Source organism: Rana temporaria, chromosome 1 (genome assembly GCF_905171775.1).
Source record: "Rana temporaria chromosome 1, aRanTem1.1, whole genome shotgun sequence".
Lineage (NCBI taxonomy): Eukaryota > Metazoa > Chordata > Amphibia > Anura > Ranidae > Rana > Rana temporaria.
Window position 1 is genome coordinate 162,466,444 of NC_053489.1, and position 288,358 is coordinate 162,754,801.

The window sequence follows — 288,358 nt, forward strand, 5'->3', positions numbered from 1 at the left end:
GGAGTGCAATCCCTTCCATTAACACCAATGATGGGGCACAACTCCCCCACTGACACCAAAGGTGGGGCCTTGGTTTTTCCCACAGACGCCAGGACCTTTTCTACTTCCAATGGCCACTGCCTGGCCCTCCTGAAGTCTGAAGGACAGTAAACTGGCCCTTTGTTTAGAAAGTTTGGAGACCCCTGTTCTTGGTGATAAGCTCTTTCTGGAAATAGGGGATAATGGTACAGAATTAAGACTTTGCTAAAACTGCTCTAAAAGTGCTTATGATGTGCCATAATTGATGGCAGGCTTTACAACTCAATGGCAGAGAGGCCATCATGTAGGAAGGTGCCTACTTTGGGGTAATACCTAGTTATGTCCTACCTCATTGTGTCATTTACTGTGCTGGTTTAACATATTTAGTATGTAGTGTGCTATCAGGCTGACCAAAAGATAGAAAGGGGTTGGTTCTGCCAGTTCCCCGGGTGTCCATGGCTCTACTACCCCCCCCCCCCCCCTGCTGCTGCCATATGTAATTCTTTTTGGGGCTCCCCTTTTGTGGGTACCCAGTTGGGGTAGTGAAAGTGGATTCATGGACTTTTTATCTATGGATCTTTATATGGTATGATTCAGGGCAGCCAGGGGCTAGAACAATGTATGGAGGAAATCTGTTCAAACATGGTGAAGGTAACAAGAAAACATGGGTAGCACAGTGGCTTCGTACTCCTGTCTTTTAGCACTAGGGTCCTTGGTTAAACCTCACCCTGGCCACTGCCTACTCCCCCCCCCCTTCTGTTTGTTTGGAATGAGTAATGCACATTAGCTGTGGTCATATACACTGCTCTATAGATACTACAAAGTCCATAGGTCATAGTCCCTAGTCCATCTCAGAAGTGAGTGGCTATGTTCCTTCATACAGCAGAACCATAGAGAACAACTGAGCCACCCTCTAACAGACAGTCAGATCATAGCAGCAAAAAAAACAAAAAAGAGTTTAGAAGTTTAGATGAGGCTAATGCCCTGTACATCCAACCGTTTTTTCAGTCGGAAAAAAACTCGGTCACACCAAATTCCGACCGTCAAGAACTCGGTAACGTACAACACTACAACGAGCCGAGAAAAATTAAGTTCAATGCTTCTGAGCATCCATCGACTTGATTCTGAGCATGCATGGTTTTTAGTGCGTCGGAATTCCATACAGACGAACAGATTTTTCGATAGGAATTTTTTCCGTCGGAAAGAAAGAGAACCTGCTCTCTATCTAAGTCTGTCGAAAATTCCGATGGAAAAAGTCCGATGGGGCGTAAACGCAGTCGGAATATCCGATGAAAAGCTCCCATCTGACTTTTTCCATCGGGAATTATGTGTGTACGCGGCATTAGATCAATAGAAGGGACTTTCTGAGTTAAAGGAGAAGTACAGCCAAAGCTCGTTGTCAATGGAAATCGCACCCCGAAATCGCCAAAAGTAGTACATAAACTACTTTTGGGAATCGGGTGCTGCCATTTCCGGCAATTGCTGCCGATTTGGCTTGCGATATGACATTTCAAATCGCATGCCAAATCACATCACTGTGAACCAGGGCTGATAGTCAGCAGCTCTCTGCTCACTGAGCTTTTAGAACCGAGTGATTGGTGGTGTTCGATCGCTCAGTTCCTAATGTTAGAGGCGCCAGAGGACAGATGCAAAATTAGAAAATTTTACGTTGTTTGCGTAACTCGTCCGTGAATGGGGCTGGACATAATTTACGTTCACGTCAAAACCAATACGTCCTTGCGGCGTATTAGGAGCAATGCACACTGGGAGAAAAACGTCAATCACGTTGGGTCACAGAACATTAACATAAAACACGCCCCCCTGTCCCACATTTGAATTAGGCGGGCTTACGCCGGGCTATTTACACTACGCCGCCGCAACTTACGGAGCAAGTGCTTTGAGAATACAGCACTTGCCCGTCTAAGTTGCGGAGGCATAACGTAAATCGGATACGTTACGCCGCCGCAAAGATATGCCGCTGTACGAGAATCTGGCCCCTAGTGTCTCAACCTTGGGAGATATACTCCTACCTAGAACGGAAAAAAAGGATCCAATTCCCCTACCCACACACATGATGTGGATGGGGGAATCACTTCCACTGTGGTATTGTATTGTGACAGTGGGGAGACTTTCCAGCCATCAGAATACAATGATCAGTACTGTGGGCTATAGCCAACGACACTGATTGTTTAGGATAAATTAAAACAGGCTGGTTGTACACAAGTCGATTGATAGATGGACTAGTGTACAACCAGCCTGACCTCACAGTCCCTGCTGAACCAGCCAAATTTCAATCCATGTATGGCTGACATAGGCTCCTTGAGAGCAGGGCTTGCTGTGATTGTACACTATGTAAAGTACTGTGTACATTGTCAGTGCTATATACATACCTGTGAAAAATGAATAAAATAAATGATAAAACTGAACAAATAATGGTATTACCTTTGAAGTCAACAAGTCATGGTTGTGTTGAGTTGGGGGAGTGTACAGACAGCCAGTATTATCAGCATGTTTATTTACACCCAGATGGAGATGTGATAAAAGACTGTGACATCCTTCCCCCATCTAAGAAAGCACATTCCCCATCCAGAAGAAAGAGTTCAGCCTCCAGTGTTGGAGGTGGAGCAGAGCCCCAGTCCCATTCATTGTACAAAGGACCTTCCACTAAATAGATGTGTAGCAGGAGCACAGAAGGCTGGTCGTGTGCCTTATTCCTACCCACTCCATTATTCCCCCAACAAATCCAATGTGGAAATGAAAGGCAAACCTGGACTGGGAGTCCTACTACTGCTAGGTAAGTGTCCTCTACTTTACCACTTCCACCAAACTTGTGTGCAGGTCAGTACTCTATTCCCAAGTGACAGCTGAAAAAAGCACACTATGTAATACAATGTGCTGTACATGTGTTGTAGGCTAGTCCTCAAACTGCTACAAATGTGCTTTGTATTTATACAATGTATTTATTTGTTATATAGTAGAGGGCTGTTTATTAGGTTTACAGATATGTTTATTTGTTATAAAGTAGAGGGCTGTTTATTAGGTTTACAATTATGTTTATTTGTTATATAGTAGAGGGCTGTTTATTAGGTTTACAGATATGTTTCTTTTTTATATAGTAGAGGGCTGTTTATTAGGTTTACAGATATGTTTATTTGTTATATAGTAGAGGGCTGTTTATTAGGTTTACAGATATGTTTATTTGTTATAAAGTAGAGGGCTGTTTATTAGGTTTACAGATATGTTTATTTGTTATATAGTAGAGGGCTGTTTATTAGGTTTACAGATATGTTTATTTGTTATAAAGTAGAGGGCTGTTTATTAGGTTTACAGATATGTTTATTTGTTATAAAGTAGAGGGCTGTTTATTACGTTTACAATGATGTTTATGCTTATTTGTTATATAGTAGAGGGCTGTTTATTACGTTTACAATGATGTTTATGCTTATTTGTTATATAGTAGAGGGCTGTTTATTAGGTTTACAATATAGTGATACTGTGCTCATAAAACCCACAATATTTGAAAAAGTAACATGTATAAGTAATGGTGTACACTCTTTGCAAGTCCATTTATATATATATATATATATATATATATATATATATATATATATATATATATATATATATATATATATATATATATATATATATATATATATAATCTGTGCTGTTTATGGGGCTGTTTAGGAAAAGTTCCATGATAATTTTTTTGGTTATATATTGTTTTGTCATGCCCAGCATAGGGGTAGTGGGTTTATTGGTGCCAATCGATGAATGTGCTGATGCTTACATTGCCCATACACTGTACAATCTTCTGAAAATTTACCAAAATTACATAATATAAGGAGAAACATGCCGCGTACACACGATCGGACATTCCGTGGATTTTTTTCTGACGGATTGTTCGTTTAAACTTGCCTTGCATACACACGGTCACACAAATGTTGTCGAAAATTCCGAACGACAAGAACACGGTGACGTACAACACTACGACGAGCCGAGAAAAATTAAGTTCAATGATTCTGAGCATGCGTAGGATTTTTGTGCGTCGGAAATGCATACAGATGATCGGAATATCCGACCAAAAGCTCACATCGAACATTTGTTGTCGGAAATTCCGACCGCGTGGACGCGGCATAACAATCCATTCAATGTATCAGGAAGGCTCCCGCACTACATAGTTGATGGCAGATCTTAAGGAGATAATTATACAGGATTTTCCAACAGTTTGCACAGCGCTTTACAATATAAAGGTGATTGTACAAACAGATTGCATAGTGTATGGTTAGAAGTCCTCTGATTCCAATTTTTATAGGCTTTGCTCAGAATAAAGCACCGTATGTCGACATGGGTTGTAAATAATAACTATTGCACAACATCTGTATGTTTATTGATAAGATATAGATGATTAGGTATTTGAGATCTTCAGTTTGGGAGACAAAGGTAAATAGAGTGATCCTGGGTGAAGCTGCATGTTTTGTTCCTTCCCATAATGAAGGGGTCACAGATCACTAGAGACAGATGCAGACAAGCCATATGTAGAGTTGCAGTATTATTCCTAAACCTCCCCCATCTGTGACACCCTACACATAGCTCAGACTGTGTCTGGACACTTTATGATGTCACTCCAGACAGAGAAACGTGACACCTCTGATATCCAGAGAGCCTGCAATAATGGCCTGCTTGTTGTATCTCAACTAAGCGTCATTGAATACCTGACATTCTGTTGTAAAGGCATACATACTGTAGTATATATGTGTAGTGCACACAATGACCGGTGTTCTATCAAATAGTGCAAATCATCGGATTATGCCTCCAACGATCTGCACATGTGCAGTACATGCGCACATCATCAAAGGCATTATCCGACAATCAGCAAAGCACAGAGGGAGAATCTAATCATTACATTCTGCCTCGCTCTCCGTGTGCATGCGCGAGACATCACCGATAACGTCACAGGCAGAAGAAGATCTGCACTATTTGACAGAACACCACGTTTTGCTGATTGTCGCATAATGCTTCTGATGATCTGCGCACGAGCAGTGCTGATGTTATGCCAGATTCTCGAGAAATCAGCTGGGGCGACGTTATGTCATGCGCATGCGCAGATCGTCGGAGGCATTATCAGACGAGATGCACTTTTTCGACAGAGCACCGGCGTTTTACTGCATTGTAAAACACTGGTCACCACAAGGACATCCAGAAAACAACTATTGTTTTCTGTATGTCCCATTCATACTGTAATGTAGCCTGGAGCGGACATGCTGCATTTTATCACAACACCCTGTACAGGGACATGCATGAAATGTACTTTTGTACACTTCAATACAGTTAAAGGGGTGGTAAAGGTTTGTGTTTTTTTACCTTAATGCAACCTATTCAATAAGGTGAAAAAACACCTGGCTGTCACCGTCCCCCAGCCCCCCTTTGTTTTACTTACCTGAGCCCCGAATTTCCCTCAGCAGGGACGCGCTGTCCCTCTCCCCACGGGCTTCCCGACTCTTGATTGGATAGATTGATGGCTCCCGCTGCTGTCAATCAAATCCAATGACGCGGGCGCCGGGGGGCGGGACTGAGTCATACATTCGGCAGGTATGGACGCCAAATGCTGGACTCGGGAGGTAACCCCCCCAGGAGAGCACTTCTCCTAGGGCAGGGATATGCAATTAGCGGACCTCTAGCTGTTGAAGAACTACAAGTCCCATGAGGCATAGCAAGACTCTGACAGCCATAAGTATGACACCCAGAGGCAGAGGCATGATGGGACTTGTAGTTTTGCAACAGCTGGAGGTCCGCTAATTCATTATCCTTGTCCTAGGGGGTTATCTGAGGTGTGGATGAGCCACGAGAGTCACCAAGGGACCCCAGAAATTGGTGTTCGGGGGCCCCATTGTGCAAAACTTACTGCACAGTGGAGGTAAGTATGACATGTTTGTTATTTAAAAAAAAAAATTAAGCTTTACAATCGCTTTAAGTGAGGGAAAAAAAGGGAGCTGTCTGTGTGATGAATCGCACACCACACTGCTCTCTACCGCAGCCAAAACAGACAGCTGCCGGAGAGGAAACAGCAATTTACTTCTCTGGCAGCTGTACGCTGTGTGTGAATCGGCCCTAATTCCTCGTATTTACCTAGGCATTACATCTGTTTCATGTTACCATCATCCCTACTATGTATTCCAGCTATATCACAGCAAACAAATAAGAGGACTAACCCAGTTTTCTAAAAGAGTCTGTCGTTAAAATAAATATTTGATTAACCTCTCGCTGGCCACGCAACGCATATGTGTGGCGGGAAGGGAGAGTAGGCCTTAACGCCCACATGCAGCACATATGCGTCCATGGCATCTGAGGTTTTTTTGCTGGGAGCATGCTTACTGTCACCAACAGCTCCCACCCTCTGATAGTAATCGGAAGCTTGCACGATGGGCCCCTGATTACGCGGCCCCGCTATGACAGCCAATCACAGCGATCACATAATTGGAAAGTTCGTCCCACCTCCCAGTATTAAAAGCAAGTTAAAGAGCTGCCAGGAAGGGGTTAAATAAGGTTTAATATTGAGTTGTATAAAAAAAAGGCCATTGCACTTTACATTACAAACAATAAAATACAATTTCCACCTTCAAGAATAGCAATGAATCATTGTACACTTATCACAGTCCACTTCTTCAGGGGATGCGGATGAAGACTATCTATGATACATTGTATAATATATTAGTGGCAGGTTCAATACATAAACTCCATTATTCAATAAATTGTTGGGCACTGAAGGTAGAAGTTGTGATGATTTTAGGGTACCAGGATTGTCCCGTTATACGTTTGATGTGACATACAGTATCTAGAGCATGCTGTTTAATTACTGCTAATACAGGACACTTAGTTGAAAATTGCAATAGTAGTTCAGCATATAGATCACTGGGTAAGTGGCATCCTTTCTCTAGGACAGTCCTCCTATTTTGCAGTTTGTCCAGTGCCACCCATTTCTCAAGGAATGTCCCACCAGGTAGGTACCATTTGCAAGATACTGTACGACCCTTTTCCTAGCACAGGAAAGCAGCCTCCCAATCTGCTGGTATAGAATTAAGGTGTATAAAAATAAAAAAAGTAAGGGTTTGTCACGTTATAGAAAACATTTAGAAGTGATGGAGTGAGATAACTGCTGTGCTGCTCACTGTTCTCCTTGCTGGAGGCTCTGACATGAGGAAGCAAAGCCCTGCCCCTACCAAGATGGTGCCCTTCATATAGAGACACCGTGAAGGACAAGGCAAAGGCATGGTAATTCAGTAATGAGGATAGATTTGATTTGATGAGGGAGAACACATACCATACTGGTGTCCAGTCCGTTGTTCTCTGCTTGTCTTTTTTTTGGGTTGAACAAAAGGAAAGGATCCCTATAGCCACAAATCTGTGTAGTCCCTAGGATTGATGTAAGGGTGGCACCCTCAGCCTGGACTTTGATTGACAGCCGCAGGAGCCAATAGTGTTGCTGCTCTGTCTCAGCCAATTAGGAGCGGTGTACTGGATGGCTGAGGGGATCGTGGACATTGTTGGAAAGAGAAGGAGCTCAGGTAGGTAACTGGGGGTTGCTGGAGTGGCTGCTCCACACAGAAGATTTTTTTATCTTAATGCATAGGATGCATTAAGATAAAAAACCTTCTGACTTTACAACTCCTTTAAAGTGGAAGCTCTGCTTATCTGCCACCTCCCCCCTCCGGTACCATATTTTGCATCTTTGGGGGGGGGGGGGGGGACCTGTTTTTGACGGGTACCCGTCACCCACTTCTGGGAGACTGCGCCGCGGCAACCTCGGCTCCCCTCCTCCTTTCTCCAACACCGACTTCACTGCCGGCTTCCCTTACCACAAATGGTAGCGGCAGTACCCAAGAGCCAATCGGAAAAATAAGCTGGGATCGATGTACAGGTAAGTGTCCTACTATTAAAAGTCAGCAGCTACAGTTTTTGTAGCTGCTGACTTTAAATTTTTTGGTGGGGGGGATTCATCTTTAAACTAAAAAGCAAACATTTATTATATTGCAGCTTACCACTTCTTAAATGTGATGGCTGCATTGCTTTTCTTTTTTAGGCTTTCTTTCCTTTACCAGATGATCCAGCCAGTAAGTCTGTTTTTTTTTCTAAAACAAGCTGTCTTGCAAATGTATCAGTTGCGGAGTTGAAACAAACCATTTACCACAGATAGTGATCACCGTTTATTTATATTTGTAAAACCTTCATCCCTAAAGTAAAAAAAATAAACTGTTGCTGTAACTGATAATAAAATGTTAGCTGGAGTTTGGTTCCAATTAGTGTATCTAAATCTGCTAGTACAGCTAACGCTCCCCTCCCCCTGGACTGACAATACTGCTGTCCAAAGGTGCCCCTGTGCTCATTTATGCAGAGTGGGGTCACTCTAATACAGGAGATGTGTTACTGGCCAGATCACCAGGTGAAAACAAAGGGAAAGAAAGCCTAAAAAGAGGAAAACGAGGGGACATGTCCGATGAAAACGGTCCGCGGACATGTTTGTTCGGAGATTTCGGTCTGATGGTTGTACACACCATCAAACCGAAATCCGCGCGGACAGGATACGCTGTGATGTGCGCGACCCTGGAAGGTCAATGCTTCCACGCATGCGAGGGCTTTCGGCCGAGCGGACATGTCCGGTAAGTCGTATAGACGACCGAACATGTCCGACGGACAGGCTTCCAGCGGACATGTTTCTTAGCATGCTAAGAAACATTTGTCCGCTGGAAACCTGTCCGATCCGCCGGAAAATTGTCCGGTCGGCCGTACACACGACCGAACATGTCCACGGAAACTGGTCCACGGACCAGTTTCAGCAGACATGTTCGGTCGTGTATACGAGGCCTTAAAGCTATGTAGTATGAAGGCCTAACTCCTAATGAATTTGTCCAGTTAGAACAGAGGTCTCAAACTGGCGGCGCTCCAGTTGTTGCGAAACTGCAAGCCCCATAAGGCATTGCAAGGCTGACAGTTACAAACATGACTCCCACAGGCAGAGAGGCATAATGGGACTTGTATTTTTTTTTTACAACAGCTGGAGGGTCACCAGTTTGAGATCCCTGATTAGACTTTCTGATTCCAGTGAATGAAGGATTAATTGATTTATCAATATGCCAGGATGCCTGCCTGAAGCTTCTTCTTGTCTGTTGCTATTACAATTATTTTTTTCAAACCTGGTTACACCCATAACACGAGGATTACATAAGCGTATTTTTAATTTTTGTTTCTATGTCTGGATCCAACCATGAATGCTAAGTGGCAATGAACTGGTCCTGTCCTCCCAGATGGAGGTGCCGTTAATGCATAACAAGCCATATTACAGTGTAATTACAGTCGGAATTGTAATCATCTATAATGGCTCAGTGTAAATGACAGCTTTTGCAGGCAGTCAGGTAGAACTGTATACATACTGCTTTATAGACTCACCTGCTGAGCACAACCCATGAAATGCATTTACAATGTAACTTAAATGGCTTAAGCCTCGTACACACGCTTGCTTTTCTCGGCAAGAACCAGCAAGAAAACTGCTGCCAGAGCTTTCTTGGCAAGTATACCGAGCGTGAGTACGAGGCTTTCAGGTTTCTCATCAAGAAAACAGTGTTTTCCTGACGAAAAACGCGAGAGTGTGTATCGCTGTCGCCGTGGAAACCCGTGCATGCTCGAAATGACTTTGACGCATTCGCAGTAGCTTCCTAGGCATAGGTAGGGTGCAGCAAGATGGCGGCGACGGCATCGAATGTGACGAGCGCATGCTCGTCGTACACGATGACGTCACCGCATTCTTGCTTTCCTAAAGAACCGCAGTTCTTTTGAAAGGAGTGTCTGTACACTCGGGCGGCAAGAGATTCTTGCCAGGAATCTCATCAGGAAAAACGACAGATTTTTCCTGACGAGATTCTGGCCCGTGTGTACAGGGCTTTAGTCTTGCAAGCAGAAAGGCTGCCATAGGTCTGCAGGGCCCCTGGGCTTCCTAACTACTAGCCGACCAGCCACCGTCATTATACGGCGGCAGGTCGGCTCTCCTGGGCGAAAGCCCGTAGCTATACGTCCGCTTTTCGAGCAGCCACTAGGGGTGCGCGCGCCCCCCGCTCGCCCCCCGCTCGCCCCCGACTCCCGTGCGTGTGCCCGGCGGGCGCGATCGCCGCCGGGCACACGCGATCGCTCGTTACAGAGCGGGGACCGGGAGCTGTGTGTGTAAACACACAGCTCTCGGTCCTGTCAGGGGGGGAAATGCTGATCTTGTGTTCATACAATGTATAAACAGAGGATCAGTGTTTCCCCTAGTGAGGCCACCCCCCCCCCCCCACAGTAAGAACACACCCAGGGACATACTTAACCCCTTCCCCGCCCACTAGTGTTAACCCCTTCACTGCCAGTGGCATTTTTATAGTAATCCAATGCATTTTTATAGCACTGATCGCTAAAAAAATGCCAATGGTCCCAAAAATGTGTCAAAAGTGTCCGAAGTGTCCACCATATTGTCGAAGTACCGAAAAAAAATCGCTGATCGCCGCCATTACTAGTAAAAAATGACATAAAAATACCCCCTATTTTGTAAACGCTATAACTTTTGCGCAAACCAATCAATAAACGCCTATTGCGATTTTTTTTTACGAAAAATATGTAGAAGAATACGTATCGGCCTAAACTGAGGAAGAAAAACTTTTTTTTATATATTTTTGGGGGATATTTATTACAGCAAAAAGTAAAATATATTCATTTTTTTTTTAAATTATCGCTTTGATTTTGTTTATAGCGCAAAAAATAAAAACCGCAGAGGTGATCAAATACCACCAAAAGAAAGCTCTATTTGTGGGAAAAAAAGGACGCCAATTTTGTTTGGGAGCCACGTCGCACGACCGCGCAATTGTCAGTTAAAGCGGCGCAGTCCCGAATCGCAAAAAGTGCTCTGGTCTTTGGGCAGCAATATGGTCCGGGGGTTAAGTGGCTAAAGTTTAAAGTACATTTTTTATTAATTTGGAGATTAATGAAAGTTCTGAAGTTGTATCAGTTTCTGCATCCCCAGGAGATTTCCCTTTGTTTCCTTTCCTGGTGACCATCTCTCATGGGAACTGGAGGTCAAGGTGGCTAGAGATGGAAAACAGAAGTGTCCAGTTCATCCGGGACCGGTGGAATTTCAATCTGTGTGTGATCATCCCTGTCTGATAGAAATCAATCGTTTGATCCTCTTCTGTTGAATGAACATGTTGGGAAAAAATGTGTTGATCAATGTCTACAGCCCCAGATCTGTGTATTCTGAGAGCGTCAGGTCCCAGTGTCAGAATACAATGTCCCAGCATAGGGGACTCCTCCATCCACCTTGATTATGCGGATGGAGGAAACTGTTTGTTTTCATGATATCATCTATGACCAGCTTTAGAGAAATCTCAAATTGGGAAACAAACAGCAGTTTTTTTTTATTCAGCAATAACTTTGTCATTACCTGAAATCTTGTTATTTTAGGTAAACACATCTTTGGTGATATTGTCTTGCAAAAATATATATATTTTTTTATGTAATCCATAACAAAAACCCAACAAAATAATAATAATTAAAAACAAAAATGAAGTTTGAATAATTTATTTATTACAGGTATAGAGACATCAATTTATGCAGAGCTTTTCATACCGTATATACTCGAGTATAAGCCGAGTTTTTCAGCAAATTTTTTTGTGCTGAAAATGTCCCCGAGTCACCTTTTTGCGCCTGATCTCCTGGACTTTGGGGACCCGGACCACATGTAGCCCCACTCTTCCTCTACAAGTGTGCAAAGTTTGTTGTCTGGAGGACCTACGGCCGGGGACCACCGATTTTTCAAAGCCGGGCACCCCTTTTATAGACTCCCATGTTAAACTGTAATTTCTCCTGTGACTTTGGGGACCTAGTACCGGCTGGCCGTAGGTCCTCTGGACCCCAAACTTGGCACACATGTAGCCCCACTCTTTACACATGCACCCCTTCTATAGACTCCCATGTTAAACGTTAGTCTAGTCATGAACACACGGAGGCATGGGCACAGTGAGGCATGGACATGGACACCCTAGGCTTATACTCGAGTCAATACGTTTTCCCAGTTTTTTTGTGGTAAAATTAGGTGCCTCGGCTTATATTCGGGTCGGCTTATGCTCAAGTATATACGGTATATATTGTACATTCACATCAGTCTCTTCCCTCAAGGAGCTAACAATCGAAGGTCCCTTAGAGGACACACTATTAGATTTTCTGCAAATTTTTGTCTTCAGATTTACTAAAACCATATAATATGAGGTCAAACCTTAGGAGTTTCAATTTGTATGCAATCAGTCAGGCCCTTGCACTACATGGTTTTGGTAAATCTGAAGACAAAATTCTGCAGGAAATTGAATAGTGTGTATGGGGTCTAAGGCCGGCAATACACGTAGCGAATTGGATTGATTCCCCCATAAACAATATTTAATTTTCTGCAGATTTGTCTTCAGATTTACCAAAACCATATAATATGAGGTTAAACCTTAAAGCCTCGTACACACGATCGGATTTTCCGACTGGAAAAGTGTGATGACAGGGTTTTGTCGGAAAATCCGACCGTTTGTATGCTCCATTGGACAATTGTTGTAGGATACACACGCTCGGGTTTCTTGGCAGGAAAACACTGCCGAGAATCTCACGACGAGAAAATAGAGAGCAGGTTCTCTATTTTTCTCGTCAAGATTCTGGGCAGTTTTCTGCCAGCAGTTTTCTTCCTGGTTCTTGCCGAGAAAACCGAGCGTGTGTACGAGGCTTTAAGGAGTTTCACTTTGTATGCAGGCAGGCCCTTGTACTACATGGTTTTGGTAAATCTAAAGACAAAAATCTGCAGAAAATAGAATAGTGTGTATAGGGCCTCAGAAATGAGAAATAATAAAAACACAGTTCTATATCTCTCCCTCAGCGCTCATAGAAAACAAAAAGCAGCTATTATAATATGTAACATATAATTAAATCAAAATATGTCAGAGTAAATTTGCTAAAACTTTAGCAGCGCTGATAAGCTAGCAGGCATTAAAATAGCAAAAGTTGTGCTAAGAGTCAGTTTTAAAAGAAAATGGTGATCCACTTATTGAAAGTCCGTTATGGAGCAAAGGTAAATGTAACATAAACCATCAAGTAAGGAGGCATAGGTAACAAGGTGAGACAATTTCCTTCACCACACCGCTTGTGTTCAAGCCCTATGAGAAATCCACTTACCAGATTAAGCTGGTTAAAGTGTCTTATCAGTCAAGCAGACAATCACGGGATCACTGGGTAATTCCATCTATATTAAGCTCATCAAGAGCAATAGATAAAAAAAATCCCACATAGCATGACACCGTACAACACTCGTTTATTAATAATAAAATCTCACGATAAAACACTCACATTCTGTGAATACATGTAGGGCATGTAATAACAATGTAATCATAATCAGGACTTCCCGTCTAACCTCTCACCGCTCCCGTGGTGTTCCTGGGAAGGAAAGGCGAGGAGAAGCAGACGAAGGGGTATGCTGCGTAGCGACGCACTGACGCGTTTCTGTCAATCACTTTCATCAGAGAGCGTAGCTACACTACCTGTAACATGTCCCCGAAAGATTGCAGGGAGAGAGAGGTGAACTTTCTTCCAGTGCCGTGGCGCCAGGGGACGAAGTGGGAGCTGGGTACCTGCTCCCCCCCCCCCCCAAAAAAAATGACCTGCCAGGGTCGTCACCAGTACTTAAAGCGGAAGTTCCATTTTTGGGTGGAACTACACTTTAAGGAAGCTTAATAGCAGCTATTTTAAGGCCTTTAAGGTGCCCTGATCCATAGAACATAAAATTCAGGCATATTTTTCTACCTGGGAGCTAATGGTGCTTCATACAGCCATCCAATAGCTGTACAATTACAACCCTGGATGCAGACTTTCTACATCCAGGGACGTACGTCCATATGCATGCGTTTGTCAAGTCCTGGCGTATATGGTCGTGCGGCCAATGACTTCTATTTTAGGTGTACACTGCGCCTGTAGCTCCTGGACAGGAAAATACTCCCAAAATGTATGTTCTACATCCCCAGGCAGTCCTATGTATGAGGCCTAAAGTGATACTTAACACTACAGCCCCAGGCAGTCCTATGTATGAGGCCTAAAGTGATACTTAAAACTACAGTCCCAGGAAGTCCTATACATGAGGCCTAAAGTGATACTTAACACTACAGTCCAGGAAGTCCTATACATGAGGCCTAAAGTTATATTTAACACTACAGTCCCACGCAGTCCTATGTATGAGGCCTAAAGTGATACTTAACCAGGCCCGGATTTACTCCCTTTGCCGCCCCAAGACCGGGTCCTTCAATGCCGCCCCCGCCTGCGCAGTACAGGGGGGACATTATCCGCTGGGGGACTTTTTCGGCAGGACACTGGGAAGCAGGGGGGATGCTGCTGCTGAAAATGATATTGAGAACTGGGGGGGGGGGGGGATGTTGCTGCCAAAAATGACATTGATCATTAGGGGGGGGGGGGGTGCGGCTGCCGAAAATTACATTGAAAACCATCTCACCTCCTCTTCCCTCTGTTTTCTCTCCTCTCACCATCTGTGAAATGACAGGGGGGGGAATGAAAGTGTCCTCTCCTCTCAGCTGCAGTGCCGCCCCTGCACCCACTGCCGCCCCGAGGCCTGGCCTTGTTGGCCTTGTCTGGAATCCGGCCCTGTACTTAACACTACAGTCCCAGGAAGTCCTATACATGAGGCCTAAAGTGATACTTAACACTACAGCCCCACACAGTCCTATGTACTGTATAAGGCCTAAAGTGATACTTAACATTACAGCCCCACGCAGTCCTATGTATGAGGCCTAAAGTGATACTTAACACTACAGCCCCAGGCAGTCCTATGTATGAGGCCTAAAGTGATACTTAACACTACAGCCCCACACAGTCCTATGTACTGTATAAGGCCTAAAGTGATACTTAACATTACAGCCCCACGCAGTCCTATGTACGAGGCCTAAAGTGATACTTAACACTACAGCCCCAGGCAGTCCTATGTATGAGGCCTAAAGTGATATTTAACACTACAGTCCCAGGAAGTCCTATACATGAGGCCTAAAGTGATACTTAACACTCTTATCAAGATTGAAATTTAACACTCCCAAACTGGAGCTGAATGGTTATTTAAAGATTTCTAAAAAAATTGCTAAAAGCGCTACAAATGCTTTGTAAATCCTGATGTATACACTGCTCTATTATAAGCCGATGCCAATATAAACACAACGTAACACAAATGATCTTTTCACTTTGAATGTGCCAGAGCATGTTTAGATGAGGACATTTTCTACTGAAATCAATGGTCATCTATGTCCAGCCATAATGGGTTCAGTAGGAGATATGTAAACACGTGTTTGTGCCATGTAAAGCAGATGTTGCGGAGTATGTTTTCTGCCTCTCTCATTGACTACATCATCACCAGACTCCTTATACATCACACATTAACTCAGGCTGTGAATGAATAACTCTCTGCCTGTCTAGTATATATTAAACTGACATGTGATCTTAGATATGTTCAAATAGGGAATCTGATTAATAAACACTAACATGTTACATACCTGACTGCTTGCAGAATGGTCAGCAATGCAGTGATTCACTTCACTGACAATCAGTAGAATTCATACCTAAGCAGTAATAGTCTTCACATGGCCAGAGTGCATGCTCAGCTGGGCCCACAAATACACAGAATTCTATCTCTACCAATTTTCTACGCTTGTTATACCATCATCTTTAGGTATATTTTTGTTTCATTGAAACACATATAATGTCCTTCACTTTACACACTATATATATATATATATATATATATATATATATATATATATATATATATATATATATATGACAGTTATTGGGAAGTATAGATTGTTTTAGCCCTGGTTCACACTGGGCTAAAGGCAGTCCAGATTTCGGCCGTGATTTAAGAGACATCTGTGCAGGTTTCTGCACAGATGTCTATGTAAATCGCGGCCAGAAATCGCAAAAAGTAGTACAGGAACTACTTTTTGAAATCGGTGCAGCGCCGCAGATGCGGCATCGCACCGATTAGGACAGTGTCATTGCCGACAATTGCCAGCAAATGCCGCCGATTTGAGATGCGATTTCACATGTGAAATCGCATCTCAAATCGAAGGAAATCGTACCCAGTGTGAACCTGGGCTTAAACCCAGTTGCCTTTCAAGGAAAACAGATTGCTGGGATATGGAATGTCTGGGGTGACAGATAAAAGCCACCTCAGCATGTTAATAGGTCATTGTATGACCCCATATCAATTGTAACCTGCCACCAGATGCTTGGCACAGATGGCCAACTATGGCCATGTCTGTTATAAAAAGGGACTTCTTTTAGCTGTGTATTCCCCCACTGAATTCCAAATGGCCCCCTTTCCCTTCATTCAGTCAGTCAAGTGCTAGTAGTGTTTCAGCTCACAAAGAACAGCATGTTTACTTCTGGAATTCTCCTTTTCTTATTGTACCTGTCTAACCTATACACATTGAGCAAAAGGAACCCTGCAGCTGTATATAGTAGGCACCATTAAGCAATAGGTTAATACTATCACTATTTCGCTATGGTCACCAGTCAAATTGAGGCTGCATTCACACCTTAGCGCAGCGTTTTGTACCGCGATTTGCCGCGACAAATTGCAGCGTTTTTTTACCGCGATTTACACATTGTCGGCTATGCCGAACGCCGAAGCCGTCTGAAAAAAGGGTCAGGGACTTGTTTTGAGCTTCAGGCGTACTGCGTTTCGGCGTGGAGATGTGAACCATCTCCATAGAGAACAATGTTAAATCACCCCTCCAGCGTATTGTAGGCTGCAATAGCGTCGGGCTTCAGGCGTTAAAACGCCTAGGTGTGAATGGAGCCTTATTGTCAACCTTGGAAAATGACACCTGGCCTTTTAACATTTTAATCTAAATGGTGGTTGTGGGGAAATAATCACATACTTATATAGGTTTATAGTACATATTTAAAGAGACAAAAGGGTGTTATTTCCCCTGCCTAGAGAAAATAACATAACATGTGACCTGCCTTATAGGCAAGAGTCTCCAGCAGTCAGAGGAAATCATTATCTTGCAGAGTTTTTCAAACCTTGTAAGTAGGAATTTGTCCTGACACCCTTGTCCCCATCAACATGGGGACAAGGTGCTTTGGGGAGGGACCCAAAAGCACCCTCCCCATGTTGAGGGCATGTGGCCTGGTATAGTTTAAGAGGAGGGGGGCGCTCGCTTGCCCCCCCCCCTCAGTCCTGACCTGCCAGGTTGCATGCTCTAAAAGGGTAAAGCATGAATTTTGGGAGGACTGCCACACATTTTTTTTAAACATTTTGGCACGGGGTTCCCCTTAACCACTTCAATACACTGTGTTATATATACTACACTAAAATGAAAGAAACTGCGCCAAATCTTAAAAACGAATAATAAACAGTTAATTAGCAAGCATAGAAGGATAATGTATTGGGTATACTCCTATCAGAGCAAACAACAGTTCATTTCATATGCTGATCCTCTAAATATTGATTAGAAAACACTGCAGTGACTCCATAGACAGTCCTTAAATGAGTGAGAAGCCCACCACCGAATGTAATGGCCGCTTACCAGAGGGCAAGCCCAATATGACAGTCGGCTATAGCCCAGCCGCGGCCTTTAACCTCCGGGAAGAAAAAGGACACCAGGATGGATTCACACAGGGTTCCAGGTCTCAAAACTTCTTCCGTGCTCATATGATCGATAGCCTGAAGAGTGAGTGGGGTAGTATAGCGCCATGGAGGGAGCTCCCTGCGCCTACATGGCACTATATTACCTCACTCACTCTGCAGGCTATTGATCATATGAGCACGGAAGAAGTTTTACGTTTTGAGACCTGGAATCTCTACCCTGTGTGAATCCATCCTGGTGTCCTTTTTCTTCCCGGAGGTTAAAGGCCGTGACTGGGCTATACCTGACTGTCATACTGGGCTTGCCCTCTGGTAAGCGGCCATTACATTCGGTGGTGGGCTTCTCACTCATTAAAGGACTGTCTATGGAGTCACTGCGGTGTTGTCTAATCAATATTTAGAGGATCAGCATATGAAATGAACTGTTGTTTGCTCTGATAGGAGTATACCCAATACATTATCCTTCTATGCTTGCTAATTAACTGTTTATTATTAGTTTTTAAGATTTGGCGCAGTTTCTTTCTTTTTATTGTTGTTTTGCGCTTATCCCACTTAAGCTGCTGCCTTAGCATCCTTTATTTAATTCTGTCAGCGCGGTTTTTCCTGTTTTATATATACTACACTGCCTGCACTGACTGAATATAGAGTCTACACTGAATATCTAGTTTACACTAAATGTAGAGTATATATACAGTTGTGCTCATAAGTTTACATACCTTGCCAAATTAGATTTCTTGGCCATTTTTCTTTCACACATGGTTAGTGTTTGGCTGAAGCCATTTATTATCAATCAGCTGTGTTTACTTTTTTAAATCATAATCACAACAGAGACTACCCAAATGACCCTGATCAAAAGTTTACATACCCCAGTTCTTAAAGCGGGGGTTCACCCTATCGACGGGAAATTTTTTATTTTTTTTTTACCTTAAAATCAGGCATTGTAGCGCGAGCTACAGTATGCCTGTCCCGAATTTTTTCCCCCCATACTCACCTTGTAGTCGTCCATCGAAGATACCGGGGAATGGGCGTGCCTCTGGAGACGGAGGATGATTGACGGCCGGCTCTGGCGCGTCACGCTTCTCCGGAAATAGCCGAAATAGGCTTGGTCTTCACGACGCGTGCGCATAGCCTGTGCGCAGGCGCCGTGAAGAGCCGAGACCTACTCCGGCTGTCTTCGGGGAGAGTGACGTGCCAGGGCAGGCCGTCAATCATCCTCCCTCTCCATAGGCACGCCCATTCCCCGCGGGAGCCGAAATCTACGATGGACGACTACAAGGTGAGTACGGGGTTAAAAAAATCGGGACAGGCATACTGTAGCTCGCGCTACAATGCCTGTCTCGATGGTAAAATCATGGGATTGTGGGTGAACTACCGCTTTAATACCATGCATTGCCCCCTTTAACATCAATGACAGCTTGAAGTCTTTTGTGGTATTTGTGGTGTGCAGGCAGTGTATTTATTATGCAGTCTAGTGTATGTATATATGTGTGTGTGTGTATATATATATATATATCAGTTCAGGTGCATGCTTTGGCAAATCATCAGACGTCAATGCACTGCGAACTCGCAGTGCAATATGGGGCGTTCCACGGCGCTGGAATTTTCAGCGAACGCCCCATATGTTCGCAAGCGATCGAACATCGGGCTCATCCCTACTCTTGTATAAGGAATTGTCCAAAACTGTCCCCTGGCGTTTTTACTTTTTTGACGATCGGGTATGGGGTAGAATGTAATCGATACCCATTCATGTGGGGGCAGGATCTAGGGGCCCCCTTGTCAAAGGGGGCTTCCAGATTCCGATAAGCCCCCCGCAAACCCCCACATCCACCAGGCAAGGGTTGTGGGGATGAGGCCCCTGTGCCCATCAACATGGGGACAAGGTGCTTTGGGGGGGACCCCTATCTTGTCCTCAAGGCTGCATGCACAGATAAGGGTCTGGTATAGATTTTAGTGGGCCCCATGCCTATTTTTTCTTACATTTTGGCATGGAGTTCCCCTTAAAATCCATGCCAGACCCAAAGGGCCTGGTATGGATTTTGGGGGGACCCCACACTGTTTTTTTTATTTTTTTCCTTGATTTGTATGTATATTACCGGGCAAAACATTAAAGGCGCAAGCAAGTTTGAATTACATTTTTTCCTTTCGAAATGTCCTTTTCCTGCGGATCACACAGATGCGTTACTTTACAGGCAGACTAAGGGGACCCCCCAGGCACGATATTTAAAGGAATATTTCATTTTTATTGTTTCACTTTCCTGAAAAAAATTATTTTTAAAACTTTTTTGGGCAACAATTTGCATATAAGCCTTTAAAATTATCACTTTTGATTTTTCATGTTCGTGTCCCATAGACAATAACAGTGTTCGCACAATTTTTTTGCCTGTTTGTATGTTCTGGTGCAAACCAAACCAGGGGGTGTTCAGGCTAATCCGTATCCGAGAGCTTTTCATATTGGTGATTTTTTTTAATACTCAAAACCATCTAATGATTCTACCTTCAGCTGGTAATCTTCATCCTTTCAGTATGCAGGTTAGGATGAAGGAAAAAAGGTGGGACAGCCGCACTCCAAAAAAACTCCTCCTTTAATTAAAAATCACAAAATACATGCCACAGCAAAAAACAGCACAACAAAAGAAAAGCTGACGTTTCGCACTATGCCTTAGTGCTTCTTCATAGCTTAGGCATAGTGCGAAACGTCAGCTTTTCTTTTGTTGTGCTGTTTTTTGCTGTGGCATGTATTTTGTGATTTTTAATTAAAGGAGGAGTTTTTTTGGAGTGCGGCTGTCCCACCTTTTTTCCTTCATCCTAACCTGCATTTTGATTGCACTGCCTGCACCCTTGGCTCGGACCACAGGAATCAGATTACCTGGTTCTCTTTGAGCGGTTACCCACTCTCTCATTTCATCCTTTCAGTGTTGGTATTAGTGACTTCATGTACATATATATTAGTGAAGGGAATATGTGCTAAATTATTAGGACAGGTACAGAGAGATAAAAAATAAAATAAAAAAAATAATATATATATTAGTATTTTAGATGGGACCGGACACAGATGTAGAAGTAGCCCTAGGCTTTCATATCAGGGATTCCTTGAAAAGCCTTTCCATGACCCAGATACTGCTTAATATCCGGTGATTTCAAAAACGGATTACAATTTATTGTTATAAGCTTTAAAAGAAACCTGAGCTGGGGAAAAAATGTAGGCTGCCATTGCTGACCTCTGTCTTTTGAAAAAGCTAAACGCTCAGCTGTCAGGTATACATTCTGAATCACTGACCTGGAACATGTATGCAAATCACATGATCTGACTTCCCTTGCAGTGCTCTTGTTCTGGGTCTGCGTTTTAGAAAGTATAGAAGCCACAAGCACAAGGCAGCTATTATTTTCAAAAGCTGGTCAGCAATAGAAACCTAGACATTTCTCAAAGTGTTAGTTCCGTTTTAATCACTGTTTCTATAATCTTGACTTTGACAGTGCATTTTTTTTAGTGTACTTAAAGTGATATTAAAGGTTAGTTTTTTTGTTTTTGTTTTTTAAAATAACAAACATGTCATACTTACCTCCACTGTGCAGCTCGTTTTGCATAGAGTGGCCCCGAACTGTGTTTTCTTTGGTCCCTGTGGCGCCTCTCTCGGCTCCTCCCCGCCTCAGATAACCCCCTCTGGGAAGCGTTCTCCCAAGGGGGTTACCTTGCGGGCGTGCTTCCGAATCCTGCATTCAGTGTCCATAGCCACCAAGTGCAGGACTCGGCCTCGCCCTCACATCATTGGATTTGATTGACAGCAGCGTGAGCCAATGGCTGCGCTGTTATCAATCAATCCTATGAAGACCCATGCAAAGGAAGTGCGCGTTCTCAACACGGGACTTTCCAGGTAAGTAAAACGGGGGGCTGGGGGGCCGGTAATTGTCAGATGTTTTTTCGCCTTAATGCATAGGATGCAATAAGGTGAAAAAACATGAACCTTTACAACCCCTTTAAGTTTTTCTTGTTTGTTAAAGCGGGAGTTCACCCTAAAAAAAAATGTTAACCTTAGATTGATGCTCATTTTGTCTAGGGGAATCGACTAGTTTTTTTAAAATCGAAGCTGTACTTACCGTTTTAGAGAGCGATCTTCTCCGCCGCTTCCGGGTTTGGTCTTCGGGACTGGGCATTCCTGTTTTGATTGACAGTCTTCCGACGGTCGCATCCATCGCGTCACGAGTAGCCGAAAGAAGCCGAACGTCGGTGCGGCTCTATACGGCGCATGCGCACCGACGTTCGGCTACTTTCGGAAAATTGTGACGCGATGGATGCGACCGTCAGAAGCCTGTCAATCAAATAGGAACGCCCAGTCCCGCAGCCCATACCCGGAAGCGGCGGAGAAGATCGCTCTCTAAAACGGTAAGTACTGCTTCGATTTAAAAAAAAATAGCCGATTCCCCTAGACAAAATGAGCCTCAATCTAAGGTTAAAAATTAACATTTCTGGGTGAACCTCCACTTTAAGTGAGTCATTGCAAGCAGGTAGATACCAATAAGTCATGTGCCCCATCAACCATGGGGGTGTATAGCTCTGCCCTGAGACTCCAACACATATTACAGGAGAGATAAAGTAATTTTTGTACTATTAACATCACGCTCCATTTATTTTCACTGAGCACTGTTGTATTCAGACAGAGAACTCCCAGAACTGTCTAAATACCCCAACAGTGATTGCATCTGAAAGGATGCGGTCATTGTCTGGCCATCAGATTTCCACCCAGCGCATTCAATTTTGCAATCAAAGTTTGTTGAGCTGGGTGTAGCGGGTTCCTGCAATTCAGCGCTCGGGACTTAATAAGAGTAATCAAAGTTTGTATATCTAGCCTTCCAGGGAAAGGCACTCATCAATGAGGCTCTTTGTCATGTACAATGGGTCATCCCACCCACCAATATTAGCTCAAGGTAGACAGAAGCAGTTTGATGTGCTCCTTAGCTCCTCCTGATCACCCCTTCGTTATTTTTGCCTTATGCTTTTTACTATTGAAATAAATGGAAACTTAATAAAATGCACAGTATGTTTTCTCACACGTTTTCTTTCTTTTGCCTTCTCATGACATCAATAACAACTACTCTCGTTACTCACAGCCCCCGTGGAGAATCTGACCTGAACAATAAAAATGTTGCTTCTTTCTGATGCTTTCAGTCCTAATTAGGCCCCATTTTTATTGTGTCTTGTGGATGTAAATGTGTCTGTAAATCCTATTATTCACTATGTCATTTTTAACTTACAGCTTTAGTGGGAGCTATTGTTTTTTGGCTGAGTAACACTGCAGCAGACATATTTTTCTTGCTTTCTGACGATTCTACCACAACCCATGGATCTTCAGCTCCTCTACCTCAGACAAGAGCTTTTAAAAGCAGGACTTACAATCTCAGCCTCTCTCCAGAGACACGTGAAATTGAGGGGGGTTTAATCGAGGAGACAACTTTTAACTTCACTGACATCCCTACCGAGTCAGAAGAAGCTTCTTCCAATACAACACCAACTGTAACAGATATCTATCCCGCTACAACAGAAAGATACAATTTTTCAACGGAGCATCAGGCCAAGGATTTGATTAGTTTGGGCCCAACTACTGTCCAAAGTCCCCCAGATGATACCACTGGAACTGTTCCTGGAACGAATATAGTTACGCATCATACACACTTACCTCTGAGATCTTCCTTTACTGAAAAGGGCTCAGTTCCTGAAAATACAACGGCGAAAATGGAGACAAATAAATCTGCTTGTATTCCCACCTCTAGTCTAACAGATGCTGAGGTCCTGGCACTCGTTGTAGGAGCTGTATTCCTCACTATAGTACTGAGTAAGTATATATATATTCATTTTAATTCAAGGATACAACTGCTACTGGTACCTAATCTGGATGCTTACCTACCTGGCTAACAACCTACTTGAATTGGTACAGTCACACTTACATTATATTACACCCCCCCACTATCCCCTTCGTTTCATACTCAACTGTCCCCAATCCAGAGAGATATTGCCCACTAGATCACACAGCTGCTTGGCAAAATGTCCCCACCTGGTGCATTCATGCTCTCTGCACCTTCCACTTACTCATATGGTGCATCCAAGTATGAGCTTGAAGCTCGATATGAATGGATAGAGAATGCAAAGACAGGGGGGCCGGGAGTATGGGGAGCATACATAAAAGTTTAAATGCACCAAGCATGTAGTTCCACTTTTAGTAATACTTCAGTTATACATTTAGTAACACTTGGATAGGGTAGAGAAGAGTTAGAAATTCTCTCATGCCGCGTACACATGACCATTTTTCATGACGAGAAAAATGCCATTTTTTAAATTGGTCATTAAAAACGATCGGGTGTAGGCACCAAAGCATTCTCAACGGGAAAATTGCCATTAAAAATTTTGAACCTGCTCTATTTTTTCTCATCGTGAAAAACGGTCGTGTGTAGGCTTTAACGACGGGGAAAAAAACATGCATGCTCAGAAGCAAGTTCTGAGAAGGGAAATTTACATAATCAGTCCAAAGGGTGGCGCCATTCGAATGGAACTTCCCCTTTCTAGTGCCGTCGTACATTTCAAGCATTTTTTTTTTCATGATTGTGTGTATGCAAGGCAAGCTTGACAAGAATCACGTCGAGAAAAACATTTTTTTCCCCATGACATGAAAAACGGTCGTGTGTACGCGGCATCAGTGTTTGTTGTCTGTGGTTATACGTGGGAAATTTCCCCACTATTGTCACTGGGACATAAGGGGGGAATCACCAACAGGGGCCCAGACAGAAATAAAAAGGCATCTCTGTACTCTATCATCTGTCTCTCTCATGAAGATTTCTCCTCCTTTATTATCTGTGCCATTATCCATCTTCCCAAAAGGAGAACATTTTTAAAACGAAAAAATAAAAATAAAAAAATAAAATGTGGATGAAGATACATGTGGCAGATAAGATTTCATGTTTATATCATGAAAGCTTTTTTGGTTGTGATGGCCTATAGTGCTATTATTGTGTTGCATCACTTTTTATAAACTTAGCTCCATAGTACAAATTCTGAAGTAAAAAAAACAATTCTCCAACTTTACACAATATAAAACTTTAGATAAATCATTTTCTTATAATTTTGAAAGCGCAAGACCCTATATTAGATTTATATTGATAACTGGGCCACCACATCCTTTTTTTTCCTGTTCCAGTGACCACTTTTTGGGACAGGAATTGAGTCCCCTAAAGAAGGATAGAAAAAAAAGCAGTAAAAAGCTGACAGATTGCGATGATGGTGGGTTATTGTTGTTCCCAATATAGAGATTTCCACTCACATTCTGCCTGTATGGCCACTGATCATGGACAGGAAGGTAAGGGGACAGATGGCAATAAAATCCTGACAGACGTTTTTGTCTTCCCAAGCTGTTAAAACGCTGCTGAAGCTCCACTTTAACCTCAACAATCTTCAGTATTATCTAACACTTTGCCAAACAACATAGGAATGATCAACACAACCAGAATGAAGATATCTTGACACAGCACTCAAGAAGACCATTTAAATTAGAAGGCAAAACGCACCTTAGCAGGGGGGTCATAATAGATCTTGGATTATGAGACTGAATGGATATTATATCTCACAACTCAAGAGCTCCAATAAATTATAAGTCCATTTATTTTAATAGAGCAAAAAGAGCAGAATATCACATTGTCATCAAGATGCTATCCTAAATATCCTTAGTCATAGCAAATTATACCTAATGTGTCCAACCCTGTTCATGCACCCAAACCAACACCTTCTTCCCAGCAGCAGCATAAGGAAAGGGGGTGCACTGTGATGTAAGGGAGATTGGGGGACTCAACTTCTGATGGTAGGGTGGTTCTTGACATCTAATATATGGGGAGGGGATGCGCTGGACATCTATTCTTACAGATACAACCGGCCCTTTTGAGGGCATTCATAATGCCGATGCGGCCCATGATGAAATAGAGTTTGACACCCCTGGTCTAGAAGGTGCTATTTTATTTTTTATTTTTATGTAATGAGTAAAACAAAGATGGTGGTGTGCAACAAAATTGGGGTATATTGCAAATGTTTTATAATATGTAATTAACCAACTTAATAGGTCAAGAGGAAAAGATGGGCCACACACCACCATGGAGCTGAAACAAATTAAGTCCTAAGTCTGGCATTGTCGCATGCCAGACACAGAACAAGATAAACATTGACGCGTTTCACACAGTGTCTGTGTGAAACATGTCAACGTTTATCCTGTTCTATGCATTTGGCAGGCAACAATAAAGTACTTTGTTTCAGCTCCATGGTGGCATGTGGTCAATCATTTCCTCTTGACCTGTAAAGTCTACATCGGCAAGCCATGGCGGGCACCCACACTGGATTGCTGTTCATTTCCTCACATGAGCAGTGTACACATTACCTAACCAACTCAATAACCGACTATAATTCTCAGGGATGTTCAGTGCCAAATATGGACACGGATATTGTGGAATCGGCACAAAAAAAGAAAGGGGGGGGGTCTCCCTTTACAGATGAATGTTAACAATGTAATGTATTTAAAATACACAAACACTAAGAACGTTGACTTATTCTACCTTTGTTATAGGTGCTCTTCTCTACCAGTTTGTGGTATTCATGAGAAAGAAACAAACCCACATAGACAGCTCCATATACATCATAGAAAATGAACATAACAAGCAGGACGTTGAAGCAAATGGATCACAACCAGAGACAAGGCTGTAATAGACAACAACATTTGTGACGGGAGTTAATTCTGCCCAGTCATTTCATGGAAACATTCTTCTGACCACTGGAAGTCCAAAAGGATGAAAAAGCAGTATTTCATAGCCAATCAAATTTCAATTTAAGAGATGTTTTCTGATTGGTTGCCAAGGGTTCATTTATCTTGTTACGTCATCATTGCTTTTTGTACATGTATATTTATACATGATATAAAGTAAAACACTGGAAGAAGGGAGAAGTGGGGATGTGGGCAGCAACCCAACCAGATTCGAGTGGTCATCTTTCAATCATTGATTGTAAAATGAATGCAAGACTTATCGTTTCCTCAGTATCTCCTAACAGGAATTTGAGACCATTTTGTAAGATCATTTTTGCTCCAACTCTAAAAAAAATTGTATTTTTGGAATTCTGTTGATGATTAACAAGGCTATAAGTATACTGTATATCTGTTATTTGTTTTACTTATGGAAAGATAACTACAGAGGGGAGAATTAAAGAGTGGTGCAAGCATGTTTGTACAACTCTTCTAAACGTAGAAAAACGCAAGCTTCCTTGTTAACTAGATTATCTGCTCCCTGTTCTGTATCTGTGATAGACACAGAACAGAACAGTACAGCTGAAACGGCATGCTACAGATTCCTCTGCTCAACAACAACCCCTCACTCAGCTTAGTGCAGGAGGGAGGCAGGCTCGGTTTGTACCAGCAGACAGAGGGATGTGAGCTGTATGCCGACAGTTCCAAACCCAATAACCTTTGTGAATTCCCCATAACAATGCAACATTGTGAAAAGTATAAGGTCTGTACATCGAGTAAGTGTATGTTTGTGTGTTCACTGATCATTATACAGTGACCATTTTTATGCCAGTTTAAAATTGTATATGCCTTTTGTTTTGGCATAATAAACTTTTATACAAATCGTTCCTTTTCATTTCACATATAATAGAGATGTGGGGAAAGGATGCAATAGACTCAATCTGCTAGAGAATAAACACTTGTGCTAAAAGTCATTTTACAGCTTTCACCGCACAGCCATGTCATTTATTCACAGAGATCAGTGAATAAACTACAAGTCCAGTCTGCCATTGCAGTAGGTAGACAGACTTGTAGTTCTCAATAGAACACGAGTGCGGTAATCACCACACTCTTAGTCTATCTACACTTTCTTCAGCTCAGCAAATGAAAGCCAAGAGAGCCGGAGGAAGAATCTGCAGGAGCCTGGCATTGCGCCCACCATCCACTGATCGCAACTGCAATACTTTGCAGGCAACTGTAAAAAAAAAAAAAAAAAAAAAGGATTTTTTCCTGCTACTCTTCCTGCCAGGAGTACATATTGTACAGTTCAGAGTAGGGCCGAAACAACTAATTGATTAATTTCATAATCGATTAGTTGTCGATTAATCGATTATGAAAATTGTAATCGATTAATCGGTCAGTAACATAATGGGGTTAAAAAAAACTAAAATTAGCCCTTTATAGTACAAAAAAAAATCAAATCAAGTAGCGATTATTTGCTCTTTTTGTACTTATTTTTGTTTTTCTAACCCCATTATGTTACTAAACAACTCAGGCCACACCTATGTTTTTTGCACAAACACACTACATTTACATGTATCCCTATGGGACACGTTCACATCCATGATTTTTTTCAGCTGCTGTGTATTGGGAAAGGGCAAGGACTTAACACAAAACGGTGCTATTTATTTTTTGGCTCAATATACTTCAATGGAGAAGCTGCAGAAAAACATGTAATGTGGTTTTGCAGCAATTTGTGTTTTGTAATCTGCCCAACAACAAATTGGCCTAAAAAAAATGTAATGTTTTTTTTAAGGCTATTATCCGATTAATCGAAAGAATAATCAGCCAACTAATTTATTATGAAAATAATCGTTAGTTGCAGCCCTAGTTCCGAGGTTAGTTTTGTGTAACGCAGAGGTCGGGAGTAAAACAGAGTGCAAGAGTAAGTAACTCAGTGGTCAGTAGTATGTAACGCACAGTGCAGGTCATGAGAAAATAACAAAAAGAGTGCAGGTGTGAGTAGCAAATACCACAGCGTGCAAAGTTCATTAGTATGTGTCACGGACAATAACTTAAGAACACATTATAACAGAGTTTTCCAGCAGCCCAAAGTCTGTGACAGTATGTAACTCAGGAGTGCAGAGGTCAGGAGTAACTATCACACAAAAATACGAACATCTACCACTAGTAAGCTAAAACCACTCACAGCACAAATTCCCCTCTTCATTTGTCAAATTCACCCAACCAATCTTTAGATGCATCTGTGCTCAACAGAGTGAGGAAAGTCCTCCAAGGTCTCCCCATGGCTGTGGCATATGACACATTAGACCTGAGGAGAGGCCTGGGCCTTCCCTCTGCTCTGCAATACCTATTGACTCTCTGATTGGAGATCTGAGAGGCAGCGACCACCTCTCTGACAGAAGGTAGGGGTAGATCACGGTCAACATGTTGCTGACCCCAGCGATAGCAAGACGTTCTCAGATTTACATAATTAAAGCGGGAGTTCACCCATTTAAAAAAAAAAAAAAAAAATCTCCCCTTAGCTTCCTGCTCGTTCGGTCTAGGGGAATCGGCTATTTATATTAAAATATGTGCAGTACTTACCCGTTTTCGAGCTGCATCTTCTTCCGTCGCTTCCGGGTATGGGTCTTCGGGAGCGGGCGTTCCTTCTTGATTGACATTCTTCCGAGAGGCTTCCGACGGTCGCATCCATCGCGTCACTCGTAGCCGAAAGAAGCCGAACGTCGGTGCGGCTCTATACTGCGCCTGCGCACCGACGTTCGGCTTCTTTCGGAAAATCGTGACGCGATGGATGCGACCGTCGGAAGCCTCTCGGAAACCTGTCAATCAAGAAGGAACGCCCATTCCCGAAGCCCATACCCGGAAGCGACGGAGAGGATGCGTCTCGTAAACGGGTAAGTACTGCACATATTTTAAAATAAATAGCAGATTCCCCTAGTAATAACGAGCAGGAATCTAAGGGGGAAAAGTGCCCTCTAAGGGTGAACCCCCGCTTTAAAACAAGGCCTTATTGGCCTCTATAGCTCCAGGCATTGTGAAACAATTATACATCAGACAGGAGGCTCATATCTTATGCATTATCTTTCTTTAATAATGCCCATAGCAGAAATACAGTAAACATTTATTGTAACTTAAAAAATTCAAAGAACTACCCTTCCCAGCAGTCCCTGGGCCAGTGTAGCCCCTCCCAGACCATAGCCTATATAAGGGACTGTCTGAGGTAACCTATTCCTCTTTCTTTCTGCTCATAGCCAGAACTCAGATAAGTACATTACTCTATGTTTATAATTTTTATGTAGGCTTGCTTGTTATTTGGTTATCAGCAGCCTTTTTAATTTGTGTAGATCCTAATGTCACATCGTCTTTCCACAGGGTGCTGGGGATCCCCCCCCGGCTTTTATTACAGCTACGGAGGTTTTTCCCTCCTCCGCTATTCCCTTCAACTTCCACCTGTATCTGTATATACCCTCTGATCCCCTCAGACCTTCATCTGTGTGTTGTTCTATCAACCTTCTGTCTTATGAAGTACAACTGATATTTCTAAAAATGATAAACGTTTAGTTTTTGCTGTATGCTTTTCCCACTTTGCTATCTGTGCCACCCGTTTTGTAGAGAACGCGGTTTCCTCTGATGTGTACATCTTACAGTCATTGGGCTTCTTTATTTGTTTATTTTACAATATACCGCTGCTTTGCTTCTTTTGTTTCCCCCCGGTGCGCTCTGCACACTGCTCGTTTTCTGACTGGAGGTAGGACGGCGCCATTTTAACATCTCGGCGCCTTTTTTCCTACCTCCCTTTTTCTCCTTCTCCTCAGAGCGTCTCATCTCTGAGGGGGGCGTGGCGGTGAGGATCTCCCTGCACCAATCGCGATATTGTCGCGAATCGACAGCGCCATTGCTGCGGACCTGTCCTGGGGACCCCATCCTCCGTGTGCTAGGCCGTCTCTCCCCATCGCCGCCACGCCAGAGTGCGGGCGGCTGTATGGTTGGAACTCTGTGTAGATCTCACTGATCTATGCGAATCACGTTAGGCCGTAGTCTCGCGAGACTACGGCCTCGAGCCTCACGTCTAGCTCCCCTTGTGGTGGGGAATATCTCCCCTCATCTAACTTCTGTCACTCACACCTAGCTGGTGGGGAATTCCTCCCCTCCCCTGCTTCTGTCACTCCTTCACCTTCAGTTACATTAAACATCAGTTCTTGTTCTGGGAATTTATTCCCCATATAATGAATATATTAATACATGTAAATAAGTAATACATTTAAATAATTATACGAATGAATAAATTATTGACTTATTAAATAAATATAAATAAATCAATGAACATAAATGTCTATAAATAAATAATTTATACAATCTATATGATTGAATAAATAAATAAATATATAAATATATATAATAAACAAATTTTAAAATATAAAAACTATTAAACTATACTTTATATATAATTGAATAAATAAATACATATATATAAATAAACAAATTATAACAATAATTGAATGAATTATAGAAATTACTATACAAGTTATAGTACATAACTTCCGTATCTTCCTGTGCTGCACGGCCGTGCTGTCCGCAGACAGCTGACTCCTCTCCTGTGGCTGGCGACAGATCCTTTACTCCCTACTGGTGTCACTGAAGTGGTGGACGCAGCCCTGGAAGGCCCTACCTACCTCAGTGCTGCACTGGTTCCTGAGCTGGTCGGTAGGTCCGTCCAGACTACCAGGGCATGGTTGTTCCAACCCACATGCACCCCTATGTCCGGATCTCCTGGCAAGGATATAACGCCCCTGAGTAGGGCATGGCGTCCCGTATATGCGCCGTCACATTAATGTGGCCTCCGTCTCCCCGGCAGGGGAAGTAATTAACATGCCCCAGGCAGTACCCTCCCAGGACTGCCGACCCATTGACTCCCCGACAGGGGAAGTAAATAACATGCCCCAGGCAGTACCCTCCCAGGACTGCCGACCCTCTGACTCCCCGGCAGGGGAAGTACATAACATGCCCCAGGCAGTACCTTCCCAGGACTGCCGACCCACGGACTCCCCGGCAGGGGAAGTAAATAACATGCCCCAGGCAGTTCCCTCCCGGGCCTGCCGACCCACTGCCTTCCCAGACTCCAATCGACGCCCGAGCCTCGGGGAGATGCACATGCAGAGGCAGCGATCCGCTAGACGGACTGAGCCAGACTCCTCGTGGACTCTTCCAGAGTCGTCCGCGGAGTACGAGGCGGCTAACACCTTTGAGTCTGAGGATGAAAATGATGATGATAATGATGATGATTATGTGAGCAGTGGGCACATGGCGCTCCATGACGACGCCAACCCTAGGTCCCAGGGTAAAACCTTATTGGACTCTTGTGGAGTACCATTTTTCGATCAGGAGGTGATTGGCCACCCACACTCCGGTGACTGGGCACCTCTACCTGAGGTGATCCAATAGATCGAATGCAGGACCCGGAGATCGATCGGTACGCTAACCGGACAAGTTGAGGGTGGAATACTCACCCTTCCATTACCAAATACGGTGGTGCTCACTCCAGAGGTGGATCCAATAATAATTCAGTATTCCAGGAAGGGAATAGAGAGGGCCTTTGGGACCTCACAGTACTGGGTCTTAGATCTCTGGACCTATCACCTAACCCTACGCCTTAGTGAGCAGGCTACCGCCTCTGTAAGCCGGTTGACCTAGCACAATGGGATCACGCTAATTGATGATATCTTTAAGACGGTAGGACAAATGGAGTTATATTACCAGGCGTATACCTGGTTCACCATCCCATTCGGTTTTTCAAACCTAAACACCGTCCTAATGGACAACATGTTGCTAGACCTTGGACCAAACAGCCGATAGTAGAGATGGACCCGCTCTCTTTGAACTTCCTCAACAACATCTTCCCGATCAGGAAGAAGAAAGGCAGTTTTTCGTCCGGTGGGAGCTTGAGAACTTACTGCCCTGTGGAACAAGGGTGAGGTTGAACATCTACTTGAACGACCTACTTCTAATGGCTGGTTCCCCTCGCCTAGCGAGCGAACACGCCTCCTGGATGGTCGGATTGCTTCGCGATCTGGGACTCCTCATAGATCACGAACACCTATTATCTCCCCATTTCAGGAGATAGAGTTTTTTGGGGTTCTTGGTGGACACCAACCGAGCGATCCTTCGGCTACCCATACCCAATTAGCCGCCATCCGCAAAGACATCAGTATCATGCTGGGCAGCAGCGGGTGTCCTTACGCGGACTGACTCGCTTAGTCGGCCTGTTCCCGGTGTCAATCCAGGCCACTCTCCAGCCCCTCTTCACTGTCGAACCCTCCAGAGACTCGAGACTCTACATCTTCGCTAGGGGCTTCGCTATACAAACTAAGTGAAGCCATGGTGGACCTACGGTAGTGGTTACGTCATGCCGTCAAACGGAACGGCGAGACATTTTCAACTCCTCACCGGATTTCGTCATAGGGTCGGATACCAGCCGCCTCGGCTGGGGTGCTCGGTGCAGTCCCTCATCCTCCGGTAGGACGTGGTCCGCAGAGAACCCTCGGCTGCACATCAACATGTACACCCCTGACGGCCTTTTTTGCCATCGGAAGTCTGTTGCCACGCACGTCCATCTGCTGTGTGCTATTGCGTTCGGACAACGTACCCGCAGTCCAGTACGTCGATCGCTTGGTGGGCCCCTGATCCAGAATCCTAGCGGATCTAGTAAGACTTCGGGCACTTCTGCCTGGAAGGCAACATCGTCCCGATTGCGGGATATGCCACAGACTATCCCTATAGGGTGGCAGATTGGATTCTCGTTACCTGACCGATTCCAATGATTGGCGACCGCACCGGTCAGGGTCCCTGATCCTCGCTCACTTCGCGGATCCTTCTCTATGGACCTGTTCGTTCCCCGTATCAACCACCAGTTTCCGCGCTCTTACAACCGGAGGCCGGATCCGGAGGCGCACCATGTGGACGCCCTCCACCAAACGTGGTCACAGGGGACACATTACGCATTCCCCTGTTCCCGGTGACCCTCAGGGTCCTCCTTCACTTAGCGAGCCGGAGGGCATCAGTCGTGCGGTTCACTCCGTGGTGGCCGATGCAGCCATGGTTTCCCCTCCTTCTGAGGATGACGGTGGAACTCCCCAGGTTGTTTCCTCATTCCCCCCACCTCCTCGCTGGTCCGAACGGGGATCTGCACCCTCTACTCACGAAGCACATCCTACCTCTCCTCACATGGTTAGTATCGGGGTTCCGGTCGCAGACTACGACCTTTTGGGAACAGCTAGGGATTCCCTGCCTTGGACTGGGCCCCGGGACTAGATCGGCATCTCGATCTACCTGGGGACTCTGGGTTACTTGGTGTGATCAACGACGGGTCGACCCCGTTCAAGCGCCAGGGTCTGTAATAGCCAATTATCTGGCGGACTCTTTGGATCCGTTGGTGTGTCAATTTTGAAGGCGTTAAGTTTAAATCGCCCAATGTACCAGCACACTTGGGATTTTCCAAGGTCATGATCATGTTCTCGGGCTGGGGGACGTTGACACTCTGTCTTGAGGTTACTGTCTTTCGAGCTTACTGTCTTCTTGTGTCTGATTTCCATCATCGTGGGTCAGACGTCAAGGCTTTGGACATATCCAGGCGTCATTCCTCGCCTCAGAGACTCAAGTCTTTTTCCGTCGTGCGTTGGACCAGACGGTACTTCGATCGGTTTTCTACCCATTCTTCCCCGCACATCCACAACTGTATGTGGTCCGCTGTCTACAGACTTATATGTCCTTGACAGCCTCGCTGCGATCTTCGCAAGTCTTTCAACTCCTCGTTTCCTACGTTAATCCTCTCTTCCCGGTTTCCTCTGTGACTTACTATAGCGGCGGACTGTTGTCAGCGACCGCTTTTCCGCCAATCCCGCTTTGAACAGGAGGTACACATATCTATATCAGTGTTGTGGATTATTTTGATTGTTATTGGTCATATGCATTGTTATAGCTTTGAACTTGCATAAGATATGAGCCTCCTGTCTGATGTATAATTCGAGATTTTCCTAGCTTGTGACGGAAAATATTAATTATATGAAGACAGGAGGCGAGTATCTTCCCTCCCAACCCAACCCTGTCACGAGGTTGTCTCTCTCTCGTTCTAGACTGATGAACCACGCACCCTGCAAGTCGGAGGCCGGTACGCCCCGGGAGTTCGTTTTCACTATCCCCGTTGGGATTGCTGTCCGTTTCGATCCATGGGTTTAGTTCACCGCAGATGGAGGTTCCTACTGCGTTCCAGATCCGGAGTCGGGATGCCGTTGACTGAATCCGTTGGTCCATGTTCCTGAGGACAACTGACCGGTCGGCTCCGAATGGTTTGGGTTTCCTATAGTCCCCGTTGGGATGAAGTTGGTCCGGATGAAGTTGGTCCGTGTTGGCCTTGTCCTTTCGTTTCCTCAAGATTCGGATGTTGTGTTCCGGTCGGAAGGTTCCCGGCAGCCGCGGAGATGTCTAATTGGACTTTCGGTTCCTGTTTACACTAATTCGCATGAAGAAAGAGGAATAGGTTACCTCAGACAGTCCCTTATATAGGCTACGGTCTGGGAGGGGCTACACTGGCCCAGGGACTGCTGGGAAGGGTAGTTCTTTGAATTTTTTAAGTTACAATAAATGTTTACTGTATTTCTGCTATGGGCATTATTAAAGAAAGATAATGCATAAGATACTCGCCTCCTGTCTTCATATAATTATTATTTTCCGTCACAAGCTAGGAAAATCTCGAATTCATATTCAAAAGGTAACCGCACAAGCAATGAAATGGTTGCAACTGAACGTGTTCCCAGATTATGCACATTCTAGTATTTGCATATACCAAACAAGCAATAAAATAAATTTAAAAACAAGCCCCAATTCTGTAGCTGTAAGCATTATATATAAATTTACCACAACAGAGGCACTGAAATCTTAGCTCCTTTCCCCATTATTTTGGTAACAGATTATTCCAGTCTTCTAAAGTAAAGGATGGGTGCTTGAAAGCAGTTTTAAACCAATGGAAACTGGTCTTGACTCTTGAGGCTCCATTCACACCTGGGTGTTTTGGGATCACGGCAGAACTCCCAATTTGATTTATAATGTATACAAGAATAAAATGCAGCAAATGCACTGAACTTGGATTGGTTGGAGACAACCAGTGAGAATAATGGAACACAGGCACCCAGATAAGGCAGTAAGCCAACTGGTACTTCCAACATTGATACATTGTGCCATCAACGCCTGGGAATTTGACCTCCCTGAGGATTTTACAGTAGTATCTGTCTCATTAATATTTAAAAATAACTAACTATACTAGTTTTAAATGAATATTTTATTAAAAGGATAAACATCTTATTCAATTAAAATCAATTTGTTAAATGTATACATGAAAATAAGCACATAGATATTGGAAAGTTAACATTTTAAGTAATATAACTCCATTTGTCCTACCGTCTTAAAGATATCATCAATTAGCGTGATCCCATTGTGCTAGGTCAACCGGCTTACAGAGGCGGTAGCCTGCTCACTAAGGCGTAGGGTTAGGTGATAGGTCCAGAGATCTAAGACCCAGTACTGTGAGGTCCCAAAGGCCCTCTTTATTCCCTTCCTGGAATACTGAATTATTATTGGATCCACCTCTGGAGTGAGCACCACCGTATTTGGTAATGGAAGGGTGAGTATTCCACCCTCAACTTGTCCGGTTAGCGTACCGATCGATCTCCGGGTCCTGCATTCGATCTATTGGATCACCTCAGGTAGAGGTGCCCAGTCACCGGAGTGTGGGTGGCCAATCACCTCCTGATCGAAAAATGGTACTCCACAAGAGTCCAATAAGGTTTTACCCTGGGACCTAGGGTTGGCGTCGTCATGGAGCGCCATGTGCCCACTGCTCACATAATCATCATCATTATCATCATCATTTTCATCCTCAGACTCAAAGGTGTTAGCCGCCTCGTACTCCGCGGACGACTCTGGAAGAGTCCACGAGGAGTCTGGCTCAGTCCGTCTAGCGGATCGCTGCCTCTGCATGTGCATCTCCCCGAGGCTCGGGCGTCGATTGGAGTCTGGGAAGGCAGTGGGTCGGCAGGCCCGGGAGGGAACTGCCTGGGGCATGTTATTTACTTCCCCTGCCGGGGAGTCCGTGGGTCGGCAGTCCTGGGAAGGTACTGCCTGGGGCATGTTATGTACTTCCCCTGCCGGGGAGTCAGAGGGTCGGCAGTCCTGGGAGGGTACTGCCTGGGGCATGTTATTTACTTCCCCTGTCGGGGAGTCAATGGGTCGGCAGTCCTGGGAGGGTACTGCCTGGGGCATGTTAATTACTTCCCCTGCCGGGGAGACGGAGGCCACATTAATGTGACGGCGCATATACGGGACGCCATGCCCTACTCAGGGGCGTTATATCCTTGCCAGGAGATCCGGACATAGGGGTGCATGTGGGTTGGAACAACCATGCCCTGGTAGTCTGGACGGACCTACCGACCAGCTCAGGAACCAGTGCAGCACTGAGGTAGGTAGGGCCTTCCAGGGCTGCGTCCACCACTTCAGTGACACCAGTAGGGAGTAAAGGATCTGTCGCCAGCCACAGGAGAGGAGTCAGCTGTCTGCGGACAGCACGGCCGTGCAGCACAGGAAGATACGGAAGTTATGTACTATAACTTGTATAGTAATTTCTATAATTCATTCAATTATTGTTATAATTTGTTTATTTATATATATGTATTTATTTATTCAATTATATATAAAGTATAGTTTAATAGTTTTTATATTTTAAAATTTGTTTATTATATATATTTATATATTTATTTATTTATTCAATCATATAGATTGTATAAATTATTTATTTATAGACATTTATGTTAATTGATTTATTTATATTTATTTAATAAGTCAATAATTTATTCATTCGTATAATTATTTAAATGTATTACTTATTTACATGTATTAATATATTCATTATATGGGGAATAAATTCCCAGAACAAGAACTGATGTTTAATGTAACTGAAGGTGAAGGAGTGACAGAAGCAGGGGAGGGGAGGAATTCCCCACCAGCTAGGTGTGAGTGACAGAAGTTAGATGAGGGGAGATATTCCCCACCACAAGGGGAGCTAGACGTGAGGCTCGAGGCCGTAGTCTCGCGAGACTACGGCCTAACGTGATTCGCATAGATCAGTGAGATCTACACAGAGTTCCAACCATACAGCCGCCCGCACTCTGGCGTGGCGGCGATGGGGAGAGACGGCCTAGCACACGGAGGATGGGGTCCCCAGGACAGGTCCGCAGCAATGGCGCTGTCGATTCGCGACAATATCGCGATTGGTGCAGGGAGATCCTCACCGCCACGCCCCCCTCAGAGATGAGACGCTCTGAGGAGAAGGAGAAAAAGGGAGGTAGGAAAAAAGGCGCCGAGATGTTAAAATGGCGCCGTCCTACCTCCAGTCAGAAAACGAGCAGTGTGCAGAGCGCACCGGGGGGAAACAAAAGAAGCAAAGCAGCGGTATATTGTAAAATAAACAAATAAAGAAGCCCAATGACTGTAAGATGTACACATCAGAGGAAACCGCGTTCTCTACAAAACGGGTGGCACAGATAGCAAAGTGGGAAAAGCATACAGCAAAAACTAAACGTTTATCATTTTTAGAAATATCAGTTGTACTTCATAAGACAGAAGGTTGATAGAACAACACACAGATGAAGGTCTGAGGGGATCAGAGGGTATATACAGATACAGGTGGAAGTTGAAGGGAATAGCGGAGGAGGGAAAAACCTCCGTAGCTGTAATAAAAGCCGGGGGGGGATCCCCAGCACCCTGTGGAAAGACGATGTGACATTAGGATCTACACAAATTAAAAAGGCTGCTGATAACCAAATAACAAGCAAGCCTACATAAAAATTATAAACATAGAGTAATGTACTTATCTGAGTTCTGGCTATGAGCAGAAAGAAAGAGGAATAGGTTACCTCAGACAGTCCCTTATATAGGCTATGGTCTGGGAGGGGCTACACTGGCCCAGGGACTGCTGGGAAGGGTAGTTCTTTGAATTTTTTAAGTTACAATAAATGTTTACTGTATTTCTGCTATGGGCATTATTAAAGAAAGATAATGCATAAGATACTCGCCTCCTGTCTTCATATAATTATTATTTTCCGTCACAAGCTAGGAAAATCTCGAATTCATATTCAAAAGGTAACCGCACAAGCAATGAAATGGTTGCAACTGAACGTGTTCCCAGATTATGCACATTCTAGTATTTGCATATACCAAACAAGCAATAAAATAAATTTAAAAACAAGCCCCAATTCTGTAGCTGTAAGCATTATATATAAATTTACCACAACAGAGGCACTGAAATCTTAGCTCCTTTCCCCATTATTTTGGTAACAGATTATTCCAGTCTTCTAAAGTAAAGGATGGGTGCTTGAAAGCAGTTTTAAACCAATGGAAACTGGTCTTGACTCTTGAGGCTCCATTCACACCTGGGTGTTTTGGGATCACGGCAGAACTCCCAATTTGATTTATAATGTATACAAGAATAAAATGCAGCAAATGCACTGAACTTGGATTGGTTGGAGACAACCAGTGAGAATAATGGAACACAGGCACCCAGATAAGGCAGTAAGCCAACTGGTACTTCCAACATTGATACATTGTGCCATCAACGCCTGGGAATTTGACCTCCCTGAGGATTTTACAGTAGTATCTGTCTCATTAATATTTAAAAATAACTAACTATACTAGTTTTAAATGAATATTTTATTAAAAGGATAAACATCTTATTCAATTAAAATCAATTTGTTAAATGTATACATGAAAATAAGCACATAGATATTGGAAAGTTAACATTTTATACTCCTCTATGTGTCATCTGGTCTGCCAAAAAAAAAAAAAACACAACGAATACAAACTATTCATTTCATTCAATTCAATTCATTGGGAAATGTATCAAAACTGGGGCAGCCATGCATGGCAACCAATCGGCTTCTATCTCTCATTAAGCTAAGCTGAACATAGAAGCCGATTGGTTGCCATGCACAGCTGCTCCAGTTTTAATACGTTCCCCCCTTCGGATGCCCTTTGTCTTGTTCAGAAAAGATTGATAATGAAAAACCCAACTCAGCAACCAGTGTTAAGAGCAGAAAGAAGAAAGAAATGTTACAAAGAAGACGCAATAAACAAATCTCTCTCGATGACATACTGCAGGAGATAAAATACTTCACAAACCAACTTGCATTTTGGATATAGAAATATTTTAGGACATTGTAAATGCATTTTTATTGTACATTGGGTTATTTATATATTAAAAATGCAAAAAAAACTAATCAGAATATATCAAGCTTACAAGACAGAAACAAAATATACGAGTTACTGCTTGGCATTATCTAGTCTTATTAACAGTGACGACATTTCATCACCAATAAATAGATTTCCACAACATATATACATCATTTTCATTTTTACATGATATACAGTAAAGGCTTTGTCATTGCACGATGGATGTGGTGAGGTTTAATCATAAGGCTTTGGCTTAATACAACTCACAAAGCTAAGACACCAGGATCATTACACGCATACTGCACACAACACAATGGAGGTAACAGCAAAGGGTCATCTAGTTTTCCCCTTCAGATCATCCAGCTAGAATATAGTTCTGCGGGAAGGACATTATCCTTCCTGCAGCATGGTTCAAGTTTTACTATTTTAGCTTCAGTACCTGCAATAAAGAAAAAAAACAATTTCTAAATGTTGTTTAAAAAAAAAAAAAAAAAATCGCAAATTTAAATCTGCCGTATAAATTTCAACATCTCTCTATGCAGAATCCTGAGCTACCTGTGTTACGGATATAGTGCGTACAGAGAGGATGATACAGGGATGGAGGCCATTTCATGTAATGGGACTAAACCAAAGTGGTTCTTTACAGTGAGAAGAATTTCCTAGGGATAAAAAACAAAAAGCAGATTATATTACTACTTACTAGATCTGCACGATTAATCATTAAGACTCGAGATTGTGACCCCCCCACGATCTTAACAAAGCATTTTCCTGATTCTATGCAGAGTTCTCTGCTCAAGCCAACAACTGTCAAAAAAAAAAAAAAAACAAGCAGTCTGCCAAGTTTCACAACATTCCTCAGCCGCTGAGCCAACTATAAACATTTTATTCTTTCGATCAACGGAATGAACCTCGGTCTGTCAATGAGGTCAGTTTAACCACTTAAAGACTAAACCTTTTTCAGACACTTGTTGGTTTCAAGTTAAAATCATATTCTTTTTGTAAAAAAATTACTTAGAACCCCCAAACAATATAAATTTAGCAGAGACCCTAGAAAATAAAATGGGGGTTGTTGCAATATTTTAGATCACACTGTATTTGCGCAGCTATGCAATTATTTGGAAAAAAAAAAAAAAATACACTTTGGGCCTGGTTCACACTAGTGCGTTTTGACATGCGATTTGGCATGTCAAAACGGCGGTATTTGCCACAAATTGCCGGCAATGGCACCGTCCTAATCGATGCGACGCCGCATCTACGGCGCTGCACCAATTTCAAAAAGTAGTTTCTGCAATACTTTTTGCGATTTCCGCCCGCGATTTACATACACAGATGTCTTTAAAATCGCGGCCGAAATCAGGACTGCCAGTGGAAGTGAAATCGTGCGAGGTCAGCTGAACTCGCACGGGTTCCCTCCCGCAGCCCACTGTGAACCTGGGCTAAATGAATATAAATAAAAAACCGTAAAGTTAGCCCAATTTTTATTTAATAATATTAAAGATGTTACGCCGCGAGAATCATGATGTTTATCATAAGCAAAAAAATAGTGATTTTCATTTTGGCCAGAACCCTTCAGCTCTACTACCTACTATTACAGCAACAGACGTCAGTAATCACCATGCGAACAACTGTAGGCTGAGGATGCATCCTAGCAATATACTCCTAAGTTAAGCATTTTCGTTCATATTTCGCACCATTAGTGGGCTGCAGCAGCAACAGCCGATTTTTTTGCAGTAATCGGACACGTTGCAAATTTTTGTAATCAATGATGGGAGAATCGTGCGAGAAATGTAATCGAAAAAGAAATCCGCATGTGCAAGAAAAGAAAAATTCCCGGAAAGAAAAGAAGATTCCCAGCCACGAAAATTATTTTCTATAGCAACAGGAGGTGAGATCGAAGGCTTGGTTGGCCAAATTTCGAAATCAAATTTTCTGATTTTCAAAAGAAAATTCTTTCGAAAATTCGACCATGTATGGCCAGCCTAAGTTTGTAGTTGAGATAACCCCCAGCGCTCTGTAAATGCAATCAGGCACCATGTACTCAATATGCAGCAAGTGTCTAGATGGCATTCTATTATAGGCCCAGGCCTGTGTGTCTTCCTAGATATCCAAGGCCAGGTCGGTACTTTTTTTGTACTACAAGATTATGATTTCCACAAACCTAGTTATCACTGGGGCCCCCTCAAATACTCATAGTAAATCTACAGCTGCCTTTATACACAAAGGGCCAGATTCACAAAGGAGATACGACGTCGTATCTCAGATACTCCGTCGTATCTCTCAGAGTATCTATGCGACTGATTCATAGAATCAGTTACGCATAGATATCCCTAAGATCCGACAGGTTAATTGTTTTACACTGTCGGATCTTAGGATGCAGTAGCGCGGCCGCCGCTGGGGGGAGTTTGCGTCGTAAACCAGCATCGGGTATGCAAATTAGGAGTTACGGCGATCCACGACGGATTTTCGCGTCGCCCCTAGTCTAGTTTCCCGTCGCAAAGTTAGTCGTCGTTTTTGGTGCCTTAACTTTACACAGCAATCGTATTGCTGTATAAAAGTATGGCCGTCGTTCCCGCGTAGAAATTTAAAAATTCACGTCGTTTGCGTAAGCCGTCCGGGAATACGGAATTACGCTACGCGCGTCGCCGTTCGAAAAAATGACGTCACTTCGCGCAAAGCACGGCGGGAGTTACGAAACGGAGCATGCGCAGTAGGTCCGGCGCGGGAGCACGCCTAATTTAAATGGCACACGCCCATTTAAATTACGCGGGCTTACGCCGGAGTAGTTTTCATCGCAAGTGCTTTGTGAATCAGGCACTTGCGGCAAAGAAGAAGGACAATATTCGGAATACTACCATGCTAAAATGACTTTAGAAATCATAAGAACATCAGAGTTGTTCTGACTTTTGACAACATTTTCAGCCATATGATACCATTTACAGCAGCATTTTCTAACCCTACATCTCAATGTTTTAAGAATCTTTAAATGTATTAGTAGAAATATACAAGCAGGTGTAAGAATTGATGAAAAAAAATGTATACAATGAAAAAAAATAAAAAACTCCCTTGTCACGACTAAGTCGAACATAATAGAGGTGCAGAAGTGCATTGGAACAGTTTGTTCTAGGCTCAAACATTGGTAATTTATTGTACCATGTGTTATTCTATAGAGATAACTATACAAGCAGCTCATCACTTATCCCTGCCACTTAAGCATTAAAACTACTACATTTCTGGAGCTTTCAAAATATACTTGAAGAACTGTATAAAAGATAAATATTGCAACTGCAAAGTTTAATAAAAAGCTATCACAGCAAAGAGTTGCAACATTTCGGGGTCACGTCGTAGCCTCTTAATCAGGTATGCCTGACAAAATCATTGCAAAATTGTGCTGTGATGTGATCGCTTTCACTAAACATTTTGGGCACCATTTGAAGGTCCCTGACTTACGAACGCCAGACTTAAGAACAAACTGAAAGGCCCTAACGCGTTCGTAAGTCGGAGACCTGTATTGAAGTGTGAACAGGGCACATAGAAAACAACTGTTTGGTGTGCCATTGCAGACATTGGCAGTTTTCTAGTGCAAAAAAACAAAAAACGCTGATCTCGGCACAAGTGTGAACAAGCCCCAGGATCCAACAACAACTATATAGCGCAAGGGACTGCATGAATGGATACAAAATTAAATAAGAGTTTTGGTAGGTCTACATACCATATTGTTTTCTTAATAACGATGTAAAAAACATTGTATGGTCAGACTAACATGCATGGTGAACTTTATCCTGCTTTATTTTTTAGCAAGTCATTTCCCAGAAAAAGAGCATGCATATTCGGTGCTCCGACATTTAATGTGCATATGCTCATTTCAAGCCAGTGATAAGCAGAGAATGGAGGGAAGGAAAACAGCCCTGAAACATGCAACTTCAATAACTAGTAATGACAACCACCATATTCATAACAGGACAGGATCTCAGGGCAAAAACCAGGAGTAGACCCACATGCATACCCTACATTACGCATACAGCTGCAAGTATATTTACAGTTCTACTTCTTTCCACCTTAAAGCGGAGCTCCACCCAAAAATAGAACTTCTGCTTTTCGGAATCCCCCCCCCCCCCTCCGGTGTCACATTTGGCACCTTTCGGGGGGAGGTAGCAGATACCTGTGTAATACAGGGATTTGCTCCCACTTCAGGGCATAGATCGCCGCAGTATCCGCGGCGACCTACGCCATGTCTGGCGCCTCCTCCGTCCCCCCCCCCGCTGTTTTCTGGGAGACACACAGGTCCCAGAAGAGAGCAGGGACCAGTGGGATCGCGCATGTGCAGTAGGGAACAAGGAAGTGAAGCTGCAAGGCTTCACTTCCCGATTCCCTTACCGAAGATGGCGGCTCCTCTACCCGAAAGCAGAGGGACAGATCGGCTTCGGGTGCCGACATCGCAGGTGCCAAGGACAGGTAAGTCCATATATTAAAAGTCAGCAGCTGCAGTATTTGTAGCTGCTGACTTTTATTTTTATTTATTTTTTCGGCAGAACTCTGCTTTAAAATCATCTTCCAAAAGTGTAATAATATGAAGTTCTACTTTTTAGGCATTTCTTTTATCACCTGTCCTCCCTATTCTGACTGGACAATAAAGGAGCAGCAGAACATCTATGTTTAGAGTTTCAGACTTACAGCTCAATGAAAAATCAATAGGGATCTAACTGACAGTAAATGCTTCATCTTCTCCCAGTGCTCCTGTACGGAGGATCACAGGAGCCTGATGTGAAGACAGATTCAGGTACATATACTAGCTGTATTAAACAATATATTAAACTATTTTATCAGGAATACATAACTGAAATGAAGGGCGTTTTTAATACTGGCCTGGAGTTTTTGCTTTAAACCCAGTGTCAACTGTATGTAAAAATCACACACGCAGTCACAGTACACAAAAATGTACAGCACTAGTCTCATCTGTAAAATGTCAGGCCTGTTACATTCAGGGAACTATCCATGTGGAGGACAGGTTGCTTATCACTCTGATGAGGTTACTGCGGGATGGAGAAGCAGCATTCAGTATAGCACAAGTAGACACAGGGCCAATGTCTACACTGCGATACCTGCAGTAACAGACCACAACAGCAGCTGCTATGTACTGCTCCCTCCACTGCTTTTTCCTGAGCTGCTGCTTTTCTGCATGCGGCTGGCACTTGGTTGGCGAGGCACTCTCTGACTTGAACCTTCTCGGCTGCTTCGTTCACTTTGTCCTTGGATTGTGTTTGCTGGATTCAGTTTAGTTTTTCCTGTAAAATAAGAAGAAAAAAAAAAGTGCCGTTGTCAGTCAAACCCACAAAAGCACGTTAAGTATTGCTAACGTCCCTTATTTTTTATATTTCTATGCAGAAGACAAAGTGCATTTGTAGAACAGGAAATTCAACTTTGTGACTGGACAAAAATAAGTGTTCTGGTGGATCAGAAGTCTGCACTCCCCTCTGGTAGGGGTAACTAGGTTCATGCTAGGGATTTTTATAGTTGGGCACATCCGAAATTATATTTTTTTTCCCCCCTCGAAAAGAGAAAAAACACATTTATGCCAATTTTAACCCCTTCCTGACACCGCCTCTTGGCCCTTTAAGTGAATCTAGATGCCCAGAGGTGGGCATTCTGGTCATGTGACTGTTGTGATTATCTTCACTATGTCACATTACATGTTGGCATTCATGGTTCCCTCAATGAACTGTAGCTCCCCAGTGCCGGTGTCTTGTCGAGCTGGTTCCTCCATCGGATAGGTTCCTGCCTCGACTGTGCAGGCGCGGCCAGGAGCGGGGCATGCGCAGTAGGAGGCCACGGAAATCTCCGAGCCTCAACAGCCGATTGTCAGCTTAGACGAGCTTGCTCCCAATGCCTGATGTCTGCTTATACACAGCGCTCTATAGTACACTCCGCTCTACACAGCAAGGGACGGATGCGATATTGAGCAGTGCTTTTTTGATTGGTTATCCACGCCACTCTATACAACAAAGGGTAGATGTGAGACGTCCATTTTATTCAGAAAACGATCATCCAAAAAAGGACTGTTCAATATCACATCCGCCCCTTGCTGTAAAGAGCGGTGTGGATAATCAAATCAAAAAAGCACTGGTCAATATCACATCCGCCCATTGCTGGCCCTTGCTGTGTAGAGCGGCGTGTACTATACAGTGTATAATCAGGCATCGGGAGAGAGCGCGTCTGTAGCTGACGAACAGCTGTTCCCGCTCCGAGTTTTCCGTCGGCTCGGATTGCGCCTGCGCACTCTGGAGGGAACCATATCGATAGGAGGAACCAGCTCGGCAGAACACCGGCAGCACTCATGCAGCCCCAGACCATGACACCCCCACCACCATGCTTGACAGTTTCAAGACACACTTCTCTTTGTTCTCCTCACCTGGTTGCCGCCACACATGTTTGACACCATCTGAACCAAATACATTTATCTTGGTCTCATCAGATCACAGGACATGGTTCCAGCAAACCATGTCCTTAGTCTGCTTGTCTTCAGCAAACTGTTTGCGGCCTTTCTTGTGCACCAACTTTAGAGGAGACTTCCTTCTGAGATGACAGCCATGCAGACCAATTTGATGCAGTGTGCAGCGTATGGTCTGAGCATTGACAGGCTGATGACCCACCCCTGCAGCAATGCTGGCAGCACTCATATGTCTATTTCCCAAAGACAACCTCTGGAAATTACGCTGAGCACGTGCACTCAATTTCTTTGTTTGACCAAGGTGAGGCCTGTTCTGTGCGGAACCTGTCCTGTTAAACCGCTGTGTGGTCTTGGCCACCGTGCCGCATCTCAGTTTCAGGGTCTTGGCAATATTGGGATCATGCTCTGCTTCAGTATGTCACAGTAAAATGCATCTCCATGTCAGAAGACAATAGAACAGAAAGAGAGATTGCTGTACCAACGTCGGATAGTTAGTACAGCAGCTCCTTCTGAGCCGTCAGTTTTATTTTTGTTCAGCCCACTGGGTTGAATGAAAAAAAAAAAGAATAAAAACTATTAGTGTGTACTAGGCTTCAGGCTCTGTTCACACCTATGTAGGTGTGATGCAGCAAGCAGGCTTTTGCGCATCACGTTTAGGACAGGCTATGCATATGATATTTCAATGGGCCACCTTCCACATAAAACTTCACAAAAGTAGTGCATGACCCTTTATAAAAAAAAAATAAAAAAAAAAGTTATCACACCACACCAAGACGCATGGTACTTTGTTGCCATATGTTTTGGCAAGCTTAAATGTGCACACTAGCATGGTGTAGGCATTAAGAATTAATGGCGCTGCTGCATGCCTGCAAAAGAGCTGCACATTTGTGCTTTTTTGCATGCATTCCTGCAATGCACAATAGAGAACCTAGCCTAAAAGTCGAAATTACAGCTATTATTTTATTAGCAGAGATGAGAAATTTAGAAGGAGGCTCACCATGCAGACATCTGTATAAAAAAATATTGTGATGCATTCCAGTTTACATGATTAAACGCTTTATCTAAATTAGTTTTCATGTCAACAAATGCACATTTGTATACTTAAGAGCATGTGGGTCTTTGAGTATGTAAATTAAGTGTGCCAATTACGCATCTTCTTCATTTAAGAATGCAGACATCTGGAGAAGTGTTGTCAAGGAACATTAGCAATACAAAGTAGTCAGAGTCTTTTTGTTTACAGTAGCTAGTAAGCCAGCCTTGGATTACAATGCTGATCTACTTTAAAAGCCAAGCAGCAAGCTTTAGCCACCTCTACTTAGCTGTGCCCATAAGCAAGCGCTGCCACAAATACTAAGAAAAGCACACAAATGGGGAAGACATACAGGCATGTGATCAGTGGCTGATGTACCACTGAAACATAAACATGAATCACAGCTAGCAAGTGAATACATTCTCAAAATTGATGCCAGCTGAGCTGATAAGCAGCTTTAGAGCCAGTCCACCTAAAAGGTGATACATCAGTTGTAGTAGATTCTAGTAGGCTGAATTATGCTAAAGGTAGCCTCTGGCAATAACTGCATGAAAAATCCGACATGCTTGTTGCACCAAAGTTGATCGATTGAACAATTTGGGTATCCTTTCAGCCTCCATTACAATTCAAATCATGTTGTAGATCAGTGCTCTCCAAACTTTCTAAACAAAAGGCTAGTTTATGGTCTTTCGAACTTTAGGGGGCCAGACTGTGGCCCAATGGTCGGATAATTCAAGCAAAGGGCTGCATCCGGCCCCAGAGCCACAGTTTGGAGACCACTGTTGTAGATGTTCTTTGACTGCTCATCACCAAAAACTGGAAGGAAGGAACAAAATGAAATGAAGACAACATGAAATTGAAACCTGTGCTTTTTTAAATGCAAGACAACTTTTCATTTCACAATTTCTGTTCTAGTCAACTTTTTTCTGCTCATCTTTGTATAAATTAAAAATAGTCTCCCCCCCATACAAAAAAAAAAATTATGTTTTCTTACTTAAAAGCAAAAACAAGGCTGAGGGTAAAATGTACTGAAATAAAGCTTTCTCTGTAGGTTTATGTGAGTATTTTGCGATAATTAAAAGTTTAAGGAATCTGGCAGTTACCAGGTAAAAAGGCTGAGACATCTTATAGTAATGCCTCTTGATATTGTAAAGCATGGACCTGAAAAATTTACTTGTGTACAAGCTTGATATTGGACACATAACAAAATAAGGATAATTAACTAAATCCCTTACTGCAGCAGTTAGATCACAGCAGGAACAATTGTAGGACAGTGTCTAAAATGATCTGTACAACTTCTATGTAGAGGTGTTCATTGCTATAGTCTGATAAAATGATGCCACAAAAAGCAAAATGATGAACAGATAAACGTCATGATTTTTGTAACCACACAAACATTAAAGTGACCCTGCCAACATGAAATAGGGTGGATGTCAACAGACGCACCATCTGAATGTGGATATCATTAAAGTTACATTTGTCAACAGGCACATGTAAGATTATTCAAAACCTTACAGAAAAAGAGCTGGCTGTGTGCAATAGTTAGAAGAAGGATGGAATAAGACAGTAGACTGCACATTGAACACTCAGTATGAAAACTTTTGCTCACAAACGTTATAGGATTTAACAAACAGGACTGCCAAGATCTCTTTAGTCTTCAGTATAGATGTTCAGAACACATGGACCTGGCTACAGACAGTCACATACATAAAAACATAAAGTGGACCTGAACCCAAAAGAAGTGAAGAAGATTTGCTATCTTATAGAGAACATCAAGAAATGGAAATTGTGCCAAAACAGTACCCTGAAAAGGTACATTTTGATTGCCCCCGAAAAAAAGAGCACCTGTGGTCGCTAGTCATTACATTAGGAGTGGGGTTCAATAATGTGACTACTATGCTGGAGAGAAAGCTGCAACCAAGGACCCACAGTACAAGAAACCCCCCTTCATCCATTTGAGGAGAGACAATTCTTAAGGGTGTCTACAAATTCCCCAAAATGCCTCTGGCTGCTATTCTCACATTAGCATTAATATACTGCTTGATGGAGAGAAAACTGTACTTGAGGACCTATAGTGCAAGAAACTCCCTGCTTCACCCATTTGAGGACCTACAATGATAGCACTACTCTGCTTTATCCATTCTGAGGATCTGTGATTTCAAAACCTGTTCAGTTTCTTTTTAAATAATACTCTACCATTCATAAGAAAAGCCCCCTCTAGCAGGATGGTCGCCTCCAGAGACACAGTGTAAAATAAAGCCTGGTACACACCAGTGTGCTGAACGGGAAAGAAGAAAAAAAAAAAAAAAACGAGGAGCTCAGGATAGGCTTGCTGTATTAACTATGATGGTAGTACAGTGATTTCCCTGCTGAGCTATTATGTATTGACAGGGGGACCGCACCACCCGCCAGAACACACCGGTCAGCGATCACAGCCATTGGCTGCCGATCCAATGTTGGTTTTCCATGCTGAACGGCTGGCTTCTGTTGGATAGGCCGATGTACACACAACCCAAGTGTCGGCCAGTTTCTGTTGAACCAGACAATATTCGGCCCCTGTGTACCAGGCAGCCAGGCTTGAGGCATTGAAACCAGTAATGGGAAAAAGATCAGCTACAGTTAATCTGCTCCTAATGACATGACTAGCGGCCACAGGTACTCAGCTCTTTTTAACTGACTAGTCCTATGCAATTTGCCTGCCTCTTTGGGCAGAGCTTCCATAGTTCAGGTCCTCTTTAAGATGTTTCTGATAGTGGCTTATATTTCTTGCACTGGTGCACAATGAAAAAGCATTCCAACTCTCTAAATAGGGTAGAGAATACAAAATATGTAATTGTTGCATCTTCCAATTTTAAACTCATAATATAAAAAGAACTACAAACTGTATTATGTAAGAACATATGGTCACTTTAAGGTTTAGTTGTACAATTTAGTATACTTGCCATTAAATAATGATGCAGCTGCCACAGATTACAGAATTCCTAGTGTGATAGCAGGCTATGGGAGACATTAATGAAAACTAACACACAGAATAGCAGTATAGCCTATCAGATTACAATAAAATAAAACAGCTTTTAGGTTACGCATCATTTTTTTTAATAAATAAAAAAAAAGGATAATGAAGACTATCCCTTTGTCCTGTGTGCTAGTTTCCATTCATGCCGCACTATGTCACCCAGGAAGTATAAACCAACAAGTGCCACCTGCGAATGGAGAGAACAGACAGCATGAAAGCTGGAAGGAGCCAGGGGGACCTTGAGAAAGAGGTGAACAAGCATCAACGGGGCTGTAGATCACAATCTTAGTGCCTTTAATTCTTGGAGGTCGAAGGGCAGAAGAGGAAAAGCAGAGAGGTGCAGGAATTGTACTGCTCTTGACCGACATAAATGGGAGTTCTAATTTAAAGAGACACACATTAAAAAAGAAGCACAAAACTGTGGATAACCATAAACATTTACACTCCAGACAGGTCTGCACTGCATTTCCAATGGAATGCAGGCCTCTTTGGCAGTAGGTGGGCTGACACACAAATGCAAAAGGTAAAAGACACACATCAATCACATGCAATAGATTAGGGTTAGATTTTATAGTTATTGCATGGTAAAAAATAAACTGGATTAGCAATGCTGCACAGGAATTCATATTTTCATTGGAATGTGCTTGTTCTGTGTTTTTAAAGGGGTTGTAAAGGTACAATATTTTTTTTTTTTCCCTAAATAGCTTCCTTTACCTTAGTGCAGTCCTCCTTCACTTACCTCATCCTTCCATTTTGCTTTTAAATGTCCTTATTTCTTCTGAGAAATCCTCACTTCCTGTTCTTCTGTCTGTAACTCCACACAGTAATGCAAGGCTTTCTCCCTGGTGTGGAGTGTTGTGCTCGCCCCCTCCCCCTGGACTACAGGAGAGTCAGGACGCCCACTAACACACAGCTCCTTTCTCTATCTGCAACGTAGAGAGCGTCCTGACTCTCCTGTAGTCCAACTGAGGGGGCGAGCACGACACTCCACACCAGGGAGAAAGCCTCACATTACTGTGTGGAGTTACAGACAGAAGAACAGGAAGTGAGGATTTCTCAGAAGAAATAAGGACATTTAAAAGCAAAATCGAAGGATGAGGTAAGTGAAGGAGGACTGCACTAAGGTAAAGGAAGCCATTTAGGAAAAAAAAAATGTACCTTTACAACCCCTTTAATGTCAATTCAATAAAACAGACTCAAATCCAAATGATAAATAATCTCCTAAATTATCGCAAGCTTTGTGAAAAGTGCTGGTTAAATGTCGCAGCAGTCTAGATTACTGTAGATCCAATCCAGTTTATGTGGCCTGTGTGGGTAGGAAAACAACTCTCAAAGTTGATCAATATCTATTAAAAGTGATAGATATGATCAGGCATGGATGACATTTTTCAGTTTATGTGGTGAACATACAACTGCTTTTGCCATCAAACATACGAGTCAGGCGTTTAGTTCAGGTGTTAAAAAAAATTGTTATTTTTCCTTATTTCTCATCATGTACATTTAAGAGTAAATCTGTTAAAATATCTACCAGGCGTCTCAAACTGGCGGCCCTCCAGCTGTTGCAGTACTACAAGTCCTACGAGGCATTGCAAGGCTGAGAGTTACAAGCATGACTCCCACAGACAGAAGCATGATGGGTACTTGTAGTTCCGCAACAGCTGGAGGGCCGCCAGTTTGAGACCCCTGAATTATTTATTCTAGACCATTAAATGACAAGTTACTTTATACGAAGGTAACATAAAATGTAACATTTCTAATGGTATCTTGATATTTGAAGTTTAGTTTGCAACTTGCTTACAAAAATATCTCTGATGCTGGAGCTCCTCGGCACTCAAGAAGGTCAAACAGATCTCAACAATCAAGGAAAGAATTCATCCAGAGTAGTGTACTCCGTTTTATTGCTGAAAGTAGAACTATAGGCAAAACTTATTTTTTCCATTTTGGACTGGTTATAACCTGTTTTTTGCCATCCCTGTCCCATTGTGGAGATTTCCCTTCACTTCCTGTCCCAAATGTAAAGACAGTTTTGTTTATTTTTAAGTAAAGCTGGCCATACATGGATCAATGGTGGCCAGTTCAGCAGTAACTGGGACGCTGCCTGCTGGAAAAGACTTCCTCTGGGTGAAAAAAAAAAAAAAAAAAAAAAAAACGGATTTATCTATGGCCAGCTTAAGCTGCTCTTTCATGTATCCCCTGTCAATAGTGCATACAAATTAGTGTAAACACCACATCAGATTAAGCAGTTATCTTATTCTAGCCTGCAGGTACTTTTACAGAGCCAGGGATATTTGCTTTCATAGATAAACAAAAAGACAGTCAACTGGAGTTTAAGGCAAGCCATACATTATGCAACTTTCTTTCCTTCAACCATGGGTTGAAGGAAAGAAAATTGCTCGATTCCCCATCAACAATCAGTCCCTCCAGCCACAATATTGAGGATATTGTATTCGGACAGCGGGAGGTTTCCCAGCCATCAAAATACAATGAACAAACAAACCCGACAGCCTGCTCATAGATGGATTGAAATGCAGCCGTTTCAATCTGTCTATGGCCGGCTTACGAGTATATGAGCCATCCAGCTCCTGGGATTTGTCGAGCACTGCCTAAAAGTACCCATAGGCAGGTACAAATCATTACCTTTCTTGAGCATTGTTTGGTTAAGTTTACAGTGCTTTGAAAAAGTTCATACTCCTTGAACCTTTCCACATTTTGTCTTGTTACAACTAAAAACATAAATTTATGTGGCACAAAGTGGCACATACAGTATTTATTGGGGTATAGCGCACACCCCTAAAGTCGCAGCGGATTCCTGTGGAAAAAAGTTTTTTTGTACTTACAGTTTTGGTGTCTTGTGCGGCGTCCATCGGCGGCCTCGTCGGGTCCGGCGTCCGTCTGCGGCTTCGGGTGTCCTCTTCGTTGGGTCCGGCATCCTCCCCGCGCCGAGTTTGAATACTGCGCCGGCATATACAGAGCGCAGTACACTCGTGTATTGTCGGGCAGGCTCGGCAACTCTCGCGCTGACGTCCTGTATGTCCAGGACGTGAGCGCGGAAGGAGCCGAGACTGCCCGACTATACCCGAGTGTACTGCGCTCGGTATATGTCGGCGCAGTATTCAAACTCGACAGGGGAAATCGGGTATCGGCGTATACCGAGCATCCACGATTTTGCCCTGATTTTCAGGGCAAAAAAGTGCGCGGTATACGCCGATAAATACGGTAATTGTGAAGCGGAAGGAAAATTATAAATGTTTCTTTTTTACAAATAAATATGGGGAAAGTGTGGCGTGCATTTGTATTCAGCCCCCCCAGTCAATAAAGGATGAAAGGTGAAAACCCCAAATCCACAATCTCAGAAAATTTGAATATTACATGCAATCAATAAAACAAGGATTGTACATAGAACAATATCGGACCTCTGAAAAGTAGAAGCATGCATATGCACTGCTGAGGTGTTATGGAAGACCAGGATGCTTCAATAGCGGCCTTCAGCTCTTCTGCATTGTTCGGTCTGTCACCAGGTCTGTTTTTCTTCAGCCTAGGTAAGAGGCTTTTGACGTTGTTTGTGGAGTGGCTTGACAAGGAGAATACGACATTTGAAGACCATGTCCAGGATCCGTCTCTCTGTGTGGTGGCTCTTGAGGACTCCAGCCTCAGTCCACTCCTTGTGAAAGTCCCCAACACGTTTGAATGGCCTTTTCCTCTCCAGGCTGCGGTCATCCCTGCTGCTTGTGCACCTTTTTCTTCCACACTTTTCCCTTCCACATAACTTTCTATTAATGTGCTTTGATACAGCACTTTAGGAACATCCAACTTCTTTTGCAATTACCTTTTGAGGCTTTTCCTCATTATGGAGGGTGTCAATGATGGTTTTCTGTATAACTGTCAGGTCAGCAGTCTTTCCCATGATTGTGATTCCTACTGAACCAGACTGAGAAACCATTTAAAGGCTCAGGAACCCTTTGCAGGTGTTATGGCTTAATTAGCTGATTAGAGTGGGACACTTTGAGCCTAGAATATTGCACCTTTTCACAATATTCTTATTTTCTGAGATTGTGGATTTGGGGTTTTCATGAGCTGTAAGCTCATCACAATTATGACAAATCACGGCTTGAACTATCTTGCTTTGCATGTAATGAGTCTACCTCATTATTAGTTTCACCTTTTAAGTTGCATTAGTGAAATTAATGAACATTTGCTCAATATTCAAATTTTTGGAGTTTCACCTGTACTTTGTAGAATCACCTTTCACTGCAATTACAGCTGCAAGTCTTTTTGGGGATGTCTCTACCAGCTTTGCACATCTAGAGAGTGACTTTTGTGCCCATTCTTCTTTGCAAAATAGCTCAAGATTGGATGGAGAGCGTCTGTGAACAGCAATTTGCAAGTCTTTTTACAGATTCTCAATTGGATTTAGGCCCGGGCCATTCTAACACATGGACAGGATTTGAACTAAACCATTCCATTTTATCTCTGGCTGTATGTTTAGGGTTGTTGTCCTGCTGGAAAATGAACCTCCGTCCCAGTCTCAAGTCTTTTGCAGACTCCAACAGGGTTACTTCCAAGATTGCCCTGTATTTGGCTCCATCCATCGTCCCATCATGTCTGACCAGCTTCCCTGTCCCTGCTGAAGAAAAGCATCCCACAACATGATGCTGCCACCACCATGTTTCACAGTGGGGATGGTAAGCTCAGGGTGATGTGCAGTGTTAGTTTTCCGTCACACATAGCATCTGACCAGAGCACCTTCTTCCAGATGTTTGCTGTGTCCCCCACATGGCTTCTCGCAAACTGGACTTCTTGTGGCTTTCTTCTTGCCACTCTTCCATAAAGACCAGATTTGTGAAGTGCACAACTAATAGTTGTCCGGTGGACAGATTCTCCCACCTGAGCTGTGGATCTCTGCAGCTCATCCAGAGTTACCATGGACCTCTTAGCTGCTTCTCTGATTGATAGGCTGGGCAAGGAGAGCATCAGTTTAGGTGGACAGCCATGTCTTGGCAGTTGTGCCATACCCTTTCTATTTTTGGATGATGGATTGAACAGTGCTCTGTGAGATGTTCAAAGTTTGAGATATTTATTTTTAAGAACCTAACCCTACTTTAAACTTCTCCATAACTTTATGCCTGACCTGTCTGGTGTGTTCCTTAGCCTTCATGATGCGGTTTGTTCACTAAAATTCTCCAACAAACCTCTGAGGGCTTCACAAAACAGCTATATTTATACCAAGATTAAATTACACACATTTGGACTCTATTTACTATAAATGTGACTTAGGAAGGCAATTGGTTCCACTAGATTTTAGCTGGGGGAATCCGAGTAAAGGGGGCTGAATACAAATACATGCCACACTTTTCACATATTTACTTTACATATTTATCACTTTCCTTCCATTTCACAATTATGTGCTGGTCTATCACATAAAATCCCCAATAAAATACATGAATGTTTTTGGTTGTAACGTGACAAAATGTGGAAATTTTCAAGGGGTGTGAATACTTTTTCAAGGCACTGTAGTTCTACATTTCACTTGGTAGAAACTGCGTGATCTACAGATTTCCATACTAACATAATACAGTGGGGAAGAGACAGAACTCTGAAGGATAGGAATCCAGCACATTAATGAAATGCTTTGTATAGTGGAGTCTGGCACTCTGAATGGGTATGGATGGTAAGCCCCATGTGTATGGGTACCTTCAATGTGTAAGTGTCTAAGTTCCAAAATAAAAAATAAAACCGGATTTATCTTAAAAAAAAAAAAAAAAAAAAAGTTTTACAGCATGGTAACTTTCACATTCAAGTTGCTGTACAGTATCTTGGAGAAAAATAAAATGTTTACAAGATACCATCCAAGTTGAATTTCCTACCTCTGGTTTCTGTATGTGTTGCCTGTATTGATGGAGAACTTGACTCAGTAGACACAGAATCTGTGAGCCTGTGCCCGGCACACATTGACTTCAGCATTTGAAAAACAGCCAAAGGAGCCACATTCATCTTTAATAAATCCACAAGAATTCTGTTTAAAAACAAAGAAAAAAATAAACATCAGATAATTTTTTTTTCTTCCGGGAAATGTACAGAGATGTCACATTAATATGGTCCCCAATTCTCAGGCTACACTGCTTTTTACTGCTCTCATGTCCAGAAATAAATTGTCATTTTCAGGATTTTTACCACCAGGTTTGAATCACCTTTCCCCTGCAAACGTCTAAAATAATCCCTGTATCAGAACACAATAGAATAGCAGGGGAGATCACTGTACTAAAATCATACTGTTAGTACAGCGTCTCCTCTTGAGCTGTCAGTTTTTTTTTTTTTAGCTCAGCCCGCTGGGTTCAACGATAAAAAAAAAAAAAAAAAATATGTTGTGTGTACTAGGCTTAAGGATGGCCATATATGTGGAGATTTCTCTTGTATAGTCCACAGGCTGAACAAGAGAAATCAAGATTCCCCTACCCGTGCTAAGCAGTGTAGATCGAGGAATCTCTCCTGCCTGGATTTTGTTCTGACAGCCAGCACCTGCGGCTGTCAGTATACCCCAACAGTTGCAGCAGACAGTAAATCTGCAGCCCCCCCTTGATTTGCTCTGTTTCTACACAAGACTGACCCCGCACTTACCTTTCCAGGGATGAAGCATTGTCCTCACTCGGACTGGTTCCTCACCGGTCTCCAGCATGTTTACTAAGGGAAGCAAGCTGTGACACCTTGTGGCTTCACAGTCAACTTCCCACTGTGTATGCATAGCCGTGCTGCGCTTTGTGAATGGTCCAACGGCCTTCTGGGACCTGTGACGTATCCTATAAATCTGCAGGCGAAGGGGGGGCCCACCTTTTAGCTTGCCTAGGGGGCAGGTTCCTGTCAAAACCAGGTACCTGCTCTCCTAATGAAAAAAAAATTATAAAATGTATCCAAATGTGACAGAGGAAGAGGGAGGAGACAGAAATGCAAACCTCCGCCTTTTAGGTAATGTTTAGCTTTAACGCCAAATATTCTAGGGACAATGGCTGCCCCAAAGTAAAGTTTGAGCAGGCAGGCATGTCTCTTCTGCAATACATCTACCTTGTCTGCTTGCGGTCTTCTCACGAATGTAAACTGAGCTGTGCATGTACAATTCACTTTAAATTGCTGGCACGGTCCCTGTGTGCTGGGAAGACTTGCTCCTGTGCACATGCAACAGTGATGTCATCTTGCACCAGCCAATGAAGCCAGTGAAAGATAAGCACCCAGCAGAAGATGCCGACAAGGGTCAGGGACCATTGAAAGAAAGGGAAGTTTAGTTCTGCTTTGATGCTCACAAGCAATTATGAGCTCTGTGTAGCAGATCAGGAAATGTCTCACTACATGTGATTAGCGCTGCAGAGTGTCAGCTTCCTGGAGGGCGGGGAGTTGTGAACACGCCTGAGCTCATCCTTACTCACAAAGACAAGGTTGGTCGCCACAGACTGTGCTGACCAATGAGAAGCACATCCAAGGCTGCGTACACACGACCGAGAAACTCGACGGGCTAAACACATCGTTTTGCTCGTCGAGTTCCTTGTTCAGCTGTCAGAAAACTCGTCGAGCTAAATGTTCCCATTGCCCAACGAGGAAATAGAGAACATGCTCTCTTTTTGGCTCGACGAGTTTCCCGACGGGTTTCTCGGCGAACAGTGTACACACAACCGTTTTTCTCGGTAGAATACGTCTCCCATCGAGTTTCTTGCTGAATTCTGCAGAGAAAACCGGTCGTGTGTACGGGGCCTAGGGCTTCTCCCCTTCAGTAAAGGTGTCCCAGAAGAAAAAGTAGTGATTATCTTTGGTCAGCGCCGTCATAATGTCAGGCCATCGGTGCCGTTGTCTGGATCTTTGTACGTGTGTGTAGGGGTGACACTGCATAGGGCCGGTGTTCTGACAAGAAATTACCCCCCTGTCAAATAATGCCCACCCTGTGCTTGCGCAGTACGAAGCACTACAGAGCCGCCGTAAGTCCCTAAACATGAACATTTGTACACAGCGCCTGCGCAAAGAGAACGACACTCTGCCACACGCTCACGCACGCTCCTGATGCTCGTGCAACTCAACAAGAGGCAGGTGTGTTATCGTTTGAACTCTGCAAGGGGCGGATGCCTACAGAAAAGGCCGTATTGTATCATGATGGGCAGAGCTGATACGATGGGGGTGGATTTCTCAATAAACACAATACGGCCTCTTCTGTAGGAATCCGCCCCTTGCAGAGTTCAATCAATAATACACCCGCCCCTTGCAGAGTTGCACAAACATCGGGAGCGTGCGGCAAGCTCTGCGCCTACGCAGTACAAGGCGGGCATTATTCCACAGGGGTAATTTCTTGGCACAACACTGGCCCCTAATGCCATGCATTCACAGAATCCCCGGAATCTCCCGGAAGTGTCAGACACACAAGATCTCAGCTACTGACTCAATGACAATGGTCATCAGGTTGAAGTAGAACCCTTTTCTTTACAAACATGGATTTGGTTTCAAATTGAGAAAAGTGACAGGTTCTCTTTAGTCCTGTCTGGTTTGTGTTGTCCCTTCAGGAAGGAAGAGCAATCAGCAGAGGAAAATAAAGGGGAATAAAAGGAAACCTCCTAAGCAGACAAGGACAGGACGTGTACAATAGAAGACATTCTGTTCGGTTTAATGATAACAGAAGGTGATCCATGTCCGTGTACACCGGTGATAAGAACTAGTCCCTTCTATATATACCATGGGAAGTGAACCCGTCCGCCACTAATAATGTCCCCGCTCAGGGTAGTCACTCAGGCGGAGGCCTCCACTTACTTGAAGACCTCCTGATCCATGACGATGCCGGCCGCCTGCGCCAACTCGTACAGCTCGGCCTCCTCCGCACTCAGCACCTTCTTCTTCTTGGTGACGAATTTCTGTACGGAGCCGCTCACCGTCACCACCGCATCCTGGGGGGCGGCCATCGCACACACCGCTCACTATAGATCACCGGCTTTCCCGCCCTAGGCCGCCGTCATACGATGACTTACATGTTGCCTAGTAACCGGGCGCCAACACAAGATTACACCGTGTGCAACTCCCGCCGGGAAACGGAACCAGAGCAGAAAGGTTCCGGGCTTCATTGGAGTCACCACTAGTAGGAGCTGTCCACTGCTGAATACTTCTATTCATTAGAAGTTCTCTTATTCATCACAAAGAGTGCTTATAGCAAACAGTAAAACGTAAACATGAGTTCACAATTATAACCATAGCAGAAGTTTGGTTTAATGCTGACCATATATTATACAATTTTCTTGTTAACCACTTAAGACCCGGACCTTTAGGCAGGTAAAGGACCTGGCCAGTTTTTGCGATTCTGCCCTGCTTTGCTTTAACTGACAATTGCGCGGTCGTGCGAAGTGGCTCCCAAACAAAATTGACGTCCTTTTTTTCCCACAAATAGAGCTTTCTTCTGGTGGTATTTGATCACCTCTGCGGTTTTTATTTTTTTGCGCTATAAACAAAAATAGAGCAACAATTTTGAAAAAAATGCAATATTTTTAACTTTTTGCTATAATAAATATCCCCCAAAAATATATAATTTTTTTTCCCTCAGTTCAGGCCGATACGTATTCTACCTATTTTTGGTAAAAAAAATTGCAATAAGCGTTTATTGATTGGTTTGCGCAAAATGTATAGCGTTTACAAAATAGGGGATAGTTTTATTGCATTTTTATATTGTTTTTTTTTTACTACTAATGGAGGCGATCAGCGATTTTTTTCGTGACTGCGACATTATTGCGGGCACATCGGACAATTTGACACATTTTTGGGACCATTGTAATTTTCACTGCAAAAAATGCATTAAAAATGCATTGTTTACTGTGAAAATGCCAATTGCAGTTTGGGAGTTAACCACTAGGGGGCGCTGAAGGGGTTAAGTGTGACCTCATCTGTGTTTCTAACTGTAGGGGGACGGGGCTGGACGTGTGACATCATTGATCGTGTTTCCCTATAACAGGGAACACACGATCAATGACAGCGCCACAGTGAAGAACGGGGAAGCTGTGTTTACACACAGCTCTCCCCGTTCTTCAGCTCCGGGGACCGATCGCGGGACTCCAGCGGCGATCGGGTTCGTGGGTCCCGCCGCCACGGTCACGGAGCTTCGGACCGGGTCACGGGCGCGCGCCCGCGACCCAGGGTTGGGCACTTAAAGAGGACGTACATGTACGTGTGTTGTGCCCAGCCGTGCCATTCTGCCGACGTATATCTGCAGGAGGCGGTCCTTAAGTGGTTAAATTTCCTTTCGATTTACCTTCAACTATGTAGTGCAAGGGCCTGTCTGATTGCACATGAATTGAAAATGTTTAGGTTTGACCTCATGTTGGTTTTGGTAAATCTAAAGCAGTGGCAGCTGCTCCACAAGGGGCGCAGGTGCGCTGCCCCCCTAATCCTCTAATCTACATGTTGGGCGCTGGACGCATGGATTTTAATGGGGATTTTTTAAATTTATTTTAGAAACACCTGAGGCTCTAATTGGCTTAAAAAATAGTTTGCTCAGGAGGGGCGCAGAGCACAGCGCCCTGAGCACATCCACTTGTGTGACATTTGGGAATTAAAGTGGAGTTCTGCCAAAAAATTTTTTTTTTTTAAAAGTCAGCAGCTACAAATACTGCAGCTGCTGACTTTTAAAATTAGGACACTTACCTGTCCTGGGCGCCCGCAATGTCAGCACTCGAAGCCGATCTGTCCCTCGGCTCTCGGGTGGAGGCGCCGCTATCTTCGGTAAGCGAATCAGGAAGTGAAGCCTTGAGGCTTCACTTCCTGGTTCCTGGTTCCCTACTGTGCTTGTGCTAGTTGCTCTGTGCGATCTCACTGTTCCCTGCTGTCTTCTGGGACATGTGTGTCTCCCAGAAGACAGCGTAGGGGGCAGAAGGGGCCAGTCATGGCGTAGATCGCCGCGGATCCTGCGGCGATCTATGCCCGGAAGTGGGAGAAAATACCTGGATTACACAGGTATCTGCCCCTAATCCTAAAAGCAGAAGTTCCATTTTTCCATTATTCGCTAATGTCTTCATGCTTCTCCTCCCAGCCAATTATAAAGTTGGTGCTAAGACCCGATTGGCCCAGGAGTCTTAGGTCTCCCGGGCCAATCGGGTCTCAGGACCCACTTCCTGTTCGGCTGGGATGAGAATGAATTGCCGTGGCTCTTCTCTCAGCAAGCTGGAGCAAGGAAAAGCGAGTGGAAGGGCAGCAACAGCCGCTTCGAGGACCCCTACTCCAGATCCAGAACCACCTTGTCATCGGAAGGTAAGGCCTCGGATCGCCGCCTTCCCGTCCGACCCGCCTGGGGAGTGGGGGTTGTTTGATGTACCCCCAAAAAAAATATTGAGCACCAGCCGCCACTGATCCAAAGGAAAATGCTGCAATAAGATTGTATAATGTGTGGCCAGCCTTAGGGTAATACCATTTAATAGATATTAGCACAATTGTTTCTGGCCTCTTCTTTAGGAAAGGTGACATAACAATAGGGTTGCCACCTCATCCCTTTAAACCTGAACACATAATCATTACACAGGTTCTGAGGCTAATTTAATGCAGCTAGGGCACCAAGTGAGTTTAAATACCACCTTAATCAGTCACTGTCTAATTAATATGTGTATGGGTTTAAATGTATGAGGTAGCAACTCAAAACTGCACGTGTTTGTAGGGCATCTGTTGCGCCCTATTCACTTAAAGCGGTGGTTCACCCTAAAAAACAAGTTTCTACCATGAAATCCAGCATACTCGCGTAAGCTACAGTATGCCTTTATTTTTATTTTTTTGCGCTGTACTCACAGTTTAATCCCGTAGTTAAGTTTCAGACTCCCCGCGGGGAATGGGCGTTCCTATGCAGAGGGGAACATGATTGACGGCCGGCTATGGCGCATCACGCTTCCCGAAAATAGCCGGAGTAGGACTCGGCTCTTCACGGCGCTATACGGCGCCTGCGCACAGACTAGGAGCTGATTGCGCAGGCGCCGTGAAGAGCCAAGTCCTATTTCGGCTATTTTCGGGAAGCGTGATGCAGCATCATGTTCCCCTCTGCATAGGAACGCCCAGTCTGAAACTTAACTACGAGATTAAACTGTGAGTACGGCGCAAAAAAATAAAATAAAGGCATACTGTAGCTCGCGCTAGTATGCTGGATGGCATGGTAGAATTTTTTTTTTTTTTTTAGGGTGAACCCCCACATTAAATGGGTCAATTTCGGCAGCAGTACTGCCTGCCAAATTCAACAGTTGCAAGGCATCATGGTCACAGTATGTGTACATTCCCATCCAGCTGCCTTTGCAGCTTAAGAGGGGTGGTTGGGGGTAGGGTTGTCCAGATACCGATACCAGTATCGGTATCGGGACCGATACCGAGTATTTGCGCTAGTACTCGTACTCGCGCAAATACTCCCGATACCGAAATAGAATACTTTTTTTTTTTTTTGTGACATCGAACACAAATTGGATGGCACCATTGGATGGCACTGATAGGTGGCACTGGCATTGATTGAATGGCACTCATAAATGGATGGCACTGATAGGTGGCACTGGAAATTGATTAGGTGGCACTGATGAGATGCACTAATAAGCTGCCTCCCTGCACTGATGCACTAATGGGCACTGATCTGCACTGATAGGTGGCACTGGCTAGCTGCACTTTTGGGCACTGGCACCGATGAGCTGCACTGACAGTGATCACTCTTTCAATGATACTGTATGTAGTTTTCCAGTACCGTATGCTAAAAAACAGCCCCACACCATGATGTACCAGTTCTTCATAATTCTAAAGAAAATATCTTTGGTCTGTATTGTGGTTTGAAAACGGTCACATGACATTAAAAAAAAGTATCGGTATTCGGTATCGGCGACTACTTGAAAAAAAGTATCGGTACTTGTACTCGGTCCTAAAAAAGTGGTATCGGGACAACCCTAGTTGGGGGGCAGTAGAAATGTGGCTCAATCGCCTGTTTTTACCACCTGTAAACACAGCCCTAAGAAATCTGCAGAAAAAGAGGCCTGCATGCTTTGAAAGCTTGTTACGTATTCTATTTAGGAAATAAACAGTATCACCCTAAATCCAAACTTTTACTTCAGTTGATGGCCTTGATAAGGGTGTATCAGTGTGAGTGCCCTGTGTGAGGGCAGTCTTTACCCACACAGGGATGCACAGGTGTTCTGTGCATTCCCAATGCTGCCAACTGGGATATAGCAGCTGCACAGACACACAGTCATTGCTCCCAATGTAAGATCATGTGACTACACGGCTCCAAACACATAAACACAGCCCTCCATGGGAATATGGTTATGTACACCCTTTGTGAACAAGGCCTTACACCAGGCTGTCGGCAACCTACAGCCCGCGGGCCGCCGCTAAATGTCCTGCATGTCAGTGCACATGATGAATTCACGCGCACCCGCCCGCAGACATTTTATCCCCTCTTCACGCCTGCAGCTGTAGTAGGCATCACCTCGATACTGTTTTTTAGAGCCAGCGGCTGCCTTTTTGTGGGATAACAACCAATGCAGCCAAGAAGCTGCTCGGCTGTTATCCCAAGGACCGGAAGGGGACATCCCCCGCCTTCCACTGCTCTCCCAGGCTTTCCTGTCCCCCCCAGGAGGCCAGAGCGACCAGCCGGCAAACATCCGCCGGATGGCTAGAGAACAAAGCCGGAATCGCCTTCGATCGGGCCCCAGACCTGTCGAAAAGAACAATGTAAAAAATAAAATAAAAAAAGGTGCGGTTGGCTGTGTAATGTAAAGGGAGCCAGAGGTGTGGGGGGTGTAATGTTATCTTCATTTATTAGGAGGTGAATGCGGCCCTCAATGCATTCACATAGATTGACCCTTAAGTGGAAAAAGGTTGCTGACCCCTGCCTTACACAGTACAATTTTGTAACCATAATATACAAAAAAATCTTATTTCAATGAGTCCATGTACTATAGAGTATAGAGTATATTCTGTAGATGATAATTGCTGTGTACATCTATGGAGGAGGGTAGGGCTAAACATTATCTCCAGCTAAACATCTTGTAAAAACAGTTCCCTGAAACGGAAGACACAGCCCCCTCCCTGGTGGTGCCTGTCTGATATTGTTCTTCCATTCCAATGCTACAGCCTCTGCAAGAACCTGTGTCATTGTCATCAGTCTGACAGTTTGAGATGCTTCTGAGATCATTCAGATTTCATTTAACGTGTTACTAAACCAACAACAGTACAAATCAGTCCGTATATGCAGTAAAGCATGCCTGTTATACTCACTGTGGAACCTAAGGGGTTTAATCCTCCGCATTGTGTAAAAAGGGTGTTCGATCTTGTCTTCTCTGATCCTCCCCTTCTTCCACTGTCCCCAACTAATCTCCTGATAGTGCAGAGCCTTGGGGGTACTCTGCACATGCTCAGTTTGATGTGTATTTCTAGAGAGTTAGGGCCAGATTCACAGAGGAAATACGCTGGAGTATCTGCTGATACTCCGGCGTATTTTCAAATTTGCCGCGTCGTATCTTTATTTGTAATTCACAAAAAAGATACGACAGCTTTTGGCTAAGATCCGACAGGCGTACGGCTTCGTACGCCTTCGGATCTTAGGTGTAATTTCGCGGCGGCCGCTGGGTGGAGTTTGCGTCGTTTTCCAGCGTCGGGTATGCAAATTAGCTGATTACGGCGATCCACGAAGATACGCGCGTTCGTCGCAATCTCTTACGTCGTCGCTAGTCGTTTTTTTCCGTCGCAAAGTTCGGCCTGCTTTTTCATGGCTTATCTTTAGAACAGCCATGTTAAAGTATGGCCGTCGTTCCCGCCTCGAATTTCAAATTTTTTTTTTTTTTGCGTAAGACGTCCGGGAATACAAAACGGCGTAACGCATGTCGTCGTTCAAACAATACGCTGGGGCGCCGTAATTTCCCGCAAAGCACGTCGGGAAATTTCCTAACGGAGCATGCGCAGAACGTTCGGCGCGGGAGCACGCCTAATTTAAATGGTACACGCCCCATTTGAATTAGGCGGGCTTGCGCCGGACGGCTTTACGTTACACCGACATAAGTTTACACGCAAGTGCTTGGTGAATCAGGCACTTGCGCTGAAAACCTGCGGCGGTGTAACGTAAAGACGATACGTTACGCCGCCGCGATTCTTCATGAATCTGGCCCTTAGCTTCTGTTTTTTGGGAGAAGGGGGTACATGTCATCAGCACTGGGCCAATCAGCACTATCCAGACAGAGGGTCAAGCAGGGCCATCTTACTGAGCGGGCACAGCCCAGGGGCCCCACCGCCTGGGGCCCAATCAGGGCCAGACATGTCAAGTAGCGATTGACCCCGCCCCCCGCGTGGCTTCGGCTCTCTGCTCTGATGTTTTTCCTGTAATCTGCGCTCTCTGCGCTGATATCATGACGCAGGCATGTACTGGCTATCGGGATGTTTTTTAATGCAAAATTCGGCAGCAGCAGGAGCATGGCAGCAAACAGCGGGGATTCAGGAAAGTGGCCAGCAAGGACGGAAGTTGGATGTAAAAGCCGAGTAGGGAAAACAGGTCCACCCCCTCCCTGACCACCGAAGAGACTAACAAGAGCGGGTGGGGCCTCCCCCAGCGCTCCCAGAACTTGGATTCCTCCTTCCTCCTCTCTAATCCAGGAACCTTTCCTTCCGGAGGACAGGCTGGCTGAGAGCCCGGAAGAAAGAAACAGCGGAGGCAGCCAAGGAGCCACTGGAAGGAGCAGAGCAGCGAGAGCACCCTGGGATCTAGAAGGAGACTCGGCGCTGCCACTGCTGGCCATCAGTTACCCGGCATCCTGTACATACATGCCAGCACACTGAGAGGGGGGGGGGGTGAGCAGAGAAGGGACAGTGCTGTGTGGTCTGTCTCAGCCCCCCCCCCTTAGTCTTTCTGCCCCCTCTGTCTCTCAGCCCCCCTCTGTTTCTCAGACCCCTCCTCTGTCTCTCAGACCCTCCCCTCTGTCTCTCTACACCCTCTGTCTCTCTACCCCCTCTGTCTCTCTACCCCCTCTGTCTCTCAGTCCCCTCCTCTGTCTCTCAGACCCCCCTCCTCTGTCTCTCTGCTCCCTCTGTCTCTCAGACCCCCCTCCTCTGTCTCTCAGACCCCCCTCCTCTGTCTCTCAGACCCCCCTCCTCTGTCTCTTAGAACCCCCCTCTGTTTCTCCATCCCCACTATTTCTCAGACCCCCTCTCTGTCTTTCAGACCCCTCCTCTGTCTCTCAGAGCCCCCCCTCTGTTTCTCAGTCCCCTCCCCTCTGTCTCTCAGACCCCTCCCCTCTGTCTCAGACCCCTCCCCTCTGTCTCTCAGACCCCTCCCCTCAGTCTCTCAGACCCCTCCCTGCGGTGATCTATGTCCGAAGTGGGAGCAAATACCTGGATTACATCCTCCCCCCTGAAAGGTGCCAAATATGACACCGGAGGGGGGGATGATTCCAAAAAGTGGAAGTTACATTTTTGGGTGGAACTCCACTTTAAGTGGATTTTGCATCTCCCTAGATCTGTATCAAAACCCATAATAAAAATAAAATCAATAAAAAAGGTAACATTGAAGCATCTGGTACGTGAATTTTTCAGCGAAATTTTGATGTTGCTAGCAAAACCCCCCAGTACTGCTTATTGTGGGAATGGCTAAGTAATCTACAAAATTGTCTTTGTTTTCTACAAATGACAATCATCACATAATTGCTTGTAAATAAAATAAACAGAAAACATACAAAGTAGCATAGTATAAAAATGTTTAATAAAAGATTACAAAAAACATTACAAAAAGAGCAAAAATGTGGATGCATATAAAAATACAGAGTGAACAGAAACATATTTGTACCACAGGATATAAATAATACACACATTTAAGATATACTGGTAAGCATAGTTTTTAAAGCGGAGTTCCACCCTAAAAATTATCTTTCTATTAACCGCTTGCCTTTAATGTAAAAAAAAACAAAAAAAAAAACATTTTTTATTACTCACTTCTATCTGGCTGTTACTAGGCAGATTTCTTAATCTGCCTAGTTCCTGGTCCTAGGTGGTTCAACTTCCTGTCCTAAGACCCAATTTCCTCCTTGGAAATGATGACTATCATTTCCCAGGAGTCTCTGGGCATTACTGTGCCTAAAAATCGCCCAGCACGCACCTCTCCCTGAAAACCAGGAAGAAAAAGGAACTGGGCTTCACATGCCCACACATATGATGGATACGTCCACAAAATGAGCTGGAGGATATAAGGCAAGTGTTTGCAATGATTTCTGGAACGATTGGGGAGCTATTAATATGTTTTAGGGACTATTTAATGTGATTAATTTTAGCTTGAAAAAAAAAAAAAGATTTAATCTTTAAAGTGGAGATTCACCCGGAAATAAAAATTTTTAACATTAGATTGATGCTCATTTTGTCAAGGGGAATCGGCTAGTTTTTTTTTAAATCGAAGCAGTACTTACTGTTTTAGAGAGCGATCTTCTCCGCCGCTTCCGGGTATGGGCTACGGGACTGGGCGTTCCTATTTTGATTGACAGTCTTCCGACAGGCTTCCGAAGGTCGCATCCATCGCGTCACGATTTTCCGAAAGTAGCCGCAGGTCAGTGAGCAGGCGCAGTATAGAGCCGCACTGACGTTCGGCTTCTTTCGGCTACTCGTGACGCGATGGATGCGACCGTCGGAAGCCTGTCGGAAGACTGTCAATCAAAGTAGGAACGCCCAGTCCCGAAGACCATACCCGAAAGCGGCGGAGAAGATCGCTCTCTAAAACAGTAAGTACTGCTTCGATTTTAAAACAACTAGCCGATTCCCCTTGACAAAATGAGCATCAATCTAAGGGTACATTTTTTTTATGGGTGACGTCCCGCTTTAAGCTCTGGAGCAACCGCACTTGCAGAGTACAACTGCACTTGCAAATTGCACAGTCTATTTGCCTTTAGTAAATCCACCCCAGTGACACATTGGACATTATTCTGTATAAGCCAAGACATCACTGACCCCATACCCACTGTTCATTCCATGCACTTTAGGGGTAATAGACAAAAAAGTAGAGCGTCAATGGGGGTTATTTACTAAAGGCAAATCAACTTTGCACTACAAATGCAAAGTGCACTTGAAATTGCACTGAAAGTGCACTTGGAAGTGCAGTCGCTGTAGATCCGATAGGGAAATTCAAGGAAAATAAAAAACAGCATTTTAGCTTGCACATGATTGGATGATAAAATCAGCAGAGCTTCCCCTCATTTCAGATCTACCCCTCAGATTTACAGCGACTGCACTTCCAAGTGCACTTTGCACTTGTAGTTTGCACTTGTAGTGCAAAGTGGATTTGTCTTTCGTAAATAACCCTCAATGTGTGGTAGACAAGAATTAATGACATCGCAGGCCACGGCTATAAAAAAAAAAAAAAATACGTTTTTAGCGAGATCATTTTTAAATATATTCTTTTAGTTCACTTCTCCTCTGGGCTGTTTAAACCACAAAACAGGGTTATACCTATACTAAGGCTTTCTGCATCCAGATGCCTGGGGCTGCAGAACAGACCATTTGGAGGTATTTACCTACCCAGAAGCCACAGGTGCTATGTATAGGTGCCCAAAGAAATCAATCAGCCATGACTAAGCACTGACGCCAGTGCGAAACGTTGGCCATACTGATTTTTGTGGGTTTGCAGTGACTGTATGCACAGTTGAAAATAAAGACATCTCTTTTAAAGAAAATTTAGGAGTGCGGCTGTCCAGCTTTTGTTCTTTTGTTTTTTGCCCATAGAAATCAATGGCTGTACTTGTGTAAGCAAACACATATAGATATACGCTCATTGCAGCCATTGGTTTTTATGGGGGGCTGAAAGCAGCATCTGTGGCACCGGGCCAAGGTAATACACCCAAATGTTATGTTCTACAGCCCAGGCACTCATTTGCATAAGGCCTACTTTAAGGGCTCATTTACACTTCTGATTGGGGGGGCGGCATAACCCAGAGGATGATCTGCATTGTCACCATCCTTCAATTGCTCCCCCTTTTGCTGCAGAGGCAGCAGTCGGGGTGTATGCATGCATGCTGCTCTGCTTTGCAGCCACTGCAGGAGTTTTACCCCCTGTTGCACTGAGCAGGCTACACAAACTGCCAAGTGCAACTGCCCCACAAACACACACAATGCACATGTTTGCGGTGTAGGGTGACCACATTCCCAGACGGCCATTCAGGGACCCCCTTCCCAAAAATCAGCTTGTGCTGTAATGAATCACAGCACAGCTGGGGCAGCGGATGCATGCTCTACCCAGAAGAACTGATCACGCCCCCAAAAAAGGCAGCCGCATCGCCACTTTACTCATTGACAGCACCAGTTTTACCTTGTTCCAACACTGGCTTTACACTGCCTTGCTGTGATTAGACACAAGAGGTGGGATTTATGATTTCTCCAATCACAAGCAGGGGGTGAGGATTGTGCCTCTCCAGACATTCCTGGCCAGGACAAGTGCTGTCAGTGAGTAAAGCGGCAATGTGGTGGCCTTTTTTGGGGGCAACAGATAGAGGGTAGGGGGGGTGGCTGTGTCTGCTTCATTCCGGGACACTGTTTTGTCCTGGAATGAAGGTACCCGGGACCTGGGACAGACCTGCAAAATGCGGGACTGTCCCGAGCAATCCGGGACACGTGGCCACCATGGGCGTCCGCTCCATAGGGCAAGGGGGGGCAATTGACCCCCCCTGGAGAATTGAGAAGATGTTGAAAAGTTTTGCGGCCACGGGCTGCCTGAGCGGTCCCGGGTTGGATGTCACACAGGCACAGCGAGCAGAGTGAAGCTGCCTCCCCTCCAGTGTTTATGTATATACAGGGGGAGGGAACCTGCTGTGCCTGTGCCGCACTGATGGCTGATCTGAGGTACTAAATGGGATGGGGGAGGGGGGTTTGTGCTGAATGGAGGGGTCTGTACAGAATAGGGGGTCTGTGCTGAAGGGGGGTCCATCTGTGCTGAATGGAGGGGTCTGTGCTGAAGGTGGGGTTCATCTGTGCTGAAGGGGGGTCTGTACATTCTCTAGGCTATAGTTATATGGGCATGGAGTGAAGCTGAATTATCTCAAGAGCTATTTCACACTGCCAGTTGGCCGCGTTATCGGTAAAGCGGCGCTTTACCATCATTTTAGCTGCGCTATTCGGTCGCTAGCGGGGCGCTTTTAACCCCCGCTATCGTTTGAAGAAAGCGTTAAATGCGACTGTGTATCGCCGCTGCCGAAGCGCCCCTCCCTGAAAAAATTTCAGCGGACGCCCTTGGTGGCCACCCTATTGCGGTGTCCTTGCCTGGTATTTAGGGGGTTAAAGCAGGCAGTGAGAAAGCGATACAGCACCTCCTCAATGCCTGTATAAAGGTCTCTGAAGAGCAACCTCAACACAAATCACACTACAGGGCAAAGCAGGTATAAACAAGGCCTAAAAGTCAACTATAATGGTTTTAGTTGAATATATTATAACACTAAACTATAATGTTTTTGGGTCAGTTTATTATAACACTAAAATAAGATGGTTTTGGGTCAGTTTAATTATTTTTAAACTGATGTTTTATATCTTTATTCTTTCTCGTTATATAAAATCTCAGTTTTACAAATAAACATTTAATACTGAGTGCGCCTATGGCATACCATTTACGGAGCACAACTCTTCTAATGTAATAGCACAGTGAAAATTGCCTCCAGAAAAGACAGGTAAATATGCAAAGTGAGTTTAAAATTCTACCTTCTAGCTGGAAATGAAAATACAAAATATTGGTTTGCAATATTTTATATTTAAATGATTAAAAAAATAAAAAAAATATATATATTTTTAAAATTCTGACCACAATAAATAAAAAAATGTATATATAAAGCCACTATATACCGTATTTCCCTTAAAAACACTTTACCAAATAAGGCCACACATATCCTAAACCTAAAACAGAAGCAGATAATATACAAACTAATATGCTATTAAAAACTTATATATTTCACAGTGTAGAAAAGCTGAGTTCACAGTGTCATATTTTTTTTTTTTTACCTTTACAAACCCTTTAAATGTGTTTAATTTATGTTAAGCTCATTCTTGCTAAAGCTGCCCATAGACGGTTCAAATCGTGGCCGGTTCAGCTGGAACTGGTGAGATTCGAGCCATGTATGGGCAGGCTGAATATACCCAACTGATTGATCGATCAACTTGGGTACAACCAGCTTTCCAGATTTTACATGTGATTATTGCTAGCGGCTGTCATAGGCACTAGCAAGAATCATTGTGTTCTCCCGGCAAGAACAGCTCCACCCGCTGGGAGAACTTGCTCTGTCTATGGCTGGCCTAAGTCATGTGTAAGTGTAAAGCTGGTCATAGATGGTGCAATTGCCCCATCAACACAGTCAGTGTTGATGGGGGAATGCCTCCCATGGAGCTATGGTGTTCTACCGGCAGGGGGGAGCCATTACCGCTGGGAGAAAATACAGCAATTATTGCTAGGGGCTATAGCCTCTGGCAATAGTCACATGAAAAGTCTGAAAGGCTGGTGTACCCCAAGTTGATTGATCGATCAACTTGGGTACAATCAGTTTGCCCATACATGGTTTGAATCTCAGCCGGTCCCTGCTGAACCGGATGAGATTTGAACTGTCTATGGCCAGCTTAAGAGGAACATTGTGAGATACTCCCTCCAATTGGGTTTGCAGCCACCTAAGGTGCTCACACTTACATTCTCTACATACAATGTAGGGGTAGTAGCCCTGTATTATACATAATGATGCTGAGGAACCCCCAGAACATTGGAGGGCGTAGAGATAACACTGGAGATGGGTAAGGTAAGAAATGCAGCCTTCTCATCTCACCCTAGATTACACAGGCATTTAACCCTTGGTGTACACATGGATGGGTGCAGTGATTCACTGCAAGAACCTTTTTGATTCTTTCAGTCTAGAGTTGGGCTTTAACTATACATTTAAGTACCACAAACTGGACTTACCGTCCAGTACTTTTTGGTATCTATCTGGCATGGAGGTCAGTACTAGCGGCAGCACTAGCTTGTTTAGTCAGACTAATGAAAGATGCTTTGTGATTGGTTGTTATGGATTCGTGAAAAATTACCTGTACTCTGCACTGTGTTAATAAATAATGCTAAGTGAGTTCTTAAAATATTAGATAAAATACAACCTACTGACATTTTTATTATAAACAAATGACAGCTGACGCTACTGTATGTTGGTAACCTTCCAAGAAGGTACTCAGTTTCCATGACATCCTTTGTTAGAAATCTGCCCTTTGGGAGCATGCATGCACAAATGCCTTTTGTGTCTCTCTTTTTTCTATTTTTTTTTTTAACTACAAAATAGGATCAGGCATATTTACTATATTTATTGGCGTATAACACTCACTTTTTTACTCTGAAAATAGAGGGTAAACTGTGCCTGCGTGCTATACACAGGGAGCTGTGGAAAGTTTTATTCCTGAAACTTCCCTCTTAAAGATAGGGTGCGTGTTATACGCCTGTGCGTGTTATACGCCGATAAATACGGTATCTATTTATGCTCATAGGAAAAGTCAGTAAACACTCTGAATAAACACCCAACATAGCCCAACATTTTTCTTTTTTTTTCTTTAAGGCCCTGTACACACGATCAGTCCATCCGATGAAAACGGACTGAAGGCTGATGGTCTGATGTGCCTACACACCATCAGTTCAAAATCCGATCAAGTCCAACGCGGTGACGTAAAACACAACAACGTGCTGAAAAAAATGAAGTTCAATGCTTCCAAGCATTGTGTCGACTTGATTCTGAGCATACGCGGGTTTTGAACCGATGCTTTTGCGTACTAACCATCGGTTTCGACCGATCGGTCAGGCGTCCATCAGTCCGATTTTAAAGCAAGTTCTAAAACTTTGGACTGAAGGACAAAAGTCTGATGGGCCATACACACGGTAGGTTTGGACTGATGAAACTGAACTTCAGTCCGTTTTCATCGGTTTGGACTGATCGTGTGTACAAGGCCTGATGAATAAGTATCTGCAGAAGGTACCTACATGAGTGGATGTGTTCTAAAATATACGTATATTGCAGCATCAAAACTACACCGCAGCACACGTAGGCCATACTGCTTCTAGGTGCATTAATGGGGGAGAAGAGACTGAGGAAATGCTTCCTCATGGCTGCAGCAGACTAAGATTATATTAAGCTAGGCATATTCAGTTGTCTGGAGCTTAAAAAACTGCAAGAACGTAAAAGTAAAACAAAAATATGTTAAATTGATATTTGAAGAGTTTTTTAATGCAAACTTACTAAAAGCCCAACTCCAGGCTCAAAAACCTACCATTGCAGTGGGGGGCATCCACATTCATACTTATGATTTTTTATAATTTCACATTGTATATTATATTGGTACATGGCTTGTAGCCATTATATCTGACCACCCACGCCAATGCTGCTCTTCTATCTGCTCCCATCCACGAGTGTATATTTGAACACAGGATTAGAGAAGAACAGCTGTGGCTCCCATTTCTTGAAGGGCTATGTACTGGCAGAGGCAAATGTATTGATAATAGAAAAAATGATGAGGCAGATTGCAGGAATTCCAGAGGGGTGAATCCTTGTGGAGTTGTTTGTTACTCTTGATTGGAAGTGACGCTTCACAAAATCCTAAACAACTATTTCCTCATACCTCCATGAGATAGCGAACGTTCCATAATTATGGATCTCTGTAGGTAAAAGAAATCAAAGAATAAAACGTTCCTGATACAATATAATCGAATGCGTATGTTTTGAAAGGGACCATATAAATTAAAAATAGCAGGAAATACCAGAAATTAACAGAAATATTTAATTTCAAGAAACAGATTTAAAATGCCGCAAAATCATATTGATAGCCTTGTGACCTAAACACCTAAATAACTGTTATCATGTAAAAAATGATATTCTGTATGGGGTTCATACTTTTTTAATAGTATTTTTATAAAGATTCCTTTTTTATTTCACATGCTAATATAGGGCCAGATTCACAAAGGACTTACGACGGCGTATCTCCACGTACGCCGTCGTAAGTCCGAATGTGCACCGTCGTATCTTTGCGACTGATTCATAGAATCAGATACGCCTCACTGTTGCCAAGATACGAGCGGCGTAAGTCTCCTACGCCGTCGTATCTTGGGGTGCATATTTGCGCTGCCCGCTAGAGGCGCTTCTGTATATTTCCGTGTCGAATATGCAAATGAGGTAGATACGCCGATTCAGAAACGTACTTGAGCCCGTCGGATTTAGCTATGCCGTTTACATAAGGCGTCGGTCCGGCGTAACTTTACCCCTCATAAAGCAGGGGTAAGTCATGTTAGGTATGGACTTCGGAAACGTCGGAACGTTCGTTAGGCGCGTCATTTACGCGGGGTCACGATTAATTTCCATACAACACGCCCCCTACCAGCCTACTTCGAATTACGCGGGCTTACGCCGGCCCATTTACGCTATGCTGCCGCAACTTACAGAGCAAGTGCTTTGTGAATACTGCACTTGCCTGTCTAAGTTGCGGCTGCGTAGCGTAAATAGGATACGCTACGCCCGCACAAAGATACGCCCAGATACGTGAATCTGGCCCATAATGTATATATTTTTCTATACCCAAACATGCAGAGCGACGGAAGGCGGCGGGAGGCGAATGTCCCTTCCTGCTCCTCCAGTATAACAGCCGAGCGGCTTTTAGCCGCATCAGTTGTTATCCCTGGAAAGCTGACCGCCCGCTCTAAAAAACGGTACCAGGAGGTGCAGCTCCAGGCATCATCCCGTTATAACCCCCTAAAGCTGAGGCCGCATATATGCGTACGCTCAGCGCCAAGGGGTTAAAATTGCATCAATGGTTTATACTTTGGCATATATCACTCTTCCTTACTCTTTAGTATTGTGAAGGGAAACAGGCCTTATCTTGTAATGTGCATTTTATTAGTACCCATGTACACAATGAAATGGGTGCATTCTGCTTTAACTAGGCTTGTCCTAAAAATAGGAACTGGAATTACATATTCAGATAAGTTCAGTGGTGCAAATAAAATACCATTCGATCAACAAAAGTGCTTTAATTGCATACTAGGCTCAAATCCCCATCCTTTTCGCTAAGGTCCAGATACATCAAGCTGAAATGTCACATAAACTGTGCTAAAGTGGCTTTTCAAGTATTATGATCACATGAAAATATTGTATGAGATGTCACTTTTGCACACCTTAAGGCCTCATTCCCATGGGTGTACTGATCAATACACCCATCTGAGGGGCAGTCTTCACCCACGCGGAATGTACAGGTGTTCAGAAACTGCATTTCTGATCAATGCATTGTATTGTCAATATTCCCATCGCACACGTTCCTAGACATAGGCTCATCAGTAGCGTGTGCTGTAGCAAATCCCAGCTGGAAATTGGGTTTATCACAAATCAGCGCACATACTTGCCAGCACATCATGGATCGTCAAATATGGTCCAAAGCTTTTACTGCAGAAAAATTACACCACAAAAGACCAAGTGCAACGTTTCGGAGCCACGCAGGACCCCTTCGTCAGGCATCACATGCCTGATGAAGGGGTCCTGCGCAGCTCCGAGAACTTAGGGGGTTATCCTCAAAAGAGATACTCCGACTTAACTGCTGTTCAGTCTGTGTGTAACTTTGGAAACGATCCTCAAAAGGCTTTTTCCAAAGTTAGACAGAAGATCCGGCATGTGTAATTGAATTACACTGCCTAATCTTAGGATGCAGTACCGCATCCGCCGCTGGGGGCATTTCGAGTCGAAATGCCGTTGCTAGTATGCAAATTAGCACTTAAGGCGATCCACAAAGCTTTCTAGCTTCCTTTTTGCGCCGTAAGTGTTATTTTGCAAGTGTAAAATTAGGGCTCGTTCTACAAAGTGTAAACTAGTCACACCTTGTAAAAGCCCATTCCAGCGCCGGCATTTGGTATGCTTTCCCGAGGGAGAACTCCACGGCAATTTGTAAAAAACAAAACCGGCATGGGTTCCCCCCCAGGAGCATACCAGGCCCTTAGGTCTGGTATGGGTTGTAAGGGGACCCCCCCTACGCCGAAAAATCGACGTAGGGGTCCCCCTACAATCCATACCAGACCCGTATCCAAAGCACGCTACCCGGCCGGCCAGGAATGGGAGTGGGGACGAGCGAGCGTCCCCCCCCCCTCCTGAGCCGTGCCAGGCCGCATGCCCTCAACATGGGGGGGTTGGGTGCTCTGGGGCAGGGGGGCGCACTGCGGGCCCCCCCACCCCAGAGCACCCTGTCCCCATGTTGATGAGGACAGGACCTCTTCCCGACAACCCTTGCCATTGGTTGTCGGGGTATGCGGGCGGGGGCTTATCGGAATCTGGGAGTCCCCTTTAATAAGGGGGCCCCCAGATACCGGCCCCCCACCCTAAGTGAATGGATATGGGGTATACACTCCGCGATGCGCTTGCAGGTCTGTGCAGCCACCAGCCTGTTATTGATCTGAACAACATTCCTGTATGCAGCTGCATGGAACACTCATGCATTCTGTGTGGGTGAAGACAGCCCTTCATATGGGTGTAGGATCTGTACACCCAAATGAATGAGGCCATAATCATATATTTAAAATTACTGTATTTTTGCAGTGTTTACCTGTTAAACAATATTAACAAATATTAACACACACCAATAAGATTATTTGTATCAAGCTGATCTTTTTACACCTAAAAACAGCTAAAAATAATTGAAAAGACTGTACATTCCTTTATTCATAGCTTGATAAAGCAGACTCCCAAGTTCTTAAGGGAAAAGTGTAGATTACTTACTTTGTCTCTGTAGGAGTGTCCCAGATCAGTTCTCAGCATAGTCAGATCCTCCATGCTTCCTCCATGATATGGTCTGTTATCCGCCCGCAGTTCTCTGACTCTTCCCTGCAGGTTCCTCAATATCTTTAAAGCACTGAAATCATGCTGCGATGCGTTTCCATTAAGGGAAGGTGTAGAAGCTGAGCGCAAATGCGAGTTCTCCCTTCTTTCCTGTTGTGATAAAAGTATTAACAATTCTGCCTCTTAGTTTGCTGGTATACTGTCAAGCCGTTTTATATAAATTTTCTAGGACAAATGCCGTCAGCAGTTTTCAATATTATCTGTGCTGTATAGCTTGCAATGTGCAAGCAATTAGGGGACAGTATTTTGTAAAGGATAGGTTCACCTTTTGCAACATGTTATATGTTACACCCATATTCAGGTAGTAACATGTTACATATGCACTGGTCCTCGCTCTCCCCCGATCTCCCGTCCTGACAGCTAGTGGGGGATCTTCTCCCCTGGCTAGTTGTCACAATTTAAAAAAAGACGTGGCCAGGTGGGTTTTCCCCCCGCGCGTCATCCGTTTCCAGTGTTCTGTGAATAGGAAAACGATAAGGTCTGGCAGCGCTTTTAGTTCTCAATGAGTTACCACGGTGCTGTGGTAGTTCATTTAGCTTCTTGTCTCAAGTGTAACTGCTTGCTCATATCGGAGGTACCAGGTAAACAGATACAAATACAGTCTTCAGGACTGTGGCATTACACACACGATCTGCTGATCATGGGTGCAATGCTTTACCGGTCCCTAACAAATAGAATAATAAATACATATTTTTTTACCTGCAAAAAAATGTCATTTTTTGTAAAGGCGAACTTACCCTTTAAAGCGAATTGACATAAGGTACCACTCAAGCCTTGAGATAGTCCTTGTGAGGACAGACACCTAAACATCACAACTAAAAATGAAGACCTGCCAGCACAATACAGACAGGATTATTTATAATAAACATAACTCCGCAGTCCCTTCTTAACATTAAACAGTATGGGAAAGCTTTTAAGAACCAAAAAGGTAAGCATCAATTTTTTTATATTTTTCAGGTTATGCCATGTGAATGAGAACATAATATAAAGTAGGTATTATCCTAATTTGGCTGAAAAAGTGGTAATGCATTTTAAATAGACATACAGTATTCTCCACTATATAACAATACCAACATGACAAACTAAGAAAAAAAAAATGCATTTACCAGTGACAGCCTGCGAATGGCTGAGCCAGCTCTCTCTGGATTCCTGTGACCCTCTGATGCTTTGCTTCTGGACAAACTTCTGCACCAAGTAATCAAAAAATCGTAATTAACCATTTATTCAATCTTAAAAAATACAATAACTGGCCAGTACTGTGCTTCAACTTATGATATTTAAATAATTCCATGCTTGCATTCTCAGCACAGAGTCCTGTGCTGTGACCGGTGGCTCTCGCACGCATGAGCGGGAGTGACGTTGTGCGGCTCTGGACAGTCACAGAAGGAAGATGGGCGAAGATGGATGCAACCTGCAGCAGGGACAATGAGGGCTTTGTTTGCAGGTAAGTGTCACGCAATGAGTTTACTTTCTCTTTAAGTGAAATGTAAGAATTGTCAGTTTTCATGATACGCTCCACAAGCCATGTAGGTGATGTTTGTTTAAAAGCGCCTAACAGGAAGGATGTTAAGGCTAGGAACAGTTCAATAGCATGCAAGTCCCATCATGTATGCAAAGTTCTTTTGTTGCCAAGACAAAACCAACTTTACTATTCTTGTTATATAATCCATAATAAATAGTCCACCCCTTTAGCTCCGCCCACCCATTTAAAAATTAAAAGTCAGCAGCTACACATACTGTAGCTGCTGACTTTTAACATTAGGACACTTACCTGTCCTGGAGTCCAGCGATGTCGGCACCACAGCCATTGCTGGTAGGGGAACCTGGCAGTGTAGCATTGTGGCTTTACGGCTGGGCCCCTACTGCGCTCTCTCTCACTGGTCTGGCAGAAGGGTAAGGAGGAGGGAGGACGAGCTGCTAACGTACTTTGCCACAGCCCGGTTTCTCGGGACACCTGTAAAAACAGGCACCTGCCCCCCCCTCGAAAGGTGCCAAATGTGGCACCTGAAGGGGTTTGGGCTGAGTGTAACAAGATGTCTGCTGATACTTATTGATGCCGAGTGCAGAGTGTACCAAGATGGGCGATGCAGCATAGCATTTCCTCATGTCATTTATTGCTGCATTTCAGAGCCTGCCCATAAGTGCCAGCCACCTGTCAGTGCCATCAGTGCCGCCTATCAGTGCCATCTAACAGTGCCAGCCACCTATCAGTGCCCATAACTGCCGCCCATCAGTGCCATCCACCTGTCAGTGCCATAAGTGCCGCCTATCAGTGCCAGCCATCTTTCAGTGCCCATAAGTGCCGCCTATCAGTGCCAGCCATCTGTCAGTGCCCATAAGTGCCACCTATCAGTGCCACTTGTCAGTGCAGCCCATCAGTGCCAGCCACCTGTCAGTGCCACCTATCAGCGCCCATCAGTCAAACTGTCACATGGCATTAAAAAAAAGTATTGGTAATCGGTATCAGCGAGTACATGAAAAAAAGTATCGGTACTTGTACTTGGTCCTAAAAAAGTGGTATCGGGACAACCCTACTATCCTGCATACACAACAGGATTTGAAAGGAAATCTATCCAAAGTCAGGGGAAATAAACTCTTCACAGACACGATTGAATCAGGTGTCCTCATTGGGGTTATAAGCCCCCAACTACAGCATATTCCTATTGTATTCAGACCATTGTGACCAGAGCATTTGCTGTATGTACTGTATATCTGCCAGTCTTGTATTGGTTTCCCATAATTGTAATAGTTTGTATTTACAGCATTTCTAAATAGTAAAAGCACATTGATACACTACAAAGAAGTCTAAGCTCCCTTGCTTACACTGTAAAGAACATTAATAGAAGAAAAGCAAAAAAAACACTGTTTATATAATTACCTGGAAGCCCACCTCTACATGTTTCTATGCAAAGACTTATTCAGGGGCACCAAGGAAGTCTTTGCAATGAAACACGTAGGACATACCCACGAGGAACCTCATTTCGTCAGGTCTCGTTTGGTGGATGGATTGAGCTGGCTGGACGATTGAATACTGGAAGTGAGCTTGTTTTAGCCAGCAATGGCCATGCTGTATTTCAGACCTTTGCTGCAGGGCTTTATACCTTATGAGATACACATGGTCCCTATTGAACATTTTGAATGTGAGTTTGCCATACTTCCCAACTTTCTGAGATGGGAATGGGGGACACCTATTAGCAAAGGTATATTGGCATATGATACCCCCCTTCAAGCAGAATTGTACAAAACATGATTGGTTAAACCCACAAGTGCTTTTCTTTACCACTACTATTCCTTTATATTGGCTTTTGGAATTTACAAATTCAGCAATTTAGAAATTGAATGAAAGGTTTAGCGCTGTAAAACACTTTTTGATAGAAGGACAAATGAGGAGGAAAGAGGGACAGAGGAACTTGGTTCCAAATCAGGGACAGTCCTTCAAAATCAGGGACAGTTGGGAGTTATGAGTTTGCTGTTTTAAATTGCTTGTTTTGATCAAAGTTTATGCATTGTGGAAATACCCAGATGTTGGAGTCGAATCCCTAAATGTTGCATTTGCAGTTCTGAGTTTGAGAACACCACAATACATTTTTTATTAGACTTTTGACCATTTTCTAAAAAAAGGTCAAAAAGCTCTGCACTTTCACATTCCTTTTTAAATATAAAGATTTTGTTAGCACTGTATATTGTTTCAGTTTATGTGTAGAACCTTCCTAGCTAGGCTGCTAGGTTTTGGTTAGGTACATTTTAGTTCCTGGCTCTCCTGTAATCTGCAGAGTGTGTGCTTGATTTATGCTGCTCAGGGTTCTGCAGGCTTCAAGTGTGACTGCTTTCTCCAGTTTTCTGGGGATTTCCAGAACATAATAGGTGGGAGAATCAAATTAGCAGCATGAATATTTTTGCAGCTCCAGCCAATCCCTGGAGAGGTGTGTCCAGATGGTGGTTGGGGAGTGCATAAATACCATGGAAACCCAGAGAGCTGGGTTCTTTTTCCCGGTGGAGACCGGGTTAAAAAGCTGTTTTACAGGGAAGAGTGTTCTCATATTCCTAAGTAAACTTTTTGGAAAATCCACAGCTTCCTGAATCCCAAACAAGTTAATCTGCAATAAACTTTTGAAAAGGTTCTGCGAGAGGTCCCCAGGGGTTTCCGCAGCAATCTACCCATCAGTTACAGGCAGTTGACGAGTAGATTGCATCCCCTCTGCTGACTCACACACATCTACACAAGCAAGCATCTCTGCTTGTGTAGCTGTGAAGCGCTGCTCCCTGTTGCCCCCTCCTCCCCTCCTGTCCATCCTGTAAGGTGCTCTGATTCCTTGTGCCCTAATCCCGTAAGGTGCTTAAATCCCATGTGCCCTGGCCCCATGTAAAGTACAGTTGTGCTCATAAGTTTACATACCCTTGCAGAATTTATGATTTCTTGGCCATTTTTCAGAGTATATGAATGATAACACAAAAAGTTTTCTTTCACTCATAGTCAGTGTTTGGCTGAAGCCATTTATTATCAATCAACTGTGTTTACTCAAAGGGGTTTCAATGTCTATTAAAGGTAACCATCCTCACCTGTGATCTGTTCGCTTGTAATTAGTGTGTGTGTGTGTGTATAAAAGGTCAATGAGTTTCTGACAGATCATTGCATCTTTCATTAAGTGCTGCACTGACGTTTCTGGATTCTGAGTCATGGGGAAAGCAAAAGAATTGTCAAAGGATCTGTGGGAAAATGTAGTTGAACTGTATAAAACAGGAAAGGGATATAAAAATATATCCAAGGAATTGAGAATTCCAATCAGCAGTGTTCAAACTTTAATCAAGAAGTGGAAATTAAAAACTAAAATTTCAGCCACAACTGCCAGGAAAATAGTTTGGGATGCAAAGAAAACCCCACAAATAACTTCAGATGAAATACAGGACTCTCTGAAAACACGTGGTGTGGCTGTTTCAAGATGCACAATAAGGAGGCACCTGAAGAAAGATGGGCTGCATGGTTGAGTCGTCAGAATAAAGCCATTACTACTCAAATACCACAAAGTATCCCTCTTACAATACGCCAAACAGCACAGAGACCAGCCTCAAATTTTCTGGCACAAAGTAATTTCGAGTGATAAGACCAACATTTAACTTTTTGTCCACAACCATAAATGCTACATTTTAAGAGGACTCAACAAGGCCTATGATGAAATGTACGGAGGTGGATCGCTGATGTTTTGCGGATGTGTGAGCTACAAAGGCACAGGAAATTTGGTCAAAATTGATAGCAAAATGAATGCAGTATGTTATCAAAAAAAACTGGAGGAACATTTTCATTCATTAGCCAGGAAGCTGCGCATGGGACGTACTTGGACATTCCAACATGACAATGATCCAAAACACAAGGCCAAGTTGACCTCTCATTGGCTACAGCAGATTAAAGTGAGGGTTCTGGAGTGGCCAGTCTCCTGACCTCAATATCATTGAGCCACTCTGGAGAGATCTCATATGTGCAGTTCATGCAAGACAGCCAAAGAATTTACAGGAACTGGAGGCTTTTTGCCAAGAGGAATGGGCATCTTTACCATCTGAGACGATAAAAAGCCTCATCCACAAATACCACAAAAGACTTCAAGCTGTCATTGATGTTAAAGAGAACAATACACGGTATTAAGAACTGGAGTATGGAGTGAAAGAAAAGTTTTTGTGTTTTCTGAAAATTGACTAAGAAATCATAAATTCTGCCAGGGTGTGTAAACTTATGAGCACAAATCTACATTCTGTGGATTTCCACAATGCATATACTTTTATTAAAACCAGAAATTTAAAACAGCAAGCTCACATTTAAAATGTTCAGTAGGGACCATGTTTGACTGGTGCTGCACTAAATGGAGAAGAACCTGGGACACAAAATAGCGGCCCCTGCGCAGGTAGCGCTACATACAGTATGTATGATATTGTCATAGTCTGAAGTGCTGTTTGTGTATTTAGGCTTAATAATGTATTGTTATTTTGAAAAATTGCTCCCAAGGGCAATTGGGCAGCTAGAAAAATTTGGACTGAATATAATATATATATATATATATATATATATATATATATATATATATATATATAAAAAACATGAATTAAAAGCGACATGAGCTCTGGTATGCATGGTATCCAAACTTGAGATGTCAATTTTACAAATGCAGATAACAAAAAAGAGTTTCTTAACACTAAATGCTATTGCTCAGAGAGGCGCTCCAACGCGTTTTGCGATGCCATTTTAGTCACAGCTTTCCCCTTTGAGGCCTTCATGAGGGAATTCTTTATTTTGACACGGCCGCCTCCCTGTGCCATAATTTTGCCCACAAATTGGTCAGCTAGATCCCGGGTACTAGTTTCACCCCGAGGATATGTCAAAATACTTGTGGGTTTTGGTTAAATACCGTCTCTCCTCCCGAACGTTATGGAGCTCTAGCACTGCATTACCACACCGCTAGACTCCACGCATGCACCCTAGTCACATATTTTTCATTACGCAGTCTACTGTAGGGCCTAAACACCCTTGAAAAACATTACAAAGATACATAGTAATGAGCCAATCTTGTTTACTGTGCAGCTGCTTTAATACTCCTTATCAGCCTCAAGGCTATGAATTATGTTAGTGAAACTAAGATGAAAAATATGGCAATGATGATTTGAGTAAGATAAGTATGTTATTTATGGAAACCATAAAATTGGATCCACAAGGACATTTTTCACATATGTTAATTTCTGTTAATTTTTGTATCAAAATACAAGGAAACAGCTATACAACAGCCCTCCTTGCCAAGTAAACACAGTTAAAATTAAAAGATACTTACCTTAGACCCTCTGGTCCGCTCACCCAGTCACCAATAATAAACCTCTGATTAAGCTCTAGGGGCTTTGCCAACAGGTGGGGACTGTCTACAGCCAGCTACACACAATACATTTACCAGTGGGATTTCCATTAAGTGCAGCCTCATTCTTACATTTTTGCTGTACAAATTGAGCTAGGGGAGCTCCTGTGACATTCACCCAGAGCAGTGGACTTCCCAATAGGCTGTTTTGGGAGCTTGGAATGGTGCAGTTTTAATTTTGGCATGTCCCTTTTGCTAGTTTCAAACAGATCAGAGTGGCTGCCATGGTTGCTTTTTTTTGTCACCAAGTAGATCATACAGAATCACTGTAGGACTCTGAAAAACCTGAGGATTCCAAACAGCGCTAGAAAAAGGTCATCCAGTGCTCAAGGCGAAGACATCAAATTGCGAACGCCGACCCCCCGCACCACCCCTCTTCCCCAGGAATGAGTAGGGTGTGGTGTGGGGTTACAAACATGGGCAGCACACTGTACCAAAACATGTGTAACATATGGGTTTAATAGCAGTATACATTCTATCCTGCAGTATATTATGACACAGAGAAATGTTTTGGTATTTGTGAGAAAAATGCCCCTGTGGTGGTGGTGGTGTTAATGGAAGAAAAAACTGTCCCTGCATCAGTGGTGTCACTAAAGCAAAACAATGTTCCTGTGTCAGTGGTGTCACTGGAAGGAAAAATTACCCTATCTTGGTGGTTTCACTGGAAGGAAAAATGTCCCTGCTTTGGTGGTGATACTGTAAGAAAAATGTCCCTACATTGGTGTTGTCACTGGAAAAATGTCCCTGCTTTGGTGGTGTCACTAGAAGGGAAAATATGCCTGCATTGGTGGTGTGACACTTATGCCCCGTACACACGATCGGACCTTTGTCCGACCAAATTCACATCTGAATTTCAATGGAATTCCATCGTAGGAAAAGAGAACATGTTCTCTATGTAAACTCTGATGGAATTCATCGGAATTTCCGATGGAATTACTCCAATGGGGCATACACACGGTCGGAATTTCCGATGGAAAAAGCCAGTGGGACTTTTTCCCATCGGAAATTCCGATCATGTGTACAGGGCATAAGGAAAACATTTCTACTGAATTGATGGTGTCAATGGAGGGAAAATGTCATTGCTTCAGTGGTTTCACTGGAAAGAATTTTTTTGCTGCATCGGTGGTGTCACTGGAAGGAAAAACATCCCTGCATCAGTTATGTCACTGGAAGGATGCATCTGTAGTGTCTTTAGAATTTTTTTTTCCCTGCATCTGTAGTGTCAATAAAAAAAAAAAATGCATCGGTCATATCAATGGAAGAAAAAATACCTCTGTGTCATTGGTGTCACTGGAAAAAAAATGTCTCTGCGTGGTATCAGTGGAAGTAAAATTTCCCTGCATCGGAGGTGACACTGGAAGGAAAAATGTCACTGCATAAGCGAGGCCAGTCCAAGAAGATCTGATTATGAAGGAGGGGATCTGGGAGGGTGGGGACACTGTGGTGTGCATTTAATTGAAGGGCAATGTGTGGCTCTGAGGGAGGAAGGGTGTACCCTCGGTGTACTTACAATTCAGACCTCCTCATCACAACACCTGCCCAGGAATAAAGGCAGCTTCTTCTTCTCGGGTCATGTATTATGACAGAATGGGAGACAGAAAAAATAGGATTTTTTGTACTCACCGTAAAATCATTTTCTCTGACGTCCATGGTCGGGCACAGCTCCTTAAATCTTGACAAGTGGGTTATTCCCTGTTTACAGGAGAGGACTAGGCAGAAACATGTTAGATAATTAAATACATGTTATTTTAACAGAGTTGAACAGCCCCGCCCAGGGGGTGGTCCCTTCAGACATCACCCTTCTCCCTGCAGTATGCAGCCTCAGTTCGTAACAAGCAGTACAAACCTAAAAAGGAGGGGAGGGTGCTGTGTCCGTCCATGGATGTCAGAGAAAAGGATTTTATTGTGAGTACAAAAAATCCTATTTTCTCTTATTGTCCATGGACGGACACAGCTCCTTAAATCATGACAGGTGGGACGTCCCCAAGCAGTGTCAAAAATTAGGGGTGGAAACAGTATCAGTAAAACCAATTAAACTTCACCCCAAAAACAAGCAGAGCTCCTCAACAGAGGAGTTGCAACCTTAAAAAGCCACCTGCAAAACCTTGCGGTCGAAAGAAGCATCAGAAGATGCCCTCACAACAACCTGGTAACATTTGAAAAAAGTGTGAACGGACGACCAAGTTGCCACCTCGCACACCTGTGAGACAGACGCATGATGTCGGAAAACCCAAGAAGCACCCATTGCCCTGGTCGAAAGTGCCGCGACTGGAAAGGGGGCGTCCGCCCCCTAAGAACATAGGCCTGTATGATGGTCTGCCAGATCCACAGATAAATGGTGGTCAACGAGAATGCCAGGCCCCCTTTTGTGGACCAGACACCAACACAAAAGGAGCGTCAGATCTCCAAAACGGAGCCGTAACAGGCAGGTACACCCACAAAGCGCGTACCACGCCTAAAGTATGAAACGCAACCCCCGTAGGATGCTCTGGCCGAGGACATAAGGATTGAAGAACAAAAGTTCTCCTTCAGGTGAAAGGCCGAAACAACCTTCAGAAGAAGGGAAGGTCATGGGCGCACCATCACCATCTAATCCTTAGGAAGTATCAAGCATGGCGACTTGCAAGACAAGAACGCCAACTCAGAAACCCTTCTGACAGAAGTAATGGCCACTAAAAACTGCCACCTTCCGAGATAGTGTCAAGGGAAGAAGCTCTCTGATGTTTCCAAAAGGAAGGTTCTTGAAGAACCGAGAGCACCAAAAACTCATGGGGGGAAAGATGGGCCAAAAGGGTGAAGCATATGACAAACCCCCCTTCACAAAAAGGTACCCACCAGGGAATAGGCCGCCAAAGGCCACCGAAAAAAACACAGCCAAGCCTAAAATCCGCCCCCAAACGGTGCTTATGGCAATTTTTAGATTCACTCCAAGCTGTAAAAACAGCAGGACCCCGGACACAGAATATGTCCATGGACGTCACCCCATCTCTTCGCACCAAGAGATGTAGGCCTTCCAGGTGCGATGGTAGATCCGTGCCCTTAGCATGGTGAGATGACCGAGATGGACAGACCCCGGTCTCTCAAAACCTGGCTTCCAGTAGCCATGTCATGCAAGCCAGCGAGTGTACAACAGGAGGAAGTATGGAACCCTAAGACAGAAGGTCCTCCCATCCTGGCAACCGCCAGGGTACCTCCGCCACCAGGGGCCGAGATCGGCATACCAAGCACGCCAAGGCCAATCTGGAGCGATTAGAATCAACGGGATCCCCTGAGCCTCCACTCTGTGGAGCAGCCGAGGAAGCAACTACAATGGAGGGAAGGTATAAAGTAGCCGATACTGACCCCACAGGGACACCAACGCGACTGATGTGTCTGTACAGGATCACTAGACCTGGCCACGAATTTTGACACCTGTGGTTGAGACGAGCGGCCAGGAGAACCATGCCCTGTGAATTCCACCTTCTGCAAGGGAGCTGAAACACCTCCAAGTACAAAGATCAGTTGCCCTGGTCCAGCATCTGTCGACTCCTGTAGTCCGCCTGACATCATACCTGATGGCAGACCGAAGCCACGGCCATGGCGTTGTCCGGCTGAATGCAGATTGGATGACCTTGCAACCTCCTCGACCACGAGGAGAGGTATAGCCCTATCGCCCAAAGTACTAGGACAATGATCGGTAGACAGGATTTACAGCACCTGGTATTCCCAGGTGGTCTCCCATCCAAGTACTAACCAGGCCCGACCCTGGGTAGGTACCGAGATCAGACGAGAGTGTTCGCACTCAGGGTGGTGTGGCCGTAGGCCCCCTAGAGTCCAGCGACTCTGAGCCAAATGGACCCCCCAGGAGCCCCCCTCAACACGTGAGGCTGGCGTCCGTCGTAATCACGGTCCACTGGGAGGGAAGAAAGGACTTCCCGGACCAAAGAGTCTGGGATCTCAGCCACCAATTCAGAAAGACTCTGACCAGGTGGCGCATCTGAATCTGAAGATCCAGAGATTTGTACCACTCGGACAGTATTTCCCTCAGGAAGACACGAGTGTGGAGCTGGAAATATGGTACCGCCACGAAGGAGGCTACCAACAGGCCCAGGACTCGCATGCAAAATGGAGAGAAGACCGATTGCGTGATACCACTGCCTTCACCGCAGACTGAAGAGACTGCAATTTCCCCAGGGGAAGAAAGACCTTCGTCAGCGAGGAGTCCAGGCAACCCTAGGTACTCCAAACGCTGAGTCGGGACCAGGACCGACTCCAAAACGTCTAACACCCACCCGAATTCTTGGAGGGTCAAAATGGCTACAGACACATCCACCAATTCTGAACCAGAAGCTGTACTCAGAAGAAAGTCGACTAAGTAGCCCACAATGGCAAAACCTTGCAGTCCCAGCAAGGCTAGGAGACGTGCAAACTCCCTGGTGAAAACTCTTGGTGCTGACGCCAGATCAAAAGGAAGGGCCACAAACTGACAGTGGTCCCCCCCTCAAAGCACAGAAACCTCTATGAATTGTGCAAAATGGGACATGCATGTATGCGTCCTTGATGTCCAAGGCCGCCAGAAAGAGGGGAGACACGAGGGGAAAAAAAATTGTTTGGTGGATAGGAAGAAACCCTATCTAGTACTCCGAAGAGACCCCCTCGCAGACCCACTGGTTGGAGAGCAGGGAGGTTTACCGAGCAGCGAACCTGCAAAGCCGACCCCCCAACCCAGAGACGGGCGGGTAAAGGCTATATACATTGGCGGGTTTGGGTGCTGGCGTGATCGGCTTACGCACCCAGGGACATTTTAGTCCCCCAGCTGAGCCTTTGTCGGCTTGGGAGGGTTTGCCTGACTGACGAAAATACCGTGCTTTGGCGTGGGAAAGGAAGGACCCGGCCGACGTTGGGGCTCCTTCCCCCTGGAGGACTGAGGGAGGAGAGTGCTCTTCCCTCGAGTGACATCCTTGATAATGTCATCCAGCGAGGACCCAAAGGGCCTCTCACCCTTGAAGGGTAAATCCGCCAGGGCATATGTTAGAGGCCTTGTCAGCAGACCAGCATTCCAACCAGAGGAAGCGGCATAAGCCCATCTCTGAAACAGAAGCCCTGGATATCAAGGGCGCGGCATTCCAGTGAAGCAACACAGACATATACAAGGCCCTAGACCAGCTGGTCCGCTAGCTTAATAACTTTGGGAGAGAGCCGGTGCTCCTCCACAGTCTGGTGCAAAATGCTCACTCAGTGAGTGACTGAGTGACTGAGACTCCAGAGTAGTGGTCACAATAGGCCACAAGGCAGACCCCAGCATGGTAAACATGGAACGGGTCAGTGCTTTGGATCTCCTATCAGTCAGATCCATACAAGCAGGGGTTCCTGCAATAGGGAGAGTGGGTACCTTATACACCCTGGCAACCGGAGGGTCCCACTTTAAAAAAAAAAGGGTCTCCTCAAAAGGGGTACCGAACAAAAACCTTCTGCGGCTTTTCCCATTCCGCATCTATAAAATTATCAAAGAAGGGCACAGAAGGAAAAAACCTGCACAGAGCGGTCTGATTTGTGTGACCCAAAAAAGACCGAGCCCTCAGCGGAAGCCCAGCTGCCTTATCCAGCTTAAGGGAGTCCCTTACAGCAGTGAGAAGCACAACCACAAGTGCCTTGTCATGCACCGACCCAGGTACCTGGTCCATGGCTCCATACAAAACAGGACCGGGATCTGCTAGGTCCCAGTCTGATACAGAGCATTCCCCAGGGGATAGCGGGGGAGGGGCACTCTTAACCCCCGCACGTCCACAGTCCGCCCCCACCCTGGCACAAAAGTGTCCAGGACTAACAGTAAAGGGTCTGTGGGAATCCCAGGTGCTAACACCTGCTGCCACCACAACAACTATGTTGGGGAAGAAACCCAGATACTGACTCCAAAACTAAACGGAAGCTCATAGGGCCCTGCGCTGACCAGGGGGTACCCAGGGGACTCACCACAGGAGAAGACTGCACAGCGCCGCCGCCCGCCCTCAGTACACAGCGTGTAGAGAGGAAAAAAACATGAGGTATCTTGTGAGGCATCTGAAGAGACCTGTGTGCGCCGTTTGATCCACCACTAGAGGCCAGGACTCCTCAAAGATGCCCGCCAAGCGTTCAGAACGCGGCCACAGGAAAATGGCCGACTGCAATGTAAGCTGCGCCATAGCACGGCTACGACAAAATGGCAGCCAATGGGAGTTTTCAATGTAATTGAAAACCACCCAAAAAATGGTGGCAAAATGCTGCATTTAAACAGGAAAAGCCTATCTAAGGCTTAAAAGTGAAAAAAAAAACTCACAGGGAAAGTACCCCCAGTGCAAAAAAAATGCAGGCCAGACGCACCACAGTCCCCTCAGTAAGGCCCCTCCCCCCCCCCCCCCCGACAGCGGCAATGTTCAGCAATGCAGCAGAGGGAAAAGGAGCAGGAAAGGGAGGATAAAAGGACCCCCAACCCTCAGGAATGCCCAGCCGTACCAACCCACCTAAGCGGGAGGGACTGTACTTACCCGTCCAATCGAGGACTTGCTGACGCATTCCTGACATACCTACAACCGCAATGGAGGTAGCTGTCAGCCTGGTCCACTGTGAGTGAGACAACACCAAAGCCCAGTCATATGTGGACCTCGGAGCGGAAAGCTCACCGGCCACCCCAGGAGTCATGGGGTATGTCGTGGCAGACCCAGCCTCTTTGCAAAGGTGTGCTCAAGCTCGCCGGCCGGACTGAGTAGACTACAAGGATCTATATATCCAGCCTGTCTCTCAGCCGACAGTTGATAGAAGATTCTTCAAGAAAAAACTAAAATAAAATAAAATTTCTCCTCGGGGCGCTGGGCCCAAAGGGAGCCATACGTCCTTCTCCTTTGCTAGGCAGAACGAAACTCAGGCTGCATACTGCAAGGAGTAGGGTTATGTCTGGAGGGACCTCCCCCTGGGCGGGGCTGTTCAACTCTGTTAAAATAACATGTATTTAATTAAATCTAACATGTTTCTGCCTAGTACTCTCCTGTAAACAGGGAATAACCCACAAGATTTAAGGAGCTGTGTCCGTCCATGGACCATAAGAGAAAAGGACATTCTGTCCTTACTCTACATAGAACACCCATACTGAGAAGGAGGTACTGTATGTTCTCAGTGGGCATCCACCCTGCCTTCTCTCTCTCTCTCCCACATTATGCTGCTGTTGGAGGAAGGAGAGAGCAGAATTCTCTCACAAGCTATTGCATCCTGGGTTCCATACTCTATTCTCTAGCTGCCTGAATAACAGGAGTGATGACAATATAACTCCTGTCATTACACATTACACTACGCCCTGGACAGGTGCCCCCCCCCCGAGTTGTTCTAGCCCTGATGCCAAATATCATGAGAATGACCCCCTGCATTGTGCGTTACTTTTTTTGTATTTACCTAGCATTTTGGGGGTGCAGGCTAAACAGTTGTTCCTTGTATTTTGATACTTTAACTTCTAAAAAAAGCCAAAAGTAAATGTCTGTGTGGACACAGTTTGTAAGTAAGTAACATAGCTATTGTTTCAGCCACAGTACAGTACTTCACATGTTACCTTTCTCTTAAAAAGTCCACTTTGCATCTGTAGGAAGAAAGAACTACTAAAATACAAAAATCCACATACCGGCAGCAGCAAATGAGAAAGAAAAATTAAAATATTTAGATATTTGAGAATGGAAACTATTATACATTGAAATGCCTTATCATGAGCTATAGAAACGAGAAGGATTCCCCCAATACAGAGGTTTCAGACAGAAGGGTACAGCCTTTCATATCACATGTCAAAAAGTTAAAAAGTTTTGGATACATGTCTATAATTTCATTTACTCTCTTACCCAAGCAAACCTCAAAAAAAGAGATTGATAACATTTTATTTTTTAGCAGCAAGAATTTCTATCGCCAGATCGTGGAGGTCTCCCACAATTCTGTTTGATCTGTTGAAAGCCAAACTGTCGTGGATGATGGTTAATGAATGTCTCTCTGCCATCTTGCATGATAAAATTAGCTATTTTGAAAAAATATGGGACCCTTGTATCAAATACTTATCTGGTGCCACTTGATTTTCTTGTATGGGCAACTATCTGTTTTTCTACCCCCCCCCCCCTTTTTATTCTTTTCCTCCTCTCTCACTTCTACTTGGTGCTTTCTTAAAATTATTCTCCCAGCATGCACTGTAGTGACGTCATTGCGGCTCTGGCCAGTCCCATAGCCAGAACCCAGAAGAAAGACAGGGGGGACATGTCAGCCCTCTCAGCAGTGACATTGCAGCGCTGGAGGGCTTTGTTCCAAGGTGAGTGGTTCATAATGTGCTAGTATGCACTATGCCATTGCCTTGCAGGCTGTTTTTTTTTTGTTGCAACGTCCACCGTTTACAACCGCTTTAAAGCTTGTAGAAGGAGTTATCATTCTTCTCTGACTGTCCTACGAGTCTACATGATCCCTGACCCTCTGTCTGGACAGTGCTGATCCTGTACCGAGCACATGCAAAAAAAAAAAACTCCCTAGCACTAAACTGAGCATGTGTAGAGTGCCCCTTAGGCTTTGCACTATCGGGAGATGGATTGGGGACTGTGGAAGAAGGGGAGGATCAGAGAAGACAGGATCAAACAGCCTTTTTAAACAACCCCTTAGGTTCCACAGTGAGTATAACAAGCCTTCTTTACTGCATATACAGACTGATTTGTACTGTTGTGGGTTTAGTAACAGCTTAACATAGTGTGCCTGGTAATTTGATTGGCCTACTGAAAATCTGTAACCAGCACCTAATTTTTCCTTTTTTTTTTATTGGACTGTGTCTGACAATCCTATACTATAAGTCCTGGTGCCAGCTGCTGACCAGCTGCTCTTGAATGCTCTGATCGCTAACAATGAACACTTTGGAAGCATGCCAATTAACTGCAATACTTGTTTCAATGACTGGCCAACTATGAATATAGTCAAAGAGATCTTTTATTTATTGACTTACTTTTCAAGTTCAGCATTGAGCTCCTCTTCAAACTTCCGGGCAAGTTTTGTAGCAGTCTCATCTTTCCACTTGCCCATGTTCCTCTGAATGGCTCTCAGCTCATTGTCCTTCTCCCGAAGTTGCTGCCGCATAGATTGGTTTTCCGCTCCACCTGACACCCGGAGCTGATCTCTCTGTAAATTGGTGATTTCCTCTATGTGCTCCTGAGACAGAGGGTTAGCACAAAACAGCAGGAGTTATGAACAAAAGAAAAAAAGGAATGACTGCATGCTATTATGTTCTTCATTTCCAATACAATAGTAACATTATCCTCCTTTCTTCCAGTAGAGTACTCCTGCAAATGGTGGACTCTCCATACACTCCCTACCCAGTGCTTGTTCATTCCCGACTTGTTCATTCCCCGACAAAGTGTAGGCGGTACACTTTGGTGGGGGTGGGTCAGCCATGCCTCGTGACTACTGACCTCTGGGAACTCACCTTCTGACCTTTGACCTAGAGAGGGTGTGCAGAATGTAGCTGTGTCAGAGACCCCTTAGAGCCACAGAAAATGTGTTGCTGACTACTAAGGGCATGTGCAGGCACCTTTTATGGCCTGTTATAAAGAGATTATATTTTTTGTATACAATGGCCCGGATTCACATACATCGGCGCATATTTATGCGGGCGTAGCATATCTAATATACGCTACGCCGACACAGCGCACAGATGCAAGCACTGGATTCACAAAGCACTCGCTCTTAAAGATACGCTGGGTTTCCTTGGCGTAAGCCAGCGTAGGTGGAAATGGGCCTGAGCCATGCTAATGAGGCGTGACCCCATGCAAATGATGGATTGAGCGTCATAAAGATACGAATAACGTACGGCGCACGCGCCGTCCCGTGGACGCATCCCATTGCGCATGCGCAGAATCATGTCGGAACTACTCCCTAAGATACTGCCTACGACGTGAACGTAACCTACGCCCAGCCCTATTCACGTGCTACGTAAACGACGTAAAATACGACGGGTCTGTTCCCTGGTCCATACCTTTGCATGAGTTGCGCCTCCTATATGGGGAATAACTTTACGCCGGACGTAATTCTTACGCAAACCGCGTATATTATGCGCCGGGCGCAACTACGTTCTTGAATCGACGTATCTCCCTCATTTGCATAGAAAATCAATGGGAGCGGCAAATGCGCCCATCGTAAATATGCGCCCACGATACGACGGCATAGGAAAGTTACGTCGGTCGGATGAAGCCTATTTTCAGGCGTATCTCAGTTTATGGGCACGGCGCATAGATACGACGGCGCATACTTACACTTACGCGGCGTATCTCCAGATACGTCGGCGTAAGTGCTTTGTGAATCCGGGCCAATGAGTATAGGAGATTTCCAATCTAAATACAACATCTGTGAACATTCAAACAAACTTTATATTCAAATAATCTGTTTTACAACAATTTACAATCTGTTTGGTATTTTGGGCCAGATTCAGGTACCTGCGCCACGGCGTAACGTATCCCATTTACGTTACACCGCCGCAAGTTTTCAGCGTAAGTGCCTGATTCACAAAGCACATACCTGTAAACTTGCGGGGGTGTATTGTAAAGACGTCCGGCGCAAGCCCGCCTAATTCAAATGGGGCGTGTACCATTTAAATTAGGCGCGCTCCCGCGCCAAACGTTCTGCGCATGCTCCGTTCGCAATTTTCCCGATGTGCTTTGCGCGAAATTACGGCGCCCCGACGTGTTTGTGAATGGCGACGTGCGTAACGTACTTACGCCGAAATTTTTTTTTTTTTAAATTGGACGCGGGAACGACGGCCATACTTTAACATGCGCTGTGTAAAGTTAAGCTGCCTTTTTTCACCCCACGCTGATGAAGTCCCGCTCATAGGGACGTAACGTCGTACGAGGGGAAGGGGCCACATGAGACGTCAACCGCGATCGCCGACCTAGACTGAAACCCATGCTTTTATGGATGTTTTATGCTGTTTCGCTGCACTCGTTTGAGAGTGCTTATACAGTGAGTGTATTCGTTTTTTATTCTTAAATAAATGTATTTTGGCTTCAGAGAGCACTAGATTTCCTCTCCTTTGTTTTTTATGCCCTGATTGCCATGTCCTGATCCTGAGTCTGACTGATATCGTGGTTCTACTGCTGCATTGCTTGCTGTCCTCTGAGAACAGGTGGTTCTCTGATTATGCTTTGTGACCTATTGCAGGTCGAAGTTGTAAGGTGAGAGGCCATTCCTGCTATTTGGTGGAGGTTCCTTCTGGATATCACCCTTTGGATTTTTGCACTATTATATTCCGATTTGGATCATCTTTTTGCACTTGAGCACTTTATATGGACTTTATTATATAATTTTTAATTATATATCATATATCATATGTTTTAACTTTCTGTATGTATAGTTTAAAATTGTTTGTTTTGCGCTGCACTATTATTATTAGAAATTAAGAGAGAAAGCTACATGCTTTTTCAAACTAAGCATTCATCCATGTGTCACTGCTTTGGCTTTACAGTAAGCTTATGAACAGGAAAACTTCTACCATCCTTTATAACTGGGTGAAATGCCTGTGAACTAATGGCATTTCTACATGAAGTACAAGAAGATAATTGGTGTTGTGTGCATATTACATATGTTCATCTTGGAGCTGCTAAAGTAGGAGCCGATGTGAGCTGCTTGGTAGAAGCATAATCAGCATTCAGTCCAGCTTTTTCTTTTTAAATCTGCTTGATCAAATAAAAGGGCGGGGGGTAAAAAGTCCAAACTTGTGCACCTTATTTACTGTAGAATTATGGCTCTAGAGAACTCTTTAGCAGAATCTCTTTGAAGTCTCGAACAGGTAACTCTTTACAGATATTTACACATTCACTATTCACCTGTATTAGTCTTTCCTTTAACAGTTCCAGTGCTTTCTCCTTCTCCAATTGCAGCTGTTCTTTTAACTGTTGCAGCTCTCGTTCCTGGGAAATAGGAAGTGAACAAAACATATTTTGTATTTATTCGTTTGCAAACAAACATCCCATTGATATTATTGAATATTATTATTGTTTATTGAATATTTTTGTTAAGCGTTAAATCACATAAGTATCAAAACGCTACCATTGCGGATATTGCGGTTTCATTTATTTGTGTATTACTGGTATGATGTTATGTTACTATATTACTTTGTACAGCACTCTGGAAGGGGGCCCCTACCACTTCTGCTGTGATTATCTGCATTGACTCTTGTACAGTAAAACCTTGGATTGCGAGCATAATTAGTTCCAGAAACATGCTTGTAATTCAAAGCACTTGTATATCAAAGCAAATTTCCCCATAAGAAATCATGGAAATGACATGGCGCTACTTGTATATCAAGACATCGCTTATATATCAAGTCAAAATGTATTAAAAAAGTGTACTCGTCTTGCAAAATGCTCTCAAACCAAGGTTTTACTGTATATGACATCCTCTGCCTGCAGATCAGTCTGCTTACAAGTATTTTTGAGTCCATTTAGCATTCCGCCATTTCACCCTGTTTTGATGAAGGGGGATTTTATACCCCCCCCAAAAAAAAAAAAAAACTTGTTGCTTGTTATCTGCCCTGCTGCATGTTTTCACTAGTTTAATAATAAAGGCCCAGATTCAAGAAGCACTTGCGCTGGCGCAACCATAGGTTACGCAGCGCAAGTGCTTACTTGCTCCGGTGTAACGAGTGCTCCTGATTCAGGAACCTCGTTACACCGACTGCAGGCTAAAATCTGCGCGGCATAAGGCTCTTATGCCTCGCAGATTTTAGGCTGCATTCTTGCGGGGGCCGCTAGGGAGCGCTCCCATTGTGTATCAGCGTGTAGTATGCAAATTGCATACTACCACTGATTCACAAGCTTGCGCGGGCCCCGCGCAAGCCAGGTACGGAGTTTCCGTACGGCTACTTTCAGCGCAAGGCTGCCCCTTCTAATAGTAGGGGCAGCCAATGCTAAAGTATAGCCGGCCTTCCCGCGCCGTGAAATTTTAATTTCACGGCGTTTGCGTAAGTGAAACGTGAATGGCGCTGGACGCCATTCACGTTCACTAAGAAGCAAATGACGTCCTTGCGACGTCATTTGCCACAATGCACGTCGGGAAAGTTTCCCGACGGAGCATGCGCTGTACGCTTGGCGCGGGAGCGCGCCTAATTTAAATGATTCCCGCCCCCGGCGGGATCATTTAACTTGCGCGCGCTTACGCCGGGCAAATTTGCCGGCGTGCCCTCGCAATTCACGGAGCTACTGCTCCGTGAATCGAAGGCAGTGCAAAAGTGGTTCTAACCCTTAAGCCCTGTACACACGGGCGAGAATCCCGTTGAATAAAAACCGTTGTTTTTCTCGATGTGATTCCTGGCAAGATTTTTTTGCCAAGCCCTGTGTACAGACGCACATTCAAAAGAACTGCCGTTCTTTTGAATGGCAAGAACACGGTGACTTCATCGACTACGACGAGCATGCCATCGCCGCCATCTTCCTTCACCCTACCTATGCCTTGGAAGCTACCGGGCATGCATCAAAGTTTCATTGAGCATGCCCGGGTTTCCATGGAGGCAGGTAAGCATATACACGCTCGGGTTTCTCGGTAGGAAAACACTGCCGAGAATCCCGACAAGAAAATAGAGAGCAGGTTCTCTATTTTTCTCGTTGAGATTCCTGGCAGTTTTCTCGACGAAAGACCATACACACAAACGTTTTTCTCGGCAAAAAGATCTGCCATCAGTTTTCTTGCTGTTTCTTGCCGAGAAAACCGGTCGTGTGTACGAGGCTTTACTCTATCCAAACCTAAAAAAGGTTTTGCCCTTACCTTAAGGCCTGGTTCAAACCTATGCATTTTTAGTGCATTTTGCAGATTTGCACTACAGAACGTGTTCCATAAGAAAACCGAGTGAAATGGACTGTAGTGCAAATCTGCAAAAAGCACTAAAAATGCATAGGTGTGAATGAGGGCTGAGAAAGTACTGGGCAATTGCTTCAATAGCGTGGAGGAATTTGTTTTCATGAGTTTCCATCTAACTAATTCTACTACACCAAACCACATTTGTGGGAATTCTATATATAGATCAGTGTGGATGTAAATGAGTGTTAATAGAAGAGTAATTAAAAAAAATAAAAATAAATAATAATAAAGAAAAAACAAAACGACTAAACACACATAATGAGTTTACTGTCCGGTTTCGCTCACCTTCTCTCTTTGCACATGAAGGACGGTGCGCTTTTGTGCCTCAACTTCCTGCTGTAGCTCATGGATGCACTGGTTGGTTTCCTCACTTACACCATGCAGCATCTGTAATGCTTGGTTGGTGGACAGGCGGGATGGACTCCTGTAAGAGATATCACCCATTGTTGTGATTACTTTAATCTGTTATAGTCATTATTCTTTAACACTGCTTTCAGACCAGCAACGTACCCGAATGTCACTAGACTTTAACTGGTGATACTGGGATGATGCCTGCAGCTGCAGCCCCCCTCCGCCGCTTCTCAAGCTCTCCCGTCCCACCAGGAGATCCAAGCAACTAGCCGGAGCTTCCGTTGACTGATCTGAGAGCCAAACAAAGCTCAGATTGATCTATCTCAGTTATGATAACCTGGAAGCGATGACCTGACATCACTTCCGGTTCACCCGGATGTCAATGGCACCGTTTTCAAAAAGCATTAAAAAACACGGAACTTGGTGTGTTCGAATGCTTTTAGGAGCAGAGGGGGGATTTTGAGGTCTTATAGACCCCAGATCTCTTCATAAAGAGTACTTGTCACATGCCTATTGCTGTCACAAGGATGTTTATGATGAATACAAGCGAGGGCCCCACACACAAACAATGATCGTCCCATACATGTAGGTATCACCGCGAACATCAGATCATAGGCAGTAATTCTATCACTGGACCTCCTCTGTACCTCTAAAGTGGTAATCTGTAAAGGTTTTTAAAACCTTGTCTATGGATAGTAAAATTGGGTTATATATTCATTTTTTTTTTGCATTAAAATTCAAAAAAGTGTATTTTTCCCCCAAAAAATTGCATTTGAAAAACCGTTGTGCAAATACTGTGTGCCATAAACAATTGCAACACCCACCAATTTATTCTCTAGGGCCTCTGCTTTAAAAAATATATCATGTTTGGAGGTTCCAAGTAATTTTTAAGCAAAAAATACTGATTGTTACAAAACAATTGTAAACAAAAAGTGCCAGAAAAGGCCTGGTCTGGAAGTGGATAAAATGTCACTTACCCGTGTCTGCTGTGTGATGGGCTCTGCATTTTAGACCACCCTGGAGAAGAATGGATACGTTCACATGCTGTGCTGATCTCTCTGGCCAAGGCTCTCTCTGATCGTTCAGCCTGGGCCAGTGCTTCTCTCTCTCTAAAAACGGATTCATTCTTTTCTGCTCTCAGTACATGTTGCTCATTCTCCATTTCCTGAATTCTGTGCTTTAGACGTTCCATGTCCCGCTCCTTTTCCTAAACAACAGAGCACATCTAGATCAGCTACATTCCTTAAGAATATGAATACTTCACATATACCAGATTTAAAAGTATTGCAAGTATTTTCCACCGATCCAGACTATAATTTTACATTCTCACATTTCTACTATAAAGAACACCTAAGCAGCAGGCTAAAGCATCTGTGCACTCAAGCAAGTTTGGCCCATGATGCCAGCCATGTAAAAGATACTGGCCCGGATTCACAGAGAGCGGGCGCACATTACGCCGCCGTAGCGCAAATAATATACGCTACGCCGACGCAGCGCAAGGAGGCAAGCATGGAATTCACAAAGCCAGTGCTCCCAAAACTGCGCTGGGTTTCAAAGGCGTAAGTCGGCGTAGGTGGAAGTGGGCGTGAGCCATGCAAATGAGGCGTGACCCCATGCAAATGATGGGCCGAGCGCCAGACAGATACGTATCACCAATTGCGCATGCGCCGGAACGTGGACGCATCCCTTTGCGCATGCTCAAAACCACGTCGGAACAACTGCCTAAACTACGCCGGATCACTGCCTACGGCGTGAACGTAACCTACGCCCAGCCAGACACACGTCCAACGTAAACAGTGTAAAATACGCCGGCTTGTATTCCTTGGTGCAGACCTTTGCATGTCTGCTGCTGGGTTACACCTGCTTTATGGGGCTTAACTTTACGCCGGGCGTACAACTTACGCGCACATCGCGTAGCCTGCGTCGGGCGCCCGTACGTTTGTGAATCGCCGTATTTCCCTAATTTGCATATTTGAATGGCTAAACAATGGCAGTGCCAATGCGTCCAGCCTAAATGTGCGCCCACGCTACACCGGCGTAGGCAAGTTACGGCGGCGGGTTGAAGCCTGTTTTTAGGCGTATCTTGGTTTGTGGGTCCGGCGCACAGATACGACGGCGCATATTTGCACTTACGCGGCGTATCTTGAGATACGTCGGCGCAAGTGCTTTGTGAATCCGGGCCATTGAGCTCAGCCTGATATAGGATTTAACATCCCAATGTGTCGTTCTACTGCAGGGACAATGAGACTTTTCAGATCCTAGCATGAACTATGTTTCCCCAAAAATAAGCCCAGGTCTTATATTAATTTTAGCAACAAAAGACACAGTAGGGCTTATTTTCGGGGTAGGTCTTACCATGTAATGTGCTGCCTGTTATAGCGCAGCTCTGCGCTACTGTGACCCGCCGGAGCTCTCTTTTCCCGCAATTATATTACAGAAACACACACATTGTACATTATATACTACTACTAGAGTGGACTACAGGATTTTACAAGCATTTTAAATTAGGGCTTATTTTTGGGGTAGGGCTTATATTGCAACCCTCCTGGAAAACAGCGCTAGATCTTATTTTTGGGGTAGGTGTTATTTTTGGGAAACACAGTATTTCCACCTCCTTTCAGTGGAAAAAAACAGCCTATATATAAATTCACCCAGATGTATTTAATCCCTTGCCGACCGCTACACGACTATATACATCGACAGAATGTCACGGCTGGGCAAATTCACGTATATTTACATCGCCTTTGAGGCCCTTTGTTGTGGGCTCATGCGTGCCTGCCGAAAGCTCCGTGAGTCTGACTGCGGGTCACCGTGGACTCGATGTCCGCCGGGAGTCGCGCAATCGTCTCACGGAGAGGAAGAACGGGGAAATGCTAATGTAAACAAGCATTTCCCCATTCTGCCTAGTGACAGGACACTGATCACAGCTCCCTGTGATTGGGAGCGGTGATCAGTGTGGTGTCTCACGTAACCCCGCCCCCACACAATTAGAACACATGCCTAGTTCACACTTAACCCCTTCAGCGCCCCTACAGATTAACCCCTTCACTGTAAGTCACATTTACACAGTAATCAGTGTATTTTTATAGCACTGATCGGTGTATAAGTGTGAATGGTCCCAAAATAGCGCCAAAAGTGTGTCCGCCATAATGTTGCAGTCACGATAAAAATCGCTGATCATCGCCATTACTAGTAAAAAAAAAAATTATTAATAAAAATGCCATAAAACTATCCCCTATTTTGTAGAGGCTATAACTTTTGTGCAAAGCAATCAATAAACGCTTATTGCGTTTTTTTTTATACCAAAAATATGTAGTAAAAATACATATCGGCCTAAACTGACGAAAAAAATGTTTTGTATATATTTTGGGGGATATTTGTTATAGCAAAAAATAAAAAATATACCGTATTTATCGGCGTATACGCGCACTTTTTTGCCCTGAAAATCAGGGCAAAATCGTGGGTGCGCGATATACGCCTATACCCGCTTCCCGGCTGAGTTTGAACCACTGCGTCGGCATATACCGAGCGCAGTATACTCGGGTATAGTCGGGCAGGCTCGGCTCCTCTCGCGGTCACGTCCTGTGCGTCCTGTACGTCCTTTACGCGAGAGGAGCCGCGATATACGCCGATACCCGCTTCCTGCGCTGAGTTTGAACCACTGCGCCGGCATATATCGAGCGCAGTACACTCGGGTATAGTCGGGCAGGCTCGGCTCCTCTCGCGGTCATGTCCTCTACGTCCTTTACGCGAGAGGAGCCGAGCCTGCCCGACTTTACCCGAGTGCACTGCGCTCGGTATATGCCGGCGCAGTGGTTCAAACTCAGCGCGGGAAGCTGGGATCGAGCGGGGAAAACACCACGATGGCCGCAGAAGGACGCCGGACCGGACGAGGATGCCAATGGACGCGATGGACTACGGGCAGGACGCGATGGACGACGGGCAAGACACCGACGAGGGGCATCCAAACTAAGTATTTTTTTTTCCAGGAATTTTTCTTCAAGTTCGGGGGTGCGCGCTATACGCCGGGGCGCGCAATAGGCCGATAAATACGGTAGCTTTTTTTCAAAATTGTCGCTCTATTTTTAACTAATAAATATTTATTAAATACCATATTTATTGGCGTATAACACGCACAGGCGTATAACACGCACCCTAACTTTAAGAGGAAGTTTCAGGAAAAATACTTTTCACAGCCCCCTGCGTATACCACGCAGGCACAGTTTTCCCTCTATTTTTAGGGTAAAAAAAAGTGAGTGGTATACGCCAATAAATACAGTAATTGATTAATGGGGCTTACCAACATTATGACCTGTTCATTAACACAAATGCTACATTATAGGTTTGCATAAATGGCCAAATGACTAATACAGGCAAATAAAAGGAGCTAATAGGCAAAACTTATTCCAGACACACTTGTATAAGTTCCTGTTCGAGCCTCCTCAGCTCCTCTTGCTTCTCTTCTTTCAGTACCACTCTTAGTTCATCCAGAGTTTCTTGCTTCTCACGCTGTAGAGCACGCTGGTGAATCTCATGCTCCTGAATTATCTATTGATAAAATCAGGTCAAATGTTCTAAATACAGTGCATGTACAAAGGAGAAGATATATATTTACATGTATTTCTAGTGTATCAAAGTATGGAAATGAGATGGTCAGCATGACAGCCAAGAAACTAACTTTTGCAAAACGAAAAGCCAACAATGGCAGCCCTGCAGAAAGTATGGAAAACATGATATTTATTGGTAATTATGCGACGCCACCTCTGTGGTTAAATAAGAACTACGTGATCAGATACTATTAATGCATTATACCCTAAGTGTTAAATTAACATATATACAACGCTTTACATCAAATATAAAGAAAACATTAATATAAATTGACAATCCACATTAAATCCCCAAATCTTCCGTGATGTGATGTAAGTCCATAAAGATTATAACAACAATCGTATTAAAATCAAGTCCTAAAGTGAAACATCCACATCAACTCCTCCTTCACTGCGTGCTCAAACGTTATAGTATATCAACACTATCATGCAAGTGTAACCCACCACCTTCACTTCAATGCAATCACCTCAGGGCATTGACCCAAGAACATACATTGTTAGGTCAAATGGATATGGTGGTGTCTCTCTTAACAGATATCCTTACGGAGTAATACCTTCCTCTGTGGTAATTATAGGTTGGTACCTCTTTAAGGGACCCTCAGCCTCTATTCCTCTGCTCTTAGTTACTCATAAAGAACACAGAGTAGGTAGGTACTCATAGTGCAGTACTGTATATAAAACAATTACAGGTTTATTAAAAGAGATGCACATACATTAACCACTTAAGCCCCGGACCATATTGCTGGTCAATGACCGGGCCACTTTTTGCGATTCGGCACTGCGTCCCTTTAACTGACAATTGCGCGGTCGTGCGACGTGGCCCCAAACAAAATTGGCGTCCTTTTTTCCCCCACAAATAGAGCTTTCTTTTAGTGGTATTTGATCACCTCTGCGGTTTTTAGTTTTTGCGCTATAAACAAAAATAGAGCGACAATTTTGAAAAAAAATTATATTTTTTACTTTTTGCTATAATAAATATCCCCCAAAAATATATAAAAAACTATTTTTTTCCTCAGTTTAGGCCGATACGTATTCGTCTACATATTTTTCGTAAAAAAAAGGGGATTAACACTAGGGGGCGAGGAAGGGGTTAATTATGTTCCCTGGGTGTGTTCTAACTGAAGGGGGGGGGGTGGGACTGACTAGGGGAAATGACTGATCGCTGTTCATACATTGTATGAACAGACGATAGGTCATTTCTCCCCCTGACAGGACCGGGATCTGTGGGCCAAATCCACAAAGACCCGGCGTAACGGCGAAATTCTAATTTAAGTTACACTGCCTTAAAATTTCTACCTAAGTGCCCGATCCACAAAGCACTTACCTAGAAATTTCGTGTAACTTAAATTCCGCCAGCACAAGGCATTCCTCATTTCATGGGGGCGATTCCCATTTAAATGAGGCGCGCTCCTGCGCCGGCCATACTGCGCATGCTCGTGACGTCATTTTCCCAACGTGCATAGCGCGAAATTACGTTACGCCGGGCTTTGTGGATTGCGACGGGTCAATAAAGTTGCGTCGGGAAAAAAAAAAGATACGGCGCGAAAAAACAAAAATCAAATTCGAAAAAGGGGTCTGCTTTTACATGGTGTACTAACTTTACACCATGTAAAAGCAGCCCTAATTTTGCGTATGCAACTTAATACTTGCGGAGAAAAAACGAAGCAGAAAAGCTTCGTGGATCTCCGTAAGTGCTAATTTGCATACCCGAGGCGGCATTTCGACACGAAATGCCCCCAGCGGCGGATGCGGTACTGCATCCTAAGATCCAGCAGTGTAATTCAATTACACATGCCGGATCTTCTCCCTAACTATGGAAAACTGATTCTGTGGATCAGTTCCATAGTTAGGACCAGGAATACGACGGAGTAACAGCAGTTACGCCGTCGTATCTCTTTTGAGGATTTGGCCCTGTGTGTTTACACACACAGCTCCCGATTCTCGCTCTGTAACAAGCGAACGTGGGTGCCGGGCACGCGCGTCGGCGTATTAGCTGAACGGCAAGATGACGTATACCTACGTGATCTCGCCCAGCAGAGCCGACCTGCCGCCGTATAACTGCGACGGCTGGTCGGCAAGCAGTTAAAGCAAGGTAAATTTGCCTTTAAACATAGTATACAGTCGTGATCCAACACTCATGAGGAAGTCACAAGGACAGTGACAACACGTGGGAGGAGCCGGGTAGCGCTGAAGCAGTCGAGTGTTGGATCGTGGTTGTATACTTGTTTTAAAGGATGTTTTAAATCATGTAATGCCACGTACACACGATCGGTTCATCCGATGAAAACGGACCGATGGATTTTTTCATCAGATATCCGATGAAGCTGACTTTCATCAGTCTTGCCTACACACCATCAGTTGAAAATCTGATCGTGTCCAACGACGTGCAGAGAAAAATGAAGGTTCTATTTTTTTTCACTGATGGGAAAAAAACGATTGGGCCCACACACGATCGGTTCGTCCGATGAAAACGGTCCATCGGACCGTTTTCATCAGGCGAACTGATCGTGTGAACAGGGCATTAGTGTTAATATAACTACTAGTGTTGATAGTATATACTATAACATTTGAGCACGCAGGAGAGGTTTGGTGCGGATATTTCACTTTGGGACTTGATTTTAATATGATTGTCGTCTTAGTCTTTATGGACTTATATCACATCATGGAAGATTTGGTTATTTATTGTGTATTGTTAACTTATATTAATGTTCACTCTATAGCTGATGTAAAGTGTTGTATATACAGTATGTTCATTTAACACATAGGGTAGTAATGCACTAATAGTATCTGATCACATAGTTCTTGTTTAACCATAGAGGGGGCGCCGCATAATTACCAATAAGTATTATATACACTTGTGGGAATGCATATGTATGTGAGCAGCACTCTTCATTTATATAGGTTTTCACAATAAGGTTAAAGGTAGCACAGAAGTGTCCACAATATCATATTGTTTACACCATGTAAAACATGAATAAGGCCGCGTACACACGATCGGTTAACCAGAGGACAACAGTCTGATGGACCGTTTTCATCGGTCCAAACCGATCGTGTGTGGGCCCCATAGGTTATTTAACCTTCGGTTAAAAAAAGGCAACTTGCTTTAAAATTTAACCGATGGATTGCTATCCGATAGGTCAAAACCGATCGTTAGTACGCACAACCATCGGTTAAAAATCCACACATGCTCAGATTCAAGTCAACGCATGCTTGGAAGCATTGAACTTCGTTTTTTTCAGCACGTCGTTGTGTTTTACGTCACCGCGTTCTGACACGATCGTTTTTTTAACCGATAGTGTGTAGCCACGACGGACCATCAGTCAGCTTCATTGGTTAACCTATGACAACGGTCCGTCGGTCCGTTCTCATCGGATGGACTGATCGTGTGTACGCGGCATAAGGCTTCTCAGATATCTGAGTAGCAAAAAACAAAACGCCAACTGCTACTGCAATAACTAATATATCCAATTTAGAAGTACAGTAAAACCTTGGTTTGAGAGCGTTTTGCAAGACAAGCAACATTTTTAAATTAATTTTAACTTGATATACAAGCGATGTCTTGATATACAAGTAGCGTCATGTCACAACTTTGTATAAAAGATAAGAAAGGCGCTTCTAAGTGTAGCAATATGGTTACATTTAATGAAGGTACAACATTTAGCAACTGAAAAAGGTTAATGTTTAAAACAGGCACATCTAAGTATGCGGGCATCTGGGGTAAAGCTGTCCACATAGACCGTCCTCTGCACAGCCATCAACGTCATCCCTTCCACACTGCGCTCCATGAGCGCTTCAAGCCAAGCTTTATTAGCTGTGTCTATTTTAATCATCAACCATGTGAGTTGCTAATGCCCCGTACACACGATCCGAAAATCGTACGAAAAATGCCGCTTTCGAATCGATCGTACGATAATCGGATCGTTAGTACAGAGCTTCCGAGAGCCGATCAGGACAGTTCATCCGATTTTATTCTATCGGACATGCACAGAATTTTTTTTCGTACGATGCCAGATCGTACGATTTTCGTTTAATCAGTACAGCTGTCGTTAGAAAATGCGATACAAATGCATTACAACACATGACATCACTTCCGATTTTTTATTCTGCTGTACGAGAATTTTTGTGACTAGTAAACTCATCAGATTTGACGTGAGATTAGCATACAAAAAAAAAGAGGACATTTGTATGGTTACACAACCTATCACATTGCTATAATCTTTTTATATGGAATATAAACTGAAGGATTTATGAATAAATGGTTGTGGAACAAATCATCTGAGTTTCCATTATTTCTTATGGGGAAATTTGCTTTGATATACATTGATGTTTACGAATTATGTTTGCAATCCAAGGTTTTACTGTATCTGAAAGGGGTATCGTATATATTGAATTTTGGGGTCTTATTAGACATGATGGGCATAACTTTTTAGTTACAAGGTTAGAATTAAAGTGGAGTTCCGGCCACATTTTCACTTTTTAAATATAAATACCCCTGTAATACACAAGCTTAATGTATTCTAGTAAAGTTAGTCTGTAAACTAAGGTTCGTTTTGTTAGGTTGTTACAGCATTTAGACACTTTATAAAATAGAAATTGACTGGGGCCATCTTAAGTGTGGGCATCATGAAGCCAGACTGTATGACTTCCTGGATTTCAGCCTTGCAGATCTCGCACATGCTCAGTGCTGCACAAGCAGTGTAATAGGTTTCAGATCAGGTTTCAGCACCTGTACTGTCAAAGTCACATGATTCTTCGAGACTGGGGAGTGCACAGACTCCTTGAAAGTTACACCCACTACATTCCCAGGAGTCTGTGCGGTGTAGGTTAGGAAGCTTAAGCACCTAGGTGCAGGAAGAGGGAAGATTAACTATTCTGCCTAGCAACAACACTTTGAAGGCATCTAAAAAAAAAAAATTCTTAAAGGACTAATGACATTTTTTTAAAACTACTGATGTAATGTTATATTTATGGGTGGAATTCCACTTTAACTGAAATTATACATTTTGGTGAGTCTTTTACAGCATGCCTCAAGTAAGCTAGTTAGTTTTGATAGAGTGGTAAAAGGTTAGAATCCCTGTTGAATTTGTACAGCTATCCAAGGCTCTGTTAGAATGATTTCCTCTCACGTATATCATCGGTAATGCTTTCACCAAAGAGGACATGAGGGAAAATCTAAAACAGAGATACATACAACAATACAAATTCTTACTAGGCTAGCCTTCCCCTACTCTAAAAGAGACATTTTTATTCATGCTACCCTAAAAGGCAGTCCATTAATTTGAATAGGCTGCCCTACGTGAAACAAACATGCAAAAGGTGCTCCTGCATTGTTTTGGCCATTGAGCTTCATGCATCTGCTGTTCTATAAATGGACACTTTTGCACATGTTCGTGGTACACTTAGATGTGAATGAAACCTTAATTACAATTGTGCTGACATCATCTTGAGGTCTGTATTTTCCTAGTATCTTACATTTTGGAGGTCAGCAGATGTCTTCTCCAGTGCCATAGATGTCCTGCGCTCCCTTTCCAAAGCATCTCTCAGATCTGCTAGGTCTCGTAGCTTCTCTTCTTCCAGTGTGTGCCTCAGTATCTGAAGTGCATCTCTCTTTTCATTTTCCCACTTCTTCTGCTCCCGCAGCAGTGTATTGTGCACCTGGTTGGCAAGAAACAGTAAGACCAAACCAACACTTGCACATCATGTTGCTGTGTAGGGTAGTAGTAGTGATAGGTGGTAAAATGTAAAAACATATCCCTTACCAACTCTCTTGCTTCTTGTTTTAATTCTACAGCCAGCTTCTTCATTGTATCTTTCTGTGACTTGAGACCATCCTTCAGTTTTGTTATTTCTTTATCCTTCATCTGAAATGTAGACATACTATATTTGCTTAAAGAGCCCAACAAGACAAATACTAAAGTGTAGCACTTAAGCTTTTTAACTACACAACAATTATTTTGCCCTTAGAGCAATCTTAACTCAGATGTTTTTGTTGCGAATGTTGAGTTTTAAGGCTGAACTTCAGGCATACAGCTAAACACACATATGAAATGCATATATCATATATGGACGCTGTTTTGCCTACCAAAGGATTTGTATTTCTGTCCATCCAGTCTTGAGATTTGCACAGCTCTACTACACAGCACAGTGACACTTACAAGTCTTGTACTTCCCCAACTTGGAACCAGACACTGAAAGAAGAATCACTTTGCACTGTTTGCATCTAAAAAAAACATACATTTCGAAAAGCCCCCTGGAAGGTGCTTCTACACAAACCGGTAGAGGGCGTTTCCAAATGAGAACGCGCTCTTGTGACCCATATATTCTCGGACACAAAACAGACAATTGCAAAAGCGTGGAAGACACCGATTCTCAAGTTCGACAAAGTGAAATGTCGGGTACACGTCACTGTAGTAAATTAAAACTTGATGGGCATCTTAACTGATACCCACAATCATTTTTACGTACCTGGCAGCCCTGGTTAGATTACTTTCCATCAACCCAACCACCTATTCGCTTCCTGGAACTGTAGTCTATAACGGTGTGTTAATATTTCTGTAGCAAGCCTCCGGGACAGGGATGGCCTCCTTCCCCCCTTCCTTATTTTTATTTGTTATCTCTCTCTCTCTCGCATCTCTCTCTCCTTTATTTTGTCATCTCTTAATTTTGATCCTCTCCGCCTTGGAATTGGCCCCCAGGCAAAAGCGGTACCCCTTATTGGTCTCATGGACGATAATATTGTCTTCAGTTCTGTGGTTCCCAGCTGAAGGTCCCTCTCTTTGAACATGAAGCATATCGCAATCTCAAGCATGGCTCTAATATTTCTCCACCTTACAATTTAATGTTGCTTGGTTAATTTCTTTATCATTACATAATTTCTTAATGTTCAATATTTGCGGAGAGAAACTTCTATTGAATCTGTACCTGTTACCGTACATTCTTCTCGCACTATGCAAGTGTCTATGTTTCTAATACAATTCCAGTGAAAGAAAAAACATAATGAATACCGAGTGCCATTAATTTGTATCTTTTATATCTTTAGTTCATATCTATATTATATTATATTATTTCATGTGTATTAATGGCATATTTTTTATGTCACACACAGACCACATAATCCAAAAGAAAAGTTGCAAGGCCCTGACGAAGCACCTTTGCGTGAAACTTGTTGGCTACCTGCATACTGTCATTTATCCTGCTTTTGTAACTAATGTGGTCCACATAATCTTTGGAATTGTTTTTTAATAAGCATTATTACATTTTGATAAATTTTCATAAAATCATCTGTGTTTAGCGTGCTTGCCTTTTTACAGCATTTGACACTTCTCACTTTAAAATACCTTAATTTGGGAGAGTGGTTATCTCTCCCAAATTGTTTATTTTTATTAGCTTTAATTATTGGTATTTTTAAAGTATAACTTAAAGAGGTTGTAAAGGTACAATTTTTTTTCCTAAATAGCTTCCTTTACCTTAGTGCAGTCCTCCTTCACTTACCTCATCCTTCCATTTTTCTTTTAAATGTCCTTATTTCTTCTGAGAAATCCTCACTTTCTGTTCTTCTGTCTGTAACTCCACAATCTCTTACCAGACAGGAAGTAGACAAATCTGCCTCTGATGGCAGTAAAATCTGACAAGAGTTCAAATCTTTCCCTATTAAAAAAATTCTGGCCACAGATCCACTTTAAGTTCACACCTAAGGCCCCGTACACACGGTCGGACAAAACTGATGAGGATGGACCGAGGTTCAGTTTCATTGGTCCAAACGACCGTGTGTATAGCCCATCGGTCTGTTTTCCTTCGGTCCAAAAGGCTTTCTCCCTGGTGTGGAGTGTCGTGCTCTCCCCCTCCCTTGGACTACAGGAGAGTCAGGACGCCCACTAACACACAGCTCCTTTCTCTATCTGCAACGTAGAGAGCGTCCTGACTCTCCAGTAGTCCAAATGAGGGGGTGAGCACGACACTCCACACCAGGGAGAAAGCCTTGCATTACTGTGTGGAGTTACAGACAGAAGAACAGGAAGTGAGGATTTCTCAGAAGAAATAAGGACATTTAAAAGCAAAATGGAAGCATGAGGTAAGTGAAGGAGGACTGCACTAAGGTAAAGGAAGCTATTTAGGAAAAACATTTTTTTACCTTTACAACCCCTTCAACTCAGTCACTAAAATCTCATAATCGTAATTTCAGTTGTATTTCTATATTTTAAAATCTGCAGCTTTCATTAGGATAACACTTGGTTATCCTGTCCTGAAGGTCCTTGCCCAGGCAGTCCCTGTTATAGGGTGATAGCTACACCCCTTCTGTGCTCTTGTGTTGTCACCAGGTCACATGTACCTATGTTTGGCACTATAAGTGACCATGCTGACAAACATTTTGCAAGCATGGTCTACGGTTGTCACTGAAGGCTGACAATGTTTGAGGAACCACCACATACAAGCCCAGAACACAGTAGCCAATAGAAAAGTTTGTTCAGTTGGACATTTTAATTGATTATTTTATTGTTCACTAAAGTAGGTTAACTCAGTGACACAGTTCATAGCTTTTCTATGGCTTGTGCTATACAGACTAGAGTGTAAGAGCGTGTCAAAAGGATCCTGCAACCTTTATTTAATGAGTATATTTTATTCCTGCTGGTAGAATGACAGGTCAGAGGTGAAATAGACACAAAGTATGCTCTATTCTTTCCCTGTGATATCAATCAATTCCTTTATAGGTATTACCTCCAGAGAATTTACTACTTTATCCATTTCCTTCTTCAGGGATTCTGCTTGATCTTCAAGAGCTTTTGCTTTCACTTGCTCCATCCCTTCTGCAAACTAAAAATGGACAATGCAATAGAATAGAGGTCAAGTCCAGAATAGAAGATTAAACAAATGCTTAGCAAAAAAGGCTTTTCTGTCAGATACGCGTGTGATCAACTATGTTCTATAGTAAGAAACTATTCTGTTCTAGCAAGAATCATTACCGGGCACTTTAGAGGAATACCTCCAGGAAGCTGCTTCTTTGGAAGGCTTAGGTGTGACAAAGTGAACTTTAAGTGGATCTGTGGCCAGAATTTTTATTTAATAGGGAAAGATTTGAACTCTTGTCAGATTTTAATGCCATCAGAGGCTTTGATGGACAGATTTGTCTACTTCCTGTTTGGTAAGAGATTGTGCTCAAGACAGGAAGTGAGGGGAAATCTCAGCAACACATTATGGGAATGCTACCGCTTCTGTCAGCTTTTTATTGTTGTCTGTTTCCAGACAGAAGCGTCAACCAATGTCTCCCGAACAGAAAGTGAGAGAATACTCTAATGGAGACCTGTTAGTAGTAAAACCTGACAGGAATTCTAACTTTTCCCCATTCTAGGCAAAACTAAAAAAAAAAATTGGGTATAGATACAGTTTAAAGCGGGGGTTCACCCTAAAAACAATTTTCTAACATTACATTGAGCTCACTCTCGACATTGACAGTATGCCGATTTTTTTTTTTTTTTTTTTTGCTGTACATACCTCGTATATATGTTCTTAGCCGGCTTCCGGGTAGTGCCTCCCGCGGGAGTGGGCGTTCCTATGCAGCAGTTAGTGATTGACGTGATGACAAAAACTTGCATAAGGAGCGTCATGAGTTGCCGAAAGAAGCCGAACCTCGGTGCGCAGGTGCCGTATAGCGCCGACTCGACGTTCGGCTTCTTTCGGCAACTCGTGGCGCTCCTTATGCGACGGGGGGGGGGGGTCGTTTTTGTCATCACGTCAATCACTAACTGCTGCATAGGAACGCCCACTCCCGCGGGAGGTACTACCCGGAAGTCGGGTAAGAAAATAGCTATACGGTATGTACAGCAAAAAATAAAAATTAATCGGCATACTGTTAATGTCGAGAGTGAGCTCAATGTAATGTTAGAAAATTGTTTTTAGGGTGAACCCCCGCTTTAACCTCTCTGGTGTCCTTTGCTAGATCCATTGCAGCAAATTATTTTCTCCCACACTGTTCAACTGCTGCTTATATGCTTCCAGTTCCTGCGATCTGCTCTTGGAGATTTTAATAAATGTCTATGAAGCTGACTAATTAAAAAGATGCAGCATGCAGGGAATGGAAGCTGACAAGTAGCAGCCAAACAGCAAGGAGAACTGACATTTTTCAGCAGCATAAGTAGGACAGGTCACCACAGCGTGCAGCTTCCCAAACTGTGGGAAAAAAAAAAAACATAAAATCTACGATCCATGGACCCTAGAATAAAATTATTACTGTTATTAATGTTCTCATTGATTTACGCATTGCAGCATTAAATACAGCAAGAACTTACCTAATAATATTAAAGCATACACAAATAAATGGAACACTAGGAATTTGAATCTTGGTTAAAAGAACTGCATTCTGGGGGCATGTCCAGCCACAGGAGTGTATGGACACAGTGTGAGGGAGCTCTGCTATAACAGACTTCCCTGAGCTACTTATATAGCGACTTTTAAGCCCCGAGTGACACCGTTTTGCTCCGGAGGACAGCGGGAACAAAAGAGGGATGGCGGCCAAAAGAAAAACGAGAGAGGGGCTATATAAGCTGAGTGAGTTCTGTAGCCCTGCTGCACCTCAGAGAATCCAAGATGGCGCCGGCCCCTCTCCTCATGAAAGCAATACTGCCAGCTCTGACATAGCTGTGGAGAAACATAGTGCTTCACAGGCTGAATGCAGCACAGAGCACCAGGAGGGCATTCTGAGCCCTGTGAGGCAGAGGAGAAGGATTTCTGATAAAGAAGGTAGCTTTTCCATCATTAACCCTGACACTGCCTATATTCCAGAATGTAATCCCTATGATGACAAACTTAATGCTATACAGACAGCAGGTCAACCCATACTGGACACGACTATAAAAGAAATGATTATGTCCCTCAGGGGTGCCTTACAGCATGACATGCTGAGCTATATGCACAAGTCCAAACTAGAAATTGACGCGCTGGGGCCAGAGTGGACTATGTAGAGAATAAGATGTGCGATTTTACCTCAGCGCACAACGAGTTAATAGATTCTCACTTTGACCTGGAGGAAGAAGTCAGACAGCTTAGAATTAAGGTCGGAAATATCGAGGACCAGAGCAGAAGAAATAATATAAAATTCAGAGGAATACCAGAAACAGTGAAACCATCAGAGCTGAAAGGCTTTATTAAACGCATGATTTCAGACCTAATTCCTTCAGTCTCAAAACAAGAATTAGAGATTGATAGAGCTCACAGGCTCCCTAAACCACAGCATATAGCTGAAAAGTTACCGCGAGACGTCATTGCTAGAATTCATTTTTTTGAGGTAAAGGATCAGCTCATGCAATACGCTAGACGCCATTCACCACTACCTGACCCTTACGCTGGGATAATCCTTTTCTCAGACCTCTCCCAAGCGACAATTCTAGCTCGCAAGAACATGAATTCAATCACAAAAATATTCCGCAACCATGGAATGATCTATAAATGGGGGTTCCCCACAAAATTGCTTATAGATTACAAAGGATCCTCCTACGCAATTAAAAGTTTGGATCAGGGTCTAAAACTTCTTCGCTCCTGGGGTTTGATCCCCAATCAAGAGACTGATAAAATGGATGTCAGCGCTCCTGGACCAATACCACAAGACTGGAAGAAAAAAGAGAACTTAGTCCACCATTAATTTGGTTCTACCGGTTTTCTAACGTTTGCCTTCAATATTTCATTCTGGAATTACCTGATGGCTCAGGGGAGGACATTTAAGGGAACTTGTTTGAGTTATTCCCTATAACCTCCTACTTAAAAGTACATGTAATTGTACACAGGAGTTGTTCCACAACTCCTCCTATTTTTTCTGATTTTTGTTTTGTTTTTGTTGTTTGCCTTCCACTATAGTATCTGCACCATGCTGCTTTACCTGATACAACACCTCCACCTACTGGAAATAAAGTATTACTGCATCTGCACTCTGCTTTTTCCACATTTTAACATGCAACTTGTCTACAAAAATGATCTTGCATCTCAGCAATTAGCCTCTTATCAGCAATGACCCTTAAACTCTTTTCAATGAATGTGAAGGGCCTCAATAGCCCATACAAGAGGAGAGCTCTATGGGCCGACGCCATCAAATTTGGCAGCGACATCCTCTATATCCAAGAATCTCATTTCGCCAAGGATAAGTCTCCTAAATTTCAACATCACAAATTTCCACATATTTTTGTTTCCAACCACAAGAAAAAGAAAAGAGGGGTGATTACGGCTGTAAAGGATACGGTTTCCTTTCAGCAATTAGACCTTAAGACGGATGCCCATGGAAGATATATTATTTTAGTAGCCTCTATAGATAACTCAACGTATACTATTGTCAACATTTATGCTCCAAATAAGAATCCCCACCAGTTTATCCAGAAAGTGATCAAGATGGCAAGGAAGATTCAGAAGGGTTGTCTTATTATTTGTGGAGACTTTAATGCACCCCTAGACCCGGATATGGACACTTCAAGAAAAGGAAAGACTCCTAGGAAAGGTTTAGCTGATATTTTCTTGAAAGAAGATTTGTATGATCCATGGAGATGCTTACACACTACAGAGAAAGATTTTACATTTTTTTCTAATGTTCACAAGTCATATTCTAGATTGGATTACTTCATCACAGACAAAAATTTCCTACCGAAAATAGTGGACGCAAAAATTCATAATCTAACGTGGTCAGACCACGCTCCTATTATTATGATGGAAATTGATTCTAATCAAATCTGCCCCAACAATTACTTATGGAGGAATAATACATTTATTCTTGCACAGGGGAAACATCAGTCTGTGATGAAGGAATCTATTGAAGAATTTTTTGTTATGAATGACAATAGTAGTGTTAACGATGCTACTTTATGGTGTTCCCACAAGGCCTACGTTAGGGGCCTCCTGATACAATTAACTGCCAGGGAGAAAAAAAATAGAAATATCAAAATAAACTCACTACTAAAAGAGATTGCAAGTCAAGAAGAGTTACATAAAAAAAATCCTCTAGATATTAATTTGGAACGTCATCTTTCCACTCTAAGAATGGAACTCAAATCTATCCTGATAACTGACCATGAGAAGTACTTTAAGAAACTTAATTTAAAATATTATTCAGAAGGTAACAGAGCGGGTAAACTATTAGCTTCCCAATTACGCCAGCGTAGACAAAAAAATAAAATTATTAAATTAGCCCACCACAAATCAGGAAAAGTAATGTTCAATCCCCAAGAAATTGTAGATGCATTTTCACAGTACTATGAAGAATTATACAATCTTAAAGAAGATATTAATACCCCCCAACCTAATACTAATAAAATAGAAACTTTTTTGGATACTGTTAATTTACCCTCCATCGACCCAATATCCTTAGAAAATCTCAATAAACCAATCTCCAATGAAGAAATTTTGAAAGTCATAAATGATCTTCCCAAAAATAAAGCTCCAGGTGCTGATGGACTGTCAGGTGAATATTACTTGGTTTTTAAGGATATTTTAGCCCCATATTTATCCAGACTTTTCAATCAAGCAGCAAATTCAAAAACTTTCCCAAATGAACTTCTAGAAGCTGTAATAATAACACTTCCAAAACCTGACAAAGATCCTGACTCTCCCTTGAATTATAGACCCATATCTTTACTAAATTCCGATCTTAAAATGTATGCAAAAGTCCTAGCAAATAGATTAGTTGACATCACCCCCTCATTAATTAGACCCGATCAAGTAGGATTCGTTAAAGGTAGACAAGCTCCCGATAGCACTAGAAGAATGCTGAATATTATTAACAGAATACATAATGATCGAATGCCCGCCCTACTTTTAACACTTGATGCAGAAAAAGCATTCGACAGAATGCACTGGGGATATATTTCACACACTTTATCTAAATTTGGCCTTGAAGGATTTATACACTCTGCTATTATGGCATTATATACTCATCCCACTGCTAAAGTTTTTTCCTCAGGTATGCTTTCTAGAACTTTCACACTAACCAACGGGACCAGATCCCCACTGATTTTTTCCCTTGCAATAGAACCCCTAGCGGAATATATTCGCTCTTCCCCAGATATCAAAGGCATTGCGATTGGTCAGGATGAACACAAGTTGGGCCTTTTCGCTGATGACATTATACTGACTCTGGCCGATCCTGAATTATCCTTACCTTCAGTAATTAATGCACTAGAAAAATTTAAGGAAGTCTCATACTACAAAATCAACATAAATAAATGTTACATATTACCCATAAATATCCCTACTCCATTAACAGTCAGCCTTAAATCAAAGTTTGGATTCATATGGAATAACAACTCGGTAAAGTACTTAGGAATTCGACTTGCACCACTGCCAGCCAAAATTTATGATGTTAACTTCCCCCCCTCATAGAACAAATTAATGGCGACCTATCGAAAATGCAAAAAATTCAATTATCATGGGTCGGGAAAATAGCTGCATTCAAAATGCAAACATTACCAAAGATCATATATTACTTTAGATGCCTTCCTATCCCAATTCCCGCTAAATTCTTCAAGCAACTAAACATTAAACTGAGACAGTTTATTTGGAATAAAAAAAAAAACAAGGGTAGCCTTTTCCATTCTTACCTCCATTACGGCTCATGGTGGTATGAACTTACCTGACATCAGGAATTACTATTATGCAGCAATACTAGATCAAATGAAATATTGGTTCTCCCCCCAGAAAGATAAACTATGGTTGAACATAGAACAAGATTCTACCAAGGCCTCCGATTTATACACCCTAGCATTAGCTAATATTGTACTCCCAAAAGTAGTCAATCCCAATCTATTAAGTATTAAGGCCACACTATTTGCATGGAAACACATACTTTCTAAATCTAGACAGTTAGGAAATAAATCTAAATTATACCTCCCTACAGAAATTATTAACTACTGCAAAATCCGTATGTCAGTAGACGATTGGATCAAACAGGGATATTATCTTTACGTTAACCTCCCCCTGAATTATAAAAATGTCACTTTGTGCAAGCTGGGAAGGTGTAAGCGTCTGAGGGATTTTAACCCGGAAAATACGATAGAGATACCATCGTTAATCTGGGATTATTTATCCCAACAAAGGGATTACGTTAAAAAAGGTATTTCATACTTCTATAACATACTTTCATCCCAGCCAGTTGAAAAAAACACTCATATGATAAAATGGGAAAAAAACTTAGACGTATCCTTTTCCTGGGATCAATGGAAAAAATCATTCCAGACAATTAAGAATGCATCTTCATGCATCGAACATTGGGATAACGCCCAAAAAATTACCAATAGATGGTATCTAACTCCCTACAGGCTATCTAAAATCTACCCTACAATGTCCGACATTTGTTGGAGGTGCAAAGAACAAACTGGAAACCTACACACTCTTTGGAGTTGCAAATCACTGAGAAGCTTTTGGAACTCAATATCATCCTTCATAGCAAATTTCACAGGCAACCTGCTTACGCTTACACCTGCCTCAGCTTTACTGGGCATTGACCTGGAGATATACCCTACCATTTATAGAACTGTCGTGACCCATATCTTGATAGCCTCGAGACTAACTGTTACTAAACTATGGAAATCCACAGAAGCACCTAATATTTCCACGGTTATAAATAGAGTGAATACCCAAGCTCAATTCGAGCTGATGCTAGCTTATAAAAACCACACAATCCCCTCTTTTAGGAAAAAATGGAAAACATGGCTAACACATCATAGAGCCTCCGCCTATTTAAAAGATTGCAATATTTAATTTCTACTTGAGTTTTTGAAAACATTTATGCTTAGTATTAAGCAGTATGCAGGTGTAGAGCAATGAATATTTTATTAGTTTATAGTGGATATTTTGTTTGTATTTATTTTACTTTTATTTTTATCTTTATTTATTTATTTTTACTCTTTCTATAGTACAGGCTGTACCATTACTTATCGTGATGTCCTTCCAGTCCTACAGTTAGAACCCAGTTGGGGTAGACTGGTCTAGGTCATCAAGGCCCGTACCATGTTTACAAGCACAGCCTTTACAGAACTGATTATATCTCTGCTGTTTTGTTTGTACTGCAACTCTGTCATTTATGCTTTTGCTGTATGTATGTACTATTTTATTGATATAATAAAAAATGTATAGTTGAAAAAAAAAAAAGAACTGCATTCTACAATAGATAACCATCTTAGATTTAAAGGAGAGCTAGACACAGGGGATGTGTTTGTGATAACAGTGAAGTGATAGCAGATTTCAGGAAAATAGGATGACGGGAGAAGGAATCTAGGTTATAAGACTTATAGAAATGATGAGTTTGGAGTGTGTTCTTAATAGAGAAGTATGGGTTCACAAAAAACAAACATGCATACTCATCTAGATGGCTGCGGGCATTATTCCCAATCTTATCAAAGACCGCTTCAGTGAGCAGAAAGCCAGTGTTAGTCACCGGCTCTCTGTCTGCCCCTCCAGTGCTCAGTGGGTCGCTGGACTGTGCAGGGGGCAAGAGAGGCTGGCTCAGGTGGATCCCGACATTATTGTCCGGCTCTGTGATATCAGCTTTAGCCCGCTGTCAGCTGAATCTGGGACACAGTAGTGCAGAATTGCGCACTCCTATGATGCTTTGGCCATATTTTTTCCTTGAAAGAACTGGTGAATGTATGATGGCATCTGAAAAGGACGTTTTAGAAAAAGGGAGTAATAAGAGACATTCTTAAAAGCCTACTATGAGTGGGAGGTGGTGATCAGAGGGGAAATAAAAATGGTTGCATGTCCAATGTATTTTTGGACTGTGGGCAGCCATGGATGGGACACCGATTAACAGAATTCAGGAAGGGAAATAAGACACAGAGGGCCAGATCCACATAGATCGGCACCGGCGCAGCTTATCTAAGATACGCTACGCCGCCGTAACTTACTTGGCTTTGTTTCAAATCCACAACGAATTTGCGCCGTAAGTTACGGCGGCGTAGTGTATCTTTAGCGGCGGAATTCAAATCGGCGATTAGGGGGCGTGATTCATTTAAATTAACACGAGTCCCCGCGCCAGAATGAACTGCGCATGCTCCGTTTCAAAATTTCCCGCCGTGCATTGCGCTAAATGACATCGCAGCAACGTCATTTTTTTAACTTAGACGTGAATTACGTCCATCCCTATTCACGGACGACGCAAAAAAAATAAAAAATTCAAATTTCGACGCGGGAACTAAGGCCATACTTAACATGGCAAGTCTATTTATACGCCGCAAAATAGCAGCTTTAACTATAAGCCAGAAAAAGCCGACTAGAGACGACGTAAGAGAATGCGACGGCCGCGCGTACGTTCGTGGATCGTCGGAAATAGCTAATTAGCATACCCGAGGCGGAAAACGACGCGAACTCCACCCAGCGAACGCCGAAGTATTGCATCTACGATCCGAAGGCGTACGAAGCCGTACGCCTGTCGAATCAAACTCAGATGCCGTCGTATCTTGGTTTGAGGATTCAAACTAAAGATACGACGCGGGAAATTTGAAAGTACGCCGGCGTATCAGTAGATACGCCGGCGTACTCTCTCTCTGGATCTGGCCCTCAATTCTTGTTATGCCTCGTACACACGGCCGGACTTTGGACCGTGCAAAAGTCCGCCGTACGCTGGTTGGAAGTCTGACGGACAAAAAGAGAACAGATTCTCTATCTGAGGTCTGTCGGACTTCCGACCAAAAAAGTCAGATGGAGGCTACACACGGTCGGACTTTCCGAGAAAAAAAAGCCCATCTGACTTTTTTCTCGGAAAGTCCGGCCGTGTGTACGAGGCATTAGAATGACATTGGGCTATTTGTATACTAAAAGACCTAAGAGTGTCTCAGTAATCAGGGCAGTAAACATAGTCTTTGTTAGAAATTCATCCCACACTAAAGCCTTGTACAAATGATCGGATTTTCCGCAGACAAAGCATAGGACTTTTGTCTGAAGGGCATTGGCCAGGAACTTGTCTTGCATACAACTGGCACACAATTGTCGGTCAACAAACACAAACGTAGTGACGTACTACGTGGCTTTTCAGCTCTTTAGCGCCACCCTTTGGGCACCTTCTGCAAATGTTGTGTTTGGTAAGCATTGCTTCCGAGCATGCGTGTTTGTTCTTTGGACTTTTGTCCGACGACTTGAGTACACACGCTCGTAAAATCCGACAACAGGCCGTCATTCATTGAAAATTTTAAAGCCTCCCATCCAACATTTGTCTGCAGAAAATCTGACAACAATTGTCTGATGGAGCGTACAAATGGTCGGATTTTCCGGCAACAGCCTGTCATCACACAATTCCCTTCGGAAAATCCAATCGCGTGTACAAGACTTAACTCCTTGAAAGCCTAGATACAAACAGAGTGGCAAGCATCCAGTGATACCACAAAAGCTAAAGTAAAACATGGGCAGCGCATTTAAAAAGTCCCTTTGAAGATCATTTACTGAAAGAGAAAAAAAAGCAGCTTTTTACCAATGTTTCAGGGGTACATAGTTCACTTTTATCAAGGTGACAGAGAGGACTTTAGAAAATATGGCCAACATACAGTCAGATACACAGGAGGAATCTTCAGGATCACCACTAGTCTCAGATCCCCCTTTGCTTAGCAAGGAGCATTTGTTCAGCTGTCTTAGCATTGTAGATTTATTGCCCCCGCTACGTCTACTACAGCCAAGCCACTCTGAAATTAACCCGTATGTCCAATGTAGTAAAAAATCGATAAATGTAAACCCTGATCAGACAGCTGATATACAGTGGAACCTTGCATTACGAGCAGTTCCAGGAGAATGCTTGTAATCCAAAGCACTCCCATATCAAAGCGAGTTTCTTTATAGAAGTCAATGGAAATGAAGATAATTTGTTCCGCATTGACTTCTATGGCATGCAATACCACATGTGGCCAGAGGTGGGGGGCGCCAGAGAGCCTTGCAAATACGTGGGGACAGGTCGGCTGATCTCAGCTCCAAGTGTCACAGGCACCTCTGGCCAAATGTGGTACTGCACACCCCATTAGCTTGAATTCTGCTTGTTTTGCGAGACAACATTCGCAAACCGAGTCACGATTTAAAAAAAAAAAGTTACTCGTCTTTCAACGCGCTCGTTAACCGCGTTACTCGTAAACCAAGGTTCCATTGTAGAATACCTGTGTGCAGGACTTGGTGGTTATTTTTATTGTTTGTACTACAATTCTTGTTATAGGCCTACCTACCTACCTGTAAGGCCCCATACTCACGACCAAACATGTCTGCTGAAACTGGTCCGCGGGCCAGTTTCAGCAGACATGTTTGGTCGTGTGTGGGCGCGAGCAGGCCGAATTCCAGCAAACATTTGCCCGCCGGGCCTTTTCCCAGCGGACAAATATTCCTGGACTTGTTTTAAAACAGTCCGCTGGAATCCTGCCCGCTCGGACATGTACGGTCGTCAGTACAGACCTACCGTACATGTCCAGGCGCCCGCCGTCCCTCGCATGCGTCGAATGACTTCGACGCATGCGTGGAAGCATTTTAAAGGCGGGCCGCCCACGTCGCCGCGTCATTGTCGCAGCGACACCGCGTCATCGGCGCGGCAACACCGCGGACACGCCTCGCGTATTGTTTACGCGCGGACTTCTGTACGATGGTGTGTACAACCATCGTACAGAAGCCCTCTGGCAGACATGTACGGTGAAAACGGTCCGACGGACCGCTTTCACCGTACATGTTTGTCCGTGTGTACCCGGCCTAACATGTCACAGATGACAATACCAGGTGCCACAGGGAGAGGTCACCGACTGGCATTAACATTTTTCTTTGGGACCCCATGATTTGTCGTTGCACCCGTCATCTCATCCTGTCTCTTTCATGCCTTTGCACTATGTACACAGACTGTTATCCTGTTACATTTGTAACTGGAAGATATGCAGGTAGAATTATTGTAAACCAGTTACCTGTTGGAGCTCTTTCTGGTTTTGATTTTGAATTTCCTCCTTCAGTTTTGCAATGTGTGCCTCCTGAATAAATGAAAAAAAAGCTTTATATTAAGTTTTGTGTACTGTGAAGTGCAATAAAATGATAGAAGCGAGGCAGTCATATAGTTTTAGTATATTTGTGTCATAACACGACAATGCATATAGAAAGAAACAACTTGCACCTTGTTTTAGCATGTGATATAGTCAAAACAATATACAACAGATTAAAGAACAAAGTGTGACTGCTAACCTAAAAGTCACACAAGTACAGTACTTGACTTAAAGGGTCACTAAAGGAAAAACATTTTTTTGCTGAAATGACTGGTTACAGGGTATAGAGACTTATAGCTAGATTCACATAGAGTTAGGTCGGCGTATCAGTACGCTGACCTAACTCGGAATCTGCGCCGACCTAAGTTTAAGTGTATTCTCAAACAGAGATACACTTAAACCTATCTAAGATACGACGGCTTGCGCCGTCCTATCTTAGGGTGCAATATTTAGGCTGGCCGCTAGGTGGCGCTTCCATTGCGGTCGGCGTAGAATATGTAAATCACTAGATACGCCTATTCACGAATGTACGCCCGGCCGATGCAGTACAGATACGACGTTTACGTAACGCTTTATCAAGCCTAAAGTTATTCCATCAAATAGTTGGAATAGTAATGTTAAAGTATGGCCGCCGTTCCCGCGTCGAAATTCGAAAATTTTACGTAGTTTGCGTAAGTCATCCGTGAATAGGGATTTACGTCATTTACGTCCACGTCGAAATCAATAGGACCGTGCGGCGTACTTAGCCGCAATGCACACTGGGAAATGTAGGCGGAGGGCGCATGTGCGTTCCAAAAAAACGTCAATCACGTCAGGTCAAACCAAATTATCATAAAACACGACCCCTCAGCCTATTTTGAATTAGGCGCGCTTGCGCCCGCCGCATTTACGCTACGCCGCCGTAAGTTAGGAGGCAAGTACTTTGTGAATACAGTACTTGCCTCTCTGACTTAAGGCGGCATAGCGTAAATACGATACGCTACGCCGCCTTAAAGTTGCGCGCCCCTACCTGAATCTAGCTAATAATAGTTAACTGATTCCTTTTAAAAATGATTAAAAATAGATAAAAACCAATCATATAATGTGCCTGCAGTTTAGTTTTGTTTTTGCTGTTGTTCTCTGATGTACAGAGCCAGAGATCCAGCATGGGTGCTCAACCTGTGGCTCTCCAGCTGTTGCAAAACTACAATTCCCATAATACCTCAGCCTTTGGGAGACATGCTTGTACCTGTCAGCGGCTTGCAATGCCTCATGGGAATTGTAGTTCCGCAACAGCTGGAGAGCCACAGGTTGAGCACCCATGCAATAGAGGGTAGTGATGGTTTGTAAAACGAAACTGGATTGGTGCTGAGGGGTTTTAGACACACAGTAATCACACCTCCTTGATTAGTGACCACAGTGAGAAATCTCCCAGTACAGTGGTCATCAGGAAACAGCCAACCAGGAAGTGTCCAGAACAGAGAGGTATTACAGCAACATCAAAGCAAAAACGAACAATGAGGACATGAAACCAGAACTGCAGTAAGGTAAAGGAAGCAAAAAAAAATTCCTTTAGTGACCCTTTACTGTTTGATGATACTGTGTGTCATCTACTAGCTTGTACATAGACAATCTACTTCGCTAATGCCGCGTACACACGACCGTTTTTCACGACGAGAAAAATGTCGTGTGTAGGCTCCAGAGCAGTTTTCTCAATGTGAAAAATGGGCATTTTTCACGTCAGAACAACTGCCTAAGATACGGCGGATCACTGCCTACGCCATGAACGTAATCTACGCCCATCCAGACACACGTCCAACGTAAAATACGCCGGCTTGTGTTCCCTGAAGCAGACCTTTACATGTCTGCTGCTGAGTTACACCTCCTTTATGGGGCTTAACTTTACGCCGGACGTACAACTTACGCGCACCTCTCGTAGCCTGCGTCGGGCGCGCGCAGGTTCGTGAATCGCTGTATTTTCCTAATTTGCATATTTGAATCAATGGCAGCGCCACCATGCGTCCGGCGTAAATGTGCGCCCACCCTACGCCGGCGTAGGCAAGTTACGTCGGCGGGATGAAGCCTGTTTTTAGGTGTATGTTAGTTTGTGGGTCCGGCGCACAGATACGACGGCGCACATTTGCACTTACGTCGGCGTATCTTGAGATACGTCGGCGCAAGTGCTTTGTGAATACGGGCCTATAGGTTTATTGTTTTATTTTATTAGCCAAGCATTACCCTATCCTGTAGATGATGGATCTGCAGTTCAGCAATACGCTTGCCATGCTCCTCCTTTAATGCTTCAGTAGCCAATGCCTGGGCTTCTTTTTCAGCCTTCATGAATGATATGACATCTCTCTGTTTCAGCAGGTCCAGTTCCTTTTCAGAAAGAATCTTTTCCAGAGAAGCTATTCTTGTGTTCTGATCTCTGACCTGGCTACTTAGGTCATCAATCTGTTGAGTAAAGGCTTCTTGCTGTTTCATGGCTTCTTCCTCTTGGATCTGTACAGTTAAAATATGTTGCAGCATGAAAAGCATTGTCATGAAATTACATTTAAACTATTAGACTATTTGGCCAAAGGTTTGTGGGCACCTGACCATCACGCCTATAAGAGGGTCACTGGACATCCTATTCCAAACCATTGGCATTTATGAAGTTGGCTCTTTCTATTGACTATACAAAATATAAATTTTTCTAATAAGGTTTTTTTTCAGGATTTTGGTGTCTGTCAGAATTTGTGTCCATTTACTTAGAAGCCCATTTGTAAGATCAGGTACGGATGTAGGAAGTGAAGACCTGTTTCACAATTGGCATTCAAAAATCATCCCGAAGGTGTCAAATAAAGTTGAAGTCAGGGCTCTGGCTCTATTCAGGGCACTTAAATTCCTTCAAACCAAACAAAAAAAAAAACAGCCCGGATTCACGTACCTCGGCGCATAGTTATGCAGGCGTAGCGTATCGAATATACGCTACGCCGACGTAGCGCAGAGCGGCGAGCACAGTATTCACAAAGCACTTGCTCCCAACGTTGCGCCAGTGGGCGTGATCCATTTAAATGATGCGTGACCCCATGCAAATGATGGGCCGAACGAACGGCGCATGCGCCGTCCCGTGGAAGCATCCCAGTGCGCATACGTCGGAAATACTCCTTAAGATACGTCGAATCACTGCCTACGACGTGAACGTAACCTACGCCAAGCCCTATTCACGTACTACTACGTAAACAACGTAAAATACGACGGCTGTTCCCTGGTCCATACCTTAACATGACTTACACCTGCTTTATGAGGCTTAACTTTGCGCCGGACGTAAGCCTTACGCGAACCGCGTATATGATGCGCCGGGCGCAACTACGTTCATGAATCGCCGTATCTCCCTCATTTGCATATTTGCAATGAGGTGGCCATCGTAAATATGCGCCCAAGATACGCCGGCGTAGAAAAGTTACGTCGGTTGGAGGAAGCCTATTTTCAGGCGTATCTAGTTCTATAGGTACGGCGCAGAGATACGACAGCGCACATTGACACTTACGCGGCGTATCTCGAGATACGCCAGCGTAAGTGCTACGTGAATCCGGGCCAACATGTCTTCATGGACCTGGCTTTGTGCTCAGGGGCACAATCATACTGAAACAGAAAATAACCTTCTCCACGTGGTTGCCATGAGGTTGGAAGCATACATGGCCATCTTAATGCAAGGGCACTCCTGGGCACCACCGAGGGGCCCCAGGTACACAATAATCTTGCATTACATCATACTTGCCAACTGTCCTGGATTTGCTGGGACAGTCATGCTTTTTACTAAACTGTCCCGATATGGTCATGTCCTGTAACCTATACTGTGTCCTCCTGATCCCAGTATTGTGCCCTCCTGACCCCCCCCCCCCCCCCCCCTGTACTGTGCCCTTCTGCATTCCCCCTGTACTGTGCCCTTTGTGTTGACTAGTCTTTGATATATGGAATGTTTTCCTTTTGTAAAATCGATTTTATTGAAAGTACTAATGAATATATGTTTAATTCTATCAACTATTTATACATTATTTCTTGAAAGTAGGTGTGTAAATTGGGGCAAGCTGGTAGGGATCCCAATGCATTACTTTTCCCAGGGGTCCATGATGCTATTAAGGTGGGCCTGGAAGCATATGGTTGTCTAAAATGTCTTTGTATACAGTAGAATTAACAGTGCCCTTTACTGGAAACACTTGAATTTATTAATTTGGAGGGATGTCCGTGGACTTCTATATTGGCAGTGGAGCTGGGGTAACATTTTGTTTCCCTTATAACTTTATCAACCCTGCCTGAGTTCTCCTCCCCTGGAGAGAAAGTGGAGAGTCCATAAGGGGCACTCTGTTAGCCAGACGAGAAACATTTTGGATATTCAAATTGGACACTCTCACCCCAAAGGGTTAAATTCTAAATGGGATGTAACCCATTATTTGAAATAGTTTAATTTTTTTTTATTCTCTGTGCTGTTTTGTAGACCAAACTTTGTTGCAGGAAGTGATGTAATTGGTGTGTGGCCAGCTGTTTGATACTAGGTGTATATACAGCACAGGATCAGACTCCAGGGTTCAGCATCCAGCATGCCCACAGCAGAAAGAATAGATGGGAGCTTGAAAGTTATGAAGTTCAGGGCTATCTAACAAAATGCATACCATCATATACATTGGACATACTCTATACTAGATGTTAGGTGCCATAAGGGGAAACAATGTCAAAAACTAATGACAGCCTAAACAAGCCAAACATGGACAAACTGCACTGGAAAAAGTTCAATACTAAAACTGACTACAAAACTAAATCAGTGACCCAGATTAAAAACTGTGGGCCAGATTCAGGTAGAATCAGGTTACTCTCCGGCGGTATAACGTATTACATTTACGTTACACCGCCGCAAGTTTTACGGGGAAGTGCTTGATTCACAAAGCACTTGCCTGTAAAGTTGCGGCGGCGTAGCGTAAATCCGCCCGGCGCAAGCCCGCCTAATTCAAATGGGACGGGGACCATTTAAATTAGGCGCGTTCCCGTGCCGAACGTACTGCGCATGCTCTGTCCCTAAAATTTCCCGACGTGCATTGCGCTAAATGACGTCGCAAGGACGTCATTGGTTTCGACGTTAATGTAAATGGCGTCCAGCGCCATTCACGGATGACTTACGCAAACGACGTGAAATTTCAAATTTCAACGCGGGAACGACGACCATACTTAACATTGGCTAGACCACCTAGAGGGCAGGTTTAGTTTTATGCCGCATATCTCTACGGAAACAACGTAAATTTACAGCGACGAGCAAAGTGTACGTTCGTGAATCGGCGTAACTAGTCATTTGTATATACTACACCGACCGCAATGGAATCGCCACCTAGCGGCCGGCCTAGAATTGCAGCCTAAGATCTGACGGTGTAAGTCACTTACACCTGTCGGATCTTAGGGAGATCTATGCGTAACCTAGATATTATTTGCTCGAGGGAAAGTGGCGCTGCTATCCTGGTACTAGGCTATGTCGCACTAAATTATGGGCAAGTGATTATTCAAATCAAATATATGGTGTTGGGTTCCTCCCTTTGGTTAAGCTCATGTGTGCAGCCACCAGTAGGATATAAGGTCCCCCTTTTTATTGATGTGCGGTAAAGGTCCGCCAAGGTTTCCTATTTATATATTGACCCTATATTGCATCCAGAGACCAGTAAATGCTGTTTCGTAAGGAGAAACAAGAAAAAAGTGCAATATGTGTAAAGAATTAATTAATGCTTCTGTGTCCTTAATTGACAATTAAAATTGGGAGTGTTACCTGAAGTAGAATCTGTACCCTGCATTCACAACTTCCCAATAATGTGAGCTGTAAAAGTGTATCCCCTCATGTGGTAGGAGAAAATGTGGTTTGTACACATATAGTGTTAATTTTAGTAGAATGTGTATAAGTGACAAAAAATAAGTGTGGTGTGCTTACTGACTGTACTTCACACCAAGCATAAATATGATTAATGTTGCTCAATAAACCTTATAAATGATATACCTTCAAAAATGTGACATAAATAAATATATGAATTCATCAACCATCAAACAGTTAATTAAAGTGCTGTGTGCTAGTGATTCCTCTATGTGAATGAGTGCCTGCTGAGTGCCCTCATATAGCAAATAGAAATAAAAATAAAAATAAAAATATTGGAATAGTCACGTAGATTGTGAGTTCCTCAATTGGTGATTGCATTCAAATGTTTCAAAAAACAATTCAAACAAAAATATTTTAGAAGTTAACTCTGACCATCTCTTGTGGAAATTCAAAACAAACAAAAAACAGTATCTATAGAAGCCGTGCAGACCTCTCTCCAGGCTGATTACTCAGTGCAATTCTCAGCTGATATGCCAAAACAGTTCAAACAAAAATATTATAATAGAAGTTATCTCTGGCCGTCTCTTGTAGAGATTCAGAATAAACAAAAGACAGTATCTAAAGAAGCCGTGCAGTTCTCAATTCAGGTTAGTTGCACAATATATTCCCCAGCTGATGTATACGGTGAATTCTTATCCTGTTACGAATCACTTTCCCGTATCCCCTCTCTGGCGTGGCTGACGATTCCCCCCAATGTGTCCCCACTCACCAGACAGATGTCCCCTCGAGGGGGTGTAGAGCTTGTCTGAATTAGCTTCAGTGAGCTGTCGGATGGTTACCTCTCCTGTCGGTCTGATGCGGGACGGCGTTTTCCTCATATGTTGTGTCTTGCCTCTTGGGGTGGTGATCGTGTAGAAAAATAAAAAATATATCCACATGGGAAAGTACGTTCTGTACTTGGTGATCGCTAATGTTTCAAAAGAGATCAACCCAAGTGCACTATTAGTTAAAATCCATAAAAAATAACAAAATAAAATAAACCGTTTAGGGTGACGGTAGTTGTAAGACAACTTCCAGTAATCCGCCTCGTTGTACACTAACCGGGTCCTGTGGGAACAGTCCAGTGCGGTAGCCTTAGCACGTGTGGCTGTTTGCGTTCCACAGCCCTGCAGTCCGTACCCGGAAGTGTCTACTGGCGTTGCGTACTTGCGTGTGACGTGATAGAAGCTAAGTCACCTGACTAGTTTCGTCAATAGGACTTTTTCAAAGGCGATAGCTATCTCTCACTTCACACTGGATTTTATACAATACTCGGCAGCCTATTCCCTCCTACCATGGGAGTGGCGATAATCCTATAGTCCAATCATAGAACTAAGTTATATTGCGGGATGTGTGCTTGCTGGTTACGTAAAGAAGGAAATTAATTGATTTATCCACCAAAAGTTTAATCCGTGGGTAAGTGTTGTTTTACTTTCTAAATTTGTTAATCTAGGCACCCAATCTTCGGAACTTTTGATGTAGGTGTACAAGTAGAAAAACAGGTAATGGGATGCCGATTAGTGTACCAAAAATGCAATCATTTTGTACTTAAACTGATGCTTACATATATGTGACATTGTATTACTGCCAATGTCACACTTTTCACTCACATTTCGCTAGTGTGTCATTAAATGGAGTATATAATATATACACACTAAATGAGGAGCCTTGCAAGTGTATATGCCTATAAGTAAAAAACTAAGTATGTAGATAAATACTCTCTATGGTGGGAAGGGAGGAGAAGAAAGGAGTATAAAGGAGAGCAAGGTTCTGTATATAAAGGTCAGATATAAGAAAAATTATTTGTTTTTCTATATGCGTATATGTGCATGAAGGTTCTACTATTAAGCCCATTATTCAAAAAAACTGAATGTGAACAGTCCCAAAATATATTCAGCTCGTTTGAAGTGAGCTAAATTTGGAACACTGTTAGGGGCTATGTTGATAGAGTGTGCACCTCTCCTTCTGTATATGAACCTAATAATAGTTATTATGCATAAGCTGTGGTTTTTATATGAAAATTGATTATACAACATATTTTACGTTATATTGTATGTATTTATGTGTATTGGAACCTAAATTCAAAAATGGGCCGGAAGAATTGGAATAAAAATAAGGGAGTGTTAATTGGATGGGCTGTGTCCAAGAATTTTCAGGAATTTTTTAATTGTATCATTTCATATAAATTCTGGTGGGGTTATTTGAATTTTTTCCTCAGGGTTTATTATCACTACTGAAATGCTGCATGATTTATTCCCTGTATAAAGGTGGATCAGAGGAAACTGTCACTAATTCCTATCATTACCATTCCAGTTTTTCAAGGGCTAGTAATTAGAAATATAACAGTTGAGGTCGATATCTATGTTCATTCCTTTTGGTGCTAGTGATCCCAGCCTATAAATCCATTCGGTTTCATTCTGTGATATTTGTAGTTTTCTGTTACCTCCTCTCCAATGACTTTTTATTGTATCTATACCGTAGAATATCATTTGAGAAGGGTCACTGTTATGTACTTCACTAAAATGTTTAGACAAACTGTGATATGGGAACCCTTTGCGGATGTTTTTTACATGTTCCCTTATCCGTACTTTTAGAGGTCTTGTAGTCCTTCCCACATATTGCAGTTTGCAGGGACATTCAATTACGTATGTCACGTGCGTGGTGTTGCAAGTTATGAGTTTTCTAATCCGATATTCTTTATGATAGGTATTTGATGTAAAAGTAAGGCGTCTGCGGATTTGTTTTCGAGTTTTTTTGCAGGGGAGGCATCTCTGACACCTATAAAATCCTTTTAATTCCGGGCACAGTTCCACTGGTTGTGGTGGATTCACCACATTATGTACTAATTGGTTCCTCAAGGTCGGTGCCTTCCGGTAAATGAAGTGAGGTTTACTAGGTAAAATTTTTGCTAGTGTAATGTCCTCTTTAAGTATAGGCCAATATTTTTTCATAATTTTTTCTAATTGTCGGTGTTGATTACTGTATCCTGTTATGAAGGCTGTATCATATGAATTTCTCTTTGGTTTAGGACTTGGGTTGAGTAATGTGGCTCTATCTATATTTCGTATATTTTCTTTGAGTTTCTGTAATGATGAATATTGATAGCCTTTCTCTTCAAACCTTTTAAGTAGCACTTGTGCTTGTGTGTCAAAGTCCTCAATTCTATGGCAATTCCTTCTTATTCTAAGGAGTTGGCCTTTTGGAATATTTGATTTCCATTTACTGTGATGGCAGCTCGATGTTGGTATGTATCCATTTCTATCTGTTTGCTTGAAGAATGTCTTAGTACATAATGTTCCTTCATGTTTGAAGATCTCCAAATCTAGATATTCGATGGTTTCCCTGTGCCATTTCCCCGTAAATTTTATGTTAAAACGGTTCTGGTTAAGTTGTTGCATAAAGAGTTCAAGTGTGTCTGATGTTCCTTCCCATAAGATGATAATATCATCTATATATCGCCTGTATAGTTTCATTTGTGGGATATGGGATACTCCCCTTGTTTGCACGTAATATTCTTTATTGTACCAAAAATGGTTATTTTGCATTGCTAATTGAAGTCCCTCTAAAATATAGTAAATTTGTTCCTGTCTCATGTCTGATTTTCCATGCAAACAAGGGGAGTGGCGATGGGGGCTCGTTATGCCCCAAGCGTCGCAAATCTATTCATGGATATGTGGGAACAACAATACATCCACAATCAACATATCCCACAAATGAAACTATACAGGCGATATATAGATGATATTATCATCTTATGGGAAGGAACATCAGACACACTTGAACTCTTTATGCAACAACTTAACCAGAACCGTTTTAACATAAAATTTACGGGGAAATGGCACAGGGAAACCATCGAATATCTAGATTTGGAGATCTTCAAACATGAAGGAACATTATGTACTAAGACATTCTTCAAGCAAACAGATAGAAATGGATACATACCAACATCGAGCTGCCATCACAGTAAATGGAAATCAAATATTCCAAAAGGCCAACTCCTTAGAATAAGAAGGAATTGCCATAGAATTGAGGACTTTGACACACAAGCACAAGTGCTACTTAAAAGGTTTGAAGAGAAAGGCTATCAATATTCATCATTACAGAAACTCAAAGAAAATATACGAAATATAGATAGAGCCACATTACTCAACCCAAGTCCTAAACCAAAGAGAAATTCATATGATACAGCCTTCATAACAGGATACAGTAATCAACACCGACAATTAGAAAAAATAATGAAAAAATATTGGCCTATACTTAAAGAGGACATTACACTAGCAAAAATTTTACCTAGTAAACCTCACTTCATTTACCGGAAGGCACCGACCTTGAGGAACCAATTAGTACATAATGTGGTGAATCCACCACAACCAGTGGAACTGTGCCCGGAATTAAAAGGATTTTATAGGTGTCAGAGATGCCTCCCCTGCAAAAAAACTCGAAAACAAATCCGCAGACGCCTTACTTTTACATCAAATACCTATCATAAAGAATATCGGATTAGAAAACTCATAACTTGCAACACCACGCACGTGACATACGTAATTGAATGTCCCTGCAAACTGCAATATGTGGGAAGGACTACAAGACCTCTAAAAGTACGGATAAGGGAACATGTAAAAAACATCCGCAAAGGGTTCCCATATCACAGTTTGTCTAAACATTTTAGTGAAGTACATAACAGTGACCCTTCTCAAATGATATTCTACGGTATAGATACAATACAAAGTCATTGGAGAGGAGGTAACAGAAAACTACAAATATCACAGAATGAAACCGAATGGATTTATAGGCTGGGATCACTAGCACCAAAAGGAATGAACATAGATATCGACCTCAACTGTTATATTTCTAATTACTAGCCCTTGAAAAACTGGAATGGTAATGATAGGAATTAGTGACAGTTTCCTCTGATCCACCTTTATACAGGGAATAAATCATGCAGCATTTCAGTAGTGATAATAAACCCTGAGGAAAAAATTCAAATAACCCCACCAGAATTTATATGAAATGATACAATTAAAAAATTCCTGAAAATTCTTGGACACAGCCCATCCAATTAACACTCCCTTATTTTTATTCCAATTCTTCCGGCCCATTTTTGAATTTAGGTTCCAATACACATAAATACATACAATATAACGTAAAATATGTTGTATAATCAATTTTCATATAAAAACCACAGCTTATGCATAATAACTATTATTAGGTTCATATACAGAAGGAGAGGTGCACACTCTATCAACATAGCCCCTAACAGTGTTCCAAATTTAGCTCACTTCAAACGAGCTGAATATATTTTGGGACTGTTCACATTCAGTTTTTTTGAATAATGGGCTTAATAGTAGAACCTTCATGCACATATACGCATATAGAAAAACAAATAATTTTTCTTATATCTGACCTTTATATACAGAACCTTGCTCTCCTTTATACTCCTTTCTTCTCCTCCCTTCCCACCATAGAGAGTATTTATCTACATACTTAGTTTTTTACTTATAGGCATATACACTTGCAAGGCTCCTCATTTAGTGTGTATATATTATATACTCCATTTAATGACACACTAGCGAAATGTGAGTGAAAAGTGTGACATTGGCAGTAATACAATGTCACATATATGTAAGCATCAGTTTAAGTACAAAATGATTGCATTTTTGGTACACTAATCGGCATCCCATTACCTGTTTTTCTACTTGTACACCTACATCAAAAGTTCCGAAGATTGGGTGCCTAGATTAACAAATTTAGAAAGTAAAACAACACTTACCCACGGATTAAACTTTTGGTGGATAAATCAATTAATTTCCTTCTTTACGTAACCAGCAAGCACACATCCCGCAATATAACTTAGTTCTATGATTGGACTATAGGATTATCGCCACTCCCATGGTAGGAGGGAATAGGCTGCCGAGTATTGTATAAAATCCAGTGTGAAGTGAGAGATAGCTATCGCCTTTGAAAAAGTCCTATTGACGAAACTAGTCAGGTGACTTAGCTTCTATCACGTCACACGCAAGTACGCAACGCCAGTAGACACTTCCGGGTACGGACTGCAGGGCTGTGGAACGCAAACAGCCACACGTGCTAAGGCTACCGCACTGGACTGTTCCCACAGGACCCGGTTAGTGTACAACGAGGCGGATTACTGGAAGTTGTCTTACAACTACCGTCACCCTAAACGGTTTATTTTATTTTGTTATTTTTTATGGATTTTAACTAATAGTGCACTTGGGTTGATCTCTTTTGAAACATTAGCGATCACCAAGTACAGAACGTACTTTCCCATGTGGATATATTTTTTATTTTTCTACACGATCACCACCCCAAGAGGCAAGACACAACATATGAGGAAAACGCCGTCCCGCATCAGACCGACAGGAGAGGTAACCATCCGACAGCTCACTGAAGCTAATTCAGACAAGCTCTACACCCCCTCGAGGGGACATCTGTCTGGTGAGTGGGGACACATTGGGGGGAATCGTCAGCCACGCCAGAGAGGGGATACGGGAAAGTGATTCGTAACAGGATAAGAATTCACCGTATACATCAGCTGGGGAATATATTGTGCAACTAACCTGAATTGAGAACTGCACGGCTTCTTTAGATACTGTCTTTTGTTTATTCTGAATCTCTACAAGAGACGGCCAGAGATAACTTCTATTATAATATTTTTGTTTGAACTGTTTTGGCATATCAGCTGAGAATTGCACTGAGTAATCAGCCTGGAGAGAGGTCTGCACGGCTTCTATAGATACTGTTTTTTGTTTGTTTTGAATTTCCACAAGAGATGGTCAGAGTTAACTTCTAAAATATTTTTGTTTGAATTGTTTTTTGAAACATTTGAATGCAATCACCAATTGAGGAACTCACAATCTACGTGACTATTCCAATATTTTTATTTTTATTTTTATTTCTATTTGCTATATGAGGGCACTCAGCAGGCACTCATTCACATAGAGGAATCACTAGCACACAGCACTTTAATTAACTGTTTGATGGTTGATGAATTCATATATTTATTTATGTCACATTTTTGAAGGTATATCAGTTATAAGGTTTATTGAGCAACATTAATCATATTTATGCTTGGTGTGAAGTACAGTCAGTAAGCACACCACACTTATTTTTTGTCACTTATACACATTCTACTAAAATTAACACTATATGTGTACAAACCACATTTTTTCCTACCACATGAGGGGATACACTTTTACAGCTCACATTATTGGGCAGTTGTGAATGCAGGGTACAGATTCTACTTCAGGTGACACTCCCAATTTTAATTGTCAATTAAGGACACAGAAGCATTAATTAATTCTTTACACATATTGCACTTTTTTCTTGTTTCTCCTTACGAAACAGCATTTACTGGTCTCTGGATGCAATATAGGGTCAATATATAAATAGGAAACCTTGGCGGACCTTTACCGCACATCAATAAAAAGGGGGACCTTATATCCTACTGGTGGCTGCACACATGAGCTTAACCAAAGGGAGGAACCCAACACCATATATTTGATTTGAATAATCACTTGCCCATAATTTAGTGCGACATAGCCTAGTACCAGGATAGCAGCGCCACTTTCCCTCGAGCAAATAATATCTATATTCTATCACCCTCAGTAGAGGGTATTCACAGGGAGGCTGCAGCTTTTTACTATTTAGTCCTAGCGCGGAAATATTCAATTAATCGGTCTATGCGTAACCTGATTCTATGAATCAGGCCATTAGATACGACAGTCGTATCTCAGAGATACGACGGCGTATCTGGAGATACGCCGTCGTATCTCTTTTATGAATCTGGCCCTGTATGTCACAAGCGTTCCTAAACACATACATACATGCACACTGCCTTCTTCTATAAATGACTGCATTTAACTGACATCAGTTAAAGTATATGTAAACACTCACCCTGTAAAAAAATACATTCAGTTTATAATAGAAATGAAAGGCAAAACATTTATATGTACATTTAAAAACATTATAAATACCATTCCCCCTCCCCTTTTTATAACCGATGACATACCCTCTGTTCTCAGCTGCATAAAGATTTTAGAGAGCTGGGGGAGGAGAAACGGCAGCACACTGATCTTCTAAGTGAATGGCTGTACAGAGAGGGGTGTGTCAGCACAAGTCTGATCATTGGAGGAGAGCAAGCTGAGTTTCAACCCAGCCAGAAAATTGACCAAACTGTGCTCTCCTGCCTAGTGTGGTCAGTTTTTAATAGGAACGCAGGGGGACTGGCAGGAACACCAGGTATTGCATACAAGGGAAGCAATACAAAGATAACAGGATACTTTTTCATACAAGTACATGATATAGCGGTCACATATCAGGAATATGAAATGTTTGGTTTACATATTCTTTAAAGCACAACTAAAGTAAAAAAAAAAAAAATTGCATATAAGCTTCAAGTTTAAAGAAGTATAGCCAAAGCTTGTTTGGCTGTACTTCTCCTAAAGCCCAGCTAAAGTCCACAGTCAAGCCAGTCCAGGCTCTGAAAAGATTCCAACCTTATGGTCGGTATCCGCCTAGAAGCTTGGACTGACAGCTCAGTGATCCGCTAACAGCCTGAGCCAACTGCTCCTGCACTCTCCAGAGCACGGTGCTCCAGTGAGCACTGGAGGGGCAGAGCAGAGAGCCAGTGACTGGATAGAGATCAGTTCTCTGCATCTTGAAGACCAAAAACTGAGCGATCAGTGGTGTTTGATCACTCAGTTCTCGGTCTGGAGCTGGCAGGGACAGATGCAGCATTGGACCAATGCAGTGGCGGTGCGTCGATTGTGGGCGCAGGAGCGCCGCCCCCTCTCTCCTGCACCGCCACTGAAACAATACATAGATGCATGAATCTATGTATTGTCGCCGGCGCCGCTGCCGCCCACTATTCAGATGGCCGCCCCCCTGGTGAGCACCGGCCATCTGAATAACAGCAGTTGGTTGGCTTTGGAAGTGTCTATCAGAGCCAGTGGCTCTGATAGGCTTCCCGATTACAGCCCACAGGCTTCAAAATAGTTAACCAGGGGACACACGTGGTGTGCGTTCCCTGGTTAACACTGACACGCGTCTCAGCCAATCAGGTTCACCGGGTCTAGTTACCGGGAACCTGATTGGCTGAAGCGTCATCGAGGGCGGGAGAAGACATCGAGGGACAGTGGAGGGAGGATGGCCAATGCTGCATCCACCTAGGTGAGTATATATTTTTTTTTTTCATGAATCCCATACCTCTCTTTTAAATCATTCCAGAGATACCCATCTGCATCCATTTCACTTATGTCCCTGCCTGAAATTCATTCTGCTGTCTCAATATCTCTCTTTAATAGTCACACATTCAGATGCACTAAGATCAGAAAGTGTAAGGGTGCATTCACGCTTGTGAATGCATTCTGCCCACCATTACCTATAAGAACCTTAGCGGAGTTTCCAGCGATTAGCTGTGAGTAGGCAGCCCCATTGAAAGCAATGGGAGGCTGCTGATTCTCGCAGCTTTTCACACCCACTTTTACTTAATCACTCATGCTGCAATCACATGCAGGTGATTGGCCCAGACTGCAGACTGCCTGCGTCCAGGACTGATCACTTGCATGTAATTGGTGTTTAAGAGAGTGCTGATTAATTATCTGATTACTGTTCCAGAATTAATTTAAGCATTTGATGGACAGAGTGCATAGCAACGTCCAGCTACCTTTCTTGAACATTAAGCCCTGGTTCACACTGGGTACGATTTGGAACGATTTGAGATGCGATTTGACATCGGCGGCAATTGTCGGCAATGGCACTGTCCTAATCAGTGCGACGCCGCATCTGCAATTTCAAAAAGTAGTTCCTGTACTACTTTTTGCGATTTCGGGCCGCGATTTACATTAAATTGCGGCCGAAATCGCGGCAAAATCGTGGCGAAATCGCGGTAAAATCGCACATTTTACCGCGATTTTGAATTCGCAGCAGTGTGAACCTAGGCTTACAGCCACTTTTCTGTAAGTTTTTGAGCTGCAAATGGCATAGGCGTTTTTGAGCTGTAAAAAAAACGGAGGGCCAGGGCGTTCTGAAGCTCCAGAGTAGAGCTGTAAAAACGCCAGACTTAAAAAACGCTCAAAAACGCTCAAAAACGCGCGAAAACGCTAAAAAACGCTCAAAAACGCGACCGCGGCATTTTTAAAGCTGCAGCTCACAAACATTTTTTTTTTTTTACAAAATAAACATGGACAGTGGAAATGAAGCCTTAGGCCGCGGCCGCGTTTTTGAGCGTTTTTGCACGTTTTTTAACGTCTGGCGTTTTTACAGCTCTACTCTGGAGCTTCAGAACGCCCTGGCCCTCCGTTTTTTTTACAGCTCAAAAACGCCTATGCCATTTGCAGCTCAAAAACGTCTATGTGGGCATGATGCCATAGAATAACATGGACAGGCGTTTTTAAGCTGTAAAAAACGCTCAGAAATGTGGCTGTAAAAACGCCAGTGGAAATGAAGCCTAATGTCCAAAAGGTGTCCCGAATGTGTTCTTTCACTTTTTGCAGAAAGTTCATATGAAGATGCAAAAAAAAAAAAAAAAACAGCAGCTGGAGCTACAGGCATGGACTGAGGATATGCACATGTTTTGAAAGTGAGTAAAAATATTTCACCAAAATTTGTATCAGTGATTATTGCTCTTTATTTATTGATAATTAAGGAAAATAATTTGATTTTAGTACTCCTTTAATGAATTTGCCAATTCTTAGATTTAGTGGCTGCAATATTTTTCTGTGGAGGAGCAGTGTTGTCACCCTAGACTTCTCTCCTTTTTTTGGACTACAAATCCTTCCGCTTTGCTCATTTTCATAACATAGGATACCTGGGAAAGCTGGTAACATTGTTTAAGATTTCAGTTCAGTACAGAGAAAGTTGCAGAACATGTACTTGGCCTAGAAAAAGAACACCACGTCTAAGGACTGGTAGGCTGCAACATAATACAAAAATGTGCTTGGGTTTAGATACACGTTAACTAGACCAGTGGTTCTCAACCCTGTCCTCAAGTACCCCCAACAGGCCATGTTTTGGGAATTTCTCTTACATAAAATAGTTGTCCAAAATACCAAGCCATTGACTCTGATTTAAAGCACCTGTACAACAAAGGAAAACCTGAAAACATGGCCTTGTTGGGGGTACTTGAGGACAGGGTTGAGAACCACTGAACTAGAACACTGGCAGCAACCTTGGTGCTACTGTATTTGGTATAGTCTAGTAAAGTCATCTGGATGGAACTGATTCTGCTCCACCAACATGCTTATTAAGCTGTGGTAATGTGCAGAAAGCAGTAACATATATAGCCTACAACATCAGAATGCCTCTTATGGTCCTACCTGTATCTGGGTCTCAAACTTCTTTTCCAGTTCACGGAGTTGAGACTTTAACTGCTTATTATTTCCCTGCTTTTCTGCACACTCTGCCCTGGTTTCCTCCAGTCTACACTGCGACTCTTCCAAATTCTGAAAATAATTTTGAGATCAGAAAAAGAGATTTAGAACAGGATTCAGGGGATATTCCCAATACATATTTTGATGTCTACTAAAACTTTCCTATCTAATGGTGGCTTAGGTCATAGCCAGGATGAGGGTCCTACAGCCAAGCACTAAACATTATTACTGTTTATTTGCAGATATCAGTAACAATCTGTCATTGTGATACTACGTTTTATGAGAAAAGTATAATATGTAAAAGGGTTAGGAATGATGGCGCTGCCTAAGCGTATTACTACACTTTAAGGTCCCAATGTGGATCTACCTAGACAAAAGTTGTGAATGTGTACTCCACTTAGGGTCTTATATTGGTAGAGGTCCAACAGGGTCAGGTGACTGAAGGGACATGAGCTACGTGACCTACAGCTATATCAAGAGCACTGGGGAAAAGGGAAAACCCCACAAGTCTGCTCTGATAATGTGCTAGTGGTCAGTGAGATGTATGGGTTAATATACCTCTGTAATGTGGACGATAACACAGTTTGTGTGCATCTGTGATAAGTATATTATCACAGATAATGTCTGCAACTGTTTTCATATTACTGGTTCATTGTGGTTATCTCACTCAGCTATTCATAGTGGCCACTTGCATATATAATGTTTGATGAAGACATATAGGGCTTACCTACTGTAATTTGTGTATACTTATCACAGATGCACACAAACTGTGTTATCGTCCACATTACAGAGGTATATTAACCCATACATCTCACTGACCACTAGCACATTATCAGAGCAGACTTGTGGGGTTTTCCCTTTTCCCCAGTGCTCTTGATATAGCTGTAGGTCACGTAGCTCATGTCCCTTCAGTCACCTGACCCTGTTGGACCTCTACCAATATAAGACCCTAAGTGGAGTACACATTCACAACTTTTGTCTAGGTAGATCCACATTGGGACCTTAAAGTGTAGTAATACGCTTAGGCAGCGCCATCATTCCTAACCCTTTTACATATTATACTTTCTCTGTCCCCTAGGGGACAGTTTTCCAGGAAGGCAGCAGCCTCTTACAAACCTCAGATATCTCAGCGCAGGTTTCTTTACACGCTTTTTATGAGAAAAGCACTTTGTTAAATGGAACTTAAAGCGGAAGTAAACCCATCCATAAAATAGTTTTATTTTCAGCATGTGCCGGAAATGTAACAAACCTATTGGTTGTGCTCTCAACCAAACTGTGAAACCATCCAATGGCTGGGGTCGTAACTTATCACATATGCAGCATCATGGCAGTTGTAGATTAAACATAGGCAAAGATGGCAGCTTCCTTGGCTGAAAACTATAGGGGGGGTTCACTTACATCATGCCTCTGCCTGTGGGAGTCATGATTGTAACTGTCAGCCTTGCAATGCCTCATGGGACTTGTAACTTTGCAACAGCTGGAGGGCCGCCAGTTTGAGACCCCTTATCTAGGTGGTCATAGCTGAAATGGGAGTGGGTACTTGCCAGAAATAGGTACCTGACCATTCCACTTTAAAAAAAGTGCTAAAACATTAGGGGGGGGGGGGGGGGGGGTTACAGAAAGCAAAACTTCCATTTGAGGCTGAAGTTCCACTTTAAAGTGGTACTAAAGGTTCGATTTTTTTTAAATAACAAACATATCTTACCTCAACTGTGCAGTTTGTTTTGCACAGTGTGGCCCCAAGTGCCATCTTCTGGGGTCCCTCGGTGGCTGTCTCGGCTCCTCCCCGCATCAGATAACCCCCTCTGGGAAGGGTTCTTCCAAGGGGGTTAACTTGCAAGTCCTGCATTTGCATCCATAGACACGAATGCCGGACTGGGTCCCCGCCCCCGGCTCCCACGTCATTGGATTTGATTGACCGCAACGAGAGCCAATGGCTGCGCTGCTATCAATCTATCCAATGAAGAGCCGAGAAGCCGTGCCGAGATCCAGCTCGTTCTCTGAACAGGAACTTTCGAGGGCTCAGGTAAGTAAGCATTAATTATAATGCATAGGATTCATTAAGGTGAAAAAACAGGAAGGTTTACAACTCCTTTAAGTGCTAAATAAATATACCTAGTATGGTCGGCTTACAGGATCTGTATAACTGACCAGTACACACGATCAGAAAATCGTACGAAGAATAACATTTTCTGATGGTGATCGTATGATAATCGTATTCTTAGTACAGATCTTCAAGAGCCGATCATGGCAGTTCATCCGATATTATTCTATCGGACATGCACAATTTTTTTTTTTCATACCATGCCAGATCGTATGATTTTCATTTATTCAGTACAGCTATAGTTCGAAAATGCAATACAAATATACTACAACATCACTTCCGAATTTTTGTTCAGTCGTACGAGAATTTTCATGAGTTCAGTAAACTCATCAGATTTGATTTGAGATTTGCATGCAAAAAAAAAAAAAAATGGATAATCATTCATCCCATAATCTCATTGTGTGTACCGGGCATTAATATGTACAGTCTGCTCATAAAAGTAGTGTCGGATTTTGTATGATGTCCATTCTGAAGCCTATCTGCTGATTCTATGACCTCACCTCTTGTAGTTTCTCTATCTTGGCTCTGGCTGTCCTCTGCTCAGAGAACAGTTCCGATTTAATGTTGTTGAGCTGTCGTTCCAGTTCCTGGCGCTCCATAAATGAAATGCTGCCCTCCATATGCCTTATGCGGGCTTTTAACTCCTCCCGTTCCGTAGTTAAGGAGGAGATCTTGTTGAAAGAAATGCAATAACAATTTGTGATTCAAGTATCAGGAAGATTTCATTCACATCATATTTACGAAGAATAAAAGTACGAATATTATTTTTCTTTATTTTAATACCGCACCTCATACTGAAAGCTTGTTATCTGACCACTGTGTGTGCTGGAACATTGCTGCCGTATAGATTCTAGTTCCAGCTCTAGTTCTTGCAGTTCCTTCATGCATTCACTGCGTTTGTATTCCAGGATCACCAACTCTCTCCTGCAGTGCAGCATATCAAATTATATATTCTTATTCTTTATAGATAAAAGGTAAACATTTTATATAGTACAGTACATACATACTAAAACCTGAGAGACGGTGAAGGGGGCACTGCTTGAAGCAGGATGGACAGACAAAAGGAGATGGGTGTTTGTGATTAACCAGAGATTGGCGCACTGTGAGTGAAAGTGCACAAAGATGTAAAAAAAAAAGCTGCCCCTTTAAGGTGAAATGATTCACCTAGAATTGTGTATATCAAATTAAAGAATGTGGACCCGGAAGGGAGAATGCGTCACTTACGGGTCCTGTAGGACATCCTATTGAGGCTTTACCACACAGAGCAAGATGTGGCCAACAGTGGCGGCTGGTGCTTAAATTTTTTTTGGGGGGGTGCAAACAAACTGAAAAAAAAAAAAAAAAACATCAAGTGCAGCCACTGTGCCCATCAAACGCAGCCAATGTACCCATAAATTGCAGCCACTGTGCCATAAAACGCAGATACTGTACCCATCAATTGCCGCCAGTGTGCCCATCAATTGCCGCCAGTGTGCCCATCCTTTTGCCGCCAGTGTGCCCCATCAATTGCCACCAGTGTGCCCCATCAATTGGCGCCAGTGTGCCCCATCAAATGCTGCCAGTGTGCCCCCCCGTCCTGCACTTACCTGTCTCGGCGCTGTCCCCCATGCTCCAAGTCCTCCATGTCTTTTCCCCATCCTCTTCCTGTAATCTCTGCTATTATTGGATGCCTGATAGGTGTTCAATCACAGCGCCTGTCGCTTCAGCCAATCAGGTGACATGGTAACCAGACCCGAGCACCTGATTGGCTGAGAGGCGGGTCAGTGTTAGGGAAGCAATTTATTTGCTTCTCTAACGCTCTAATCAGGCGCTTCTAAAAACACCCAGGCCGATGTAACTCAGATGCCCGGTGCCCGACAAGGGGTCGGACACCTGAATAGGGGGGTGGCAGTGGCGACAATAGATAGATTCATGCGATGACTCCTGCGCCCTCTATGGACGCACCCCCACTGGTCAGCTCACCATCGCCGGAGGAAACACCTAGTGCCAGGAAAAGCACATATACAACATTTACAACTTTTTGGTTTTATATCATCAATAAACTTACTACACTATGAGACTTTACCCTTGTCTCCTGTGTGGAGTCACTTTTATAATTCCTAGCTTTATCCTGAGGGGCCATTGGAGCGGAGTGGTGCTGACAATGGAATCAATCTGGTATTCCAAATGCGCATTTTGACCATCCTGTAAAAAGGGGTCAAACACCTTTGGCGAGTTGCCACCTTCCCATTGAGCACTCGTGGTGGAAAAACTAGGAGTCACCATTATAAGAGCAACTTGTTTATGGGGTTGGGATTATTATCACACATGGACTTTATGCTTGCTAATTTGATATTTGATTCACTATTCAGTGTTGGACTTTCGTGATATTATTTAGATGTTTTTATCATACTTCATTAATCACCTATGAACACACTAAGTGCCACATCCTTTCATTTGATATACACAGAATGGGATGGGTGTTGATTATCCAATAATGAATGCTTAGGGGAAATGGGGATAAATTAGAGCTTCTAACAAAGTGGTAAGGAGGGCTATCCAAGGTAATTCAGACTTTCTATGGCTTTATTTTGCACCACATCTAATATCTAAGACTAAGATTTAAAGGGTGTATGAGGTTGAAGGCAGGTGCTGTGACCTGGGGGATGAGAGGCACATATGACAGGGGCAGTATAAATAAATAGGATGGGAGGAGATGGGTAGGAGAGGAAGTTCTGGAGGGGGTAAAAGGTGGCAGAATGGAGGTGGCACAAGGAGGAGGAGGAGAGGTTTGCAACCAAAGGTGCTGTGATCATTAAGGCAAAGCAGTTGACAGAGAGGCTAAGTGACCCAAAAAAAAGGTGAGCGGGAGATGCTGTAACTGGTGGAAAGAAGGTGGGATGGTATGGGGGGGAATTATGGAGTCAGGGAGTTGCTGTGACTAGGAATGGGAGTGTATTGTAATGAAAAGGGATTAGAGGAAGATGGTGTTACCTGGGGCCCATGAAAACGTTGCCATTAGCTTGCAGTAGGGGCATATTTTGCTCATCGGACTCTGGACTCTAGGAGTCTCTCCTCTGCATCAGACACTGCTGATCCCACTTTTGACAGTGGATGTCAGCAAAGCCACCACGCTCCTGCAGTAATCAGTATTACTGGTCCCCATACAGCCTGACATGGCCCCCTCAGCCCACTGCCCAGGGGCTCTCCGCTGGATCCTGCTGTAAAGTTACAGTTGGAGAGGAGCAGTTTTACTTACAGTTCCTATAAAGGTCATAATTTCATTGGGAAGGAGGAAACGTTTTCTTTAACACAGCTGCTAGAACTTAAGCCTAGTGGGTTAAATGTTGGACGGCATCAGCTGACGGCAAACCAGCTGACATTCGGCCCCTGTGTACGGCAGCTGGACCGACAGAAGCCGGCGATTTGGCCATGACCAAAAAAGGTCTGCCGACCGACTCCCTATCTGTAAAAATGTATCATGGCATGACAGATAGTCTACCCTTAAAATGTATGTAAACCCTAACCTGACAATGAACTTCTTCATTTCCCATGATGCTCATACACCCTGAAGTGTATTCGAGCATCATGGGAAATGTGGTTCCAAAACATCTGGGGTGCCAAAGTTCGCCATCACTGCTCCAGGGTGACAACAATGCTTCTCCATAGATACAGTACAGTGAATGAGCATTGTCACCCTAACACAGAAGGCGTGTTACTGGCAGGATTACCATGTGTGTTGTGACCCTATGACAGGAAGTGTAATACTGACAAGATCACCAGGTGAAAATAAAGGTAAAAATGTATGAGAAAATAAAGTCTAAAGACTGGTAAACTTCAAAATATTACCAGACATCACAAGTCTCCCATGAAGTGCGGGAGTCTCTCTCATTTCTGCCGCACCCGCACACTCCCGCACACCTGCAAGCGCCTCCCGATATCCTGGGAATGATCGTGCAGCAGGATGGACAGCTGTGGACATCGATCTCCCTGTATAGATTTTTAGCTGACAGCCGCTTCTCCTTCTCTCTCTCCCATGGCTGTCAGCTAAAAAGCTATACAGGGAGATGTTCACAGCTGTCCCTTTTGCTGCACAGATCATTCTCAGCTATTCTGGGTGCTCCTCCCCCGGTCCCCTTCCTGGTCCTTTTCCGCCCCCCTGTTCTCCTCCGCCCCCTCCATGTCCTTCTCCCCCCCTGTTCTCCTCCGTCCCCCTCTGTGTCTTTCAGCCACCCCCCCCCCCATGTTCTCCTCCGGCCTCTGTGTTCTCCTCTGCCCCTCCTTTTTTCCTCTGCTCCCCCTCGTCCCCTGCAGCCGGCTCCTCTCCTCTCCTACCAACTGTGGGTGGGGGGGGTCTGTCAGGAATTGCACACAGTGAGCGAGATCACTCCTGTGTCCTGTGATAACAGAGCAGAGTAAACTGTTTACTCTGCTCAGTTTATGAATGAACAGGAGTCTCTGTCTCCTCTTTATTCGTCTTGAGTGCTGAGAAAGGGACTGGGGAATCTGTGTCCTCAGTCCCTTTCTCTGTCTCAAAGGGGCGATGTCAGGGGTCTGTTCAGACCAATGATATCTCACCAAAGCCCCCCAAAAATATATAAAAAAAGTTGTTGCGGGCGTGGAGCGCCACCTCCCTGAAATGAGTTTTTGCAGGTTGGGATGTCTGTATTACATTTATGTTCTTGGGGTTTGGATACACTTTATACTACACTATTATATGACATGACAATGAGGAAGAGAGGGGAGTGTATATACATATATTTATTGTAAAAGGGGTTCAGGAGATCGGCTATTGTAGGGGTGAGGGTGTTAATTCACAGGTCTGTTATTTTCAGTTTATAAATTGTACCTTTCATATAGTGTATAAACAGCTTTCTAAAAGATTTTATGAGCCTGTTCATTGTCTGATACAGGAATTCTCTAAATGATGGACAATACATAACATAGGGTTTGTGGACATGTGTCCTTGGCACCTGAGGGTGAGGAGAATATAGTGTATGTGCTGGAACAGGCTGAGAAGTGGAGGAAGAGATAACATTTTTATTAAGTTTATCATCTTATTACCTGAAGTCTTCTTCTGTAATTTGACTTTCCCTCAGATGTGTCTCCATTTTCACTACTTCTTTCTGAGTCTTTTCTAGCAAATCACGCAGGGATTCTAGCTCATTATAAGCTTCCTATCACAAAGAAGATACATAGTAAGAATAAGGTTTAGTGTGTCATAATGTGAGGCAAGATGAATGATACAAATTTTACAATCTTAAAAGTATTTGTATTATATTCCTCATATAATTCCGTGTGTGATAAAGAAAATGTGGTATGAGAGAAAATTGAGGCTGCCGTTGCTGACCCCTTCGTTTGAAAATGCTAGATGCCTGGCTGTCATGCTGACCTGCTTGCCGTAATACGAGTGTTGAGATAAGAAATGCTAAATTACCTTTAACATAACAGTGAGGCAACAAGCATTTTTAAGAACAGGATTAGCAATGGCAGAACTAACATTTTTTTCTGATGACAGGTTCACTGTCAACTGTCCATAGATAATAAATATGCATGACCTGATCTGCCCAATAAAAAGCTGCATGTGCACTAACAGTATACAACCTCTGCAGACACAGCTTGGCCCACTGTTCTCAGAAAAAATATTGTCTCAGCTCATAGCTGTTCTACTAAAATGGGATTGCACTTGGCTGATATAATTGTTAATGTTTAGGTTATCCTCAGTCCGCATATAAATTTTGAGGCAGTCAGATTTTGACATTTATATCATCACTATGAGCAGGTTTAAACTAAAAGGTTATATTAAAATGGATGTAAACCCAACACCAGGGCTTTCACACAAAGGAAACAATACAAAGAGAACAGGGGGCCAGATTCACAAAAGAGATACGACGGCGTATCTCCTGATACGCCGTCGTATCTCTGTGATCCGCCCGTCCTAACTATGCGGCTGATTCATAGAATCAGTTACGCATAGCTAGCCCTAAGATCCGACAGGTGTAATTGACTTACACCGTCGGATCTTAGGATGCAATTCTATGCCGGCCGCTAGGTGGCGAGGACATTGCGGTCGGCGTAGAATATGCAAATGACTAGTTACGGCGATTCACGAACGTCCGCGATGCCCGTCGATCTAAATTTACGTAGTTTCCGTAGAGATACGCGTCGTAAAGATAAAGCTGGGCCCTAGGTGGTCTAAGCAATGTTAAGTATGGCCGTCGTTCCCGCGTTGAAATTTAAAAAATCACAACGTTTGCGTAAGTCGTCCGTGAATGGCGCTGGACGCCATTTACGTTAACGTCAAACCAATGATGTCCGTGCGACGTCATTTAGCGCAATGCATGTCGGGTAATTTTCCCGACGGAGCATGCGCGGCACGTTCGGCGCGGGAACGCGCCTAATTTAAATGGTGCCCGCCCCATTTGAATTAGGCGGGCTTGCGCCGAGCGGATTTACGTTACACCACCGCAAGTTTACAGGTAAGAGCTTTGTGAATCAGGCACTTACGCTGTAAACCTGCGGCGGTGTAACGTAAATCAGATACGTTACGCTGCCGCGGAGCAACATAAATGTACCTGAATCTGGCCCTGGATACTTTTTCATACAAGTACATGGTACAGCAGGCACATATCAGAAATATGAAACGTTGGGGTAACAAACACTTTAATATCATAAATAATAACATGTTATTAGGTTTTTTACTCCAGGACTCCAGGAGTTGATAACGAGTTTGGAAATTCTAGAGAAATGCTTAAATAATGCATTACAATTTAACTAAACCCAATCGATTTTAGTCGACTAAAATTATTTAAATTTCGTTTCAGTTACAGTCTTTTGATTAAAATACTATTTTTGTTTTAGTCGTATTTTAGTCATATGAATTGTTTTAGTTGTATTTTAATCAAATAAAATAGTGTCAATTTCATCTATGAAAATATTTTAGTCGACTAAATTACCACTGCTATAAATGTTATAAATGTGCATTCTGGCAGAACCTTTTTTTGTTGCAGGGCATCATTTAAATGCTGATCAGCTTCTCGGTACTGAGCCTTCCTCTGGGATATTCTCTCCTCCTCAAATGTGAATTCCTGTGAATGGCAGCAAACAGGAGAAGCAGATATCAATCTATGTAGGCTTCGTAGAACTAAGAAATCACTCACACAAGACATATCTGTACCAGTTCTTTTACCCACAGCAATATATTCCAGCACATACTGTAGATGTTTCTGGATCTATAGAAAATAACTATTATATGGCCTATATAATATAAGCATAATATGCATGATACAGTCAAGTGAATCATGAATACCAATAAGTTGTTTTTTGGTTAATGATAATAACCTTGTCAGCATGCCATGGTGGATTAGGAGCAGTAGCGGCTGGTGGGTTCTTCTTTTGTGTGGGTGGCAAACATGTACCAACCCACCTCTCCCCCCCCTGCTGGACCACCCGCAGAACTGACCACAGCGGCACCCACCAGACCACCCGTGGCACTGACCACCAGCCGGAACACCTGCAGGTGGTCTGGCGGCACTTACCTGCTGTGTGGTGAGGCTCTCCTCCTCTCCTGCAGTGGTGGGGCTGTCCTCCTCCTCTCCTCCAGTGCGGGCAACGGCGGCTCCCGTGTCCATTTCTCAGGCTTCCTCCCCTGTGTGTTTCCTGTTCCACAAAAGCGCTAGGCGCCCAATAGGGCTGCCTGTCGCTTTGGCCAATCGGGAAACAGGTCTCACAGACCTGCCTCTTAATTGGCGGGGAGGAACTGTAGTGTGACCATAGCAAAAATGAATTCCCTATCATCACACAACAGGCTGTGATCGGGACGCAGTGCTTTGCACCCCAAGCTCACTCGATTTGAAGCCTATTCGAGCCTCTGGCTATAATCCTGTGCTTCAAAATACACACCCCCGCCTTTCTCCGCCATAGTAATTCATGTGTCTGGCGTCCTGAAAGGGGCCAGGCACATGTATAGAGAGGGTGGTGGAGGTGCGTGTTAGGGGGGGCAGCGCATGTGCGCCCACAATGCACGGGCCGCCACTGATTAGGAGAGATATTCACTAATCATTTTTATGAGCTTGCTTAGTCCATTCTTATCAATCTCGATGTGGTCTATAAATTTTAATAAGAGCGGACATTCTAGGCCTGATGTGTCAGGCTGTTGTTTTAGAAGGGAAGACTATGGTCTGTAATTTCACCTTCCAATTCCACACCATTGGGCCAACATCACAGACTTCCAAGATCAATAACCTGCTCTTTGGAGATACCTTTAACACGTTATAAATTGAAGATCCCAAAACACATGTTTTAGTTACAGTATGTTTCTTAGAGGAATGGTGGTTTGGGTACTGGATTTAATCAGTGGGCCGGATTCAGAAACGAGATACGACGGCGTATCTCCTGATACGCCGTCGTATCTCTGAGTCCGGCCGTTCGTATCTATGCGCCTGATTCAGAGAATCAGTTACGCATAGATATCCCTAAGATCTGACTGGTGTAAGTGTCTTACACCGTCGTATCTTCGGCTGCATATTCTCGCTGGCCGTTAGGTGGCGCTTCCGTATAGTTACGCGAGGAATATACAAATTAGTATTTACGCCGATTCAGAAACGAACGACCGCCCGGCACTTTTTTTTTACGTTGTTTGCGTTCGGCTTTTTCCGGCGTAAAGTTACCCCTGCTATATGAGGGGTATGTGCGGCGTATCCTATGTTAAGTATGGCCGTCGTTCCCGCGTCAAATTTAAAAAATTTGACGTTGTTTGCGTAAGTCGTTCGCAAATAGGGCTTTGTGTATGTTACATTCACGTCGATACCAATGAGGCTTTGCGGCGGATTTTCAAACATGCGCACTGGGATTGTTTCACGAACGGCGCATGCGCCGTTAAAAAAAAAACGTCAAAAACGCGGGGTCAGGTAAAATTTAAATACTACACGCCCCCAACATCCCCATTAGAATTAGGCGGCCTTACGCCGCAACACATATGTTACGCCGCCGTAACTAAGGGCGCAAGTTCTTTCTGAATACAGAACTTGCGCCCAAAGTTACAGCGGCGTAACGTATCGGAGATAAGTTACGCCGGAAGAAAGATACGCTCAGGTATCTGAATCCGGCCCAGTAAGTTTATCTACAGTTTATCTGGTGGGTTTTTGATTACCCCATACATTTTTTCTTACCCGGCGAAGTTTGGCAACAGTTCCTTCCAAAATCTCCCTCTCTGCTAAAAGCTTTTCTATGATTCTCCTGTTCTGTACCTGTTCAGGCGAACACTGAAAAACAAAAGCAACAATCAAAGCCTATTAAAGACAAACTCCAGCCAAAACAGAGTTACTCTCTGTCACCCCCACCAGGGAGATTATTTCATTATTTTTATCCCAGTGACACCAGAACAAGAAATAGGTGTCACTAGGGTTGGAAGACAAAGGCAGCAATAAAAACCTCACAAAGATTTCAAACGTTCTCATTGTACTAAAAATAAATATATTTAGCGTCTGATAAGCATGTGCAAGGCACTTTGGGATCTAGAGTATTAAATTGCAGCTCACCAATTCTAAGACCCCTTTCACACTAAGGAGGTTTTCAAGTGTTTTTGCGCTAGATCTCTGGGAAAATAAATACAAATATTTATCAAAAAAAAGAAATAGCCAATAAATAACGCCTGAAAACTGCCTCCCATTCATTCCAGTGTGTCTTTTCACACTCGGCGGTGCACTTGCGGGACATTAGGAAAAGTCCTGCAAGCAGCATCTTTGGGGCGGTTTGGGAGCGCTGTATACAGCACTCCCAAAATGCCCTGCCCATTAAAATGAATGGGCAGAGATTCCAAAACGCCTGGACACGGACACTTTCAACACCTTCTTGCATTACCATTGCATAGAACAGGTAAGTACAATATGTTTTTCAGTTAGGTTAAAAAAGTTTTTATCTTTTAGAACAGGAGTGCCCAACCTTTTAAAGAGCGAGGGCCACTTAAGCACCTTCATAACTAGTCATGGGCCACAATGAGCGGAGCAGGCGGATGACAGGTACAAGTGCACTCCACATATGTAAAGTATACACAGACACAGCCCGCTCTACTCTATGGGCCCTCCGATCCGATCTGTCGAGATGGAAGGGGACAGAACCCCCCCTACTTTTTTTTTTTAGCGGATCAGATTGGAGGTAGGTTGGTGTAAATGGTCACAAGTCCGTTTACATCTGTGGTTCAATAGAGGTGAACTGAGGGTCTGATTGGGTCAAGGCTGCTTTCACACTGACGCAATGGGGTTTACCCACACCAAGGGTGCAGCGCAGTGCACTTATGGCTTAGCTACACTTTGCCATAGACTTCCATTATAACCTGCAGGGGTGGTGCACTTCCCCCAGGTAATAATGTAAGTCTATGGCTCAGTGCAGGTAACCTGCAGGTGTTTTGCGCTGCACCTGCGGATCAGTTTGCAAGCAGCCCAGTAACCACTGCAGAACAGATATTCCCATATATAAATTGTGATTTTAGTAATAAACCTTTAATAACAGTCTTCCATTCAGGTATCACTGGCTGTTGCTGTCCCAGACAGTGCGCATTTGGTAACACTCCGCCTGTGACAGGAGTTGGCGCTATACAGGAAGCATTGGCTTATGCGTCTCTGCTCCGCAGCCACTTGCTTCATTCGCAATACTGATTGCTCTGGGATGGTGGCTCGGCAAACCCACAATCTGGGCTTGCCAACCCACCATCCCAGAGCAGGAGGTCACGGGGCCACATCAGAGTGCTCCGCAGGCCACATGCGGCCCTCGGGCCACTGGTTGGGCATCCCTGTTTTAGAACTACTTTAAGATGCTCTTTACATAAATCCCTAAAGCACAACAGTAAAGCTACTGTAAATTCTCCCTGTAATCCAGTATGTAGGTAATACCGTGCTGTGAACAATGACATCAACTTGATTATGGCTATTCATAGGCAATCCAAAGTGAGCATGTTCTCTGCCAGTAAAAGTGTAGTTCTCTCTTAGTGATACAAACTGATAGCTGCTGTTTATATCTATTAGATTTCATCAACTTTAACACTCATAGCTGAGAATTCAGATTGTGGTAGATGCTTAAAAGTTAATAGTTGTATAGTTTTATATATTTCTCAGGAACCCTATTGGTAAGATCTTCGTACTTGAGTTCCTGGGCCTGTAACCATTACACTCTGCCTGTTGGATTTTTTTTATATAGTGGAGAATGCAAGAGGTTCTTTTAACCACTTCGTTACCGGGCCTATTTTGGCACTTCTCTCCTTCATGTAAAAATCACAATTTTTTTGCTAGAAAATTAATCAGAACCCCCAAACATTATATATTTTTTTTAGCAGACACCCTAGGGAATAAAATGGCGGTCATTGCAACTTTTTTTCTTACATGGTATTTGCGCAATAATTTTTCAAACGCCTTTTTTTAGGGAAAAAAACAGTTTCATGAATTAAAAAATAACAAAACGGTAAAGTTAGCCCAATTTTTTTGTATAATGTGAAAGACGATGTTACGCCGAGTAAATAGATACCTAACATGTCACGCTTTAAAATTGCGCACACTCATGGAATGGCGCCAAACTTCGGTTCTTAAAAATCTCCATAGGCAACGCTTTAAATTTTTTTACAGGTTACTATTTTTGAGTTACAGAGTAGGTCTAGTGCTAGAATTGTTGCACACGCTTTAACGCACGCGATGATACCTCACATGTGGGGTTTGAACGGTGTTTACATATGTGGGCGGGACTTGCATGTGCGTTCGCTTCTGCACGCGAGCGACCGAGACAGGGGCGTTTTAAAATTTTTTTTTTATTATTTTATTTTTTCAGATCATTCAGATATCACCGCTCAAAGTCCAGGACGTCCCAGGACGTCCTACGGATCTGAAGTGGTTAAAACATGCAAATGTCCAGGCGGACATGGAACAAAGTTGGGGATAATGTAATAAACATTTAATAAATAATAGAAGTTCAGAAGGCAATGGTTATCACTCCAGTCTTTGAAGCCAGTGGTCTCCATTTAAAACAACAACACCATGAGCATCTTCTGATCCTGATTCTTTCGGCATATTCCTTCATGCCTAATAAACATATGATTATTACAATAACTAGAATGACAATAATTGTAAAGATTTGCACACAAATTCTAGGAAACCATAGAAATAATTATAGACACATTACTGTGAGCTTCTAATTATACAGAATTATCTGCACTGACCTCGCTGACTGCAGCCATAAAATCTCAGTACCATACCAGCAAATGCTATATTTTTATGAATAAATCAGACCTCACTAATGGCCTATTTAGGACTGCCAGGTTTTTATTGCTGTTTTGTGTCCCCCATAGACAGATTTCCCCTAACTTTATATCCTGGTGATTTGACAGGAAATCTCATCATTAGAGGATAAGCCACCTTTTATAGTGCTACAGAGACAAATATCTCCATTTTTTTCCTTTCTTCCTGCTCTTATGTTAATAGTCCCTGGAACACTTTCTAAATGTGTGAACAAAGGTGCGATCACCAAAGCAAACCTAATTAGAGCCATTCAGACTTCTGACTGGCTCAAAATGGTTGAATACGGTTAGATAGAGGAGGTATTTGAAGAGAAAGGGGATCACAGCTGACACTTTTTATAAAAGTTTTATGCAGCCTGCCTTTTAGGACTTGGCAATAAATGTTTTTCATATATTATTCTTGAACATACATTGGAATTGGCATAATAATAATATTTCTGGTAGCTGGTGATTACAATAAAAACCTACACATTCACCGCAAAGCAGACACCACAAAGTAAAAAAAAAACACATTATACAATGTCTGATATACCAAAAAATCACTAGTAGGTCCCTTAGCATTGCGATCTCTGGACGAATCAGTTGATTTAAGTGGACTTGAACTCCACCGTTTTGGGCTTCCACTCCTCCATTCTCTTGAGGTGAAAGTTCTATCAAAGGCCTCTTCATCTTCATCATCAGTGGTAACCTTGCTAGAGCCAGTGTATCTGAAAGAAAATCCAATAGCTTTAAGGGGAAATACATTTAAATGTGGTAACAGGGTATACCTTTAATGCTGCGTATACACGATTGGAATTCCCGACAAGAAATGTTTGATGTGAGCTTTTGGTCGGAACTTCCGACCGTGTGTAGGCCCCATCGGACTTTTTCTGTCGGAATATCCGACAGCAAAAATTTGAGAGCTGGTTCTCAAATTTTCAGACGGGAAAAGTTCTTGAAGGAAATTCCGATTGTCTGTATGCAATTCCGACGCACAAAAAAACATGCATGCTCTGAATCAATTTGACGCATTCTCGTAAGCATTGAACTTAATTTTAGTGTTGTACGTCACCGCGTTTTTGATGGTCGGAATTTCAGACAACATTTGTGTGACCGTGTGTATGCAACACAAGTTTGAGCCAAAATTCCGATGGTGTGTACGCGGAATTGCACACAATGATATTTGTCTTAATTTCATCAACCTAACCTTAACATTTCCCAGGTTATTTGGAACTGAGGTATCCCCTTATCTTTATAGAGTAACCTAACCATGTATGTGGAGACATTTCTTATACACAAGCCTGTGCTTTGTCTATGCAAGGTAAAGCAACGTATTCACTTAACTGCCATCTTCACAGCCGACAATACTACCTTACCCGCAACTCCTTTGCTGCTCTGTTCCACCAACATGTGGACAAAAATAAATATTCTATGTTTCTGGGTATGGAAAGTACAGTATGTTACTCACTGCCCTTCCTCCCAAATGACATTGTGATTGCTTGGCGATAGGTCACTTAGGCACCTAGTAACTGTAAAGAGTTATACAAATTCTAGGAAACCATAGAAAGAATTTTGATCAGAAATAGGAGGAAATGAATGGATAAGCTACCTTTGACAGATGCCACTCGAACACATGTCTCTATATATTTTACTTCCTGCCCTCGTGTCCATAGGAGAATTTGATTTACTCCCCTTCCTTCCACATGACAGTGTGACTGCTTTGTAATATGTCACCTAATGTTGTCACATGGAAACTTCAGCAAGGGAAGACTGGGCTGGGGGCATTAGCTCCCTAAACCCAGGGTACATAATATGTGTTGGTGATTGGTGGAGAGACTGTCATACCAGCCCATAATCAAAGTATGACTCAGTAAAATGATTTATATTGTTGGGTGAAGGCCCAGAGTAGGGATACTCCCCTCTCAGACCTCAGTACAAATAATATCTGTTGGTGGTTGGTGGCCCTGAGTGTGGATACTTCAAATTCAAACCTTAAGGAGAGTGGCTAGAAGCTCTGACTGGGGATATTAAACCATTCAGTTTCCAGTCAGCCTGGTCCCTAGAACAAATAACAGTATATACAGTGAGGGGAAAAAGTATTTGATCCCCTGCTGATTTTGTACATTTGCCCACTGACAAAGAAATGATCAGTCTATAATTTTAATGGTAGGTTTATTTTGATCCTCTATCAATCAGCAAGATTTCTGTCTCCCAGGTGTCTTCTATACAGGTAACGAGCTGAGATTAGGAGCACTCTCTTAACCCCTTCCATACAGGGCATTTTCACCCCCTTCCTGCCTAGACCAATTTTTAGTTTTCAGCGCTGTTGCACTTTGAATGACAATTGCGTGATCATGCAACACTGTACCCAAACGAAATCTTTATGTTTTTTCCCACCCACAAATAGAGCTTTCGTTTGGTGGTATTTGATCATCTCTGCGGTTTTTATTTTTTGCGCTATAAACAAAAGAAGAGCGAAAAAAAAATTTCCTCAGTTTAGGCTGAAAAGTATTCTTCTACATATTTTTGGTAAAAAAAAAAATCGCAATAATCGTATATTGATTGGTTTGCTCAAAAGTTATAGCGTCTACAAAATAGGTGATAGATTTATGGCATTTTTATTTTATTATTTTTTTTACTAGTATTGGCGGCGATTTCTCAAGGGGAGGAGACCGATGTGTTCCTCTGTACTGGGAACACACATTGGTCTCCTCACCGCTGACAGGAGGTGGATCTGTGTGTTTACACACACAGATCCACACTCCTGCCTTGATTACCGGCAATCGCGGGTGCCCGGCGGCAATAGCGGGCACCTGTGCCGGGTCACGAGCGCTGCCGGGGGCGCGCGCGCTCGCCCCCGCCCTAGATCGCCGGGAACACAGGACGTCATATGACGTCCACCCGGATCGGCGAGGGGTTCCTGCCACCGTCATTTCCCAATGACGCGGTATGGAAGCGGTTAAAGGGGTTGAGATCAGGTGATTGACTCAGACATTGCAGAATATTCCACTTCTTTTCCTTCAAAAGCTCCTGGGTTGCTTTTGCTGTGTATTTTGGATCATTGTCCATCTGTACTGTGAAGCTCTGTCCAATCAACTTTGCTGCATTTGGCTGAATCTGGGCTGACAGTATTATCTCTAAACACTGCAGAATTCATCCGGCTGCTATTGTTTCCTATCACATCATCAATAAACATCAATGACCCAGTGTCACTGGAAGCCATGCATGCCCATGCCATCACAATGCCTCCACCATGTTTTACAGATGATGTTGTGTGCTTTGGATCATGAGCTGTTCCAAGCTTTCTCCACGCTTTTTTTTTCTGGTACAGATTAATCTTAGTTTCATCCATCCAAAGAATGCTTTTCCAGAACTGGTCTGGCTTTTTTTAGATGTTTTTGGCAAAGTTCAATCTGGCTTTTCTATTATTCAGGCTTATGAATGGTTTGCTCTTGTGAAGTCTTCTCATGATTGTAGTCTTTGGCAGTGATATGCCCACCTCCTGGAGAGTGTTCTTCACTTGTCTAGATGTTGTGAATGGGGTTTTCCTTACCATAGAGAGGATCCTGGGATCATCCACCACTGTTGTCTTTCATGGACGTCCAGGCCTTTTTATGTTGTTGAGCTCACCAGTATGTTCTTCTTTCCTCACAATGTACCAAACTGTTAATTTGACCACCCCTAATGTCGCTGCTTTCTCTCTGATGAATTTGTTTAATTTTTTAAGCCTTACAATACCATGTTTCACTTGTATGGACAGCTCCTTTGAATGCATGATGTAGGTTTACAGCAATAGATTCCAAATACTACACTTATGCCGCGTACACACGATCGGTTAAACCGATGAGAATGGTCTGATGGACCATTTTCATCGGCCAAAACCGATCGTGTGTGGGCGCCATCGGTTATTTAACCATCGGTTAAAAAAAAGCCAACTTGTTTTAAATTTAACCGATGGATTCCTAACCAATGGGGGAAAACAACAATCGTTAGTAGGCACAACCATCGGTTAAAAAGTCGCTTGGAAGCATTGTACTTCGTTTTTTCAGCACGTCGTTGTGTTTTACATCACCGCCTTCTAACACGATCGTTTTTTTAACCGATGGTGTGTAGGCACGACTGACCATCAGTCAGCTTCATTGGTTAACCGATGAAAACGGTCCATCGTTCCGTTCTCATCGGATGGACTGATCGTGTGTACGCGGCATTAGGATCAACTCCAGACATTTTACCTGCTTAATTGATAAAGAAATAATGAAGGAGCACCCCACACCTTTTACAGTATCTACTTCCTTAATCTCTCTGAGAGGTTATGTGACCAAGCGAGTTGCATAGAAAGTTAATACTGGAAGGAAGCAAAACTGGTAAAATGTGTTGTTCTCCTTTGTTAAAGCAGTAATACAAATATTTGTGATGATGACATTTTTTTTTCAGTATTTTATTTACGTGTGTCCCTATTTTCACAGGGGAGCAGTCATTTTTTTCTACACATAAAGTACGTCAAACTTTTAGTTGGCCATAACTCTTACTTTGCATGCACAGATTGAATCAGTCCTTGGACCTTGCCAGTTCCATTACACTGAACTTGTAAAAAACACATGTCCTTAGCAGTCACTTGCAATATTGGTGGTAATTTATTCAGTCAAAAAGCATGGCATACAGATAGCAACATTCAAGCACCTTCACGTGTGTTGCACCTTTCGTGCTTATTCATAAGGTCTTATAAGTAAACATATTTTTGCAATGAAGTTGCATAATACGTCAAATTGTTTGTATAATGCTGTATACTATATATGCCATGCTTCAAGACTAACTAAACAAGACACCATTGAGGACTCGTTGGGTTTCTTACAAATACAGTTAAGTACACGTTTTCTTTCCCTATATACACAAAGCGCAGGTTCATTTGCAAACCATGTTTCTTTGTACACATTTAGGCTATCAGTAAAAATATAAAAATAGCACAGAGCTAGGAAAAACTACCTGAGCCACTAACAGAAAATAAGCATTTAACAAATTAGGGCAGAATTTAAGTGGTATTAAACCCAAACATGTATTATATTGCAGCTTATCAATCACAGTGTGTATTAGCGTGCCCCCACTCTGGATGAAGGCGTAGTACCTTTGGACAACAGGATTGTTAATCTGGGGGGAGGCGAGTTTTAGGCAGACTAGCAGTATTAAATACACTAACAAATTGAAGCTGAACTCTAGCTAACACTTTACAAATAGTTACAGCAAAAGTGTTTTCCTTTTTGGGATACAGGTTTTACACAAATAAATAAATAAAAGATGATTATTGTAGGCCCCCCCTGTCAGTAGTAAATGGTCTGTCTTAACCCCGTAACTACTACATCTACAAGGCAGCTTCATCTTTTGAAAAACAACAGATTTACTGGCAAGATCACCAGGTGAAAATAAAGGAAAGAAAGCCTAAACAAGAAAAGTAATACAGCCACCACATCTAAGAACTGGTAAGCTGCAATAAAATAAATGTTTGCTTTTGGGTTGAATACCACGTTAAGTAAAACATGCTATTCTGCGCACTTGTTTCTGGGTTACGCCAAAAAATTATTGAAGGTACCCAGCAACTCGGGTTGTTAGGAGAGGTCAGCAATGACAGCTTACATATTTCTCGAAGTACAAATTTCCTTTATTTTCCTACAGATAAGGCCTGGACCAAAAAAGTAGTACTATTAAGCATGGTAACATCAGAATATGAAGCAAGTATGCCTGTCCCCACACACATGCAGAAACAACATTTCTTTTAAAACTTCATAACTAATTAATACAATTTTCTTTACACTATTCAGTTATTATATTTAATAAATAAAATATATGAATATGATTCCAAACAGAAGGTCAGAATATACTCCAGCTGAACTTACCTTCCGCAATCATCCCTATCACGGAGGCCTCTTCTTTTGCTGTGGCCAGGATCTGAGTAAGAAAGCTGTATGTAAGTGTATTTTGCACATTCTAAAAATATGTAAAAAATTGTTTAGACAACATATTCTGGATCCTTGTTCAAATCTTGAAGGTATGTTCTCAATGATCTATATTACAATCTGCATTTACTCTCCATGCAATGTAAAATTGACAGCGCAGTTCAAGACTGTAAACTCTTACAGGTAAGGAAATAGTATTTTGCTATTGTTCTATGCTTTTTTTCTGATACAGATTTTGTAACTTGTCATTCTTGTATGACTTAGGCCCCGTACACACGACAGAGGAACTCGACGTGCTTGGCACGTCGAGTTCCTCGTCGAGTTTTGGGATGAAGCCGCCGAGGAGCTCGGCGGGCCGCCTTCTCCCATAGAACAACGAGAACAACGAGAAAATAGAGAACATGTTCTCTATTTTCTCGTCGAGTTCCTCGGCGGCTCCATCGAGCCAAAACTGTACAGACGACAGAGTTTCTCGGCAGAATCCGGGTTTTGACCGAGTTTCTCGGTGAATTCTGCCGAGAAACTCTGTCGTGTGTACGAGGCCTTACTTTGTACAACACCACCAATTGGTTCTATATAAATAAGTAATAACAAGATGTATTAAAATCTTAAATCCAAGTAGATTAAAATCCTAAATACAGAAGAAATGTGGGGGGGGGGGGATATAGCCTTTCTGAAATGGAGGTGCAGGAAAAAAAAAGTCAGGGGGGGGGGGGCAACTGGTGCATGGGAGCTTCAGTGCATTTTCCAACTGGAAGCTGGCTTGTATTACCTTCTTGTTTAGAGGCAGCAGTATCTGCTTTGTAAACTAAAAAATGATATACTGTATAACAAATCTCTAATGTAATCTGACAAATGCAATGAACTAGGTAACATTAGCAGAAAGACTTTTTTAGTGTCCCCAAAGTCTACCAACCCCCCCCCCCCCCTGTTTCTCCAAAGTCCAGCACACCTGGTCTTTTGTCTCACCAAAATCTAGACACCCCCTCCTCATTTTTTGTCTCTCTAATGTCCACCCCCTGTATTTTTGTTTCTCTAAAGTCCAGTCCCCCATATTTTTTCATCTCTACAAAGTACAGCCCCCTCCCCCACATTTTTTATCTTTCCAAAGTTCACACCCCCTTTCCCTCTCAATTTTTTGTCGCTCCAAAGTCCAGCCCTTCTCAAATCCCCATCTCTCTTTCCTCCCGTTTTTTGTCTCTCCGAAGTCCAGCCCTTCTCACACCCCCATCTCTCTTCCCTCCCGTTTTTTGTCTCTCTGAAGTCTAGCCCTTCTCACACCCCCATCTCTCTTCCCTCCTGTTTTTTGTCTCTCCAAAGTCCAGCCCTTCTCACACCACCATCTCTCTTCCCTCACGGTTTTTGTCTCTCCAAAGTCCAGCCCTTCTCAAACCACCATCTCTCTTCCCTCACGGTTTTTGTCTCTCCAAAGTCCAGCCCTTCTCACACCACCATCTCTCTTCCCTCCGTTTTTTTTGTCTCTCCAAAGTCCAGCCCTTCTCACACCCCCATCTCTCTTCCCTCCGGTTTTTTGTCTCTCCAAAGTCCAGCCCTTCTCACACCCCCATCTCTCTTCCCTCCCATTTTTGTCTCTCCAAAGTCTAGCCCTTCTCACACCCCCATCTCTCTTCCCTCCCGTTTTTGTCTCTCCAAAGTCTAGCCCTTCTCACACCCCCATCTCTCTTCCCTCCGGTTTTTTTGTCTCTCCAAAGTCCAGCCCTTCTCACACCCCCATCTCTCTTCCCTCCGTTTTTTTGTCTTTCCAAAGTCCAGCCCTTCTCACACCCCCATCTCTCTTCCCTCCCGTTTTTTGTCTCTCCAAAGTCTAGCCCTTCTCACACCACCATCTCTCTTCCCTCACGGTTTTTGTCTCTCCAAAGTCCAGCCCTTCTCACACCACCATCTCTCTTCCCTCCGTTTTTTTTGTCTCTCCAAAGTCCAGCCCTTCTCACACCCCCATCTCTCTTCCCTCCAGTTTTTTGTCTCTCCAAAGTCCAGCCCTTCTCACACCCCCATCTCTCTTCCCTCCCGTTTTTTGTCTCTCCAAAGTCCAGCCCTTCTCACACCCCCATCTCTCTTCCCTCCCGTTTTTGTCTCTCCAAAGTCTAGCCCTTCTCACACCCCCAACTCTCTTCCCTTCCGTTTTTTGTCTCTCCAAAGTCCAGCCCCCTCCTCCACATTTTTTTATCATTATCAAATTCAGACCCCCTTTCCCCCTCCATTATTTTATTCTCTCCAAAGTCCAGCCCTTCTCACACCCCCATCTCCCTTCAAAAAAAACAAACCTCAATTTTCCTCTTGACATTTTTTGGGCTCTCCAAAGTCCTGCCCCACTCCCCCTGTTTTTTTTTCTCTCCAAGGTCCAGACCCCCCCCCCCCCACTTCACATATTTTTGTCTCTACAAAGTCCAGCCCTACCTACCCCCCCCCCCTTATATCCTCCTCTTGCATTTTTCTCTCAGTCAGTGTCATGGACGTTGCTAGTCCTTTGAATCCATAGCATGTACTGGCACTGTTTACTTGTACATAAATGATAGTGCTGTGATTTCCTCCACCTTAGTTTCTCCTTATGTGCTCACCTCCATCAATGGACTTGCTAAGTATCAGGTCAGAAGCACTTTCCCCTTTCAGGGTTACTCCCGGTCTGTACCTGGGAGGGACTCAGGGAAGACCCGTGTGGCAGTGCATGGAGGAGGAGTTTGGTGCTTTGGGCACTGTGTTAATAGCAGCCTGGGGGGGGGGGGGACGGCACGACTGAAATATATGAGGGCACAAGTGTTTGTAGCTGCTGGCTTTTAAGATTTTTTTTTTCAGCGGAGCTCTGCTTTAATTGTATCAGTCATGCTAGCAGCTCAGAGTTATGTATGATGTATATATAACCTCCTGCATTCAGTATGATTCATAAATCAAAAAGCTAAAAAAAAACTCCATGTGATTGAACATAATATATTCCTGAATTTAATGTTTACAATCTGTCACCTCTCTTGTTGCTGCTCAGGGCTTTACGAATATGATCTCGCACCCTCTCTGTTGTCACCGAGTCCAAATCGCTGTCAACTGTGACTGCATCAAAACTCTTCAAAGGGACCCCTAGGGAAAAATAAAACAGCAACACTTACCAAACTGAAGGCCATGAATAAAACTGCATTACCATATACCTGCTCCAAAAGGTATATGAGACCGTGTGATATAGTTTAGCATTCATTTTCACAGCTTATTCAACGTACTTGTCAAGTATTTTTATTGGTATCTGTGTCTCTTTGGAGAGATTTTTTCTTATTTGACCCTGTACATGGTCTCATCAGGACAGGAAGCGAGAAGTAATTTTGTAGGTTGAGACATAAAGCACAATGCAAAATAAAAAAGTTTTTACTGGAGCTGGACTTTAGGCACACACTACTAGATGTAGTCAGGTGCCACTTAAAAAAATGTATATCTGTATGTAAGGGATGAGTTTCAAATTTGCTGCAAATTTCTGGGCAAACTACCATGTTTTGCATATACCCATAATGCTCTGTGGTCCCTTCAGTGGCACACCTAGCATACCTGGCAGCCGTCGACAGGTCATTTTTTTTAACACCCCCATACATTAAAAAAATAAGCAATTTGAAATTAAATGTCATGCATTGGAGCAGAATTGGCCAATGGAAGACAGACAGCAGCAGCTGTAAATATGACTTCAACTGCAGAGAGACTGAGCATGTCAATCTGGCCAATATGCAGGAGCTCAGGGATATCTTCTGCTTAGTTACAACACTGAAAATAGTTAGAAGTGACACTTTGAAGGGATCCAGAAGGCTTAGAGGTATATAGCTTATAGAGTGGGAGTAATCCAGGTAGCAAACAATTGTGCTGCAAGTTTAAGCTCTTGCTAGACCTGCCAGGCGTCACAAGTTTGTTGCACAATTGTAGCAAGTCCGCATTGCATGACTCCAGATAATTTTTCATTGTGAACATTCTACAAGCCTGCTGCAAGTTCTGGTTCAGTAATGTTGTGCAATAGTCATCCCACCACAGGGGTCACTGTGGTTGAATTTCCATGCTGTAGACTTGCAGAGCTCATGCTGTAGACTCACCACTGCAACTTTGCTCTTGCTAGAGACTTGTCATGCAAATTGGCTACACATTGGAAAAGTGTCAACTTGTGCTTCAAGTGCTCTGCAAGTGTACAACCTGCCAGTGAAAATGTGCAACACTGCCACAAGTTTGTGGCAAGTCATCCTTGCTATTAGTGGTGGCTGGTGTTGGAATCCATGCATCCGGCATCCTGAAAGGGGCCAGACGCATGAATAGGGGTGGCGGGCCGGTGGGCCCTTCATGGGACGGGTCTGACAGGGGGGTGCCCCCCCACTCCCCGCCAGAACACTCCGATCAGCATTCTCCACCATTCGCTAGGAGCGCTGAACGGGAGCCGGTCGGCTGCTGGTTTTCCAGCATGCACATCGGACAGACCGACATACACACAGGCCGAACGTCGGCTGTTTTTTTTTTTTTTACCGGCCGATGTCTCCTGACATTCAGCCTCTGTGTACCAGGCTGAAAACAGCACTTCCTTTGAGCTTAACAGAAAGCACAGTCTTATCTTTGTTCTGTAAACTATTAGGCCCTGTACACACGATCAGTCCAAACTGATGAAAACGGACTAAAGTTCAGTTTCATCGGTTCACCGATGAAGCTGACTGATGGTCTGATGTGCCTACACACCATCAGTTCAAAAACCGATCGAGCCCAACACGGTGACGTAAAACACAACGATGTGCAGAGAAAAATTAAGTTCAATGCTTCCAAGCATGCGTCAAATTGATTCTAAGCATGCCCGGGTTTGGAACCGATGCTTTTGCGTACTAACCATCGGTTTTGACCGATCGGTTACCAGTCCATCAGTTCAATTTTAAAGCAAGTTCTAAATTTCTGGACCGAAGGATAACAGACTGATGGGGCCCACACACGGACGGTTTGGATCGATGAAACTGAACTTCAGTCTGTTTTCATCAGTTTGGACTGATCGTGTGTACAGGGCCTTACTCTCACCAGCCAATTTGTAATGAAGATAAACATAGGTATGGATGTTTGAGGTCCAGCCTGGGTGGCAATCCTGGCTCCCTCTATACCTACAGTGATGTATGAGGTCCAGCCTGGGTGGCAATCCTGGCTCCCTCTACACCTACAGTGATGTATGAGATCCAGCCTGGGTGGCAATCCTGGCTCCCTCTATACCTACAATCAGGGCCGATGCAAGGATTTTTGCCAACTCAGGTTAAGGTGCATTTTGCCGCCCCCCCTCCCCCCCCTGGCATGCACGCATGCACTGGGCACAACACATCAGGGTACAGTGCACATCAGGGCACAGCACATCAGGGCACATGAGGGCACAGTGAACATCAGGGCATAGCACATCAGGGTACAGCACACCAGGCCACATCAGGGTAAAGGACACAGCACATTAGGTCACAGTACATCAGGGCACAGCACATCAGGGCACATGACATTAAGGCACAGCAGACTGGGGCACAGGACATCAGGGCACGGGACATCAGGACACATGGCACATAAGGGCACGGGGCACTTGGCGCACATGAGGGCATATTGGCACACATCGGGGCATATTGGAGCACATCGGGGCATATTGGAGCACATCGGGGGATATATTGGAGCACATAGGGGCACAGCGTTTACCTGGCAGCCAGTATGCAGGAAGCATCTGTGATAAATTCTCTCTCATGTCACGCTGCCTTGGCGGCCTCTCCTCTCTTCTCGTCCATCCCAGATGATGTCACAAGCAAATGGGGATGGACGAGAAGAGAGGAGGGGCCGACGGGGCAGCGTGACATGAGAAAGAATTTATCACACACACTGTCAGTGTGGCTGCAGCGCTCCCCTCCCTCCCTCCTCCTCTACACTTCACACACAGCAGACATCTCCCGCTGTGTGTATTGGAGCTTAGTGTGAAAACTTTGGCCGCGCTGTGAGAAAAGTCCCGCCCTCCTCCTAGATCAGCTTGTGTGATAGACGCATTGTTCTGCCTATCACATGAGCTGATCTAGGAGGAGGGCGGGACTTTTCTCACATCATGGCCAAAGTTAACACACTAAGCTCCAATACACACAGCAGGAAATGCCTGCTGTGTGTAATCCTGGGACTCACAGAGACGAGAGAGACACTGACACAGTGACACTGTCAATTTTCCAGCCTGGGTAACAATCCTGGCTCCCTCTATACCAGGGATCCTCAAACTACGGCCCTCCAGCTGTTGCGGAACTAGACATCCCATGAGGCATTGTAAAACTCTGACATTCATAGACATAACTAGGCATGATGGGAATTGTAGTTCCTGAACAACTGGAGGGCCATAGTTTGAAGACCCATGCTCTATACCTACAGTGAAGGACTCAGGGACAGGAAGTGTCTTATTCCCAGGATTATTAATTCAAAATAGAGGAAAAGAATCCTGAAAAAGTAAACTCCAGCAGCAACTCCATCTAAGGAGTAGTTAACTGAAAAATATCTAATAATTTTTGTATCTAGAGATGCTGTAAGGCATTCCCTAAATCTGTAATTTAAAGAAGTAGTGAATTTTCCATGTTACCATTAAAGCCACATGTAAACGGTCGTCTCCATGCTGCACATTTGTTTTTGCCATTGACACAGGTTCCTCCTTGTAGTCCCAAGTTTCCCATGTCTTTTTGACAATAACTTACCTAATAGCCTACTAATGGCCAGAATTAACTAACAAGATCTGCCCCCTATTCATTTAAATGACATTCACCCAAAAGATTTTATTCTCTAAACATTTTGCATGATTTAGCAAAACTTAGAGCGAGTTGAATCTTGCTGGATTCACTGACAACTTTCAGATGAAATCCAAACCACACCTGTCCAAAGTGTCTCCATGGCTCATGCAAAATTAGCTGTTATCCAGTAAAAATTGTATTGAGTTAATTTGAACAGTTCTCCTGAAGCCTATGTTTATGCAGCTATAAATGCTCTGATAAAGTCCAACCCTGGGGACGTAACATGTAAGGTTGAAGCTTACTTGGTGATGTCATCATACTACAAAGGGTCATTCTATTCTTGCCTCTGAGAGTTTGACCAGCAGCTGTTTAGTTTTTGCCTATCATGCTGTATACACTAAGGAATGCCTTGCTGATTGAGTGCCGGATACATATTTGTTCTTTGTGACTATACTTGCTGTTTATCATCAATAAAATCTATTTGGCGGAAAGCAATAGATGTTCCTTTGGTTTCTTTCACCACTATGGGGATTTATGAAATAGAGACACTATGGATCTGATTAAGTCCTACCAGCTGGGATCCCTCTTGAGTATTATGATTGGATGTGTATGGTACATTTACTGGGAATTCTCCATCAGGTTGTTTTATACCTCTTATAATTAAGAGGTCTATGATTGGTTGAACATATAAATAAGAAAGTACTGTGTGCAGTCATGTGTTGTTGGAAGAGGTTATTTATCTTCAATTTTTTTTTTAAAGAAAAAAATCCATGCAACTTTTTCTTTTTTTTCATTAAATGTATTGAGGACACTGTCACAATGATGAACTATTGAAATGCAAATGGACCAGCGCATGATGCAAAATGGATTTTGAATATTAGTTTGTTGTTCATGTATCATTAACCACTTAACCCCCGGACCATATTGCTGCCCAAAGACCAGAGTACTTTTTGCGATTCGGGACTGCGTCGCTTTAACAGACAATTGCGCGGTCGTGCGACGTGGCTCCCAAACAAAATTGGCGTCTTTTTTTTCCCACAAATAGAGCTTTCTTTTGGTGGTATTTGATCACCTCTGCGGTTTTTATTTTTTGCGCTATAAACAAAAATAGAGCGAAAATTTTGAAAAAAAAAATAATATTTTTTACTTTTTGCCATAATAAATATCCCCCAAAAATATATAAAAAAACATTTTTTTTCCTCAGTTTAGGCCGATACGTATTCTTCTACCTATTTTTCGTAAAAAAAAAAATCGCAATAAGCGTTTATTGATTGGTTTGCGCAAAAGTTATAGCGTTTACAAAATAGGGGGTATTTTTATGTCATTTTTATTAATATCTTTTTTTTACTAGTAATGGCGGCGATCAGCGATTTTTTTTCGGTACTGCGACGTTATGGCGGACACTTCGGACATTTTTGACACATTTTTGGGACCATTGGCATTTTTATAGCGATCAGTGCTATAAAAATGCATTGGATTGGATAACACTAGGGGGTGGGGAAGGGGTTAAGTATGTCCCTTGTGTGTTCTTACTGTGGGGGGGGGTGGCCTCACTAGGGGAAACACTGATCTTCTGTTCATACATTGTATGAACAGAAGATCAGCATTTCCCCCGCTGACAGGACCGGGAGCTGTGTGTTTACACACACAGCTCCCGGTCCCTGCTCTGTAACGAGCGATCGCGTGTGCCCGGCGGCGATCGCGCCCACCGGGCACACGCACGGGAGTCCGGGGCGAGCGCGCGCCCCTAGTGGCGGCTCAAAGAGCCGACGTAGAATGACGTGGTCTCGCCCAGGAGAGCCGACCTGCCGCCGTAGAATGACGGCGGCTGGTCGGCTAGTGGTTAAGGCTTCATTTCCATGGACGTTTTTACAGCCACTTTTTTTAGCCTTTTTTACAGCTTAAAAACGCCTGTCCATGTTTTTTTTTTTATTATTTATTTATTTTTTGAGCTGGAGCTTAAAAACGCCACGGTAGCGGTTTTTAGCGTTTTTGCACGTTTTTGAGCGTTTAACGTCTGGTGTTTTTACAGCTCTAAGGCTGGAGCTTCAGAATGCACTGGTCCTGGGTTTTTTTTGCAGTCTAAAAACGGCTCAGCCATCTACAGCTCAGAAACTTAATGGTGGACATGAGGCCATAGACTAACATGGAGAGCCGTTTTAAAGCTGCAAAAAAAGCTCAGAAAAGTGGCAGTAAAAACGTCCATGGAAATGAAGCCTTATGTGTATACTGTATATGCACTTTTTTATCCTTGTTATTTATTTGTGTAAGGTGTGTGTACTTGCATAATACAATAATTATTATTTAATTAAATGATTTAATATTTGCACAACAGACATTTTTCAGGCATTGAGCATATGCTTATTTTATTTTTTTATTACTTGTGTGGTTAAACAGTTTTTGTGCTAGCTAGCTAATTGCTGTGTGGTGACATTTTTGTATTTTTGTTTATGCAGCTATAAAACTGCATTATAAAAAATAGAACTGCACTATGAGGATTTCATTCAATGAACCTTCAGCAGAGGCTGAGACACCCAAATATGTTTAGTCATTTCAAGGAGATCCTTACACATACACCTTACAATATATTTGTTCAACATATGCAAGAATTTTGCTTTTTTATTTAGAATAAAGTTGGGTATACATTAGTAGATATGTGTTCAACATTTTTTATTGTAAGAATGTTTGTTAATTTTTCTAATCATTGGTAAGGTCAAATCGATGCTCGTTTTCAATCACAATGGGGTGGGCAACTACATGGCAAATGAGGTTTAATGTAGAAAAAATTTAAATAATGCATATGGGTGGTAAAAATATAGAAGCAATCTACTCATTAGAGGGAAAACCTCTGGGGGAATCTAGGATGGAAAAAGACCTGGGGGTCCTAGTAGATGACCGGTTTAGCAATGGCATGCAATGCCAGGCTGCTGCAAGCAAAGCCAACAGAATATTACCATGCATTAAAAAGGGGATTAACTCCAGAGATAAAACGTTAATTGTCCAGCTCTACAAGACTCTGGTCCGGCTGCACCAAGAGTATGCTATCCAGTTCTAGGCACCAGTCTTCAGAAAGGATGTGCTGGAACTGGAGAGAGTCCAGAGAAGAGCAGCAAAGCTAATAAAGGGACTGGAGGATCTTAGTTATGAGGAAAGATTACGAGCACTGAACTTATTCTCTCTGGAGAAGAGACGCTTTAGAGGGATATGATTTCAATGTACTAGTGACCCCACAATAGGGATAAAACTTTTCCGCAAAAGGGAGATTAATAAGACACGCAGCCATTCACTAAAAGAGAAGGGGTTTAACCTTAAACTGCCTAAACGGTTCTTTACTGTAAGAGCGGTAAGAATGTGGAATTCTCTTCTACAGGCAGTGGTTTCAGCAGGGAGCATTGACAATTTCAAAACACCTAAACGACCTTAATACATGGATATACAATTTATTACTGAAATTAAAAGCGCACACACAGGTTGGACTTGATGGACTTTTTTCAACCTCACCAACTATGTAACTATGTATGTAACAATGACAAGAAAATTTGAAGGAGTATGATGGAAATTTTTTCTCAAACGTTCAAATTTCTAACATATGTAGTTTTCATTTGATAGTCCTGGCTCACACTGATGCAAAATATGCTCCGACTTTGATAGCCGTCTTAACTGGTCCGACACAAGTCGATTCGACTTTCAAAACGCTCCTCTACTACTTTGGTTCGACTTCGGTTCGTTTTCAGTCCATTAAATATCCTTGAAGTCAGATCAAAGTTATCCTAATCATCCAACTTGTGACATCCGACATGGTGATTACAGCAGCAGGAAAATGAATTTATGTCATGATGGGATTGTTTTGATTGGTAAAAAGAAAAGTCAGACTATCTCAAAGTTGGAGCAAAATCGTACCCTGTTCATTCAAGTCAGATGGAAGTAGGACCGATGTATGACCGATGTCGCAGGGCAAAGTCGGATCAACAGTCGTACAACAGTCGTGCCATACCAGTGTGAACCCGGGGTTCTATCGATTTGTGCCCCCTGTTGAAAAGTGCCTGCGCATGCGCAGAACGAAAGGGCACTCCAGTTGATTTCCCGATCAGCTGGCGTGACGTCACCATAGCGCATGCGCACATCACAGGAGGAATTTTTTGACGGGAGATACCATTTGACGGGCACAATTTAATGCTATGCAAACAGCGGAGGGACACCGTATTTGTCATATTGTGCCTCGCTGTTGCGGCGTGGGTTTACAAATTTTTGTTAGAAACTCTACTAGTGCATATCCCTAGCTTGACACTCAAGCAGTGTTCTGCAAATATATGAGAATTATACCGGAAACATGTACACACATACCAGCCACAAGTTTGTATGCTGCAGAGGCCGTATGGTCTTCCTTCAGAGTAGAATCTTCATGGATCCGACCTGGGACTTCTTCATTTACACCTGTGAAAAGGTTGCAGGATTCATTAAAATGTTATGCACACCATCCAGGTCACCAATATGAGCTCAAGACTCTTCCAAGGGGGAGAACTGGGGGAGGGCTAGTCTGGAGATCTGGTCCGAGAAGTGAATAAGACTGTGTGTGTATTATTAAGGGTGCACTCATACTGGGATTGCCCAAGTTCAATTGCCCCCGCCCCCCCCTCCCCACTGGTCTGCACTATAACCAAGTGTACCTTAGCCCACTTGTATCCATCACCTCTGCCAACCAGACCACAGTGATCTCTGCTTCTGTGCACAGTCATCTATGGAGAGTTCTGTGCTCAGGCATGGTTTGCACTCACACTGAAGCAAACCATACCTGCCACAAGTGAAGCATGCACAGGGCCACCTCTACCAAGTGGTCCTGAGAACCTTACCTGGACACACTAATCAGGGACACTGTTTGGAGCACCTTACAAACAAATTGGATCAAAGGGGTGAACCATGCCCAGCATTGGTTAAAACTGCCAGTGTGAGTGCACTCTAAAAAACACAGGCTGAGAAAATTATGTTATTGGAACAATGCAGTGTTAGACTCTAAAGAAGCCTGCATGCTCGGCATTGCAGGTCTACAGTTTAGCATGGAACTGTTTTTTACCCCACAGGAACCCTTATTATTTGTTAAGTCTCAAGTCCTGTACACACAGCCCAGAATCATGTCAGGAAAAAACTTTGTTTTTCCTGACGAGATTCTTGGCAAGATTCTCTTGCCAAATAGTAAAAAAGTATTCAGCGCTAGAAATAAAACAAAGTATATAAAACTAAATATGCAAGCCAGCACTATGGATAAATTCATAAAAAATTCCAAAATGACTAACAAGTGAGAAAACAGTGCAGCGCAAATGTAGAGAATGTATTATAATATAAAATATAAATATAATATAAACAGAGGCCCAGATTCTCGAAGGCGTTATGACGGCGCAACACCATTAGCGCCGTCGTAACTCCTCATCTGGCCCCGGGTATCTATGCGACTGATTCTTAGAATCAGTTGCGCATAGGTACCCATTAGATCTGACAAGCGTAAGGCTGTTACGCTGTCAGATCTTAAAAGTAATTTTTTTTCCCGCCGCTAGGTGTCGCATCGTCGCTTTTCCCCGTCGTCTATGCAAATGAGGTAAGTACGGCGATTCCCGAACATACGCGAGGTCGACGGAGCGAATTAACGTCGTTTGCGTAGCGTACCCGACGCGTAAGGTTGCCCCTGCTATTAGCAGGGGCAACCAATGTTAACTATGGCAGTCGTTCCCGCGTCGAATTGAATCAAAATTACGTTGTTTGCGTAAGACGTCCGTGAATGGCGCTGGACGCCATTTACGTATACATCTAGGCAAATGACGTCGGGGCGACGTCATTTAGCGCAATGCACGTCGGGTAATTTACCCGACAGAGCATGCGCAGTACGCTCGGCGCGGGAGCGCGCCTTATTTAAATGGTGCCCGCCCCATTTGAATTGGGCGGGCTTGGGCCGAGCAATCTAACGATACACCGCCGCAAGTTTACAGGTAAGTGTTCTGAGAATCAGGATTTAAACCTGTAGACCTGCGGCGGTGTAACGTAGAGCTCATACATTACGCTGCCCAGGAGCAGCGCGAATGTATGAGAATCTGGGCCAATGAATATAAATGAGAGAAAAAATTCATATAAGAAAAAAGTCCATGCGAGTAAAAAGTCCATAAAGAGTGACAAATCCAAAACTCCAATCCATAAATCGGCATATGGTGCAAGTGCAAAAAAGTGACCAAAGCAATATCCTCCACCATGTAAAAGATGGTCTCTCACCTTAAGATGTCCACCTTAAACGGTCACAGGGCATATCAATAGCAACCACAGGTTTAAACTGAGACGTCAATGGGAGAAAATGCTGGCAACTCAGGATAGCACATTAAATCTCTTCAATTTCCAGAAGTGTCATCCACCATAGAAAATAAAAGAAAAAGGGGATCTAGTGCTCTCTGGTGCGAAAAACGTTTATTTAAAAGACAAGTAACAAATGTAGACTCACATGTAGTGACACTCTGTTCGCCGAGTGTCAGCTGTAAGAGCGTGCAATGAAATGCAGGCAGCGGCGATCGTAGGTGACGTCCTGCGTGGCTCCTCCCCCTGTACGTGTTACGTCCCGTGGGCGGGACTTCCTCAGCGCGGGGCAGGAAAGAACACTTTCATTGCACGCTCTTACAGCTGACACTCGGCGAACAGAGTGTCACTACATGTGAGTCTACATTTGTTACTTGTCTTTTAAATAAAAGTTTTTCGCACCAGAGTGCACTAGATCTCTTTTTTCTTTTATTTTCTATGGTGGATGACACTGCTGAAAATTTAAAAGATTTAATGTGCTATCCTGAGTTGCCAGCCTTTTCTCCCATGGACGTCTCAGTTTAAACCTGTGGTTACTATTGATATGCCCTGTGACCTTTTAAGGTCGACATCTTAAGGTGAGAGGCTATCTTTTACATGGTGGCGGATATTGCTTTGGTCAAGATTCTCTTGCCGGCCGAGTGTACACACACTCCATTCAAATAAACCGCTGTTCGTTTAAATGGCACGAACGCGGTGACGTCATTGAGTACGACCGGCATGCGCTCGTCACATTTGATGCCATCGCCGCCATCTTGCTTCACCCTACCTATTCCTTGGAAGCTACTGCGCATGTGTCAAAGTCATTTCGAGCATGCGTGGGTTTCCATGGAGAGGTAAGTATACACACGCTCGGGTTTCTCGGCAGGAACAGGTTCTCTATTTTTCTCTTCGAGATTCTGGGCAGTTTTCTTGACGAGAAACCTCAAAGCCTCGTACACACGCACGGTTTACTCTGCAAGAAAGCTCTGCCAGCAGCTTTCTTGCCAAGAAAACCGTGCGTGTGTACGAGGCTTAAGGGAAAATCTATTTATAGAGGGGACAGTGGGAAGACTGCCCTTAACATTGGTGATCAGTGCGAAGAACTACTTACAGTGGTGGTCACTCACCACTCCAAGAGTTTAGCAACTCCTCTCAAAAATGCAAATCAGAAGTTTTTTTTTGCCTCTGAACACTGAATTTAAAATATGCCTCAAAACATCCTAATGTTTTAATCCTAATGCTAATTGATTTACTAAAACTGGAGAGTGCAAAATCTGATGGAGCTGTTCATGGTAGCCAATCAGCTTCTAACTTCAGCTTGTTCAATTAAGCTTTGAAGATAAAATATGGAAGCTGATTGGTTTCTATGCTGAGCTGCACCAGATTTTGAATTCTACAGTTTTAGTAAATCAAACCCATAGGATAACATTAAGATGCTTCTAGAGGCAAAATGTAAAACTCCTCTAGAAGCAGCATTTTTTAAGGCCAGTGTGCATGGACCCTGTCAGTGGTGGTCACACATTACAATGACACCCAGAAAATGTAGCTAAACCCAAGAGCAAAAATGTATAGTATTTCAGCTTACCAGTCCTTAGATGTGGTGGCTGCATGAGGTTTTTTTTTTTTTCCTAAATCTTTTTTTTAACCTGGTAATCCCGCCATTAACCCGCTTTCTGTACTAAGGTAACAGCCATACTGATTTGTCACCCTAGGAAAGGAAGTGTGTTAGCACTACGTAACCATGTGGTAGGACTATATAACACCTTCCTCTGTTCTTCATGCCAAGGGGAGCTGTTTTGTAGCTCACAGAGGTGGCAGGAAGCAGTGCTTAATGATAAAAGACCATAAGCAGAAAGTACAGGAAGTTGTCAGCACACAAGATTTCTGGCTGGATGCAGGGCCGGATTCCAGACAAGGCCAACAAGGCCAGGCCTCGGGGCGGCAGTGGGTGCAGGGGCGGCACTGCAGCTGAGAGGAGAGGACACTTTCACTTTCATTTCGGGAGTTCCCCCCTGTCATGTCACGGATGGTGAGAGGAGAGAAAACAGAGGGAAGAGGAGATGAGATGGTTCTCGGAAGCATGTCCTCCCTGTACTGCGCAGGCGGGGGCGGCATTGAAGGACCCGGCCTTGGGGCGGCAAAGGGAGTAAATCCGGGCCTGGCTGGATGAACACATTTTTTTTTCTTTTTGCGCACGTTAAAGGGATATAATATAATTTGTTTGATGGTTTATTTAGCAAAAGAGAGAAAATACAAAAACAATATTGTTAGAGTTTACATACACTTTAAGCTACATGCACACAGCTGCAAGTCGACTAACCCCCTTGGTAACCCCTGGCTAACCCTAACTTCCAAAAACTGGATTTTGGCCTAGACATAATTGGAGATTAAAGTCGGCACAGCTTTATCTCATTTACTAAAACAGGTGAAAATTCATCTAGCTTAGTAAATGAGATTAAGTTCTACTCACTTCAATTATCCTATTATGTTCAGGAAAAATTTAGTTTTCTTAATTTTCAAAATTTCATTACACATGACAAGGTATTCTTTGCTTAGTGAATTTTCTACTGGCGGCGAACAACAGTGACAAATTTATTTTTCTGAAAGTTTTATAATACAATATACAGTATACTGTATATTATATACGCACACATTGATAAAAAATAAATAAAGCTTTGATAGCTACATACATAGTGTGCCACAGTGAAAAATGGGCAATTATCTGTGTGCTGAATAAAATAAAAACCAAGGTTTTAATTGTGGCACACACAGTGCACCGCAGTGAAGCATAAGGATAATATGCCTTGATAGTGACAGACCTACATGGGCCCCAATGGACATTTGTATATCATACACAGCTAAAAATCAGTCAACAGTTTCAATACACAGGCAAATTATTACAATACATGCGCAGAAAACAGCCAATATGCTGCAAAAAAAATGCACAAACATGACAATGTTGTGCATTGTGCAATCGACAATTGTTACTATGTGGGCAACAAACAGGCAATTATAACTAAATAAGGACAACAACCTGGCAATCATGACAATATACAAGAAATTGTAAAATTATACAGGCAACAAATAGGCAATTGTGACAAGTCATGGCCATATATTCCTCCTCTCTCCTTTCCCAATCAAACTCCCCACCAGCAAATTAATTCATCCCCCAGCACAACCCACCATTTCTCCTTAAGCCCCATACACACGATCAGACTTCCATTTGACTTTTCTGTGGCTTTTTGTCCAAAGGGGCATTGGCCGTGAACTTGGTATGCATACACACGGCAGAACATTTTCAGCCAACATTCACCAAATCACATGTTTTTTCTGCTCTTTACCGCCACCCTTTGGGCAACTTTTGCTATTGTTGTCTGATGTTTAGCATTAGTTCTGAGCATGCGTGTTTGTACTTTGGATTTTAGTCCGATGGACTAGTGTACACACAATCAGATGATCCGTCCGTAACACATTTGTTGTTGGAAAGTTTGAGAGCATGCACAGTGAACATTTGTCTGTGGAATTTCCGACAACAGTTGTCCGATGGAGCCTACAGACGGTCGGATTGTCCGATAAAACACGTCCGTTGTTGTCGGAAAGTCCAATCCTGTGTATGGGCCTTTAGTATGTTTTTTTTTTTTTAAAGTTGGGAGTTACACTTTTATTTCAGGTAAACACATTTACAAGGATTGATGTTAAATTAATTAAATTTCAAGACTTACTTAAACTGAATGTACCACTTGTATTTAGCTGGGAGTATAATTGTTTGCTCTCTTCTTTGGATTGTAGCACTTCCCTTTCACTGAAAAATGTTTTTTCACCAGAAATTAGATTTACCGCTGATCCATCTATGTCCCTCCTATAATTTGGGAGAGCGCAGGAGCCATCAGGTTCCAGATGACCTTCATTTTTTGTGACAACCTCTGTGTAGGATTTTTTATTGTCTTCAGATCTTATGGTGTAGACTCCATCCAATGTGTCTATTTGAGAGGACATATCTTGCGTATGATTAAGGTCCTTCGAAATGTCTGGTTTTATACATTCCATTTTACCTACATGAGTTTCAGAGCTCATTGTTACTTTTGGAAAAAAGGAAGGTGTATCATGTGAAGATACATTGGGAACATGATCTTGTTGCTCTGGATATTTATCCATCACCTGATCTTCCCTGACAACCTGAAATTCACGGTTTGAAGATAAATGACTGACAATAGAACCCTTAATCTCCAAACTGTGAATGCTGGAAGGCTCAGAAGTATATACTTGGCTCATTCTTGAGATCTGTCCCCCTAGAGACTCTATGCTGTCTCTCCTTTTCCTGTGCTCCAGTGCAACCGTCTCCTCTGCGCTGAATTTAAGAGCAGCTTGCAAGTCATCTTCTAGCTCCTCCTTAAACTGCTGCAAGATATCTTCTCTCCTTGCTGTATTTAGGGCAAAATGGTCCCCCGTGCCTTCACATAATGCAAGGGAGAGAGACACGTTTTCAGAATCATCTTCAAAATGTCTTCCTTGTTCATCTTCCTTGTCCCCACCACAAGCAATTGGTTCAACCATTCCTTGCTTGAACTTTACTGCAAAGTCCTCTGTGCAGACACTTTCTGCAGAGTTGGAATCACTCTGGTACTCCTGGTTGTCTGCCTGGTCGGGCCCCAGGAACTGTGCTAACCTCCATTTGTACTCATCTTTCTTAGTCTCGGTATCTCTCCTCTGCTCACCAGATTTAGAGGTAAGGCCTTCTTTGGACTCCTGAGAGCTGACTTCATGCCGTTGCTCCATATCTGCACAAGAAATGGACAGGGCATAAAATAATTTGTTGTGTCCTTTACGTAAGGATCATACAATGTAATATTCTCATCCTTGCACATGCTTCATTATTTCTGTGATATCAACCAAACCAAGCTTGGCAAATAACAATTCAAAGTCTTCTTGGAGTTGACATTTTGCCATCCTTTAACCACTACCCGACGGCCGTACGACTTTATACGGCCGCGGGGTGGTTCTGAATCTCTAACAGGCCGTAAAAAGACGGCCTGCGCGCGCAACCGGCGGCGCGCACGTGCTCGCCGCATCGCTGAGATGCCGATGCGAGTGCCTGGCGGCCGTGATGTCCGCCAGGGACTCGGGATCGGCGGCTACAGGGACAAGACGTGGAGCTCTGTGTGTAAACACAGAGATCCATGTCCTGTCAGGGGACAGAGGAGACCGATCTGTGTCCCTTGTACATAGGGACACAGATCGGTCACCTCCCCCAGTCACCCCCCCTTCCCCCACAGTTAGAACACAATTTAGGGTACACATTTAACCCCTTCCTCACCCCCTAGTGTTAACCCCTTCAATGCCATCCACATTTATACAGTAATTAGTGCATATTTATAGCACTGATCGCTGTATAAATGTGAATGGCGCCAAAAATGTGTCAAAAGTGTCCGATGTCTCCGCCATAATGTCGCAGTCACGAAAAAAATGCTGATCGCCGCCATTAGTAGTAAAAAAAAATAATAAAAAATAATAATAATTCTGTCCCCTATTTTGTAAGCGCAATAACTTTTGCGCAAACCAGACGCTTCTTGTGATTTTTTTTATTTTTTATTTTTCCCAAAAATATGTAGAAAAATACGTATCGCCTAGACTGAGAAAAAAAATGTTTTTTAAAAAAAATTGGCCTATTTATTATAGCAATATAAACAAAGTATCAATCAAATAAAACCAGTATATAAAGGTTCAAAAGTGATAAAACAGCGCTATGCATAAACATATAGATAAAAGATGTTGGAAAAAAAGTCCATAGATCAGTGAGTCAGGTAAAGTTTAAGATGATAACGGAAATGTTTTTTCAAGGAATGGTAGTAAACCCTCCACCGATTTCCAATCTTCACCAAACGTGAGACACACTTCCCCTCTGGGGTTTAAACTCACCAGAAGATCAATATAAAATAGCCTTGACATAAATCATCATGATCGGACCTCCAACCTCATTCCAGAAGCAGCAAAGGATTTTATAAACAACTCCAAGCAGGGGTTCATAGAAAAAAACAAATGGCACCAAAATAGTGTAATATCGCTTTAATAAAGTAAAATCCCGTATGATATCACACCCCGCTTCCTATCTACGTACAATATATCTACTTGTAAATGAGCATAAGAATAAAGAGTCAACTTCACCGCTCTCCTCCACACACAGGGGGTCGCGCTTGTGCTGGATGCACGCTGCCGAGAACGCCTGGTCTGATAGGGATGGTACAGCGGTGGAACGCACTCTTCACAACTTCCTGGATACGCCGTCGTAGCCACGCCCTGACGCGTTTCGTCACATCCGAACTTCAACAGAGGGCGTGGATATTTATTATAGCAACAAGTAAAAAATATTGTTTTTTTTTCAAAATTGTCTCTATTTTTGTTTATAGCGCAAAAAATAAAAACCGCAGAGGCGATGAAATACCACCAAAATAAAGCTCTATTTGTGGGGAAAAAAGGACGTCAATTTTGTTTGGGAGCCACGTCGCACGACCGCGCAATTGTCAGTTAAATTGACGCAGTGCCACAAGCTGAAATTTCACCTGGTCAGGAAGGGGTATATGTGCCCAGTAAGGAAGTGGTTAAAGAATGATATGTTAACTTTATTTTACAACTATCAAACAGAGTTGTTATGTATAAATGAACTACTAAGTTGGGGCTATTACACTACAGTGTAGTTGATCTATTATTTGTCTAATCTTCCAGTCTAATTTTACTGTTTTTAGGGCCGAATTTAAATCAACAAAAGTAAGAATAAATTCTTGTATTTGCAAAATCCAGATTAGCTCTGATCAAATTTTGGATATTGCATACTCAGTCATGCAGTCATCCAATGTACCTGCCCTCTTTGACACTGTATAGGTTCTTTAACATGTTGCTAAACTCTTTGTTTTTGTTTTTTTTCCAGAAGAGGAGGTCCACAATTACACAAGATTGGTCTTCTTCTTTAAAAAAAGTTCCTTTCCATCTCGTCTGGTAAGTCCCCAAACTGATGGATCCCCTGCCTGTTTGCAGGAGCTCATTTAGCTAATGGCTCAGAAGAGGACACCCATACATGTTTGCTCCCATCCAGGACATGAACCAAGCTGTGTGTGTCCACAGACACACACACACACACACACACACAACTCACAACATACATCTGCTCTATTCTCCTTTCAGCAATTTGATGACAGCAGGATCGTATACCTCTGGTGGCTCTCTGTACCCCCCCCCCCCCTTGCAACCCAGACGTTTGGGGAAAGGTGGATTGTCCTGGATGCAGCGGCGGTGACAGGGGACAGGGTGTTTGGGCACTGGGGGGCATAGAAATATACTGGGGCATTTTCTATCTGAACCACTTCACCTCTTACACCTGTTCACCCCTATGGATCAGAGCCTCCGTTTATTCGGCAATAACTTTGTCATTACTTAAAGTGTTACTAAACCCACAACAGTAAAATCGGTCTGTATATGCAGTAAACCATGCTTGTTATACTCACTGTGGAAGCTAAGGGGTTAATCCTCTACATTGTATAAAAAGGCTGTTTGATCCCATCTTCTCTGATTCTCCCCTTCTTCCACAGTCCCCAATCTATCCCCTGATAAGACAGAGGATAGGGGACAAGCAGCACATGCTCAGTTTGGTGTGTATTGCTAGAGTTTTTTTTCTCTTGGGAGAGTGCATGTGATCAGCACAGGGCCAATCAGCACTGTCCAGACAGAGGGTTAGGGATCATGCAGCCTTAGAAGACAGTCAGTGCAAAATGATAACGACTCCTAGAAGCTTTACCCAGACACTGATAGAAAGTCATAAGACTGTATACTGCTGATGAGAAAAGGTATTTAGCAGTTTATATTTACTAAAACGATTGCATGTTCTTTGTACTGTGGGAGACCATTTTTTATAAAAAGTCAGCAGCTACAAATACTGTAGAGCTGCTGACTTTTAATATGCAGGCGTCAGCATCTTTACAAAGGAAACAGGAAGTGAAGCCTTGCAGCTTCCCAGCTTGTTTCCTACTGCGCATGCACATATAGCGCTGTGCTCTCTGAATGGTCGACCTGCCTTCTGGGACCTGTGTATGTCTCCTAGAAGGCAGCAGGGGAAAGGAGGAGAGGCTGTAAATTACGTAGGTCGCCGCGGTCACCTTACATGGAAATGGGATCAGGTATCCGCCCCCCCCCATTAAAGATGCCAAATGTGTAACCAGGGGGGGGGGAACAGATAAGCGGAGCTTCCACTTTTGGGTGGAACTCTGCTTTAAGATAACATGGTAATACATATATTGTTTTTTATTTTTTTCAACCAATTTTTTGACAATTATTTTTTTTTTGCAATCTTTAGACAATTAAACTTAAAGTGGATGTAAACCTGATTCATGAAATTTGACCTAAGAACATATATCTGTAGTTTTTTCTTATCTCTCTTGAAAGCCCTGAGTCCCATTTCTTTCTGCTGCTCCATTCTTCTGTTATCAGCATGATAACTTCTGATAAGTTCTTCAACACAGGAGATAAAAGCAGCTGAAAATTGTGTAGGGTGGGTGCTATACATAGATTAACAGAGAGCTGGTCTATTTACAGCACATTCCTTCCTTTCTCTGCTAATGTGGAGGGGGGTGTGTGCCTTTCCTCCAATCAGCTGTCACACAGTGTATAACAAGACTTCACTCCCAGTGCTGAACAGGGAAAAAAAATGTCTAACACAATGTGCACTTTCTAAAGAACATATAAAGGTGAAGACAGCAGATATACATGTAAAAATTATGTAGGGAGATTTGTTTCATCTCTGAGTATCACCTGAGGCTGTTCACTTCACTGGGTATATGTGAGGGTTTACATCCACTTTAACCGCTTGCTGACCAGCCGCTGTTATTATACTGCGGCAGGCCGGCACGATCCCGCGAGCCGTTGTAGCTGTACGTCCGCTGCACTGCGGGGGTGCCGATGCACGTGGCTGGCGATCATGATGAACGCCTGCCACGCACGATCGCGGGCATGAAAGGCATAACAGGGGCGTGTGTGTAAACACACAAATCCCTGTTGGAGAAGCAGATCATGAGTTTCTACTAGCTAGGAACCACGATCTGTCATCTGCTATAGTCAGTCCCCTCCCCCCACAGTTAGAACACACACTAGGGAACACAGTTAACCCCTTGATGGCCCCCTAGTGTTAACCCCTTCCTTGCCAGTGACATTTACACAGTAATCAGTGCATTTTTATAGCACTGATCGATGAATAATTGTAAATGGTCCCAAAAATGTATCAAAAGTGTCCGATCTGTCTGCCATAATGTCGCAGTCCCGATAAAAAATCGCAGATCAACACCATTACTAGTAAAAAAAATAATAATAATAAAAATGACATAAATCTATCTCCTATTTTGTAAATGCTATAACTTTGCACAAACCAATCAATATACGCTTATTGCAATTTTTATTACCCAAAATATGTAGTAGAATACATATCGGCCTAAACTGAGGGGAAAAAATGGGGATATTCATTATAGCAAAAAGTACAAAATATTGTGTTTTTTTTTTCAAAATTGTCACTCTTTTTTTGTTTATAGCGCAAAAAAATTAAATTGTAGAGATCAAATACCACCAAAAGAAAGCTCTATTTGTGGGGGAAAAAAACGGACGTCGATTTTTTTTTTGGAATACAGCATTGCACGACCGTGCAATTTTCGGTTAAAGCGGTTGTAAACCCGCATGAAAAAAAAATATTTTTTTTCCTCCTGTAAGGGAAAAGTCATAATGAGCTAATATGCATCGCATATTAGCTCTTTATGAAATACTTACCTCGGAACGAGGTGTGTAGCACTTACCTGGTTCACACCGAGCGAGATTTCATCTTGCCTTGGCGTGTCTTCAGGGTATCGCCGCTCCAGCGCTGTGATTGGCTGGAGCGGCGATGACGTCACTCCCGCGCGCAATTTAAAACTCGGCAAGGTCCGGCGGCTGCCGGTCCTTTCGCCGTAGATCCCTCCTGCGCATGCGCAGCGGCGCATTGCGAGGGGAATAGGAGATATTCTCCTTACCTACAGGTAAGCCTTGTTATAGGCTTACCTGTAGGTAAAAGTACAAAAAGTGGGTTTACAACCACTTTAAATCGACGCAGTGCCGTATCGCAAAAAATGGCCTGGTCATTGAGCAGCCAAAAGTTCCTGGCTGAAGTGGTTAAGAAAGATAACAAAACACAATTTTTCTTTTTTTGACTGGTGTTAGTTTAAAAATAATTAATAGTTTTACTGCAAAAAAAAAATATTCTTTAATTCGTCAAATGGAATAAAGTGTGTGGCTTATATATAATAAGTATTAATGGTTAATAAAATGGAGACGAAAAAAAAGTCAGCAGGAAAATAATAATTGAATGGATAAGGAGAATGAGGCCCTGTACATACGGCCGGGACAAAGCTGGCAAGTGATACATATGTACAGTACCTACCAGCCTGCCTGCCCTGGCTTAACTTGTGAGGAACATTAGTAATTAATCAGGGTTTCTAAACTATTGGAATCAATAATTATTTCAAAGAGCCATTTCCTGCTGCTCCAGACAAATCTGACTGCAGCATAAAAAATCAATAAAAAAATCAATTGGTTGCTATGGGTTACTGCACTTTACTTCTTACACAACTTTATTAAGTAAGCCAGTTTGTATTTAACCACTTAAGCCCCGGACCAAAATGCAGGTAAAGGACCAGGCCCCTTTTTGCGATTCTGCATTGCGTCGCTTTAACTGACAATTGTGCGCCTGTCGTTACAGCCAATCAGGTGACAGGTAACAGACCTGAGCACCTGATTGGCTGAGAGGCGGTTCAGTGAGTGTAAGGCCCCGTACACACGACCAAACATGTATGCTGAAACTGGTCCGCGGGCCAGTTTCAGCAGACATGTTTGGTCGTGTGTGGGCGCGAGCGGGCCGAATTCCAGCAAACATTTGCCCGCCGGGCCTTTTCCCAGCGGGCAAATATTCCTGGACGTGTTTTAAAACCGTCCGCTGGAATCCTGCCCGCTCGGACATGTACGGTCGTCAGTACAGACCTACCGTACATGTCCAGGCGCCCGCCGTCCCTCGCATGCGTCGAATGACTTCGACGCATGCGTGGAAGCCTTTAAATGGCAGGCCCGCCCACGTCTCCGCGTCATCGCCGCGTCATCGTCGCGGCGACGACGCGGACACGCCCCGCGTATTGTTTACGTGCGGACTTCTGTACGATGGTGTGTACAACCATCGTACAGAAGCCCTCTGGCAGACATGTATGGTGAAAACGGTCCGACGGACCGCTTTCACCATACATGTTTGTTCGTGTGTACCCGGCCTTAGGAAACAAATATTAATTTGCTTTCCTAACACAACGCTGAATGAAAAGCGAGTGCCCATATTGCCGCTACTGTGCCTATCAAATGCTGCCAGTGTGCATCCCCCACCCGCCCGGCACTTACCTTGTCTCGGTGGGGGAGCGGTGTCCTTCACGCTCCTCGATGTCTTCTCCCGTTCTCTCTTTCCATCCTCTGCTATTATTGGACGCCTGATAGGCAGCGTGCAATCACAGCGCCTGTCATTACAGCCAATCAGGTGACAGGTAACAGACCTGAGCACCTGATTGGCTGAGAGGCAGTTCAGTATTAGGAATGTGAATATTCATTCCGTTTTCTTAACACAACGCTGAGTGAACAGCGAGCGCCTATGGCTCTAATCAGGTGCTTACAAAGAATTCCTTGCTGCTGTAATTCAGAAAAGGGGTCAGCACCTGAATGAATCTATCTATGGTGATAGAGAGGTGGCAGGAGAGAGGAGGTGGCGCTAATGCGCCCTTATGGACGCACCGCCACTGTTCAAATGACCACCAGTAAATGTCTGTTGAAAGTCACATTTACTGCTTTATTAATATGCCTATGTTGCTCTGTTCTCTTCTGCTATTTTTAGAATAAAGCAGATAAAATATGCTATGTAGCAATGTAGACTGTGGAGTACTTATTTGTGACCATTAATGCAAACTGCATGTCACACGATTACAAAAATCTGACACACAAAAATCTGACACACAAACAATGTATATTATGTAAAATAAATATGATCTCATAAAATTATGAAAAGTAAATCCTTTTTAAAGCACATTACAGATGATGCGTGTAATCCTCTAGGGAGCTGAGAGGCTTACACACAGCTTGTACTAAGCTAGTTACCAACAATGGGGACAGTGTGGAACCTAGCACAAGCTAAAAAACTTGGTAAAAGGTTTTCTAAGTGCGTATTTCATAATACACATTTTTCTCTTTTTTGTAGGGTAAATGTTCAGCATGGTAGTTTTTATAATAAGACCCAATATAGGGAAACATATTGTATTTCGATAACTATATGTGGTTAATAGCTGTAACGGCAGTATATAGTATATGTATTCTTTTTTTATTTCGCATGCCTTTATTTAGATTTTTCATACATGCAGACCAAGCATTTCAACTTAAAAAGTGTAAGCCGGAGTTGGGCTTTATTTATTTTTTAGTCACTTTGTTAAAGGGGATGTCTTGGCTAAATAAAATAAGTACAAATATATATATATATTTTATACTAGATTTATATAGCTACTACAGTTTGCGGAGCGCTTAACAAAATGAAGGCAGATAAGGCAGTTAAATTACAATTTGGTACAAGAATCAAAGGGCTCTGCTCATTAGGCCGAGTACACACGGTCGAACATGTCCGCTGAAACTGGTCCGCGGACCAGTTTCCGCGGACATGTCCGACCGTGTGTACGGCCTAGCGGACAGGTTTCCAGCGGACCAGTTTCCGCGGACATGTCCGACCGTGTGTATGGCCTAGCGGACAGGTTTCCAGCGGACAAAAGTTTCTTAGCAAGCTAAGAAACTTGTCCGCTGGAAACATGTCCGTCGGTTAGTACACCTAATCGGACATGTCCGCTGGTTATGACGTGTAACCAGCGTCCCGAAATCCCGCGCATGCGTCGAATTGATTCGACGCATGCGTGGAAGCATTGCACTTCTGTGTTTGAGAACGTCGGTGTCTTCTACGTCACCGCGTTCTCTGTCCGCGGGGATTTTGGTCTGACGGTGTGTACACACATCACACCAAAAGCTCCCAGGAGACATGTCCGATGAAAACGGTACGCGGACCGTTTTCATCGGACATGTCTCCTCGTGTGTACGGGGCCTCAGAGTTTACAATATAGGAAGGAGAGTCAATGGATACAAAAGGTAATAGCTGTGGGGGATGAGCTGATGGAGGAAGTAAAACAGTGTATTAGTTAGAAGCAGGATAGGCCGCTCAGTGCTTGCGATCTCCTCAGACAGACGGATCTGCCCCATGAATAAGTCACGTATCGAGTGACGTAATGCGTGGGGGAGGAGCATAGTAACGCGATCGATGGGAGATCCGTCTGTCTGAGGAGATCGCAAGCACTGAGCGGCATCTTTTGATTCTACAGCTGAGCTTTCTTTGATCGGGTGTATCGTGAGTGCAATCGCTGCATTGCCAAGTTTTTTCTTTTATCTGCACATACGTTTTTGCACTATGTCTGTTTTCTGTTTTCTCCTGACATGAGCTGAACCACCCTGAATGAATAAGAGAACCAGGGGGTGAAGTACATTGCATTGAATACAGCTTAGGACTAGTTTCCTTGTTCACATATTCCAGTGATTGTGAAGTTTGCTTTCTCTGAAGGTTTCATGCTGACACTAAGCGGGACTTTATTGATTTATATATTTTATTTATTTTTATTGTTGGTTTTCATTAATTTTGCACGTTATGATACCTCCTAATTAGGGTGTGTACCAGGTATCAATTTGCACTTGTACTTATAGCAACTTAGTTAATATAAGCGCAACACCTTTATTATAATTGTCACTATTGGCTTTGTACACCTTTTTTGTCTGCAGCTGTATTATTTGGTAATTCTGTTGCTAGTAGTTTCCTTTGAATATAGAAGTAGTAGCGCTGTAGTACCATATTCCTTTGTATCTAGGGTATGGCAGCCATGGCAAGTGCCATGGGGAGGGGACGGCAAAAAGCCACCCCCGCATGAAAAAAAAATACCTGTCCTCCCGCGGCCGCCTCCTGCACTAATCTCCTGGCGCCGCCCTGCTGGAGCGTGTCGCCGGCAAAGCAATTGCTAATATTTCTCCTTCTGCCTGGGGAGGGGTATGACAGGTGCCCCCATGACGGCCGATGATTGGCCAGACTGGATCCACGTAGGTAGTGTAACAGTGGAGGAGGCGGAGCCTAATGCTCCGCCTACCCTATCATCTTATCCCCAGAGCAGGGAATGGGACATGAAGTGAGGAGAAGAGAGGACAGGAGAGAAGGAATGTATGGCGGCCCAATGGGCAACCCCGGCCCCAGCAGCAGCACCATATTTATGTGTGCCACCTGCCAACACGTCACTATATTCATGTGTGCCAACTGGCAACCAGAAGCAAGAAGCAAAATATAAATATGCATAGCCATACCATAAATAAACTGTAATAAAGTGATTTGTGAACAGCTGTTGCACAAATCACTTTATTACACTTTATTAATGATATCTATGGCTATGCATATTTATAATTTATTTATTTCATATTGAGCACTATATTTGATGCCTGCACACACGCACAATCGCACATGATGATGACTTAAAACTTTTAAGTCATCATGTGCGACTGCACCCTCCCAAAAACTTTCAGCACCAGCCGCCAGTGGTCCCCAGTGTCCCTCTGTCCCCACCATGTCCCTGGTTATCTGAAAGATGAGTTTCAAATGTTTTGACAGGGGTGCAGTTTCAGTGCTTGCCATAGGCGCCATTTCCACTAGATACGCCTCTGTATAGGTATGTTTGGAAAATCTAGAGACTGTTACAGTTGATATGACAGGTCAAATGTTAACGTATGATGCTATTGTAACAAGAAGACCTATCAACTAGAAAATGCATTTCCTGCAGAAAATGCGTGGGAATGCTGAATAGCTGAATTGCTAACTGGATGAATAGCTTAAATCCGTAGGAAAAAGTGAGAATCAGCATTCCCACTAATTAGTATCTTTTTAAAAGTAATTACCTTTTCCAGAAGCTGCCCCATAAAATTTCTACCATAAAACCTGCCCCCATCAAAATGCCTCCATCATATTTCCCCCCATCTTATTACCACCATCATATTTCCCCCCATCTTATTACCACAAAAAACTGGCACCATCAAAAAACTGTCCCCCATCAAAAAACTGCCACCATTAAAAAACTGCCCCCATCAAAAAACTGCCCTCCATCACATGCTCTCATTGACTTCAATGTTAAAAAAAAAGTGTTAAAAAGTGTAATATTTTAAAAAGTATAAATAGTAGAAAAAAAAGTTGAAGTCCCATCATTAGCTGAAAGAGCTGAACATTTTAAAAAGTTGAATGGTTTTAATACCTGAAAGTATGCAGAAGTTACGCAGAGCCAATAAAACGTATGGAATACAATTTCAATAAGAAGCATTCCCACTAAATTTAAAACGGTTTTGTATTTTTTTTTTTTTTTACCAAAAAATAAAAACTGCAGACGTGATCAAATGCCACCAAAGAAAGCTGAAAGCTGAAAATTGATCTGGGCAGAAGGGGGGGTTTAAGTGCCCGGTAAGCAAGTGGTTAAGAAAAATCGTCTATTATTTTTGAGTCATCAAGAGATTTAAAAAACAACTCATGATGAATCCGCAAAATAATTTTTTTTTAAAAATAACTGACAATTTTTTTTTAAAGGAAAAAGCCTGACATGTTCTAATAGTCTCTCTCTACTCCATCCAACACTAAAAATAAACAGGATTTTCTTTTTTTTATATGATGTAACAAATGGGGGGTGGGAAACTATTGATTTGGCACTTAAAGGGTTATAAATTAAAAAATAATATATGATTTCGTAGTGAAAGGGTTAAAAATAGACAAATAATTGGGGTGTAGGCACTTTGAGTGAACATAAGTGATTTACCCCCGCTCAGCGGGGGTGGGCCTTAGAGAACAGAGGCCGTATATGGGCAGCACAGAGGCTTAGGGGTTAGCCTTGCAGCACTGGGGTCCTTGTTTCAGATTCTGACCGGGACACTATCTGCATGGAGTTTGCATGTTCTCCCTGTGCTTGCGTGGGTTTCCTCCGGGTACTCCGGTTTCCTCCCACACTACATGCTACTTTTGCGTTGGTGGTGCAGTGGTAAGCATAGCTGCCTTCCTAGCAGCTGACCCGGGTTCGACTCCCGGCCAACGCCATCTCCAATACTTGGAGTCTTTAAAGAGAAAAGCGCTATACAAGGTCATTGCGGAGTATATATTAGCGGTGGAATAAAGAATGAAGAGAATGTGTGGAATGTTTGAGGAAGAAAACGTTCCCCCAGAATCTATAGAAGGAGAACCCAGCAACTGATAGAAGACGCTTAGCTTTGACTGCGATCACACCTAGGCATTCCGGATCGCGGGCGGAATTACTGCAATTTCCTGAATTGCCGCAAAACGTGTGACACGCTTGTGATCCCGTTACTTTCAATGGCACCCCAATCATGGGACAATATTGTCACCTGGCAAATCACACAAACAAAATGATGGGACGCCTGTTTCCCAAAAGCAGTCCTGCGATTTGTCGGGCGACAATCGCGGCAAAATCGCGCCTCGATTGGGGTGATATTGAAAGGGGAATCGCATACTCCACCCAGCAGGAATATTACACCCCCTCAAATGTCTAGATTTACATTAAAGTTTCAAATACAAAAATCCTTCATTGCTGCAGACCTCAGCACACGCCATGTGTATTGTAACCATTATAGACCACAATAAATATATACAGCATCTCACATAAGTAAGTACACCCCTCTGTGTGCGGGAGATCACATACAGTATGTCACAAAAGTAAGTACAACCCTTGCATTTGTGTAAATCTTTTCTTCTATCTTTTCATGTGACAACACTGAAGAAATTACTCTTTTCTAAAGTAGTGAGTGTACAGCTTGCATAACAGTGTAAATTTGCTGTCCCCTTAAAATAACTCAACACAGAGTAGTGCTGCGCGATTAATCGTAAGAAAATCGCGATCTCGATTGACCCCCACCCTGCGTTCCCCAGAATGGATGACCTGCGATTTTCGGGTGCGGCCATAGGAAAGTCCCCGACTTCGGCCTAGCTCCAGAGCAGCGGCTATCTTGGTACACCCGGCGGCGGCTGTGTATCTTGTGATTGGCCAGGCTCGTCAGAGGGCGTGTCCGGGCAGAATGTCGCTGAGGGGATGCAGGGACAGGGACAGGAGATCCCCACTAACGCACACCAGGGACAGGAGGACCCCACTAACGCACACCAGGGATAGGAGGACCCCACTAACGCACACCAGGGACAGGAGGACCCCACTAACGCACACCAGGGACAGGAGGACCCCACTAACGCACACCAGGGACAGGAGGACCCCCCCTAACGCACACCAGGGACAGGAGGACCCCCCTAACGCACACCAGTGTTGGTTGTCATGTATGTGAGCTCGAAGCTCTGCTCACTATCACCGGCCTGAGAAGGAGGTGTGTGAGGTGAGCGCGACCAGCGCAGGCCCCGGACTCTGTATAAATTATTGTGGGCGGCCTCTGCTTATGTGAGAGAGGAATGTATGTGCGTTACTGGGGTCCTCCTGTCCCTGGTGTGCATTAGGGAGATCCTCCTGTGCCTGGTGTGCGTTAGGGGGGTCCTCCTGTCCCTGGTGTGCGTTAGGGGGGGTCCTCCTGTCCCTGGTGTGCATGAGGGGGGGTCATCCTGTCCCTGGTGTGCATTAGGGGGGGGGTCCTCCTGTCCCTGGTGTGCATTAGGGGGGGTCCTCCTGTCCCTGGTGTGCGTTAGGGGGGTCCTCCTGTCCCTGGTGTGCGTTAGGGGGGGTCCTCCTGTCCCTGGTGTGCGTTAGTGGGGTCCTCCTGTCCCTGGTGTGCGTTAGTGGGGTCCTCCTGTCCCTGGTGTGCGTTAGTGGGGTCCTCCTATCCCTGGTGTGCGTTAGTGGGGTCCTCCTGTCCCTGGTGTGCGTTAGTGGGGATCTCCTGTCCCTGGTGCGCATTAGTGGGGTCCTCCTGACAGGTAGAGGTGTGGTAGGTGGAAGCGTAGCGGTGGGTAGGTAGAAGCTTGGTAGGTAGAGGTGTGGCAGGGTAGGTTGAGGAGTGGCTTGGTAGGTAAAGGTGTGGTGGGGTAGGTGCCTGTTTACATGTTAAATTTTAAAAGCAGCAGCAAACCTTACATGCGTGCTAATGTGACAGAACGCCTCTGATTTTCACAGTTAGTTAAATGTGAAAATCAGAGGTGTTCTTTCACATTAGCAAGTATGTAAGGTCAGAAGGTTTGCTGCGGCTTTTAAAATTTAACATGTAAACAGTCTGTCAGATTTACATATTCTGTATTTCTATATTCTGTATTTAACTACATAAGATCCGTTTTGTGTTGAAAATAACTTTAAATAAATAAAATTTTGAGAATCGTGTTCTTCATTTTATACAAAAGAATTTTCAGATCGGCAAAAAAAATAAAAAATTCTCCCCCACTGTAATATTCACCCCCCCCCCCACTGTAATATCCACATCTCCTCCACTGCAGTGGCGTCACTAGGGTTGGTGTCACCCGGTGCAAAAAAAAAAAAAATGGTGTCCCCTCTCTATAAAGATAATTTTTTTAAAGCTCTCTGCTCTAGCAATGACATTATCCACTCTAACCCAGCTACATAGACATTCTGTTTAATCGATAACATTTTCTGAAAAACTCACTAAACTTAAACTGCTTTTTCACAAAAAAATGTAAAAGATATCAAACTGGATAGCTGAATATTTTGTGAACATTTTAAAGTTTTTTTCCGTGCCTGTAGGTGAAAGTATGAAGGAGCTGAAACTTTTGGTAGCGGGAGAATCTTTTAATGATTTGAAGCATGCTCTCATTGACTTCAATGTTAACAAAAAGTGTCTAAAAGCTTAATATTTTAAAAAGTATAAATAGTAGAAAAAAAGTTGAAGAAGTCCCATCATTAGCTGAAAGAGCTGAACATTTTAAAAGTTGAATGGTCTTAATAGCTGAAAGTATGCAGAAGTTACGCAGAGCCAAAAAACGTACGGAATAATAAAATTAATAAGAATAATAAAAAACGAATAACAATACTGGGAATGCTATATACTAATTACTTGATGCAGTTGTTACAAGGTGACCTATGCATATATTACTGATATGAAGCAGTCAGAAATACACAGCAGTATATAAATATATAGAAAACTTATATGACAGGCAATCCATTCTCCATAAAGACTTATTGACTGCAAAGAAAGATCACCCTGTTAAAATGCATTATATGTACAGTACATTGCAGAAGAAGACATTGTCCTGAGCTGAAAAATCCTTTAGTCAGATCCTTCCAGACTGATCTCATGTGCTGTTTATACTGTAATTCATTCCCCAGCACTAAGTGGTTGTAAACCCTTATTTGTCACTTTTACCTACAGGTAAGCCTATAATACGGCTCACCTGTAGGTATCAAGAATATCTCCTAAACCTGTATGGTTTAGGAGATATTCCCCCCGCAATGCGCCGCTGATTGCAGCGGCGCATGTGCAGGGGGGATCCTCGGCTAAAGGACCGGCAGCCGCTGGACGTTGCCGAATTTAAATCTCCCGCGCGCACGCGCGGGAGTGACGTCATCGCCGCTCCAGCCCAATCACAGCGCTGGAGCGGCGATACCCGGAAGACACGCCGGAGCAAGATGACATCTCGCTCGGCGTGAACCAGGTAAGTGTTCCTCACCTCGTTCCGAGGTAAGTATTTCATAATCAGCCAGTATGCGGTGCATACTGGCTGATTATGCCTTTTGCCTTGCAGGTTTAAAAAAAAAAAAAAAGTTAGCAAACAGGCCAATGTTACTCAACAGATTTCTATGCAGAATACAATCTCTAAAATAATAGAAATCACTTAATTTCTACCTTTTAATCAGCATTTTATACATTGTATGTGACCACAATTTCCCCTGCAGATCATAACACTCATTCATAAAGAATTCCACTGGAATTTAAAAATGTTGGTGCTGGGGGGGGGGGGGGCTTCAAGACACCCAGCTTCAGCTCCAGAACACCAGAAACATCCGCTGCAGCTCCTGAGTGAGTTTCCAGCTGCTCAATTGACATGCTGACCAGTGGAAACAGGGGGGAAAGCCCGCGGCCGGATCCCCAACATGGCGCCGCGGTGGCCTGTGCACAGAAAGCGCATGGTGGGGAGATATATAAGGATAGGGTGAGTAAACTCCCAAAAAACCCAAAGGACTTGACCAGGTAACCCCCCAGAGATGTCAGAGAGATCTGACCCAGGGGCCCAGGCAGAGGCTGGCACTGTTACAGAGCCAATTGACACTGAAATGGAGGAGGGAGAGGACAGGCAAGGAGCTGCCGCCATGTTAGATCAGTACTACTCACTACTGGAGTGGAGTAGACTGAGAAGCCTGGAGAGGAGGAGGGAAAACAACAAACCTTAGAAGCAATTCTAAGAGCTGTTAACAAGTGCACAGCCTCAGTTAATAACTTGCAAGAATGTTTTGGTGGTCTCAAAGAGGAGTTCAGTCTGATCAGACAGGATTTACAAAAGATAAGGGAGAGAACAACGGCTGCAGAGAGCAGGATCGGTGACATAAAAGACAAGTTTACCAATATGCTTAGGGAGTCTCAGTCAACTGCAGGCATAGTTAAAGCCACAGATATGCGTTTCAAGGACTGTGAGAATTGTTTAAGGTGGAATAATGTGCGAATCGTGGGGTTACCTGAGAAGGCGGAATGACGGAATCCCACTCAATTCGTAAAACAGTGGCTAACGGACATCTTTGGCAAATAGGCCTTCACGCATCTATTTACAGTGGAAAGGGCTCACAGAGTCTCCACTAGGCCATTACCCCCTGGGACATCCTACACATTTGCTTCTGGCGAGGCTCCTGAACTACAGGGATAGAGAAATTATTCTGAAGCTGACCCGAGAACGTATAAATATCCAGTTTAATATCGCAAGGATAACATTTTACCCTGACTTCTCGGCGGAGGTCCAGAAGCATAGATAGCGTTTTTCTCACATTAAAAAATGTCTTCACAAATTACAGGCTCCATATGCTATGCTTTATCCTACTAAATTGTGCATCACCTCCAGGGAACAGGCGCATTTCTTTGAGAATGCAGTGGAAGCTTCAGCTTGGCTGGATGCAAACGAGAATGAGCTCAGACAGGCTCAGAGGCCTATGGCTGCGGAGGATTAAATCCATCACGATAAAAGCCTAGATATTACAAAATGCTCTTTTACTCCTTCCTCTTAGGCAAGGGAATCGCTAGAAACATACAATGATTTACTTTACAAAAAATAAAGTTTTGGACTGCGTTTATTACATGGAAAATTTTCTATTACTGTTAATCCACGTCGTTAGTGGTCATTCAGACAGTCGATGGGACCTGTTGTCCTGTATAGTTCAATGGTTTATGTTGACAGTTTGGTGCCTAGTTATACTTACTACTCAGGATACACACGCTAAATGGCCAAACAAGCTATTCCCTGTACTATTTCCAAATGGCTATTGCATCAAGACAAGATGAAGAAGTTTCAAGCACTGTTGTGCTTTCTGGGTTGGTTTCCTTGGAAATGTTTTTCTAGAGCATTTGAAGTTTTTTTCTACAACCCCAAGGGGGTAAGAACTGTTCTTGACTTACAGACTGGATGGTCAACACTGGATTACCGGTCCGTGCCTGCGGGAAGGACCTCTTTGCCGCCTAATGCTCCGGCTGGAACACAATCTCTTCACCCCGAAATTAATATATTTGTCCCCTTAAGATGACGACAGTGCCCGTGTTGTCTTGGAATATCAGGGGGTTACATGACCCTTTAAAATGCACCATGGTGTCTTCCCTACGTGCCTGCTGTTTGTGCCTTGCAAGAGACTCATCTCTCAGCTGACTTTGTTGCCTGGTTGAATTTTGGCTGCGTGGGGAAGGCAAACCACTCCACTCACACCACATATTCTAGGGGTGTGAGTGTACTGGTACATAGCTCATTGGATTATGAGGAAATTGACTGTGTATTGAATGATGAGGGGAGGTATGTTTTTTTGCTTTACCGGTTATACTCTCTTAAATGTATCCTTGACTTTGTGAACATCCTACATCCATATAATAATCAGACCCTTAGAGCTCTGCTGGAATACCAGAGGAGATATCCTGAGATACCACTGCATGTCATGGGAGATCTTAATTGTGCTATAGACCCAGCTTTAGTTAAGCCACAGTGGGGCGTAGGATGCACCGTACTGCTTTGAAAAAATGTATGGATGAGGTGGGGTGGATGGATCCGTGGCCTGCAAAACACCCGGGTAAGAAGCAATTGTTATGCTTTTCCAAGAGTTATTCCTCATTGTCCCGTATAGACCTATGCTCGTTTGCAGCTGACCGCTATATTTTAGATATTAACTATGACTTCAGAAGTATATCTGACCACTCCCCACTAATTGTACAATGGGAGGTCTGACCTCCTTCAACCGTAGCCAAGGCTACATGGAAGTAAAAGGCCTTCTGGCTTAATTTCTTTCCTTCTCATGAGCAAATTGTGTCTCAAATTACAGAATTCTGGCATATTCATGCTGATGCAATTTGACGCATGCTCGGAAGCATTGATATTCAGTTTCTCTGAACTTTTGTGTGACCGTGTGTATGCAAGCCAAGCTTGAGCGGAATTCCGTGGGAAAAAACATCCAATATTTTTATTAACCATCCGTGTGTAGGCGGCATAAGGTTCTCTGAGGGCTTCACAGAACAGCTGTATTTATACTGAGATTAAATTACACACAGGTGGACTCTGTTTACTAATGAGGGCAATTGGTTGCACTAGATTTTAGTTATGGGTATTACAGTTAAGGGGGCTGAATACAAATGCACGCCACACTTTTCATATATTAATTTGTAAAAAAAAGAAATTGAAAACCATGTATACATTTTCTTCCACTTCATATAGTGCCCCTGTATCGGTCATCTGCGAGGGGGGAAAGATTTCACCAAGCTTTAGCTTACACAGGGGAACAATTCAGGGTTGCCCCTAGCCCCACTTTTATTTGCACTAGCCATTGAACCTCTGGCTGCTCTCATCCGCTCTAATACCCTAATACAGGGATTTCATTACGGAGAACTTCATGAAAAACGAATGATGTATGCTAATGACAATATGCTGTTCTTGGCTGATACATCTTCTTCCTTAAAGGAGGCTATGGTGGTTATAAGGCGATTTGGAGAGTATTCAGGCCTAGTCATAAAATGGACAAAGTCCTCAATAATGCTATTAGAGTTCAGCTTTAAAATCTTTAAAGACATAGCAATTTAGTAAAATAGATACAGCTAAAGATCCACAGCACTGCCAGCTGAGGGGGTAAGTCCAATGCCACTGTCAAGTTTGAAAAGAATACATTCCTGTGTGTGCCAGCATTGTAGAATTAGATTGTAACAATTTACAAGCAGTTTACCAACACTTAAATATGGTGGCTGCATTCATTTCTTTTTTTGTAAGCTTTTTTACCTTAAGTTTCACTGGATAATCTGGCCAGTTACACCATTCCTCTTTTAGGGTGTCTCCATTCCACTGGAGGAGCAACAGAAACAGCTTTGGGCAGCAGCATTGCCAATCTGGGGAGAGGGTAGTGTAAAGCCTAGCACACATGGGCCAAATGTCAGGCAGCATTCAGCCAGTGTGTACTATAGTATAGTGTACTATAGTACACACTGGCTTAATGCCACCTGACATTTGGCCCATGTGTACTAGGCTTTACATTCGGCCGGCTTCTGTTGAAGGGGCATGACCGAAAAAGGTCTGCCGATTGTCTCCCAGTCAACATTCTCAGCCAATGGCTGAGAGTGCTGACCGGAGTGTTCTGGCAGGGGGCGGTACCCTTCTGTACCCCTCTCAGAACACAATATAATAGCAGGGGAGATCGATGTACTAGCATCAGATGGTTAGTACAGCGGCTCCCCCTGAGCTTTTAGTTTTTTTTGTTCAGCCTGCTGGGTTGAACGGAAAAAACGACTAGTGTGTACCGGGCTTTAGATGCGCTAACAGATTGAGATGTACTTGACTAACAAATGAAAGGTGAACTCCAGCTAACACTTTTTAAGCAGTTAGGCTCCTTTCACATGGGCTTTCTGACCAAGTCCACCTACCAGTTTTTAGGAGGACCAGATCGAAAGCTTCATGCAGGTTCATGGACAAGCGGATGTAAACAAACTTGTTTACATTTACATCTGCCTACCTTTTAATCCGTCCAGATCCCGAAAATGGAAGGCACCCTTTGAGGTTTTTCCTAGCCTAAATGTGATTGGAGGTAAACAGACGTCATTTCCATCTTCATGTTCATTTACATGTGGGCGCCCATAGCGCCATCAGGAGTTTGCCACAGTCCGCTGTCAAAATGCGGACACAAAGTGAACAGACACAGATGTTGCGTAACTGACATCTGGTCCTTTCAGTTCTGATTCAGCAGGGGATTCGTTCATGGATACCCTGCTAAACATAGTGCAGTGCTGGCATGTAAATGCACCCTTACAGCAACAGTTTTTTTTTTCATCTTTGGATAAAGATTTTATAAAAATATGGGACCACAAAGTTAACCCAGTGAAGAGGGGACCACATCCAAAGGCTCCCCTCTTCACAGGGTTAACTCTATGGTCCAATATATTCAATAGTGGGTTGGTGCCAACATGAGGACATTTACAGTATATACCTTTGTCTGGCTCACACTTCCTTTTGTACTAATTTTTATATAAATATGCCAGTGTTAAATGGTCTATCTGATCCCACTAACTGTGACTTTTGCTGGACAGCTTAGTCTTACTGTCTGGATCACCTGGTAAAAATAAAGGAAACAAATGCCTAAAAAAAGAAAAGAAATGCAGCCACGACATCTGATGCCTCGTACACACGATCGGTTTTCCCGGCCGACGTCAAAAGTCGGCCGGGAAAACCGGGAACCTGCTCGGTTTCACACGGCCGGTTTTCCCGACAGTAAAACTGCCATGACAGCTTTGGTTGGGAAAACCAGACGTGTGTATGCTCCACGCAGCTGGAAAAAAGAGAACAAGTTCTCATTTTTTTGCTCGCAGTTTTTCTGTCGGGAAAACTGCTATGGAGAATACACACGGCCGGTTTTCCAGACCAAAAGCAAACATGGCAGTTTTCCCGTCAGGAAAACCGATCGTGTGTACGAGGCATAAGGATTGGTAAATTGCAATACATCCCATTTTGGGTTTTGGGTTTTGGGTTTTATAATGCTTTTAAAAATCTCACCTGCTGCACTTGTGCCTTTGGTCTCATCGGTGCTTCTGAGAGAAGCCTTGAAACTGGAGCATGACTGAAAAACAAATAGAGAGATAAAGGGATTTCTCCTCTGGGAAGTATAACTATTTTACAATTCATGGAATCATGCAAAAAAATGTCAGAACACATTAATTTTTACAAGCAAAACAGGATAAAATAAAAGAAGGTTTTGGATTCAATGTCCCTTTGCAGATCTCTGACAGACAACTACGTATGCTCCAGCAGCACTCTAGAGGAAAGCATGTAAAAATAAAAATAAATTTGGGAGCAAGTACACAGATCTGATGTGGAACTTTACTCTGTTTTCTGCAAGATTGTGCTTGGACGGTGGGCAAAAACTATTGTGATCACAAACAGCCAGACAACTAGCATTTTCAGAAGGTCAGAGATCATAGCAACCATATTCTCTCTTTAAGCCTGGGTTCACACCTTCGATGGATGGGGCTCGCAACAGGGGTCCAGTGCGTCCCTGGGCCAAATTTTTGCCTGAATTTGGCCCTGAAACTTAGCCAAAGACGCACAGCACTCCTGTGCAAGCCACTCAGCAGCCGCAACGGACATAAGTGAACCGGCTTCATAGAGAGCAGGTAACAATCTCCTGTTATACAAATTGGATGCAGGGAAACCAAGTCCAATTTGCATAGGTGTCAACCCAGCCTAAATGTTTCCTGACAATCAGTCAAACACAAACTATCGTTTTTATCGGCGTATAACACGCACAATCGTGTAGCACGCACCCTAACTTTAAGAGGGAAGTTTCAGGAAAAAAACGTTCCATAGCCCCCTGCGTATAACAAGCAGACACAGTTTACCCTCTATTTTCAGGGTAAAAAATGAGTGTTATATGCCAATAAATGCAATATTTCTTGTTATAGAAGATTTCCAGATAAGTCTAATTTTACATAGTTAGATAGTTAATTAGTTAGGTCCAGTCTAAACTATGCCTGTGTGATCCCTCTATAAGCTGAAAATCACTGTAGTAGACACTGCTACTACAGACATCTCCACTAGCTTTTGGGTCCTATGCAGAGCGGCTGCCCTGCTGCATTGTGAACAGAGCAGGTTGCCCACTTGGTTTGAGCTCCATTCAGAGAATGCTTTGCATTTTCTTAAAGAATACAAATCATTATTTGATTGGATGAGGTGGAGAGTGTGACATCACTGTGCCGCCTTTCCACCTTTTGTAGTCAGAAAACAACTATTGGAGATCACTGTAGTACATATGATATATGCAAAGTTATCTATACATGGACTTTTTCTTTAATGTGAATTGATTTAGAAGGAGAAGATAAGACAAGCTATAGTCAAGCTGAAGTCAGACAGATTTGGCAATAATACAAAGACCTAACATTTTCACTTAGACAATGGAGCCAACACAAGATGTTCTCAACTTCTGTAACTAAGGATGACTATATATCAAGGTAAAAATACAAAAGAGAGTGTATATCTAATACCTAATTCTTACTTACAACACCTTAAACCAGGCATGTCAAACTCGCTTTTTTGTGCTCTATGCTGCCTCTTTGCTCCTTCTTTGTTGCCAGCTGGTTAAATGATAGATTTCCTTACATGATTTTGCAGCTAAATATGTAGGGAAATGTATTATGGTAATTTTCTTAGAATAAGCTAAATTGAAATTAATACAGTGGAACCTTGGATTACGAGCATAATCAATTCTAGGAGAATGCTTGTAATCCACAGCATTTACATATCAAAGCGAGTTTCCCCATAGAATTCAATGAAAACGAAAATAATTTGTTCCACACTGACTTCTATGGCCCAGGAAACAGAGTATTTTTTGAGTATTTCAGAGTGTTTCCCAGTATTTTCAAACGGCTCCGGCGCCCCCGAACCTCTGGCCAAATGTGGTACTGCACACCGCAGAGGCTTGAATCCTGCTCATTTTGTGGGACAACACTCGCAAAGCGAGTCAGAATTTTTTTTAAATAATCGCTCGTTTAGCAAAACGCTCATTAACCGTGTTACTCACAATCCGAGGTTCCATTTATTAGAATATTAACTATGGCTATAATCTTTTCTGGGATTAGGTATCTATGGCCACCAGTAGAAATAGCATGACTCTTTTAAAGAATAATTGATTATTTTAGCCCATTATTTCATTTTAATTTGACACGCCTGCCTTAAACAATTTCCTACTTAACTAGTCACCAAGAATAAATCTATTCAGAACCTTTATTCAACTACAAATGTTTTTCCTCCCAGGTCACTTCCTTTTGTTGCACCTATTGAACCGCAGAGACCCTTAATTACGATGTTCCTACCTGTAGCTGATCGAGTTGTTCATCTATAGCATCCAGGAGGTAATCACAATGGTCTCTTTTTCTTTCATCCATCTTCTCAGAGGTAAGAAGGGGCACTGACATATCTGTAATTAATCTTCAATTAATAAACAGTGCAAGAATACAAAGACCACCTTCTCCCCCTTTTCTATAGGAAGTATCTGGCAGCAGTTATGGAAGAGAACAGAAAAGAAATCCTAAATCATGAAATAAACGAATGCGCATCTTACTTATCCCACGATCCTCTTCTGCTGAATCTTCAAACTCAGAGTCCTTTTCCTGAACTGTACACGCCATGGTGCCTAGACATGTCACGAGAAAAGATGTTCATAAGGTTTTGCAGATTTGTCTCTGGTAATTTAAATGTACCACTCTTTTGCACACAATAAAATCTATTTTTTTAATGCTTTCTTTTATTTCTTTATTATTAAAAAACGTATAAACTGCAGAAACCCACCCAATATATATTTAGCACATTCATGTTGTTATTAGGAGTGATACAAAGTCACATGTTCTGGTATGGCAGTAAAATGAATCTGTAAATGTTGGCTACTATGGTAAAGTTTTTTGTTGCAACCATTTAGATCAGGGGTGTCCAAACTTTTTTCAAAGAGGTCCAGATTTGATGAAGTGAACATGGGTGAGGGCCGACCATTTTGCCCGACATTCTTTGAACCATCAAAATTAAATGCAAACTAACTAATACACTGCCCAACAGAATTATCTTGCCTTTGTGGCTGTGTGTGGTTAATAGTCTAAGGATGAGCTTGGGCATTTTATTTGGATATACCGCATTTATTGGCGTATAACACGCACCTTAACTTTAAGAGGAAAGTTTCAGGAAAAAAAAGAAAAAGAAATGTGAAGCAAAATAAGGGTCAGTGCCCATCAATGCAGCCTAATCAGTGCCCATCTGCAGCCTCACCATCGCCATGAACGCAGCCTCACAAGTGCCATGAACGCAGCCTCACAAGTGCCCGCACGCAGCCTCACAAGTGCCATAAATGCAGCCTCACAAGTGCTTTAAATGCAGCCTCACCATTGCCATAAATGCAGCCTCTGCTTGTGCGGCACTCGGGGATTCGTTGGGGGCTACAAAAGAGATATATATCCAAATTACCAGTGGGGCCGCATTAAACCGAAACGCGGGCCACAATTGGAGTTAGTAGTAGACCTAAAGCCATAATAGTAGTAGTAGTAGTAGTAGACCTAGTAGTATTAGTTAGTAGTAGCCATAATAAAGCCATAATAAGGTTAAGATGGAAACCAAGGAACAGAGTCATTGTCCTTTTTTGCTGATTCCTGAATGGGATATTGACAGTGCAATGTGCTCTATTTCTCTGTCTTCTTCATATAAATGCATATTTTGAAATGTTTTTACAAAACTAAAACAGTTGTTACTAGGGGACTTTGGGGTCTTCCCACAGTAGCAGAATGTTTTTTCGAGCATTTAATGTGAAAGAGTTTTTGCAGCAGGAGTATCCTAGAGGTATCCTAGAAGACATACTTCCCAGGAGGCTGATGCAAGTGGGCAAAGGCATGTCCACAGTTCATGTGTGTAGGCAGGTTGAAATGTATTAAGTAGTAGGATCCAGTGTTATTTCCCCTCCATCACAGGCAAAAAAGGTGGCTTACCAGATTGCACAGACCTCCTATCACGGAAGGTCAGTGTCACTTGTGGCTCTAAACCCAGCCAGGGCTTTTAAGTGTCCAAGAGTCTTTTACGGCATATGGAATCCTCATCCAAAAAAAAACAATATCACAAACAATAACCAAAATATAAAAATGTCACCATAGTGTAAAAATCCTCAAAATATTGAACTTATGAGAAGAAGAGCATATAATCGCATTACAGTCAAGTTCAAGCCGGCCGGTTAATCACATGTGCCCCAGATGACGTCATCTTATGATGAAACGCGTAGGGATGAGCGACATGCTGACGTCACTGCACTTCTCGAATCTCAGAAGGATGGGTAGCTGCGATCATCCGGTCAGCTTGAACTTGACTTTAATGTAATTATATGCTCTCCTTCTCGTAAGTGCAATATTTTATGTTTACAATAAAGTTTTAAGGATTTTTACACTATGGCAAGTTTTCTATATTTTGTGTATCGTTTGTGATATTGTTTTTTGGATGAGGATTCCATATGCCCTAAGAGACTCCTGGACACCTAAAGGCCCTGGCTGGGTTGAGAGCCACAAGTGACACTGACCTTCCATAATAGGAGGTCTGTGGAATCTGGTAAGCCCCCATTTTGCCTGTGGTGGAGGGGAATAACACTGGATAACAATAACTTGTTCCATAGGAACCCATGGTAAAACAATGTCCTGAAAAAACGCATTGGTGTGAACGGAGCCTTAGTCCGTAGGGTTCAATATTGAGGTGGTACATCCTTTGCAGCTATAACAGCTTCAACTGGGGTGGAGGAACTTGACTGGCCTGCACAGAAACCTGACCTCAACCTGATAGAACACCTTTGGGATGAATTAGAGCAGAGACTGCTAGCAACGCCTTCTCACCACATCAGTGCCCGACCTCACAAATGCGCTACTGGAAGAATGGTGAAACATTCCCATAGACACACTCCTAAACCTTTCCCAGAAGAGTTGAAGTTGTTATAGTTGCAAAGGGTGGGCCAACACAATATTGAACCCTACGGACTAAGACTGAGATGCCATTAAAGTTCATGTGTGTGTAAAGGCAGGCATCACAATATATTTGACAATATAGTGCATATGTGTGTTAGAAAAGGTCAAATAACCCAGTATAGGATCTCATCTGCAGCTTAAATGCACATCGGGATCTGTTGCTTTTAAGTTTTTGTAACAAGTTTTAATTGAGCTATCCATAGCCCCTCTTTTGGAGATGAATTGCAATTGATCATTGAAGCCTGGAAGCCATGCATTTAGCATACAACTCCATGTCAATACAGACCAAGGGGACAGGCTCAGGGCCGGATTAACAATGGGGCTGATGGAGCTGCAGCTCCAAGCCCCTTTCTCAAGATAGGCCCATTTGCCCCAAAAAAAAAAAAAAAAAAAAATTTTTTTTTTTTTAAAGAATTTAATTAAGAATTTAGGGGGTTGTAGCTCGATGACCAGAGGTCACAGAAACCCCACATTTGGGGGTAGGCATGGGAAGAGCTACCCCACAACTGGTTAAAATATGGGACGGCTATCATTTATGGTTCCGGAGATACGGGCCTGCTTGCACAGCCTGTCAGAAGCTACATTCAGAGCGGCCAATATAAATACAAGCTGACACACTACAGCAGACTGATAGGATCACAGGGCTTATAATAATTATTTTTATATTACTCATGGTAATTAACCCCTTGCCACCCAGGCCAATTCTGACACTACTCTACTACATGTAAAAATCATCATTTGTTTTTTGCTAGAAAATTACTCTATGGTGGTCTTTGCACTTTTTATGTTGCAGGGTACAGAGCTGCACGATTCTGGCTAAAATGAGAATTGCAATTTGTTTGCTTAGAAGATAGATCACGATTCTCTCACGATTTTTGCGGCGTAACATCATCTTTCACATTAAAACAAAACAAAACAAAAAATGGGCTAACTTCACTGTTTTGTTTTTATGGTTTTTATTATTCATTGAAGTGGGAAAATGCAGTGTGACATAAAATATTGCAGCAATAGCCATTGTATTCCCTAGAGTCTCTGCTAAAATATATATAATGTTTGGCAGTTCCAAGTAATTTTCTAGCAAATAATATTGCTTTCTAACTTAAGAAACAAGTGTTGGACTTTAAGTGGTTAAATTTAGTTACAATGTTAGTTGGTTACAATGTTTCACTTTGTTTACAAACTTCGCAGACTGCCCAGACTTTACACACAGAAGTGTATCCCTTTGATCTAAGAAGGAAGTGTCAGTTACAATGTTTCCTGTTAAAAACTTGGCAGACTGCCCAGATATTTTCTTTTGACAGCTGAAAGTCTCTCCACTTGTTATATGAAAGAATCAGCAAACTCTGCATTGAAGATTGTCAGGGGGGTTGAATCGAGATCACGATTTTTTTAACGATTAATTGTGCAGCTCTAGCACGGTATTTGCGCAGCAATTTTTCAAACATGTTTTTTTGGAAAAAAATGTTTCATTCATTAAAAAAACAGTTAGTTAGTTAAGTTAGCACAATTTTTTTTGGTATCCTAAGCGATGCTTTACATTTTTTTTGGTTACATGTTTAGAGTTACAGAGGAGGTCTAGTACTAGAATTATTGTTCTCGCTCTAACGATCGTGGCGTATGTAACCTGTGTGTATCTGGCTCTGATACTACCAGTGCCTACCCAGCCACTGACTAGTATCTCTCCCCAGCCTGTGCCCACACACCCTCTCATCTGCTGACCTATGGATGGGGGAATCACTCCTGCAGTGTTATTGTGTTCTGCCAGTGCGTACAATGATCAGTGTTGCTAACTTTAGCTGGCAGCACTGATTGTTTTAAGAAAAAAAAAAAACAGGCTGGTTGTACTCAAGTTGATTAATAGATTGACTTGTGTAAAACCAGCTAGCCCATACATAGATTAACTATGGCTGGTCTCTGCATAATTGGCGTAATTTCAATCCAAGTATGACCCGCTTAACCACTACTCAGTCCCTAAATATCCTTCCACTCCTGTACATAGTGCTCACTGTCATACCCTACACACTCCTCTCCTGTACATAGTGCCCACTGTCATACCCTCCACACTCCTCTCCTATACATAGCGCCCACTGTCATACCCCTCACACTCCTCTCCTGTACATAGTGCCTGCTGTCATACACTTCTCTCCTGTACTTAGTGCCCACTGTCGCACACTCCTCTCCTGTACATACTGCTCACTGTCATACCCTCCACACTCCTCTCCTATACATAGTGCCCACTGTCATACCCTCCACACTCCTCTCCCTCACCTGCACATACTTCCCACTTATATACTGTCCATACTCCTCCCCTATGTCGCTTACCCACAAAAACAGTTCTTTAAAATTATACTAAATATCCTCAATGTTACCAGCTCTAGAATGGACACACTTTTGTTAGTTCAACTAAAGGAAATATCAGTTCTCATATTTGTTCTGCCCCATTATTAGTACTCATTTAATTTTGTGATTACTACTATGATGTATAGAGGAACATCAAGGATCTCAGCTACTCTAAATATAGCACTTATATAAAAAAGTGGCCCTGAAAATATTTTTTAACCACTTAAGCCCCGGACCAATACGCTGTCTAAAGACCCAAGGTGTTTTTACAATTTGGCAATGCGCTGCTTTAACTGGTAATTGCGCGGTCATGCAATGTTGTACCGAAACGAAACTTGCGTCCTTTTCTTCCCACAAATAGAGCTTTATTTTGATGGTATTTGATCGCCTCTGCGATTTTTATTTTTTGCGATATAAACGCAAAAAGACCGTAAATTTTTAAAAAAAATGATTTTTCTTATAACAAAAAGTAAAAAAAATCGAATAAACTAAATTTTAGTCAAACATTTAGGCCAAAATGTATTCAGCCACATGTCTTTAGTAAAAAAAATCGCAATAAGCGTATATTTATTGGTTTTCGCAAAAGTTATAGCGTCTACGAACTAGGGTACATTTTCTGGAATTTACACAGCTTTTATTTTATGACTGCCTATCTCATTTCTTGAGGTGCTAAAATGGCAGGGCAGTACAAAACCCCCCCAAATGACCCCATTTTGGAAAGTAGACACCCCAAGGAAACTGCTGAGAGGCATGTTGAGTCCATTGAATATTAAATTTTTTTGTCCCAAGTGATTAAATAATGACGAAAAAAAAAAAAAAAAAATGTTTACAAAAAGTTGTCACTAAATGATATATTTCTCACACATGCCATGGTTATATGTGGAATTGCACCCCAAAATACATTCTGCTGCTTCTCCTGAGTAAGGGGATACCACATGTGTGGGACTTTTTGGGAGCCTAGCCGCATACGGGGCCCCAAAACCCAAGCACCGCCTTCAGCATTTCTAAGGGCACAAATTTTTGATTTCACTCCTCACTACCTATCAAGGTTTCGAAGGCCATAAAATGCCAAAATAGCAAAAAAAAAAACCAAATGACCCCATTTTGGAAAGTAGACACCCTAAGCTATTTGCTGAGAGGCATGTCGAGTCCATGGAATATTTTATATTTTGACACAAGTTGCGGGAATATGACAAACTGATTTTTTTTTGCACAAAGTTGTCACTAAATGATATATTGCTCACACATGCCATAGTTATATGTGGAATTGCACCCCAAAATACATTCTGCTGCTTCTCCCGAGTACGGGGATACCACATATGTGGGACTTTTTGTGAGCCTAGCCGCATACGGGGCCCCGAAAACAAAGCACCGCCTTCAAGATTTCTAAGGGCATACATTTTTGATTTCACTCCTCACTACCTATCACTACCTATCACAGTTTTGAAGGCCATAAAATGCCAAGATGTCACACAACCCCCCCAAATGACCCCATTTTGGAAAGAAGACACCCCAAGCTATTTGCTGAGAGGCATGTTGAGTCCATGGAATATTTAATTTTATGGCCCCAAGTGATTTAATAATGACCAAAAAAAAAAAAAAAAAAAATTTTACAAAACGTTGTCACTAAATGATATATTTCTCACATATGCCATGGGCATATGTGGAATTGCACCCCAAAATACATTCTGCTGCTTCTCCTGAGTACGGGGATACCACATGTGTGGGACTTTTTGGGAGCCTAGCCGCGTACGGGACCCCGAAAACCAATCACCGCCTTCAGGATTTCTAAGGGCATACATTTTTGATTTCACTCCTCAATACCTATCACAGTTTTGAAGGCAATAAAATGCCAAAACAGGGGGGCGTGGCCTGACTGCGGACCAGGATGGATGCCTAAACCGAGTCCTCCGGCGCACAGGAGCAAGAATCCGCCGCCATCGGCCACTAACTAAGTCATCAGGGCATCACAGCAGCGGTAAGCGGGCCCTTATCATCCAGGGAGCAGATGGAGGCAAGCCATCCAACTCCCGCTACGATACCGGCAATGTTCCGGACACCGCCGGGAGAAGGCCCAAAAGCCGCGGCCTCGAGTAAATCTTCCGCACGGCGGACCAGGCCATACCACGAGCGGCGCGATCGCCGCTAACGGCAATCAGAGTCTCCTCACTCCTTCCTCACAGCCACCACAAGCCCTCAGCCTGGCCGACCTGCAGGCCAACCTGCAGGTCATGGCATCAGACATCAAGGCCTCCTTCTCTGCCGCCATTACAGAGATCAGGGCAGAGATACAAGGGATGGCTGCAAGGACAGGATCACTGGAACAAACCTCAGGACGTCACGCTGATGCATTAAAACAAGTCCAAAGGCACACTGACATGCACTTGACCCATTTAATAGAAATTAATCGCCATTTAGAAGATTTGGACAACAGGGGGCAGGGACACAATATTAGAATTAGAGGAATACCTGAAATGGCTGACCAGAACCCTGTTGAACAGACTGCCACTGCTATATTTAATGACCTACTTGACAGACCCCTAGAGTCCCCAATTGAGTATGAGAGGATACACAGAGCTCTCAGGCCAAGGGGGAGGGATAATGACCCACCAAGAGACATAATATGCTGCTTAGTGAACTTTCCACTTAAAGAAGCTATCCTCAAAAAAGCGAGAGAAAAAAACAGAGTCATCTTTAACGGAACAGAGATTAAACTCTTCCAGGACTTATCAAATATCACGCTGAGACAACGCAGGGCTCTGCGTCCCATCACGGAAATGCTCCGCACCAGGGGAATCCCGTATAGATGGAAATTTCCATTTTGTATATCAGCCACGTGGAGAGGTCATACCGCATTTTTGCGCACACCCGAGGATATCCGACCGTTTTGTGAAGCGCTAAATATCCCCATCATAGAGGTTCCAGAGTGGTATGATTCCTTTATGCTAAACGATCCTTGGATTTCGGTATCCAGTAACAGCACCCCGAGAGCACAAAGGAACAGAGATCGCCGTCGCAGATCACTCACCCCCCAACACGCTAGGGGAGCCCAGGGAGCCCAGGGTGACTCACCGCCAAGACGAAGAGATCGGATGGATCGCCAGGACCAAATGGACACATGAATCTTCTGAATCCAAGATGGTAGTACAACTACAGACCTTCCTTTCACATACATACAAAGCTTTTGAACCTTCTTGACCCTAAATGATTGGACCAGAATACCTACACACCTCTCAATTTTTCAATTCCTTGACGCCAAGTGCTGCTGCCTCCTCCAAGACTGCAAGATCTCCTCATCACTCATCCAAGGATCGTTTCCCCCTTGGGATTTTTTTTTTTTTTTTTTTTTTTTTTTTTATCTTTTACCTCTTCTCCCCCCTTGTCTCACATACTTCTTCTAGGACCCGGATTTGTCTCATTCGCAGGGGATTCACACACAACGCATGTATGAGTGAGCTGAGGGGAGGAACTGAGAAGCAGCAATGATGAAGGGAGAAGATCGTCACAAATGGAGAGGCGCATAGACTCTATACCTAGAAAAAGGTTTGGACCTGCCTACATGGGTATGAGAACAACCTTGCTTGTCAATGCAGGAAAGAACTATAAGCTTCATATCAGTAATATACCTAGCAATTATTATAACACTGTCCATAGAAGACAGTGTTGATGACAGATTTCACATGTTCAATTACCTATAGCCTCAATGGTAATACTGGTCTAGCCTTAGTAAAGGTGATATGCATAGTCTAGATTATAAAAAGGCAGGACATGGCGAACTTATGTCCGCGCTATCACATAAAAAGGTCAAAACGCTTTATCTGTACCTTCCCACAGTCCATATAGTATAGAGAATAAGGTAATAAATAGTTCTTACAGAAAAAAAAGAGAAAAAAAAAAAGAAGGATAAAAAGGAAATAACCCAGTGTTATCTATAAAAGGTTATCTACGTTAATAATTGTAGTGTACTTAGTACGCTTATTAAACATACTATTGCTCAGGATAAATTTGGTTTGGATACGAATATGGGGCGCGTCATATTGCATCACTCACTATGATTCTACCACAAGGATGTAGGTGCGGATTGATAAAGACCTAGTCGGATCCTCACAAAGTACGGTGGTGCCCTAGCTGGAAACAAACCACCATATAATTTAGCCTAAGCGCCAGACCGAGGTCTGGGCATATTTCACGCTTAGCTGTGTTCAAAATATTGCCCTATAAGTGGATCATTACACTGTAGATTATTAAGCAATCTAGTTCTGTTCTGTGTTATACATGTTCTATAATGTTATATAATAGTTTCTGAGGTAAAGTAAAGCTGATAAGTAGGGTAATGTATTAAGTTTCTGCTTTGGGCAAAGTCCAGTTATACACAACCTGCTAGACAGCTTAAACATTTATAATACAACACTGCCCTCCAGTGGCGAGTTTATAATACTGGTCAAGTTCACTGATCAAGCTGTCAACTAAACTTCTAGGGCACCCGTGGATAGACTGCAGTGTGACAAATTTAAAGTTTCATATGTTAAAAGTATGTTAAGATTTACGGTACTGTTACCTATTAGTTATTTAGGCCCCAAGTTCAATTACGAGACTGTTATACATGCTACTTGTAACGAATTATTGGCCAAATTTTTGCTCCTTTATATTCTATATTTTGCGGCGTTTCGCTCCTGTGCGCCAGTAAATAAAGTAATATACAAAACCAGTAGGAGAGACCTGTACTCCCCTTCATAGATCCCCTTGGTTCTACTTAGACCGCGCCTCCACACAAGGGGTGCTCTTTTGTTCACCTCTTGACCCAACCGGATTATTGTAAATATAGGATAGATCAGCGAGCCTAGATCTATCCCCGGACTTCCCCCCTCTTATCCCTGATTAAAACATCTCTTTTGCTTTTCTTTTATAGCCTCCCCTCCATCCCGAATTTTTTTTTTTTATATTACGTATAGACAGACAGCACAGCTACAGAGACATAAAACTTCACAATGCCTCCTGCTAAAATGCAAGCCATACCACTTTCGCTGAAACTTCTTTCAGTTAATGTGAAAGGACTCAACATACCGGAAAAGAGGACCAAACTCATTAACGAAATCCATAAGAAAAAAGCTAATATTGTCCTTATTCAGGAAACCCATTTCAAATCCGATAAGATCCCAAAACTAGGAGACAAAAGATTCCCGGTCTCACTTCACGCTACTAACCCTATGGGTAAGACGAAAGGTGTTTCAATACTGTTATCCAGTAAAACACCATTCCAGACACTAGATACCTTGTCAGACCCTGAAGGGCGATATATATTCCTTAAAGGAAGACTAGGCCAACACCCCATCACTATAGCCAACGTTTACGCCCCAAACGTTAGACAAGTAGCCTTCTTCCGCAAAATAAAAGATCTGCTGACAACTTTTGCCTCTGGTGCCCTCATTCTTGGGGGAGACTTCAACACCCCCCTAAACCCCCACATAGATACCTCAAACGGAACCTCAAGTCTACCGTTCAGGGCCCTGAAACAAATTAAGATCCAATTTCACGACCTCGCTTTGCATGATGCCTGGAGAATTCAAAACCCTCAGACCAAAGATTATACTTACTTTTCTAATATGCACCAAAAGTACTCTAGGATAGACTACTTTCTTCTCTCACAACCAGATCTTCCATTGTTGACAGAAACAAAAATAGAATCAATGACTTTATCTGACCACCACCCAATCACCATGACGCTGACTTTCCCAGACAAAAACAACATAACTAAAACATGGAAACTCAATACTGCGGTATTGAAAGACCCTGTAGACATATCAAAGTTTAAGGACACATTAAATGATTACTTTTTACGCAATGAAAATGAGGACACTTCTTTGGTAACACAATGGGAGGCGCACAAATGTGTCATTAGAGGAGAATTCATTAGGAAATTGACGAGCATAAAAAGGGAACAACAGTCCAAAATAAAAGCTCTATTAGAACGCATACATCAACTAGAACGAACACATAAAAGAACAGTGGCGGTCTCCACATTCGAAGAATTAACTAAGACGAGAACGCTGTTGTCTGATGAATTGAATTTGAAAATTAAAAGACAATATATCCTGAGACACAGAATATACTACGAACAAGGAAACAAATGTGGCAAATTGCTGGCAAGAGCAGTTCAAAATAAACGATCGGCTAATACGGTTCATCACATAAGAGACAAACACGGCGAGTTGCATTCTTCGAATGAGAAAATTGCTAAACAATTTGAATTATACTACCATAACTTATATAATATTCCATCCAATCCAAAATGTCCACAGGAGTCAGACAAACGAAAAAAGCTCATCCAAGACTTTCTTGAAAATTATAGTCCACGCCAGATCTCAGAAAACACTGCGAAAGAACTCGAAAACCCCATCTCAAGCATAGAATTTGATAGAGCCCTAAAAGAGATGAAAATAGGCAAAGCCCCTGGCCCTGACGGCCTTCCGCTACAATATTACAAAACCTTCACTGACATACTGAAACCAAGGTTTTTGAAAACATTCCAATCCCTTCACTCGGAACGAAACCCCCCCAAACAACTACTAGAGGCCCACATCACGGTAATACCCAAAGAAGGCAAAGACACGACAGAGGTTGGTAACTATAGACCTATATCACTGATAAATGTCGATGTAAAGGTGTATGCCAAAATACTTGCCAATAGGATCCTACCCCTGTTAACCTCTCTCGTAGCTTTAGACCAAGTGGGATTTATCCCGGGCAGGGAGGGGCGAGACAACACAATAAAAGCCCTCAACATAAGTCACTGGCTAACGTCTAATCAGAAAAAGGGGTTTTTCTTATCCCTAGACGCTGAAAAGGCGTTCGACAGAGTGGCCTGGGACTACATAGACGCTGTATTACAACACATAGGATTTTTGCCTCTAATGAGAGCATACATTAAAGTCTTGTACTCTAACCCTTCCGCTAAGGTCCGGGTCAACGGCCACCTGTCGGACGCCTTCAATCTGCGCAACGGCACCAGGCAGGGATGCCCTTTATCCCCCCTATTATTTGTGCTAACACTTGAACCCCTGTTGAATAGAATTAGATCAAATGACGATATTAAAGGAATTCAGATCCAGAATAATACATACAAAGTAGCAGTCTTCGCAGATGATCTGCTTCTCTTCCTTTCAGAACCACATATAACCCTCCCTAACCTTTTTAAAGACCTTGAACATTTTCATCTATTATCTAATTTAAAAATAAATCACTCCAAATCCACTGCCCTCAACATAACGATGCCTCCCAGCGTGATAGATCTATGCAAAAAAAACTTTACATTTCACTGGGCAAATCGTAGTATCAAATACCTGGGAATTGAAATCTCTTCTGATCTGAAGGACCTCTTTCATCTTAATTTCACTCCAGCGATGAAAGAAACGCAGGAGGATCTGAAGAGATGGAATGCACTAAATGTATCTTGGTTCGGACGAGCTTCCTTAATAAAAATGACTATTTTGCCGCGGTTCCTCTACATCATGCAAACAATCCCTATCAAAATACCCTTGTCATTCTTTAATACCTTCCGCACAGCCTGTTCCCACTTTATCTGGAGAGGTAAACCTCCGAGAATAAAATTTTCTAGATTGAATCTGCCCAAGAGCGGGGGGGGGCATAGCTCTACCTGATCTCAGAAAATATCATCAGGCTGCCCTCTTAACGAGGATTGTAGACTGGAACCTACACCACACCGTTAAAGACTGGGTGAACTTAGAACAAACACAATCCCCCCACGAACTAAAATACCTACCTTGGATTAATCCTAAGTATCATTCAAAATCTATTAAAGCACACCCCATTATAGGCCCCACGCTAGAAATCTTCCGCAGTACTTTCAAGAGCACAAATCCCTCCCCTTGGTTAGGCCCTTTAACACCACTTTTGGGCAATCCGGACTTCCCTCCTGGTCTAGAAAATTCATTTCCGACGCACAAGTGGCCTCACGGCAATATCCTATCTAATCACTTCTTTAAAAACGACAAGTTTCTATCTAGAGACGATCTACTAAAGACCATCAAACCCTTTATCCTATCTCACTGGAACTATACCCAAATCAAACATTACCTAACCAAGAAAGACAACATCCATCATTGGACAAAACCCTTGACAGTGTTGGAGCGACTCTGCTCCAAAAAAACTCCACAAAGACACATTATCTCGGCCCTTTATAACTCCCTATTTGATGATTCCAATGAATTCTCCAGCTCATCCTGTAAGGCATGGGAAAGAGACTTAGGCACTGATCTGTCCACAGAAGACTGGGAGAAAATATATTTATATGCCCACAAAGGCTCACTTAATGTGGCCACACAGGAAAGTGGTTTCAAGATTATCACAAGGTGGTACAGAACCCCTTCTATCCTTCACAAAATCTCACCCCTGGTATCTGATAGATGCTGGAGATGCAAACGAGAAGAGGGCTCGATGATACATATCTGGTGGTCCTGCCCCCTTCTTCAATCTTTCTGGAAGTTGGTACACGAAACAATTCATCTAGTCACCTCCGAGAACCTGAATTTCTCACCGCTTCAGTACTTATTACACTTTAACACGATCCCTAGAGAACGCTACCTGAAATCTCTCTCCATGATCATGATCAATGCTGCTCGTCAATGTATCCCCTTCCATTGGCGCTCCACCCATGTCCCAACAAAATCTGAATGGTTTAGGAGAATTAACAACATAGAGAGAGTTGAGGAACTCATTAGTATATCCCAAGAGAGAATCATCAAATTTACAGCGACTTGGTCCGACTGGACATCATTTAAAGAATCTTCCAATTATCAGCAGGTTATTCCATGAAAGTGGTTTTATTACAGGAATATATGGTATCTTGTAGCTCAGTAAAACTCTTTCCTTCATTCATGTATGATACTTAGCTCTGAATATCGGGGAATCATTCCCCCTTTTTTTTTTTTTTTTTACCCCCCCCCCTTCCCTCTTCCTAAAAACGTATACGATTACATGCATATGCCTGTTCCTCATCCTAGTTTAGAAAAAATATATAGTACGGTGATAGTAAAACTATCTGTGCTCGATTTCCGTTGAAATTGTATGTAGTGACTGCATGGTTTATAGTACTTTTTACCAAAATTGTCATCTGCTGTCATTGCCTACTAGGTGTATTATCTACATTGTTGTATGCACTATTATTCATTCAATAAAGACTTTGTGAAAAAAAAAAAAAAATGCCAAAACAGCACAAAACCCCCCCAAATGACCCCATTTTGGAAAGTAGACACCCCAAGCTATTTGCTGAGAGGCATGTTGAGTCCATGGAATATTTAATTTTTTTGCCCCAAGTCACTGAATAATGACCAAAAAAAAAAAAATACAAAACGTTGTCACTAAATGATATATTTCTCACACATGCCACGGTTATATGTGGAATTGCACCCCAAAATACATTCTGCTGCTTCTCCTGAGTACGGGGATACCACATGTGTGGGACTTTTTGGGAGCCTAGCCGCGTACGGGGCCCCGAAAACCAAGCACTGCCTTCAAGATTTGTGTGAGTGAAATCAAAAATTTATGTCCTTAGAAATCTTGAAGGCGGTGCTTGGTTTTCGGGGTCTCATACGCGGCTAGGATCCCAAAAAGTCCCACACATGTGGTATCCCCGTACTCAGGAGAAGCAGCAGAATGTATTTTGGGGTGCAATTCCACATATAACCATGGCATGTGTGAGAAATATATCATTTAGTGACAATGTTTTGTACATTTTTTTATTTTAATTTTTTTTGGTCATGATTCAATCACTTGGGGCAAAAAAATTAAATATTCCATGGACTCAACATGCCTCTCAGCAAATAGCTTGGGGTGTCTACTTTCCAAAATGGGGTCATTTGGGGGGTTTTTGTGCTATTTTGGCATTTTATGGCCTTCGAAACTGTGATAGGTAGTGAGGAGTGAAATCAAAAATTTGCGCCCTTAGAAATGCTGAAGGCGGTGCTTGGTTTTCGGGGTCCCGTACGCGGCTAGGCTCCCAAAAAGTCCCAAACATGTGGCATCCCCGTACTCAGGAGAAGCAGCAGAATGTATTTTAGGGTGCAACTCCACATATAACCATGGCATGTGTGAGCAATATATCATTTAGTGACAATTTTTTTTTTTTTTTCTCATTATTCAATCACTTTGGACAAAAAAAAAAAAAATCAATGGACTCAACATGCCTCTCAGCAGTTTCCTTGGGGTGTCTTCTTTCCAAAATGGGGTCATTTGGGTTTTTTTTGTGCTATTTTGGCATTTTATGGCCTTCGAAACTGTGATAGGTAGTGAGGAGTGAAATCAAAAATTTACACCCTTAGAAAGCCTGAAGGCGGTGATTGGTTTTTGGGGTCCCGTACGCGGCTAGGCTCCCAAAAAGTCTCACACATGTGGTATCCCCGTACTCAGGAGAAGCAGCAGAATGCATTTTGGGGTGTAATTCCACATATGCCCATGGCATGTTTGAGCAATATATCATTTAGTGACAACTTTGCGCAAAAAAAAATATATATATATATATATATATTTATATTTCCCGCAACTTGAGTCAAAATCTAAAATATTCCATGGACTTAAGATGCCTCTCAGCAAATAGCTTGGGGTGTCTACTTTCCAAAATGGGGTCATTTGGGGGGGTTTTCAATTGTCCTGGCATTTTATGCACAACAATTAGAAGCTTATGTCACACATCACCCACTCTTCTAACCACTTGAAGAAAAAGCCCTTTCTGACACTGTTTGTTTACATAAAAACATATTATTTTTTTGCAAGAAAGTAAAGTTGAACCCCCAAACATTATATATTTTTTTAAAGCAAAGGCCCTACAGATTAAAATGGTGGGTGTTGCAAAAAAAATTTCCACACAGTATTTGCGCAGCGTTTTTTCAAACGCATTTTTTGGGGAAAAAATACACTTTTTTTATTTTAAAGCACTAAAACACACTATATTGCCCAAATTATTGATGAAATAAAAATTATGATCTTAGGCCGAGTACATGGATACCAAACACGACATACTTTAAAATTGCGCACAAACGCGCAGTGGCGACAAACTACATACATTTTTAAAAGCCTTTAAAAGCCTTTACAGGTTACCACATTAGATTTACAGAGTAGGTCTACTGCTAAAATGACTGCCCTCGATCTGCCCTTCGCGGTGATACCTCACATGCATGGTGCAATTGCTGTTTACATATGACTCCAGACCGACGCTTGCGTTCGCCTTTGCGCAAGAGCAGGGGGGGACAGGGATGCTTTTTTTTATTTTTTTATTTTTTTATATATTTATTTCGCTTTTTTTATTTTATTTGTTAACTGTTCCTTCCATTTATTTATTTTTTTACCATTTTTATTGTTATCTCAGGGAATGTAAATATCCCTTATGATAGCAATAGTTAGTGACAGGTACTCTTTTTTTTTTTTAAATGGGGTCTATTAGACCCTAGATCTTTCCTCTGCCCTCAAAGCATCCGACCACACCAAGATCGGTGTGATAAAATGCTTTCCCATATTCTCAATGGCGCCGTTTATATCTGGGGGGGGGGGACATTCCCTCCCACTGAATGTAAAAGCAGTCTAGAGGCTAATTAGCCGCTAGGACTGCTTTTACATGAAAGCCGACCGCTGGCTGAAAAGAATGATACCAAGATGATGCCTAAACCCGCAGGCATCATTCTGGTATAACCATTCAAAGTCCAGCAACATACCAGTACGTTGATGGTTCTTGTTGGACATGTATTGTAATCTTTTTTTTTTTCATGCAGCCTGTTGGCTGAACAAAAAAAAGATTGATCGGTGGGTATGCCCACCATTAGAATACCTCCCTTCATCCACCCACTTCTAATGATGGGCATACATGCACCATTTATATATGCCGAAGCATGGGGGCATCCTCCCGCAAAAAAGTTATGCCGCGTACGGTCGGACTTTTCTATGCCGCGTACACACGGTCGGACTTTTCTATGCCGTGTACACATGGTCAGACTTTTCCACAGGAAAGCCTCCGTAGGAATGTCAACCGTATGTACGCGGCATTAGGAGCAAAATCGCTCCTCCGCCCCTAATGCCCCCATGCTCCGGCATATATGCTCTTTTTTGAACTGTAGTGGTGAAATCACCTCCTACAGCATTGGAGTCGCGGCTTTATATATCGTGGGAGCAAACGCTGTTGCTGTCACGCTAAATAAATCCGCACTGCAACTGAATGGCGTACCTGCTAAGCAAATGATGGTTAACATTAAAACAAAGTAACATTCCAGTATAACAGTAAGATCATACCATACCTGCAAAGCAAATACCTATAAAAAAACATAGTAAAAAATAAAACATTTTTTAACGCAACCTGTGCCTAAAATATATATATGCCGAAGCATGGGGGCATCCTCCCGCAAAAAAGTTATGCCGCGTACGGTCGGACTTTTCTATGCCGCGTACACACGGTCGGACTTTTCTATGCCGTGTACACATGGTCAGACTTTTCCACGGGAAAGCCTCCGTAGGAATGTCAACCGTATGTACGCGGCATTAGGAGCAAAATCGCTCCTCCGCCCCTGCTGCCCCCATGCTTCGGCATATATGCTCTTTTTTTTAACTGTGGTGGTGAAATCACCTCCTACAGCACTGGAGTCGCGGCTTTATATATCGTGGGAGCAAACGCTGTTGCTGTCAAGATAAATAAGTCCGCGCAACAGCTGAATGGCGTACCTGAAAACAGTAAAATAAATTACATACCTGAAAAGCAAGCATGAAAAAACATAACAACAATAAAACTTTGCAGAATAGAATACAGTAAAAAAGAGCAGAACAATAGAGAGAGAATAGAGAGGGAGAGAACAATAAAACGACAACTATTTTTGGTTTTTTTATTTTATATTTTTTTGTGTGTTTTTATTTTTTACTTTTTTTTTTTTTTTTTTTAACACTTTTTTTTGTAACTGTGAACTGTAACTTCAACTTTTCGGTTCCAGGTTTGGGTCTCTCAAAATGCGATGGCATCTTGGGAGACCCTGTGTGAGTGTGCCTAGCCTGTGAAATGTTTCACCCTACACTAATAATTAACGTGTGTGTGGAAGCGTTCAAAACATTCACCAATACAAAGACCAGGATTGGCAGGACATTTGGGACAAAAATAACGGGTGTCACGCCTAAATTCGCGCTTGGTACAGACACGACATTTTCTTTGGGGGGCTCGTTGGGTAGGGGTACTCTCGAGGACATAAGGAAAATGCCTCTCATGCAGTCGGCTTACTGCATTTGGTAGGGGCTGGTGAGGTACAGTACCGCCTGGATACAGGAGTTCTGTGATGATATCCCTCTGGAATTGAAGGAAGGATTCATTCCGTCCTGAAGCTCTGTATACGACATGAGCATTCAGTAGAGCCAATTGAAATAAATGTAGAGACACTTTTTTGTACCAGCGTCTCGTCTTACGGGCAATATGATACGGCGCCATTAACTGGTCTTTGAGGTCCACCCCTCCCATATTAAGGTTATATTCGTGGACACAGAGGGGTTTCTCCACAACACCAGTCGCCGTACGAATTTGGACTGTCGTGTCTGCGTGAAGGGTGGTAAGAACGAAAACATTCCTATTGTCCCGCCACTTCACAGCGAGCAAATTTTTACATCTGCAGCAGGCTCTCGCCCCCGGCCTAATACGGGCATCTACAAGCCGCTGGGGGAAGCCCCGGCGATTAGGTCGCACGGTGCCACATGCTCCAATCTGTTGATCAAATAAGTGGCTAAAAAGTGGCACGCTGCTGTAAAAATTGTCCACATACAAATGGTACCCCTTTCCGAATAAGGGTGACACCAAGTCCCAAACAATCTTGCCAGCGCTCCCCATGTAATCTGGGCATCCTTCCGGCTCTACCTGACTATCTTTGCCCTCGTAAACCCTAAAGCTCCATGTGTAGCCTGTGGCCCTGTCACAGAGCTTATAGAGCTTGACCCCGTATCTGGAACGCTTGCTGGGAAGGTACTGTTTGAAAGACAAGCGGCCAGCAAATTTAATCAGGGACTCATCAACGCATACAACCTGCTGGGGATTAAACAAGGCTGCAAAACGTTCGTTGAAATGGTTTACGAGGGGCCGTATTTTGTAGAGCCGGTCAAATTCAGGGTCTCCACGTGGACGACAAAGTGCATTGTCACTGAAATGCAGGAACCGCAGGATCGCCTCGTATCGTTTCCTGGCCATGTGAGCAGAGAAAACGTGCATATGGTCAATGGGATGTGTGGACCAATACATCCGCAATGACGGAAATTTGTGTATGCCCATGTTGAGGGTAAGGCCCAGAAAGGTCTTAAATTCGGAAACCTCGAGAGGTTTCCATTGTTTGGCAAGGCGAGACTGGGGGTTAGCGGCGATGTAGGTACCAGCATATAAATTAGTCTGGTCCACAATAGATCTATAGAGATCTTCCGTGAAATACAGCGAATAAAAATCAAGTGACGTAAAGTTCACTGTATCCACCTGAATACCGGGTTGGCCAGTGAATGGGGGAAGTACAGGTGCTGTAGAAGTGGTGGGGACCCAATCAGGATAGGCAAATTCTACAGGAAGGGCACTATGGGCACGACGGGCCTGTCTCTGTCTTCTTCTTGGTGGCAGCGGGACACTACTTGTGCTTGCCACATCGCCAGCTTGAACTGCACTTATGGGACTCGCCACGTCACCAAGTGTTACTGCAGTGCTGGATAAACGACCAGGGTGTACTAGGCCGCTGGTGCTTGCCAATCCACCAGAAGGAATAGCGGCGCTAGTACTGGATCTCTGCTCCATACGAGGGTCCTGCGGTTCTTGCTGCTCAACAACATCAGAACGGGATCGGGTACGCCTGGCCTTAGCAGGGACCTCAACTTCGTCGTGCGAGCTATCTGACATGGAGCCGCTGTCGTAAACGGGTTCGTATTCTGAGCCAGAATCTGTCAGATGCGTGACCTCCTCCTCTTCACTATCTGACATGCACATGAACTCCAAGGCCTGCTTATCATTGTACCTTCGGTTTGCCATTTTGGACTCTAAATTTAGTGGTACAATGGTAAGGATTCACAGGTAAAAAAAGCACCTGATCTGTAGAAAAGCAAACGTAGAAAACGCTTAAAAAAAAACTGTAAGTGATCGCAGGGATCAGGCCTGTCTCTGCGAACGCTGCAGTTATGTGTCTTGTGTTTTGTAAGTGACAGTGATCGATCGATACTGCACTTGGGTGGGTTGGGCTGGGCAGAGGGGGAAAACGCAGGTGCTAGCGGGTATCTGGGCTGATTCCGCTAACAATGCGTTTTTGGGTACCCTAAACTGCTGGGTACGCTAGTATAGATCTGATCAGATCAGGTATCGATCCGTTCAGATCCTATACCACTAAGGGGGGTGTATGCTTAGCGAGTGGGTGTAAGCGGTACTGGCTCTAACCTAACGCTGCCTGGGGCGACGCAGACCCTGACTGGCGCTAAAATTAAATTTATATCACCCGCCGGGTGATCAGGGGGTTAAACCTATTGGGTTATATACGGCGGGTGCTCTGATGCTATAAACAGCAAACTAACCAACCAGCGTCAACCGTAACACTTATACGGTGATCACTGGTGAAAGGGTTAACTAGGGGGCAATCAGGGGGTTAAAACCTTTATTCGGTAATATATGGGGGTACCTGACGCTTTCTAAAAACCTGGTGGCGAACCTAAAATAACTAAATAACTAACTGGCTAACCACGTCACCAGTGACACTTATACAGTGATCAGTGGTGAAAGGGTTAACTCTAGGGGCAATCAGGGGTTAAAACCTTTATTTATGGGGGTACCAACGCTATATAAACCTGGCGGCGAACCTCAAAAAAAACTAACTGCCTAGCGGCAACAGTGACACTAATACAGCGATCAGAAACCGATCGCTTAGTGACACTGGCAATAGGGGTGAAAGGGTTAACTCTAGGGGCAATCAGGGGTTAAACCTTTATTGGGGGGGGGGGGGTAGGGGGCTACCCTGGACCTAAAGGGGCCTAAACCTAACTGCCCTGACACTTTTTTCTGTCACACTGACACTAAAAGCAGTGATCAGAAAATAAATGATCACTGCAATCAGTGACACTGTGACAGGGGGTGATCTGGGGGTGCTGGGGGGGTGATCGGGGGGGGTTATGTACCTATGTGTGCTGTGTCAGTGTGCTGTTGGTGCAACTCACAGTACTGACGTCTTCTCTCCTCTGGAACCGGACGAAAAGACCGCCAGAGGGGAGAAAACGTCACTTCCTCCCTGCCTGTGTTTACAGTTACACAGGCAGGGAGGGCTCAGGTGGAATCTGATTCGCCGAGGGAGATCGAGAGGGGACGGCTGGAAACCAATAGCCGCCCCCTCCTCCCGGACCTCCCGTACACCGTTCCCGGCCGTCGCATGTACCGGAGGGGGTCCCGATCGGACCCCCGAACCCAGGTAAGGCGGGGACGTACATGTACGCCCATGTGCCTGTACGTGCCATATTGTGGACGTATATGTACATGCGGGGGTCGGGAACTGGTTAAATGTTGGCAACTGTGCACTTAGGCACTGCCCAAGGGCCACCGTCCACCGGGTCAGTAGGGGGCCCCATGAGAGGCTCCTGGGATCCTGTGATAATAAAGCGGTAGTAAACTTTCCTGACATTACTACTTTTTAGAGGCCCTGGGGTAGGTTATGCCACAATGTACAAGTATGCACCGCATATTAGCACATTAGTGTACACTTCAATTTTCAGACTGAGCCCTCCAGTGCTGCGATGAATCAGACGGGGCCTGGACACTTCCATCTTCACCCGGTCTTCCTTCTGGGTTCTGTGCCTTTGGTCACTTGCCTTGGCTGGGCTGCGTTCATGTCATTCCCACGCATTTATTTATTATTTATTACACCCCATTCACACCTCCGCGACAAAACGCCCGACGCCGGCCGCTCGTGCCGCTGGAGGGGAGAATTTCCATTGCTGTCTATGAGATGGTTCACATCTCATAGACGCCGTACACCTGCGGCATGAAAAAAAGTCCCGGACCCTCTTTTTCAGGCGGCATTGGCGTTCGGCCATACAAAGCAATAGGAAGGATTTGTAAAAAAAAAGTTACACTATTCGCGGCAAAATACGCCGCGTACGCGGCGTTACTTGTCGCGGAGGTGTGAATGCAGCCTAAAAGGCCCCACCAAAATCCTCAGCACCAGGCCCATGATGTTCTTAATCTGGCCCTGGACAGGCTAATGTTTTATCATATTGTACGGTTCCTGATGGATTTTGGATTTAATAAAATATAGGCCTCCAGGTAAGGGCATTTATAAATTTGAAAGTTTTATAAAACCTTGGAATCAACTCATAATTTTTACTCAAAGGAGTCATTTTATTTTTTGTCGAAGTTCCTCCTTTTCAAACACAGCTTACAGAGAGGGAAAAATGTCTTAAGCCAGTTCTCGGCAAGAACCAGCAAGAAAACTGCTGGCAGAGCTTTCTTGCCGAGTAAACCGAGTGTGTGTACGAGGCTTTCAGGTTTCTCATCAGGAAATCTGGCCAGAATCTCGACGAGAAAAATAGAGAACCTGCTCTCTATTTTCTCGTTGAGATTCTTGTCGGCCTGTTTCCCGACAAGAAACCAGAGCGTCTTTACACTTACCTGTCGCCGTAGAAACCCGCGCATGCTTGAAATGACTTTGACGCATGCGCGGTAGCTTCCACGGCATAGGTAGGGTGAAGCAAGATGACGGCATCGAATGTGACGAGCGCATGCTCGTCGTACGCGATGACGTCACAGCGTTCTTGCCTTTCAAGAGAACCGCGGTTCTTTTGAAAGTTCTGTCTATACACTCGGGCGGCAAGAGATTCTTCCCAAGAATCTCGTTGGGAAAAACAACGTTTGTTGAAGTATGTAGTATATGCTGATCCATAGATCTCTTGCTGACTATTAGAAGGAGAAGATTTGTTAAAAATTTGCATAATAAGTTATAAGATTCAAAGAATTATGGCTCTAATGCTAGACAATTGTACTGTAGCCTCCATGGACAGGTGACATGTATCTGCAATTTCTAAAGCCTGCGGTTAGTTAAAGGGGTTGTAGAGGTTTGTTTTTAATTTTCTAAATAGGTTCCTTTAACCACTTAAGCCCCGGACCTTTAGGCAGCTAAATGCCCAGGCCAGGTTTTGCGATTCGGCACTGCGTCGCTTTAACAGACAATTGCGCGGTCGTGCGACGTGGCTCCCAAACAAAATTGGCATCCTTTTTTCCCCACAAATAGAGCTTTCTTTTGGTGGTATTTGATCACCTCTGCGGTTTTAATTTTTTGCGCTATAAACAAAAGCGACAATTTTGAAAAAAATTCAATATTTTCTACCTTTTGCTATAATAAATATCCCCCAAAAACATATATATATATAAAAAAAAAAATTTCCTCAGTTTAGGCCGATACGTATTCTTCCACCTATTTTTGGTAAAAAAAATCGCAATAGGCCTTTTCTCGATTGGTTTGCGCAAAATTTATAGCGTTTACAAAATAGGGGATAGTTTTATTGCATTTAATTAATTTTTTAATTATTTTTCTTTACTACTAATGGCGGCGATCAGCGATTTTTTTCGTGACTGCGAAATTATGGCGGACACTTCGGACAATTTTGACACATTTTTGGGACCATTGTCATTTTCACAGCAAAAAATGCATTTAAATTCCCCGCGGGAATCCGACCGCCGCATGTGGCGGGGGGGTCCCGATCGGACCCCCACCCGCTAGAAGGCAAGGACGTACATGTACGCCCATTTGCCTGTACGTGCCATTCTGTGGACGTACATATACATGCGGCGGTCGGGAAGTGGTCAAGGTAGTGCATTGTTGGTTCACTTACCTTTTCCTTCGATTTCCCTTCTAAATGTTTTTTTTTCTTTGTCTGAATTTCTCACTTCCTGTTCCTCCTCAGTAAGGTGTTTTGGATGACTAACCCCCAGCCAGAACATGGGGGCAAGCTTACTGAGGAGAAACAGGAAGTGAAAAATTCAGACAAAGAAAAAAAAATGGAAAAGGGAAATGGAAGGAAAAGGTAAGTGAATATTCTTTCTTTAAGTTTAAACCAGCTGATCTGTAGGAAAGCTTTCAAAGCTTCTTTTTGTAACACAAGTAGTGCATAAGTGGAGAGACCTGTTATGAAATCACATATTATTTAGAAAACAGCTTGTTGGGAAGTTAAACCATGAAGAAAAGAATCATTTGTCACACCTATTCTTGCTGTTGAGCACCTTGAGTTTTAGAAAAACAAGGGTGTGATCAGGCTCGATGATAGATCTTATGTCAACAGTTGGTTTACAAGCTAATGTACTGTAGATAGTAAAGAAGTATTTTTAAGGAGTTTGTGTTTATTGTTCTAAAGGTTCGTACACACGATCGGATTTTCCGACGGGAATTGTTTTATGGCAGGCTGTTGTGGTAAAATCTGATCGTTTGTATGCCCCATTGGACAATTGTTGTCGGATTTTCCGCCTACATATGTTGGATAGCATGCTTTAAAATTGTAATGTATTTTAGTGTAAATGGTGTACTCACTGTGCCCTGACAGATCAGCTCTCCTTTTCTCACACACTGTTCCTGTATAAGGAAAGGAGAGCTGATAACAGGGAAATAACCATTTACATTGTGACAGCTGTGATTGGGCACAGCTAATCACATGGTAAAGGGCTGCTGTGATTGCCCTTTACCTCGATCTGTGATCAGCTGTGTCCAAAGCAGTGGTCATAGAGCATGCCTGATGGGACATCCTCCAAGAACTGAGGCTGTCTATTGGCTATAGTGTGGGCAGAAAGTGGTCAACATCCAGGACTGAGGTCGATAAGGATTTGTGAAATATGATGGAGATCTCTTTGGTTTTAGATTCAGGGCTTCTGCTATGATAACAGTTAATATTTTTAAACAGATTTCTTGGAAGAGTATAAAGTATTAGCAATAATTTTAGAATAGTGTTATTCAACCTTTTTTAGCCAAGGCACTCTTGAGGCGCTCCATTCTAAAGTGTACAGAACTAAACACATAGGGCTAGATTCAGATACCTTTATGCGGGCGTAGCGTATCTCCTATACGCTACGCCACCGTAACTTTGAGAGGCGATAATGGTATTCAGAAAGATTTTGCGGCCGAAGTTACGGCGGCGTAGCGTATTAGGGCCGACGTAAGCCTGCCTAATTCAAATGTTGAAGCTGTGGGCGTGTTTTATGTAAATTAAGTGTGACCCCACGTAAATGAGGTTTCTAATGAACGGCGCATGCGCCGTCCGTAAACGTATCCCAGTGCGCATGCTCCAAATCACGTCGCAAATAGTCAATGCTTTTGACGTGAACGTAACCTATGCCCAGCCCCATTCACGGACGACTTCCGCAAACGACGTAAAACCTGAAAAATTTGATGCGGTTCCGACGTCCATACTTAACATTGGCTGCGCCATGTTTTTGGTGGTTTATCTTTACGCCTGAAAACGCCTTACGTAAACGGCGTATCTTTACTGCGACGGGCAAGCGTACGTTCGTGAATAGGCGTATCTTGCTGATTTACATATTCTAGGCGTAAATCAGAGTACACGCCCCTAGCGGCCAGCGTAAATAGGCAGTTAAGATACGACGGCGTAGGAGACTTACGCCGGCCGTATCTTAGCAACATTAAGCATACTCTTAAAGTTGCGACGGCGCGGATTCGGACTTACGACGGCGTATCTACTGATACGCCCGTCGTAAGTCTATATGAATCTGGCCCATAGCTTTGCAGAACACAGCAACATCCACACATGTAGGACGCCCATCGTTTGATGTGATTTATTCTTACAAAGCTAATACACTTTCGCACACTGGTACTGACTAGTATTCTAGCGTTCCTCTTTTGCCTCACTCAGAAGGTCGCTAAAGTGACCCCAGTGCTGATGAAGAGGTGCAGGAGAGGCGCAAACAAGCAGGGCCGTTTAAAGGAATTTGGGGGCCCCAAGCAAAATGGACATGGAGGCCCCCCCAACCCACCAACACGCACGCGAAGCCTACAGGAACCACAACATAGCGATACAGTTTACCCACACTTTACATAAATAAAAATAGTTTACAGTGCAAATACTGCTGTGGCATATAATATGCATAAAGTTTGAACATTTTCAACAATTGAACATTTGCAAAAAACACACCTGTACCATAAAATCAATAAATATACATTAAAAAGTGCACAACAACTAAATCCAACATACTTAAAACACACACACACACACACACTCACATTAGAACATTTCAGACCTCACAAACATGTGCAAATTATCTAAAACTGCTGTTTGCGAGCCTTGTTTTCTGCAAAGGCAATCACAATGTCCTCCATGTCCAAAGATTGGCGAACATCACGCTCAACTGACGTGTGTGCCAGTCCTGTGAGCCTTTCTTGGCCCATGGTGGACCTCATGTAATTTTTTTTTATTAGCTTTAGCCTAGGTTCACACTGCTGCGAATTTTACCGCGATTTTACCGCGATTTCGCGGCCGCAATTTTGTCGCAATTTTGCCGCGATTTGCAGCGATTTCGGCCGCAATTTAATGTAAATCGCGGCCCGAAATCGCAAAAAGTAGTACAGGAACTACTTTTTGAAATCGCAGATGCGGCGTCGCACTGATTAGGACAGTGCCATTGCCGACAATTGCCGCCGATTTGAGATGTGATTTGACATGTCAAATCGCATCTCAAATCGTTCCAAATCGTACCCAGTGTGAACCAGGGCTCAAAGCTGAAAAGCTCCTCTCACCAGAGGCCACTGACACAGGCAGAGACAGGTGTAGACGCATGTTCTTTTTACTCCCCCTCCCTATGTTTTTTTTACCCCCCCCCCATGTTCTTTTTACTGCTCCCTTCCCTTGTCCTTCTTACTCCCCTCCCTATGTTTTTCTTTACTTCCCTGCATGTTGTTTTACTCCCCCTCCCCCTCCCTATGTTTTTTTTACTCCCCCTTGTTCTTTTTACTCCCCCCCCCCTCCCTGTGTCCTTCTTACTCCCCCTCCTCTCCATGTGTCCTTCTTACTCCCCTCCCTATGTTCTTTCTACCCCCCCATGTTTTTTACTCCCCCCTCCCTATGTTATCTTTACCCCCCCCCCTCCCTACCGTACCGCGTGGCAGGAGATTCAGTTTCCTGTTGACTGAAAGGAAATGGGCACTCAGTGTGCACTTCCTGTCAGTCCGGCCGGGAACAGGAAACTGAATCTCCTGTACCACGCGCTACCCGGCCAGACTGACAGGAGGAAGGAAGAGAAGCTCGGCCACGCTACAGGGAGGGAAAAGAGGCAGCAGTGCTGCAGCCGCCTGAGGCTCTCTATAGAGCGCTCAGGCGGCTGCAGCATTTATAGGAAGCGTGGCAAGGGCCCTGCTTGGTGTGCCAGGTCAGCTCGGGGCCCCAAGCAATTGCTTGGTTTGCTTGCCTTGTCGCGACAGGCCTGCAAACAAGGATGAAGGCGCCTGACATCCTCTCTAACAACCATTTACCTCATTGGTTGTTAGGATGCCAGCAGCTGGCCCTCACAGTGCCCAAGGTTGTAATGCTACATGAAAAAAACCTGTGGATTGTGGAACAAAAAGGCATGATTGATTCACTTCATAGCTTGTTGACAAATTTTGGACAATTTGGGGCAATTTTGAGGCATTTTGCCAAGGCACCCGGGTAGGAACCAGAAGGGCACTGTAGGAACTGAGCCTAAGAATAGAGAGCTGAGTCTGCCCATCTGAAATTGTGTGCTTCTTGGACAAGGAAGAGAAGGAAAAAAGCAGGCATTCCCTACTGCCTTTACTTCAGCCAACAGCCTGTTATCAGACAACAATAGCAGAAGTTCCCCAATGGGTGGCGGTAAAGAGCTGAAAAACCATGTGATTTGGTGAATGTTGGCTGAAAATGATAAGCCGCGTGTATGCAGCACAAGATTACGGCCAACGCTCTTCGGGCCAAAATCCACGGAAAAGTCCACTGGAAGTCCGATCGTGTGTACGAGGCTTCAATGATATATGTACAATAATCTACAGACATCCTTTCTACAACTCTTAGCACTTGTAACACATTGTTACAATAATAGTTACAACAAAGTAACTTTTATTTTGATCTAGATCAGATCTTCAGACTTTATGGCCCAGATTCTCAAAGGGCTTACGACGGCGCAACGCAATGTGCGCCGTCGTAAGTCCTAATCTGGGCCATCGTATCTATGCGACTGATTCTTAGAATCAGTTACGCATAGATAACCATTAGATCCGTCAGGCGTAAGGCTCTTACGCTGTCGGATCTTAAATGCAATTTTTTTTTTCGCCGCTAGGTGTCGCCTCCATCGTTTTCCCCGTCGAGTATGCAAATTAGCAAAATACGCGAATTCCCGAGCGTATGCGCGGTGGACGCAGTGAAGTTACGACGTTTACGTTAGATTTGCGACGCGTAAACTTGCCCCTGCTATATGAGGGGCAACCAATGTTAAGTATGGCCGCCGTTCCCGCGTCGAAATTTAAAAATGTACGTTGTTTGCGTAAGTCGTCCGTGAATGGGGCTGGACGCCATTTACGTTCACGTCGAAACCAATGACGTCCTTGCGACGTCATTTAGCGCAATGCACGTCGGGAAATTTTAGGGATGGCGCATTAGCAGTACGTTCGGCGCGGGAACGCGCCTAATTTAAATGCTCCACGCCCCTACCCGGCTCATTTGAATTAGGCGGGTTTGCGCCGGGGGATTTACGCTACGCCGCCGCAACTTTACAGGCAAGTTCTTTGTGAATAAAGCACTTGCCTGTAAAACTTGCGGCGGCGTAACGTAAATGACATACGTTACGCCGCCGCAGTATTACGCCCATCTACGAGAATCTGGGCCATTATGTATAAAAACTAAAGAAGGGATCTAAGTTTTCCTGAAAGCTTGCATCTTTAATAACGTAGATAAGACAGTTTCTGCGTTAATAGAAAGCTAACTCTCTTTTGACCTGTAATGTCACTAATATTGTGTCCAACACTATACAGTCCTTCATCTAATTCCTAGATAAATAATAGTTTGAATGCTCAAAAAAATTGGTTTTGTAAAGTACTGTGTTTAAATGAGTAACAAAAAAAGCATTCGGTGGTTTACTGTATATGCAATAAGCAATAATAATTATAGTCTAGATTAGTTCAGAATAAATTTGTCATTTTCCATGTATATTGTAATTCTCTGCTGTAGTGATTCCTAAATAACTGAAAAAAAATAAACCTTTATGACCCTTTATTTGGATTTTCACCATAATAAGTTGCTCATCTAATTAAACAACAAATGCCTTTCACACTTTGATAGGATATGACATTTCAATTTTGTAGAAGTAATTCGTTTTCCATCAAAGATTTTAAATACCCACACTAATTAATCACTTAGCACTGGTGGCAGGTCCTGTGTGTCTAATCAGGATATTATTAATTGCCATGTATGTGTGATATCTGTATCTGACAGGCAAGCAGTATCTACCACAGTGGGTATGAATACATGTTGGACAGCCTTTAGATTAGACACAGTGGGTGTTTGAAATAACAACATTTTAGACTACTTTCACACTGAGGCATTGCGCCACCGTCGGTAAAGCGCAACAATTTTTAGCTGCGCTTTACCGTTGTTTTTGCGGCGCTATTTGGCCGCTAGTGGGCGCTTTTAACCCCCGCTACCGGTCAAAAAAGGGTTCAGCGGTGCTGCCCCTTGGGCAGGGGCGCTGTAGGAGCGGTGTATATACCGCTCCTACAGCGCCTCAAAGATGTGGCTGGCAGGACTTTTTTGAGCGTCCTGCCAGCGCACCACTCCTGTCTGAACGCCCTTAGGGTTAAAGTGAGAAAAGAGGTTCTTTCAGGGCACTTTGCAGGTGCTATTTTTAGCGCTATAGCGCCTGCAAAGCACCTCAGCGTAAAAGTAGCCTAAGTGCAGAATTGTATGGTATATACTCTTCCTTTTTAGTGCAATGGACCTTGGTTATGTTACCACTAAGAACGCTCTCTGCATTGAGTTTACATGAGGTCCTCCTGTGTAGGCTTCCATCTAAATCTGGCCTAATATTATTGCTAAAGTAGATTTGATTATGAGTGCTTTTGAAGCCAGAGACAAATTTTGCACAGCAAGCCTTTAGGCTGGGTTCACACCAGCGGCGGTGCATCGATAGTGGGCGCAGGAGCGCCGCCCCCTCTCTCCTGCACTGCCACTGAAACAATACATAGATTCATGCATTGCATGAATCTATGTATTGTCACCGCTGCCACCCACTATTCAGATGGCCGGCCCCCTGTTGAGCGCCAGCCATCTGAATAACAGCAGTTGGTTGGTTTTTGATGTGTCTATCAGAGCCAGCGGCTCTGATAGGCTTCCCGACTACAGCCTGTGGGCTGTAATCGTCTTCCAAATAGTTAACCAGTGGACGCACGGGGGGTACGTTCCATGGTTAACACTGATACGCGTCTCAGCCAATCAGGTTCACCGGGTCTGGTTACCGGTAACCTGATTGGCTGAAGCGTCATCGAGGGCGGGAGAAGACATCGAGGGACAGTGGAGGGAGGATGGCATGGCACAGTGGTGACAATTGGTGGGCACAGTGGCGACAATTGATGGCACAGTGGCGACAATTGATGGCATGGCACAGTGGTGACAATTGATGGGCACAGTGGTGACAATTGATGGCACAGTGGGTGCGTTGATGGCATGGCACAGTGGTGACAATTGATGTGCACAGTGGTGACAATTGATGGCACAGTGGATGCGTTGATGGCATGGCACAGTGGTGACAATTGATGGGCACAGTGGTGACAATTGATGGCACAGTGGTGACAAATGATGGGCACAGTGGCGACAATTGATGGCACAGTGGCTGCGTTTGATGGCATGGCACAGTGGCTGCGTTTGATGGCATGGCACAGTGGCTGCGTTTGATGGCATGGCACAGTGGCGACAATTGATGGCACAGTGGTGACAATTGATGGGCACAGTGGCTGCATTTAATGGGCATAGTGGCTGCGTTGGATGGGCACAGTGTCTCAAATTGATGGGCACAGTAGCTGCGTTTGATGGGCACAGTGAGGCTAACATTTTTTTTTTTGTTTTTTTTCGTTTGTTTGCGCCCCCCAAAAAAATTTGACCACCAGCAGCCACTGGTTCACACCTATGCGAATTTGATGCAGGGAAACCCACATCCAATTTACGTGACAGGAGATTGTGACCGACTCTCTATGGAGCGGCTTGCACAAGAGTGCTGTGCGTCTTTGGTTCTGTTTCAGGGCAAAATGCCGGCAAAAATTTGGCACTGATCGTCCCTAAAATGGAGAACAGTGACACACCGGACCCCTGCTGCGAGCCACATCTGTTGGAGGTGTGAACTCAACCTTAGTGTATCCATAGCTAAAACCTTTTCTTTGTTTTGGATAAATTAAAAACTAGGTAAACAAGGAGGAAAGCACCAAAAGAAGAACATTTAGGCCCCTTCCACACTGGGACACCGGTGGCGTCGGCCGCAAAGCGCCGCTATTTTTAGCGGCGCTTTTCTGCCGTATTTATGGAGGTATTCGGCCGCTAGCGGGGCGCTTTTAACCCCCGCTAGCATCCGAAAAAGGGTTAAAACCACCGGCAAAGCACCGCTGCAGCGGCTCTTTGGTGGCGGTATAGCCGCTGTGCCCACTCATTTCAATGGGCAGGAGTGGTGAAGGAGTGGTATACACACCGCTCCTTAGATGCTGCTAGCAGGACTTTTTTTAGCATCATGCCAGCGCACCGATCCAGTGTGAAAGCCCTTGGGGGTTTCATACTGGAGTGAAAGGAGAGGCTATTTCAGGGTACTTTGCAGGCGCTATTTTTAGCAATATAGCGCCTGCAAAGAGCCTCAGTGTGAAAAGAGTCTTAGAGCCTGGACTAGATTCAGATTCTATCATAGAAAGCCAGCACTATTTGGGGGTTCAAAGGCTCCCCCTTTATCAGGGTTTGGTACTGTTGAACAACATATGTACGAAACCAAGAGAATTGGAGGGATCCTGAGGGGTAATCAGTCTGATGATCGCTCCAGATACTGATTAGGCCGCTTAATTGGGCATCCATCAGCCTTTAATTGGCAGCTGGGGGGATCAGCAATACTGGTCAAGTGCCTACAACATGCCCTTGTCCCTCAACTTGCTTCAGTTAAAGTATGAACTTTTGGGTTATAATGGATATCATATATTTTCTTGTGGAATATAACAAAATTACCAAGAAACACGAATTGGGGGCCATTGATCAAATGCTGTGAGGAAGGAGCGGGCTTCCACGAGTGCCCCCATAGCAAGCAGCTTGGTGTGGGGGCACCCAGAAAATAGGAGGAGTAGACAGCGCCAGCGGAGGACCCCAGAAGGGGAGTTTCGCGGCCACTTTCTGCAAGACCATTGCACAGAGCAGGTAAATATAACATGTTTGTTATTTTCATTCATTTAATAAATTAAGCTTTGCAATCACTTTAACATTTTATTTGCTTTTTAGGTGTACGGTATGCTTTAAAGGAGAAGTCCAGCCTGAACTTTTTAGGCTGGGCTTCTCCTAAGGGTCACAGGAGTGCAATTTGTTTTGCACTCCTGTGACCCGTTTACAGTGGAGAGCGGTCTGAAGTCCGCTCTCCGCTGACGTCACTCCTATCAGTCGAGGCAGCACATCATCCCGACTTCCCAAGTCTGGATCCGCCAGCTGCCTTGACTAATGGCAGTCCCAGCAAGCCGCTGAGATGGCCACTCCCCGCCCCCTTCCACAGCTCAGCGCTCCAATGAGTGTGGAGGAGCAGAGCAGTGACGATGCTGACTGAGACAGGGCATGATTTGGACCTTGGGGACCCAGGTCACTTGAAGTTTGGTGGGGCCTCCATATTCAGGAATTAACCACTTCAGCCCCGGACCATTTGGCTGCTAAATGACCGGGCCACTTTTTGCGATTTGGCACTGCGTCTCTTTAACTGACAATTGCGCGGTCATGCGACGTGGCTACCAAACAAACTTTATGTCATTTTTTTTCCACAAATAGAACTTTCTTTTGGTGGTATTTGATCACCTCTGCGATTTTTTTTTTTTTGCGCTATAAACAAAAACAAGCAATATTTTGTACCTTTTGCTATAATAAATAGCCCCAATTTTTTTTAAAAAACGCAATTTTTTTCTCAGTTTAGGCCGATCAGTATTCTTCTACATATTTTTGTTTACCACTTAAGGACCGCCTCCTGCAGATATACGTCAGCAGAATGGCACGGCTGGGCACAAGCACGTACCTGTATGTCCTCTTTAAGTGCCCAGCCGTGTGTCGTGGGCGCGTGCACGCAGTGCGCGCCCGCGACCCGGTCCGAAGCTCTGTGACCGCGGCCGCGGGACCCGCGGACCCCATCGCTGCCAGATTCCCGCGTTCGGTCCCCAGAGCTGAAGAACGGGGAGAGCTGTGTGTAAACACACCTTCCCTGTTCTTCACAGTGGCAGCTTCATTGATCGTGTGTTCCCTAATATAATATCACACGTCCAGCCCCGCCCCCCTACAGTTAGAAAAACATATGAGGTCACACATAACCCCTACAGCACCCCCTAGTGGTTAACTCCCAAACTGCAATTGTCATTTTCACAGTAAACAATGCATTTTTATAGCATTTTTTTGCTGTGAAAATGACAAAAATGTGTCAAAATTGTCCGAAGTGTCCGGTATAATGTCGCAGTGCCGAATCGCAAAAACTGGCCAGGTCCTTTACCTGCATAAAGGTCCGGGTCTTAAGTTGTTAAAAAAAAAAATCCTAATAAGCGTATATTGGATTGGTTTGCGAAAAAGGTATAGCGTCTACAAAATAGGGGGTAGTTTTATGGTATTTTTTTATTTTATTTTTTTACTTGATATGGCGGCGATCTGCGATTTTTATCATGGCTGCAACATTATGGCGGACACATCGGACACTTTTGACACCATTTTGGGACCATTGTCATTTATACAGCGATCGGTGCTATAAAATTGCCCTGATTACTGTGTAAATGTGACTCGCAGTGAAAGGGTTAACCAGCAGGGGGCGGGGAAGGGGTTAAGTGTGTCTTAGGGGGTGATTCTAACTATTAGGGGCGTGGCTTACTGTGACACGTCACTGATCGCTGCTCCCGATGAGAGGGAGCAGACGATCAGTACTGTGTCACTAGGCAGAACAGGTAGATGCCTTGTTTACAAAGGCCCACCCCCCCGTTTTGCCTTTCCATGACCCGATCGCGGGACATCGAGTCCGCGGGGCCCGCAGCATGTTCACGGAGACCGCGCGCGCGTGCCCGCCCGTGCCATTCTGCCAACGTAAATGTGCGTGAGGTAGTCGGCAAACGGTAGGCAGCAGATCACCAAAGTTACAAATCAAAATCCGTTCATAACATATCATTGAAACTAAGAAGTTTTACATATACAGAAAGGTTAAATTAGTTGTATATCTGAAGTAAATACTGTATACACCAAATAAACACCAAGTAGATTTCAATGACCGGCGTTGTGCGGTTTACTGGAGCTGCCAATTTTTGTTTAAAATACAATATACCACTCCACAGTAAAACTTTTACAGATGCTTGCAGGCAAAATACATGTTATTAAAAGAAAAGCATTTTTTAAATGTTTATTTTTTTTGTGTGGGGAGGAGCGACTTTTACCAGGGGCTCGCGGGGCAATTGCCCATATGTCTGCCCTTCTGTAACACTACCACAATGTCTTTGTGCAGCTCTGCTTTGTGTTATACATTTGGTGTGTGCCCAGAGATAAGAAACAAAGAGATATATTGTTTCCATTTTGTTTAGTTATCACAGAGAGAGGAGATCTTATCAGAATATTTTTATATTTCAAAAGACACATTTCTAATAAATTGACCTTGATTTTTATTTCACACTTATACCGCCTCTGCTTCTTTGTCTTGAAGAATCTCTCATATCACAGGGTCTATCTGATGGGAAATGATAGACTCTGCAGTATCCAAGGAACTGAAATAAACGCAATGCGTTTGGTAGTCAGAGACCATTGTATCTTTACCTAGGAAGGCAGAGGAGGCTAAAGCCTGGTACACACAATCGGATTTTCAACGGACAAAGCGTAGGACTTTTGTCCAAGGGGCGTTGGTCAGGAACTTGCATACAAACGGCCAACAAACACGACAGCACACATTTGTTGTCGGAAAACAGTCGGATTATCCGACAACAGCCTGTCATCACACAATTCCCGTAGGAAAAAAATGATCGTGTGTACAGGCCTTAAGAAGCAGTATTTATTTATTTATTGCATATAAGGCCTGGTTCCCACCTATGCATTTTTTTATGTGCATTTTTAGTTTTGCAGAAACACACTATAGCATTGTCAAGAATATTCCTAGGAGAAACTCCAATGGAGGGGAATTGTTTGGAACCTTCACTGCAGCTGTGTGTGATATCAGTGCCCAAGCTCTACCCCCATGCGCTTCCAGGAATATTCCTGAAAATGCTGTGAAAGGACTGGATTCCAGAAGTCAGGATTGGGGGAAAGTGGGCTGAGGTGATTCGGGAGACGTGGGCAGAGGTGACTCGGGAGACGTGGGCTGAGGTGACTCGGGGGACGTGGGCTGAGGTGACTCGGGGGACGTGGGCTGAGGTGACTCGGGGGACGTGGGCTGAGGTGACTCGGGGGACGTGGGCTGAGGTGACTCGGGGGACGTGGGCTGAGGTGACTCGGGGGACGTGGGCTGAGGTGACTCGGGGGACGTGGGCTGAGGTGACTCGGGAGACGTGGGCTGAGGTGACTCGGGGGACGTGGGTTGAGGTGACTCGGGGGACGTGGGCTGAGGTGACTCGGGGGACGTGGGCTGAGGTGACTCGGGGGACGTGGGCTGAGGTGACTCGGGGGACGTGGGCTGAGGTGACTCGGGGGACGTGGGCTGAGGTGACTCGGGGGACGTGGGCTGAGGTGACTCGGGGGACGTGGGCTGAGGTGACTCGGGGGACGTGGGCTGAGGTGACTCGGGAGACGTGGGCTGAGGTGACTCGGGGGACGTGGGCTGAGGTGACTCGGGGGACGTGGGCTGAGGTGACTCGGGGGACGTGGGCTGAGGTGACTCGGGGGACGTGGGCTGAGGTGACTCGGGGGACGTGGGCTGAGGTGACTCGGGGGACGTGGGCTGAGGTGACTCGGGGGACGTGGGCTGAGGTGACTCGGGAGACGTGGGCTGAGGTGACTCGGGGGACGTGGGCTGAGGTGACTCGGGGGACGTGGGCTGAGGTGACTCGGTGTGAATTATCCCTTATGACGCGTACACGCGACCATTTTTCGGGTTCTAAAAAATGACGTTTTTTTATGTCATTAAAAACGATTGTTTGTGGGCTTCAGAGCATTTTTCACGATCTAAAAAATGGGCATTAAAAATTTCGAACATGCTCTATTTTTTCACAACGTTTTTAACGTGTGTAGGCTTTAACGACGTGAAAAAAACGTGCAAGCTCAGAAGCAAGTTATGAGACGGGAGCACTCGTTCTGGTAAAACTACCGTATGTAATGGAGTAAGCACATTCATCACGCTGTAAGGCTGCATTCACACCTGAACGCGGCGTATTGTACCGCGATTTGCCACGACAAATTGCGGCGTTTTATCCCGTGATTTGCCGCGAAAAAACGCGTCGTTTTTTAGCCTAAAATACGCAGGAGGGGTGATTAAACATTGTCGGCTATGCCGAACGCCGAAGCCGCCTGAAAAAAAGGGTCCGAGACTTGTTTTGAGCTTCAGGCGTACGGCGTTTCGGCGTGGAGATGTGAACCATCTCCATAGCCAACAATGTTAAATCACCCCTCCAGCGTATTTCAGGCTGCAATAGCGTCGGGCGTAAAAACGCCTAGGTGTGAATGGAGCCTAACAGACAGAAAAGCGCGAATCGTCTTTTACTAACACGGAATCAGCTAAAGCAGCCCCAAGGGTGGCGTCATCCGCATGGAACTTCCCCTTTATATTGCCGTTGTACGTGTTGTACGTCACCGCGCTTTGCTAGAGCATTTTTTTTTTCACGATCGTGTGTAGGCAATGCCGTTTTAATGATCGGGTTGAAAAATATTCTAGACCCTTAAAAACATAATTTTTTAGAACCCGAAAAATGGTCGTGTGTACGCGGCATTACTCCTTGGTGGTGATCATTACTCCAGGAAGTCATGAGGGTGATGTCAGACCGGTGGTCTCACTCCAAGTGCTGCATTTTTAGAATAAGCTTCGCTATTGTAAAGGATGCAATGCATTTTCCAGCACAGTGCAAAGATCACCAACCTACCCCGTGCTCACAGCCCTGCCAGCCATGCAGTATAATTATATTATGATGTAGAATTGTAGAAGGAATGGGCAGAGCAGTGACAAGCTCCATTGAAGCTCTATTGTCTCCTGTGTGATGTGGAAGCTTTCCTCCTACCTACCTCCCCCAGCCCTGCTCTCTATAATGAAGTGAAGGAACACTTACCGTCCCGTCGCTCGGTCTGCACACACCTCACAGCCAGGTGAAAACTTTTACAGTTACAACTAAAGAGGCCGCTCTGTAAACTTCGAATCTTCGTCTCCTAGCAACCCCGGAACGCCGGATATCCCGGCTGCCGTTGTCGTGGAAACCGTAAAATGCTGGAAGCCGTCCTTTTCTCTGATAGGCTGGGATTTTCTGCGGTTGCCTGGAAAGGAGGTTACAGCAGCGCCAGATTGTGGTCGTTGAGCGGGTGTGGAGGAATGACGTGACGTCACTGTTGGACGGAGAATAGGAGATGACATAGTCCTGAGGATGGATGGACTCCACAATGATGGCGGGCGGGCTCACCATAAAAATGCCAGGGGCTTGGCTGCTGACTGATCCCAGACCAGAATGTCAGAGGGACCAACACGTCAAGGAGAACCTAGGCGCCATGCATACAGGGTGTATGCCCAGCTCTCCTAAATGCTTTTCCACCTGGCAGCAGCTCTTTAGCATGAAAAAAACACTTGGCACATTTAGATTAGGGTGACCACATTTCCAAACTGCCATTCAGGACCACCCACCTTCCCCCCAGAAAATGAAGGGGGGGCAATGTAGTCTCAGGGTTGACTGGGAATTTGGCGTGATTTGTCGGACAAATGGCTGGTGTCAGCACATAGATCATCCCCACACCATGCTACATATGGTGTCAGGACGATCAAATCACATTATTTCTATTATTACATTGTGATATATCATGAAATAGTTCAACTCACTATAATGCTGAATCAGTGGGAACCCAAAGCTTGTCACATGCCACCAGATACAGCATACCAATTGCCACCCGTATCCTGCCACCAGATGCAGAGTGCCACTTGCCACCCATAGCCTGCCACCATATACAGTGTGCCATTTGCCACCCGTAGCCTGCCACCAGATGCAGTGTGCCACTTTCCACCTGTAGCCTGCCATAAGATGCAGTGTGCCACTTTCCACCTGTAGACTGCCACCAGATGCAGTGTGCCACTTTCCACCTGTAGCCTGCCACCAGATGCAGTGTGCCACCTGTAGCCTGCCGCCATTTGCAGTGTGCCGCTTTCCACCTGTAGCCTGCCACCAGATGCAGTGTACAACTTGCCTGCCACCAGATGCAATGTGCCACTTGCCACCCATAGCCTGCCCCCAGTTGCAGTGTGCCACTTGCCACCTTTAGCCCAAGTGCAGTGTGCTACTTGCCACCCATAGCCTGCCACCAGATACAGTGTGCTACTTGGCCCCTGTATCCTACCACCAGATGTAGTGTGCCACTTGCCACCCGTATCCTGCCACCAGATGCAGTGTGGGACTTGCCACCCGTATCTTGCCACCAGTTGCGATATATCATGAAATAGTTCAACTCACTATAATGCTGAATCAGTGGGAACCCAAAGCTTGTCACATGCCACCAGATACAGCATACCAATTGCCACCCGTATCCTGCCACCAGATGCAGAGTGCCACTTGCCACCCATAGCCTGCCACCATATACAGTGTGCCATTTGCCACCCGTAGCCTGCCACCAGATGCAGTGTGCCACTTTCCACCTGTAGCCTGCCATAAGATGCAGTGTGCCACTTTCCACCTGTAGACTGCCACCAGATGCAGTGTGCCACTTTCCACCTGTAGCCTGCCACCAGATGCAGTGTGCCACCTGTAGCCTGCCGCCATTTGCAGTGTGCCGCTTTCCACCTGTAGCCTGCCACCAGATGCAGTGTACAACTTGCCTGCCACCAGATGCAATGTGCCACTTGCCACCCATAGCCTGCCTCCAGTTGCAGTGTGCCACTTGCCACCTTTAGCCCAAGTGCAGTGTGCTACTTGCCACCCATAGCCTGCCACCAGATACAGTGTGCTACTTGGCCCCTGTATCCTACCACCAGATGTAGTGTGCCACTTGCCACCCGTATCCTGCCACCAGATGCAGTGTGGGACTTGCCACCCGTATCTTGCCACCAGTTGCAGTGTGCCACTTGCCACCCGTAGCCTGCCACCAGATACAGTGTGTCACTTGCCACCTGTAGGCTGCCACCAGTTGCAGTGTGCCACCTGTAGCCCAGATGCAGTGTGGTACTTGCCACCCATAGCCTGCCACCAGATACAGTGTGCCACTTGCCACCCATATTCTACCACCAGATACAGTGTGCCCATTTTCCACCCGTATCCTGCCACCAATGGCAGTGTGCCATTTGCCACCCGTAACCTGCCACTAGATGCAGTGTGCCATTTGCCACCCGTAACCTGCCACCAATGGCAGTGTGCCATTTGCCACCCGTAACCTGCCACTAGATGCAGTGTGCCGCTTGCCACCAGATGCAGTGTGCAACTTGCCACCCATAGCTTGCTACCAGATGCAGTGTGCCACTTGCCACCCGCAGTCGTGTCACTTGCCATCCATGTTCCAGTGTGTCACATTCATTACTGTCCAGTGTCTACTCGTGTGACTGTCACCTTCTTCCTCATTTTTTTTTTTCCCCTCACCTTCCAAGTTCCAATATTCCCTCTGGCGACTCTGAGTGGTCTCTTAGACAGTGAGTCGGGCTGTGGGCTAAAGGAGGAGAGTTTAGGCGCTTGGGCAGCTGATCCAGCAGCACACAGAACAGACACCAGATGTCCCTGCTGCTGTCACTCCCTCTGCATGCCGCTGGGCAGCGGGCCGCAGGCGCCGAGGAAGGAGGTGGGTGGAGAGGGGACACTGCCTGGAAAATGAACATCACGCCAGTACCTGCTGCTGGGTGCCAGAGAAGGAGGAGGTGCTGAGGTGGGTGGAGACAGCAGTGCAGCACTAGCACAGGCCTTGCTCCTGGCCTCACTGTCTGAGAGATTGAGAGTCTGCGATGTCATTGGTTGCTGGACGCCAGGCGGGCTGGCCCTAGCAACCAGTTCCGGAAGTGTAGAGAAATGTAATTACTATTTAGTAGGTGGTGGCTGTGACCTCAATTTCATTCTTGGGACACTGTATTGTCCCAGAATGAAGATGCCCGGGACCAGGGACAGAGATGGCAATTGCAGGACAGTCCCAGGCAATCCGGGACATGGGGGCACCCTAGTTTAGATGCATAAAGCGCTTGGGAGTTAATTAATTTCATTGGCCAGAATAATCATTTATGCTGGCTATTTAAATGAATTAACCCTAAAGTGCTTGACGCACCAAGTGTAAACACGCTTGTATAGAGTTATGTGGACATGACCTTAGGGGTACAATAGATATGGCACCAGCATCCCAATTTATAGAAAGTGATAGGGGACTTTCAATGAGCTCAATCACATGATACAACAAAATAGTTATATATGAAATTAAAAATCTCAATATTTATTTAAACATGATTGTTATAAACCAATTGTACAACCATTTGGTATTATGCTTAGATATTATACAACATTTATTCAACATCACTTGTGTTTCTGACATGTTTCAACGTGTCTGGCTTCTTCAGGGAATAGCGTGATGGATTCACTCCAAAGGTTGCACCTTGCGGCAGGGCTAAATACAGATCGAAAGATGATGGGAGTCTGTCCACATGGGCCCCAGGCACCAAAACACCAGGGGAGTCCCCCCAGAAGAACCGGATCACCCAGAGGGGGAAAAGGACACCTCAATAATACATGATTCAAGTTTCATTGTAGGGAGCCCCAGTGTCCACTAGATGGCAGGTCCAACACTTATTGGTGCTTGTCCAATTTACAGTCAATCAAATACTTGGTTGCCTAGCTGGAGATCCACAGATAAATCTAACCTGCAGTTAAATATGCAGACAAGCATGGGTTCCCTGAGACTCCAGCAACATGTTTGATTGCCTATGAATTGGCGAAGCACCAATAAGTGTTGGACCTGCCATCCAGTGAACACTGGGGCTCCCTACAATGAAACTTGAATCATGCTTTATTGAGGTGTCCTTTTCCCCCTGCAGGTGATCCGGTTCTTCTGGGGGGACACTCCTGGTGTTTTGGTGCCTGGGGCCCATGTGGACAGACTCCTATAATCTTTCGATCTGTTTTTAGCCCTGCCGCAAGGTGCAACCTTTGGAGTGAATCCATCACGCTATCCCTGAAGAAACCAGACATGGCGAAACATGTCAGAAACACAAGCATGATGTTGACTAAATGTTGTATAGCACATGGAAAGTAGGTTATGGGTTCCAATGGCATAGTTCACACTGATGAAGTGTGTTCCAATGCTTTTCTATTCTAGAAAAAAGTACGACATGCTGCTTTTTTGCAAACGGGTAATTTTTCTCCTTCATTGATGTACGCTGATGAGCCTTCACTGATGAGCACCGATAAGGCAGCACTGGTGGGCACTGAGAGGTGGTACTGAAGGGCATTCATAGGTGGCACTGAGAATTGGCACTTATAGGTGGCACTGATAGCCGGCAGTGATGGGCACTAATGGGTGGCAATGATGGGCACTGATCAGCCCTGGTAGGTGAGACTGATAGGCAGCACTGCAAGGTGGCACCGATTGGCACAGCTGGTGGGCTTTGATAGGTGGCACTCATAGGCATTGATAGATGGCACTGATTTGCACTGGCAAGGGGCACTGGCAGGCGGTACTGGTGGGCACCGATGAGGCGGATATGCCTCTTCCACTCTGGACCGATGTCCCTTAGGCCCCGTACACACGATAGAATCCATCCGCTGAAAAATCTCAGCGGATCGGTTTCAGCGGATAGATTCTATGGTGTGTACATTCCTGCGGATATTTATCCGCGGGAATTTCACGATTCCAGCAGATAAAAATTTGTAGACATGTCTACAAATCTATCCGCTTGAATCAATCCCAACGGGTTGATCCGCTGGTCTGTACAGACTCAACGGATCAATCCGTCCGAAGGGATCCCCCGCATGCGTCGTAATGATTCGACGCATGCGTGGAATTCCTTATATGACAGCGTCACGCTCGTCGCCGCGTCATCATCGTGGCGACGGCGCGACACGTCATCGCGAGGGGATTTCGGCGCGGATTTCGATCCTATGGTGAGTACACTCCATTGGATCCAAATCCGCTGACATCCTCGAGAGGATTTATCCGCGGAAACGGTCCGCTGGACCGTATCCGCGGATGAATCCTCTCGTGTGTACGAGGCCTCAGGCCTCGTACACACGACCGGATCTATCCGCTGGAATTGATCCGCGGATCAGTTCCAGCGGACAAATCCGGTCGTCTGTAAGGCCTAGTGGATATTTATCCGCGGAGATTTCTCGGCCGGATCGATTTCAAGCGGATATAAATTTCTTAGCATGCTACGAAATCTATCCGCTTGAATCGGGTCCAGCGGATTGATCCGGTGGTCTGTACAGACTCACCGGATCAATCCGTCCGCTCCACTCCCTCGCATGCGGACCAGCCCCTTACTCGGATCTGCGATCACACGAGTCTCAGTAAATCGTGATCACAGGGGGCGTGCGGGGAGCGTGCAAAGAGGATGACGTCTATTCATGCCTCCCGGCAATTCAGGTCCGCCCTGTAGCCGTTATTCTACTATAGCGCGGACGCCAAGTGGTTAGCAAGCTGGAGCAGAAGGCAGGGAACACAGATACCCCTGATGTCTCTTTGAAGAGGACTTATCACCTGACCAATGCTATATCCTATGGGGCTTGTTAGCCCCCTTGTGGTAGCAATAAAATAAATGGAAAAAAGTAAACATAAAAATAAATTAAAATAATAATAGAAAAAGTTTTAAATGCAACCCTGTCGCTCTGCACACATGTAAAGAGCAATGGCACCACCCACATTCTATACATCACTGCAAACCTCAGAGTCCGAGCAATAGCTCTACGGTCATCACTCCAAGCTGATAAGCTGTAAAGGCATTTGCAACTCCCAACTGTTGATGATGTTGGAGTACTGTAATCTTTTCTTGTTACAGAGGCTCAAGCAGTTTTGAAACCTGACATATTTGGTAGGAGGATTTTAAGTAATTTTATAGACAAAAATGCAAATTGTTGGGGATAAAACCTGGAGGAATGTGCATGTTATTGTATTGACGTTGGTAAAAAGATGAGGGATGGACAGCCGCACTCCAAACCAAACAGGTTGTCTTTATTCAAATCAACAGCATGAACACAGCAGATCACAGCAATAGGAACAGGAGAATACCGACGTTTCGCACTGGCTTCAGTGCTTATTCATGGCCAGCCATGAATAAGCACTGAAGCCAGTGCGAAACGTCGGTATTCTCCTGTTCCTATTGCTGTGATCTGCTGTGTTCATGCTGTTGATTTGAATAAAGACAACCTGTTTGGTTTGGAGTGCGGCTGTCCATCCCTCATCTTTTTACCAATATTTGCCTTAGTGCATTGCCTGCACCCTTGGAGTCCTATATTTTTGAAACGACCCTACAATAGACCTACCTTGAGCGGTGATCTTCTCTCTTTATTGTATTGACGTACTATTTTTTTCTTTGCACTTAACGTAGACCTTAGGGTTGCCACCTTTTCTTCAAGTCAAACCCGAACACTTCAGCAATCTTTTTTATGATATAAACTATACATATATTTTGCAATTAAATTACATTTCTAATCAAAGGAGCCCCCCTTTACATCAAAGTCCACAGAGTTCCTCTTTTACATCTGAACTCTCCTTTGAGTGGAATTGGGGACTCTGCAGACCCTGATGTAAGGGGGAATTCTGGGGACTCTGATGCATGGATAGGACTTTAATGTAAGGGGGTACACTGTGGCTTCTGTTGCAAAGGGGACCTCTGATGTAAGGGGTGCTCTGAGAATGCTGTGCTGCACAGATTCCCTCTGCTGCTTGGCTGCAAAAAAAGGGACTGGGGAATCTCTGTCTTAAAAGTGAGACATCAGTGGTCTGTTTAGACCTCTGCTATGTTACCAAAGCCCCCCCCCCCCCCCCCCCAGTGGAGCTCCTAAAAAATTGTGTATATATATATATATATATATATATATATATATATTATTAAATGAAATTGTAAAAATTGTGCACACTTTTAGTGTACTCACTCAGAGGCAGAAGGGGGAGACATCAGTCACAGACAGGGATGGATGGGGAGCTCACTCACCCCTTGGCAGTCAGCACCTCTCATCCAGATGTATCTGAGGCTGCTGGACTTCAAATTTCCGGCCCCCACTTTCCTTTTCTGAGACACGGTGCTGGGGATTTGAGTGTGGGCAGACACATAGGGGTAAGGGCTGGAGGAAGAGGAGCAAATTGAGCCCTCTCTCCTCTCCCATCTGTGTGTGTGTTGGGGGGGGGGGGGTGTTAGTGCTGCCTTTGGGTAGTGTGAAAGGGAGTTTAACAGACACTCTCGGCTTAGACAACTGCAGCCAGCTACCCTGTTGGGAAACCATAGTACAGTCTGAATAATGTGCCTGGGTTTCAGACACCCGGACACATGATTACAACTGTCCGGGTGAATCCCAGACAGGTGGCAATCCTAGTAGACCTTCGCCCTTTTTTTTTAAGTTTTTATACAGAACATTTGTTTTTCTTCGATGTAAATAGAGCAAAGAGATTTCAGCTTCATCAGCTAAGGCCAATAGTGCTAAATTTCTAGGAAACATGGAAAGAGTTACCCTCCCCTAAACCTAATCTAGACTCCCCTTTGCAGTAAGGAATGTGCTATAAAAGTGGAAATAAACTGTCACTGGCATCCATTGGCTTTTGCCATAATGTGCAAGAATGAACAACATATTTGAACATCATGGGCGCTCCATTTCGACGCTGCAGTGACCATGATGTCCTCTGTCGCTCTCATCTTGTAAATATGCCATGGGAGAGTTGTAGTGTATCATGGTTTTCTGAAATAGCTTTCAACAGCAACATATCCCTGAAAATAATTCAAACACTTTGACAACTTGGCATTCTGTGTGTTATTCAATAAAATGTCAGTTCTCAGTGAGCTTGCTGCAGAAATCTGATTGGATGTATCATTTTCCCACATTTTGGGATTTCCCAGGCTCCAGTACAAGCATGTGCTATAGTAATTCTGGCCACTAGGTGGCAACATTGAGCTCCTTATGACTGCACACACCAAAGGTGCTTGTCCAGTCGATTCATATCCTTGTGAGAGTGATATTTTATATGTACTGTATATTTCCATTATAAATATACTGGCAGAAATGATCTAAAACAGTGTTTTGGTTTTTCTTAACTATCGTTATTAATGTATATGTGCTGGGGTATTTTAGTGCTCTCTCAAAACCAGGCACTTTCACCCCCTTCCTGCCCAAGCCATTTTCAGCTTTCAGCGCTGTCACATTTTGAATGACAATTGCACGGTCATGCAACACTCTTGCCTAAATGACATTTTTATAATTTTTTATCCACAAATAGAGCTTTCTTTTGGTGGTATTTGATCACCTCTGCATTTTTTATTTTTTTGCGCTATAAACAAAAGAAGAGCGACAATTTTGAAAAAAAAAGCAATATATTTTACTTTTTGCTATAATAAATATACCCCAAAAATATATTAAAATTTTTTTCCTCAGTTTTGGCTGATACGTATTCTTCTACATATTTTTGGTAAAAATGTGTGTATATTGATTGGTTTGCGCAAAAGTTATAGCGGCTACAAAATAGGGGATAGATTTATAGCATTTTTTTTTTTACTAGTAATGGCGGTGATCAGTGATTTTTATTGTGACTGCGATATTGCGGCGGACACATCGGACACTTTTTACGCTATTTTGGGACCATTCACATTTATACAGCAATCCGTGCTATAAATATGCACTGATTACTGTGTAAATGTGACTGGCAGGGGTTAACACTAGGGGGCGATAAAGGGGTTAAATATGTTCCCTAGGGAGTGATTCTAACTGTAGGGGGAGGGGACTGACTGGGGGAGGTGACCGATCGTGTGCCCCCAAGTACAAGGGACACACCATCCGTATCTCCCTGACAGGACATGGATATGTGTGTTTACACACACAGATCCACGGTCCTGCTCAGTTACTGGGCAATCGCGGGTGCCCGGCGGACATCGCGACCCCCAGGCAAGCGCATTGGGGTCCCAGCGACATGGAGGGTGCGCACTTGCCCCCTAGTGGCTCGGAAAGTGGATGGGGATGGGGTGAGTTGGAATGTGGATGGGGGAATTGGGTGAGGTTTTTTTTTTTTTCAATTCAACCTACTGGTTGAACAAAAAAAAAAAAAAGTATAAAAAAAAATGTATAGCCAGCTTTAGGGTGTCTCCAATCTGGATAGAGGAAAAACATAGACACCCTTGGACAGCAGCATTGCCAACCTGGGGAGAGGGTAGCAGTGTCATGGGTGCTCAACATGCTGTTGCGAACCTACATGTCCCATGAGGCATTGCAGGGCTGTCAGTTAAACAAGCATGAATCCAAAAGGCAGAAGCATGATGGGATTTCCACAACAGCTGATAGCACACCCATGCATTCGATGAACTAGCAGATTTAGATTGGCTTTAAAGGATCACTAAAGGAATTTATTTTTTTAGCTAAATAGCTTCCTTTACCTTACTGCAGTACTGGTTTCATGTCCTTATTGTTCGTTTTTGCTTTGAAGTAGCTGTAATTCTGCTGTGATCTCCACACTTCCTGGTTGCCTGTTTCCTTATAGCCACAGTACTGGGAGCTTTTCACGGTGGTCTAAGCTGTCATTACTGTGTGTCTAAAACTTAACAGAACCAATCAGATTCATTTTTAAAACAAAACACTGCCCTGGATTTGTTTGTTTTTGTTCTGTGGGTCTCTTTACTTCACAGAAACATGAAACCAGTTTAAAACCGAAAGTGAAACTAGAGGCACATTATATGATAGAATTTAATCTATTTTTAATCATTTTTAAAAGGAATCAGTTAACTTTTATGTCTCTATACCCTGTAAACAGTCATTTCAGCAAAAAAAACTTTTTCCTTTAGTGACCCTTTAACTTGTTAGTCAAGTCCAACTTCAGCTATCACTTTTTAAGCAGTTATAGCAACATTTTTTTTTGGGGGGGGGGTTATAAAGGTTTTCTATAAATAAAAGCTAATCGTTGTACCTTCACACTTCAAAACATATCCACCGTTGTGTGCACATGAAGTCCTTGAATCCATCCTGATGTGACGCTTCCAGGGGTCAAGTCCTGGGGAAAAAAGTGTGGGAACTCCCACCAAAGATCCCCTCCCCCACCAAAAAAATTATACGCTCATATGCATAATTACTAAACCGCATGTTTTTTTTTTTTTCCGATCCACTGTACCTTAGTAATCCTTTATGTTACTGGCCGCTTCCTGTATATTATTTCATCGGGTAGTGTGCGGGTATTCTGTCACTTCCTCGATGCCGCAATGTCTACAGGAAGCGGCCAGTAACATAAAGGATTACTAAGGTTCACCTGCCCCTGACAGTGACTCGAGCTGGGCATCGCCGCTTAGTGAAGGATTGGCTCGGGTGACTCGGCTGCTCTAGTCCTGCAAAGGGAACTGCGTTCCTGCTGTGAAATAAGTGCAGGAACTCTGTTCCCACGCGTTCCCGCAGGACTTGCTTCTTCTCCTGTTCCTGTCCACACTCAAGCCTAAAGGGGCTACAGCATGACTCTCCAGTTCTGGGAGGCTGTCCTTTGGACACAGCTGATCACAGACCATATTAAAGTGCCAATCACAGTGGCCATTTACCATGTGATCAGCCATGTCCAACCACAGCTGGTCACATGTAAACAGACTTGCCAGTTACCTGCATTCCATTCCTCACACACTGTCTCTGTGTGAGGAAAGGAGAGCCGATAACCGGCAAGTCTGACGGGATGGTAAGTACACTGATCAGTGCAGCCTCATCAGTACCCATCAGTTCATAATCATCAATGCCCATCAGTGCAGCCTCGTCAGTACCCATCAATTCATAATCAATGCCCATCAGTGCAGCCTCATCGGCGCACCTCAGTGAAGAAGAAGAAAAAAAAAAGAAAAAACCTAGTGGTGATTAAAAACAACCAAAAGAAAAAACACAATTTGTTAAAAAAAAATAATCATATGGTTACAGTGTTGCATGAGCGCGTATTTGCCATTCAAAGTGCGACAGCACTGAAAGCTGAAAACTGGTCTGGGCAGGAAGAGGGTGAAATTGCCTGGTATTGAAGTGGTTAAAAATGGAAAATAAATCAATCAAACTAGATTGGAGAAAGCAAGGCTGCCTGCCTTAAAAAAAAAAAGGTGAAGGGAAGTGTGGTTTTCATTTTGGGTGGAGAGGTTCACTGATGTGTCAGGTGAAAAATAAAGAAGTTTCCCATCATGAGGACTTCAAGGACTTTGAACACAGCAGTGGATACATTCTGAAGTGTCAAGTCACTTGTTTAGTTACATGTTATTAATTTTGTTTTATGTGTAAGGATTCCTAACTGACCCAACAGTGGATACAGTTGACTTATTTTGTATGCACAATTTTAGAGAACCTTTTTTATCCACGGTGCTTTTTAACTAAAGCGGTTCTTAGAACACGGGTGTCGAGCTTAATTTCATTGTGGGCCACATTAGCATTGAGTTACCCTCAAAGGGCCAGTTGTAACTATAAGACTAGATGTACAGAACACCCCCTATATCAAATGTCAAGAGCCCCCATCATCAGATCAGATTAATGTGTTGACCTGGAAAACAGGTCAACACATTAATATGACCACTTGCCAACCGTCTCCTGTAGCTTTACCGCTACAGTGCGGCTTGGCTGCACAGGATTTGCATCTCCGAGTAGGAGGCGCGCATGCGCCTGCTGCCCCAGCTGTGCTATCATTCTCTACCTGCTGATTGGCTGAGCGAATGACAGAAGAGAGCCCTGTGTAGGTAAACAACACGGAGCTCTCTACTGAGAACAGTGATGTGCCATTTTTTTTCAGCACATTGCTTAGTAAAATCAGCACAGACACACTAAACATTGTTAGGCACACATTTAACCCCTCAATCGTACTAGATGTTAACCGCTTCCCAGCCAGTGTCATTAGTACAGTGACAGTGTATATTATTAGCACTGATCACTGTAATAGTGTCACTGGTGATGTCAGTGGCAGTCAATTCCCCGCCCAGCATCAGTTAGTGTCAGATTGTCCACCGCACTATCACAGTCCCATTATAAATCGCTGATCACCGCCATTAGTAGTATAAAGAAATATATATATATATATATATATACACACACACACACAGGATGCAGGAGGTCTGGCTGTACTGTCTTAATGCAGACACCGATCCTCTTCTGCCTCCCCCTGCAGCGCTGCCAGCTTCTTTTGCTCTTTCCCCACTTCAGCTGCACTGCAGGGGGATTGTTCCTAGCACATGTGCTCCTTCCATCTGCTGTCTGGGCTCCCTGTTTGCCTATTTCCCCCGCAGCACTTCTGACTAACCTTCTCTGCTCTCCCACCAGCTGCTACTGCGGGCACAAAAGGAGATGTTTCAGAATAAAGAATGGGGGAAAAGGGGCCACTAAATATGTAATTTACTGGCCCCTTTCTTTCCTGAATAAACAAAGGGAGCGGTCAATACCAATCACTCCTGTGTCCATTCACCACTGAAACTGTGTTTACTATGCTTCAGTTTGTGAATGAGCAGGAAGCCTCAAGAGCATTTCCTATTCATTAATCTGTGTTTTTGTCTTGCAAAGAAAGGGACTGATAAATGTCCTCAGTCACTTTCAGCCAGGAAGGGGGAGCCCTGTCAGGTAGGCTGTATGGGGCCTCGTGATTTCTAACAGCATTCCTGTATATGCATACACACACTTTATATTTGAGCAAATAATTTTGCTGGAGAGGGCAAAATCTGGTACAGCTCTGCACAGAAACCAATCAGCTCCCAGGTTAAACTGCCAAAGTTTAATTGAATAAGCTGAAGTTAGAAGCTGATTGGCTACCATGCATTTCTCTAGGCTTAGGGAAATTCTGACAAGAAAACCATGGATTTTTTCTGACGAAATGTTGGCTCAAACTTGTGTTGCATACACACGGTCTCACAAATCTTGTCTGAAATTCAAGAACGCGGTGACGTAAAAGACGTACGACGAGCCAAGATCAATGAAGTTCAATAGGCAGTTCGGCTCTTCTGCTTGATTCTGAGTTTGCATGTTTTTTTTGCGAGTCGGAATTGCATACAGACGAGCGGAATTTCGAACAAGAACTTTTTCCGTCGGAAAAATAGAGAACCTGCTCTCAGTCTTTTGCTGGCGGAAATTCTGATAGAAAATGTTGGATGGAGCATACATACGGTCGAAATATATGCGACCAAAAGTTCACATCCAACTTTTTTTGACGGAAAACCCTATCGTGTGTACAGGGCATTAGTTGATGAACTTGTCCCTATGGCAGCTGCAAGAAAATTCATCTAGGGCTCCTACAGTATTTTTCATTCAGACGTTTGTTTTTCACAATGAGTATGACAGCAGTGTAGCCATTTTGTTCAAGATGAAACTTCTGAAAAGTTCTGTGCAGTGCATTTTGTTCTTTTATATCAGTGTCCTTTTCTGCACAGGTGAATGGTGCAGATTATTGGAAGACCATGTGGTGGAGAAATGAAATCACAGCCGATAAGCTTCACAGCTTTACTCTTTTATTCACATTTCAGTATAGCCACCAAATTTCTGACAATACAACCTTATCATTTACAGTTGCCACCAGTCACATAATCCCAGTACAGTCCTCCAAGACCTGTTCATGTACATTATTCCTTTGGTTAATTCTTGTTCTGACCCCAAGTCCTCCATCCCATCTTTTCATTGAGACTTCACAGTGATGGGACCAGACATTTCACTTATGTAAATATTAACTGCTACACCCTGAGATCCAAACACGATTTTTCAGGATATAATGACAAATAGTTTCCAGGCCCGTAGTGAATATAGTATATCCCAAACATTGTAAGTATGACCTTGTTGCTGGAAGCTTCTTGCACACATGCCCTCAAATCTTTTTTCTAGTGTGCGGCCTCGTACACACGGGCAAGAATCTCGTCAGGAAAAAAACGTTGTTTTTCTCCGATGAGATTCTTGGGCAAGAATCTCTTGCCGCCCGAGTGTACACAGACTCCTTTCAAAAGAACCGCAGTTCTCTTGAAAGGCAAGAACGCGGTGACGTCATCGCGTATGACGAGCATGCGCTCGTCACATTCGATGCCGTCGCTGCCATCTTGCTTCACCCTACCTATGCCGTGGAAGCTACCGCGCATGCGTCAAAGTCATTTGGAGCATGCGCGGGTTTCCACGGCGACACACTGATGGGTTTCTCGTCGGGAAACAGGCCGACAAGAATCTCGACGAGAAAATAGAGAGCAGGACCTCTATTTTTCTCGTCAAGATTCTGGCTAGATTTCCAGACGAGAAACCTGAAAGCCTCGTACACACGCTCGGTTTACTCAGCAGTTTTCTTGCTGGTCCTTGCCGTGAAAACCGAGCGTGTGTACGAGGCTTTAGTGTTAGAAAATGAGAATAAGTATCTCACATGGTTGCTATGGACAAGACCTCTTCCTTTCCGTTTGAGTTGATACATCAGCTTCATTGTTGGTAATGTAGTAATGGACAGCAGTATTATTGTGTAGCTCCTTGCAGAGAAAGATCTGGCTTCAGCATGAAATATTCTAGTTTAAACTTCCTGCAGTACTTTAAAAAATCTTAGAGTACATCTGTGAGTTATACATGAAAGGCTTTGTATTTTGTTTGAAGGCAGCCGATTCAGGCACTAGAAAATCATCACAGCAACATCTTACAGAATGCAACCGGATTGCAGAGAGCACATACGGCATGAGAAAGGCTCCATAACCAACTCTTCCTCTGTACAGATACATCTTTGTGCAGCACTCTGTTTGCATCTTTGTTCCACCTAATTAGAGTTTTATTTCCACAGCTTGGACTGAGCTCTACAAACACTACATGTCAGCTTCGCTGTTGGCCAGGTTGAACCAATGCCCCGTACACACGATCGGAAATTCCGACAGCAAAAGTCCGATGTGAGCTTTTGAACGGAAATTCCGACCGTGTGTATGCTCCATCGGATTTTTGCTGTCGGGATTTTTGCCAACAAAAGATTGAGAGCTGGTTCTCAAAATCCGATTGCCTGTAGCAATTCCGACGCATGCTCGGAAACAATTAGACGCATGCTCGGAAGCATTGAACTTAATTTTCTCGGCTCTTCGTAGTGTTGTACGTCACCGCGTACAACACGTACAATAAGAGAACTTTTGTGTGACCGTGTGTCTGCAAGCCAAGCTTGAGTGGAATTCTGTCGCAAAAAACATCCAAGGTTTTTCCGATAGAAAATCCGATCGTGTGTACGGGACATTAGGCAGGCCATATATTATGCAATTTTTCTTCCTTCAACCACAGGAAGAATTTTTCAATCGTTAAAACATTGAGGAATCTTTGAAAATAAAGTTTGTGATTCAAGGAATCCCTGCCAATAATTCCGATAGCTACAGCTCACAACACATTAACCAGTGGTCAGAAGGAAGAATGCTTCTTATATTGATGGTTAGTGGGAAAAATGATCCTGATAACTAAAATAATTGTTGGTGTCAGTGGATACATATTTGCATGGCAGAAATAACTCATTGCTCAAGGGACCTCAATTAAAGGGGTTGTAAAGGTACAATTTCCCCCCCCCAAAATAGCTTCCTTTACCTTAGTGCAGTCCTCCTTCACTCACCTCATCCTTCCATTTTGCTTTTAAATGTCCTTATTTCTTCTGAGAAATGCTCACTTCCTGTTCTTCTGTCTGTAACTACACACAGTAATGTGGAGTTACAGACAGAAGAACAGGAAGTGAGGATTTCTCAGAAGAAATAAGGACATTTAAAAGCAAAATCGAAGGATGAGGTAAGTGAAGGATGACTGCACTAAGGTAAGGTAAAAAATGGTACCTTTACAACCCCTTTAACCTCTGAAACCCTAGTTTCCCAGGAAACCCTGGTTGAGAAAGGCTGGGCTAAGGTTACCATCACAATCTAAATACTTATATATCCTAAAATCCTCATTACCCCCTGAAAGTTGAAATAAACACGCATACAGTGCTGTCTGTTCTCTGTTCAAACTGTAGTGAATGGTACTCTAATCAAATGGAACACAGGCAAAGAATAACACGCTTTTCTATACAAACCTTGTAGCTTCCACAGGTAAAAGTGAAGAAAAGGCGTTAAACCACAACAGCCAATTGGATGTTTGCTTCATTTTTCTTAAAGAAACTAAAATAAAACCCAGTGGCATTTCTGCGGATTACTATGGTCAGTGCCAACATTTCATTAGTCGTCAAACTGCATACATGAGAATTTATCACATCTTTTATAAAAGCCAACATATACAAACATTACCTACAAGAATCAGGAGATAACATTGCATATTGGTCTCAAGTTGATGAGCGAAATTCGTTTTTCAAATAGGACAAGGAAGCTCATGGTGTTTCTCACAGATCAAACATCCACAAGCCTTCCTCTTTCAAAGGAATTTGCATACCCACAAAGCAAAATATGGATTACCCCTTTATTTGGAGAGCAATATCCAGAGGAACAACCCTTACTTATACCATTATAATACAGAATCATTTTCTAAGGCAGCACTAGAACACTAAACCATTGTCATCTTTCTTGAGGCTTGTCTTCAAATGGCTCAGTGTCTCTTGCTCACCAAAGAAATAAGGCAAGTGGGAAGCTTTCTGGGCTGTCAGAACAGTTCTCGAGGAGAAGTATGTTGGAAACCCAAGGACACATATTACTGCCATGGGATCTTGCTCCACAAGTAATGGGGTATTTCAATTTGTATTTCAGAAGTGGAAACCATTTTAAATGGGTCCCGGCAGGATGCCTGTTACCTGCTCAGCCAATGATTTCTCTCCAATGCCCGAAGCTGCCATCGTCCGAATCCTGGAATCAGTACTAGTTGTGTAGCACCGAGCATGGTGGTACAAATTTGTGCTCTGCACTAAAATTAGCACTATATCCAGGGATCAGACAATGGCAGTCGCTAGAACTGGCTGTTCTCGGTTGTTAAGGAAAAGGAAGCCATAAGGATTCTAACCTCTTCTTTAAAGCAGTGGTCATCAAATCTGTCTTCAGGGCCCACTAACAGGCCAGGTTTGCAAGCAGGGGTGGACTGACGATTGGGGCTCTCGGGGACTGCCCGAGGGCCCCATTCCACTAGGGGGCCCCATCAGGGTTGCAAGGCTCAATAAAACCAGGGACAGTATGTAAAAATCTGTGTTTTTTTACATCTGTCCCTGATATGTCTGAAACCGACATGCTTTTGATGTGAAAATCCTGAGATTTTAACTGCCCTGCCTCTGCATTGCCTCCTGGCATGGTGGCCATCTGTAAGCCCGGGGGCCCCATAGTCTTCTATTGCCAGGGGGCCCCATGAGTTGTCAGTCCGCCCCTGTTTGCAAGATGACTGAAATACATCACAGGTGATATCATTTTCTGGTCAGTGATTGCAGTATTCTAGTCTGCATCTCCCCAAGGTAATACATAAAACCTGGCCTGATAGTGGGCCCTGAGGACAAGGTTGATGACCACTGCTTTAAAGGGTATACCCCTTCCCGAATAAGCAAAACTATTGAGAATAAATTGGACTTTTAAGGTATAGAAGTAGTCTATATCATTGGAAATATTTAAAAAACAAAACAAAAACACAATACAAAAAACAATAGATTAGATTCAATACAAAGCACCTAAAAAAAAGTGCTATACAGTATATACACATTTTTCTTCAAGAACCCAATCCAGGGAAGAATATAATAAATACAAATGAATACTCTTTGATATTCCTCCTGAAGAAGTGGAATTATCTATGAATCACGTCAAAGGATCTCAAGTCTTATGCCGCGTACACACATCCGTTATTCATGTCATGGAAAAAAACAACGTTTTTCTCAACGTGATTCCTCTCAAGCCTGCCTTGAATACACACGATCGTGATAAAAAATGCTTGAGCAAAGTGTGGTGACGTACAACAGAACTATAAAAGGGGGAGGTTCCATTAGAATGGCGCCACCCTTTGGGTTGATTATGCAAATTTTCCATCTCATAACTTGCTTTTGAGCATGAGCGTTTTTTCCCCCCTAAAGCGTACACACGACCATTTTTCACGATGAGAAAAACTAAGAGAAAAAATAGAGCAGGATCAAAAATTTTAATGCCCATTTTTCTGGTCGAGAAAAATGCTCTGGAGCCCACACATGGAAAATGGTCGTGTGTACGTGGCATCATACATTTGATATACAATTGTAACTGTATTTCTTTTGCAAGCATAACAATGTCTTTATAACTATAGCCGATGTTATAAGCCCTATATTGGGTTCATGAAGTACCGGTACATTTTATATATACCACTTATTAGGTGTTTGTTACCTTTTTTAAACAAACTCTTTCGACCTGAAAAAAATGGATTGTGTTTAGCAATTTTCCAATGATGCAGACAACTTCTATACCTTAAAAATCGAATTTATTCTCAAAAGTTTCTGGTTTTATGCTCTCAGTTGTTACATGTAGCAGCCATTCCAATAGGAGACACAATATACAGAAGACACTTCACTTGGACCGAAACAGTTGCATTGTATAATGTTTGTCATTCAATAGTTACTCCGTCTCCTCCATTAAGTGCTGGGTTGTCCTGCAATGTGTGGCACTGTGCTAGGTTGCAGGAGCCCCAGGCACTTGAAACAACTGTAGAACGTGGCACAAGTTGTATATACGGTGGGTAGCCCCAGACTGATTTCTACGTATATGTACAAGTTTAGTTGTCCTTTACATTGTAATATAGCTAGATATATATTGATATATAAAAATACAGCTGCAATAATATAGTGAAGAATATTTCTAGTTAATTCTCTAAAACTACATATGTTTTTACACTATACTAGGTAGCTTATAGTGCTATGCTTTTCAGACATGATATAATTAAAAATAATCCCATTAAAATCAAATCATAACCAGTGCCGGTAAAGAATCAAATTCAACTTGTTGTTCTGTATAAAAAGGAATAACTTTCTTTTTTTTTTAGATATACAAAGATATGTTTTAAAAATTCACGTCTAATGATGAACAGTTTGTTTTTACAAGGTGCTGCTAAAATCACTGGATCATTATTAAATATTAAGAAGGACATACAAGCCCATTCTCTGCTGTGAATACTGGCTGGCTTATTGAATATGGTGAAAATCAGTAACTCACAGCAACCAATTAAAGATCAGTATGTAAAGTGCAGTACCTCACAGCAACCAATCAGAATGAATTTGCAGCAGATCTCAGTTCACTAAATTTGCAGCTGATTGGTTGCAGTTTGCACACCTCTTATTTAATAAGTTTGTATCATAGTGATGTATTTTTTCTCATTAGGCTTTTGCTGGGCACAGACTAAAGGATGCTTTTAGCAAGTACAATATTCATGTTAGTGTCCTTTTTAACAATCCTGGCACGCATAAGTACTAAATTATTGCATACACACCTTTTAATACCAATGTTTTGGAAAACCTAAAAAACAATGCGTATGGCAAGTGTTAAAACTGCAGAAAAAATTATTCTGTGCAGACGATGGACAATAAAAACATTGATGTTTGCCTACAGTCATGTATACATCCATCATCTGAATTCTTAAAAATCAGGCAATGCACTATTTCTATCCCCAGAATTCAATGAAGAAAAAGGGGTACTATGACCTTGAGAGGTCACAAATTTTTGAAAATACCATTAACTCAATAAAAACGGTTTTCTTATTGCAACCCCTACAAAATATTTTCTAGTGACATAAATCTAGGCCATCTGCATCTAGTGTATAAGCCAGTTCATACTTTGCATATCCTCTGCCTTTTAGTTCCCTATGCTTTTATAGTTGTCATCACAATGTTTATGCCCAGGGGTAAACATGACATTGTAAACCCTGAACCTGCACCCAGTATGAAATTGAAGAGTGAGAACACAGATAGTATATAATCTACATACATGTTTGATTTAACATTTTCACTGCCAGCAGCAATAAATGAGAATTTATATGCTGCAGTGCACTCAAGCAGTCACTGGAGATCACAGACTGCTAGAAGCAGAAAAGATTAGTTACATTTTAGAGAGCACATTTCTGTAGACCAGGACAGACAGCAAGTAATTTATCAGGGAAATATACATTTTCATAGTTGGTTGTCTCACAGGTAATATAGGGATAGGAAAGGGCTTAGCTGAACTTATGAACAGGCAGTTTGTGAGCTACACTGTTTAGATGAGTGCTTTCCAGCACAAACATCACAATGTACCGTATGTCTTCTGGCAGTGAAGACGTTGAATCATACAAGTAAGTGTAGCAGATGCCTTCTTTGTTCTCTCTCCTTATCTGCAGATAAAAAGTAACCAGTTCAGTGGTTATACTGAAATGGGCCTGTGATGAAAGCAATACAAGCCCAAGGAAAGAAGAGACAGATAGAGGTTGTGTTTGCAAAGGTGCGTGCTATCCTAGGATAATTTAACATGTCTAATCTGTTTTAAAAGTACAGTTAGGCCCCTTTCACATGGATCATGGATCAGATCAGAGCTGAGCAAGCGGATGACAGGTCTGTGCCCGCTCCACTTATGCAGAGTGGACATAGCCCACTTTTTTCCATTGACAGTCAGATGTAAAGGGACCGGCTGTCTAATTACACCCAACTACACTCCAATCCGGTCAGACAGAGGGAACAGATCCTCCTCTGTCTGTTTTTGCAGATTGAATTGGATTGGATTGGAGGTAGGTGGCTGTAACTGGACATAAGTTCATTTACATCTGCCGCTCCATAGAGGAGAATGGAGGGTCTGATTGGGTCCACTTGAAAAACGGACAGGCGGAACCGATTGGACCTCTCTTGTGGAAGGGGCCTAACGCAGTAAAGATTAAATATCTGGATGCAGATTCTCTTGGACTTAAACTGTATACGTGACCCCCCCCCCCCCCCCCCCCCCACACACACACACACACTTCCTTTGCTTCTCAAACAATACAATTAGCATTAACACTGCAAAGATACCTGTCACTGGCATGGGCTGTATATATATCTTTATCTATAGATCTAGAGAAAACAACATTTTGCAATAATTCCTAACAAAAATCATGCAGTTTCATGTCTTGCTTTTTTTTTAAAAGGAACAGTCAGGATGGCTAATACCCAGGGTACCACCAATGTGGAATAATGGAAGTACTTCTAGTCACTGGGCATTGCTGGCACTTTGTGTGATGCTGAACAAGTGTGCTCTGCCCCAGAACAAAAATGACTTCTATTGGGTTACAGCAGTATCCATTGCAGAATGGAAGCCTCAACTGTGCCAGTAAACAGATGTCCTGGCAGAATCCCTTCAATGCCACCTTATTAATGGCCCAGGTATACAAAGCACTGCTGTCCCATGACATGACCACCTACTGTGCTACATACAGCTTTACAGAGAGGACTGGCTAATAGAAATGGACACAAATCTTTGGAAATTAATTAATAAAAGTGCACTAATCAGTTAAAAAATAAAGTGATGTTTTTACACAGTGATTTTTTCCCCCATGTATTTCTGAATTCAGCAAACCATTGTTTCTTGTACAAAGAACTGTACAAATGGCCACCCACACAAAAAGAATTTCTGATATTTTCTACTGCCCATAAATAAAAGCACACTTAATTCATCGTTAACAAGAATATACATATGAATATAATGTACATAAATAAAATTCCTAAAAGTACCATCATTTCATGTTCTCCTCGAAACCTAGGATTGTACTAGAATGAGGGGAAACGCTACTGAAAAGCCAGAACTATATATATAGATATATACATTTATATGTGTGTGTATACAGCATAACTTAAATTAAAAGGCAATAAAATAAATAAGCTGATGTCCCAACTATTATAATTTGCTACAAAAAGAAATTCTATAGCAAAACAAAAAATTCTTTATCTTTAGAAAATATGTTTTTCGGATTCCTGATCGCGGCACCACTATTTTTTCAATTTTTTACCCTCCCACTCAGATGCTTTGTGTTTTGGTTTTCCCCTCAACTTTTTGTCATTGGAAGTTGGCCTTTGCCATCTTTTCCTGAGCGCTGCCATATTCTGGTCTGTGAGGCACTCTGTGTGCCCAGCTTGAGGTGGTGAGATTTGTAGCTTTTTTTTTGTCAGAAAATATCAGGACAGATGGACCAGTCTTGTTTTTCTTTGCTCTCCCAATATCCACCTTTGTAAACACATATGAGCTCCCCAGTGAAAGAGTCGACCTTCCGCTCAAACCACAGTGGCTGATATCCTTCATAGTCATTACCTGTATTGAATAAAAATTGGTTAGTAAGAACTGTGACAATGCTGCACATAACCAATGAGGTTCTTATGACAACCTGCATATATTTCTATCTTAAAACAACTGTTCTCCAACTGGGCTAGGCAATACTCCAACACCAGATGAGCTGAAGGGCTAGAATGGATATTCCTACTAGATTACTCCTGATTTACATGGATGGCCAAGGGCTTAGCTGAATTGATGCACAGATAGTTTGTCATCTCCACTGATTAGAAGAGTGCTTTCCACTAGCACAGAAATCATAATATTCTGTATGTCTCCTGGCAGAGAAGACTTTGAATCAAATTGGTAATATCAGCAGGTACCTTTCTTGTTTTCTTTTCTTGTCTGCAGATACAAACTCAATGTAAACAGTTAATGTGAGCAAGCCAGGATAAGCATTCTGAAAAGTTTTTGGACCAGCCAAGTCATGAGAACCACCTTTGGTGGAAAAAACTCTGCTATCTCAGAGGCCATCCAAAAGCAGACAGAGGCATATCGAGACCATCTACTTGGACCAGGAAAAATTGCAGCTTGGTGGAGAATCCAAGATGGCGTCGGCAGCCAAGTGTGCTCAGGATGACAGAGACTCCAGCAGGCATAATGAGACCAGAACATCATGCCTTCAGAGCGCAGTGAGTCCTACTCCCCATCACCTCGTTGCTTTCCACTAAGGTCTCCAAATTGCTCCACCAGAGGTAGCTCTAGAACACCAGGGAAAGCATATAGAGACTCGCTGGTGGAGCTACACCGGTACACAAAGCAATTTCTTAACCACTTCAGCCCCGGACCATATTGCTGCTCAATGACCGAGCCCCTTTTTAGCGATTCGGCACTGCGTCGCTTTAAGTGACAATTGCGTGGTCGTGCGACGTGTCTCCCAAAACAAAATTGGCATCCTTTTTTTTCCCACAAATAGAGCTTTCTTTTGGTGGTATTTGATCACCTCTGTGGTTTTTAGTTTTTGCGCTATAAACAAAAATAGAGCAACAATTTTGAAAAAAAATGAATATTTTTTACTTTTTGCTGTAATAAATATCCTCAAAAATATATAAAAAAACTATTTTTTTCTCAGTTTAGGCCGATACGTATTCTTCGACATATTTTTCGTAAAAAAAAAAAATCGCAATAAGCGTTTATTGATTGGTTTTCGCAAAAGTTGTAGCGTCTACAAAATAGGGCATAGTTTTATGGCATTTTTATTAATATTTTTTTTTTACTAGTAATGGCGGCGATCAGCGATTTTTTTTCGGTACTGAGACATTATGGCGGACACTTTTGACACATTTTTGGGACCATTGGCATTTTTATAGCGATCGGTGCTATAAAAATGCATTGATTACTATAAAAATGCCACTGGCAGGGAAGGGGTTAACACTAGGGGGCGGGGAAGGGGTTAAGTATGTTCCCTGGGTGTATTCTAACTGTAGTGGGGGTGGACTGACTGAGGGAAATGACTGATCGTCCTGACAGGACCGGGAGCTGTGTGTTTACACACACAGCTCCCGGTCCTCGTTCTGTAACGAGCAATCGCGGGTGCCCTGATCTTCATTCACACCTGAGACCTTGTAACATTAACGAGTCACATGACACAGGGGATGAAAAATGGCTAATTTGTACCCAGTTTGGACATTTTCACTTAGGGGTGTTGAGTTATTTTGAGGGGACAGCAAATTTACACTGTTATACAAGCTGTACACTCACTACTTTACATTGTCGCAAAGTGTAATTTCTTCAGTGTTGTCACATGAAAATATATAATAAAATATTTACAAAAATGTGAGGGGTGTATTCGTCATTCGTGAGATACTGTATATAGACCTAACTGTATAAACACAAGCCGTATATTAATATTCTGTCATAGAACTCTTATGTGAGAGTCTAAAAGATACACTTCTAGAGAAAAGGGTCTGCTTCTTAAGAACGACTCTTCATAATATAAATGAAAAACAGTAGGTGATTTACCGTCTTCTAAAGCTTCTACGGCTTCTGCCTCTCGCCTTCTTCGCACAGCCCTCTGCTTCTCTTCCAGACGCTGCTTCTCCACGTTTGCCTCGTCCCACTTGCCATTCTCCATTAGCCTCTGGTCTGGTCTATGTCGGCTATCGGTAGGTGCAGTGCAGTCATCAGGCTCATTAAGAGTCAGTGCAAGTTCAGAGAAAAAGTACATATTCTCTGCATTCTCTCTGAAAGTCAGAAAAATAAGGGGAAAAGGGAAATTGAAATACAGCACACCCATATCTGCCTGGCATATTCTAGAGAAGTGGCCCAGTCAAAATTAAAAGTCAGAAGCTACAAATACTGTAGCTGCTGATTTTTGATAAACAGGTACTCACCAGCTCAGGGATCAGCATGGTCATCACCCAAGACAGTTCCTTGCCATGGGTCCCTGTGACTGCCATCTTGTGTGTAGGAAGCCAGCTGCAACTTCCCACTGGCTCACAGCTGGCTCCCCACTACGCATGTGCGTGATACGTTGTGCTTTCTGAATAGTCTGCAGCCACCTTGAGACATGTCCCTGGAGATTGCGGCTGAGGCAACTTCCACGCTGCTTACCTAGGCAAGCAGAGCGTAAATGGGAGCGGTACCTGTCAGAAGTAGGTATATACAATATATACTGTGTCAGCTGAATCCTTAGTATTGGGAAGTTCATACACATATATTTGCTTATGGGTATGTACTCTGTACATACAGTATAAATATATATTAATTTGTACTATTAAGAGAACAGTTGTTTATGGATTACATCTGCATAGCGAAAAAAGCAGTGTGTGATAATATATTTTACACTGTTTGTTGTTCCAGTGTAGAGAGGGAGAGCGCTGCAATCATGACAATATCTTCTAATGAGAACTAAAGACACTATTGAGGCGAGATTGGATTGTGAAGAGTGGTTGGGTTGTTGAATAGTTACTGCTCTGGAAGATTGGGAAGCACTGCCCTTTCTTTTTATTTTTAATTCTGAACATTCTGAACATAGTGTAAGGCCTCGTACACACGACCGAGTTTCTCGGCAAAAACCAGCAAGAAACTTGCTGGGAGATATTTTTTTGCAGAGGAAATCGGTCGTGTGTACATTTCCGTCGAGGAAACTGTTGAGAAACTCGACGAGCCAAAAAGAGAGCAAGTTCCCTATTTCCTTGACGGGAATGGAGAAAATTGGCTTGTCGAGTTTCTCGACAGCTTCACAAGGAACTCGACGAGCAAAACGATGTGTTTCGCCCGTCGAGTTTCTTGGTCGTGTGTACGAGGCCTAATATTAGCACAAAGACATTCTTTTCCCCCTGGTCAAAGATACATTTTGGCAACCCCACCTGAAAGAGAAGGCCTACACAATCACGTAGGTGAGGTTTGAGCGATTTCAAGCTTCACTTCCATAGCGGATTAGAAAGGGCACCACTGGGAAATAAGGCTTCATTTCCACTGGCGTTTTTTACAGCCACGTTTCTGAGCGTTTTTTACAGCTTAAAAACACCTGTCCATGTTATTCTATGGCTTCATTCCCACATAGGCGTTTTTGAGCTGCAAGTGGCATAGACGTTTTTGAGCTGTAAAAAAAACGCGGGACCAGGGCGTTCTGAAGCTCCAGAGTAGAGCTGTAAAAACGCCAGACGTTAAAAAACGCTCAAAAGCGCTCAAAAACGCGCATAAACGCTCAAAAACGCTCAAAAACGTGACTGCGGCATTTTTAAAGCTGCAGCTCACAAAAAAAATTTTTTTTTTTTTTTTTTTTTTTTTTTTACAAAATAAACATGGACAGGCGTTTTTAAGCTGTAAAAAAGCCTAACAACAGTGGCTGTAAAAACGCCAGTGGAAATGAGGCCTAAGAAGTAAATGAAGAAGCGTGTCCTTTCTCCTTCCCTGGCAAAGCCCCTCCTAATCCACCACCGAGGTAAGGCTTGAAACTATAGGAACACTATGGGATAGTAAAAGACCTGCGCTGCCTTTGGGTGCCCCAAGGAGAGTAGTAATGCGACTTGCGTAGTGAGCTGCGTTGAACAGTGGGTGTGGCTAAATTGTGTTAAAATAAAAGAAAACTTGTACCCATAAAATATACTTAGATTAATAAAACAAATGTCACTCTAACAATATGAACGTAGTTCCTTAAAGGGTCACTAAAGGAAAACATTTTTTTAGCTGAAATGACTGCTTACAGGACATAGAGACATAATAGTTAACTGATTCCTTTTAAAAATGATTAAAAATAGATAAAAAAACAATCATATAATGTGCCTGCAGTGTAGTTTCGTTTTTGCTGTTGTTTCCTGGTTCTCTGATGTACAGAGAGCCACTAGAGGGCAGTCAGCCAATAGAGAGCAGTGATACTTTGTCTAAAACTCCTCAGCACCAATCCAGTTTCGTTTTACACACAGCTCCTTGATTAGTGACCACCGTGAGAAATCTCCCAGTACTGTGGTTATCAGGAAACGGGCAACCAGGAAGTGTCCAGAACAGAGAGGATTTACAGCAACATGAAAGCAAAAACGAACAATGAGGACATGAAACCAGGACTGCAGTAAGGTAAAGGAAGCCATTTAGCTAAAAAAAAAAATTCCTTTAGTGACCCTTTAAAAGTGGACTGCAGTCCCTGCTCTGGGCTGCAGGGCCAATGCAAGGATTTTCTTTCCTACACAGGTGAAAGTGCAATTTGCCGCTCCCTGAGGCCCTATTCACACATGCATGCTCCTGGAAACAAGCTGTGACAGAACCCACTGTCACTGTGTGTTTTGGAGGGGGCTGTGGGCTGGCCTACTAACCAAAGACTATGGCCCGGCACAGAAAGAGACTTGGGGACAAAATGGCATTGAGATAATGTAATGTAATGCTACATCACTTCTCCCCCCCGGGATGCTGTGTTTAATTGTGTTGGATCATGGCACATAGACAAAGGATGTGGAGACACATCCCAGCAGGGGACGTGTAAGGAGGGGCTGCCTGCTTATCCTAATCCCTTTTTTTTTTTTAACTGTAGATGTTTGAATATACAAGTGTCAAGTTTCCATTGGTTCTTCCTTGTCCCCTACCCCCTCTATGTCAAGGCTAAGGGTAGTGTCCCTAACTGTGTTTAAAAGTGTATGGTACTTAACCACTTAAGCCCCAGACCATTTCGCTGGCCAAAGACCAGAGCATTTTTTGACATCCTTTTTTCCCACAAATAGAGCTTTCTTTTGGTGGTATTTGATCACCTCTGCGGTTTTTATTATTTTGCGCTATAAACAAAAATAGAGCGACAATTTTGAAAAAAATACAATATTTTTTACTTTTTGCTGTAATAAATATCCAACATTTTTTTTCCTCAGTTTAGGCCGATATGTTTTCTTTTACATATTTTTGGTAAAAAAAATAATTGCAATAAGCGTATATTGATTGGTTTGAACAAAAGTTATAGCGTCTACAAAATAGGGGATAGTTTTATGGCATTTTTATTGTTATTTTTTTTACTAGTAATGGCGGCGAACTGCGATTTTTATCGTGACTGTAATATTGCGGCGTACACATCGGACATTTTTTACACTATTTTGGGACCATTCACATTTATACAGTGATCCGTGCTATAAAAATGCATTGATTACTGTGTAAATGTAACTGGCAGGGAAGGGGTTAACACTAGGGGACAATGCTAGGGGTTAAAGCACAACACAAGGGGTTAAAGCGGTTGTATACCCTCTGATACTACTTTCACATTTTTGGGACCATTGTCATTTTTACAGCGATCGGTGCTATAAAAATGCACTAATTACTGTAAAAATGACACTGGCAGTGAAGGGGTTAACCTGTAGGGGGCGCTGAAGGGGTTAAGTGTGACCTAGGGAGTGCTTCTAACTGTTAGGGGGCATGGCTTGCCGTGACACGTCACTGATCAATGTTCCCGATGACAGGGAACAGATGATCAGTGATAGTGTCACTAGGCAGAATGGGGAGATGCATGTTTACACTTGCCTCTCCCTGTTCTGCAGCCCTGTGACCCGATCGCGGGACACCGGAGAACATGGAGTCCGCGGGTCCCGCAGGCACAGTGAGGGTATTACAGCCGGGGCATCCGAGATCCATTACACAGGCAACAAACTGGAAAAATGTACATTGTGCTTTGCGGTGCCATTAACCTCTTGGCGCCAGCCACACGCAAATATGCGGGCTCTTTGCGCCTGGTCCTTGGCACAGAGAGGCCCCAAATTTGTGTGAATTGCTGTCACGAGAGCTGTTACCGGCGCCTAACTGAAAGCTCCTGATCACAAGCAGAAAATCATGAGGGTCACATGAGCTTAAGCCCCACCTCCCGGCATCATAAACCTCTTAAAGGCCCAAGAAGTGTCGGCGCAAAGTGGTTAATTCTAAATTGCATCCTAACTACAGCTAGCAGACGTACGTAGAGCTAGCAGACGTGTGCCAAAACGCACAAAGCTCACCGCCAGTAAATGTACGGGAGCTGTTTTGGCACATTCGTCACATGTAGGGCAGCTTATTCAAGTGAAAGGGCTTCCCTATGCGATTCTTTTTAATATGCTACATAATTTTCATTACAGATATTTTTTATTACAATAATTGCTACTATAATAAATATCCTGACATATTTGGCCCATTCTAGAGCAAGGCTGGGTCCACACTGGTGCGCTGCATTTTTGCAGCAGTACGGGTGTATGCACGGTTTACGTGGTCCCACTGACTTCTATTTCATCTTTGCGTCTTTGCTATGCCTTCAGAAAATGTGGCAAAAATGCACAACCTAATAAAAGCCAAAGAGACTGTGGCTAAAAACACATGTAAACCGTGCACACACCCGTGCTGTGGCCAAAACACAGCGCACTAGTTTGAACCTGGCCTAAAATTCTAATTGTATTGTCGGTTCCTACTGCAGCATATAAAATGGAAGACTCTAATTTCTTACATTAGCACTGTCTCTCTCCTTTGTTAGACCTCATTGTTGCCCTCATTTTAAATACCTGCCATTAAAGTGGTTTCATGAAAAATAGTCTGTCAGAAAAGGTTAATGAAATGCGTGTGCATGCAGCATTGGAGGGAAGCTGGCTTATCACAATGTACAATGAATGCAGAACATTGCCTTTTATAGTCTCTTCAAATACATAAAAACAAGACAAGATAGAACCTATATACTGTATATTAGCATTATAAACGGGATGACCTTTATTAGGAAAAACCTATATTCAGGAAAAGATACAGGTTGCCATTGTTGACCTTTCATTCTCAAAATGCTAACTGCCTTCCTGCCCTGCTGATCCAAAGACTTCAATACTTGGAGTCACTTACCTAGGACAAGTATGCAGATCAGGGGTTATGACTTCATGTGTTTCATGCTTTTTCTGGGTCACTTTGCTAGATGTCTGCACTCAAGATATGATGGTGTATTTTGCCATTAAAAGCCACTGCAGTCAATTAAAACTAGCTGCAACATCACATGCATATGTGTTTTTTTATATGCACCCCATTGATTTATTGATATATGCATAGAGTAATGCAGTAAAATTATGTCTAAGAACTAAATAGGTACAGCAAAAAATGTAGGCTTCTTATTGAAGGAGCTAGCAGAACTTCGAGACGTCACCTAAATATTCATTGATCAGCTATAACATTATGACCACCCACTTAATATTGAGTAGGTCCCCCTTTTGCTGTCAAAACAGCGCTGACCAGGTGAGGCATAGACTCCACTACCCTTCTGAATGTATGCTGTGGTACCAGGCACCGAACTGCCAGTAGCAGATCACTGCCCTCGCTACCTTGCCGTTATAACATCCTGGTGCCATCTCTTCCCCACATAAGCAATGCACATGCACCTGGCATTCCACATGATGTATGAGAAAATGTGATTCATCAGACCAGGCCACCTTGTTGGATTAGTGCAGTCCTGATGCTCCAGTGCCCATTGTAGGTGCTTTTGGCTGTAGACACAGCAGAGGCGTATCTAGTGAAAATAGCGCCTATGGCAAGCACTAAAACTGCGCCCCTGTCGAAACATTTGAAACCCATCTTTTAGATAAACTTAACAAAAAAAAACAGCTAACAAAACTAGTGATATTTATCATCCCTTGTGATACCTTGGGTAGTGACATATCCTCTTTATGGAGAAATCTGGGGTTTATTAAACCCCTGATCCCTTCTCTGCCCTCCAAGGCCAGGTAAATGCAGAACCAATACTGGAAGTAATGAAATCTTCATCACTTAAGGCCTCAGTTTTCACAGAGGAGAGGGAGAAACTGATTTTCCTCCTTTGTGCGCGACCAGATGGAATGGGAGAGCCTGGGAGAACAGGGGAGGACTGTGGCTGAACGCAGCAGGAATAGCACTGCCATTGTCCATTAGCAAAGGTGCTGAAAGGAGATCCTACTTATGCTCGGGAGGAGGGAAGAAGATACCCTCAGACCCTGGTAAGTGTCTTGCTGCCCAGCCAATCAACAGCGCCCCCTCCATATGGCGCCCATGGCACTTGCCATAGCTGCCATACCCTAGATACGCCACTGCATCACAGGCCCTCTGACTGGTTTGCAGCTACGCATCTCCATACACAACTAACTTCAATGCACTATGGGGTTTATTTACTAAAACTGGAGCACTCAGAATCTGGTGCAGCTGTGCATTGTAGCCAATCAGCTTTGGCAGTAATACCTGGAAGCTGATTGGTTTCTATGCAAAGCTGCACCAGATTTTTCACTCCCATTTTAGCGAATCAACCTTACCTTTCTATCAGAACCAACATTAAAGCTGAACTTCACCCAAAAAGGGAAGCTCCACTTGTTTGCACCCCCTTCCCCACTACCACATCTGGCATTTTTTTTTTGGGGGGGGGGTACCTGTTTTTGACAGTTACCTGCTTCAGATCGCTGCTGTGATCTGTGCAGAAGCTTAGCCCCCCTGCCTTTTCCCCGCAGTCTTCTGGGACATATCACAGGTCCTAGAAGACTGTGAAACCATTCACAAAGCACAGCGTGGCTAGTGCATGTGCAGTAGGAAATCAGCTGTGAAGCCGGAAGGCTTTACTGCCAGTTTCCCTTACCTACGATGAATTGGCTTGGGTGAGGACATTCTAGATCCCTAGACAGGTAAGTGTCCTTAAATGTAGCAGTATTTGTAGCTGCTGACTTAAAACATTTTTTGTGAGGGGACTGGAGCTCCCCTTTAACTTTTTCAGAGTTACAGTAGCTTTTCCATTGGATCGAACTACATGGTCCAATAAGCCTTGGCTTAAGTCCATGATCCTGCTGTCAGTTTTCCTTCCTTGGGCCACTTTTGGTAGGTCCTGGCCACTGCAGACTAGGAACATCCCACAAGAGCTGCAGTTTTGTAGTTGCTCTGACCCAGTCTTCTAGCCTGTACAATTTGGCCCTTGTCAAAGTTTCTCAAATGCTCACAATTTCCCATTGTTTCTGCTTTAAACATATCAACTTGAGGGATGACATGTTCACGTGCTGCCTAATATATCCAACCCACTTGTATGTGCCATTGTCACAAGATAATCAATGTTATTCACTTTACCTGTCAGTGGGCATGTTATGGCTGATTGGTCTTCTTATCGCGTGTATTTTGCCCTAATACAAAATTAAGAGCTTCAAAGGCAGCTTAAAGGGATATTAACCATTCTTACTTCATCCCCTGTCCCAACAAAGCAGGTATAAATATAATTTCAAAGGTTAAGGTGAAGAAACTGAAGTCTTTTGAAATCTCAACTTGTTACCAAATAAGTTTGAACATCTTCCCTCTTAGGCTAAATTTAGATGTGTGGTTGAGGGGCAGTAAAAATGCACCCTTAAAACGCTCCCTCCTTAAAGGGGTTGTAAAGGTTTGTTTTTTATTTTCTAAATAGGTTCCTTTAAGCTAGTGCATTGTTGGTTCACTTTTCCTTCGATTTCCCTTCTTCTAAATGTTTTTTTTTTGTCTGAATTTCTCACTTCCCATTTCTCCTCAGTAAACTTGCCACCATCATCCGAGCGGTGGTTAGTCAGCCAGAACAGCTTACTGAGGAGAAACAGGAAGTGAGAAATTCAGACAAAGAAAAAACATTTAGAAGGGAAATCGAAGGAAAAGGTAAGTGAACCAACAATGCACTAGCTTAAAGGAACCTATTTAGAAAATAAAAAACAAACCTTTACAATCCCTTTAAGTTACAAATGGCAGCGGATGGGGGCGTTTAAATGCTGTGGTCATGATTTTTCGTGCAAAAAGTACCCAACATGTCATGATTGGCAGACAGCAATTTGGAAAAGTTCAATAAAGCTGTGGCCTTGCCCTTTCCAACTTAAAGAAACACTAAAGTCAAAATTTTTAGTTTTTTTAAAATAACAAATATGTTATACTTACCTCCACTGTGCAGCTCGTTTTGCACGGAGTGGCCCCGATCCTGGTCTTCTGGGGTCCCTCGGCGGCAGTCTCGGCTCCTCCTCGCAAAAGCTTTCTACCTTCATGCGAGCGAGCTCGCATGGTGGAAAGCTTTTGCGTGCGCGTTCCAGTGATACAGCAGCGGCCATAGCCGCCGACTGTATCACTCTGCCCCGCCCCCAGTGCGCCGCGTCATCCGCTGTGATTGACAGCAGCACCAGCCAATGGCTGCGCTGCTATCAATCCGCCCAGCCTAGCCAATCAACGGCCAGGCTGGGAACCCGAGAACATCACATGGACGCGCCCGGGAATTTTGAATGGTCAGGTAAGTAAAACGGGGGCTCGAGGGGGCCAGTACCATCAGATGTTTTTTCACCTTAATGCATAGGATGCATTAAGGTGAAAAAACATTTTCCTTTACAACCCCTTTAATCAGCCTCTGTGTCATTTTTGGGCAACGTATTGGTCTTTTAATTGGTTGTATGAGCATATGCTTCTCAGCAGTCAAGTATCTGTTGCTATAGTTCACTGTGTTTTGCACTGCATAAATGAACATACCTATAGTGCTCACTTATATACTTCATTGGAAGCCAAGTGTAAGAAAGAATGTAATCTGAACTGACAGTCTACGCTGCGAAGACTTACGGTAGAGGGTATTTCTTCCACAGTAGCTTTGGCGGAAGGGTTTGGTAGACGGTTTTCTGCTTGCCTTCTCCACTTCCATTGCCTTGACTGCTCTGCACAATCTTTGAACATTCCATCTTTTCATCCCATGTTCCTGACAGGACATAATGTGCTTTTCCATTTGTATCAGTCACAACCCCAGTGACCTAAAAGAGATCAGAAAAGTCAGATTAATTATTATTGTCAATGTACCAGCCCAGTAAATAAAGAGTAAAAGATGACTGGGTGTAGCACATAGATGCAGGAGGGAACACATCCATTCACTAGCCTTGCCTGATACTGGGTTATCACTGATCCACAAATATTACCACTGTACGTATATAATTGCATGCCATATAGGAAGTAGACGATGCACGGCATATAGGAGAGTAGATTATAAATGCCATTAGAGATATAGATGCCATATAGGAAGTAAACGATGGGCAACATATAGGAGGTAGACACCACACAACCAGAACCCACCAGCTTGCCCTATTCACAGGAATTTATTGTCCAGGTACAGAATCAGGGCTCAAGTCCTGCGGGAACGCATGGGAACGGAGTCCCTGCACTTTTTTCACAGCAGGAACGCAGTTCCCTTTGCAGGACTAGAGCAGCTGAGAGCAGCCGAGCCGCCCGAGCCAATCCTTCACTAAGTGGCGATGCCCAGCTTGAGTCACTGTCAGGGGCAGGCGAACCTTAGTAATCCTTTAAGCAAGTTCTTTCTAAATCCCGCGATAACTCGCGGCAGACCTGCGCAATGTCTCCTGGGAACAATGACAAAAGCTCCCAGGAGACATTGCGGCATTGAGGAAGTGACAGAATACCCGCACACTACCTGATGAATCCATATACAGGAGGCGGCCAGTAACATAAAGGATTACTAAGGTACAGCTGTTTAGTAATTATACATATGAGCGTATCATTTATTTATTTTTGGTGGGGGAGTGGATCTTGGGTGGGAGTTCCCACACTTTTTTCCCCAGGACTTGACCCCTGTACAGAATGCCTCATAACTTGACAACTTGCATACAGAAAATGTCATTAGTACAGGACATCAAGCTCTATGAGTGAACGTTGCTTTATTTGGAGGCATTTTTTAATTCTTTTTTTTTTAAGAAGTGACTGTAGGATAACACTGGTCCATTATATTCCAAGCTTTTATACACAGCATTTCTTCCAGCTGCTGCAAAACGCTAGTTAAAAGGGAGGTTACATATAAACAACAACTGTATGTTCATTCTGTGCTCAGTGGCAGATAAACCTGGTTGCATTTGAACAGTCTTGGGCCTGAAAAGCATTGTAAATATCAGCTTTTTCCAGCCTTTAGACAGTTAAAGGGGTTGTAAAGGAATTTTTTTTTTATCTTAACAGCTTCCTTTACCTTAATGCAGTGCTGTTTTCATATCCTCATTGTTCGTTTTTGCTCTCAAGTTGCTGTAATTTCTCTCTGTTCTGGACACTTCCTGGTTGTCTGTTTCCTGATGACCACAGTACTGGGAGCTTTCTCTCTGTGGTCACTAATCAAGGAGGTGTGATTACTGTGTGTCTAAAACCCCTCAACACCAATCAGTTTCATTTTACAAACCATCACTGCCCTGTATTGGCTCTGTGTCTCTGTACATCACAGAAGCAGGAAACAGCATGCAAAAACTAAACTAAAACTGTAGGTACATTATATGATTGATTTTTATCTATGTTTAAAGCGGAGGTTCACCCTTTAAAACATTTTTTGACATCACACAAAGTCGCGCCATCCTACCGACACAATGCCAGTGTTTTTTCATTTCAGCAAAAAAAAAAAATTTCCTTTACAACTCCTTTAAGGTCACACATGATCCTACCTTAGATATATTTGTCGCAGCTGGCACTGTATCTCAGAGAAGAGTGTCCTGATCCCTCCAATATTCACACATCTTTGTTGTTCTGAGTGTTTTGTAATAACATTGCTTTTTAGGGATTATAAGGCATTCTATGTAGTCAATATCTCAGAAATGTCACTATATAGACTTATAGGCCTCTGTCACTCAAGGAATACAATATTGATGCATGTGTTGACACGCATTGTGCTGTAATCACAAACCTTGGTGTGACAGAATCCTATTGCTTAGGGAGCAGGGCCCTCTGATTCCTCCTGTATTGACTTATATTGTAACTGTACTGTTTGCCCTCAGGTTGTAAAGCTCTGCGCAAATTGTTGGCGCGATATAAATCCTGTATAATAATAATATTGATTTCTGCTGACCAAACAAAAATTCTTTAGCTTAAAAAAAGCAACAGAACAAAGCAAAAGCAATTGGCAGGCATTTGTTGGATTTATTAAATTCACAAATGAATTCCTTGATCCAGTTACACTATAACCTTAGCAATATATTCAGAAGGAAAGCTCTTGTTAAATGCCAGGCCTCCCCTGTCTACAAGAAGTCGTGTTCTGCAAAACACACACTTTTAACAGTAAGCAAACAGGAACACTGCTGAGAAATGTATGTACATGTTTTATTCTACAAGGCAGCAACCAGCATGGGGCAACTGTATTCAGGCCTGCCGGGGTTCACTGCACAGTGCTTGATCAGTCTGCTTGATGTCATTTCACTACACCTACATAGCTGTTCTGAAACACTTTCGTGACCAAAGGTAATAATTGCCCATGTCAACTTCTGCAGAATAAGTATGCCTCTTTGACTAAATAAGAACTATTAGCTTAACACATTAGTCTAAAATGTTTTAAAGGTGAGGTATAACCAAAGCTATTTTGGCTTTACTTCTCCTGTTGGCTACAGGAGTGTAGTTCGTTCTCCTATGACCCGTTTTCAGTCGACAGCGGGCAAAAGTCCTCTGTTGGTTGATGTCATTCAGCCAGTCCAGGCTTGGGAAAGATCCCAACTTTACAGTCGGGATCCACCCAGATGACTGGATCTGCACCTGACTCAGCCTCTCACTGATCCGCTGAGAGCCTAAGCCAGCCCCTGCTGCCCCCTCCACAGCCGAGCACTCCAGTGAGCACTAGAGGGGCAGAGCACAGAGCTGGTGACTGACAGCCCTACTCTCTGCTCAGAACGGTGGGGGAGAAGCAAGCGATCAGCGGTGTTTGATCACTCAGTTCTCACTGCAGGGCCAGCGGAGGACAGATGCAGCATCAGATGAATGCTGCATTCACCTAGGTGAGTATAAATGTTTGTTTATTTTATTTTTTAAGTCCACACTCTTTTAAATTCAATTTAAATATTTCTTACGATAAACCTACTAAAACAGCAGTCCTTAACCATTTGTACATGTGTAAGTACTTTCTACTTTTTATTGAATTTGTTTAAAACAATATAAACAATCAACCCTTTTATAAAAATGAGCTCTTACTTACTGTGGTTAACTTAGTTATACATGAATATGGTTGCTAAACGGATAATTGCAGCTAATGGCAGTTCTGACATGTAAAACTATAATAAATGTAGTTGTAGCTAATCAGAGAAATCATATAGCAGTCTTCCTCTGCTGTTTAATAAAAAACAAAAGATGTACTCTGTTTTAGGCGCAGTTATGTCTTAACCACTAGAGGCCCACGCTATAGTCAAATGACGGCTACAGCGTGGGCCTGAAAATCCGGGAGGATGTCAATAGACGCCCCCCTGCACACGCAACGTGTGCCCCAATGCAGGGTGCGCGCGGCGCGCGCTGTGATTACTGAGTTACTGAGACTCGGTGGATCACGGATCCGTGTAAGGAGCCGGTCCTGGCCCCTTACCCTGTGATCAGCTGTCAGCCAATGACAGCTGATCACGTGATGTAAACAAAGGATCGGTAATCGTTTTTTTTTATCCTCACGTTGACAGCGTGAGGAGACAAAAAAGCCGATCACCGGCTTGTTTACAAGGGACATCGGTCCCGAAGAGGAAGTAGGCACATCAGCCTCATCAGTGCCCATAAAAACCGCCTGCCAGTGCCCACAGTGCCACCCATCAATGCTCGCAGTGCCACCCATCAATGCCCACAGTGCCACCCATCAATGCCCGCAGTGCCACCTATCAATGCCCGCAGTGCCACCTATCAATGCCCACCTGTGATGCCAATCAGTGCCACCTAGTAATGCTGCCTGTCAGTGTAACCGATCAGTGCCCATTATTGCCACTCATCAGTGCCCATCACTGCCACCTATCAGTGCCCATCACTGCCACCTATCAGTGCCTCCTATTAGTGCCACTTCTCAGTGCCCACCAGTGCCATCTATCTATGCCCTTCAGTGCTGCCTATCAGTGCCCACCAGTGCTGCCTATCAGTGCCCACCAGTGCTGCCTATCAGTGCCCACCAGTGCCACCTTATCGGTGCCCATCAGTGCAGCCCATCAGTGCAGCCTCATCAGCGTACATCAATGAAGGGGAAAAATTACCAGTTTGCTAAATTTTATAACAAAATATAAAATAATATAATTTAAAAAAAATCTGTCTTTTTATTTATTTTTAACAAAAAAGAAAAACCGCAGAGGTGATCAAATACCACCAAAATAAAACTATTTGTGGGGAAAAAATTATAAAAGTTTAATTTGGGTACAGCATTGTATGACCGCGCACTTGTCATTCAAAGTGCGACAGCACTGAAAGCTGAAAATTGGTCTGGGCAGGAGGGGGGTGTAAGTGCCCAGTAAGCAAGTGGTTAAAAACGAAAATCTGGGGTAAATTACTTTTTTTTTAAAAATCTCTAATGTTTAGATTTGTCAAAATAACCGATTTAGAATGTTTTTTCATGTCCTACTGCAGGAGAACTGCTATTATACAGGTAACCAGATCTTTAAAAAATCCCTTTGAATTGATGCTTATTCAGGGTGAGATCCCTGCAAGTGAGTGCTTGCCATTCTTCCATTGCATCACCATGACTGACAGCATAGCTAATAGCTAAAAAGAAAAGAAGGAACAATGAGCTGGAACAATTTAAACCTTCACTGTTCTACATGCTGAGCAGAAGCAGTGGCTATATATAGGTCCTTTTTCCTTTATTTCTTTAGATATGTTTTAGAGCCACAGGGCCCCTAAAAGAAAATTCTGCGTCGCTTTAACTGACAATTGCGCGGCCTTGCGACGTGGCTCCCAAACAAGTCTTTTTTTTCCCACAAATAGAGGTTTTTTTTGGTGGTATTTGATCACCTCTGCAGTTTTTATTTTTTGTGCTATAAACAAAAATTGAGCGACACTTTTGAAAAAAAGCTATATTTTTTACATTTTGCTATAATAAATATCCCAAAACAATATATAAAACATTTTTTTTCCTCAGGTTAGGCTGATATGTATTGTTCTACATATTTTTGGTTAAAATAAAAAAATCGCAATAAGCATTTATTTATTGGTTTGCGCAAAAGTTATAGCGTCTACAAGATAGGGCATAGTTTTATGCCATTTTTATTAATAATTTTTTTTTTTTTACTAGTAATGGTGGCAATCAGCGATTTTCATTGTGACTGCGACATTATGGCAGACACATCGGACACTTTTATAATTATTATTATAATACAAAATTTATATAGCGCCAACAGTTTACGCAGCGCTTTACAAAAACAATGGAGACAATACAGTTATAATACAATAAAATACAAGAGGATTAAGAGAGCTCTGCTCAAAAGAGCTTACAATCTAATACTTTGACACTATTTTGGGACCATTCACATTTATACAGCGCACAGTGCTATAAAAATGCACTGATTACTGTATAAATGTGACGGTCAGGGAAGGGGTTAAGCACTAGGGGGGCAAGGAAGGAGTTGTGTGTCCTAGGGAGTGATTCTAACGGTGTGGGGGCGTGGCTTAATGTGACACGACGTTGCTCACTGCTCCCGATGACAGGAAGCAGACGATCAGTGTCCTGTCACAAGGCAGAACAGGGAGATGCCTTGTTTACACAGGCATCCCCCATTCTGCAGCTCTGTGACACGATCGCGGGTCACCAGCGGACATCAAGTCCGCGGGTCCCCCGGGCACAGTCACGGTGCTCCCGACAGGGGCACACGCGCCCACGCAGTGGCAAATTTAAAGGGACGTACCTGTACGCCCATTTGCCTGTCTGTGCCATTCTGCCACAGTAAAAGTGCGTGCGCTGGTCGGCAAGTGGTTAACTGTTCTGATCTTTAAAGCAGCTCTAGCTAATAAGTAGCATACTGTATATGTACTGGGTTTCATAAAGAGTGTTTTGGGCAAAACTATTTTCTTTCATTAGCTTGAATGGGCCTAAATACCTACTGCAACTAAGCTTAAAACAAACCTGTGCTGGGCCATGCAGACCACAAAGCAATAGGTTCGCTTTAGTGCCCCCTCTACAGCAGTACATTTACATTAATCGCTGTAGGCTTCATTCAGAAAATACATGGTACTTAGACCATGGTACATGTACAAATACAGGACATCTGGTGAGCAGGAGCATGCCATCCTTCCTGCCATGTGACTGCACTGGTGGTTGGCCCTGTGTCATCTCTTGCTTTCTTGATGCCAAGCAGTTACACTGAGATGCAGGAAGCCAAGGAAAGGTATGTTCTGCTGCGGAGGGGGCATTAAAGTGTATGTTACCCTAACATTTCATGTTCCTGATATGTGTATTTTGTACCATGTTCTTGTGTTAAAAAGTATCCTGTTCTCTTTGTATTGCTTGCTTGTGTGAAATACCTGGTAATCCTATCAGTCCCCTGTTTTCCAATTTCATACTAACCACGCTAGGCATAGAAGTGCATCGCTCCCAGTGTGGTCAGTTTTCTGGCTGTACTTGGAGCACAGCCTATATAACAGAAAGGGATAAAAAGCCCCATACTCTCTGTGTATTAGGTTTAAGATAATAGGAATTCAAATATGTGTTACCTCAGCTGTGTCAATCAGGTCACCTTGTTATAGGTAGAAATCTACGATTGTATGGGGATATCTGGTGCGATTGCACTACACATGTGAGGTATCACTGAGAATGTCAGATTGAGAGCAAATATTCTAGCACCAGACCTCCTCTGTATATCTAAAGTGGTAACCTGTAAAGGTTTTTCAAGCGTAGTCTATGGATAATATAATTTAGGCCGTTTGTCACCATTCCCTGGGCGTGCGTAATTTTAAAGCATGACATGTTTGGTATCTCTTTACTTGGTGTAACATCATCTTTTATATTTTACTAAACAACTGGTTATTATATTGTGTTTTTGTGTATTTTTTCCCCAAAATTTTTAAAACTGCTGTGCAAATACGTGACATAAAAAAATTAATTGTAGCACCCACCATTTTGTTCTCTAGTAGAGCCTCTGCTTTAAAAAAAATATATAATTTGTTGGAGTTCTAAGTAGTTTACTAGCAAAAATGCAGATTTTTACATGTATGTGAGAAGTGTCAGAAACAAGCCGAGTCTTTTAAGTGGTTAAGATACTTAAATTCCACAAAATGTATACTGTACATGATTCTCACAGAATATATTCCGTTGCAATACCTTTCTTGCAATGTCCCTTGAGAAGTAGCTGTATGGGGTGAATTTCATTTGGCATTTGTCCTTGGTTTTAAAGTTTGTAATTTCAATATCTCCAGACTATATAGGAAGAAAAGATAATAAATGAACAGTATATGCTTAAAATTAAAGAAAATAACAACAAGCAAAAAAAGGTCAACCACACAGCATTTGACAACCATAGCAATTAATCTTATTTACTGTGAAAGCTGCTCTATTATTTTATTTCAAGTTAAAAAAGTCATCATGTCTTAGCTATCTGCTACATCTTGGAAGGCAATCGGTTGTGGCAGCTGCACAGCCTATGTTCAAGAACCAGCTGTATGGTTTATACAGCAATGTACAGATGTTTTCTTCATATTGCACCTGCCCAGTGTCCCAAAGTGAGAGAATTTCGGTAGCTCCAGAATTTCTATTATAGCTAAGGAATATCCGTGAAACTATTTTTGTGGGTCTTTTTCAAGATCTTCTACATATTTTATACATATTATGAAAACTAGATTTTTTTGAAGCCCCATTCACATTTGGTGATTTGGGATCGCCGGCAAAATGAACGTGATTCTGCCCATAGCTCCTAATCATGGTAAAACATAAGACAAGCTTTTGGATGGCATTAATTTCTTATGACACTCCAAACGCGGTGCAATTTTGCTGTTATTGTTGTGTGACAACCTTTCTTAAAGTGGGTTGTAAAGGTAATTTTTTTCCCCTAAATAGCTTCCTTTACCTTAGTGTAGTCCTCACTTACCTCATCCTTCCATTTTGCTTTTAAATGTCCTTATTTCTTCTGAGAAATCCTCACTTCCTGTTCTTCTGTCTGTAACTCCACACAGTAATGCAAGGCTTTCTCCCTGGTGTGGAGAAAGCCTCTTGAGGGGGGAGGGGGCAAGCAGGCAAGTCAGGACACTCTCTACTTTGCAGATAGAGAAAGGAGCTGTATGTTAGTGGGCTTCCTGACACTCCTGCTCGCTCCCTCCCCCCTCAAGAGGCTTTCTCCACACCGCCTTGCATTACTGTGTGGAGTTACAGACAGAAGAACAGGAAATGAGGATTTCTCAGAAGAAATAAGGACATTTAAAAGAAAAATGGAAGGATGAGGTAAGTGAAGGAGGACTGCACTAAGGTAAAGGAAGCTCTTTAGGGATTTTTTTTTTACCTTTACAACATCGATAGGGCCACAAGTTTGAACCCAAATTATATTTAATCCAATCCGCATTGTATTGAATAGATCAGAGATTTTTTTTTTGTAGGAATGCATGGGAATTTCGGCAACCAATATTGAGCTTTTTAATTATATGTTCACCTTTTGGAACGTTACACATCACAATCATATTTAGGGTGTAATGTGTAGCATGCTCCAGGTCTGCACCCCCCGACCCCCCACCTGTGACAGTGGGCGGAGAAGCAACTGCCTGCACCTGCTATCACTTTTCAAAAACCGCTCACACAGCCGTGTCATTCATTTATAGCAATTAAATGAACTACAAGTCAGCTCTGCCACTTTGGCGGATGGCTTGTAGCTCTCAATGAACTGCAAGGGTGCTACTGAGTGTGCCATTGTAGTTCATTGACACTTCCTCCAGCTTTGTAACTGTCTGCCCGTTTGGAGGGACAGGCAGGCAAGCTGGAGGCAGTGTCTGCAGGAGCATTGATCATGCAGGCTCATCAGAAAAAATAATAATAAATGCACTTTTTTTTCCTGCAAAAATATGTGCATTTATTATTTTTTTCTTTAACCTGAACTGAGCCTTTAAGCGATCATTTGTTAGGCATTGGGATATATTTAGCTATTACAGCTACCATTGTTCTCGCTATTGACTAAGCACTAGTTTCAGTGCGAAACGCGTCAGCAGTCAGGTTTTATTTTGCTGTCACTTGTAGTGCTGTCCTTCTTTTAATAAAAGGCTGCAATTTGCTCAGAGTGCGTCTGTCCAGAGACAATCTTTGTTCCTGCATTTTTCTCGCTGGCCACTTTCAAAAACATATGAAACTTTGGCAAAATAATAAAATGTAATACTATTATTTTTACTGTCTCTTCATAATTCATATTTATACTATTCTTTTCATTGTCTCTTTATTCACTTTTTAATGAATGTATTTATATGAGGTATGAGTCCTATGCACCGCCTGTATCTAAAACCTCCACCAAAGATTGCAAAGGCATTATACAATTACGCAAATTATTTTGTGTAATTCTGTTACATATGTGAAAGACTTCTGTGACAATTTACGTATAAATATTTACATTTATTCTTCATGTCACATAAACAAAGTTATGTTTTATTTCCCTTTATCCTTTATAACGGTGCTCCCCAAATTGTGGCCTACGTGTCGAATGAATCCCTTTGTTTGTCTTTCATCGGCTCTTGGGGAACTATTCCTCTCTCCTACACCAACAATGGTTCACCGTTTTCCCACTGACATTAATGGTCAGATGCCATCAATGGGGCACCATTCCTCCCACTGAATACAACAATGGGGCATTATTTCTTCTCTCACTCAACACAGGTGCTAGGTAGTTGTTTACTCATGGGGCATATTTTACTCTTACCAACCAATGATGCCAAAATAATTTTCTACTCTCACTAGCCACAGTATGGCACCCCTAAATTTTGAAGGTCAACGAGGAGAAAAAAAATGCATTTTTGCCTGCACATTATTGGCTAATGGAAGTCAGCAGAGATCCCCCTCATTAAATGGCCTGTGGAAAAAGTTCCTTTGCAGAATGCAACTGTATTTGCAAAGTGCACGTCTATTTGCAGTTAGTAATTCAACGCCATTGAGTGTTTAATACAAATGAAATGGTAAACAAATTCTTATTTAAACCGTTTAGATAAATAGTAAACTGACCTGATCTATCCAGAGCTTGCCCACAATGATGTTATGGACAGTTGATGTGACTTTCTTCCAAACGTAGTGGTTCCCAGTGGAGGGGAAGTCCAGATGAATATCCCCTGAATAAAGACACACAGATTGTATTCAATATTTAAGATCCATTTGTAGAAATGTATACTATGGCCCGGATTCACAGACAGCAGCGCACATTTATGACGCCGTAGCGTATCTCCTGTACTCTACGCCGATGCAGCGCAGAGAGGCAAGCACTGAATTCACAAAGCCAGTGCTTCCAAAACTGCGCTGGGTTTCCTAGGCGTAAGCCGGCGTAGGTGGAAGTGGGTGTGACCCCATGCAAATGATGGGCCGAGCGCCAGACAGATACATATAACGAACGGCGCATGCGCCGTCCTGTGGACGTATCCCAGTGCACATGCTCAGAATCACGTCGGAACTACTCTCTAAGATGCGTTGGATCACTGCCTACGGCGTGAACGTAACCTACGCTCTGCCATATTCACGTCCAACGTAAACTACGTAAAATACGCCGACTTGTGTTCCCTGGTGCAGACCTTTGCATGGATGCTGCTGAGTTAAACCTCCTTTATTGGGCATAACTTTACGACGTACGTATAACTTACGCGCACTTGCGTCGGGCGCACGTACGTTTGTGAATTGCCGTATCTCCCTCATTTGCATATTTGAATGGAAAATCAATGGGAGCGCCAAATGCGTCCAGCGTAAATATGTGCCCACTCTACGCCGGCGTAGACAAGTTACGTCGGTGGGATGAAGCCTGTTTTTAGGCATATCTTAGTATGTGGGTCCGGCGCACAGATACGACGGTGCATATTTGCACTTACGCGGCGTATCTGGAGATACGTCGGCGCAAGTGCTTTGTGAATCCGGGCCTATCAATCTTTAAATTTGTTACTTCTCACAAAGCCTTTTCAGTTCACCCAAAATCAAACCCATCCAGTTTTCACTGTGCCTTACCTAATGGCATAATTGAGAGATATTTGCCCCTGAATTTACTGGCAATGGTAATTTCTTGCCATAGAGTCCACCCATTCTTGGAATAAACATGATGTGCAGCTGCTGGCGGATGGTGACTGACCTGCCAGAAATAAAATTAGATTATTAAACCAAATGCATATACTGCAAATATGTTTGTGTTTTGCATAATGATTTGATGTGGATTGGAAAGGACATCACATTAAATGACAGTTATGACAGGCCTTGTCTGTTTTTTAATTTATATCAGAATATGAGACAGACTATTTTACTGCAGTTATTTCTCCAGAGTTAAGGGGGAAAGCAGAGCTCAAATGCACCATAACAAGAAAAGTACAGAAATCTCTAAAATGAATAGCATAGCTTCCAGATCCTACCCACCGGTTTAGTTGACCTATCCCCTAATATACAAGGCAATAAACTAACAACTATCCTGTACAGAGGGATTCAAGTGTCTACCAAAGAAACTAACCTCCTAGGGCTGCAAACCCTGCCCTTTCTGTTCACAGAATTGTCTTACCACCTCAAATCTTTTCAAATTACTGTATATCTCAAGAATATAATCCTCCACCTATGCAGATTTTTCATTTCAAATCACTGTTTTTTGGAAACAATTTACAAGATGAAAAACATAAAACCCAATTTCCTTGATACCCTTCTGAGTCGCAGCAACACCTCAATCTCAGCCATCTACATACCTCTTCACTCTTTGTTTAGCAAGACCTTATGCCCCGTACACACAATCGGAAATTCTGACAGCAAAAGTCTGATGTAAGCTTTTGAACGGAAATTCCGACCATGTGTATGCTCCATTGGACTTTTGCTGTCAAAATTTCTGATGGTTCTCAAATTTCCCAACAGAAAATCCAATCGTCTGTAGCAATTCCGACGCGCAAAATTCCGATGAATGCTCGGAAACAATTCGACGCATGCTCAGAAGCATTGAACTTAATGTTCTTGGCTTGTCATTGTGTTGTACATCACCGCGTTCTTGACGGACGAAGGTTCAAAGAACATTTGTGTGACCATGTGTATGCAAGCCAAGCTTGAGCGGAATTCCGTTGGAAAAACCATCCAAGGTTTTTCCGACGGAAAACCCGATCATGTGTACGCAACATTAGAGGGATAAAATATGTCCAAATGGGTCCCCACTGAGAACCTTATGGACAAACTCTTAAAAGGCTTCCAAACCGTTAGTGAAATATGGAGAGAAACACATATATTCCCTACTTCATCTCCAAGGACAAACTAACTTTCAATGCAAATGTGGGCAACTCAATCCCTTTTTAGTACACTGCCTCTGGTCCAGCCAACTTATAACACGCTTCTGGAACCAAGTGAAAATGTGCATAATGTTGATCAACTGTACTCTACCACCATGTGACCTTTTTTTTTCTGTTATTGACCTTTGATGACCAATCTGTAAGCCTCACACCAAAATTGCAACTTGCTGACTTATAGTTTATGCATGTCTGCCAACTTGCCGCAAGAGGATCATTAAAACATTGAACTGTTCTTTCATTTACACCATCACTGATTTCTAATTCGCTATCCACTGTATCTATGCAAATGGAAAGCTTGTTGCGAAACTAAATCTGCACCTTCTCAATTATTGCCTAAATAGTGGAACTACGTAAGAAATTCTCTCTCTACGCAAGAGCGGGAACAGGCTCTATATCCTTTTTGCCACTCCCAGTGGCTCCTTGACAAAGCCATAGGTGATACATCAGTTTGTTATCCCTTGTGAGGAATCATCTCTACACTCTCGCTTCAAAGTCTCCTTGCCTCTTAAACCTCTCTGGGCCCCCTTTACTTTTTGACAAACACATTGTCACCTTTAAACAGTCTTAACTACGGACTCTTCACTGCAACATCTCCCAATGTTGCCAGCAATTAATCATAATAACTATTGGTTGCTGTAGGTGTGCTTTTACATCCCAAGGTTCATGGTTTTCCCTCCCCATGTCTACAATGCCTTCCTTTCTCTAGGCCTTAACAGAAAAACATGATTGTTGTTTACAAATTATGACCTCCACTTCCTTGATATTTGTATGGTCCTAACCATTAGCTGTACTAATAGCTTTACCAAATCCCTTTCCTTTGAATTTTGTTATTTTTTATGAATAAGATATTTAGTGAGTTAGGTGAGAGCACACAAGGTTCCTGCTACGTTCTCAATGTTCTCAACAGGACCCCATTCTGTTACTGGAAGTGAGGTAACAGAAGTACGCTGACTGGTGGAGTGGGCAGAGGCTCAGCCTGTCCCTCAGAATGCAACATATACATCAATACAAGTGTTCTTTTTTATGAATAGTGTAGGACCCACTGAAAATTGAATACTTTGGCGCAGTGGTGGGCTTAAGCATGGTATGGCCACATTATGTGACTAAACCCCCATATTTACTCATTAAGATTAGGTGCTTTAAAGCAGTCTTGTAAGATTTAAAAGTTACTCCTTTTGCATTCTTGTATGTGTGCGCTATTCTCTGTGGTGTTATTCATCAATACAAGTGCGTAGGACATGGGACAAAGCATCATATGGAGGAGCTATGTACTCTCTGTACTGCACACATGGCAAATATTCAAGTTGGCAGGCCACCTTAATGTTTGATTCTTCACCTGACCGCGGCCCCTGCCTGGTCCCTGGGCATTGGTTAACAAACCTTCGGACAAAGTATTACCCCACGTGCAAGAGTTAGTGACCTGGTTCAGCGCCTGGCGTAGTCTTAACAAACCCAGCAGGTATGCAACTTGGAATGGACAGCATCGGTAAACCACCAGACTGCGCCGCACGCGTTACCTTACCGTGCCCCCTGCCTACACTTCAAAAGCCACCAACCAAGTAATGGCTTTCACTTCCTAACTTGTTCTTGCAAAATGGTAATTACTATGGGCAACACATGTTTTTCTTAACTTCTTGTAAGTCAATCATTGTGTCCTCTGTTTTTTTTTTGGGGGGGGGGGGGGGGGTAATATTTTATTAAACAGTCTGGGATTCCACAAGTTCAAAGCTGTTCAGTTATAAGTTTTATATCTGTACTACGTAGTTGTAGTCTGTCCGCTAGCTTAAAAAATCTATTTTTCACTTTTGCTCTATGTATAATTCCCTAGAAGCACATACTAATCTCTGTAATTCTGCACAGCTGGAATAAAATAGGTTAAGCCATCATTGCAAACTTGTAGAGGCGTGACATGTGTCATGGAAGGAAACTCTGGCAGCAAATCAGTTATAGCATGGATATTTTAAGAAATCTTTCTTGAGAAAAATAGATGTGTCTGGACTTCAGTGTTTCCAGATCAGTCAATGTGGATTTAGATATCTGTCCTATGTGGACGAAAGTTCAGGGTAATTAGTCTTATCTTCTTTTGGTCTATGGATCATCCTAGTCAATAGATGAGTAATATGTTGCACAGTGTGAGTGCTTATCAGTCTATATTGATTGGGATGTCATAGAGAAACCAGAGCAAGATAAAATGTAGTACGATCCATATAAAATACAGCCACGCTTTCTGTTAATATTACACAAGCAATACAGAAGCAACAGCTTCATTTTTAAAGCAGGACACACATGTGCTTTAATAGGAATACATATATATATATATACAGGGCCGGTACAAGGCAGGGGCGGAAGGGTCGGATGCCCTGAGCGCTACCATTTGCGGGCAGGAGGGGGGCGCAGGTGAAGTGCCGCCAGTGTGCTTTACTGTACACACTAGCCGGCGCCACTAGTAGTCATCTGTAACTTACTACTGTTATGTGCTGAGTGCGCTCCTGCACCCAGCACAAGCCTACACAGTCCACACCAGCCATACATGTCAGCGCTGCTCCTTCTCTCCCCCTATGAAGGGAATTTGTAGTCCCGTCCCAGCAGCGTGACATCACTCACAGTCGGAGGTGGGATAGGAGGAGAGGAGAGAGCTGCTGCTGAAACTGCGGGAGGAGCCGCTGAGGAGGGACCAGCAGAAGTTTAGTAAGTTCAGTGTGTGTGTCACCAGGACTTTTTCACCTCTGGCAGCCCTCTCCTCTCCTGGCTTTTCTGTGTTAGCTCTGGGCACTCACTGCTGCTGCCCTCGAGCACAATTCTGCTCCCAGCACTGTAAGCTAGTGATTCCAGAGGCAGCTCGTCCCTGCTTGCTGCCACTACTGATACATTGCAGCATGAAGCCGAGGAGCTCTGAAACTCCTCCTCAGCTCTGTGCTACAGGCAGCAGGCAGAGCTCTCTGTACTCAGCTGAAGTAAGAAAACAAAAGCCTGTGCATACCATAGAGAGTGGTGGTCGTCAGAAGAGGTGAGGGATAGCCAAAGCCTGAGGTGCAGAGAGGAGTGCACTGTAAAGGTGTGGGGGAGGGGGAATATGTGCTGAGAGAGAGAACAGTGAAAAGGGGGGGGGGGGGTTAGCAGAGAGAAGAGCTGGGGGGATGTGTGCAGAGGGGGGATCTGGAGGGATTTGTGCAGAGGGGGGATCTGGAGGGGTTTGTACATGGAGGAGATCTGGGGGAATGTGTGCAGAGGGGGATCTGGGGCGATTTGGACAGAAAAGAGAGCTGGGGAATGTATGCAGAGAGGGGATCTGGAGGGATTTGTACATGGAGGAGAGCTGGGGGGATGTGTGCAGAGGGGGGATCTGGAGGGATTTGTACATGGAGGAGATCTGGGGGGATGTGTGCAAAAAGTGGATCTGGAGGGATTTGTACAGAAAGGAGATCTGGGGGAATGTATGCAGAGAGGGGATCTGGAGGGATTTGTACATGGAGGAGATCTGGGGGGATTTGTACATGGAGGAGATCTGGGGGGATTTGTGCAGAGGGGGGATCTGGAGGGGTTTGTACATGGAGATCTGGGGGGATTTGTGCAGAGGGGGGATCTGGAGGGGTTTGTACATGGAGGAGATCTGGGGGGATTTGTGCAGAGGGGGGATCTGGAGGGATTTTTACATGGAGGAGATCTGGGGGGATGTGTGCAGAGGGGGGATCTGGGGGGATTTGTGCAGAGGGGGGATCTGGAGGGATTTGTACATGGAGGAGATCTGGGGGGATTTGTGCAGAGGGGGGATCTGGAGGGGTTTGTACATGGAGGAGATCTGGGGGGATGTGTGCAGAGGGGGATCTGGGGTGATTTGTACAGAAAGGAGAGCTGGGGAATGTATGCAGAGAGGGGATCTGGAGGGATTTGTACATGGAGGAGATCTGGGGGGATTTGTGCAGAGGGGGGATCTGGAGGGATTTGTACATGGAGGAGATCTGGGGGGATTTGTGCAGAAGGGGTGATCTGGAGGGATTTGTACATGGAGGAGATCTGGGGGGATTTGTGCAGAGGGGGGGATCTGGAGGGATTTGTACATGGAGGAGATCTGGGGGGATTTGTGCAGAGGGGGGGATCTGGAGGGATTGGTACATGGAGGAGATCTGGGGGGATTTGTGCAAAGGGGGGATCT

The 288,358-nt window shown here is 43.4% G+C and overlaps 4 protein-coding genes and 1 non-coding gene across 8 annotated transcripts in view; 2 read left to right on the plus strand and 3 right to left on the minus strand.

Annotated features, from left to right (window-relative positions):
* The first annotated feature begins 2,575 nt into the window (after positions 1-2,575).
* Positions 2,576-26,884, plus strand: LOC120932638. The gene is made up of 3 exons (XM_040345165.1): positions 2,576-2,812; positions 22,963-23,538; positions 26,305-26,884. Exons 1-3 carry the CDS (start codon positions 2,773-2,775, stop codon positions 26,439-26,441), a joined length of 753 nt encoding a protein of 250 aa, XP_040201099.1. The 5' UTR covers positions 2,576-2,772; the 3' UTR covers positions 26,442-26,884.
* Positions 26,885-39,564: 12,680 nt separating this feature from the next.
* Positions 39,565-59,326, minus strand: LOC120932643 (mitotic-spindle organizing protein 2B-like). Of its 3 annotated transcripts, none has more exons than XM_040345178.1 (5): positions 59,020-59,325; positions 56,106-56,254; positions 50,429-50,620; positions 44,850-45,032; positions 39,565-40,189 (listed from the first exon to the last, which is right to left on the minus strand). In XM_040345178.1, exons 1-4 carry the CDS (start codon positions 59,166-59,168, stop codon positions 44,878-44,880), a joined length of 645 nt encoding a protein of 214 aa, XP_040201112.1. In that variant the 5' UTR covers positions 59,169-59,325; the 3' UTR covers positions 39,565-40,189; positions 44,850-44,877. The 3 variants fall into 3 exon arrangements, with proteins under 3 accessions (XP_040201112.1, XP_040201127.1, XP_040201120.1); XM_040345186.1 differs by lacking the exon at positions 39,565-40,189 and adding an exon at positions 40,211-40,409 and having other exon boundaries at positions 59,020-59,326; XM_040345193.1 differs by lacking the exon at positions 50,429-50,620 and having other exon boundaries at positions 59,020-59,309.
* Positions 59,327-73,114: 13,788 nt separating this feature from the next.
* LOC120932662 (trichohyalin-like) lies at positions 73,115-238,586 on the minus strand. Of its 2 annotated transcripts, XM_040345205.1 has the most exons (28): positions 238,412-238,586; positions 201,194-201,265; positions 200,946-201,049; positions 198,634-198,697; positions 177,062-178,117; positions 171,372-171,461; positions 163,276-163,386; positions 160,237-160,288; positions 154,902-155,076; positions 151,260-151,352; positions 149,085-149,177; positions 147,154-147,266; positions 142,899-143,034; positions 142,611-142,781; positions 139,953-140,078; positions 124,983-125,246; positions 122,694-122,756; positions 111,526-111,621; positions 108,570-108,671; positions 108,283-108,465; positions 102,620-102,751; positions 99,181-99,410; positions 98,138-98,276; positions 95,824-95,907; positions 92,952-93,154; positions 78,203-78,281; positions 76,977-77,186; positions 73,115-73,882 (listed from the first exon to the last, which is right to left on the minus strand). In XM_040345205.1, the coding sequence occupies exons 2-28, from the start codon at positions 201,258-201,260 to the stop codon at positions 73,832-73,834; spliced, it is 4,287 nt and encodes a 1,428-aa protein (XP_040201139.1). In that variant the 5' UTR covers positions 201,261-201,265; positions 238,412-238,586; the 3' UTR covers positions 73,115-73,831. The 2 variants fall into 2 exon arrangements, with proteins under 2 accessions (XP_040201139.1, XP_040201148.1); XM_040345214.1 differs by lacking the exon at positions 177,062-178,117 and having other exon boundaries at positions 238,412-238,583.
* On the plus strand, positions 189,492-189,563 carry TRNAG-UCC. Its single transcript has one exon. It is a non-coding gene; the product is annotated as a tRNA-Gly (tRNA).
* A 21,274-nt stretch (positions 238,587-259,860) lies between the features above and the next one.
* The window catches only part of OSBP2 (oxysterol binding protein 2), a 350,477-nt gene continuing 321,979 nt past the window's right edge, over positions 259,861-288,358 (minus strand). The window contains exons 9-14 of the mRNA XM_040345226.1: positions 282,905-283,025; positions 281,924-282,027; positions 279,059-279,154; positions 271,606-271,790; positions 262,597-262,817; positions 259,861-260,616 (exon numbers count right to left, since the gene is read on the minus strand). Of these exons, the coding sequence (XP_040201160.1) occupies positions 260,474-260,616; positions 262,597-262,817; positions 271,606-271,790; positions 279,059-279,154; positions 281,924-282,027; positions 282,905-283,025 (870 nt within the window). The 3' untranslated portion in view covers positions 259,861-260,473. The remainder of the gene's footprint in view (positions 260,617-262,596; positions 262,818-271,605; positions 271,791-279,058; positions 279,155-281,923; positions 282,028-282,904; positions 283,026-288,358) is intronic.

Excerpts from the sequence above, each read along its gene's own strand:
- LOC120932638 (XM_040345165.1), top strand. The coding sequence starts at position 2,773 with ATGAAAGGCAAACCTGGACTGGGAGTCCTACTACTGCTAG. Across the intron at positions 2,813-22,962 it reads GGGAGTCCTACTACTGCTAG|CTTTAGTGGGAGCTATTGTT; the intron begins GTAAGTGTCCTC and ends TTTAACTTACAG. Across the intron at positions 23,539-26,304 it reads ATTCCTCACTATAGTACTGA|GTGCTCTTCTCTACCAGTTT; the intron begins GTAAGTATATAT and ends CCTTTGTTATAG.
- LOC120932643 (XM_040345178.1), bottom strand. The coding sequence starts at position 59,168 with ATGGCCGCCCCCCAGGATGCGGTGGTGACGGTGAGCGGCTCCGTACAG. Across the intron at positions 56,255-59,019 it reads ATGGATCAGGAGGTCTTCAA|AATTCTTGTGGATTTATTAA; the intron begins GTAAGTGGAGGC and ends GTTTTTAAACAG. Across the intron at positions 45,033-50,428 it reads TCTGTTCTCTCCATTCGCAG|GAAAAACTAAACTGAATCCA; the intron begins GTGGCACTTGTT and ends CTTATTTTACAG.
- LOC120932662 (XM_040345205.1), bottom strand. The coding sequence starts at position 201,260 with ATGGCGTGTACAGTTCAGGAAAAGGACTCTGAGTTTGAAGATTCAGCA. Across the intron at positions 151,353-154,901 it reads GACCTACTAGTGATTTTTTG|TGTTCGCCTGAACAGGTACA; the intron begins GTATATCAGACA and ends TTTGTTTTTCAG. Across the intron at positions 95,908-98,137 it reads TTCATGTGCAAAGAGAGAAG|GAACGAGAGCTGCAACAGTT; the intron begins GTGAGCGAAACC and ends CCTATTTCCCAG.